The 288,358-nt window shown below is 38.6% G+C and overlaps 3 protein-coding genes across 7 annotated transcripts in view; 1 reads left to right on the top strand and 2 right to left on the bottom strand.

Annotated features, from left to right (window-relative positions):
• WARS1 (tryptophanyl-tRNA synthetase 1) overlaps nucleotides 1-22,315 on the bottom strand; it is a 22,784-nt gene extending 469 nt beyond the window's left edge. The window contains exons 1-11 of one of the 3 annotated variants that reach the window (XM_082059494.1): nucleotides 22,206-22,315; nucleotides 17,322-17,538; nucleotides 16,037-16,244; nucleotides 11,943-12,051; nucleotides 10,963-11,082; nucleotides 9,696-9,878; nucleotides 8,335-8,435; nucleotides 6,996-7,108; nucleotides 5,732-5,905; nucleotides 2,603-2,743; nucleotides 1-1,397 (exon numbers count right to left, since the gene is read on the bottom strand). The exon at nucleotides 1-1,397 is cut by the window's left edge and continues 469 nt beyond it. In XM_082059494.1, the coding sequence (XP_081915620.1) occupies nucleotides 1,239-1,397; nucleotides 2,603-2,743; nucleotides 5,732-5,905; nucleotides 6,996-7,108; nucleotides 8,335-8,435; nucleotides 9,696-9,878; nucleotides 10,963-11,082; nucleotides 11,943-12,051; nucleotides 16,037-16,244; nucleotides 17,322-17,435 (1,422 nt within the window). In that variant the 5' untranslated portion in view covers nucleotides 17,436-17,538; nucleotides 22,206-22,315 and the 3' untranslated portion in view covers nucleotides 1-1,238. Of the gene's footprint in view, nucleotides 1,398-2,602; nucleotides 2,744-5,731; nucleotides 5,906-6,995; nucleotides 7,109-8,334; nucleotides 8,436-9,695; nucleotides 9,879-10,962; nucleotides 11,083-11,942; nucleotides 12,052-16,036; nucleotides 16,245-17,321; nucleotides 17,539-19,593; nucleotides 19,711-21,658; nucleotides 21,754-22,205 lie in introns of those variants that run through there. The other 2 variants (XM_082059495.1, XM_082059496.1) reach the window with 2 other exon arrangements.
• Nucleotides 22,316-22,502: 187 nt separating this feature from the next.
• Nucleotides 22,503-89,540, top strand: WDR25 (WD repeat domain 25). 3 transcript variants are annotated; one of them, XM_082058769.1, is made up of 8 exons: nucleotides 22,503-22,556; nucleotides 25,117-25,888; nucleotides 59,317-59,464; nucleotides 69,795-69,925; nucleotides 85,642-85,812; nucleotides 86,730-86,804; nucleotides 88,115-88,255; nucleotides 88,629-89,540. In XM_082058769.1, the coding sequence occupies exons 2-8, from the start codon at nucleotides 25,172-25,174 to the stop codon at nucleotides 88,848-88,850; spliced, it is 1,605 nt and encodes a 534-aa protein (XP_081914895.1). In that variant the 5' UTR covers nucleotides 22,503-22,556; nucleotides 25,117-25,171; the 3' UTR covers nucleotides 88,851-89,540. The 3 variants fall into 3 exon arrangements, with proteins under 3 accessions (XP_081914895.1, XP_081914897.1, XP_081914896.1); XM_082058770.1 differs by lacking the exon at nucleotides 22,503-22,556 and adding an exon at nucleotides 23,440-23,892; XM_082058771.1 differs by lacking the exon at nucleotides 86,730-86,804.
• A 20,835-nt stretch (nucleotides 89,541-110,375) lies between these two features.
• BEGAIN (brain enriched guanylate kinase associated) lies at nucleotides 110,376-263,969 on the bottom strand. Its single transcript, XM_082058296.1, has 8 exons — nucleotides 263,205-263,969; nucleotides 225,715-225,743; nucleotides 185,040-185,129; nucleotides 171,727-171,888; nucleotides 165,395-165,461; nucleotides 118,592-118,699; nucleotides 115,025-115,108; nucleotides 110,376-111,825 (listed from the first exon to the last, which is right to left on the bottom strand). Exons 1-8 carry the CDS (start codon nucleotides 263,946-263,948, stop codon nucleotides 110,458-110,460), a joined length of 2,652 nt encoding a protein of 883 aa, XP_081914422.1. The 5' UTR covers nucleotides 263,949-263,969; the 3' UTR covers nucleotides 110,376-110,457.
• Between the last annotated feature and the right edge of the window lie 24,389 nt (nucleotides 263,970-288,358).

The raw sequence follows: 288,358 nt of genomic DNA, 5'->3' as shown, positions 1-288,358 counted from the left end.
TACATGTCCACTAGGCCCCACAGTACAGAATCTGTTAAAGTTTAAATCTTTCACACATCATTCAAGTGCCTTCTTTATATTTTTTAATGATTTGCAAAATACCACATATCAAGACCCACCTCTGCTATCAAGGGTGTTTTTATTTGATGTAGATAAGACTATGTTTGGGCTAGCAACTTTCTATTCCCCATAAATACACGTCAGATCTAACAGTTTTCATTCAGCGCTGCACATATTGAAACACATTAGCCGATAATTTGAGGTTTTTTTCCATAAATCATAGCATAGACACTGAAGTTCTTTTTAAGAAAGGAGATAATTAAATATCACGAGGTATTTTACAAAGTATAGTTTCTCACTGGAATACATCTTAAAATAAGTACCCTTAGTTTCAATGACCTGGTGCAGCAAACAGAACAGACAGTACCAGAAGTATCCCTGTGTGCAGCAGCAACTTTATTTTCACAGCATGATTTAACACTTGGCATTTTTTTTTTCTAACTAGAAACTAAAATACGCATTCCTGCAACATCTTGCACCTGAGAATATAAAGGAAGTTTACAACCTTGTGATAACCTCCTCCCTCCAGAGGAGTCAGACCAATTGAATAGCCACAGAAACAAAAGTACAGTGAGATTTCTGAGACTTGGCCTTAGGTCAAAGAGGAAGACAATAGCAAAACCAGCTTGATATTCCTTCTCCTGTGTTACAGATTTCCATTCTTTCAGTATTGATCCCAGGGCTAAGTCACTATGCAATCTGCTTTGTAACACGGATTATCTTTTTGTGTGCAGCATGTTCCCAGTAGCCCAAAGGGACATACAGTCTAGTAAACCAAGGTACACAGGACAAAAGAAAATAGAACAACTAGTTATTACTTTGAGATATGACCTCTCACCGACGTATCTAAAACAATTTACAAGTTAGGCTTTATCATTAAAATGGAAGTTTTATTTATATTTTCAACATGAAATACAATAAAATACAGTGTTATGCTGACAGACATGCTTTTCTGCAAGATTGGGCAATGCTGTTTTGTATATTCTGATTTTAAATAGATACGAGTCCTATTTTGAACTTTTCCTGTACTCTGACATTCATTGTAATTGACTCATTGAAAGCAATATTTATAAAGAACTGATTGCAGGCTGTACATAACTAGGGAGTGATGACATACAAGAGGAGACAACAATTCCTTGGTTTTGGTTTATCAAGTGGTAAGTTCCATACGTATTTCTTCAAAATTCAAAAGCTAGCTTCCGTGGAGTCATAAATTGCTTCACTACTTCATCTGTAACCTGCTTTCGTCGCTCTTGATGAGCTGCTATCAAGGGCTGCAACGTTTCAATAAGAACCTTCTTCAGCTCCCCTGTGAGCAACTCCCCACTTGTGTATGCCTGTCAAGAAAGTGTTGATTGCTAAATATGGTGCTATATGGAAAAGGACTCAGAGACAAGCATTTCCTTAAAAGCCTGGCCCTAGGAAATACAGATTTGGATGTCTTAAAAATAAGCACACGCCTTAGAAGCTCATGTGGTATCACACCGAAAATGTAACTTGCAAAATCGCTCGTTGCCTCTTAAAAGATTGAGGCAGTTGGGCAATTTCATTTGTGACAAGCTTGATGGACTGAAAAAGCCACATTCACAAGAACGTAACTGGGAAATCCTGTAATCATTTGCAGGAAACTGCAAATTTTTCTCCCCAGAATCCTGGTTCAAATAAATAGTCTCTTTAAGCTGTTTTTTGCAATGAAACGTACAATTTATTGTATTTTTCTCTCCTTGCATTTGGGTAAGAGATTAGATGTGATTAAAATATCCTTTTCACAGCAAAGACACTCAGCATCTCTGCTCACACTAGCAGTCATATCCACAATTGGTAACTCACAGTTAGCAGCTGCCCAGCCCTGCTCTTGGGTGGGAAAGAGTAGAAGACTGGAGGAGAGGCTGCAGCTGTTCCCAGGAGGGAAAAGCTGATAAACCAGCGTGACGTGGGTACAACCAAATACAGACACGACTTTCCCAAGAACACGTTTGCACGTTTGGGATTGATGACGGTCACGTAGCTGACGGAGTGAAATGTCTTGCTACTGCCCCCAGAGACAGAAGTCTGCCAGATAGTTTTAAGGAAAATGCAACTTATATGAAGCAGTTTTCACTTGGGATCAGTGAATCAGTTTCTCATAGCTATTGCATTTCTTGTGATGGTAAGAAAAAAAAACACAAGAACAAGCTTTTGGCATGAGCTTTTTGAGTTTTGCAGAGTATTTAGGTACCATAAGGAACTGTCAGAGTGTATTATACAATTAAAACCAACACCAATGGTACAGTGGTCTCATTTGAAAAGTAGGGAAGATACTGTCCTACACAGTGTTGGAGATCCTTATCAAAATAAGAGATTTTTTTTTTCTTTTTAAAAAAAGAAGAGATGATCTGTGAGAAAGAAAAACATTGAAACAAATACAGAGGTCTTAATATTGAAACTTGTAAGGGATGGAGAGTGCAAGAGTAACAACACAATTACCTTCCTGGAGGACTTAGTGCCAGCTTTTTCCTCATAGCAGGGAATTAATAATATTATCTTCAACTTGGCTACTCACCTGCTTCAGTTGTTCAAGCCTGTCATCATCTTCTAGGAAGAAAGTCAGGTACATAAAAGACACATCCACATCGCAGTTACCTCCGTACTTCCTGTGCTCTTCAATGGTGTCTCTGCCTCCCGAGAAGGCATGCTTGTTAATCTGAAACAGCATCATGATTTTATTGTATAATTTCTACTAAATTCTGTTTCACTATATTGTAAACAGAGGTATATCACAATCCTTTGAATTCTATATTAAAGGCAAGCTGAAGGGTGAGTGGGGCAAATTAATACAAAGCCTCAGGACTGAAGCAGGGAGGCAAAAGGTGGTCATTAAAACCCAGCAGGGAAAAATGGCTCTATACATACTGCCCAGACTGCATAACCAGAACAAAAATGGAGCAAAAATTAAAAATAATCCACCCAAGATTCAGTCAAAAAAGTTTTAAGTCCCTTTTGTTGAAGCTGTTGTCTGTTGGACAGAATTTGTGCTTAAAGGAAATGTATTCCATGTAAGAAAAAAGATAATCATCCCAAAAGAGAATGGCATGGAAATTTTGAGGAAATCCTAGAAAGAACCCAGGCTCCTCTTGTTTTCAGAGAAAAGAAAAAGAAGAGAAAGCAAAGTTAAAGATTAAAAAATTCTGGCTAGAATGGCTAAAATTAGACAAATGCCCAATTGTTCACTCTAAAAATTGAATACTCACTGACTCACCACCTCTTTTTAAGCACAGCTTCCTATGGGGAGATGAACTGCACTGGTGAACACATCTACCTGCTCATCCCATTCCCAGTAAATTCAGCAGCCACCAGCCTATTTTAAAAATGTATACATGTGTAGAATTCTCAGAGGATACTAACCTTCCTACAAAGCTAAAGAAAATAAAATGCTAGGAAAAAAAATTTCTCAATCATTAAATGAGCTTTCATTTGGCTCTTGTGTCTTTTCAGATATCACCACCAACCAGTCAAGAGACACACATGCATATGATGTAGACTTTTTTTTTAGTTCTGGTATCTAGGAACTGTTAAATGTTTACAATTTCTGAACATTCTTATCTGTATAACTGTCTAGTGCTTTTTTGAATCTTTCTAACCACCATGTTACAGACGAATTGTGGCAATGAATTACATACAAAAATGATGCACTGATGAATATCTTCAGAAAATAAACTGCCATCTGTCACATTACATCTATTCTGATATTGTAGGACAAGCTGAATAGCTGTCTCACTATCTGTAAAACTAAGTTTTTACACAGTGTGCTGCACTTCCCCTCACCTGTCTCCTTACTAAATTTTGAAAGCCTTTGTATGAATTTTTTTCCATGTTCCTCACCTCTACAGTTTGTCTTCTTACTAAGGTGAGAGGGACTAAACACGGTATGTCAGGTGAAGGCGCATTACTGTTTATACGAAACGTTTTCTATATGAATCTAATTTTTATATATTCTGGCACCTATTTGTTGACTGAGGGTTTCCGTGATTTACCTATAATGATGCACTGGTCTGTTCCTTGAATTAGTACAGACTTAGAATCTAAATAACAGTTTCTATGAAAACAAGTAAATAACCAAGCTGTAATATGGTGCTGATAGTTGAAATACGAACAGTTTATTATAATGTTGCCATTCATCTCCTCAGATTTCCCAAAAGTTTCGCAGCCTTTCCCAATATCTAGCAATTTTTCATCTTCTATTACCTGTAAGTTTTGCAACTCATTACGTAGCAATGTACTGGTGATCCGAATAATGCTGTAAGCAGTAATTATTTTGTGTGGCAGCGGCTGTCTCTTTTTAACCTTCATCCATCACCAGAAATCACCTCTCCTACTCTATTTTGTTATTTATTGGCCATAACAATATTTGTTCTTTCACTCAAGCTCTTCTAGCCTAAAGTTTATTTTTCTGATGGGCTTCAGAAGCTGAAATAAGTCTCAGTTTGTCTTCCATTTCTCAATACTTCACATGACGCTCAGAATTTTCTCTTATAGCTTTTAGAATTAGAATTATTTTGTTATTTTTCCAACTAGTTTAAGGATAGCAGAAATAAGACTTACTAACTGGACACAGGACTTCTTGGATCTCTTTGTAGATTACTAGCTACTTGCCAGGAAAAAAATGGAAGAATATTACCAATATTACCACTAAGCATGCAACTTCTAGCCTGAAATTTTAAGATTTTTTTTTTTTAGAAAAAGCAACTGTGCAACTGTCTGAAACTGGAATGAGTATAATCCAAACACATGAAGAATTCCGATTCGCCAGACCAGTACTGTTTAATCAGCTTCTACATAAGATAATGAATCACTATGAGATGACTGCAGAAGAATCTGACCTATACATGGGTTTGTCAATCATAACAGAACTAATTCAAGGCCACCCAGCAGAAACAACATATGCATTTTTTTTTCTTGCTTTGACAGATAGTTGTTTCATGTCTGGTTATCATGCCTATAAATCCTTTTCCAAAGACTGATTTTCTTTATTTTTTTAATACCAAAACACAGGTGAACTTTTGTTGAATTAAATCATCTGACACTGGGGAAGAGGGATTTTCCTTTGTGCTGGAAGGGGTGCTAGGAATATACCCAGATAGGAGAAAATACCCCTTCTAAAAAACTTTCATGAAATTCAACATAACATTTGTGAATTGGAGGGAGGAGCACATGGCAGCAGTAGATCTCCAAGCAGCAGCAAAAGTCTGACCTGTGTTGTAACCGACACTGCAATGCTTGGTGCTCCCGGCATGGAGAGGCAGTCAAGAGAAAGAGCTGTTTATTTGATTTACATCATGGACTGTCAGATTTCAAAACTATGGTAACATAATATGTATTTTTAGAGCATCAGCCTCCAGAGGTTTTGTTCTTTCACCAATGCTCTGCAGATATCAGATAAACAAACACAGTGTTTTGTACACTATTCTAGCTAATATTTGTACTGTTAGACTAGCTGGCAAGGCAAAACATATTTGATAGTCTCGCTATATATGCATGACTCAGTCAACTCCTGAAGCTGCTTTTCAATGAAAAATATGAAAAAACATGCAAATATGTTCAAAGAAAACATTTAAAAATTGCCATTGTAACTATGAGGACCACCACTCTCTGTTAAAAAAGCTTTGCACTCTCAGGTTTTGCAGGTTCGTACCTTTGTCTTGATTTGTTTGGGTGTATCGGTGAGGAAGATGGAGGAGTTCGGGTCACTAGCGCTCATTTTTGTCTGTGCTCCTTGCAGGGCTGGGAAGAAGACTGAGTGCATTAAGGCTGGTTTAGGCAGCCCAATTCTAGGTGCTACATCTCGGGTCATTCTAAAATAAGGATCCTAGAACAAATATCAACAAAAGCACAGAATAAAGTTGAAAAATGTGAATTAAAAGCTGATTAATGCTGACTTGTTCATGCCTTAACAAGTGGTCTCAAAAAACAAACAAAACTTAAAACCAAACAAATCCAAACCACAAAATGTTCCAGAAGCTACTTCCAATCCAGTTAATCAAGAGAAACAAACAAACAAAATCCCTTTTTTCATTTCCATAGTTTTGCTGTACACTCTGATTCCCTCAATTAATAGGCATATTTGCAAAGATTTCAAATAGTTGTGAAAAATATGCTTAGTAGGCCTGGAGACAGATGCAGATTTAAGATGCAAACTTCTTCCCAAACCATTTAACGACCAGCATAGAATCTGAATTAAATAAGTGATCAAGCTGGCAGTGCTGTGCTGCTGATTGGACTTAGACCAACTGCAATAATATTACTACGTAATTTTGTGGCTGATGAATGTACTTACATCATCTTTCAGTGACTGTCCCTGTGGCTAAAAGAGCTAAAGATTCAGACAGTACAGAATCTGATTACTAGAAACAATGCTCACTCAAAGTAACGACACTACCACTGTAATTTGTAGCCGATGTTGTTCTTCCTTCCTCTCTATATAAATGTGAATTGTTAAGGTTCTGCAATCTTTCTGACAAATGCTTCTTTATTCTTACTGATAGAGCATTTTTCCTATGGTTCAACATAAATCTCTTGTGCTTCAAGTTAAGCTCATTACATCTTGTCCTAGTTACCATGGAGATGGTCAAAAGCTCCCTCCTACCTCCATGTCAATAAACCTTTGCACAGATTTTACTGTCTTTGCTTTCATACACACCAGCTCACTGTGAACTGGGTTGAGACCAAGACAGATCCAAGAATGGCAAGAATGAGTAATGCATGAATACATGATTGTTGGGTTAAGCCTTCATCATTTTTAGGACTCTGCACAACGCTCTTTTATCTCTTCCAGCTTCTGCCCAAAAGAGGTGCTTGCAAGAATGTTTTACAGATGTTCTGATACCACCATGAAGCTCGAATGGTACATTACAAAAACAAATCCATGAAAACCAAGTTAAGTAAGATGATTTTCTTACCTGATCGATAGCACATGGGATAAGACACTGAATGTTCTCCTTGCCATTGAAGATCTGTGGAAATGATGAACTGAAGGATGGAGCAGCCTGAATAGCAGGAAAGCTGATCTTTCCTAGAAAACATGTTTGGAAATGCTGAGAAGCCAATATGAGCAATGATAAATAAAGGAAACTTTTGAAACATGTAAAATGCACAAGTGAATCATTCGGATACTCACTCGAAGACTAATACCTATCTTTATCAAGCACTGATGTCTTATCTGAGAGAGCTTTTTTATCTTTACCTTCTATGATGTCAACAAAACTTCAGATAACACAGAAACTAAGGAAAAGTGGCAGGCTGTGATCGCAAAGGTTCCAGAAAAGGTTCATCAGTCCATACTCTTTCATCACTGAATTATCTACCCATCCCAGAAATACAACTGACTGTATCATCAATCTGAGCTGCTCATTTTTTCCCTCTTTGTGAGAGAATGACGACAGAGCTACTTATCAAGCATATCAGGCAAGTTCCCCTCTACAATCTTAGAATAATTGCTAAGATGCTTGCTGTACTCCTGAAGCATCTCAGATGTGTCTAGTTTTCTGTTTTAATCATGGGGTCACCAATCCTTCCCTGATCAAAACCCTCCCAGAACAGAAAGCAAATAGCAGCTTTTTCCAAACATGTAATGAAGCCATTATCACAACACCAATTTGTATTAGAGCGCTGTTAAGTCAGAAGTAGGAATCTGTTCATTGGTCACAGTGAAGGCTGAAAAGCTGTCACTGGCCCAATAAGTAGTCAAAGAATTATGTTAGTGCTCAGGAACCCTAAGGTTTTAATGCCATCTTTGACACAATTTTTTTTTTTTTTGCTAATGCAACAGAAATTTGCAATTGCAGTAAAGTAAATGGAAGACAGAGTTACCCAGCACCTCGATAGTCAGGCTTTTGAATGCTCCTTAACTTTTTCACATATGTATATGCATATGTGTATTAATATAACTTTCTGAAGAGAAAAGCTTCTATATAATTGTCTTGGAAATTTCTAGGAGGCATAGTTGACTATAGCTGCAATCACTACTGAAAAAAAAGGCAAAAAACAAACCAAACAATCCAAAAGACTACTTCTCTCCTGGGTACTTCAATGTTGGTGTTTTGTACTTTGCTGTTACTATGGCAAAAAAGGTAGATATCATGCAAGAAATTCCACTGTGAAGTGTTTACTATCCTGAAGCAGCCACAATAACATCCTTTTACAATCAGCCTAGAAACAAGGATCTTCTTATAATTACTTAAATAGTGCCATAGAGAATAAAAGCAAGCATCACTTCTAGTAACTCTTATTGTTTCCTACCAATGCAATCACTGTCTGTAAAGCCAAAGATTCCTTTCACTTGGTTAAATGTCACATGCTTCTGAACTTTGACGATGTTTTTGTAGAATCCACTACTTGTCCTGTCACAAAGAAAGTGGAAAAATAAAAAAAGAAGTCAAGAGCAGAAAAGTAGTTAGAAACATTCACTCCAAAAGCTGAGAATGACAAAAAACTGCAGGATTAAATCTCAACGTTTTTGTCTTTTTGTGGCCCATTGAGACGACAATTAGCGAATTATTTACAAACAAGAACTTTATGTCTTGAAAGTTTAATTTATTCTTCCCTCCTCCCAAAATTTACTGCGAACATTTTTTGTCACAATTAACTGTCTAAACCCAGAAATATTTTAATTTAGAAATGGTGCCGAAATGCCGCACGGAGCCTGAAGTTCACTTATCCTTATGCTTATCCATGAACTCAGACAACCTGAACGGATCCTGTCTTCCGCATTGCTTAGTATTCCAATCCTCCAAATTCTCATTTTCTACAGACTAAATTCACTGGCTGGACTTTTTCTGTCACCAAATAGAGCAGCAGCATTCCCAAAGCTAAAATAGCTCAGCAACTTCTTCCTTTTTTCATTTCTGCTGAAGAGACGAAGCAAAAGAAACAGCAGTTCTGATGTGCCCTTGTTCAGCCACAGGGCAGATGTGTGTTAATGCAACTTTTCAAAGGCAGGAATGTCAGAGGAGTGAAGGGAGGAAAAACTGTAGGCTCCACATCCTGAGGGCTGTATATTATACAGTGCATCTCTAAAACATACTGCCCCATCCAAGTCTTTAAGGAAGCTCATCACCACACATGGAGGAACAAAGCTCATAACTTCAGTTCTGAACTGTGTCATCAAACTACTTCTTTCTGAGAAAGCACTTCCAACAGAAGTTTATTTTTCTTAAATATTTGAACTCGAAGTTCAAGTAATAATCTTTCATGCTGTATTGCTAAACTAATCAACCACAATAAGTTGCTGAAATGCCTTTTGCTAACACAGATAAAGTGTAAACACATCTCAAAGATTTTGATACCATCTTAAATCAATCTGGAGATTTCTTGGTCATGTAGGTATTTTTACAATTTTGCTCCTTTAACATATTTTTTCGTAACTTAAAATTTAAGCATCACACAAACAAGTATTTGTTCCTATGTTATACAGAAGAATGACAATAGGATAGGCATAAAATGTTAGCTGAAAAATTAATAACTTTATATTTTAAGAGTTGCAAAACTTGTCTTGAAGCTTTCAGATCTAGATAGATTTATTAAAACACTGCTGGCTGTCAAAGTTGGAGAGAAAATATAGACATTTTTCATTGCAATATCCTAAAAAGCTTTATACTTACCCCAAATAGTCTAAATCAGAAAATATAAAGGTTTTATTGACGTCAAAACCACATGCAATTATGTCTTTTGCGTTTTCTCTAGCATATTCATATGCCTTCTCAGTTGTCAGGTCCTTCCAAAGGTACTTCTCATCATCAGTTAACTGTATAACTAAAGGAACATCAAATACTTCTTGCAGCCACCTAATAAAAGCAGAAAGATTTTATCTCTAAGTAAGTTAAAATGAAGACATAAGTCACACAGCTAAAATACGTTTATACATTTAAAGAAAAGGATACAAAGAGATCTGTTTGTCTTTTCTTTGTATGCATATGTGGTTATGTTTACGTGAACAAAATAAACATTTCATACAGATTAAAATGGCAGCTGACCTGGAAACAAGACTCACACTTATTATTTCCTGTACATATGACAGTGGTCACCATTTGCAATGGAAAGAGAATTCAAAGAGACTTTCAGAAAGACACTGAGGTGCTGGAGAGAGTTCAGAGGAGGGCGACAAGGCTGGTGAGGGGCCTGGAGCACAAGTCTGATGAGGAGCAGCTGAGGGAACCCCGGGGCTGTTCAGTCTGGAGAACAGGAGGCTGAGGGGAGACCATCGCTGTCTGCAACTACCTGAAAGGAGGTTGTAACATGGAGGGCATTGGTCTCTTCTCCCAAGTAGCAAGTGATAGGACAAGAGGAAATGGCCTGAAGTTGCACAAGGGGAGGTTTGGATTGGATATTAGAAAAAAATTATTCCCAGAAAGCGTTGTCAGACATTGGAACAGGCCGCCCAGGGGAGTGGGGGAGTCACCATCCCCGCAGGTGTTCAAAAGGTGTTTAGACGAGGTTCTTAGGGACATGGTTTAGTGCCAGAGTTAGGTTAGGTTATGGTTGGACTCGATGATCCTGTGGGTCTCTTCCAACCGAAACCATTCTATGATTCTATGATTCAGGTCTGAGTCCAATGTCTCCGTTTCCTGCTGCGGCAGGCACTGCAACATAGAGTCGTGTTACTGAGTCTCATCACAAACTTGTTTTTAAGAACAAAAATTCTAAGGAGTGCCACACGGCTAAGGGTGCAAGGAACAGGGCTTTATGGTGGTGATGCAGGGATTATAACTTTAGTGAAAAGGTAAGATTCCATTGTTTAAATTCATTAATATTCACCTCAAATAAACAGAACTTCTTGCAATGTATCATTTTGGCAGTTACATAAACCACACTCAATATTTCCTTAGGAAAAAAATGTTTTGATTCATAAAAATGGTAGAAATAACTTACTTTGTGAATATAAATGGGATAAGATGACCAACATGCATTGCCTGAGAGGATGGCCCTCTGCCTGTATAAAGGTAAAAGGACTTCTTCTTTTCATAAGCATCAAGGATTTGGTCCATATCTCTAAAGATAAAACAGAGAAAACATGACGAAACTCTTTAGGAAGAAACATGTACAGCTAAAAGATTCTATTCAAAATTTGAGTGCTTTTAAAGCCAAACATATATATAAATAAAATATAGTACGTTAAGTATCCTAGAAATAAAAAGGTTTTGTTTGTTCATTTTTTTAATTTAAGTGTCTCCTTCAGTCTCTCAGAAAACAACTCAAAGAAAAAAATAAATTAAAAAGCAAACCAAAACAAAATGTACAACTTTTAAAATTACTTAATTGGATCATCATTTCTAAGGCCCAGTAGCACAGAGCTTGGAATTATTTCCCAGACAGGTTCAGACAACCAGATTGGAATGGTCTCTGGTGGAGGTTGTGTCCTGAATCATGCTCAGGCACTTACTTGAAATGCGCTAGCTGCCTTAGTCCAAAATCCCACGTATGTTAACAATTCAACAGTGTAGATGACTGGCAAGCTGGTGCTTAAGATTATTCTCTGAGCCTTTTTTATGTAGCAATACAGAGGAATAGGTCCACAGGCCACATGGACCCTTGTTGAAATCACCACATGAGCCCTGGACCCCCCTCTCAGGCCAGTTCCTCTGTTCAGCTGCTACCACAGCATTGAAACAGAACCTGTACAAAGCAGACTCCCCACATTTCTTCAGTTTGGGATTAGTGAGGACATATCAGAAACTGATACAAACCCAGTGTTTCAAATGTTGCCGTGGAAATCTGCAGTAGTTGCTAATTTCAGATGACACACTTGCTTTGCCTTGGTGGTCCTGCTGCTCATAGGTTTCTCCCGGTAATGCTCACAGAAAGCCTACCTAATCAGACACTTTTGAATTTCAAAACAAGAAAAAACTCACCTGTGAGAAAAAAAGATTCCTCTACGTAGAAAGCGGTGAGGTTTTTGCCCAATAGCTCTTTCTATTCGATTGATCAGATCTGTGTCAATTTTACTGCTGCCAAACCGAACTATAATAATAAAACATAATAAAAAAAAAGCATAGCACAGATACAACCAGGTCTCAGATTTACCAAGAACATAGCAATTCAGCCTAGACTAAAAAGGACATCTCCTGGAAGCCTCAGGTAACATGTAAAATGACCAGATTTTCCAGATTCTTGCCAGGAGTTCCAGCAGTCACCTCTGACACCAACTCCATGACAGGAGGCCCAGTCTGCTCACAGCCTGTAGTATTGCTCCACCCATGACTGATTACTCCTGGATAATTTTTCCCTACCTTTTTTCCTCTTATTTCTCTTATGAGGTCATTCAAAACATTTCAGGCTCTCTGTCCACAAAGAATCTGCCTTCCTAAACAGCTTCTGACAAGGACAGCCTCCACTCCTTAACAAGTTTTAAAAATATTCCTATTGTGCTTTTGGTCTTCAGTGTTCTAGTCTGTACCAAAAGAGCTTTCAACTCACTGTACATAAAAAAGTCCTGGGAGCTGACATTTTCAAAAACATCTTTGCATTTGCTGAAAAATTACTATGCACTTTTCCTCTTTGCCATTGCCATGTTGTATTTGCATACAGAAAACAAACATCCTACTATTTGTTACACAGTAACTTTACTGACCAGGCCAGTCTCAAAAACTCTTCAAACAGTCATGGCAACTGGGAGAGATTCCTGGGCCCTGGAAGAAAGTGAATGCCACTCCTACCTTGAAGAGGGGCAAGAAGAAGGAACTGTGGAACTCCAGGCTGGCCAGCCTCACCCCAATCTCTGGGCATGTGATGGAGGAAATAATCCTGGAAACCATTCCCAAACACTATTAAAACATGAAGGTAACTGGGAGCAGCGAGTACGAACTTACGAATGGGAAATCATGCCAGACCAAATTAATAGCCTTCTACTACCAGCCTAGTAGAGTGAGCCTAGAAGAGTAGTAGTGAGGTGAGAACAGTGGATACTGTTTATCTCAACTTTGGTACGGCTTTTGACGCCATCTCCCATCTCATAGATAACTGATGAAGTCTGGAATAGATAAGTGGACAGTAAGATGAGCTGAAAACTGGCTGAACTGCCAAGCTCAAAGAGTTGTGACCTGCAGCACAAAGTCCAGCTGAAGCCCAACATTATTTGTGTACACCAGGGGGCTGATACTGGGGCCAACACTGTTCAACATCTTCATGAATGATGTGGATGATGGGACAGAGCACCCACGCCAGGTTTGCATACCCCAGATGGTTGTGTTGCCATTCAGAGGGACCTCAGCAGGCTGGAAAAATGGGCTGACAATAATCTCATGAAGTTCAACAAAAAGGAATGTAAAGTCCTGAAGTGGGGGAAGAGTAACTTGTATAGGCAGGAGGGTAACTCGCTGGAGAGCAGCTTGACAGAGAAAGACCTTGGGGTCCTGGTAGACATGGAATTGAACGTAAGCAAGCAACGCACTTCTGTGGCATGGGAAGGTCAGCAGGAGTATGGGCTGCATTAGGAATAGTGCAGTCGGAATGTCGAGGAGGGTGACCTTCCACTCTGCCCAGCACTGATGAAACACACCTGGAGCATTAGGTCCCGTTCTGGGTTCCAGTTTGAGAAGGACATGGACACACTGAAGTGAATCCACCAAAGGGCCATGAAGATGAAGGGCTTAGAGCATCTGTCATTCGAGGAGAGGTTGAGAGAGCTGGAATTGCTGAGCTTGGCAAAGAGAAGGCTCAGGAGGGATCTTATCAATGTGTATAAATATCCAAATAGGGGAGGTGAGGGAGAAGCAAAGATGACAGTACCAGACTTTTCTCAGCGATGCCCAGTGAAAGGACAAGAGGAACAGGCACAATTTGAAATAACGGAAATTACATTTGAACATAAGAAAAGCCATCATATTGTGCAGATGGGCAAATATTGGAACAGGTTGTCCAGGGAGGTCATGGGATCTCCATCCTTGGAGATACTAAAAATCCCACTGGACAAGGTCCTGAGCAACCTGCACTATTGACTCTGCTTTAAGTAGGTGGTTTGCCCAGATGATCTCCAAAGATCCTTGCCAACTTAAACCATTTTGTATTAATTGTAATATTCAGTTACCTGAAGGATCAGCATGGTTAGCATACAAAACTCTCACTTGTAGCCCTGCTCCTTGCTCATGCTCAAACAAACAAACAAAAAATCCTCCAGGGGTGTTCACATATAGTACTTAGCTAACAGAACCTTTCTTCCCAGAATATCTTCAGGCTGTTTTGTTGTGTAACCATACACTTAAGTGCAGGTCTAGGACAACCATTTGAGAAGTATATCCCTTTCAATTACATAGTGCTTTTTGGTACTTTCATTTGGTCCGTGTTTGAGTAAACAAACACACTGGCGACCTACCCTGGTACAACTAGTAAATAAACAGATTATAGGTGGCAAAAAAATTTCCTTTACTGTAAGACCTATCAGTTGTCAAGTTCTTGAACAATACTACTTCTTATTTTTAAAAGGGGGAGGATGAGGAGGAAGTTTATCAACAACAAATAGTAATATTTTCACTTCCGGCAGTGGCTAGGCTAGTATTCTCCTCTGAAAAATTTCCAATGCATCACTTAGAACAAGCAAAATGACTCATCCACCAGTTTCCCCATTCTGCTAGCAGTGTAAATAAGTAAAAACCCTTCAGGCTAACCCACCCCTGTAGGGTAGATCAAAAGGCCATACATATACACACATACACAAACCATTACTGGAAAAAAGAACATAGCTGTTAGGCTTTAGCATGGCTTTAGAAAATCTATTTACATTGAAGTCATGCTAGTCATTATCAGAAGATCTTGAGATCATGCCAACATAAGTACTGTACTCTTTCCACTTTTCTACGAGACTTAGAACTCCCCTCCCCCAGAAAATAAAAAACCTCCTCCATACCTCCTACACAAGTAACAAGATGAGAGATTTTGTCCATTGCTAGATTTTAACAATTCTCATTCTTCCTTTTCCCCCACCAACATATATCTTCCTTTGTTCACTTCTCCCTTTCCAACATTTTTTTTCTTCTATTAACCTCTGCAGACTAAGCCAATATGCACACACATTTGACACGATCTTATAAAAACATCCCACTGAATTGAAAGAACACTGACACTAGCAACTGACCTCTCAAAAGCAAATATATGGTTATTGACACAGAAGGGTACATGCTCTGCTGTGAGAAACAAGCTGCTAAGCAGACACCAACAATGTACAACAGTTGAAGAATCTTCACTGAGGTACTAAACGTGGATTGAAGATTTACAAGAATTTAGAAAAAGCAAAATAGTAAAAATTAATAAATAGTTCTCTCACCTATTTCTATGTTAGACCCAAGCAAGCTATAAAAAGTGGACTGCAAAACAAATAAGGAAATTAACTAACCCCTGTTTCTTAAATTACAAAACTTTGCAAGTTTTGTAACATTCTTGTAAAAAATATTTTCCATTACACACACATTTTTCAAATAAGCTGCACCTTTTTCATCCCAACTAGAACATGGCTGTTTGATAGTGTCTTGTGAAGGAGTTATTACACATAAAGATTTCTGCATTAGTTTTGGATCAACCCTGCTCTCCCTAATTTGGAACTCAAGGCAGCCGTGGGGAGATGGTATGAAGAGTCCTACAGCCTGGTCAGAATGCCCTGGGTTCCGGCTGTTCTGCATCACAGTCACAGAAGATGCAGATATTCACTCCCGGTGTCTTCATTAATATAACTTCTAGTAACAGTTCTTATGCCAAAAACTAAACTGTGAGTAAAACTTTTATTTTAAATTGAAAAGTTCTTTGCAAAGTATTTAAGTCTTCCATAGGAGATGCCTGCCTTGGACATTTTCAATTTCTACAGCAAATTCTTTAACATGCAAATGCTAAAATTAGACATAAATTGAATTATACCTATGATGTTTTTATCAGGATTTGTTATGATTACTTGCTGGTGTTGTGGTTATTAGGATCATTTGACATAAATTTCTTAGTAGCAGTCAAGAAAGAGGTGTACCTATGAGTTTGTCATAATCCACGCCCTTAGCATTTGATGTCTGCACAGTCCAGGGGTCCACAAAATCCTCATCGCCTTCTTTAGTTGTACCATTGTTTATTAGTACAAGATCTCTTGGAGGCAAGCCTGCCTGATAATCTTGCCCTGTTGTTGCTTTATATGACAGTTTTAATGACAATAGCATCCTCACTGCTGCATCAACTTCATCCTGAACAAAGGAAAAAAAAAAAAAAAAAGAGCTGTTTGGTTTAACATACTTAAGATAAACAATTACATTAATGTCCCAACACTTCAAAATCCTGCACCCATGCTTTGACTTGAATTGCATTATTCATAAATTCTAAGTCTTTAGTTACATGTTTGCAGCATCACTGCCAACGTTAAAAGAAAAGCAAATAACAGCTGACCATTTCTAACTGGCAGAATTTAGAGCATCACCACAGTTAACATATTTAAAGCTCCTCTGTCTCACTTTTCAGTTTCTGTCTGAGGAAAAATATGCCTGCCTGCTTTTCACAGGTGTAACAAGCTTAAAGTACACATTTCTCAGATATATAAATATAATATAAATTAGTATCTAATTTACAATGCTATTAGTGGCTCACGTTAAAGTAATTTATTCATTACAATTCATTGACAGACTTGAAGACAAACTAGAAGAAAAAGTTCTTTACAACTTTCATCGATATGACCTTTTCAGTACAAAACTATTGTAATATCTCATGCAAGCAATAAATAGATCAACACTTTGACTCGCAGTTTTCAAGGCTTAGTCTCACAGGCAACACACTAAGCCCAAATGAAAACATAGTGATGAGAGAATAGGGGACTTGAAATTATGGCAAATTACTAAATTAATTAAGGGAGATTAAGCAGGGACTGTCAGTACACTTACAGGAAGACATATTCACTAATGTGTACAATAACACATGGAGAAAAAGATTTTAATGAAACATCTAAAACCAGGGAAGAATGCAAGCGATATAAATTTTACTTAAAAACCAAATCCCCTGGATCCTGTCACATAGCATGGCAACTAGCTGGACCAGATTTCTAAGCCTATGACTCTCTGTTCTTACTTCCTGAGTAAAAATTTTGCTCTTCCTAGTGACTACCTGGCTCCAGGTATGTTCCCAGTTCACAAAACTAGACATAAATATTTTTTAAAAAGATTTTTTTTCTTACTGCAATACAAAATAAACCTCAGAACAATCATATTCTTCAGTACTCTTAAAGACAGACCTAACTTGAAAAGGGATGGGTTCAAAATGTGACATGGAAATACCTTTGGTGCTTTTCCTGCTTTCAGTGCTCTGACTTTCTCTCCTTGTTCAGTTACTCTTTCAAACAGCTGAAGCGGACTCAGAGATTTCAAATCACAGTTCAGACTGTCAGCCATTTTGCCAGACTTCAAAGGATCTGTTTATTTACAATTCAACTAAATTTAACGTCTTCCAATTCTCCAGCTTGCAGATTCAAAACAGAAGCAACATCAAGGAGAACTGCAGGGCAAAAAATAGTGGTTTATTCTTTCGTGTATATCTTGAAGATTAGATGAACAAAATAAGAATATAAAAACGATACTTGCCCCATACCTAATTCTACTCATATCAAATTGATAAACGTGGACAATGACCTTCCGTTTCATACAGAAATGGACTGAGACTGACGAGTACCAAATACATTTAGAGATCACTCTTAATGTTGTTTGTCTATGTATTTAACACTAGAACACCTCCCAAAATCACACTTCTGACAAAATTAAAAGTAATTAAATATCTGCATGATTCAGAATATCTCGGAACAGTTGGCAGAGATTATCTGATTCCTGATTAATGATTTTGCTCTACTTGATACCCTGTCAAATTCGGAATCATTAGATTTTATAACTATCACAGGGAATTATATCTTAATATATGTACTTCAGCTCAAAAACATACAAGAAAAAAGCTTAGTCATGTTCTTTACTGCTTTCCTACAGAGGTTACAAAACACACTGACAATTAGTGAGAAATGTTGCTTTCTAAAGAACAATCAATCCTTGGGTAAGCAATAGGCTGTAAATTTAAGAAACTATTTGTTTCTCAGCAGTACTTAGGAAAAATAGTCCTAGGAGATGGCTTAAGATGACAAGAAAGATGATAATAATAACACAGCCATCTTCCGATGTGCAACATGTACCTCTATCACTAGAGCTTCCTAGCACAGAGGGCACCCGTGCTTCCACAAATGGGCTTCTCTCCCAGGCTAACATCTAGAATGTTGTATACATTAAGAATAATATCATCTGAAAGTTTCTTAGAAATCTATTAATTAACAGCAACTGAGGCTTTGGAAAACCACAACTGCATAGTTTACAGGACGCTAACACAGAAAGTACAGAAACATAAATAATGCTATTAAAATGCTAAGTGGGCATATACCGTCCGTTTTCAAATGCATTAAAATAGTTCTCACCCTACATAAGAAATATCTTGATCTCTGTCCCATCAGTTATAATCTAAAATGCTATAAATAAGCTCTGCTGTACTTAATTTTAATGAATGCATTGAACACCTCTTGGTAATTTCCAAGACAGGAAATGCCTGTAAAAGGGACTGCATTAAATTAATTCATACTTTACAACATATGCCTCCCATAAAGATGGCACAGCAATTAATGGTATCCCAGCAATTCCCTCCTCCAGTTTTTCTAAAATAACCTGATAAATTGTCTTCAGTTAATCTCTGATCTAAAAACAGAATTTTATTTATTTCTAGGAAATCCAGTGAATCTGTTTTCAACCTGCCATGAGTGAAAAATCATTTCAACTACAAAGGCAGAATTTCTTATTTTAAGAAATCCTTATTTAAAAAAAAAATATTCATGCTCAGCAGCTCTTCGTACAAAATGATGAGGTCTTTAGAAGCACTTATGCTCTGAATATTTTTTTTGTAAAAATTCAAGCATCATGCTGTTTAAATATTCAGAACTGAGGATAAAAAGACATCAACTTGATTTGAGAAGAGAGTTTTAAAACCATTATGGCTCTGATTATAGTAAGCTTGCCATATTTACACAGAAGAAAATAAGTGGTAAAAATGGGTAAGGAGGACACCATCTGTCAGAAAAACACAATTGTAAGTGAAACTGAATCTATATCAAATGAATCAATTTGGGATGAACACACCACAACAACAAGGTACACAGAGAAGCAGACAGAGAATTAGAAAATAATTTCATAAAACCTGAGGCTGTTAAAATGAGATAACAGTGCAGATCCTAATGACAAAAGTGAACTAAGGTGAAGTAAATTTTCCATGAAAACTATCCTTGCAACTTGGCCAGGGTTGTGAAGTGCTGCCTCACAATCTGATGTGGTCGATTTATGCAACAACCCAAGCTATTGTGTAGCTTTTCTGCCATAGGAAAGTGATGTCATCTTCATGCATAAGCTGATGCTTATTTTACATGCACTGTGTTCAGATGTGACAGTGACAAATGCAATGCAAGCTGAAAGAGTAAATGAGCTTCACACTGAGTTGCAAACAATGCTGTGTTGGAAACGCAATATTCACCCCAAGCATCCTCTGTCACCCTGTGCCCATGTCCATGAAGAAGAACTCTGTGCCCACGTAAAGTCCTATTGATCCGCAAAGGATTATGTTTCTCTGGAGAGACTCCTCAGCATATTATTGATCCACTGCTACACATGGAGCGTGAATAGATTGAGATTACAAGATACACAACTGATGTGAATCATAAAAGCTGTTACTAAGAACCATGTTCATTTGGCTCCCTTTTCTCAGCATTAAAAAAAGAAGAAACAAAAGCATATAATAATTGCATTAGCTGTTCAGCAATATTTCAAAGCCTTCCTTCTACAAAATAATCAGCCTAATCACAACCTTGGTTATATTTACATAGTATATATTTAAACTGCCACAGTAAAAAACCTTCACCTGCTTAGAAAAATTCAGAAGGTTGCTTTGGTAACTTGCTGGTTACCAAAACATATCTATCATTGAGGCTTTATTTGTCAGACAGCTGCAATATTCCCAGATTTCAGCTTCAGTTGAATACCCTGAGCAAGCTGAGAAGTGTACACATCTACTTGCTAATTTAATTCACTTAGTCTATTAACACTGATACCATACTTAGATTACATATAATTGACTAAAAATAAGGCTGACTAATGTATTATCAGTAATACAAAAGTTTTTAGCCTAATCTTGATCCCTTCAAGCTTGATTATTTGCAGGTTGACAGTATTACTTTAAAGAGGTAATTTGAAACATATCAAACAATTCTTTGATATATTCCTACAACTTACTTTTATTCTTTTATTTAGATACTACTGTTTTCCTCTTTTTCATGGGCACAAGATATTTAACTGAAAAAAGTATATAGAGTAAATTCATATGTTCTAAATGTTTACGAAGATTAACGCAAATCCTTTCTGTAGGAACATGCTAGTTACATTTACTGCCTTCAAATTTTACAAAATAGAAAAAGGTAAACAAGAATTACTCTGGTGTAGAACGAATTGTGACTTGGTGTTTTAACTTAATTCCTGAATGTACATTCTTACTGATAGACTGCTGAAATGTCACCGCCAAGACTGAGCGGTGAAACAGAAAGACTTTTTAAAAAATTTGGAATATTATGGACTTAAACTGAGCAAAGAAGCCCAGATGAAGGTGCATTTTGTTAAGAAGCAGCAAAAGTAATCTAGTCACTGAAACATGAGATGAGGATACTTACAATCATAGAATGCAAAAGGTATTGACTGCTACATAAAACTTATCGCTGTTTACCTCAATACTGTCCTTTGTGGAATTTAAGCCAGGAATTCAGTAATAAGGCACATAGGTCTTCATCTTTTGAAACGCACAAATGCAACTGTGAACTGTTTAAAACAAATAACTGGATAATCTGCATTTTATCAGGGCATTTTTTCTTGCCTTCTTATTGGTGTTATGAAAACTAACAGCCCAAGGCACATTGGGTGCCATATGCAAACAGATGTGGAAGACAAAAATGATACATGGGAACTTGAGAACAGAGTATTAAGACATTTAGGACCAGAGTCTAAGATGAAGTTAAAAGCCAATAACTGTGTGCCTCTTCTATCTACAAAATACATGGTAACTTGTAATGGGTACTGCTCCAGTGACTGTTTCAAAATATTAAATCATCATGAGACAAAGCTCAAAAATAACCCTTGACATAGGTATCAGAAAAAATTGTATTCTCCTTTCTTTCCAGCTGGATGACATACAGAGATCAATGATTGTTTTCACTGTTCCCTATCTGCTTGGGTAAGTTAGAGATCTGAGAATCAAAGAACAGGGTTTCACAGTATGTTAAGAAGAGCTCTTTCATTACAAACATGGTGTGAATGTACATCAAGACTTCTAAAGCTAACATTAATACAAAAGCCACCCCAAATTTTCACGAACAAATGAAAGACGGTGAATTTACGTCTAAAACCACACACATTCCTGAAATATTCTTTGTTTCCTGGAAATAAAACAAAAAAAATGAGAAGTGAAATTAAAGTAGGCAGTATGCACACAGATGTGGGGTTAAACATGCCTTGAGGGGTACTCCAACATACGCTGCATTTTATAGCAGACCCACCTTCCTAGTCACGGTAATCATCAATTTTTCTACAAAAATGCAATCGAAGTGTGCAAGATGGTTCCCTGAGACGACAACATGACCCTTCAACCACTCTAACGTGAAGAAAGTCCAACATGAATATTTCCTGCACTACTATTACACATAAAATTAACGAGGACACTAATGTTTCCAACCCCGGGGCCCCGCCGCACGCCTCGGGCAAGGCCGGGCAGAGCCACCCTCAAGCTCCCCCTGCGCGGGCTGGGCCGCACTGACCAGGGGCCGGGCCTGTCCCCGCACCACGTCCCGGGGAAAGCGCCTTGCTCTCCCGACGCACTGGCCCGGGAGCCACAGGGGCTGCGGCCCCGCAGGGAGCGGAGGAAAAGCCCCCAAACGCCTGGCAAAGGGAGAGAAAAACGCGCTCAGCAGGGACCCCCAGCTCCCCGCACCCACCACGGGGCGGCAATGGCCACCCAGTCAAACCCTCTCTCCCGCCCGCCGCGGTCTCTCCCCATTCCCGGCGCCCTCTCGCCGCAGCCCTGCCCAGCTGCCCCGCTCTCCTCACCACTCCGCTGTCACTGCCATTGCATCACTCTGCAACCGGCACGGCGCTCACAACTCCCGGCTAGGAAACGCTTACCCCCGGAACCATTGATTCCCACTGTCCTCCCTTCCTCCCCCCACAGACACCAGCCCATCGAAGCGCCCCCAGGCCGCCTGCAGCGCGGGAGAAAGAGCTCCTGCGCGCCCAGCGAGCCTTGACCTGACCCTGCCCGTCCCTGCGGGAGGACGGTGGCACACGGAACTGCTTGAGCGGGAGGCCTTGTTTCCACCCGGCGCGCTTGTGAAGGCAGAGCCGCCGGGGGCCGGCGAGTGAGTTCCGGGCTGCGCTGCCGGCGGCGGCTGAGCCGCGCAGGTACCTGCGGAACGGGCGGGGTCGGGCGGCCCCGGTGCCGGGAGAGCGGTGGCGGCAGCAGCAGCGCCGGGGTGGAGGTGGCCCCGCGAATGGCGTGGGTTGCCCGGGCGGGGAGTGCGATGTCCCCGCTGCCGGGGGAGGGGGGAGGAAGCGGCCTCGGTGCCCGGGTCCTGCGGCGGGTCGGGTTTGGGGTCCCCTCGCTGTGGCGCCGGGAGCGGCCCGGAGGAGCGTGTGGAATCCCGGCGGGGCGGCCGGCAGCGCTGTCCTGGGCCGTGTCACAGCCCGGGTGACATTTACCGTCCCCGGGCGGGCGGGGGCGCTGTGCGGGCCGAGCTCGCGCTCTCTGCTTTAATGTGCTCGCGCAGAGCAGGCGTGTGAAAAGGAAAGAAAAACTCTATAAACTTCCTTGTTAGCTTAGTACGTTGTAAACCCTACCGTTAATAAGTTCACAATTTAGTTACGGTGTGTTTCCAGTGAAGTACATTGTGTTCCCCCCCCCCCGCCCCCCCATTTTTCTTCAGTTAGGGCAGCATAAGAAGGTTCAGGGTGGTGTTTCTTTAAAAACTGTCTTAAGATGGCAGAGATACTTTGCTTTTGCAAACCCACTAATGCTTATAGGCGATGCATGTGATAGGGTGGGCAAATTTAATGGGACAGTTTCTTTCCAGTATCCCATGGGAAACTTTTTCAACCTGGTATGTGCAAGGCACCATCTCTCACCTACCCCTGATTTTTTTTTTTTTTTTTTTTGGTGTTAAAATGAAGTAAAGTAACTTTGAAAGTCCAACCCAGTCTACTTGTGTGTCTCCATTTATAGCTCTCAGTCAGAGATTGACTTCGTACAGTGATTGCTCTTTGAACATCAGGCATTTTGGCTGGGGCCTGTTTTCAGCACTGCAATAACAAATAGGAACCACTTGCTGCAATTGTTGTCCATCAAACTTACCATTTATTTATTAAGAGGTTTCAATTTACTGCTAAAAACCTCGATTTCCTGTTTTGAAATTGAATTGTACATTAAGTTTTCCTGAAATGCTACTTATTTTTTTCCTTGACGCTGTTTAAGTGAAATGCTGTGTTATTAAAAAAAGAAATGTCTTTGCCCTCAGTTTCTGTCACAGCTGCCATAAACTTCAGATGAAGGCAAAATGTCCTCTAGGGGGAGATATTGATGCTTTTATCTGCTAAAATGTTAGTCACCTTGTTCCAGTTAAATGTCTTGATCACTGATTTTGGAAAGGATCTGTGATGATGAATGTTTGTCTTGAAAGGAACCTGCCTTCTAGATCTGTGCTTGGAAACTTCATTACAGAATATAGTGTGATGTAACACTTCTGTAGGTTAAATGAAAGGTGCTTGTTTTAATTCAAGAAGATCTAATTCTGAAGTTAAGTGAGTAGTATTTACGAGTTCCAGTGTGCTGCTCCCGCAGTAGTATTTGATAGGACCTACATTTGTGGCATTTATTCTGCAAATGCTTACGTAGATACTGACTTTCACACAGCATTCTCATTTTAATCAATATGCTTTTGAGAGCAGTTTCTTCACTGACCTAAAGCAAGAATTTCAGCCACTGATCTGAAAGTGTTGTGTGTTAAGTCACTGTAGCATGAGAAGTGCTAACAGCTGGGCAAGCAAACAGTGCAGAAATAAAATGTCCCATTTAATCAGTCTTGGCAATTGAAGGGTAGCAGTACTTTTTGACTATAAAGAGCAGAGGCTGACAGATTATTTTTGCCAACACATCAATTGTTTGAACGTAGTTAACCTTATACTCCACATGCTCTGTCCAAATTGGTGGGATTGTTACTGTAGTAAGTTATTCAGCTTGTTATATATGCAGTCTCAGCATGACATTTCTTTCTCACAAACACTTTGAAAAAGTTTATTATGCAGTAAACAATGCATCTGTGCTCTTATTTTTCTGTAAGTAAATGCAAACAGTGCATTCAGGGTAGCTTCTGGCACAAGCCTGTTCTGTAAAACTAAAGGCTATGTGGAACTTGTTCTGTGGAAAGAGTTGGAAAATTTCCTCATGCTGCAAGACTGCTGAATGGGTCAAAATATATTTATTTTTTTAGTTGCCAGTTGAACCCTTTCATAATTCTTTCAAGTCATCTGTACTGTTAAGAAATAGATATTGTTAGACTGACTCCAAAATAGTTGTGGGATTTCTATTCTTGTTAATATACCTACCCAAACCCTGCGTAATTAATTACCCTCTCTTGTGTTTGTGGAGAATTGCTACTGCAAGTAAGGTTAAAGTGATTTGCAGTACTTATGTTGCAAGTTTGTTTTCCTTTTCATACTAATTTTCATTGTTTTGTGGTATGCAAATGCTTCTCTGCAGTACATTAAAAATGTATGCAAAGTGCTTGGAGACAAATGGTGTTGCATAATTGAATGTACAGATGTGTTATAATAGAAGAATAAATTCCATTAATAAACAGGAATTAAAGTTACGGATTTTGTTTAAGAAAAGCATATTTGAATCCTTAAGTTACTCAAACTGTAGACTCTGAAATAAATTGTGCTTTGAATAATCAATTCTTTATTTTAGGTCATAATTTGGAGGATTCCAGCACTGAGATTTCTGGAGTTTGTTGTGTCTAGCCATGAGTTCATCACTGGTTGCTTATGATGATTCAGACTCTGAGGCAGAAACTGAAAAGACTGAAGTCCCCAATACTTCCAGCAGACAATCAAGCCTTCTAAGTTCTTCTGTGGATCGTGTTCAGTACTTTGCACCTGGTAGTTCGGGTACAAAATCTACATATGAAATGCATCCTACTGAGAACACTGGCAGTTCTGGCACAAGCGCTGTTGGTGAAAATCCACCTGAGCATCATGCACAGAATAATAACACTGATTTGACATCTCCTTATTGTAGGAGAGTGTACTCTGGCCATACTGCGTTATGTGTGTCCTACAAAAACTATGAACAGACATCAAGCTTTTCAACAAACTCTGGAAACGGTGTTTCCCAGAAGAGAATACATAAAGACAGTACTGGTGCCATAAAAGGAATTAGACCATATATCCCTAAAAGGTTGCGTCAAGAAAACTCCAGCATGCCTGAAAAAAAAGAACCTGATCAGAGAGATAGCTCAGACTATGATGTTAATCTAGACACATCAGGAGAGCAGACTTCGAGAAAGATCTCTGAATTAATTAAGCCATATTTGGGATCCAAATATAAATTAACTGAAGTTCCCAAAAGCTTAATATTTTACATGTCAAAACACAGCGGCCCTGTTAATGAAATCCAGTGGTGTCCTGTGCGAGAACAAAGCCACATGCTTCTCTCTGCTTCTATGGATAAAACAATCAAGGTAATGTAAAACGAGATGCTTTGTGGAGCAATCATTGATGTATAGCATCAATAAAATTTACTGCTCTGAATTACTTATCTTTCATTCTCTTAAGTTATAATAACTTCACTGGTTCTGTAGTCAGCATAACCTATCACACCATCAAAGTCTGAATCATTTGAACTGTGGATAATTCTCCCTTCATCTTTCCAAAGCTTTTTTTACATCTTCGTCTTAAAGATTAAATGGAGGAAAAAAATACCTTTGTTTTTCTTTGCAAGTGTTCTTTAATATATTGAATATGTTAATTTTTGGCTGCTACTTGAAGAACAGACTTAGAAGGAAAAGGCTAAGCTATGCAAAACGTGCTGATGGATGTTTTTGGTGAGCAGCAATTTAAATTTGGATTGTACAAAATTTGTCTGAATTTGACTTTTTGTCTTAAACTGTCACACCATATGCTTAATGTTTGATAACTGTCCCAGAGCCTCTTTTTACTAATGAGTGAAACTATGGATGTGTTAAATTTGGTAAAACAATCTAAAATGAAAGTTGTCATTGCAATGTAAAATTATTTAAAAATGGAAATAATAGCCTGTCTGTTTTGTCTTCTAAGCAGAAAGAAAGATTAATTTGTTTTCTAAAGCAGCATTAATAGTCCCTGATTGGAAGCAGTCTTTAACAGTAAAGCTGTTTTTTGAAGGAATCCAATTGTTTTAAGTGCCACAAACCATGGAAATTCAATATAAATATTATGCGTCAATGTTGGCGAAGCTTCAGAGTGTGCTAATCTAAAACATTAATTATCATGGAACTGTTCCAGAGTATATTTAAACACACTCCCTTATTTTGGAAGGTGGCCCGTAGTGCAACACCTGTGAAGGGTTCTGGGGGTGGTTTGTCCCCGGTGCAGTCGCAGTCTGTCGCGATAGGAGCAGCAGCGTCTCTGTCGTGGGCCTTTCCCTCGCGTCCGCCTCGGGCCGGCAGGGGGCGCGCTGCGATCGGGGATTGACTCCGTGTCACCCAAGTGATGTCACTAATTTCACTGAGTTTCCAGAGTCACGAGTCCAGGCACCCCTAATGACTGTGACAGCAGTAGTTTGTCTTCTGGGGATTTTTGGGCTGTCTGCCGTTGCCTGAAGTTCTCCATGAAGCAAGTGATTGCAAATGCAGAGGCAGATGTACCTTTTTCTTTTCCCAACCAATCCTGCACCTTCCCACAGCTTCCCTTTTCTGTTGTTTCTTCCAAAAACACCTGCTTGGAATTGCTAGTGCAAATCCAGACAGTGGAAACCTGTCCTCTTTCCCTTTAATGGGAATATGCAGGCACTCGGGATGTTTGAACTATTTACTTTGAACATTTGATTCAGATAAAACACCAAGCACAGTTAGGAGCCTAAAATCCCTGTATGATCAGAAAGAGCAAGCAATCCAAAGCCTTTCAGTGAATAACTGTGACTGTATATTTTAATGTATAAATATCTTGGATTCAGTCCTTACATGCAGCTTATACGTTAAGACATCTTTTGAAGAGCCCAATATTAGTGGAGATTTCTCAGAACTGAGGTTTCTGTCTAAGCAGATCTGACTGTGATAGTTTAAGTTGTGCTTAAATCAAAAGATCTATAGTTGTATGTAATTTTTGCAGTATTTAGCCAAACCATTTTGCAGCTGTTATCTGTTCTTATGTGCTTAAATATTTTCCTTCCAAATTTTTCATCACAAATAATTACCTTTCTGGGGAAGGATTTTTTTTTTTTTTTTTAATTTAATGGCATGGAGAAGGAATAAATATTTGGCTTAGTTATCCTCATTTAGTGGGTTTTATTTCTTTAGTCGCATCTAAATTACTCTGACTAAATTGTCTGTGTTGCACAGGAATATATCTAAAATGTATGCGTAGAACTGATTATGTGGTTCCTTACTTTTTAACTGTGTGTATGTATCCTGTTTAAATCAGGGCAAAAGAACAGTCTTCCTTTTATGTTCTCCAAGGTTAACCAATGTGCACTTTACCATCTTCTGTATGAATCAGTGTAAGTCATACTAAAATCTGCAAAAAATGAGTTGATGTTTTCAGTTTGTGTTGACTGAAGAACAGCTTAGTGTCAGGAAAGGTCATTTGAAGCAGTTTTTATAGATACCTTGTGTATTTAGGAAGAAATGCATAATTTCAGAGGTTTTTATATTTTTTACTAGAAGTATTTGCTCTTAATTTTTTTCTGTGTGGCTGCATTTTAAATAACCCAGACAGTTATCTAGTGGTACTGTTGAAAAAAACCCATCAGTTATCAGCTCAGTGGTGTAATTCTTTAGAGAATCCCTTCTACCAGCAGATGGGGCTCCCCAGCATCTTGGAAAGGGACAGTGACTAAACTCTGCCCCTAAGACTGAAAGACTTCATTGTGTGCCTCCATGAGCATTAAGAGAAGACTGTTTCACACTATATTTTAAATCTGTTAGGAATGGGGAAAAAAGTGCTTAGATGTAGGCTTTGGTATGTCTTTCACCCTCTATTTTCTTAGGATTTTGAGCTTCCCCTTTGGAAGGGGAGCTGATAATACTTCCAGCCTTGGTAGCTGGAGAAAGGGGCAGGAACCCTGATTCAAGTTAGGGAAGCTCATACCATGGCACTGCTTTTCTTCACTATTACTGTATTACCAGTGGCTTATATTTCTAGTTTAACTGTATTTTAAGGATTGTGAAACATGTTTGTCTGAACTGATTAAATTTGTTTTCTTTGGGTAACACTTTTTCTCTGCCTTCTGTTTGAATAGCTGCTGTAAATGAAATTTAGGCTACTACTGCCATTTTTAGTTTTGCCTACTTAAACACTGAAATAGTGTTTATGATTTTAGTATCTTGTCTACTATTTTTTTGCATAAATTTTGAGATTCAGCACTGTTATTAAAGTTGTCTGGTTTCTGTAGTGTGGATATACAACACATTCAGAACATCAGACCTTGTTTAGGTATTTTTGGTTTAGAACTCTGCATATAGAATCTGAAATCCCAGGTTACCATTGAATACAGCTGTTTACCTTAGGTAGCAGGATAGATAAAAAGTTGTCTCTTGAAAGCCATGGTTATCAACTGCAGAAATAGCTATACAGCATTCACATTGTCAGTCTCTTTTATTTGGAAGACCTTGTAATTGCATAGAGCCACAGAGTTGTAAACATTTTCACTAGTTACTTATGCTTGACTTAGCTTTTTAACAATTCTTCATAACTTCAAGCCTCTCATACCATTATTCTGTATTTCCTATTTTGTCTTAAAATTAACTCAAGGTAACATCTTAATATAATAATCTCTAAACTTTTAATTTTGTGTTCCTGGTTTTCTATTTAGAGCATCACAGCAGGTATTCTATTTGTTCCAAAGTATTTCTTCATTTTCAGCACTTTCACCCTCCACCGATGAACGAGATCAAGGCAAGAAAGTACTGTGGTTCTTCGGTATGCAAAATGTATATGAATAGCACTTTGGGATGACTTGTATTGTGACACATTGTTGGAAGTTTTTCTTACACATTTTTTTCCCTACTTGCCGAGTAGAACTGTATCTCCATTTAGTCATGGCTGAATCTATACAAGGAAAGTAGAAGTTTTAAAAATCAATTTAATAATGTCAGCCTGCTGAACAGAGGTGTTGCCTACTTCTCATGATTAAGAACACAAGGATAGCTGTACGGGTTCAGACCAAGGCTCTGTTGAGCCCAGTGGTCAGTCTCTAGTAGTGTCTGTAGGCAGATGACCAGAGAAAGAACAAGTCAAAGGTGCCTTTAAGTCATCTTCTGGTCTCTGCTTGTTTTCAAGTCCAGGGATTTCTGAACTCCAAAGCAGTTCATCTTTGTAACTTGCTGCCTCAAGAGGTCTCTTCCAGATACTTGTCCAGTGTTGTGAGACTCTCTTGTGATCATTTAATCTAGAGTGGTGTATGACTCCTACTGGTCAAATTTAATGTACACATTTTGCTTCCTGGAGTATATCAAGTACTTCAAGAAACACCATTTTTATTCATATTTTCAGAATATTTTCTTGTTTTGTGGTTATGTGTTTGTCAGGAGAAAGATAACATGGTATATTCCAGTAATTTCTTATGGTTGATCATTTTGTATTTGACTGAAGGTGATGGAAAATGGTATAATGTGCATAGCAGCGATGGTAGCAATACAGATTCCATAGATACTACCCTTACCATGCCTCTTCCTAGCAAACTAATGTTTCTGTTTTCAACCATTCTTGAAATAGGCAGTGTTTCTTGTTGTTTGGTCACATACATGTCTGTTTATGAAGGAATGAATTGAAGCTGCCAGCATATCTCCTATAAACTCGTGCATAGCTGTCAGGTGGTGATAGCACTATCACTGCTAGGTTAGATTCAGACTGTTCCCTATGTGATATTGGGTAATGTGCTGCTGCTCCCAAGTATTGCAATTCTTAGATTCATTTTTACAATCTAATTGTGGCAATGCTCCTTTAACTGTAGCTGATGCATAAGATGAGAATTTGGGGAGTCATCCTATTTAATATGTATATTCCACTTTAATTGAAATGTTTTAAAAAAAGACCTCTCTGATATTACTACACTTTTAATACCGTATTTTAAAACTAACAAAAAGTTCTCATTACCTTGGAAGTGGCAAGGAGATGCTCGTATTCTGGAGATTGTGTGCTGCCTACCTAGAAGTGTGAGAAAAGAACTATCATTTTCTTGTTGAAGAGGCTATTGTTGAAGAGGCTACTAAATAGGCTACTCTGAAATACTGAAGCTGATTTTTCTTTACATGCCTTATTCTGACCTTCCTGTGTCTATTTAGAGCTATGTGTATTTTTTTGCAAGGACTTTAAGCTTGCTGATTATTAAGACGGCAGTACACTTATTATTTAATAGATATATGCATAGTAATACCAGTTTCCTGAGTGCTGAAAGGGCTTCTTTATATACCTTGATCTTTTTCTAACAAAATAGTTTCATAGGCTTCAATGAGAAGCATCCTCCATAATGCTTGTTTTGTAAGAAAAGGAACATCATGCAGGAAGGAATGTGCTTGACCATCAATGAAAGCTTCTGACTGTGCTTATGCGTAGATGATAATAGGGGTCAGGATGTAATCGCCAGCTCTCACACCATTGTTCTGCAAAAGCCATTAGCACAAGTCGGCAAAGAACAGTTCACGAAGGTGGTGAATTTTAGTCTTTTCATCTGAAAAGTATGTGCGGGTAAGGGTTGTTCCACATTCAGTATGATAATACCTAGATATGTTTAGAGATGACTGCTACATAGAGAGGTATTTTTTAAATTATTTTCTTGTTTCCAACAATGTTGTTGTCAAGGAAACAGAAATCCTTGTATTGCCTTTGTTAACTTTCTCACAATCCACAGCTGGAGATGACTTGTATAATTTTTATTATGTTCTTCGTAGTTGACACACTCTTGTGCCTGAAATGATTTTTTCAAAGAAATATGTTTCTTTGAGTATAAATGGCACCATCCTGATCTCTATACGGTTTGATAGGCCGTTGGTTTTGTTCCTTCTTCACTAACAAGAACTAAATTCAGTGCTGCTTTGGACTGGAATTTATCTTAATGCTTGTGTGAAAACTGACATAAAATAAAAAAAAGTGGCAAAAATGCAGTGAACCTCTCAGCTTCTGGGGTAGGTTTTCAGTTCTGTAACGGCATTAGTTTTTCTTTACACTTGGAAATGTCTGCTGAATTAGGATCTGCTTAAAGAATACTAGAGTAGTATTGCAAAGCATTTTTATGGCCGCGTTACAGAATGTGGCTATGGGGAGAAGAGTGGAAGGAGATGGATATTTTGTGACACAGCTAACATACCTATGTTTCCCAACAAAATTTGGAATAGTTTAAAGAAAAATTCAGAAATTAAAGTTCTCCCAATAGTGGTAAAGTTAATGGAGCCTGGCTGTATCCTGAAGCTGGCTGTAGATCCTCTTCAGTAGTCTCCTACTCTGGAGACATTCAAAACCCGCCTGGACACCTTCCTGTGTAGCCTCATCTGGGTGTTCCTGCTCCGGTGGGGGGACTGGACTAGGTGATCTTTTGAGGTCCCTTTCAATCACTAACATTCTGTGATTCTGTGATTCTATGATTCTGTGATTCAATTTCTGCTTCGGGACTTCTGCAGTGTCTTTCGCTTTTATTCAGCTGCTTAGCTTGATTAGATCTTGAGAGAAAAATACTGAGACCTCTGTGAAAGGTGGTTGACATTGACCAATAAGTGCAAAGTGGCCACATGTGAGATGCACAGAGAACATGGCTGTTTTGGCAGTCTTATTTCACAAACCTCTCTGCAGAAATCCAGAAAGATGGAGAGTGACTTTTCTATATACTTACCAATGATGTGGAAGAAAGGATTCTATTTCCTCTTGTTACCTGAAAAGAGTTTTGGTTACTTGTGTCATTACCTACAGAAATATCAAGAATATTGTTTATCTGACCTTTTTCTTAGAAACCCATCAGTCCCGAATGACTGAGTTCTGCCCTTCCTTTCTACTGAGAACTCTTCCATCTCTTTACTCAGTGTCTCTGAAGTAACCAGAGAAATCACAGAATCACAGAATGTCAGGGATTGGAAGGGATCTCAATAGATCATCCAGTCCAATCTCCCTGCTGGAGCAGGAACACCTAGATGAGGTTACACAGGAAGGTGTCCAGGTGGGTTTTGAATGTCTCCAAAGTAGGAGACTCCAGAACCCCCTGGGCAGCCTGTTCCAGTGTTCTGTCACCCTCACCGAGAAGACATTTCTTCTCATATTTAAGTGGAACCTCTTGTGTTCCAGTTTGAACCCATTACCCGTTGTCTTACCATTGGTTGTCACCGAGAAGAGCCTGACTCCATCTTCGTGACGCTCACCCTTTATGTATTTATAAACATTAATGAGGTTGCCCCTCAGTCTCCTCCAAGCTCAAGAGACCCAGCTCCCTCAGCCTTTCCTCATAAGGGAGATGCTCCACTCCCTTCATCATCTTTGTTGCCCTGCGCTGGACTCTCTCCAGCAGTTCCCTGTCCTTCTTGAACTGGGGGGCCCAGAACTGGACACAGAATTCCAGATGTGGTCTCACCAGGGCAGAGTAGAGGGGAAGGAGAACCTCTCTCGACCGACTAACCACCCTCCTTCTAATACACCTCAGGATGCCATTGGCCTTCTTGGCCACAAGGGCACAGTGCTGGCTCATGGTCATACTGCTGTCCAACAGGACCCCGTCCTCCCCCCAGCACAGCCAGCCTACTAGGGAAGAAAAAATCAGGGCTAGAGCTGTCAATGAAATAGTGTATCTAATGAAGCTTAACTGAGAATGTCATGAATGAAGCCCTCCAGTTATGCATAGAACCTGTGTGGGCAGCTGGTGAGCAGTGTCACATTAGAATGAGATGGGAGAAATGTGTGGTGCTGTTACTCCATTCTGGATGCTTCAGTAAGATTGCTGGTAAAAAAGTCAAGATTTTGATGCTTGGAAAACAATGAGCTAGAGTAGTTTTACCTTCTTAAGTGACTGTAATATATTATGGGAATATCTCTCCTTTTTTTTTTTTTTTTTTTTTTTTTACAGTTGAGAAATGCTGAATATTTTTACTGTTTAAAAATGTAAATAACACCAGTCTAACTTTGCTTCTTTTCTAGAAGTCTAGCTTTCTAGATGCATCTCATATACAGATAAATATACACGTATATTTTAAATCTGCTAACAAAGCTACAAGACATCTTACGACTTCAATTCCTTACCTCTTTTGGTCTGCCGATGTTGTCAAGGAAACAAATTTTTGAGAAGCTTTGCTCTACTATTTCAGGTTCTATAGAGAGATGACTTGTGTAAGATTCAGCCAGCATCAGGAGTAGAAACAATTTGCCTGAAGTTTCTATTCTTTTCAGTATGTTCATGTCCTTGCTTTTTTAAAGCAAATTTTATTTTTAGCATGTGTGAAATAGCTGCATCTTTAAGGTCATAATATCAGTGAATCTATCAAAGATTTTTGACACTTGATCTTTAGATGAAGCCCAGTAGAAAGAATTTTAATGACATTTGCTCTATATTTATGCTATAAGGACAACTGTTAGTTATAGATTCCCTTTACATTAAAGGAGAAAGAAACATTAAAAATACCCTTGTTCTTTAGAGGACTTGCTTCACTACTGTGAAACTAATGGCTTACCATCCTTTATCAAACGTCTCATGTTTCATTGCAGTAATTGTCCCTTTTCGAAGAAAAAGCATTTTGTGGTCAGTCTGGAGCTGTGTTTGATGTCTTCCAGTATGCACATAGTTGACCTGCTGGTTGGGATATTAGGACTGAGCTTTATCTTCAATGTGCTTGTGGAGGCTTTTTATTTATTTATTAATGTAAACAAAACTGCTGATTTTCTTCTAGAACACATCTTAAAATTTAGTTGTAGAAAGTTCTACCTTTCTCAAATGTTTCAGTTGGGTAATTGATTAAAGATATTGGGCATGACAGATAGTAAAGATTACATGTGCTCGTACATTATGCATGTGCCAACTGTGTAACACCTCTCTTCCTGAAGTCAGATTTTGGAATTGGTCCTGTTCTCTAGTCATCTCGTCTTTTTCCATATTATAATTTCCTCATTAAAATAATTTTTCTTATTCTGAACATTGTGACTAGTGGCTGGGATTGTGTATTGTTGTATGCTGAGGAAGGAGCACAGCTGGTTCTCCATGGAAAGGGTGGCAGTTAGAGATGCAGGTGGTTAGGGATGATATAGTCATTATAAACATGTTAAAGCTTGGCAGATATGTTGAAGCTACTGCTATGTTAACAATGCAAAAGAAATTAAAATTAATTAGATAGTTCAGTCTTACTCTGCTTGCTAGTATTGAAATAGTACTGGTTATGAATGTCCTCGTTGCCAGCAAAACACATAGCTGCTTGACATAAATTAATAGTTTATTTTCTTAAATACCTAGTTCTGCTCATGTTTCAGACTGGGTTATGTCACTGGCATCAGTGGGTTTAAGATTGCATGTATATGTTCCATAGCCTAGGATTTTTCTTTGGTCAATTATTTATATTCCAAATGGCCTTGGGAATAATGAAAAAAACTAAGAATTGTGAAGAAAATGTTACTTACCCAGGCTCACTGATAAATGAATGCAAGATCTATTAAAGGTTTTCAGATAGCTGTTCTAAATCACTAAGTGTATTCTGTTCTTCATACTTACATATTACTTCAAATCAGTGTGGGCAATAAGGCTGCAATAACTACTTCTTAAAATAAGAAAGCTACCTGGTTACTGTTGGGGATGGGACAGAATTTGTCTTGTAACTACAACTGTTTGCTATTATTTCTAGAACTGTGGTAGCAACATGTCACTCTGTGCTATTGCACAAGTACTGCCAGTTGTGCATCCCATGGATAATGTGCATGAACGAGGCAGCTTAAATTGCTCCTTTTTGTTTGTTGTGTTTGTGCTTATTTGTTTTATTGACTGTATGAATAGAAGAGGTGGTTAGGTGATTTTATATATGTACATATATCAATATAACACTGTAAAGCACATGAATGGCCTTAACTGATTTACAATTTTGTATTAAAAATATGATAATATTGAGGTACAGTACAAATAGATATGTTTTGAACAGCCACTGTTTAACTGAAGCTTAAGGAAAAAGAAAACCCAACATCTTAGGAGTTGATCAGTGTTGTTTTTCTCCCTCCTTTTTTCAAAAATAAATTCTAGGTCAACAGCAAAGAGATATACAGTGTTTCAGATGCTGGGAAGTGCAGTTACTAAGACTGTACTTATGTTCTGAATAGAACAGTGTTTCTTACTCTAGTAGTGGATTTTCAAAATCTGTGGGATGCAAGTATCTGTGGGATACATTTTTGTCCTTATATCTATCCAGTCGTTAGTTACCTGTAGTAATTAAGGACCCTTAAAACAGATTGCCTCCAAAGTGCTATAAGTCTGAAATTGAGGTGTTTAACATGAGAAATCTCCCCTTTAACAGAATATAAATGTATGCAACTTGGGGAAGTGATTGATGCTAATGAATGTGATACATAGAGGTGAAGGGAAAATCAGATTGTGTAATAAATGGCTATAGTAATTTAGCTAATCATCTTCTGCGAAGTTGCAGTACATTTGAAGTTCTTCTCCTTTGCCTGCTGGTTAGGTATTGATTAAGTGTTTTTTGGGCACAAATACTAACTACTAGTAACCCTACTGTGATTGTGCTTTTAGGTGTTCTGAACATTTTTATGTCATGAGTAACACACTGCTATTACACTATGAAGTTGATGAGAAACTGCCAAATTTATGCCTTATTATTCTTCTCCCACATAGGTTCAGCCGTAGAAAATTTAGTGTTTTTAAAGTAGTTCTTAATAGCCACCTGTCATTATATATTGGTTTCTCTTGAATTACTTGAATATGTGCATCAAACTGCTCTGCTTTAACCATGGCATCCCAAATATACCTAATACTGTCTATGAAGTAAGTAATTTAGCTGAAGTAAATGATGGTGTATTCTTTTTCTCAAGCCAAATTTTAGTAAGCGTAGTATATAACTGGAGCAAGGATTTAAGTGTCCTTGCCATACTCTGCTTCACCTTCTGCTAAATAATTATGATTTTTCATATTGTACAACAAACCATAGCTTAAAAATCACTAACTGATTTATAAGTACACTGTAACTTTCTTAATATTTCAGGAACTTACCATTTGAGGTATATCCACAGGGTTAGCCATATTACAATGATTAGTCACAGAACACTTAAAGGTTAACTGCAAAGTAGGTGTGAATTCTTCCCTTTATTTTGGTGTGTGTGGGACGTTACTTCTCTTGCACTGTCTGCCCAGCATGTGTGTACAATTTCTATTTTGTAGGCACAGAAAAACTAGTCACACTCATGCCTTTTAGCTGGCTGAAAACGTGATCTGTATGAGGAGCTTCCTTAGAGTCAATGGTTTATGGGGAATTTGTGATTTGCATCAGGTGTGATTATCCCAGAATCTTTCTGCACAATAAAAAACACACTATGTTAAAAGGTGGCAATTGGTGGCAGAGACACTTCACTGTTGAGAAGGACAGACTCACTGGTAACCAATGATTTTAAGTATCCTCTACCAGATATATATACTTTTTGTGAGCTTTGCTTGTAATGTAAAGGTTGCCTGTCTTCTGAGTGTAAATAATAATAAAATATATGTATAGTTCTCTTTTTTCTCTTCCTTTTGTTTTTTCTTCCCTTGGCATCTTGCCTTATTTTCCAGCATTTGGTAAGCAAGTAGTGGGAATTAGCTAAAAAAGATTGATTGGTACAGGGGACTAAAATATCAGATAAAGTCTCTGTATGAATCTTATTGTTTGGCCTGATTTGCCTCAATTGTTCCTGCAACTGTTATTTGATATTTTGGCTGAGAATTTCTGATGTTTCATTGGGACTGCCTAGTACAGAGGGTGTTAAATTCTAGGCTGCGTTAGTACAAAACTCTGCAATAATTCAGAGAATACTGATTTTGGATTTTAAAATGGTTTGAGAAGATAACATGGTTAATCTACATGTTCAGTAATGAAGTATATTATCTAATTCCTTCATACTATCTCTGCAGGGCAGATGGATTCATTTGAAAAACATGTTTTAAAATGTCATTTTCTTCTTAATTTTTCTGTAAGTTCAGTGATGAGCACCAGAAACATATATGTTTATTCCCCTGAACTGTCAAAAGGCATTATCTTGTCATACTTACACAGAAATAAAATAGAACAATACTAACAACATAGTTTTGCCTCTTATTTATTCCTTCTATTCCCTGGTTGTGTTATTCTAAAAAGCAGTACCCCTCGGAGAGTGCCCAGCTGCTCTGGGGGGGGATTAAAATCTGCAGTAGCTTTGAGGACATGTGCCGTAGCAGTTGGCTTTTAACTAATGGACTCTTTGGCAGCCTGGCTTGCTTTAGCGCTAACCTTTCACGTCTGGTAATGTTTGTGTAACGTAACCTCCCCATGGCCCGTTTTATTCTGCTGACCACTTTATATGGGGAACAGAAGTAGTTCTCATTAAACTTTTCAAAAGTGACTCCTACTGAATTTTGGCTGTAAGAAAGTGTTTCAGCAGTATTTTTGGTGTTCTTACACAGAACAAAGAGAGGGACAAGAAAGATCTATACTGTTTTACTCCTCCACTGAATTTCTTTTTTTGGATAAGTGTATTTTTTTTTTCTGAAAGACGCCTTGAGCACTTGTTCCAACATCTGTGATTTTATTGAATAGTTTGGTTGAACATCACTTTTATCTGAACTTGTGTCTTTAGTAGGAGTTGAGCAACATGGTTGTAATTCTCACTGTTGTTCATCTCCAGAGACTTTCTAAACATTTTTTTTTTTTTTCTTTCTCAGTTGATTTACAATTTAAGAAAACAGATATTGGGGAAGGTGTTGTTAAGTAGGTTTCTTTTCCCTAAGTTTCCTGAAGCAGACTCAGTAATGGATTCCAGAAATTCTGAAATAAATAATTTATTTATAAGGTACAGCATAGAAAGGAGCATGAGCTGGGTGCCTTCGGAAGGGGGACCTAGAATAAAGACAAGTTTGGGCAATTATACCCTTAAAATATAAGATTCCCACCCCTTGCATGTCAATTAGGGACAATTATAAAAACAGAGTCTGGGGTCTTCCCATTCTTCACGGGATCCCTTCATTTTTTTCAGGTGGGCCATTTCTTATCTCTGTGGGTAGTTGTTTGCCTTTTACTGACTAGTGTAGACGTGAATCAAAGTCCTGACCTTCAGTTGCTATTTTCCATCTGCAGCTGGGGAAAAAGAATAAGTCATTGGCAATAAACAAAACATTCTTCTGTTTCTTGTCTTCTTTTAGGTGTTCTGTTCCATTCCTTTACTTACATCTAGGGATGTAGCTCCTGTTGATGATCAAAAGCTCCTTTATCTTTTGCTTAAGCAAATTCTGGGGCCCTTTTTAGCTTAACAAGGCAATAAGTTCAGAAGTTCACAGCTTGCGGCTTAAGTTACTTATGCTAAGCCAGTTCTTTATAAGCAATTTCTAAACAAGTTCTATAAGAAGCAGTAAAGCAAATAATTCCATAAGCTGAGGTAGTCTATTCACTAATAGTGAGTAAGGTCTCTCGAGGAAGTTCTTCCCAAACCTGGAACTGGGAGTCTGAGATGTTTGCGCTGTTTGGGGTCAGGTATTGTCCTTTTACTGATGACAAAGGGACCACCGCTTTTTTGGAAGATGATGTCCTCCTGAGTGAGGTCCAGTGAGCTGCTGTTATAAGCCAGCTACAGACTGGGGAGTTTGTGACCCCCAGCATGAAGCATCTCACCCCCTTCCCTGTTCTCCGGGCGGTTGGTGTTGCCAGCGCCTGCGATGCGCCTTTGATGCCGAGCACTAAGGGTGCACTGATGCTGCCAAACAGCAGCTGGCTCTGTCTTTTAGACAAGGTCAGGAGTTTCTTGCCACTATGCACTTTCAGAACATTTGATTTTTTTTTCTTTTTTTTTTTAGAAAGATTTCACCTCATTTTTCTCTCCAACAAAACTCTTATCAGCACAGGTTATTCAGGGATAGCATAAAACAGCTAGTCAAACTGGGTTGAGAGATACAGACCAGTAGGACATCCTTAAAGCATGTAATTATTCACACTGTTATTTTGACTGATTAAAACTCCTCTATGTCAAATAATCGGAGAGCAATAGAGTAAACTTCATCTACTGTACTTTAGAATGCTGCCTGTTTTTTTCTCCATCTTGGAGCACATTAATCTCTTTTCTAGTGGAAAGAAGCTCTCTTTACACTTAAAAGAATAATGGATAAAATACCAAGGCATGACAGTTTTGACACCCTGTTCTTGGGGTCAGTTTTTTCCTATTTTCAGGGTTTATTTCTCCAAGAAGTCTTGATCAGGACTAAGAACAATGTTGATGATCAAAGTCTCCTTCCTTCTCTGGAGACGGTAATGGTTATAACTTTTTTCCCTCAACAGAATCGTGTCAATACTTTTTTTTTTTTTCACATTTTTACATTATACATTGTATCTCATCCCTGTAATTAGGTTGAAATTTTCTTATTGTAATGAATTTGACTTCACTGTAAACAAGATGGAAGGAATAGGTATACAACCTACTGTGGGTAGTATCCATAGCATGCACAGCAGCGGTACCCTTGCCTTGCTGATGAACACCTTTGAACGATATCCCTCATGTCAGTCTTGTCACCTTGTGTTCAATTAAGGAAGCTCAGTCATTTTTTTGTTTCCATCTGATGGTAGGAGGCATTTATTTTTAACTGTCTCTTCTGAGAAAACAAACAGAATTAGTGGTGTTTTTGTTTTTTTTTTTTCCTCAGCTTTTGCCTGAAGGAGAGTTTCTTAACAAAAGCCATGTACTTGCGTTTGAACACATATCCCTATATTAGCAGGTAAGCAAAGGTATCCAATTTTCCTGAGCAACAAAATACTTGATTACAGGTCTAATGATAGTTTAAGAGGTGTTTTCAGATGTGCTGAAATCAAGGACTTGAAGCAGATGAACTTAATTATCTTTGTGAATATTCACAATCACATTATGTGCTTTAAATGTCACATTTGGAAATAGTGCCTCATTGCTAGTTAATTAACAATAATTACTCAAGGTAGTACTTATGTTTCTGGAATTTCTTACCTACTGTGAAAAATATACTTTGCTTCTAAAGGTTTAGCAGTATAAAAATCAGATTTTACTGAACGCATTCTTAAAGTGCTACTGTTGCTTAGGCCCTCTGTACTTTTTACTTGTAGCACTGGAGAATCAGTTATTCCATTCCATTTGCTCTGCTACATCTGGGCAGTGTCTTTAACACCTGAACCATGCTCTATATAATATATATATATATATATATATATATATATATTTTTTTTTTTAAAAAAAAGCAAGGAGTTGAATTTTTTCTTCAGCAGAATAAGAAGGGAGAAGCAGTAGCAAATTAGACTGGCAGTCTAGATCCATCATGAGGTGTTACAAAGGTGTCTTGACATCTTCAGCTAAAGAAATACGGCTTATGATAATACCAGAAGGGTTTTTCAGTTATAGCACCTATGCTCAGTGTGTTTTTCTCTCTGTAAGGATGATTTTTCTTCGCAAAGAGTATTACACAACCCAAGACAGCTTACACTGCAACCAAAAAAACCCCCTCATGTAACAGATCCTAGAAAATCCTCCCTGTGTTCTAGTTTCCAGCTTCCCTCTTCTTTCTTCTCTGCCTTTATTGTAGAAACTTAATTGATATATCAAAGGATTTTCTTGTTTTTTTTTTTCCCCTTAAAAAATAAATCTTTCTTCATCAATGATAGACTCCTTGTTTGCAGCAGCACACTTTACATGTACTTGTGTATGCATATGTTTGTATATATAAATATATATATATGAAGAGCTTAAAATTATCAGAAAACCTATATTGTCAATTACTTGTGCTTAAAAACTGAGTATGTTCTTTACCATCACACTTCATTCACCTATGTGAATGGGGTGTCCATTGAAATCCTATAATAATATATAACTTATATTTCATAATCACGTTTTCCTGTAAAGTACATTAAATGCTTTGCAATAAAGTTTAAAATTTTTGACAGCACTTACAACATACTAAACAGATGTTTGAGTTCTCAGACATCAATTTAAAGCTAATTCAGAGAACAGCAAGAAAAGCTACTAAATTTTGGAACCAGTCATGAAGATTAATTAAACTAATTATCTGTGCTTTGTGCAGTGGGAGTGGAGATAACTGCAGGTACATGAAGGCATATCCAAGGAAGTGAAGAATACTGTTTGGAGTTATGTAATGACAATATTTTAGTGGCAACACAGATGGAGAAGCAGCTGAGTGATAGGAAGCTGAGATAATAATGTGAATCGGATTGTGGAAGGGTCTTCAATGTGTTCTGTGAAAATAGTGTTGGAAATGGTAAACACTTCACTGTGGAAACTTCCCAATAATAATTTTTCAGTTGTAGAATGACTTGGAGAAAAAAAGCTTTTCACAACTAGAAGTTTCATTTATTTCAACATTTGGAGAACATCATAGACTCATTCTAACTTAATGGTAACGTTCTGAATGTCAGAAAGCTTTCCCCTGTATGCCTGCTATGTCAAATGGGTTGAAACAAGATAACACGTGTTGCTTACTTTTGTTTTCCACCATTATACATGAAGGACTCTTCTTTTTCCTTTGGAAGGGCTGATGAGAAAAATCTGCTTTTGGGTATCTCAATACAGAGCCTGGCTTATCAAAAAAACTTGATATGCAGCTGCTGACATGATGTTTATTTTAGAAATTGTTAGGTTTTATGTGCTTACATAGAAATTAAATGCTCCTGAAAAATATATTAAAAAATGGGTGCTAATCTCCTTAAATTTTTGTTAATATGCAGAAGCCTGTAATACTACTAGGATTTTCAAGTAATCCAAACCCAAAATATTTGCATTAGCTTTTAATTTTTAAATTATTCATTCTGTAGTTCTACAGCGATAGTGAAGTAAATGCAAAGAGATACTTGTAGCAGTGAAATAACACTTTCTCTAGGCATGTCGTACCGCAGTGAGAAATCCTGAACCAAATTCTGCCTGATTTGTGGTCGTATCGCTTTAACGTTTATGTTGCGGTAGTGCTGAGGAGTGGAGCGCTCTGGGAGCTGTGCTGGAAGTTTGGGTTTCTGAGCACGTTTTGGTGCCACGCTGCACAGAGCAATCGTGCCCCAGCTTGGAGCTGGTGTTGGTGGGATGCTCCTTGGGCATCAGCTTAACAGTGGGGTGTCTCGTGGTACCACCGTGCTGGCGTGATGGCTGAGTAGGTTTGCACTATCCGAATGTAATCAGCATCAGCCCCTACTGATAGAATAGAATAGTTATGCATTGTTTCTTGCTAAAATGAAACGTGTTCATCAGGCTTTGGAAAAAAAGTATGTAGGAGGGGCAGTGGTGTGTAATTTTATGAGTATCTAAATATTATATTTACCTAAATGGTTAAAAATAACTTAATTAGGTCTGGTGTAAATGCCAGGCAATGTTTGGGTCAGTATGTTCATATGTGCTCCTTGGTAACTCTGCCATTAATTCACAGTTTCAGTTCAACATCCAAAGCTAGCTTTTAACCTGGTGCTAGACTTTTAGCATGGAGTATCATTATTTTCATGTCTAGCTTCAAAGGTATGCTCTTATACCAGCTGCAGAATGAAAGTTAGTAATACTGTCTGCCTAATATGACAAACCACAACAATTCCGCAATTTTGTTACTTAATTTCTAAACTATTTCCATAGAGTAATATAGTAGATACTTTTTAACTTTTACAATTCTGAGTATTTATAGTACTTTCCCTGGCACTTCTGAAACAGGATGTCTCACTTCAGCTGTACTCCTAGTTTAAATTAAAAAAACCAGTTACATCTGGAAAGTAGCTTTGAAACACTTGGACTACAGTAATAATAATCCCTCTTTAAGGTACACCTTTTTGTATCTTTAATTGCTGTCATTTTTCTCACCATGTGATAGCTAGGTAAAGCAAATATGTAATTTTTAGATGCTTGTCAGCTTAAAGAAAAAAGTAATTTAAAAAAAATGAATATTAAGGCTTTGTTTAATGTTGTTAAATCTATTATTGAACAGGCCCTTGATGCATTAATAAAGAAAATGCTATTTATGAAAGTCATTTGGAGGATGTGAAAGAAATAGCTAGCTGTTATTTCAAGGTTATTTTTTGAATCTTAAAACTGTTCTGATTTGTATTGACGAAAAACATAATCAAAGATCCATCGTTCAACTTCAGGTTGACTGTATCGCTGTACTACATTATAGGAATGTAAGCGAATATAGAAAACCCTCTGCTGACTAGATGTACATTAGATTTGCAAATTACATCCCAATGCCCTTTGGGATAAAGGCCTTCGTGAAATCATTGTCAATAACTTACTGTTCCATTGACTTATGTAATAAGTTGTTCTTTATGATTTCGCAGGGGAGAGATTAAATGTTATAAAGTACAAAGTACAGAAACTCCGTAGGGCAATCTAAATGATGTTATAGGAATCAAACTATATTGCAAAGAAGAATATTAAATATATCTGCAATCTTCTGTTATTCGTCATATGAGTGCCGGGCCCCTTTCTGTCTAAGAGATTGCATAGACATGCAAAGGAGAAATAACAAAAGCTAATCAGTTTTGTTTTATGTAAAGCTGTTAATATGTAGATACTTGAGTTCCCTTGAAAAAAAAAAAAAAATCTGAATTTTCTAATGGTGCATGTTGACATTGTATAAATTGCATGGAGAAGAGGAGCTGCTGTAATCACTTCACTTGAAAAGTGAATATACTTAAAAAGAAAAGAGGATGACACAGCCAGTGTTGTACATCTGTGCTAAAATTACTGTGAATTAGTCAAGTCTCAGTTAACCTGAGACAGTTGGTGTAAAGCTGGTGGGGGCTTTACCAACTGGGGAAACAAACCAAAACTGTACCCCTCTCTTTAGTGTGGAGACACATGGATGTGAAGAGGTGGAATCAGTGCAATGGTCTCAGTATGCTGGAGACAGATGTGGAAGTGAAATGTTTTTGCCTGTAACATAGGGGAAGCTGGAAGGGAAGCTGGATGGACTTCTGTAGGTCATAGGAAGCTTCCCAGTGGGCTCACCAGCCCCACAACTGTGCAGTGCCCTCCAGTGGGCCAAGGAGTGGTTATGGTGATGACTGCCCTGGATGAAGAAAACTTATTTGTGGTGTGTGTTTAGAGGGAAATTGCAAATAAAATAAAAAATAATAAAAAAAACCAAGTTGTAATACAACTGGCTTGTTTCCTAGATAGCTACTGCAGAGCAGCATTGTCTCTGCTACGTTTAAATGTCAGAAGTATGCAGAGGGAATACCTTTTGTGTGCACTGCTGCACAAATTAAAGAAAACCTGGGCTCTGTGGAAGATGGCAGGTCTTATAGGAGGCACTGAATATCTTGGGAGGCAAATGCGAACCTTTGAGAAGTCCTGAGGTCTTTGAGGCATCTGCCTCCTACACTTCCAGCTACTAGAGACACTCCTTCTGAGTGGCCAGGAAATGCAAACATCCATAATGTAATAATCACTTGTCTCTCACCATGTTATTAATTCTGTGATACTCTTCAGCTTCCAGGACTTAGCAGTATTTTTCTCAGACTTCAGCCATCCGGTGGAGACCCACCTGAGCAGGAATTCCTGTGACAGAGAGATTTGGACCTTGTGCTGATCTTCCTAAGAGGTTGTCAATGAGCATTACGGAAGGCATATTTTTGCTCAGACTTGTCTGGAGGCTCTATAAGTTTTCATAGGAAGTAGACACTTCCAATTCACGTGAAGTGATTCAATGTGTATGTTAGAAGGCACATACATACATAGCAGTTTGTTCCAGGGGAAGCAGAGACCAAACCATGTACCCAGAGACCTTTGTCACTTGGATCATAAACTTCCTGTACGTTTTCCCCATTGCTTTCCTTAGTCCTTAGAGAAACACAAAAGTCATCATAGGTCACTAATGGTACAAACAATTGCTATAAGCAGGATGTTTTCCACAAGAAAAATGGGAAAGATTCTCAGTCTGTGTGACCTTGGTATAACTTGAACAAGTGGAGGCTCCTATATTGTATATCTATCTTACTAAATAACATCTTACAGAGAAAAATCTTGAAAAGACCTCAACCAAAGTTTATCCCTGTAGTTTTCACAGGCTAAGAGTATTTTTCAGAGGAGTTAAAAAATATCCAGCATAATTTTAAATAAGCTATCAAAATAAATTATCATTTTCAGTCCTCTCTAGTTGACCTGGCTGAACTGACTCTAGTACAAAGTTATCTCTGCTACAACTAAAGTTTAGCCTTATCCTCAGTGTCACTTAAATAATCAATCTGCTGCTTGTATTTCTCAGACAGTATTTCATGCTGGGAAATGAAAAAAATCTGCTTTTACTTCAAGACTTTTACTGCAAGAACTTAATCAAACGGTGGGCTTGCAAACATCTTTTTTCTCTACCACTGTTTCTGAACTCCTGCAGAATAAGGCTATTTCTGTGGAAATGAATCAAGCTGTTAAAGCTGATCTGCTGCCAGATGGCTCTGATAGTTCTTCCTCTGAAGGTAAAGATTACTCCAACCTGTCTGTATTTGTGTAATACAGCTTCAGTAAAACGGTACTACAAGCTGTGGTGGGCAGTCTTAATTTAATTATTCATCCGACTATTAAAATGTGTAGCCAAAATCTGGTATCTTCAAATGCATGTTCCCGTGGATCCTACATCCCACATTGCCGTTCCCAGTGTCTCTAGATTAGTACAGTTTTCAGAGACTGCAGCTTCCCTGCCTTGTAGAGAGAGGGGCAAGTGCTGTGTGATGTGACCCATTCGTTTGCATTTACTTGAGGTCCTGGTGCTGCAGAGTTTATGTGAAACCCAGTGGAGTGACCTGGTGCTGAGGATGCTGAGCTGGACTGAGGAGCTGGTGTCTTTGCCCCGGAGGTGTTTGCTGCCAGCGACACTGCTGTGCAACAAGTGTCTTCCTGGCCTGCAAAGGGCTTGTAGCCAGCAGGGCTGTTTTTAGAGTGGTCTAATGTCAATGAAAAGTATTTTCCCACATCTTGTAACAGGGGGAAGGGGAAAGAATGCTTGCTCTTACCCCTATAGCAACTCTGTTCTTTTGGAATCTCTCCTTTTTAAGAACAAAAGAACTGGGAAAACTTCAGCTGTCTGCCAAAATAAAAAGAAGGATCAGTGTATTTGGAGATCTTGATCTCACTACGTGAAGAATTTATGCTACAGACAGCTACATGTTCTAGTGCCTTTTAAAATGATACCTCCCTCGAGGTGTCTAAAAGGTGTATAGATGAGGTTCTTAGTGACATGGTTTAGTGCTAGATTTAGGTTATTGTTTGATTCAGTGATCTTGAGGCTTTCTTCCAACCAAAATGATTCTATGATTCTATATAAGACATTCTAACAAATATGTGGTTTTGCAGAAGGAATCAATGTGTTTTGAAAGTCTATCAGTGTAATTTCCCTGAAGTTTTTAAATGAGCAGGCAAGATAAAATGGTTTCAGGAGAATTTTGTTAATAATGATGTTTTGGTTTCAAGGAAGGAAACTAGAACTGTGAAGAGCTCACTTGGCAATGTAGAAAAAAATCTATGAAAGTAATGAAAATAAAAATGTTAGTTTTCGCTCAACTTCAATGATGAAAAGAAATGTAGCCAATAAAAAAAAATTCTAGAAACTGCACAATGATTGTGTTTTGAACAGATTTATACCATGGGTTCTTACCAACATATGAATTGAAGCGCCGATGTGAATTACCAGAAAGTAAACTGCTTTTTCACACCACTCTGTGTACCTGCCCACCTTGATTATAGTTTAAACAAATAGTAAAATTTGATAGTTCTCTGGTTGTTCAACAAGTCTGCTCAATTTTCAGTTTATATCCCTCCCTGGTGTGTCAGTTATTCCTGTGGAGAAATTTAGATTCAGTCTAAGGAACACTGAATTGTGTTGGTGCTTCTCTTTGGTTGCCTAATTGGTTGCCTAATTCCCTGGAAGTATTTTTAAAGAGTGCGATCATCTTACTGAACTTGTTTTAATATTTATTTTATTTTTTTTAGTAGGGGTGGAACCAGTGCTGCTAATACTGTTCAGTAAACAAGTGAGATATATAGCTCCTACTGTATTCAATTGGTTGAAATGGATATTGTCACTTTTAAAGCGTGACATATTCAAAACTTATAGCCCTCAGCCCTGTTTAAAAAGCAAACTTCTCTGCCACACACACTGTACATGAGTAAACTTTGTTTCCCTAGAACTCAAAGCTTGGTGCCTTGTCTTGACTAGATGTTCCCTGGAAGTGCTAGAAAACAATGAACTGGAGTCAGATGGTCCATGGTTGTGTTATGAAACCCGCTTTAAAAACCAGAAACATCCCCAAACCCCTCAAACTAGAAACTGTAGATTGTTTTTATTTGCAAGTGAATATGTGAGTACTCCAGCATTTAAAAGTGCTCTGAAGTTTTATTTTACAAAGATGTATTTTAGAAAGATGTATTTTAAAAGACTACCTGAAATTTAAAAGCCTTTTGTTTAAATAGTGATCAAAGATGTTAGGAATTAAAGCAGATATTGATCCTTAAAGGATTATGACACAAAAAATAGAATGCTGTTTTAACTTATCCTTTATTGTGGTATTTAACATCAAACACATGCAACATATTATGGGATACTCTTTCATTTGTAGAAGCTAGATCTCTCTCTATGCTATTTTATAATACTGTTCTCACTATTCAAATTCATAATTGATTTTAAGCGCATAAGTGGTTCTAGTCACTCCAAGTATTGTTTAAACAGTGTATATATAGATGTTTAGTTCTTTGACCCTGAAATGTTTATTTTGAGTTGGCTGGGGAAAAATTTTTCACTTCTAAATAGCATGGAATAATTTATTCTTCAAACAAGATATACTGGTTCCAATTCTTATCCCCCTCCCCACTTCAGCCTGTAATTATCAGAGTTGAAAAATCAACTACTGTTGAAGTAGTTTTCATTTATTTTGGGTGAGCAGTTCGAAGCTGAAGTACCTTTCCAACAAATGATAGGCCAAAGCATGCACAGAAGCAATCATACTTCAATAATGTAATGATAGTAGTAATGTCTTAAGCCTGTGATTACTGGATCCGTGGGAACACATATTACTTCTAAGGGATCCGTAAAAAGGGATTAAGGAATGGCATTATTTGACAGGCATTTCAAGGTAGCTGCATAGCCTGTGTGTCCTCTGGGGGTTTCTTTCAGTTCTGGAAACTGAAACAGCTTGAAACTCACGTTTTTGGAGCTGCTGTTGATTCTCGCCATTCCCTACCCAGTACCCTTTTAAAAGGGTATTTGGTACCACAATGTCTGGTTGTTTTTCCCCTGAACACCTCTCCCGAGCACTGCCCATGTCAGGTTCTGCCCTGCTCGTCTGTTGGGAGCCGTGGCTGATCCCTGGGGCTGTGCTGTGGTGTGCGGGTGGAGAGAGGAGACGATCCGTCAGCATTGCCTGTGCTGTGGGGTCACCACGCGCTGTGGCCCAGACAGCTCTGAAATATCTCCTGCCTTGGAAGTTATTCATCGTCACTTCACTGTGGCAGAGCCACATCAGAATAACGGCTAGATCAGCCTTGTAAGTGCAACTTAACCCAAAATTTTGCAGGGGTGACTTATTCTGGTTTTGAGGGAAATGGTCTTTCTGGTGGTAAGCGAAGCAAAGGTTAGAGAATCTCTAGATTGAAAAGGTAAGCTATTTTCAGTGTCTAAAGATGAAGAATCACTACGTATCTGATGAATGTAAAAATCATTCTGCAATATTTTTCCAGGTTCAGATGCTTATTAGATGGTCACAAATGTATTTTCTAATTGTTCTTAACTGCATACTTATGCAGTATAGGCATGAAACTGCCGATGGTTAATCAGAAATCAATAGTGGTGTTAATATTCCCTCAGACAGGAGGGTCAGTTATAGTAGATGCTATACTATTGAGAGATTAAAATCCAAATTTTCAAAATCCATCTAAAGCTTGAAGTTTATTAACCCCTTATCCTCAACTTCCATTGGCATTAATGACTCTTGTAAGTGCCAACACGTCTGGAAATTGGACCACTTGGATCTTCATTCTTACATAAGCAAGCAAAAGGTTAATAAACCTTAAAATTGCAAATAAAAGAGCCAAAATCAGAATGATGTAGTTATTTTGAATTAGAATACATATTTTTGGTGAAAATTGTGTTCCTCTCTTTAAAATGGTAGTATGACTTGTAATGAGGTAGCTTTACTGTTGAAGTTAAACATTATAATGGTCTTTTAATGGCACCTTAATGGCCTCTCTGAGGACTTGCATTGAAATAATTTTGCCTTCTCATAATTGCACTTCATAATGGACTATAGCAGCACAATTTAACGTCTCCTTAATTTTTTCATTAGTTTGTTAAATATAACAAACCCTCTAAGTTACCATTCTGTCAAATATAGGAAGTATCACATATTTTTGATTGTCTTCCACACTTAAATATTTGTCTGTCTCAGCAATAATAACGTAGCAACTGATTTTCATAAAATTCTAACTATATAGAGGAATAGCAGTAGTGTGTATATTGAATTGATTTACTGTCCAAGAGGAGAATTTCTCATGATACACTCTTTATTTCATGTGTATGTGTGACTTAGAAGTTTGGCGTCATGAAGGATTATTACATATTATTACATATTCCGTCCTTATGTTATTCTGCCCGTTCAGCTTTGTTATTTTTGTGAAGCCCAGGTGTTGAATGGAAATAGCTCACTATAAATCTGGCACAGCTTCAGCTCAACCGGCACAGCTACAGATATGCCATGATAAAAAGAAGATTTTACAATTTGTTGCTGTGTCATGAAAGCACTCAAATATAACTGCTATTGAATAAGTTTGAAAATTCTAACTGTGTTTTCATGTAAATGACCTGGCAGGCCAAGATTTCATGCTGAGCTCGTTCGTACTTTGACAGTTTTATTTCAGTTCTCATCACAGAGATGTTAATTTTAGGTAAACATCCTCTATAAACTAATTCTAATCTGTAGCTTCAGTTTATAAAGGCAGCAGGGCCTATTTCTGAATAATTATGTAATACTCTAGCGCTTATTAACTTTAATCGAGCATTTAAATATGTTATTAGTATTCTGATATTTCATGTTGCAACATCCGTGCATGTGTTATTTGTCAATGTTTAGCAGCATTTCCTCGGACACCAAATGTGTGTGTATGAGCTTCCAAACAACTGAAAGTGAACCATCTGAGGGTGACGTGAAACGCTGGAGGATTGAGCTTCTTTGGCCAGAAACTGCATAGAATTAGCAGGGGCAGGATATTGAAAACCAGCAAATGAAAATAATGTCTTGTCCCACCTATCCATTTTGTTTGTCTTTCTGTAATTCCAGGCATGAGTAACATCCAAGAAATAGGAATTCACTAGTGTCAGTGCTTTCTTTACTTTTTCCGCTTCCGAATCAAGGGTATGAAAAAATGTTATTTGCAAGTGAGATTAGAGTGTCCTGAGAAACATATAGCATGTGGGTTAAAACTTTAGCTTTTGGTACAATTGCATAGTGTAATTAGAAATTCTCTAATAGAGATGTCTATGAAATGTTTGTATCAGACTTTCTTAAGAGTTCTGTTTGCAATTTTTAACTTGAGAGGCTCCCATGGAGACTACATTAATTATTTATATTGGCAAAAACACAACCAGTTTGTATACTTTAAAATTATTTATGTTTTCAATTTTGATTGGCTGATTATATTTTCCTAGTGCCACAAGTTACCTTTTGAAGTGTGGAGTCATTAAGGTGTATTTCCAGGAGTAGAGGGCCAACAAACAGGCTTAGGTTAAGTGTAGTAGCTCTTGTTATTAAAGCTTTACTAAGAACATTCCCTTATTGTACATAATCAGATGGATAGCTCTTGCCATAGTGGTTTGTGGGTTTTGTTTTCTTTTTAGAGAATTCTATTTTACTTCTCTTGTCTCTACCCTTGCCAACTGAAAATGTCAATGTTTTATCTTATCCTATTAGTGTTTTCTTAAAACCTTTTTATAGGATGCTGCCAGCTCAAAGTATCCGTTTGGTTAGGTTTTTATTTTCCTTAATGGCAAAAACCACCCAAATGAAGCTTCACAATTAACAATTATGGAGACTTCTTTGGGGAAAGGACTACTGAGTTTCTGTGAGAGGGAAGATTAAAATAAAAGACATGCATGGGCATGCTTAGTATGTTAGTGCTGCCTCCTGAAGCTAAATGGAGTGCTTGAACATAACTCAGCCTTTGCTGGATTCACCAGAATTAAAGCTCGTTTACATATTTGCAAATCAGTTTTCGTATCACCAACTGGTCACTAGTAGTACCACTAACTTGGTTAGTAGTATGCCACCGGTGTTATAACTTAAAATGCTTCTGCCTCAATAAAGCCTCCTACAAAACAAGTGCTGTCTTAAGGTCTAATGTATTGGGGGTTTTTTTGCTTGTTTGTTTTTGTTTTTTTTTGTAAAAGAGAAGATTTTTCACCTCATTGGTTTGATGAATGTACTTGAAATATTTTAATATTAAAATTTTTGATGAAAAAAAATGACTCAAGACCTTATGCTGGCTGTCTGAGCTAATTGAATTTATTATATTTTGTTACTTTCCATTCTCTTTGTTTCTACAGTGGTGAGGGTAGTCTAGTAATAAACTATCCAAATATAAACTCTTATTCAGATATTAGAGCAATAATGGAGATGACTGTTTTTTATTTGTCACTAGTTCTGTGCTTTGGATTGGTGAGATAATAGTGTTTTGAGTTACATCTGCTGCAAGAAGAAAGCTAGTGGAAATCTGTAAGTGCTTGCTCAAATGACAGCGCTGATATATACTTCTTACACCATGTCTAGATTAGGAAGATGGATGTCATTTAAAATATGTTCCCTAGCACACTTTTAAATGTTCCTGGAGCAAGTGTTCAACACATCTGAAAATGTGTAAGCTTTATCTAACTTTGCAAAATCCTGCTGAAAACCTCTTTTTTGGGACGCTTGGTTTACCAATAAAGATAGTATGCCCCAAATGTCATCAGTCATAGTCTATATAACAATCTGAGCATGTACTTACATCCTTCATAATTGTATGAAAATAAGTTTATTAACACTTACAAGTTATACGCTAAGCTAGACCTCAGCTCGTAGTTAGTTTTTACAGTTTAACTACATGTTTAGACAGAAGAGTGCAAAGACAGTGATCTACTTTGAAATTCTCCTTTCAACATATTTTACATTCTACTAAAACCTTCCTGAATCTTCCTGTAGTTACTCTAGGAATTTATACATATTACATTACCTGCCCATTCAAGATCAGAGTTTTTTCAGTCATGAGTGGCTTGGAGAGGCTTAGACACAGGTGCTGACTCTCATGCTTGCCTGTTTATTGTTTTTCAGCTATTTGTTGCTTTTTTCCTGGCTTTGTCTTGCCTCAGTTGTGTGAACAAAAGAATGTACCTGTGTGACTTATCCTACTGCTGTTTGTTAGAGACACCCAAGGGGCACTTTTAACTCTTGCAATCCTACCCAAAGCTGCACCTTATCAAGTGGGGAATCTGAAGCAGCAGCAGTAAATATCTTTTTGCGATTTTTCTGCGTGACTACTTCTGCCTTCTGGCCCACTGACTTTCAAATAACCTTTTAAACAACAGTTATGAGCCTGCTTTTCAAACTAGAAAAGACATGATGTTCTGTAGATAGTGTGGGCCTTCCTTCTTTACTGTATTTATTAGAACTTACAGTATTTAGGTATTGATGAGATGAGAAAAGCAATGTGATTCAGGGAGTACCATTCTCTTTAATCTGTGTGTGGTAGCAGACATGACGTGTTCAAATTTCAGAGACAAATTCTGTTCTGCAGTTAAAAAAAATAGAAGAAAACAATTAAATTTTTTTTTTTTTCTCCTTGAGACACACCAGGGAACAATGTTATTCCAAAAAGGGAAAGGAGAAGGGTCATGTCTTTTCAGGTTCACAAGTCTGTGGAGCAACCTGAACATGCTTTGAAAGGGAGCAGTATCTGTTCTAGTCAAAGCACAGTAATTCTTCATGCTTCCTGTAACTTAGTACTATCCCACGTCATCCTTGAACAGGGCTGTTTCTTAAATGCCATCTTTGTATTTAGATAAACTGAGAAGTTGGGAAGGATTTCTTGCTGTCGTTCATGTAGTAGCAGCCATTGATGGACGAAGCTGGTAATTACAGAAGAACAGCACAACGTGGTTAATTTGAGGGGGAAGAGTTCTGTTATTTTAGTATGGATGTTATATTCAAATTAACTTGGATCGATCCGTTGAAGTTTTTAATTTTGTTATGAACGCTTGAGAAATTAGTTTCTTGTTTAGTATTCTTGTTTGGTTCCGCTGTTGTTCCTTTATGCATGCAAATTGAAAATGAGTACAACTTAATTCCTGATACTTGCTTCCAACCTCTAGTTTATCACAATTGAATCATTGTTCTTGGGTTCACTGTGAAATTGGTGACTGACTGAATAGATGCACCTCTTTCTAAAAGTAAGGCTGCTATATTTATTTTCCGCAGTCTAATTTGCTGGGAGGCAAGTGCGTTGTAGATAATCATAGAATGACAATGGAGATGTGCTCAATTCCTAATTTATCAGTCTTCATATGCTAGATGAGTTCTCACATTACTTTGGTTACTCTGCTTATGTTGCTGTGACTTGTTTTTAGGAACGAGTGCCAGTTTGGATGGTCAGTAAGATAAAAGCCTTAATTTTGTGTCCTGTGAGCTGGTTGATAGCATAGCAGACCCTGAAACATCCTTCTGTGGCTGCTATTTAATTATGGAATGCTTGCCCTCTCCTGCTTTCCTTTGTGACTTACCGAGAGAGATTTTATTATCTTCAACCCAAAGTACTTTATTTTCAAGTGCTGTTTTCCTGAAAGCTTTCAGTCAGAAAATAGGATCTGGAAACATATAATCTATAATAAATCTCATCTGTTAGATTGTTTAGTTGCTTATGTACTTTGTGAACTTTTGATCTTGAGGGTGAGAAGGTCTGGTTATATTACCTAAAATGCTAGTTACAGTATTTTCACAATGTTCCTAAGCTATAAAGGAGAGCAAACAACTTCTAAAACCTTTATTTACAGATATTATAAAGAATGTAAAAGAGCAATTGAATTACAACATGCCTCAGAGAAAGCAATCTATATAATTTTGTCACCTGGCTGTTTGCACCTGCCATTTTGGCCCCATATATTAATCCTAGCAGATAACTATGTAATGAAAGCAGTTGATGGAAACGAAACAGAAAGGCAATGTCATAAATAGTGAAGTACAGAAGAACTAGTAGTGAAGTATGAACCAGCCTGACACATTAAAGCCAATTTTAATAAAACCGGAAAAAATTAAAGAGTTCATGATACCTTAGTGCCAAAAAGGCATTGAAGAAAATCTTTGAAAATCACTAGCTAATTTCAAAGCTTTGAGTCTTGACTGTATATGTCTTTCAAATACTGGAGAATTCATTAGTTTATAATTGTAGATTTAAGGGAGGTAATACAGTAATGTGTACCTTTGTCCTAATAACAGTTGCATATTTCATTGTTTTGGGGATTCTTTATATGAGGAAACGATGGGCTGGTTACTGTTTATAATGTAAAACATTGCTTGACTGTGTGGCAATAAGCAGTATTTTCAGAGTAGAGGGTTGAAATGTGTGCTTTTAATTTTTTAGCTCAGCAATTAAAATCACATCTGACATCGCAAGATAAAAGAACAACCTCAGGTTTAATGAGAATTTAGTATTTCTTCTAGAAGTAACACTGAATGTCTGTAAAAGCTGAGTTTTGAAGTCAAGCAACAACACTTAAAACAGTTGATCTCTTGGTAAAAATAATTGAATATAAATCTGTCTTCCTTTGCTGGATGCATGGTAGCATCCTGTCCTGTAATATTTAGTACACATTTAAATGCGTTTGAAAGAGATATCTCAGCCTGTGTATTTTTTAATGAACTGTTCCCTCACCTGAGCAATTTATTATGTACTAAACATGTAAGCCTTTATTCCATGTAAATCTATGAGTTAATTTTATAAACCTTTATTTTAAAGATATTTAGTACTAGGTATGCTTAAAGTTCAACAGCCTTTGGTGTTTAAAATACAACTTTCTCAGACGCTCAATTTCTTAAAAACACTTATTCTGAAAGTAAAGCTGTAGTTGTTACAACCATGACTTTTTAAATTATAGTGTTGTGGACCTGCAGCCTTAGACTGTTCTTGGATATGAACCCTTTTCCTGAGCTCGCACATAGATGCCATTCAGAAGAAAGAGCTTGGGATCTTCTTCTGGTAAAGAGTCTGCAATTCACCTTCTTTTGGCAGAGAAGGCATGATCAACAACTTCACTTGCTTGAAATAGGAAGTTTTAATGACCATAATTCTAGGGGACTCTCTTGATCCCTGTTTTGTACCAGGCTCTGAAAAATATTTTCTTTTGGGAATGAAGTCCAGCGGCTATATTGTATAGTTCTGTCTTCCTTGCAAAATTACCGTGCTCTAAGCCAGTTGATTAGTGTCTGCTTGTTTATTATTTATCTTGTTAATTTAAAATAAGTGCTTTTTGGTTCAGGCATCGTGTTGGATGCTCTTTGGGGATGCAGATTATTTCATTGACTCTGCTTGTTACACCCGTATAGTCTTCCAGTCTTATTGTTCCACCTGGTTTGAGCCAGCATATGGAAAAAGTGAAGAAAGAAACTGCAACTCTTAAGTCACTACCGAATACCACTTCTTTTAAATAGCAAGTAGATCTTCCCTTTTCCTGTGGAAGATGAATATTGAAACTTAAAACTCTGAAATTGTTCTGAGGATGCACTGCCCAGAATCCTCCTTGCAGCAGGGCACTTTCTAATATGTCAAAGTTACACTGAGCTAAATTCACCAGATGTGAAACTTGAAGGAAAATCCCAGGCAGGTCATATGGAAACACACCTAGGAATGAATGTGCTTGGGTGAAGCTCGCAGAGCATTGTCAGTGCACAGCAGGACAGGGTCTGCCATCCTGTTCCTTATTTGATGTCTCTTTCCATTAAGCTGTGAAGTCACAGCAGAAGTGGTGCCTCTAAGCATTATTTAAAAGCACATTTGTGGGCTCCAGTGAATTTGCATTGGGCTGTATCTTGATGGAGATCTGAACGGATGCCTTGTTTTGGGCATTAACTGTGGGGTTTGGTAGCAGGGCCTGCAAGGGGTGGCCTGTGTGGGAGAAGGTCATGAGCTGCTCTGTGCTACTGCAGCTGCTTCTGGGGCCAGAGGACACATGTGAGGAAACTTGAGGATGCATGTGAGGGTGCACAGAGGGCTTTGGGTGGAGATAAAGAGATGTGCCTTTGGAGAGAAGGAGCAGAGAAGCAGTAAGAAGCAAAGGGCAGGGGATGAAGGTAGTAGGAAGCAAGAAAAGGCAACAAGACACCTCTAGGCCCTGACTCCAGGCCCAGCGATGGCCATTGTCTCACAGAAGGGGTGTGAAAAGGACCAGGTGTAATGCCTGGTGAAAACAGGGGAAGCTGGGCTAGGAGTAGGGGAGAAGTTCTGGACTGAAGTGGAGCCTAGGGAGGGAAGGTACCCCCATAAGTGCTTGGTTTTGGTCTTTTTTTTTCAATACCTGAATCAGTTATTAAAAATTTAATGAGCAATAAACTAAGTGAACTTCCTCAGTCAAGACTGCTTTGCTCATGCAGCTTGAATTCCAGAAGCATTGCAGCACTGCTGTTACCTGAGCAAAAAGAGCTGGTGGGAAATGTGGTGTTTGGGAACTTGTCTCTTGTGCGTGGTCATCCACAAGAGTCAATCACTTGCTCCATTTCACATAATGGAGGGAAATGTGCAGCTTTAGGGTTGTGCTTTTTCCATTTGTACAGCTTTTTTTTCTTAATTAAAAATCAAGCAGGAGCTCAGAAGTGGTGTTGAACTTGCTTTACTTCATCCTTCTTGTGAAAATTGAGTTTTCATACTTAATCACTAAAACATTACAGAAAAATATCTGAAGCATGTACCACCTGTTTTTCCTTTCATCGGGATTCATTCATTAGCTTCCTCCTATTAAAAGCCCTCCAAGACACAATTAACCCTTTTTTAATACTGTGAAACTTGAAATGATCATTAAAACTCATTAAAGCAGTGAAACTTGCTTTCAAAAGCAGTTTAATATTAAAATTTTCCTGATTTCTTTTCTTGTGGATAGGGTAGAATACTTGGGCCATGGCCGTCACAGTTCCGGTCTTAACTGACTACTCAAGTAATTAATGATAATTGGTTGCTTTGAATTGCAGAACTGTGCTTCATGCTAGAAGATGCTTTGATGAAAAAATTTTCTGTGATGGAATGTTGTCTTCTGAGTATGGACTATATAATAATGATATTGTCAGTGAGTCCTTTTTGTCCAGTAAGAACAAAATATAACTGAAGATAACAATACATTACCAAAAGTCTTGCTTTTTTCTCCCCCTTTACATTCTGCTCTATATTGAATTGTGCTGTTGCCATGAGAAAGCAAACTTCTACTTATGTTTTCTGATTTACTGGATTGTTTTTTCATTTTAACATCCTTTAAAATTCACAAACATGTAATCAATTTTATTTTGGTACTAACTTTAATGCTCTTGTGTCAACAGGATGAAAATGACTAATCACAAAGAGAAGTACTGTGAAGTAAAATGGTGACTTTAAAGCAATAAACTGCTTTGGGTTTAGTGAAACTGCAATAAAACTATCATCAAGCACTGTCAGAGTGTTGATTTATTTATACTGCTAATATTAGAAATAATAAAATGTAGGATATACTGGTATGGTTATAGCATTTGGTTTCCATTTTATTAGACAACTCAGCAGGTATTACATTGTATCATACAATCATAAGATACTTTAAAATCTTGCTTCTCCTGAAGCAGAATATTCATAGGGAAAATAATTTTGATATTTAGCCTTCTCTCACAAAAGTGAGCATAGTGGATATTTAGTTTTGTCATTTTTTGCTGGACTTCTAATATTATCTTAAAACTATGATAAAAAGAGCACCAAAGGATGTGCTTTTGATTATTTTGAACTATATTTGGTAACTGAAATTATAATTCAGACTAGTTCTGTTTTTTAAAACATTATTTGGAAACAACTGCCCTTCTCTTTTAAACGGATTTAAAAATATGAGGACTATTTATGTTCTTAGAATATTAGCTGTTGTATACTTAAGAAAAATTGGATTACTAGTAGAACAGTATTTTCAAAAGTGCTCAGCAACAACCTAATTCTGTCCAGAAGAAATTGAAAAATGAGAGGACTTAGACCAGTCTTTAGAAATCTCCATATATCTGTTTGATTATATTCTTATCTGCCTCCTCAGTGAATTAAGGTAAAATTCTACTTAAAACTGCAAACTGAGTGAGAAATATAATAGCCTACCTATGGGCAGACGTGAAAACTGCAATCTGCTGTCACTTGACGGAAAGCAAGATATGATCGAGACAAACATTTGGAAGAGAAATGATTTAATGGGAAAATGTATTTAGATACATCCCTGCACAGAGGTAGGACAGCATTATGAATGGGAGACTGTAACTTGAATTGCCATTGAGAGCAATGTAGACATTTCAAGAAATAATACAACTCATTAAAATGTATTACTGATTTGTGCCTTGTTAATTAAATGCTCTAATGCTAATCAACTGTGCAATTATTTCAAACAGACATTTACAGCTTAGCAGATACTTCAGAATGCAAAGCTTTTTCAGCCATGATGATTTGGTGTAGCTCCTTACCAGTACGTGGGAAAAAAAAAAAAGTGATTCTTTATAAAGTTGTTCTTATCCTTCTTTTTAAGGTATGGGATGCTGTAGATACAGGCTGCTGTTTGAAAACATACTCCTGTCACTCCGGTGCTGTTCGAGCTGCCCAGTGGTCATCTTGTGGAAGAAGGATCCTCAGTGGGGGCTTTGATTCCATGTTGCATTTAACAGATGTGGAAACAGGTAAAGTTCGTGAAAGGGTGCATTATAGCCCTATCTTTATTGAGTACAGATAACTTTGGATCTCATTAACCTTATTCTTTCTCCCAAAAATATGGATGAAATCTAGAGATAGAAGTGAGAATTCTTGAAACATGTCCTCACACAAAATAAAATCTCAGCAATTAAGAGTATTTGGAGATATATATCTTTAACTTCATGATCACATGTAAGTTCTTTTGTCAGATTCTGCACAAATGAACAGAATGAAACATGTATTTTTTAATGCTCTGTCATGATCATTCATTAAAGTGTTTGAAGAACCTCTTAAGGCTGACTTCAGTAACATTTATAAATATGATTAATTTAAACACAGGCTTGTACCTCATTCTCAGTTGGGTTGATTTGTTGATTTTAAGTTTGTGCTTAGTTAATTAGGTCTTTTTTTTTTCTTTTTCCCCTGAATAGGACCTCACTTAGGAGTATGACAACATAAATCCTGATATGAAACCTTGAGACTGAACCTGTGTTGTTTTGATGCAGTTGTGAATTTGATTTGGGATTTAATTGTTGTGACCTTAACAACTAATCTCCTGGATGCTGTATCTTCTCATGTCTCCTTCACAAACTAAAGTACTTCTATCAGCTCTGTTTCCTCTCCTCTTGATGTATGTTATCAGCATTCATACGGCAGCATTCAAGGAGGCTGTGTGTGTGTAAATGAAGGATTAGACCTGAAAGAAGTACCTTGTAAAGTGAAGAGATGCAATTTTATTTTTTCCACTTAATTTATTTTTAAATGTTTAACTCCTGCAAAAGCATTGTTTTTCTTTTGTATAAAAAAAAAAAAAAAAAAGGAAAAAAAAATAATTCCATACAAAAATTACAAGAACTTCTTGTCTAGAACGGTTTTCTGTTATGTAAAAGAAACAAGTATGTTGCATGTGAGTATCTGGAGAGTACAAGTCTTATTCAGATGGACTGGGAAAGTGGCCAAGGAAATTTGTGGGTATTGTTCACATGAAAAGAAGATTCTTTTCCATGCTCAAAGAATTTATTTTTCTCAACATTTGTCATACCAGGAGTATTTGAATTCAATGATGGCCGGAAGGGAGCAGTTGTAGTTTGGGAATGTAAAACATGTGACACAGTTATGGAATATTGATGTTTCAAGAATATTCAGGTTTTGTAATGGGAAAAAATGCTTTATATATCTGATGTAGTAGTACATGAGGATAATACACCGAATTCTTAATTTTGTTGGATTTGTCTTTTTTTTTTTTTAATTTTCAGTCTCATTGCAGCAACCTTCTCATTTCTAGTCTTCTGTATAACTAAATCTTACTAATCCAACTGGATTTAATTTTGACTGTAAACAGAATGGCTACTGCCGTTAAAGGAATTTATAGCAGTAGAATAGATTTATGTGCCTGAGTCATTTGAAGAGACTGCTGTGGGGAAAATTTCATTTTATAAAATCATAGATCAAAGTCCAAAGATTTGTACATTTAATTATATGCTTTAATTTCTAACATCCCTTTAACTTAACTATCTGGTAATGGGATAGTAGTCTGGATTAAGTTGATTGTAGTGGTTTATTTGCAAAAAGGTATTTCTAGTGTTTTAGGCAATAACAGTAACGAATCATATTTAGCAAGTTTCAAAACAAATAAGCTTATAAATGGTTCTTTCCTTACTGTCTTGTGAGTTATGTAGTGTTTCTAGCTAATTAAATTAACTGTATGTGTAAAGGCAAAATGAATGTTTATAATCCTTGAAAATACCAGATATTCATTATTGCCTTATTTTGGGGATGTAGGATTCTTTGTAGCTCCTGTGAACTGCAGTTGTAATGTTGATGTTTAGACCCAACTTCTGGTTTAGACCCAACTTCTGGTTCTGACACACGTCATTTGGAAAAGTGTGATATGAATGACTGGAATTTTATTCTGATTTCCTATGCAGGCCAGTTTCTGATTTCCTTCCCTGTTGTAAAGTTACTCTTTTTTTTCCATACATCTCAGTCAATTCTTTTCAGAGAAACAGGACAAGCAGTTTGCCTCTAGAATCCAAATCAATTTTATATAAAAAGCCTCATTTCCATTTGAAAAACACTAAGGCAGCTATAAGATTTTGATTTACATTAGTTCACTGAATCATTCATTCCTCCTCACTTCTTCATCAGTGCTGGGATGATTTCTTCTTTGATTAACTTCAGATAGATGTTAGAACTGTTCCTTCACAGAGGACTTTTAGATACTTTTTTAGACTTTGGTCTTAATTACTTGCCATTGCTAGACTGAACTAACTACCAGTGTGTTTAAATGCAGTAAATGCATGCTGGTGGGATTTTATAAATAAAAATGCTGTCTTTAAGGCTCTGTGCTACTGTCTTATGTATATGTTGTTCTGGTTTGTTGTTTTTTCTAGTCATGTTTGCTAAATTCTAATCTCTCTTGTATTTCTTTTTAGAATAGATTTTATCTATTACACCTGTGTTATAAAAAATTGCTGCATGTCCTTCACCAAAAGAAATCTAAAAGGCTTATGAAAAGTTGAAGAAAGGTTGGAAATGCAGCTGAGTACATGTGTGGTATTGAGATGCTCTTTTTTTGTTTTTTCATTTTGTGTTATTTTTCTGTTTGGAAAATAGGTTCTGCCGTATTAAATCAAAATTGTAGTCTAGCTAATTGTTTGTTCTGGGTCTGATGACAGGTAGTGATGAGATTCTTCAAAGGAATGTGCCAGCATTTTTGCAACAAACAGTACTAAAATAAATTCTCCATGGATTTTTTTCTAAGCTTAGACTTAAGGTTGGGTAGGACATTGCATTTTTCATTTTCTGGAGTGATTTCCTTTTTTTTAATCTTTGGGATTGGAACAATATCAGAATAAAAGCAAACACTGAAGTCTCATCATAATGCAGAATTTTTGTTGTTGGCATAAAAATCCTGATGCAAAGGTAGAAGACACAACCATCCATCCTGTGGTTTTACTCCATCAAACCTCTTTCCCTTGTCAAGTGTATTTAATAGAAGTTCTTATACATAAGATCATCTTAGATGCTGCAAGTGGGAAAGATAAGCTGATAGGAACCTCATGAAGTTCAATAAGTACGAATGCAAAGTCCTGCATCTGAAATAGAGTAATCCTGTGCAACAGAAAAGGCTGGTCCTAAACTGGCTAGAAAGCAGCTTTTCAGAAAACTACCTGGGAGTCCTGGTGCAGAATATGACGGTCAACTTCATCGCAGGCCAGATTAGCAAGTGTTGACCTAGTATGACCATGAGCCAGCACTGTGCCCTTGTGGCCAAGAAGGCCAATGGCTTCCTGGGGTGGTCAGTATGTCAAGAGAGGTTCTCCTTCCCCTCTACTCTGCCCTGGTGAGACCACACCTGGAATTTTGTGTCCAGTTCTGGGCCTCCCAGTTCAAGAAGGACAGGGAACTGCTGGAGAGAGTCCAGCGCAGGGCAACAAAGATGATGAAGGGAGTGGAGCATCTCCCTTATGAGGAAAGGCTGAGGGAGCTGGGTCTCTTGAGCTTGGAGGAGGCTGAGGGGTGACCTCATTAATGTTTACGAATATATAAAGGGTGAGTGTCACGAGGATGGAGCCAGGCTCTTCTCAGTGACAACCAATGGTAAGACAACGGGTAATGGATTAAAACTGGAACACGGGAGGTTCCACTTAAATATGAGAAGAAACGTCTTCTCAGTGAGGGTGACGGAACACTGGAACAGGCTGCCCAGGGGGGTTGTGGAGTCTCCTTTTCTGGAGACATTCAAAACCTGCCTGGACACATTCCTGTGTAACCTCATCTAGGTGTTCCTGCTCCATCAGGGAGATGGGACTAGATGATCTTTTGAGGTCCCTTCCAATCCGTAACACAGAAGATGATGCCAGGCTCTTCACAGAGATGTGCAGTGAAAGAATGAGAGGCAAAGGGCAGGTGTAGGACCACAGGCAACTTTAAAGCTCAACTCAAGGGCCATCAGACACTAAAACAGGCTGCCCAGAGAGGCTGTGGAGTCTCTACTGGAGGTACTTGGAACTCCAGTGGGCAGACCCCTAAGTAACCTGCTGCAGCCAGACCTGCTTTGAGTAGGGATTTGAACTGGATGATGCCTGGAGGGCCAACCTACATGATTTGTTGATGCTGTGATGAAGAAAAGGAAAAGAGAACAATTCAAATGACCGAGGTACAAGGAGTTCACTTGTCCTGGTTTGGTGAGAATAGATGCTATTGTACAAGTCTTCTTTGTCTAAATTCATTTTTATAGGTCACCATTTATTATCTTAAATGATCATCCATTGTCCTAACACCAGGAGGTCAAGCTAAGACTCTCCACAAACATGATTTTAGTGAAAACTGTTGTGCCTATTCTGCAGAGTGTGGGTCTGATCCAAAATATGCATAAAATGTTTAAGGAACTCAAAGTTATTCACACATTATTCCCATGAGTGGTTCTATGGCTGCAGTTTGCAGGAGGCAAGTTCAGTACTGCAGTATGGGCTTTCATAAGTATCAGTAGACCCAAAAACTGCAGCTGAGCTGCCTGTAAAGATTTCTGGTTAATATTTTATTTCTATTGTTCTATTTTATATACTTTATTGTTTTATGAAAATAAAGCTTTTTGAAAGGTCTCACAAATGTGATAATAACGCACCAGTCTGAACCAGTGAGACTCCTGTTTTTGTTCACCTTTACTAACACCACACTCGCAGTCATCTTCTACTGGTGTAAGTTCAGACACTTTGTTATTTACAGAGTAGTAAGAAGTGTTATATGTAGAAAGCACTGAAAAAAATCCTTCTTTTTAAAAAATTCTACGTCAAGTACATTTGACATTTAACTTCTATTATGTCCAGATGTAAAGGAGATGCTCTACCAACTTTAGAAGGGTAACTGTATTTTTAGAATGTATTCATAAATATTTTATTTTTGGAATTTATGTTTAATTCATCAGTGGATTTTTCATTAGTCACAAATGAATTGGTACAATAGCACAGGCAGAACAGTGGCTGGGTTTATACTATTTGCATATTGTAGATACTTTTCATTTCTTTAATATTATGACAGAGGGAAAGTTCCAAGAAATTTTGGCACATTTCCTATGTTGCCAAATGCTGCAATTGTATTGTAGTTCATGGACTGAATTTGATTTCAGATAAAACATCCTCAGGGTTATAACAGAGAATTTAAATTCCTCATTGCTTTGAAAGTTTTCACATTACCATGACCAGGATACTGAAATTAAGCAAAGTTCAGATTATATCTAATGTGGTCACTTAAGTATAGTTTAGGGTTTTTTTTTAACCTGTTTTATTTTACATTATTTTGAGAATTTCTTGATGGAAAGTTTGTACCTCCAAGAGGATGGTGCAAATTTGCTTTTCTATATTCTTTTATATTCTAATTTGGTAGTCCTATAGATATAACATTATTGTGAATGTATTTGTTCACATAGGAGTTTTAGTGCTCATACGTAAACACCGCTTTGGGATGGCTGTGACTTTCTTCTCCTATTCCTCCCCTTCTCTCCCAATACTATGTAGATAGTGTGTTATTTTAATATGCATGAAGGTTTTATATGACAAGACAAAAAAAAGCCCAGTTGATTGTGGGTTTTTTAATGCTATTTTTTTTCTTTTGAATCTATACGGGCATCTTTGATGTAAGGTCACAAGATTCCCTCCAAAATTCAGCAGTTTTAAGTAATATGTTGAACATGGTCTAGTGGTCGCTTTCCAGCTAGGAGGTAACAGCATTTTACTTTTTATATTCACTAATATAAAGTCCTTGCAATAAGAAGAGAGGAAAATGCTTATTTTGGGGACATTTTCAAGGGTAAAATATACAATTATTTAATATTTTGAGCACCTTTGCATGCCAGAAACTTGTGACTGCGCAGGGGAAAAAATAGGAAATACATCTAATCAGAACAACTTTAGTTCTTGGAGAAATAATGAAGCAATTTGTAAGCATGGCAAGATAAAATGGATAAGTAACACCCAACATTGATTTGTTAAGAACCAATTATATCTGATCAATCTAATTTCCTTCTCACTGTTGTGCATGAGAGAGATTGTAACTGTAATGAGATTTTCTTTAAATATATTATCTCATGTCTTTTTGTAAACACAGTAGGGAAATCTGTTCTGCTTAGCAAGATTACTCTCATGTCCTTGTAAGTCTTAGGCTTCACTTTTCTTTGCAGATTAGCATGAGGAAGTTAATGTTTTTGGATCGTGCAGGTAGGGGTGTGAACCTGAGGACCACTAAACACAGTTACAGAAGCATCCTGTGCTCAATAACTGTGCTGATGTTCTGTGAAAAATTCACCATGTTAAATAGCCTTTAAAATATCTGATTTCATAGTTGAGCAGTTTCACAGCAGGCTGCAGCATAAAGGAGAAGAAACATATGTTCAATATCTTTTAAAATATATTTTTTTTCATACTGTGTATGTTACTGGTGAGCCTTTAATGAATGAAGAATTGAATTAAAACACTTGAGAATATCAAACACACTGCATAGATGTAGTAGATATTGTTAATGAAATTGCGAAGATTAAAGATGGAGAGAAACATTTGCTCTCCTCTTTGGAATAACAACCTCTTATACAGAAAAATGATAAGTGGTATGGATTTTGCCTCAATTAGCCGAATAGATTTCCAGAAGATGTAATTTTCTACATCCTATGAGTTAGTCGAGTCTTTGTTATGCTGCCTTTAGGAGCTAAAATACAATAAATACATACACAATAAAGTTATATACAAGCTTACTAATTTACAGCCATTGTACTCTATTATGAATGAGGGAGTCTTCTGCTCAAAGGACATCTTTTGCAACATATAAATTAAGGCCTGAAAAGTTGAATGTGTTTGATGTTAATAAACTGAGTAATTGCAGACAAAAATATGCAGAACTGTAAATATCAACTGCCAGGAGCGGGATCTCCCCAAATCCTGCAGCTGGATTTCCTGAGCACGGGGCTGGGTTCTGTCACAGCATGGGAAGCAGCAAGAGTAAATCACACTAAATAAAGTTTATACAGAAAGGGGCTAAGATTTGAATTCATTGTTTTAACGTGCTGAACTGCATGAACTATTTTGGCCCACATTGTCTTCCACAGTCATCTGTTCCATCCCTTAGGTGGATATTTTTCCTAAGTTTCCAAGGTTCAGAAAGATTTCTGGTGACAGAGGTCTCATAACTGTGCAGAGAGTGTGCCCCAGCACTTCACCCCTGCCGTCCTAACAGCTAAAAGGGAAGGATTTAAGGGATATATCTATAGAAATGTTAGGAAAGTTCATTTTGCTGGGTTCAGGCATGTTTGTATGGCAAGCAGTTCAATTTAGAGTCTATGTATTGTGCATAAATTTAAATTTAGAAATAGAAGGGTTTCCTTGCTGCACTGGTGTGATCCTGCCCTTTTGAATATGTTATCTACTGCTTTGCTTCCATGCTCTTCTTTTCTACATCCCATTTCTAATTTTCTGTGACATGGCAGTAGAATCAAATTCATGTATGCATCTAATAATGCCAAACTCTTCAGAACACTGTTTACTGAACTTCCGAAAAGAGACATTTGCTTGAATTTCACTTGAGGGAGTGAGAAAATGAGAGAGTTGTATTTCAAAATGTTGATTGGAGAGCCTGAGCTTTTAAGATTGATGTATCCTGGTTACTCCTCAGAGCAGTCAAAAAGCTGGCATAGTTAATATATGCATCAAGCAGGTTAAAGTGGGAAAAGGAAGGGGTTTAAAGAGTATCGTGGTGAATAAGTTCTTTGTGTTGATTTTGTCATTACACTGTAATGTAGAATTCATAGAATTACACTGTAATGATCTCAGTGCTATGAGAGCTTTTTGATAAGTAACAGACGCTAGAAAACAAGAAAATGGCAAATGCAGTGCCCACTTCTATCTTAAACCAGGGGGAGATGGAGTAGGGAATTAGAGAATTTCAGATTCTGGAGAAAATATCGAGCAAATGATTGAATTACTCGGAAGTAGCTGGGGATGAGATTGAAAGATGGACTAATTAAGAACAAATTATGTTAAATCAATCTTCTTTCTGTGGAAAAGGTAACAGACCTTGTCGTTAGTAGACGGAATACATCTTGAATTTAGTGCAAATCTTTTTTGGTTGTGTCTTACGTGGCTTTCTTATGTCTTAGGCCAGAGCACTTGTAGAAAATGTAATGACAAGCAAAATGTATGGATTATAGAAGAAGCAGTTTTCAGAAGTCTTCAGGAGGTAACACCAGGTCTCACTAAAGTCAGTTAACCAGTTAATGTGTGTTGGAAGGTTAGATGGTTAATTCCACTGTATCACTTATTTGTGTGTCTAATGCCGTTTGGACAATACACTTTGTGGAGAACTATGACTGCCTTCATGTGTCCTTTGTCAGGCTGTTTGACAGGAATAGTACAGGTATGCTGCAGTTTTGCTGCTTTCTGGCTGCAGTATGATTAAAAACTTGATGATTGTACTCGCAAAGTGTTTATTAAACTAAGTACTAGTAGAAACCAAATTCCTTGGGAGCAAAGTGCTATTAAACTGACTGATGAGCCTCTGTGGGCAAATTCAGTATTTTTCTCAAGTGCTGTGGATGAGAGCAAGGTACATGTGTTTGTGGCTTTTCTAACCCCTGAAAATGAAGCCTGGTAGTGGCATACGTGAGAGCAGTGTCTTGTTGCTCATGTAACTGATGATTTTAATACTTTCTTCCTTCCTTGTGGAGTCGTTTTTCTTTCCGTACCTGTTGGGGTACTGAAAGCTTCCATGGTGAGAGATGGTCACTGTTGCACAAGACTTGTAGAGAGAATCTCTGCTGCCCTTGTGACTTTTTTCTCTTTTTGGGGAAGAATGTTGTGGACTAAACTGAGTCTTTCAAGCAGTAGTGACAGAGAGGGCCTTTAGGTCTTGCATGGGTAATCAGTGGAAAAACCATTAAAAAGAACATAAACCCTCTACAAAAACCTGTTTTCACACAGAACAACACTCATCCCTCCCTGATGCTCCCTGCAATCTATTTTTCCTGACCCCGCTAGCTGGAAGAGCACATGTCAGCAAGTGAAATCTCTCCTTTAAAGTGAAGAAATAAATACTTTGACAAGTATTAGGTTCTTAACTGTGTAAGTTGAGTTCAGCAGATGGGGAAAATGGAACTGATGACAGAATCAAATAAATTGGCTCCAAATAATAAAATAAGCTTTAAAAATCTATATGAATGTTTTTCAGTGTTGTTCACCTAAGTATTTATACCCATGACTGATGTTTTTAGCTCAAGTATTTTCTGTTTTTTAAGAAAGCCTATCTTAAGACAATTCTTACTTGCTGGGAATGTAAATTAATGAATATTTTAAGAAGCTTTTGTCAGGAGTATTTTAAGGGCATTTTTTTTTGTTGGTTTATTTATTTATTTTGACTTCTGCAGTGCCTTCTTCACTATGGCTTAAAGCAGTAACTTTATTTAATGTAGATCTTTATATGTGATATGTAGAATATAAAGCACAGTTGAAATCGTGAAACCAAGTAAATGTATTTATCTTTGTCCATGCTGCTCTTCCAAAACTGATATTTCAGTGAATATACCTTTATATCATGAATTTGTAAGGATGAAAGGAAGCAGCGAACTGTGCAGAAGTCCTATAAATTAACCTAGCTGAATTCTATTGCCTTTGAAAATGTCGACAATCCAACTGATACTAACCACAGGATCCTGCAGAGATTAGTGTACACAATTAAATGCTGGGAACAGTGTATCCATGGGAACAGCTATTGCCTTCACATGGTGGTATGCAAATTATTTCCTACTTTCACGATAAAGTTTCACTCCTACCTTCACAGAAAGAGAAGTAAACAACTCAAGAGTTGTATAGTTTGTAGTATAGTTTGTAGTATAGTTTGTAGTATAGTTTTGGCCATGGTATTTCTGTACAGAGAATATTTTGTTTGAGTTATTTTTATCCCACTGGAAGAAAGACTATGACTTCTCAGTAGGGAAACATTCAACCATTAGATCTGTAGATTTAGTTCTGCATGCTGGCTGAACTGGGTCTTTGGTGGAGCTCCTCTCCTTAGTGTGGGAAACCAGTTGTTCTCCCCTCTCAGTAGGAAGCAGTCAGTGGTGCAGAGGCCCATGACCATGAGCAATTTCGCACGGATAGAATTAGTGAGTTCAGTCTTGTATTTTCAGTAAATCAGATTAGCCCCAGATGCTTTAAATGTGTTAATATAAACATATTCACCTTTGACAACCTTGATGTTTTGGAAACTAGATTGAAATGAATAATGTTTTATTTTCTGCTCAAATTTAAGTTACCACTTTTCACTTTATTTTAGGAAAGCAGATATTTAGCAGCAAAAATGAATTTAGAATCAGTGCACTGAAGTTCCACCCTACAGAGTCAAATATTTTCATTTGTGGAGGCTTCAGCCCAGAAGTTAAAGCTTGGGATATAAGAACTTCTAAGGTAATGGAACTATTTTTTTCCTCTTTCTCTTTTAGGATGTTTGCTAGGTTGGATGTGCTGTGCATTACTAAGCTGCTGGATTAACTGGTCATTGAATGCAATGTTATTCTGAAGTATTTTGCATTTGTCATTGATTGTGTTGCCATTTGTTAATATGAACCTCTGTAATGTATTTGGAGCATGAAGGGGAACATTGTACACACACACACACAAAGATTTTTTGGTTTATGTAAATATGAGTAACATATGGTTGAAATAAATATAGCCAATAGCTCTAGGATTGTGAAAATATATATATTAGGAAGCAAGACAACTAACATGCTCTGCAAGCTGTTACATGTGAGTCAGGATGTGCGTGCGATACCTTTTGTGTAGAAGCCTGGAGTAATTTTCACATTCATGAAGGGCCACAGAGGATCATGTGTAGCCTCTGCCTTCACTTTATCCTGAACCGTGAAGAACAGTGTGCTCCCAGCTGCCATTCAGAGCTCGGGTAAGACCAGTGCTGGCGTAATGCAAGCTCTTCCTCATGCACAGAACAGCTCAAAGAGCAGCGCTGCCTGTGAAGTGAGTAGTTCTCTGTTTTCCTTTGAATTTCTATGTGGGTAGTTCCTACTCATTGTAGTTAGCCATCTGTTTGCTCTTGAGGGTGACAGAATGGGTCTGAAAAAGATAAGACTGCTTATCCAAACTCTGACTTAGGTGTGCTAAGAATAATACGTGAGAGATGTAGACAGATGCTTTTCAGGTATGAGGGGTCTAACAGGAAATCTCTGAAATAGTTATGGAAGTTGCTTTATTAAGGAAATGCAGTATTATTGTGCAGTTAACAGTCAAATTCCTGTGCTGCAATTGTTCCTTTGGATTTGTCACTGATTTTTGAGAAAATAATTTAATCGTGTAGGTTCTATACTACAGACCTCCCTCACACAAGTAAGTTCTTGAAAGAAAAACATTAGTAAGTACAAACCTAGACTGCTAAGTCAGAAGCTACTCTGAAAATAAATTTATGGTGAGTTTACTGTGAATTACAGTGTCAGCTTGAAAACCTTTGTAAAAAGTCTGATGGGATTTATTCCATCCATCAAGCTTGTATGATGGCCAGTTTTCCTTGGTAAGGATATGAAGAGATACTCAAAGCACCATTCTATGAAGGAAGATGATTCTAGTTTTAGATTGCCAAAATTGTAAATACTTACGATAAAAAATACCTATGTAATTTTTTTTAAAGTTATGAGATTTTTCCATAGTAACTCTTCCCTCCCTCTCCCAGTCCTGCACTGGTATACAGTATTCTGGTGTTGTCAATAAGTGATTTTGGTATACTGTCTTTAGGTGAATTATAGAACATGAAAATATGTATCACACTAATAGGAAGTAGAACCAGATCAAAGGGTGTTCATCCCAGGTGATCAGATTGTAATTTTACGAAGCACTCCTGTTTTTCTGGCAGGGGACTGGAGAGGAAAGACTAATAGAAGTCTTCCCTCCTGAACAGTAGGATCAGTGGTTTCATAGCATGCAAATGAGGTAGGGAATACAAGTGTTCTTTCTCAAGATTCTCATAAAAGTAGACCTGAATTATGGGGAAGAGGTGCAGTCTGTAATCAAACACTTAGCTGTCCTTTTTAACACAGAGAAGCCATTGTGTGTCATGGTAGGTTGAACTTCCTTTAAAAAGTACTTCAGGAATTAAATGGGTGTAATCTTTGTAAGGCTTAAAGATTGTTGACTGTAGTGTCAAAATTTGAGTTATTTGGTCCTTGCCAAAGAGAAGATGGTAGACACAGGTGACAAAACATTCTTTCTGAGATTTTCTGTATTGGTGCAAGGGGCAACGTGCAATTTGTGAGGTATTGGCCTTTGTAAAACTCATTGTAAGAATGTGAAGGAGTAAAACCATACTGACAAACTGTAGACTTCAACAGCCCACCCATTCATATCTTATGTCATTCTGATAAAACTACCAACACCCTGGCTTGAGATGATGTCCTGGTATATTTTAGTTCTAGTAACTTATGTGTAAGCTACACATCTGGCAAAACTGAGACCACATCTGGAATATTGTATCCAGTTCTGGGCCCCTCAGTTCAAGAAGGACAGGGAACTGCTGGAGAGGGTCCAGCGTAGGGCAACAAAGATGATCAAGGGAGTGGAGTACCTCCCTTATGAAGAAAGGCTGAGGGAGCTGGGTCTCTTGAGCTTGGAGAAGAGGAGACTAAGGGGGGACCTTATTAATGTTTATAAATATATAAAGGGTGAGTGCCACGAGGATGGAGCCAGGCTCTTGTCGGTGGCAAACAATGATAGGACAAGGGGTAATGGGATCAAGCTGGAACACAAGAGGTTCCACTTAAATTTGAGAAGAAACTTCTTCTCAGTGAGGGTGACAGAGCACTGGAACAGGCTGCCCAGGGAGGTTGTGGAGTCTCCTTCTCTGGAGACATTCAAAACCCACCTGGACATGTTCCTGTGTGACCTCACCTAGGCATTCCTGCTCCAGCAGGGGGATTGGACTAGATGATCTTTTGAGGTCCCTTCCAATCCCAAACATACTGTGATACTGTGATACTGTGTAACTGCAGAAGAAAACGGCAGTTTTCAGTACTTTACCATTGCGCAGTTATAAGAAACAATAGTTGTGCTTGAAATCACCTTTGTGTAGGTTGCAGGTATAAGCTGCATTGATATGTATATCATTGATATACATTGATATGTATATCATGTATATGATGTATAAGCTGCATGTGTGTCTGCATGCTGAGCCAGTAGTGAACACTTATGGTGACAACATCAATGATTCATTTCCAGAAACCTTAAAAGCCATTTATGTCTATGTAGAAGTGAAACATGAATGCTTAACATTTTATTAATTTGACTAGACATTCACTCTAAAACAGCCCTTGTTTTCTGCTAACTAGGGAGTATATTATCATATGAGATTCAAACAGTATTTTATTGTATCTTTGTGCTTTAATGCCTATTTGTGGGTTTTTTTGCCTCTGAGGTTACTAATCTGGTTACGATGCCTTTTTCAAATGGGTGGAATGAGGTATTTGTCTTTCCATGGGCCATACTCTGTCCACTTTTAATCCTGTTGCCAAAGTAGATGGTACTCAAGATTGTGACCAGGATGCTATGTAATAGCAGAATAATGCATTTTTATCTCAATGACTAATTGTACACTCTTTTTTGTAATGCTGAGGCTTCAGCCTTAGAACCTGCCTGAAGAGCTATAGATCGCTGAGGGATGCACATGTGGTTGTCTCTGTACTTGCAGGACACTCCTGTGCTTAGAAAGATTATGTGTAAACTATAATTCAATATCCTGATGCTAATGAAGAGATAAGGAAAATTTCTACCACATTACAAGGAAATAATTCACTTTCTGAGACAGTAAGTGAATGAATGTGTATTCTGACAGGTAAAACAGGAAAGGGCAAGTATAGAGTATTGCATCTTGGCAGGTACAATCCTAGGTACCAGTATAAGTTGGGGAATGACCTCTTAGAGAAGGGGAAAGGGACCTGGGGGTCCTAGTGGACAGCAGCATGGCCATGAGCCAGCACTGTGCCCTTGTGGCCAAGAAGGCCAATGGCATTCTGAGGTGTATTAGAAGGGGGGTGGTTAGTAGGTCGAGAGAGGTTCTCCTGCCCCTCTCCTCTGCCCTGGTGAGACCACATCTGGAATTTTGTGTCCAGTTCTGGGCCTCCCAGTTCAGGAAGCACAGGGAACTGCTGGAGAGAGTCCAGCGCAGGGCAACCAAGATGATTAAGGGAGTGGAGCACCTCCCTTATGAGGAAAGGCTGAGGGAGCTGGGGCTCTTGAGCTTGGAGGAGGCTGAGGGGTGACCTCATTAATGTTTACGAATATATAAAGGGTGAGTGTCACAAGGATGGAGCCAGGCTCTTCTCAGTGACAACCGATGTTAAGACAGGGGGCAGTGAGTATAAACTGGAACACAAGAGGTTCCACTTAAATTTGAGAAGAAACTTCTTCTCAGTGAGGGTGACAGAACACTGGAACAGGCTGCCCAGGGGGGTTGTGGAGTCTCCTTTTCTGGAGACATTCAAAACCTGCCTGGACATATTCCTGTGTAACCTCATCTAGGTGTTCCTGCTCCAGCAGGGGGATTGGACTAGATGATCTTTTGAGGTCCCTTCCAATCCCTGACATTCTGTGATTTTGTGAAATTTTTATTCTCAGTAAAATAAACACCCCAGCCTGTTTCTTTTGTACACATCCTGTACTGGGTTCTCTCCGGAATTTTTTAGATGCCATTATATGCTTTGTTCATTAGGAAACAATTACATTCATATAGAAATTCATCAGTTGGAAAACTAGCCAATTAAGTAGCTCTTGAGGAATATTAATTTTAATAGCAAGTAGTGCCTAATTACCTTAGAAAGTGGAAGGCGTGGGTTTACCCTTGTAACAGATACTGATCTTTTTTTGTTTGTTTGTTTGACATGTTTGTTCATTTGAAAACCATAATTTTGTATGTAATGTGATTGTCTAAAGCAGCAGTGTGGTGTACTCTCTTACTCTAAAAGATTTCCAAAAGGGGGAGAGAGTTTCTATTATCCTTTGATTTTGTTTTTTTTCCTCCGTCTGAGGTAGCTGTAACACAATGATGAGTGTAGACTGTTAGACAACTGCATTTATATTAGTTTTAGAATTTGAAGAACGGTGTTTGTGTACTGAGTGAATATGGAAGGTCATGGCTGAGTGGAGAAAAGGGGAAAAATATAAAACTCTTATTTAATTGCTTGTGGTTTCTTCTTGCAGAATGGCAAGTATCACCTATGCATCATTGCTGCAAAATAACATAGTTACATTTCAAACTCTCGGCCATACCACAGCATGTTGGTTAGGCATGAATCATCAATATCATCAGTATCTCACATCTGCTTCTCCCTGGTCTGGGGGATGGTTGTGGTTTAACCCTGGCCAGCAGCTAAGCACCACGGATCTGCTCACTCCAACCCCCAGTGGGAGGGGGAAGAGAATCAGAAGAGTAAAAGTGAGAAAACTCATGGGTTTAGATAAAGACAGTTTAATAGATAAAGAAAAAGCTGTGCATGCAAGCAAAACAAAACAAGGGATTCATTCACCAATCCCCATCGTCAGGCAGGTGTTCAGCCATCTCCAGGGCAGCAGGGCTTCATCACATGTAACTGTTACTTGGGAAGACAAACACCATTACTCTGAACATCCCTCACTTCCTTCTTCTTCCCCCCAAATATATACTGATAATGATATGGAATATCCTTTTGGCCAGTTCAGGTCAGCTGTCCTGGCTGTGCCCCCTGCCAGCTTCTTGCGCACCTGTGGCCTTCTCACTGGAAAGTCCTTGACTTACTATAAATATCACTTAGCAACAACCAAAACGTCAGTGTATTATCAACATTCTTCTCATGTCTCATGTTAAATCCAAAACACAACACTATACCAGCTACTAGGAAGAAAATTAATACTATCCCAGCCAAAAGCAGGTTAGGAATTTCAATGGATTCTCCAGACATTGCTGCTTTCAGCTTATATTTTTATCTCTATTCACAAGAAAAAAAACCCAGCCAGCTCTCTACCTTTTCCATCTTACACCGTTATGAACACGTTCAAGATTGGATAAAGTGTCCTGGCCAATATTTTGAAATTTATCCTGTTCTAACAAGTGCCACTTGCTCTTAACAGAAATAGATGTCTGATGCCTTTTACCACCTTGTTTCAATTTTGATGCAAGCAACCCTAATATCTTTCAAGTGCTTTCATCCTAATTCATTACAAGATTTTCCTGTTTGCCTGTCATTCAGCTTGGAATGATGTGTGGGTGAACTAATGATTCTTTTTGTTCCCATCATCATACTCCTGATAGCCTTTTCAGGCTTTGCATCATATTTCATCAATAGAGTGAGCACCATAAATGAAGAGCTTAGATCTTGTTACTCATTGCACATTGAAAACTCAATTTCATCATTCACTCGTAATCCAATTTCAGAGGTCATTCTTTAGGATGTACTCCTGTGTTTTAACAGGCTATCCACTTGCACATCTTAAATTTAACTATGTGAGGCAAAATGATAATTGTATATTAGGAAATGAGGGAATTTTTGTTGGAAATTCAGAAGAAAGCATTAAGCATCACAGAGATAGGGAGAATGACTAATAACAAAAATAATGTCCAATTACACACACATGTGTGGTGGTTGAAGTGCGTTGCTTTGTGCCAGTGTGCCACATTGGTGGTTTCTGCTGATGGAGAATGACACAGACTAGCTGATAGTGGTATTTTTCCAAATTAGTACTTCTGAAATCTCACTTTGATTATGATGGGCAACTAATTTTCCACAGGAGCATGAATTTATGAGCATAAATTACTCATATTTATTCATGTCTTGAATGTGGTATAAAAATTAGATTTCTGAATCCCAGAGACAATGTATGAAGATGATTTTGAGGCAGCCTTTCAGCTACTAAAACACAGAGAAGTGTACAATAGGCTGTTAATCAGAAAGGCAGATATCAAAAAAAAAGGAGAAATGTTGAAAGACATTTATTGCTAACCCTGTTCTGTTGTGCAAATAGGCAAAATTATTTCAAGTGTTGCATTTTTTGCATTTGCTATTGAGCAGGATAAAGAATGAACGAACAATATGGGAGTTAAAATCTTCAAGATAAAGCTAAGCAATATACTTCAGAGGAATGAATGGATGGAACAGCTTGTTAACTGCTCAGTGAAATATAAAGTACATAGGCTTCTCAAAATTACAGAGAAAAGTAATCAAAGCCTGAAAGGAAAAGAAAAGAATAAAAGACGCAGTTGAATAGCATGTAGAGATTTATTATAGTGGTATTGCTTTCTGCCCAGTTTTGTCTCTAAGAGATTATTCTGAAAATCTTATATTGCTGTATAACAGATTGATTAAATTTACAAAACATTTGGAGAATGTTTATAGAGACTTTATGAAAAGACCAGAAAACTTGGAAGTGAACCGCTGTGTTTAAAAAAAAAAATAAAAAATCTCTGCAATGTTGACCGAGGAGAGAGCATCATATTGAACAGCCCCCATGGGATCTTTGGACCTCAGAGCTGAACCTAGAAAAAACACGTAAAATGCCCTGTAAAAATGATTGTGCAATAACACTGAGACCTTAAAGTAGTAATGTATTTTAGAAGTATTTTCTTTCTCTGAGCTGTGGACGAATTTCTTGAGAAGTTCAGCACAAGCCGGTTGAGTTACAAAGTCACTCTCTGCTTTGGCTGATCTACATTCACTTTTCAGACAGGAGACAATATGTGTTCCAACTACTTATTCTACCCGAAATTTTAATATTCCTTGAAATACCAAAGAGAACAAAGGATTGAGACTTGTATCCTCTAGCTAGTGTTCACAAAAGAAAATGTGACTACAGCTGATTTTTTTTCTTTTTAAATTGGGTTTCTAAGCTCCCACAGTTGTAATATCGAACAAGACTACAACTGTGACTGTCTTGTACTGATAACACTTTTAAAGGAGCTCAGATTCCTTATATCATGAGTGAATTGTCAGACTGAATTGGAAAGATTTATTTACATTTGTCAGCAAGGTTTGCACAGTGTAAAGGAGGGATGCTATTAGCTCTGCTGAAAGGACATACAGTACTCAAGAACTTGCATCTGAATATATTCATTTAAATTTTCTAAATGTATCCATATAATTATTTCTGAGTTTTGCATCTTTTACCTTTTTTTTCATTCTGCTTTGATTGATGAAACTCTTAATATTTTGTAAGTATTCAGGATCTCATTCTTTATCACACGCACACAGAAATGCAAGGAACTCTAAAGGCAGGGAGATCACTAACATTTTTTTGAACTCTGTTAAAAACAGAGGAATAATTTATGCAGCTGTTGGATGTACTCTGTTTTTGATCTCTTCTCTGTTGATGTTCGTGTGTTCTGTCTCATAAACCACCCAAGCCTGCTGGAGCTTTGGCAAGAGGTGTCTGCTGGGGCTGTCGGAGCAGCAAGTCCTGATGAAGCACCATCCAGTAATCTGGAGAGGGAATAAGTGGAAGGCCACAGGGCTGTGGCTCTGATCTTTAAGCAATACTTGGAAGTTCTTAGACCTTCATAGACGCAAATCCACTGCTTATGTTAAACAGAGGAAGGACATGGAGCAGTAGAGACTTGGTAGTATGACCTGACACAGCCACAGAACAGACTTTGAAGGAAAGATTAAAGATCTAGGGGTAAGTGAAATACTAACTTATAAAAAATCATAGAATCATGGAATCATTTCAGTTGGAAGAGACCCTCAGCCTCATCAAGTCCAACCATAACCTAACTCTAGCATTAAACCATATCCCTAAGAACCTCATCTAAATGCCTTTTAAACACCTCCAGGGATGGTGACTCCACCACTTCCCTGGGCAGCCTGTTCCAATGCCTGAAAACCCTTTCCGGGAAGAATTTTTTCCTAATATCCAATCTGAACCTCTCCTGGCACAACTTGAGGACATTTCCTCTTGTCCTATCACCTGTTCCTTGGGAGAAGAGACCAACCCCCACCATGCTACAACCTCCTTTCAGGTAGTTGTAGGCAGTGATGAGGTCTCCCCTCAGCCTCCTTTTCTACAGGCTGAACAGCCCCAACTCCTTAAAATAGTCATAACAGTTAAGCAAAGGTAGACTGTGTGAAGCTTACTTGATGTTACTGTATGATTTCTTCATTGGGCTTTAACAGAGCAATTAGAGAAGTTGGGGAAAGCAGGGACTAACCTAAGTATCTGAAAATGGGAAAACTAACTAAAGGGGAGATTGTAAAAAAGGAAACTGACTGGGAGGAACTTAGTGAAATGCTTCAGGAATGGCTTCAATTGGACACCACATTCAATATTTTCTTTTAGAAAAATGTTTGTTACAGAAAGTAGTGTGCTAGCACAATCAACAGTAACAATAAAAAAGAATATAATACCATGGGAAAAGTAGGAGTGACCTATTAAAGATGGGATGGGTACCAATGAATGCAAAGGTCCAGCCTTTTGGGCTTAATAACAAAATTTTGTCAGTACATAAGATGATTTAAAAAAAAGACAAATACAAAGTCAGTCTATTGGAGTGATAGAAAAATTTAAGGAAAACTTAGATTTGAGGATTTACACAAAATTCCCATTTTTGAAACTGAGGTATTCTAAGTTGTAGAAAAAAAAGAACTAGAAAAATGGTAGAATCAGTTATTCTGAGCTTTTAAAATTAGTCTAGAAATGCACTGCAGAATTTTTATTATTAACGGGAGCCAAGGCAGGGATATTTTTTTCCCGTCTCGGTTTATTATTCTCGATTGAACGTTTAGCTACAAATTTGCAACTATCATCTATACCTTTATGCTTAAAAAGAAAAAAATGAAAGAGATGCTCTTTATGTTGTTAAGCTCTTTCTCCATCCTTGAGTTTATAAAGAAATAAGCCTAAGCCATTAAAGCAGACTTAAAAATTTAATAAATTTGGAGTGCAAGTGCAGTGCATTTGTTTCCTTGGAAACATTCTATTGCAATTTCTTTCAGATGAGATGCAGTCTTTTTAAGTAGCATGTATTTAGAAGACCTAATGAATTTGACTCTGGATAGCATAAAAATATGAAAAAGGCTGTAGAAATTGGTGGAGCTACTTGCACTTCTGGTTACTATAGAAACAGCCAATACATTGTCATGTACTGGTGGTATTAGAAAGAACAATGTAATTAAAATAAGATGATTTATTCAGCGCTTTGGAAAATAAAAATTATTCTTCTCACACTGTGTCAGAGGAATCCTTACTGAATCTATGGACAGAAAGTTCAAAGGGAAGTGGTGAGGGTGCATTTGTACTTGTGTAATGACGTTTGGTTTTAAATGTTAACATTCAGGGATCCTTTCTGAGTGCAAAGGCACATTTTATGTGTTTGTAACACATACGTGAGCAGTCCTGCTGTGTTTATTTGGAAACATCACGCGGTAGCATCGCAAATGAGAATCATAGACCTGTCTGTGCGTACGAGCTCTCTGGGAGCAGCTGCTCCTGGGGAGGCTGAAATGGACCAGGAACACAAAGTGCCTCCTGGAGCGTGAGCATTCGAGTGAGAAGCTGTCGGTGAATAGCAGTTCCAGTTTCAGCCCATTTCTAGACAAATTTTACACTCCCAGCAGTGACCAGTATGCACTGAAAAAAAAACCAAGAGTGTGAAAGCACAGCAAACTTCTTTATCACAATTCCCAGCAATGGTTACCCAGGCCTTTCTGACTTACAGTTTGGGGACCTGCTGCACCGCACATACTGTCTGTATCTTTCATGGCTCTCTTTGAGGTTTCGTGCTGTGGAACGGGTTATTCTTGATTTTCTTTTTTACATCTGCAACATGTAAGGAATTCATCAGCTTAAAAATGCCTTGTGCGAAGAAGGATCTCTCTGTGTTTCGAAGCTGCTTTCTGCTAGTTTGGAGCCTAAATTCTTATAATGTGAGAAACCATTCACATTCTCCATGCTGCTCATACTGTATTTCCAGTTCTTTCATATTCCCTTGGTAGTCTCATTTCTAGACTGAAAAGTCCTTGATTATTGCTCCTCATAGAAAAGCCATTCTGTAGCACAATGATCCTTGTTTTTTTCCTTTATACAGATTTCACTTATCCTGTTTGAGATGAGATAATTTTAAACAAAAGTATCTAATGGGAAAATATTTATTTTCCAATAAATGGCTGATACTTTTCATCACAAGATTCTTGTACCTTCTCAAGCAATCTGAAAGTGACTTAAAAAACCACAATGTACATTTTTCATACCTAACAGCTTATAGGTAAACACTAGATTAAGCTCAATCACTTGTTCATTGTAATCAGTCTCCCTTTCATTTTAATTACTCTCAGGACCTCTCAATAATCATGAGCTGTATCTGAAAACAGAGAAGTTACAAACAGGAAAAAACTGAAATTGAAAAGCAAAATATTTTTTTTTTCAATAACCTAAAGAGAAATACACCAGTCTTACGTTCAAATACTTTGAAAGAACAGAAAACTGTAGCATGCTTGATCTTCCTGTCTATGATATTGTCATGTGTTTTGATTAGAACTGCCATTATAGCTTTCAGATGGAGATCAGAGACATAAATTGAATTTGTCATGGGGTTGTGGTTTTATTGTGAGCGTGTAGCTAAAAATCAAGTAATAGTTATCTGCCTCAATACCTTACCCTAGAGAATAGATCAACACAAATGCCTTGCACTACAGTAGATAAAAATGCTTCTGTTTTGTGCAAAATAAGCTTTCAGTTGAAATGCACTTTTTATGACTAGTATAGGTGTAGTACTGTTTCACAGAAGAAACTTAGATCAGGCCCCTATAGCATTAATTACTCAATCTGCCGGTAGGAAGAAGCAGTTTCATGCCAAAGAACTCAATCTGAAAAGACAGGACAAGAAGTAGAAATAAAAAAAATGGCCATTCTACAGGTTGGAAACCACAGCACTGGTTGACCAAGACTTTTTTTTTTATGACCAACTGGATTGCCTGTAGTCCTGTTAGATTTCTTGTGAGACCTTATCTCCTAATGCTCAGGATAATGACTATAAAAGCACATTTCTTTCTCATCACTTACATAAAGCTTGAGGAGGTTTTAGGAGAGTGCAGTGCATGTGGGTTATGATTGACCAACACAGAGCTGGTGTGAGCAGCAGCTTCTGAATTGCTTCTGTGGAGGCTTTGAGCTTTCTTGACAGACAAAATACCAGGAACTGCATGTGCTTTATGCAGAGAAGTAGTATAGAAAACCCATCTGAAATGTATACCTTGAATTCAGCATCACAGCGTGCTTTTCAAATCATCAGAACCTTAAAAGTCTGTTTGAAAGTGATTTAATTTGCTTAAATTACCTTTCTAGTCAAATGCCTGCAGCCATGAACTCTTGCCTTAGTGAAGAAGCTTTATTATTATGTTGGATTTTGTTGACACTAGAAACTATTACGCCTTCCTTTGAAATGATTTCTTTTATGTCCAGAAAATGCTTAGATTGAAGAAGTGGACTGTGGTTTTTCCAATGCTTATGGGTGATAAATCTGCAAATAGAAAAAGAGCAAAAGCTGTTATTAACAAACTAAAGCCGCCAGGGTAGGGAAACTGGTGCCCAAGCAAGTTCCTCAGGCATGTCATGAATTAATTGTCCAAGGTAGAACAAAGCAGGTTTAATTATGAGTACTTTTCTGAGCAGGGGTGTTGCAATTAGTTATTTTTGAAAGCTATCTTTATGGGAGAATTTAAATACTATGTATATCAAGTTCCCAGCTGCTATTCAAAGTGTTAATTTATTGTCCTCTGAGTCAGTTCTTACTATGTGGTTTGAAGATTAAATGACATAGTTTTTCTGAGGTATGTATCAAACATATAGAAAAATATGGTCTTTTGTACTAGTTTTTATAAAGGCAGTTTCCTGTTGCAGAGCTAAGGTACACAGGTAATTTGGTTAGACAGTCTATTAAGTAACAGACAATGAAATACATTTAATGATCAGCAGTGAAAATGTTTAAATTGACAGTGGCAGTTTATGTAAGAGCCCAACAGGATTTCAGCAAAAATTAAAAGCATGTTCACATTACCAACTTTACAATCTCGTCTTTCCTTACTGAGAGGTGTATGTTGCTCCAAAGCCATGTTAAAAACAAGTCTCAAACCTAAACCTAACCAATTAACAGTGCTGGGCACAATGTATGTATGGATATGTACACACATACATTTCACAAGGGTTTTTTGGAATCTATGTCTGAGTGTGTTTCATCTTTAAAATTAGAAAACATCAAAGAATCAGTACTTTGAATCACCATTTGGGATTATATTGATCTTCTTTATTTCCTGGCAGCAATTGGGCTTTGTTTCTGCCTCTCTGTCCCTTTTTCTACACGTTTGTGCTCCTCCACTCTCTGATCTTCCCGACTCTCTGGGTGGGACTTGTCACTTCTGTGAAGGTGCCTGCTGCTAAGTAGCTGCCGCCTTCAGTCTGTCAGGCTGGTAGAGCCTTTTGTGTCCCCTCCTCTCAATTTAACTTTATTTCAGTTCTGTATTTCCTGCAGTTGTCAGGTTTCTGTATGTTTTTCCATTTCTCATTCCAAACAGCTATTATGTTTTGTGGGCTTTTTTTAGTTTGGATTTAAAAAAAAAATATTTATTTTTAATTTTTGCTCCTATAAAATAGCTTCATTTTCTACTTTACTAATGAACTACGGGCTTCCTTTTATAACTATGTGAAGAAATAGCTATGCATAGTGATTTCTCCATAGGCAAAGTGGAAGCTATAAATATGCAAATGTCACTTTTGGCTTTACAAAGTTTAATTGCTTTGTATGTTATGCAGATTCCTAGGCTGGAAAATCTGACGAGAGCAAGTAACACATTTGTATATTCACTATCTTAAAAATGCAGGCAGATTTCTGAAAAGTGTGCCAGTTTTTTTGAGTCTGCAAGTTTACATCTTGCTGATGTTATTACAGGGTGTGTAGGGTGCTTGAATGACCGAGATTCTTCCCTGAATGCAAACGTCGCGTTTCTGAACTGTACATTTCACAGAGTCTGTGAAAAGCAATTGGAGCAGCTGCTGCTGCCGTCCTTCCACATGTCGAGATCACAGACAGCAGAGCTGAAAGGGACCTCAGGAGATCACCCAGTATAACTTTACTGTGAAGCAGGATCAACTAGTTCTCAACAGTTCCAAACAGATGTAGATTTTTGAGCTTGAGGCAAGAAATCAAGATGTTCTCATGTTATGTGTGGTATTTGAAATTCTTTTTCTTTTATTGGTTAAAGTAGAAATCAGAGTCATAATCCAGGTTGTTTCACTGTGACACATTAAAGTTATTCCTTTAAAAATGTATGTGCTTATAGTGTCTGTAAAAGGTCTAGGCCCTGAGGTCAGTAGTCACATCTCATGTTAGGGCTATGAGGAAGGCACTAAAAGGCCTCACAAAGTTTAGAACCATTTCAGGATAGTACTTCAAGCACTCTCTATGCTCTCTTGGTTTTTCTAGTGAGGTTAGAGGAATGACTAACCTCTGAACACCCTATTAGAAGTGCAGGCTGCTGTGTTTTAGCTATCTTGGAGAGAGAGATTTAGATCTTAATAACTAGAAGTCTTCCAGTGTCCTAGTTTTAAGGATCACCATATTCAGAGAGAAGGAGTGCTTTGATCTGGCCACTTGCCTTGAAGTTTCTTTTCACTGGAGTCAAATCAGAGAAGAGGAAAGCAAAGGTATTGATTTGCAAAATTCAAAGCAGACAACATAGATGCAGAATTTCCCGAAGAAAGGTGGAAAGAAAGGAAATTCAAATTATTCATATATTCCTTAGAATAGTTCAAAATCTCTTACTTTTTAAGATCCAGCTCACAGGCTGTTAAAATATTCAGAATCCTGTGGCTGAGGACCTGCTCTGCATGGATTCAACCTACTTTGGTATAAGGCCTGAAAGAGGATCTAGATTTGGGAACTGCAGTGGTTTTAATTTGGGAGAAATTTAGGAACTTTGATATTTCCTTTTACATCACAAACTACTTTAGAGATTGTTCATATGCATTAATTACATGATGGGAACTAGTTTATGTGGCACAATATTTACTCTACATACTTCAAAGTACTGATGACTCTTTGTTTCCCTGCTGCCCTTCATTTTCACCAGAGTGATAGAAAAAGCCTCTGCTTCAGCAGAAGCAGCAGAGACTGGCTCCTGCCAGGACCGCCCGTAGGCAGGTGAGCCAGCAGGTGTGGGACTGAATCCCCATAGACAGAGGCAGCATCCTGGCTGAGTCCTTCAAGCATGGAACTGTTTGATAGCAGTGCTCCTGTCACCTCCACCCCCCATCTCTGGCAGCACCTTAAAAGAGCAAACTCTGCTGGGGTTTCTTTTTTCGGGAGAGCATGTGAGACCGAGCCCTTAATGTGATTGAGGTGTCTTCTGCAGGGTGAGTGGGGCATTCTTCTGCTGGGGCAGTCCACGTTGACCTCGTAGGCAGTTTCTGATGGACCGTGCCAGCTTTGCTTCCTTGCCAAGCGATCCTGACGCCGGGCTCTCACTGCTTGCAAGTTAAGCAATGACACACGGCACTGTGGGACAGGGAGAGCCTTGAATCATCAAGTTTACTCATCCCCAGCCATAAACAATTATATATAATGAAGTTTGGAATGATCAACAAGAATATTCACTTCCTGCCGTGTCCTCTTCATACCCGTGAGTCCCAAATCACCACTAACCTCATTCCTTTTACTGCCTCTATAACTAATGGAAGAGTTTGAGAACAAAAAGACCGCAAACTCACACATCTGAAGTTTCCTGGAAGGAGGAAGAAGAGATCCTCAGAGTGTTCTGAGTTCATAAAATACAAGGTAGTTTGTGTAGACCCAGCTCCACAACACTGTGTTGTCTAAAGCTCTTATTGGGTCTAACTTTAGTTCTTTGGGAATTTATAACAGAATCTTATGTATATATAATTGTACAAACTGATGCTTTCTTTTATCTCATTTAATTTTCCTGTGTGTGGACTCTTTACATAAATTAACAAGCTATTTATTACAGTAGTACTTCAACATTTAAAAATCAATTACTTTTTCACATTTTAAAATAATATATGATTTGTTGGAGATAGTTATTAATACAAAGAGAGAAAATATATCTTATAATGTTATTCTAATCTGTCAGAAAATCACAAACTTTTTTATCCACTAGGTGTTAAGAGTGTACAAAGCTGCAGTACAACAGACATTGGATATACTCTTTCTCCCTGAAGGAAGAGAATTTCTTACAAGCACAGATGCAGTAAGCCGGGACTCAGCTGATCGTACCATTATTGCATGGGACTTCCAGAGTGCTGCGAAAATCTCCAATCAGATTTTTCATGTAAGATTAACAACTAGTATTGTTTGGGTCATGAATTAGTACTTCATGCTTGTTAGTGTTGTAAAAAAAAAAAGGCTTTTGATTTTCTATAAGATCATCGTGTGATGTATAAAATGCTCTTAAGTTGAGGGCTTTCTTTACTTTTATATTTTAAAACCACTCATTCTTAAAAATAACCTTGAAGACTGGTAGTTGTGTTAAAAGTATTTACATTTCAGTGCTCATTCACTGACATCTAAGATATAGTCAGGCAAGGCCACTGCAGTGTCATTCTAGCGTGCCAATGGTACATGGCAGTAGTTGCTATAATGCCATGTTTCTTTTCCCACACTTTTCCTCGAACAGCAAAATGATACATTTTTTGTCAGCTGCAATGAAGGCTATTGACAAATGGAGTTTAATATTCGCATAATAATAGCAACCTGGTACAGGCATATAGATATCTAGTAGAGCATAATCACAGAGGAAAAATTTACTTTTATCAGTGCAGGTGCAGTATTTCTCTCAGTAATCTATCCAGGCAAGATGTTTAATGGACTAAATTGTCTAGAAAAGCTGACAGCTTCAAAGGAGATTACCAAGGAAGTTAATAGATAATTCCAGCTCCCTGGGTCTTTTGTGAAAACCCAAGTCTAATATTCTATGTAATATAGTATGGCTGGATTGTATACAGATGCTTTCTGGCTGAAATGAATAGTTCTCTACTGACAAGAACATGTAGTTGATGATCTAATGGGATTGTTAGATGTTTAATTTTCACAGTTCTGTCTTTGTCCAGTATTGGATATATTAACATCTTGGATAGGCAATAGGGAAAAAAAGAAACCCAACCTATGAATATATGAAGTACAGACCAGTCAGGTTCAGTATAAAGGAGTAAAAACCAAACAACTTTTTTCTCCTTATCCCCCACCAAGCAAACAATCCATACGATCTACCTTCTCTGGACTACAGCATCTCTGAAATGTACAGTTTTCCCCCTCTTCTGTGCCGTGAGTAAACAAAACTCGATCGTGATTTTGGAAACTCTGCTTCACTTTTCTGAGTTTCACCTTTGAACCCTTCAAGATGGGAGAGAACCCTGAACTCTCCAAACAGATTAGATCCCAGCAAGATTTGATCTATTGCTTGCCTGCATTAACAAATGAATAATTAAGAGCTCTAAAAGAACCCATTGCTATGATATACCCAGCACTACACAGTGCTCCTGCAGGTTGCGTTGTGCTTTCTGATCCCTTCCTCTTACACCGTTTCTGCCCAGAAGCCAGCAGCGCTCTGCCATGGAGCACGCCCCTGACCAGGCACACAGCCTAATCCCGTTTTGGTTTCTGCGTCAAATACATTACAATACTAAGAACTTTTTTGCCAGTTAATCACTTCCAAACACATAACAAAACCAGTCTGATGCTCTTCCCCATCTACCACATGGCCCATGATCTCCAGTGGTCACTGTCAGCCTGGTGTCCTTCACATGCAGATACATCCTACAGCCGAAACTCTCTTAGTTTGTATTCCTGGCATCAAAATTTGATACTGTGTCTTTGGGTTAGGCTGAAGCTAGAAGAGATTTGGGCCTGGTGGAAACTTTGTGAGAGCAGTTGATTTCTGATGCAATCAATCACAGTGCAGAGTTTTGAAAGTAATCTTAATTCAGTTTTAAATAGGAACACTAAAGCTAAGTGTTAGTAATTTTTGAAGATATTTAGCAATAGTCTACAAATCACTGTCATAAGGAACTTCTGACTTAGTAGGCTAGTAGTGATCCTTTTTTTTTTCTTCTTTCTTTTTATAAGGGTGAGGTGGGGGAAAGCCTCTGTATAAATGGGATGATTTCTATTCCTGTCGGTGTAGCCAGAGCTGAGAGGTTGGAGGATTTGAGAACTGTACCAAGTAGCATGGAAGGCACAGTTATTGCTGTAGAGGAAGGGATGTGGGAGAAGAGGATTCACTTTCTCATTGAAACTCTAGTTTTCTTTGGGCAGGAAGAGGATGACTGTGTACCATCAGGTTGGAATTACCTTTCTGCAGCTGTTCTGCAGTATAATTATGATTCAGAGGGAGCTGGTGTTTTGGTCAGTATCTAGGAAATCAAAGTAGAAATTTGATTTGATATCTGCCTTGGTGTAAGATTTGCAGTGCATTGTAATGAGTTAAGTATCTTTCTTTATATAAGGTATTCAATGGAGATGACTTATGTATACCTTTCCTTTTATGGTCTTTCAAATATGTCAGAAGATAACCTGATTCCTTTGAACAAGCCTTTTGTTTCATACAATCAAACTTTCTTTAAAATTATTTTCAGGAGCGTTACACGTGCCCAAGTCTGACTTTGCACCCCAAAGAGTCTGTGTTTGTTGCTCAGACGAATGGGAACTATATGGCTTTGTTTTCTGCCCAACGACCTTACCGAATCAACAAAAAGAAAAGATATGAAGGCCACAAGGTATCCTTTTTCATCAGGACCCTAGTGTCTAAGTCTGGAAGGAAGACAGATAGGAAAGTACCTGTGCTTTTTAATGTCTGCTAGTAGTCTTTGATTATAAATCAGTGATAGATATTAATTAGCTTCATTTGCTTTCCCATGTGCCAGTCTATTTTAACTCATATGCGCTCTAAAGAAAATAGTTATTGGAAGACTTTATGAATACTTAATAGCTTGATTAAATAAGTTTGTGTTGTAGCTGTGTCTTACTAAACACCTGGAGAAGTCCTTAGTGTATATTTATTTAAACATACGATTTTTTTTTTGGTACTATATGCATTTTCAGTAGATCACAATGAACTTTACTAATCAGCACTGTTATTGATTTTCACAGGTGGAAGGATTTGCAGTGGGCTGTGAATTTTCTCCAGATGGAACACTTTTGGTGACAGGAAGTTCAGATGGCAAAGTGTTTTTCTATAACTATCATACTGCTAGGATTATTCGCACTTTGTCTGCACATAAAGAAGCCTGTGTGAGTGCAATATTTCACCCAGTCTTACCATCTCTCCTTGCAACGTGTAGCTGGGCTGGAGAAATCAAGATCTGGCAATAACAAGCAGGGTTACTTTTCAGGATGTCTCCTGTTCGTATGCACGGTATGCAATGTGAAATTTGGTTGTGATGTGTTGTAAGGAGGAGAGACTGTTGCCTTTTCTTCTGTGACCTCAAAGTGTATGCCTTTGCAAGGCAGTTCAGATGGTCTTGTGGTTTGCTGAACAAAGAAGTGGTCTTACTGTCTCCCTTGGCCCTGGTGACATATTTCTCCCCCTTTTGTGTCAATCTGTTGGTGCTCATCTAGCCCCACTCTACTCTGAGTAGCTAAACTTGAAGAAAATTAGGGGGTTTTATGTAGCTTTTCAATGCAGCTTTCTTAAACCAGATTTTCAGTAGTTTAACTCCCTGACCTGATCTCTGAAGGGTTAGACAACCAATAGTGTAATTCAAGGCAAAACAGGTTCTAGACACAAAAAGAAGGAAGACCACTAGGCAGGTGGGACTGATTCTTCTGGAAATGGGTCACTGTTACCAGCTCAGCTTATTGTAAAATGCCTTCTGAAAGTTCCAGGGAAAGGTGTGCCAGATAACTTGAAGGTAATTTTAAAGTCAATACATTTGTGTTCTGGAAATCCCAGTGTTTAAACTTGAGTTTTAAACTTACATTTATGACTGTACATAAACAAAGCGAAACTATGTGTAAATATTTTTAATGAAAAAATAAACATTTTGTTATACCTGGTGTGTATTTCACTGTTTTACTCCTGTTATTCTTGACAAGTTAGTACTCAAGTCTATAGTGGAATTGATACTTGAGGGGGAAACAATTAATATGCCATCCTAATTGACTGTGAACACACATGCGTTTCTCTGTACTTGTTGATGTCTCTTTGGTACAGAAAATTGTCGTTATGCTTTTCAGTGCAGGGGATGCTCTTTGACATTCAGACAGGAGCTGGGATATTCTACAGTGAACAGAAAATTCATTAGGCCATAAATGTATATTTGCATATATATAGATGGCTTGTAAATGTATTTTAAATTTGCATTCCCTGCACATGTGTTGTGCGGTTCTAGGAATTATTATAAGATCCATTTTATATGTGTGTGTATACATATATGTATCACTGAAAAAATACATCTATGCATTACATAAACCCAACCTTAACTCCATATGGATATGTAGTGCCTTGCAGTGAGTGCTATAAGCTTGGCTTATGTTTGGTGTGATTAATCTATAAAGATATTTTAACATACATGGGATAATTGTATGGAGTAAATGTCTAATCCAGAAGTCATGTATAATAGCAACTTGTTCTGTGTAGCATCTTTTCGTTCTTCTGTTGTTTTTTTTTTTTTTAATTGGAACAAACACAAGGGTTTTTTTAACCATTTTTCACGTCCATTCTTCGGGAATCATTGCACATATCGTGTTGAAAAGTAACTGCATTCTGTAATATTACGCATGTTGTTGCTTAAGTTTAATTTCTGTCCTGAGGCATGATTCTGGTGTCTGGTGTTTATCCCTCCTGAAATGATCTTGCAAGTAGAAATTTTAGACTATTTATAGAGGAGGAGGGAAAAGCTTCGATTTGATTAAAGGTAGTAGAGAAAAATAAAAGCAACTTGATACTGTGTAATCTTAAAGAATATTAAAATTGGAATTGCATTTGTGTTAGATTTCCAAGATGGCTGAAATTTTAATTACTTATGAGAACCAGCCAAAGGTTTTATAATGCAATGAAATTATGCTCACAGCATTATCTTGTTAAAATATCTTCTAATATAAAACTGATTAAGACACAGACTGAAATTTAATAGTTGGAAATATTTTAGCATAGTGGTGTCAATTAAGTTTTCATTATGATTCAAAGACATATTCTTCCTTGTAATCTTATGCAATGAACTGTAATCAAAAAATATCCACATTGCTCCATCATTCTGCAATTACCAAATACTGTTTGGGCTGCAAACAAGCATTATTATGGTCAGATGAAGCTTTTCGAGTGTAATGAATTGTTGGTTAATTAATTTTATTCATAAAATTGTAATCTAGAACTGTTTAAATCTTGCTTGAGGAGCAGTTCTTCTAGCTTTATATAGAACTCTCTAGGGCATCATATACTAGAGGCAAAGCAGAGATCTTCAGCATTTTGAAATGGTTTAGGCTATGTAGATAAACAAACCAGATTAATTTTAGTCTATTTTGTACTGTACCAAAAAGTAATAATGCCAATCTCTACCACTTTATTATTTGCTACTGGACCGTTATTAATTTGGGGTGTCAGAGGATGCAAGCTATTCAACTGTCTTTATCTCACAAACCTGCTAATTAACAGACGGTTATTAGAATTATTGTGTTCACTCAGCTGAAATACTGTTGGTGAGTCACTCTATATTTCAGCTCTAGGACTAATCACAAAAATAAGGTGTGGAATTACAATGGGACGACTCCGTAGAGACAGGCAAATGTAAAGCTACAAGATCATGGCAGAATAGAACAAAACAGGAGGATCAAAATTCAGGAGATCTCAAATTTCCTGTTATCCTGATATATGGGTTTGGAACTGCATTCGACAGAAAATATTTGCTCAGCTTTCTTTGGGTACCTTCATCTTGTTCTCTTAATCCCAGCTCCTCCTAACCACTGCTCGCATCTGCACCATTTAATTTTCAGTTTTTCTATCCTTGTTTCAGCACCTTGTCTTCTACATTTTAATGTATAGTAGCCTGTATGCTTGCACTACCTTCATCTTCTTTTCAATAAATTTATTTTTCCTGTGCTCTGACTTGTGTCTTTCAGGCTTTTGTTCCAGCTGTCATTAGAAAGGTAGCCAGAAATCCCAGAGCACTTTGCACTCCGTTCTTGCCTTTCTCTGTTTTCCAGTTTTAATGAGGCTTATTGCTTTTGGAGAGTCTCACCTCTTTCTTAGCCTCTCTTCTGTCTGCTTCACTTTCTGCGTTTGATTGTTTTACTGTCTTGCAGATCCTTTTTATTATAGCTGCTCTTACAAGGTGTACCTACATCCGTGTTTTAGTTTGTCAGGAGTGCACTTCTTGGGAAAAAATAATAATAACAAAAAGAAATCTCACAGTTAATGCCACTTACAATGCTTTGTTTTGCAGAACACACAAGTTGCACTTCTTTCAAATGAAACTAAATGAGAAGATGTGCTCCAAGAGCATACTTAATATGTCGCAACTGGTGGGACTGGACTGGAGATAGTTCAGAGTATCCCCTAAGCCCGAATGAATGCAGGTTAGATGCTGCATTTTCAGGAGTGAGACAAGCTCTACAAATTTACTCTAGTTGGGCATTCATACTTGCTAACATAAACGTAGCTTCAGGAGTTTCAAAGAGTCTTTGGCACCTTCCCCTTTCTTTGAAAAATCTCTCACCTATCTCTTCGTGACTCACCACTCTGTGCAGAGTGCTCATACGTCTGATGTTTTCACACTTCAAAGAGTGGAAATGCAGGAAATTAAATTAGTCTATGAAGGAAAAAGAAAGCAATTTTAGAAGCACTTGATCTCCCGTGGTAGTAGGACAAGCTGGCGCCTGCCCTGAGCTTGATGAATTCTGCCACATGTGCAGAACATCTCTGAGCTGGGACACGGCTGCCTAGTCTATAGTGGGAATGGTGAGTCCAAATGGTGAGTACAAATGTAATTCTTGCTACGTTTTCACCATTTTGAATAAGTGCCTCTTAAAATCAGTCTAAAAACTCTTGCAGGAATTCTTTGGAGAAGGTCGAAGTTCACCAAGGTTGAAAATGCCTGAAGTTACAGTCCAGACAGCTTCAGCGAGATCCATTTGTCTTCAGTTTCCATCAGCAGGGCCACTAAACTCATGTAGTGTTTCTAGTTCTGAGTAAGATTTGTACTAACAAATTGTTTGAAGTATGTCCTTAGAAGAACAATTTATGTAATAACTTGTAAGTGTATTATCCATGGTACAGACTTGATTACCTTGAGAAAACCATTTGCTTGTGTTCAGATTCTTACCACTCTTATAAGCAAGCAGCAAAGAATTGCCTCAGAATATCATTTAGAGATATATCCTCACCTGTGAACAATATTATTTTTTCATGTTTTAATGCATAACCACCTCCTTTGTTACCTTCTCATTAAGTAAAACTAGTAAATTCCAGAACCCTTGCACCTCTCTGTGCATAGGAAACTATTTAATTTGAATATGAGGTAAAGATTATAATATCTTATAAAGCAAATTAATTATTTTGATTTCTTCCCTTTCCTTGATTTGTTTATCCTTGCTAAGGAAAGCTCATCTTGTTTCCAAAGAGAATGTCTTATAAGTAAAGATAGAAGATCCATTAGCCCCAGCCAGTCTAGGGGGTTAATTTGCACATCTTTGTGATTTATTTCAATACACACAGTTCCTTGAAATGTAGTAACCATTTCAAATCATGTACTGCTTTTAGTACAAAAGTGAAAATGCTCATTATGCCATTAATATGAAAGATGCGATCTGTGAACTGTAGACATGACATGGACTGATTTCTTTTTTTTTTTTTTTCCAGCCTCAGAAAGATAATAATTTCACCAGATCTATGGCCTCTGAATCTGGGAAAAAGCAATTAAGTGAAATCTTAATCATATCCAAAAGCTCATACAGATCTTTGCTTTGGTCAAACATCAAACATGAGAATTTGTTGTGGTTTGTTTTGTTTTGTTTTGGTTTTTTTTTTTTTTTTTTTTTTTTTTTTTAATTTTCTAGGAGATTCTAATACTGGTGAGGGAAAAATACATGGGGTTCATTCTACAAGTACAGAGGAAGTAACATTTCTGTTCAGTTCACTGGTACTAATCTCAAGCTCTCTTCAGTGTGTGTTCTTCCCTAATTTTTAACGCCTCAGAAACTAAATGGCTGTTGATGAGCACTCAGGTGAATCACACCCTAATGTAAAAAGATATCTGAGTCATTTCACACTTTCCATAGGATACGTGGTATGCAAGAATTGAATATATACAGAAATTCCTCTTTTTTTTGTTTTGTTTTTGTTTTGTTTTAATCAGACACCGTTTGTATATCACAAATCGTAGAACAAAGACTAATACCAAGGCCCTAAAATCCTATAGTCCAATGCTCAGTTCTGCAATACTTTCTGTAGTGCTTACATTGAGTATGTGCATGACTGTTCAGAGATGCGCACAGGAGGGAAGGGGGGCAGCACGCAGTCAGCAGCACAGTCTGTAAAGCTTTGTAGAATAGGAGGAGATTAAAAGGGAAGGGGAGAATGTGCTTGGAGGATGAGCAGCAGTGTCAGGTGAAAAATTGTGTAAGAGAAGATAAGAAGAGAAAGGCAAGATGAGAGTAGAGAAGAAAGGAGGCAACTAATCACAGAACATGAGGAGATTAGAAGAGCTCAGCACTATTCACAGAGGTGTGCACAGCATGGCTGTACCAAGGAAAGGAACTGGCCTGGCCATGAAAGTGAGGGCAAATATGAGATGTGAATAAAAGAAGCTGGGGGATCTAGCTCTGGGAAGACCTTTAGATTTCACAGAATCATACAATGTCCCGAGTTGGAAGGGACCCACAAGGATCATTGAGTCCAACTCCTGTCCCCATATGTGACAACCCTGCAGTTCACGCCATGTGTCTGAGGGTGTTGTCCAGTCTCTTCTTGAGTGCTGTCAGGCTTGAGGCTGTGACACCTCCCTGGGGAGGCTGTTCCAGTGCTCCAGCACCCTCTGAGTGAAGAACCTTTTCCGAATGTCCAACCTAAACCTCCTCTGGCACATCTTCCTGCTGTTCCCTCAGGTTCTGTCATTGATCACCAGAGAGTAGAGATCAGCACTTGCCTCCTGCCCTTGTGAGTTGTCTGCCAGTGAAGGACCTATTGTGCCCTTGGACAAGAGGTTGGCTGCTTGGGAAGCTTGAGCAGGCTGGGGCAGTGCAAGCTGAAGTGGGTGAAGCTGGGAAGGCAGGTGCCAGCTCATCACTCTCTCCAGGCAGTGACCTGAGTGGAGCCTCCATTCCTGTCAACATCTCAAGCTACTACAGCTAGGGAGAACTCAACGGTCCCTTTCCCATGTTTTTGCTAATTTGCTGTGTGCATACTGTGAGCCTGCTAGAGCAGCGGAACCGCAGTAGATTGGTGACTGCCTCTAGCTAATGATAATAAATCTGCCTCTCAGCTGGTGTTGCTTGCTCAGGCTGTATTGCCATGCTAGCCAGAGCAGAGAGCTTTTCTTTGGCTCACACTGCACCTATCATAACAGATAACATAAATTTGCCCCAGGTTTGTGTCTGTGCTTGCACGACAACCCTGCAGCACTTTAGTTTTCAATTAGTAAACCCTGGCAGTGCTACAGCAGTCTGGTCACGGCTGCTGCAATGTCAGGTGAATTTTGCAACCTGTGTTCTTCCTTGGGTAATTGGCATTTTGAGAGCATTACAGAGAAGGCAGTGGAGACATTGTATCATTATTAAAATGAAACCAACATTTTTGGGGATTCCAGCTTCTGATATAATTTACACTTGAACACCTGGTCTCTACTTCAGAAGTGCAATTTTTAATAATATTTTTATTAATGATGTATAGAATGTTTACCTCGTTTGCCAACATACAAGCTGAATATCAACATTAATTATGCACCTATAGGGATTTTTGCTATTTCATGCATTTTGAATGCCTTTCAGAGAGAGGGAGGTTTGCAACTCAGAAATCTGACAAGGTTTCTCTGAGGGAAATGGCAATTTCTCCTTTTACTTTTCCAGCTGCTTATATAAAGTTGCATGCTTTCTTTGGTGCAAATTAACTAAATGCCACTGGAATAACTAAAAATGTGTTCTCTTTTTCAAAATAAAATGTAACCAGGACCAACGGAAAAACAATCCTTGGCTTAAATGTTTGAATTTTGGCCAATAGTTATGGGTCTGTACTGCAAAAATCCCGTGTTCAAATTTGGATGTGCTCACACAAATACTTGACATGCAAAGCGACCTTTTGAAAAGGTGTTCCACCAAATGAAAACTCTTACATTCCTTCTTCAGTATGGCTCTTTGGTGAGTTTGGGCCTTGGCACTGGAAATATTGCTTTTTGGTTCATGTTACGTTGCCGCAGGAATGAGTGACAGGTATCCCTGAGATGACTTCCTTCGCTCTCCCTTTTCTCTACACTCCCATTTTCCATACATTTAAAGGATACTGAAACATTTCTTCAGGGACTGCAGTCATAAAAAAATGTGTGTGTATATATATTTATTTATAAAATATGTATATATTATCCCTTTCAGTGTGTTCTAAATTGCCTTTTACATTTTAAAATGCCTTTTACTTAGATGTCTGTCAAGAGAGACCTTTGAAAGAAATCAAATTGTTCACAATCTGGACTGACAGCTGACAGTAGCATTTTTATTCAAGTTAGGAACCCTATCTGTACTTAACTTTCCACCAAACTCCTCTAGTTTGATAAATTCCCATTAATTTTGCATTAATTATTTCTGAACCTGAGATCTTGTAAGGTGGCAACTATATGAGGGAACACAGAATAGTTTAATGAGAGAACTTGTTAGAGAAAAATTTTGGCAGTAATTTGAGTAAATTATGACAAAAAATATCAATGGGCTCTTCAAATATTTTCTAGAGGAATGCTATTTTTCTTCATAACATAAGGGCTCATCATTGCTCCTGAAATTAATAGTTCTGTTTTTATTTTTAGCATTCATAATTAGACATTAATTTGCTCTCTGAACGCTTACATTTCAAATTCTGCAATCATTCCTTTTTGAGCAAGTACTACTCTAAATCTCTGTGAGAAAAATTCATGACGATTAAGTACATTTGAAGTGTTACTACGTTATCTGGGTGATTTATTTTTACGTTCATGTGGGACACGGTTCAATCAATACTGAAGTCACTGCCAGTCCTTAATGACTCAACAGGAATTCCAACAAAGGCTTCCACAAACGTCACTGTGCAGGTCTAACCCTCACAAGCTCCTACACAAACCTCTTCTTTCTGCTCTTAAATATAACTTCTACCACATTTCTCAAGAATTCTTTTAAATTGCCTCATGATTTCTTGTTATTTTTTCCCTCTGCTTCTATTATTTTCTCTGCTTCTCGGTCCTTAATGGCCCCTCAGGACAAGGACTACCCCATTGCTACCTGGTGCTGGAAGATATTCAGCCATCACTTTATCTGTCTTGTAGAGAACATGCTAAAGCATCGTGGAAGTGGCTGTGGCTGAGAAGTTATTAAGTACATATCAACACAACAGCAGCATCGTTGATCTCTCTATTTTGAATGCCGTCTTTGATCAACTAAATAATATGATGACTTGTGAAAAAGGCATACATGAAACAAATTATTTTCTGTTCATCTAAGTGTGGTACCCAGTTTTCCAGAAACAAGTTTTCAGAACAGCCTGACATCCAGGCACCTGTTTAGGAACATTTTCTGGTGTTATGATGTATGCATCAGTGAGATGGTAAAGCTTGTGTTTTCTCTAATACTTCTCTGACCTATTGATGCATCTATGACATAGATGACTGGCTTGAGCCTATTCTGCTTACTCCCCGTAGCCCACTGATAAGGTAAAAAGCATATGTTCTTTTTATCGTATTGGTTATAGAACAGGAGGTCCTGAAGTCGTGCTTGCAGAGGACCACTTCACAGGAGAAGACATCAGGGTGAGAAATGCACTTACCAGTTCTCTCTGGAACTTCCTAGGAGAGCCTCACCTCCTGCAGAGCCCTGTGGAGGGACAGGGAAAGCAAAGGACCCTGTAAGGTGCAGCCAACACAATTTTTGCTCCAGGAAGGATGACACCTTTGAGTGCTTAGCACTCACCTGCATCCTCATGCAGCTGAAACACCCCTGTGGCTGCCACAGGGGAGACAGCATCATCTGGGCCACCTGAAGGTCTCTGTAACTGAAAGTGTCTCTGCTGTATCGGTATAGGACTTAGGCTGTCCTTTGGAAATTGCTCTTACAGGATTTTGGAGGATTTGGGAGCAGATGTTTCCAAAGGATGTGCAGGCCTTGCACTGAACATTTGACACATAATAATGTGCATTTGCAGAGAGAAGTCTCGCTGGCATGGGTAACACCCACTAGTACACATGTGGTCTACAGGGTCCCAAAAAATGTGCAGGCAGTGAGGTATTTACTTACACCACCTCTAACTGAGACGTTGGTCTTTGGCTCATCCAAGCCTGTGAGAAAACTGTCCCTTTGCAGAAATGCTGAGAAAGAGGAAAATAGTATTTGTTCCTGAGGGTGTCTTCCAACTGGAATGATACTATGACTCTATTTGGGGAAGGAAAACAAACTGCTATGCACTTTTGTATTGTAGTAGCATTTTTAGGAATTGTTTTGAACACTTTAGTGCAATAAGTAAAAGAAGTAGAGCTGATAGGTTGCCTTGCACCTTTATTGCGAAGAGGAAAATGATCAGTAGATCCCATATGCCAGGAGTCTGAACACATCAGATGTCAACCTGGCATAATGAAATCTGTGCCGTAGGCTGCACAAGAACCACCCTGCAACTGGCAGCCGTCTTGGGTAAGAGTGCCTTCTGCAAGGAGAGCTTTTCAGGAGGATGACTTCCTCATCTTTCAAGGAATTACACTGTTTAACCAACATATTTGTTCCTCACTGTAATGTTATTGTACAGTTTTGTATGCTGGTTAAATTCTGTCTTTAAATGAGGCTTTTACTTTTGTGCTAGTAGCCTGCATTTAATGTCTCTTCTGTGGCTTGAGGAGAAAAGTACATCTAGCTTTTATAATGCAGACAATTTGTTTCTCAGGTTTCAGATCAGCTCTTGCTGTAGGGCTGAAACTCATCTAAACTAGAAAGTTTTTAATAGTAAGGAAATTGTCACAATTTAGGTATCAGGAATAATGCATGTAAGTTTACAAGATCAATGTTAGAAAATATCTTTGTCATAATCAGGATGTGGGTATACATGCAAAGAAAAATCTCTTCTATTTTTCTATGCAAACAATATAATACAGCAGTCAAATTGTAATTCATTTGTTAAATAGAATTCAGAGCAGGTTGCTGTAGCTGCTGGGGGGGTTATGCTGACAAGGATCAAGATGAGTAGTTTATCTGCAGTTTGTGTTCTAATTTGTTTAAATTCCTGAATAATTTTAACGTGATTCAGATGTGTAAGGCAATTAAATGTGACGTTCCACTGCCAGATAGTACACTCTGTGTATCATCAGTAGGTTTAAAATAAGCCCTAAAGCCTTTATAAGATTTGGTGTGTGGGATGTCCCTAGAATGGCTAGAGGCATGAATTGAATTTACTGTAAATAAACTATGGCATGAAAAATTTCACTATTGCCCAGAGAGGAGAGAAAATGCTGATGGATGTCAAAATGATAACATTTGAATGCAGTGGGTAACTCCTGCCTGACACATGCATAGGGCTGGAGCAGAGAAAAATTAATTGATTCAGCCAGCACAGTGAGGTAGAAGCCTGATTCTGACATCACCATTAATTAGGAAAAATTCTGAGAGGTAAGTCCAGTTATACTATATATTTTTTTACCTCTGTTCTGTATTTCCAAGGAGCTGCTGCCCCAGTGCCTGCTCTGCAGATGTGGGGCTACAACACAAGGAGACACGATGATTTTCTCTGGTCTGCCCTGTCAGCCTGTGGGAAAATTCAGAACTGATCCTCTCCTGCTTTCCAGGCTCTGTTGCCTGGACAATGGGCAGCAGGCTTAGCAATAATGATGGTAAATCTCACCATAGATCCTGAGGCTCTGGGAGGTCCCCAGGTTTGACTGCTGTTTTCTCCCTTGTTCTCTGATGTGCCCCACTTAATTCTGTTTTTTGTCACTGCACAAACCTGGGCTAGGATTGTATATCCCAAGACTTGAAATGTAAATGTACCTTTTTCTCTCTTGTGCTCTTATTTTTTACATTTTTTAATGTACATATATATATATATATGTATCCCCCGCCCCAGTATTCACAGCTGTGCACTCCCCTCACATTGTACATTCCCCAAATGTCAAAATCTGCCCAGATAGCCCATGTTACCTTTGTCACTGATGTAATGAGGAAATGTTGCTGTGTGGAATACAACTAATGCAACAGCATCTGTGTAGCCTTAAAGGAATCATCCTAGGTTTGTACTGGTGTAAATGTGACCAAAATCTGACTAACTGTCACTGGTCTCTGAAAGAGCTACTGAAAAAGAGACTTTGCTTGTTGCCATCTGTCAGCAGGATTACATTTATGAGGCCTCTTGTAGACTCTTGCTAGTTAACCACCTGCTGAAGAGAGTGAACGTGCTCTGCAATGAAGTGGGTTCCTCTGGAAAGTCTTTCTCAGATGACTGGTACTTCTTTGTTGCCTCGTTCATAGCTGTATCAGTCCAATGAACTCCCTGTACAGTCCTGCCTCTTTGAAGCCTTTCTTTTTTTTTATTTTTTTTTAATTTATTTTTTTATTTTCCAGGAAAAGCTATTTCTTTCAACAGTTGTGTGAAGCAGTATCCACTCAGCAGCAGAATATGAAAAGATTCAATGCAATCCATAAGTATTGATGTCTAGCTAGCATGAATGGAAGAAGGTCCAGATGTGTCAAGGTAGTTTGTGGCAAGGGTGCTGCCTTTTTTATTAGATCCTTCGTGTAGATTGATAAATAGCTTTGGCTTGCAAGAAAGTATAATTATAAACTGATGAGTGTTAAGAAATGTGATACATGCAATGTCAGTGCCTGTAGAAACATGAGGTGAAGCCCATCTGCTCTGTAGTAATTTTGGAATACTGTACGTTGAGACATTAGCTTTGTTTGAGTTTGAAGGCTTTGTAAGGAGAAAGGACTAGCAGAGGAAGGGGTGGTTCACAGTAATGTACTTTCTGCAAATACTGGAGGGCAGTCAAAAGTCAATGCTAGATCCTCTGGTTCTGAAGACCTCTGGCTTTCATCACGTACTAAGCCAAGCCTAGAGAGCTGGAAGGACTATGGTTGGGATCACAGAGGCTGCAGTGGTTCCCACAAAGGCCCTGTAGAGGCAAGAGGAGTTTCTTAGGGGCACTGGAGGGATGTGTAGGCAGGCATGTTCATGTTGACAGAAATTATTCTACCTGAGGTGGGTCCATGAGAAAAATGAATATGTTATGTAGCTGATTAATTGCTGTTTTCGGACATAAACTAGATACTTGGCCCCAGAAAGCTGGAAGTCCATATTTTTTCTGAATCTTAGAGAAATGAAGGGTACTATTTGTACTTCATCCAACATGCAAGGTATGTGTAGCTCTGCAGTGAGGTACTGTCGCGCAGGGACTGGGCTATAAAGAGGAAATTTTAGATTTCACAACCAAAGGGAAAAAAAGCTAAAGATAAGAAAACATGATATTTAGTAAATCTAGGCAGGTAATGCAATATGCATGGCCTATGCAATTACAATCAAGAGACTATTATGTCAAGTACTGTATAATCAAGTAATAAGAGACAATCTGTCCTTCATAAGCTTACAGGATAAAAAAGATAGAAAAAATATCCTAAATTTTTATAAGGATAAAATACTAATGTTGGACAAATTAACTGTTTGACAGAGTTTGGGAATTGTGTGTGTGTTTTCATGAGTTGCAAGCTGGGTTATTTGAGCAGGAGCAACACTTTCTCTTTAAACAAAGCAGAAACTTAAAGCTCAAAACAATATAATCTTAGAAGTGAGAGACAAGTGGAGTTATGTGAAGCTCAAGAAAGAAATCAAGTTTAATTGGTGCCGTCTAGAGTGCCAAAAAGTGCATTTCATCTTCAACATCAATAGAGAATGAAAGAAAAGTAAAAGGCAGGCTAAACCTATTTTAAATAAAATACTTGTTCAGGGTCTCTGCTAAGCGTGACTTCAGTGAATTTGTTGTGTTTCCATACCTTGGCTCTCTGGGGTCTGAGATCTCAGTAATGAGCTACTTACTGACATTCTTTTCAATTAGACCATTTCTTCTTGAGTAACAAATATTCTTTTGTTTAACTGATTTAGTTTGGGGATTTTTTTTTTCCCTACTGACACAAGTCAGGTCATTATAGACACGGCTGCCAGCTCCAGACATGGCTGCCAGCTCCAGCAAAAAACCCCATGTCACTGTAGCTTGCAAAACATGATTTTTTTTTTCTTTCTGAAAAATAGAGGGGAAAAAAGGTTAAAATGAGACTGAAAGAAAATAGTTTGTGTTGCTAAAAGCCTTTTCCTGGGACTTTTTCATAGTGTACCCTAAAGATCAGGGAAACACAGTAAATGTTGTGACTGGAATGTTTTGCTGCATTTTGTGCTGACACAGCCATCATCCTTGCTCTGCCTCCTTTCTCTTATCTATCCAGCAGCTTGTCATGAAAATTCAAGCTGGTCCAAAAAAGCAAGCTGCAAGTTCTCCACTCAGTTATGTATTTTTTTCTGGGAAGCTCCATTGTGTGTGTTCTCTGGTAAAAATATGAAAAAATACCCTGTTTTATCACACATGAGCACTAATGTCTTAGAAATTATTTTGCATTTTAATAGTTTTGATGTACAGATTCATTTTTGAATTTTCTTTCTTCCAGTTTCATGTCTTGCCTTCTTCACATTCAGGCTGTTGTGGACTCTGAAAGCAGAGGTAAGTGGGGATGAATAAGAAAACGATGATTCAGTTCCTGTGCTAAGACCAGGCTTGAGAAATCAAGCTTTCATTCTTTATCTCTTTCTCAAGTTATATCATAAGCAGAAGGCCCAGATTCTTAAAATCTGCTAGAACTAAAGTAGCTAACTCCTCACTATCTAGCTGGATTAGGCATCTCATCTTAGTGGAACTCTACGGGCTTTGGGGATAAAAGCATTTCCCTCGCTTGTGGAGGATAAGGACTGTGAGGTTCTGAATGTTCATTGAAATAAATTGTCAAATTATGGTCAAGTGAATCATAAACCCTGACTTATCTCCCTGCCAAAAATAAGCCCACCAGAATCAATGTTCAGAATTTCTCAGTTAGAAGTGCTGCTGCTGTTGTCTCTACCTCCTCAGTTTGGTGACACAGAAACTTCCTTGTAAGAGGCTGTGTGCTCTCTGCTATTTGGTAGAGGGCTTCCTCCTCATACCACCTCACACACAACTGGTGTCCAGACTAAGAGGCTTTCTACTGCAGGAAAAAAGCTAAATGAGGGCTTGACTGGGAGCCCACTGAAATTCATAGCCCTTACGTGCTGAGAATACTCTTTATTCACAGAGTCACACAGAGTCGCAGAATGGTTGGGATTGGAAGGGACCTCCAGAGAAGGAGTTTCCATGTGATCTGTTTTACAATGTCACTTGTGAAGAACCGGAAAGGGAAAGGATGCTGACACTATGAATTTAATTAATCTGGGACTTGCTGCTGTTCCTCTTCTTCTAAATCATAGAGCTGTCATGTGTAGTAAATATTGTGGCTCTGCAGCTCTTATGTGTGTCTGCTCTGATTCATAAATTACGAAGAAAAACTCTAGATGGGCGTATAAATTTAAATATGAATTCATTAGAGCTGTCTTCAAAAATAAGAATTAGTCTGAATAATCATAGTTAGAGTATTAATGTATGTAAGTTGGTGATGGGCATGCTGCTGAGAAGGTATTTAACTCTCATCAGGGGTCTTTTCCAATGATTGCATCTATTATCAATCACATTTTTGACCCTCGCAGATAAAGATGTTCTCCCTGCTCAGGGATGTAATAACTGTCTGCAGGGATGATCTTTGCCTCAGCAAAAGAGGAGTGGGGTGGAAGGGACCTTTTCACCTCACACAGATGTAGGATGTGGGGCTGTCAGCAGCTTTGAGGAGCTCCCACCTGGCAGAAAGCAGAGTGCACTTCTCTGCAGCATGGGTGCCCCAGAAAGATAGAGGAGAGGAAGATCAGGGGCACCAAACAGAAACCTTCCAAAACCTGCGAGGAGGTTATCAGGAAGACAATGCCAGGCTCTTCACAGTAGTGCCTTTGACACTAAGCTGGTGTCTAAGCCAATATTGTGAGGTAAAAAGCTGCCTGGGGACCACTAATGGATATTCACCACCTGAGCCTCCTGCCCACCTCTTTTGCAGGTGGACACTTTACTCCAGGATCTCTCTGGAATTCTGACCTGTATGGCCAGCTGCAGTTTAAGTCACATTTTAAAAGGCTTTAGGAAACTTGATTTAGTGTTACATGGCCCTAAAAATGACATTAGGATCGTGTTTCTCTTGTGATTCCTCGAAAGAGTGGCATTCTTATCTGCTCTGTCTTACTAATCAGAGGTCTGGGTTTGTGGGTATTTGGGGATAGTTTATAAGACAAGTTACTTGTCTTTTAAAAGAGAAAGACCTAATAAATATAAGATAATTATGGATTAAATTTTAATAAATCTATTTGCACTTTGAAACCTAAATTGAAGACCTGTTTGTTAAAATTGTTTTATTGTGGGGAAATGTCATTTTAACTATTCCGAAGCAATTAAGAGGTTATGAGCAGGAAACTTATATTTATCTGATTTTCTAGTTAACACTCAACATGAGTATAGTTTGGCATGAAAATGGTTAGTAGCTATTCATTAGAGACAGAACATATATATATATGCACTTAACTATCGTTGTTAAGGATAAGAATATATTGCTAATACTTAGGCAAATTTTCATGGCACATAGTGGATCTACATATAATGGTGCATCCTCTCCAGCCACATCATATAGGACTTTGTTCAGCAGAGCACTTAAGTACACACTTCTGAGGTCAAGTTTCTCCTCAGGCACTTATTGTTTCATTTAGAAAACAAATATGGAGGAATTAAGATAGACTGAGGAGTGATAATTGCGGCTTTGTAAGCAAGATAGCCTTTGGATCTGAGTGTTATAGAAGATCCCACACTGGGGAGGTGGAGAAGAGTCACAAGAGAAGCTTTCTCAAGTGAGCAGAGAAAAAAAGTCATTTTTTCCTCAGAAAAAAAATGTAAAACCAGCAAGTGAAAAGGGAAAGACGAAACATCAGTGGAGGCACATCCAGTGCACAAGCAGCAAAGCCTTTCATTGCATGAGAATTCTAGCTATTCTTTTTAGCTCCAGCTAAACAAAAGCTCTCAATTCCCAAAACAGCTTTACTAATACAGTCAAAAGAAAGTATCAAAATACCACAACTTGAGAGGGGAACTGGAATTAGTGACAGGCTATTAAAGAATGACCGAATTAGTAAAGTTGATTTATAACAATGTGGTTTTTAAAAATATACATGGAGGAAAGATTGGGAAAACAATGAAAATCTTCTGGTAATGTTGATATAATACCACATGGACAGGAACATGAAATATTTAACACGTACAGATCAGGATGTCTGGCTGAAGGTCATTAGAAGCTGCTGCTTATGCTGAGGACTGTTGTTAGAACCAAGGTACTTCTGAAAAGTTGCCTTAGCGCTTTTCTAAAAAGTGACATAGAGTTCTAAGGCTGGAAATAGAACTGCTGTATGAGGGTTACAGACTTAGAAAACCTGGTACTAAGATGACTCAGATCTATTCATTTTGGGAAGGACATTAGAGTCTAACAAACTTGCAACTAAAACTGTGCAGGACTTGAAAACAATGTACCTGAAAATGTATCTTCAAACTTAGCAGAGATGGAGGAACAAGAAGAATACAAATCAACTCTATAGGGCTCAAGTCCATCATGAGCAAACCCAGAGTTTTCTCATGAACATCCAATATGCTACTGCATAATAGCTGAGGAAATTACAGACAACACAAAAGGGAAGCATATGAAAAATGCTTGCTTTTCAAATGCATCCATTTCCAGGAGACAAGCTGCCATACTAGAAACATGGCCTGGCATTCTTTGCATGAAAATTCAAACCTTTAAATTTAGCTATATGAAAATACATTTCTCTGAGTGAGACTTTGCTTGTGGATCACTCTGACCAACTACCTATAGTTACTGAGAATTTCAGTGCTGGGAACATCCCACATGCAGTTGCTCTGGTCTGTGTAGTCCCCCCTTTCCTAGTACTGCTTTTCCATACAGTGCATTTGAACAACTCAGTGTTCATATTAAAATATTCTGGTGTTCAGTAGTAGAAAGGTGAGGAGGGTGTTCCTTGAAAAAATTAGAAACAGTCCTGAAGGGAGTATCTTCCAAGGAAAAGCTGAGACGACCACATCTGCTCAATTTAAACAATATTTAAGGAAAGACATTGTAATAGTCAGTAAGGATTACAATATTGTAAACCTGAATGGGGGACAAGAATTTTATAGGAAAGTTCAAAAGATGTTAATTAGTATTTTAAAATTAAACAAGGCGAAATTAATCTAAGTAGCTGTATAATCATGCTCTGTTATAGATGTTGGAGTGAAAATTATTTTAAAATAGAAGTGCTGGAAGGGGAAAAGATTAGTTTGATAAATTTTCTAGTTTAGGAGAAGTAAGAAACTGTTGAATTGAAACTACCTATTTTGTGGCTTGCCATGATTGAAACTCAGAAATTACAACTATAGAAATAGCTTCTAAAAAGTTTAAAATAAATTTGTATATGTTATTCAAAATTTAGATTTTGCCTCTTTTTTTTTTTAGCCTCAATTTTGAGTGAGAAAACGATTTTCACATCTCAAAAATGCATTTGCTTTGCATGGTTTCATAATACTTATGCACTGTTGTTCCTAATGGATCGTATCTTATTTCCCTGGTATCTTTTTTGTATCTGTTTTGTATCTCTTTTAATATGTGATTTGATATGTCTCACTCTGATCTCTTTAAGACTCCTTTGTTTTCCCCTGATCATTGTTCTGTGTCATGCACATTTTGCTTTCAGTTTTCATTCATTAAAATGACATTTCTCATCTTCTGCTTCACTGCACTGCTGAGGACTTGCCACTTATTTTCCTCACCCCCTCTGCTCTTACTCATGGCAGATGAAATAATAAATCAAACAAAAAATTCTGCTGTAGGTACCTACAAACCCCTTCAGATGTCACTTGGAAAAGTGAGGTTTTGTGCCAGCGTGGAGACACCTTGGCATTTTTATAATGTTTAAGAGGAAACTGGACATTTATGTCCTTGGGAAAAGGTATTTCAAGGCAAATTCCTAGCCAGTGGAGTGGAGGAGTCTGTGGCATATTTCTTCGTCTGAAGATCTGTTGTTTTGCATTTTTGGAGTCACTTGTCACTAAATGAACCCAAGAGTAGTGTCAAGTTCATCAAACCACACCTGTTTGAATGAAATATGAATAAGCTGTTCTGAGGACAATGTTTCAGGTGCTGCCTTCCATCAGAAATGTCCTACAGAAGGTAAGAGCTCTGAGGAACATCGCAGCAGACAGGCCTACACTCCTTTCACCTGGGTCAAACTAGATCTTCTCCTTCTGAACGAGATATTGTTGAATTGCTTTCTCTCTACTACTTTTCTATTTTTAACCAGGTTCAACCTCCTAAAACCTCCATGACTATTAAATCTCTACTTGGGCCAAACATGTCGTCTGGAGGCCCAGCAGAGCCCTTCTAAATTCACAGCACACAATGGTGAGTCTGGAGACAACAAGGGAAGAAAGGTAGTCACTTTTAAATATCACCAATGACATACTCCAAAAATCTTCTCCATGACAGGATTCTTTGGATGATTTTCTCTCACTGTGAAAACTGAAGGTATACAAAAGATTAAAACACTACCACATGGAAAATGTAAATCTATTGTGAAAACACTTAATGTATTTCTAGTCTTATGTCGAAACAATCAAAACAGAACATGCCAAAATAGAAGGAATATCTTCTTATAATCTTTCAAAGGTCTTTTTGTTTTGAAAAATTAAACCAAACTATAGCTAAACTTGTAAACCTGAGAAGATTTTGGTGATTTTTTTTTTCTCATGTTCATAGAAGTTTTGCAAATTTACTGTCAGTTTTTCTGATCAAGGAGAAATTAAAATTGAAGTTGAATAGCTTTTCTAGCCATTTTGATTAATTCAGTTGAAATTCATTATAGGGTCGCATATTGTTCCATAACAGGATTCATTACAGAAAAATATTGCAAAGCCATAGGTTATATTTCAAGGAAAACTCCATACTAATTCAGTGTAAAGGCTGGTTTTGATCTACATATCAGTGCACATAAACTAGGAAAAAGAGTCAAGTGTAGCATAGAAGCTGAATTTGAAACCGCAGTAGTATGAAAGAACATAATAGAACAGGATATTAAATAATCAGATATATAATATCTAGTAGAAACTTAACTTTGTGTAATTGCCAAAATAGCAGTTTAGTGTCAAATAATGAATGATATTATAAAAGAGTTAGGCTGATACTGTGTTCTAGTTCATAAAAGTAATGATTTATTTTTCTATAGCTTACATGTTTTCTTAGGTTAGATAACAGTTAATTTTAACTTCTTACATACAAATCCTTGTATTCATTGATCAAATAAGTGGATGTCCTGCCTTAGAGATAGTCTAAGTGTTACATACCTGAATGAGTCAACAGTGAGATTTTTTTTGCTTCTGTTTTCTATCTTAGTGTTTCGAATGTGAAATAGCAACTTTTTTTGATTTCCAAGTCTATTTACTGCAGATCAGATTCTGCCATAAGAAGCAGTTGGCCTTGGGGAACTTTATTCTGTGTGGTTTTTATGGACTTAATGGAATTATTCGTGGCATGACCTGCCACTCACACTCTCTGTGAGCAAGTATGGGAGCATAAAAGCACAAGGTGTGTTACAGCTTTTGTACTGAAATAAGCCTCGCTTTAGAGTTATGTTGTGCCTTATCTATGTGATATTATTACCTACCATTATTCTCCACAGTGCCAGTAGAGATCTTGGAGGTGCTGTAGAGATTGGATGCCAGATCTTCAAAACAGCACAGCAAGTGCTTACACACATCAATAATGGTCAAATTTTTATATTATCCATGAAGAATACAGAAAGCAGTAGGAACTGTTGATACGAAATGCACTGAATCTTGATTTAAGATACTTATGTGGCAAATGAGCAGTTCTGTATTCCTGCTTCATAGTTACTTACCAGGTACTTATCAGTTACTTACCAATTCTCTTTCATAGAATCAGCAGAAAATATATGTTTTTTTAAAATAGATATTGAATGGTAGGTTATTATTTTAGCTCTATAAGGAACTATTTTAGACAGCCACATTGATCTCACTGATTACTACCACATATTGAGCTAAATAAGGCCTTGCCCCATGCATGAGCTGGTAAGAGTCAGTATTTCAAGTATAGGATACACATTCAATGAACATGACTTAAAATAGTTGTTAAATATTTATGACTGTATTCTGCTTGTCACCAAGTAGCAATACTGAGGCTAGGAAGAAAATCCACAGGATTCACCTTCCTCTCTTCTTTGTTTTTCTCATTTTGCTCGTTCCTTTCTGCTGCTGACCCAGTTGTGTACTCCTTGGAGGTGAAATGATGAGAAACAAAAAATTCTGCGGAGGAAATGCAAAAGCTACAGGTAAAACTACAGCTCCTCAGAGCCAGAGGAGAAATTTCCTTAGGCTACAGAAGGCCCAATTTACCTTAAGCTTTAGAAATATCTCTCTGTTAGAAATACCAAGCTACATATGAAAAAAAAAAGGCAACTGTAGAAGGTAGCAGCCCTAAAGACCAAAAAGATTGTGTCGAGTATGTGTGACATAGAGGAAGTTAAGTGACAAGTTTTCAGTTTTCTGTGTGCAGAGCCCTGCTTAGTGAATTCAGGCTTCTTGATAAAAATTTTGTTTTCTTGTTTGCTTTCCCCAGGTTGATGAGAAGCAGTCCTTCCACGACCAGGGTTGTGGACTGAGAGCCAGTGCTCTGGAGCTTACAGAGAAAGAGACGCTCCTTTAGAAAAAATCTAAACCAGGAGCTTTACTTATTAACTTCTGCTGGACTGATGCCACCCAGAGCAATGCCATGTTCTATTGACCAGAGTGTATTTTAATGAGGGAAAAAACCCTCAAACCAATGCAACAAACCCCAAACCAAATATATCCACTGGTGTCTTTTATTAAGTAATGCAAAATACAGTATTAATTATGACACTGCATGCATTTTAGACAATATAAATGCAAGCCTACAGAAAATGTGACAAAGAAACCCTCAATTACTTTTGAGGTAGTATACAAGGAAAAATAGGAAAGCAGAAACACAGTGGATTAAAAGAACAAAATATTAGTATCACTTTGTGCATACATTAGTCACTCATAAATACATTTGTATGAAATAATTTAAGATACAATTCCATTCTTGTTAAAAAATATACTTATTCAAATTCACCATTCTTTTTTGTTTTGTTTTCACATGACATTTTATGGTATTTTATCGGGTGGATTTATTTTTTATCACCGCCGTCATGATTTTACCCTTTTCCTCCAAGAGTATAGGCACAGATGGCCTCATGCACAAAAATAAATAAGAAAGCTGCTTGAAGGGAAAAGAATTCTGCTCAAATAGCTTAGGATAGTCTAATAAATACCATTTTGTTTATAAAAATATTTCAGGTTTATAAAAGAGGGGAGGGGACAGTCTCCCATGTGGAAAGGATGTTAAGTGAAAAGTGCTGTGTAACATTTTTGAAGAGATTTTTTTTTTAAACATATAGTACCATTATGAATATATACTTTATAATAATCCTGTTTCTTAGAACCTTATTGTTCACCAGAAGTATCAAATGCTGTTTGCTTCCTTTTGTTTGTTGTCTTATTGCCATTTTGGAAGATGCCTAGTTCAGAAGGGTTCCGTATAATTGTGCTTTTGTAAGGCTGTCCTTCCGACTCAAACCAGTACTCCCAGTCCGTTGAAACTGCTGCTGTTTGCTGTGAATACTCGAATGGCTTCCTTGCTCCATGGAAGACTGGTGGATTTCTGAAGCCTCCACTGAACTCTGGTTGAGGGACTCTGCTGAGCTGTTGGGGCTCACGTCCACGTATTCTCTTTTCAATACTGGGCTATTTTCGATGTTTTTGCTACTGCATAACTGGACGGTGATCCTTTCATTTTTTTGGTCTCTTGATTCTTTTGTTTTGTAAGTGGGCAATTTTTCCTGTTTACAGCTAGTGCTGATGTCAATATTCAGACCACTGTCTGTTCTCAGGAAGCAAGAATCCACAAGTCTGCTTTGGCAGATATCGTCTCCTTCTGAGCAGCTATCTGCTTTGTAACTAGCATAGATGGGGCTTGTGCAGCTGTCTCCCTTCTTAATTGGGCTGCTGTAGTACTGCTCCGAAAAGCTACAGGGTGACAGCCTGCCAGTGTTTCTGTAAGAGTATGCACCAATGTCCTCCACGCTCAATTGCCTCCATCGCCCAGGCAAGTCTTCTTCTGAAAGGTGGGTACCCCTGCATTCATTCCTCATTTTCTGGTTTGCTAAAGCCTGCTGTGGTGTTATGGCTGAGAAATGAAAAGGTTCATTCGCATAAGGAGACAGAGTCCTAGTAAAACTGGGTGAGTTCTCATTGTCATCGGCAAGCTCCATGTGCTGCACAGGTTTGGACTTGGCAAACCTAGGACTTCCCTGATGCTCGTAACCTGCAGGTGACTTTCTTTCAAACAGTTCATCTCGGCTACTCATGTAGATCGCTTGCTGAGAGGCCGTCAGAGTGTTGGCTTGGGCATTCTCCTTCTCCTCGGAGGTGACGCTGAAGCTGGAATAGGAGCTGGAGGTTGGCAGGGAGGTAATGTACTCTGGGAAGGCTTCATGAGAGAAGCTGGAATGGAAACCGTCTTCTTCAACGGTGCTGTCTGTGGAGTTCTGGGACCTCAGGAACCCCACATCTTTCACCTGTGTGTCCACGCTCTGTCTCCTCTCCCTTCTCCTCTCCTCTGGGCAGTAAAGGGCGGTGTCACTGCAGTAGATGTCTGACTTATACTGGGGCCTTTGTCCAAGTTTTCCAGTAGAGTCCTGAAAATCCCTTGTAGATGGGCTTGACAAGTGTGAAGACAAGCTGTTTGGATCTGGTTTTTCCAGTACTTTGGCAATGACACAAGTGGGTATGGTATCAGCGTATGATGTGTGGCACAAGGGGACAGAAAGGCTGCAGCCGTGTTTTTCCAGATGGATGCTGACTCTTTCCTGAAATTCGGATGGCAACTGTAGCATAAAGAAATGGCAAAGGGGACAGGAAAAAAGAGTAAACAACAGTGCTGGTGTCTGCTTGGGCCTATACAACATCGATAGAAGAGTGCTCTTTACAGTATATGGCTCACTATACATGGTTCTTTGACTAATGTAATGGCCACGATCTTTGTGCATTTCTGAAAACAAATGTAATCAAATTACTTTCACTTATTAACATTTGGAAATCTTCATCTTCTTCCCCTCATGGAAAACATCGTGAAATTGAAATGTTTCCTGCCAAGTTAATTCAGGTTGTAAAGAATGTATTAAACAACAATTTTAAAAAGGCAGGTAGGGAATTACAGCCTACAGCAACCCTTTCCAGACTGTGTGCATATGTCTGATTTGCAGTTGGAGTGGAGGAATGCGGAGGTCTCTAAGGTGAGGAAAGAGGAGGAAGAGATCACATCTATTCTATTCTTCTTTTGCCTTTTTTTGAGCTCATCTTGCCTCCAACCTGGTGCCAAACTGGCTCCTGCCATCAAGCATTGCATTTGATAAACAATGCTCTTTGAAGAGGCAGGAAAGTTGGTTTCACTGACACTTAAAGCCACGCTACTGACTGCTGTGACAGGAGCTTTCCTGTGCAGGGTAAGAAGCAAATCAAACTGACTGCTTTGCCCCAGCACTCGGACACTGCTTGTCAGATCACCCATCTATATAAGCCTCAACATCTTCCTTTCCAGCAGCTGCTAGCTGACTGCTTTTCTGGTTTCTTACTACACTGACAAAAACAAGAGCTGAAACCTGAATATACATTATGATTCCTGGGGCAAACTATTCAGAATTAATCAATAAGTCTGTTATGCATCATAACTCGTATTGTTTTTGGAGAAAGTCAGGATCAGGACTGTGGACAGTGGTTCCACCTGCCATTCTGTCATGTGGACCAGAAGAGATTGAGACCCTGCGTTCCTCGGTGTAGCTCAAAATCCTGGTAGGTGATGCCTAGGCAGGTTTCGCCAGGCATGCTTGCCTGTCCAGTATTATCTTCCTTGCTCATTTTGGATCTCAATCAATGATCAGACAGGGATATGACAGAGTGCTGCATGGTGGCTGTCTCTCAGTATTTCTTGCTGGAAATCAAAAGAACTCATGTTTGCACTAGGTTTCAAGTTTGTAACTGTGATAAGTCTGTTGATACCCATGTTGATCTACACTACTTAGGAGTTCAGCCCTTAAATACTTGGCTGAACTCTGATTTGCTCAGCACTTGTGTTTTATAACTAGAAATCATGTTCCTCTTTACCAAATATTCAGTGGTTTCCCTTCTCATCCTAACGAACCACTCCCTCCTTTGTTTCTCTATAGAGAGAGAACCCAACAAATACTGAAGTGGTGTCCTCCTGTCGCTATTTTAAGAAAGAGAAATTTAAGATGCCTGCTCGTTGTAATGATCTTATGTTGTTTAAGGTATGGAGCTCCTCTTTTAGATTCTTTGCGAAGTTTTAAAAATTGTTTTAGTCCCCCCAACTCAATGTATTCAAAATATGGCATGTTTTGAAATGGCATTCTTAATGTGAAGTAGAATGAATGTTTTTTTAACCAACAGACCTTCCAGGATATTTTGGATTAATCATTGTGTTGTTAATGAGCTCATATGTCTTCCATTGGAAATAAAGAGTGTGATATTGCCAATCTGCTGGCAGACAGCAATATTAGTCATAGTAAGTACAGATGCAGCAAAGATTGAATAAACAGGTTGTAAAATAGGGCTGCTGTAAATTGCCACAGAAATGAGGAAAAAATACAGTTCATTTAATATGAAACTGCTGTATGGGGCAGCTATTATTTTAGTATACTGTAACACTACTGTTTGATCTATTTTTTTATACATTATTTAGATTATGAAATGTGTTAAGAAAAAGAACATTATTTTTAAGGTATTGCACTGGAAACTGGAATTACTATAATGATATTGCTGTCACATTACTGTATTGTGCTATAGTTTAGGCTTTTGGATAATCTACAATACTTTGTCAGGCAACATTTCCATTGCAAGGAATTGATTGGCTGTGACAGCACATTCATACTTCCTAAATTAATAAATACTTGAACTTAAGAGTGGAGGCCTTGACTATTCAATTGAGTGTATGACAGGCTGGGAAATGGTGGGGAGATCCCACAATTGTGATAGTTTTCTACAAGTGAACCACTACATTTGAGGTCCTAATTCTTGCTAACAGGTAGGGTGCTTTCAAGTGTCAGTAAAGTCCTGTTAACTCCTGGATATGAATTGCTAAGCAAAGTCAGTTACCAGCAAAAAAATAGCATGACCAGGATAATGGTTAATTTGGAAGTTCTGTCTCAGTTCCAGAAAATCATTGCCCTTTTGACAGAACTCTTGCTCTATCCTTATTTACCAAAGTTGTTTAGTGCTCTGGAGCACTTTACTGGCTCAGAAATGGTTTATACATTCCACATTCAATTTGCATTATTCTGCCACAGAATTGCATGAGTGAGACCATTTTGGGGGGACATTAACCTGATGGGACTGATAAAGAGAAGACTTTTATCCATGACCTTCAACAAAGCAATACAGATGAGGAAGGTGCTATTGCTTTGTGTAGGTCTTGCATCCCTAAAGACGGTCTTGTTCACTAAGATAATATTTGCCTCCACTTCAAGGAGTCTGTTCTCAAGCCAGGTTTCCTTGGAAGCGAGGATTACTAATTAAAGTCTACACCTTGGAAATCAATCATTCAGTGCTCTGGTTGCTTTAGAGAAAGAGATTTGTTCTGTCAGTCCATTTTAAAATTCAGGTTTAGAATTTAGCTGGACTGGAAAATAGCTTCAGGAGGAAAATTGATTATATCAGAATCTCTGATGCCTGTAGCTTGTCATTTCCCTACTCTCACCCCCCCCGCTTGCCGCCCTGCATTTTTCAGTCTAGTGTTCTCAACACTTTGGTTTTACTAAAATGTTTGTTTTTCATGTGATCAGTGCAGGCCCATTCTACCGGACAGCCGAGGTTCTGAGGAAGAATTCACCTTCCAGTTCCATCACTGGCTGTGGTTTTGTCAGCACAGAGCACCAGCAGGTGCACAAGCCCAAGGGTGTGTGGAATCAAAGCCTTAAGGCCACACAAGTTCTGGAATTGATGCATGTAAAAGAATCTGTTTTCCATAAAATATTTATTTATTTGAATATTCACCAAGTTCAGTCACATTACCTCCGAAAGCTTATGTGCCCTGTCGTAATTCTTGCTGCACTGGAGCAACTGAGCAGCTAAATTGCAGTCCTTCCTATAGAGTTCCTAGAAAAACAAAAAATAGCCTGTTTTTTAAAGTCTGCAAGTAGCTTGTGGCTTTCAGCCTTTCTTTCATGCCTGAGCAATCTTTTAAAAATTGACTTTGGGGAGGTGTGGAACATACTTCAATTTAAGATTAAGATTCTGTGTTTCTTGCACAGTCCTGAGATGTTTGCCCCTTTTACTCCTTGAGGGCAGATAAAATTACTAAAAAGAGAATTTTGAGAACTCTTACTACAGAACAGTAATCTGCATTTCAAAAGATGGATACTTACCAGTAGGAACTGGACTTTGTATTGTTAACATGCATGGCTCTATGAAGGCTAAAATAAATCTGATCTTTTAAACAAAAAGAAAATGCAAGAACAGACAACTTTTACTGAGTCTTATCCAGATCAACACTAAGATACTACTTCAGAAAATGCTTAAATAGTTTTATGAGACTGTGGGAGAAATTCATTGCAGAAATACACATTGTATTGTTTTATAAAAGGACGGCCTTTGTCTTATGAAACTTTCTTGCTGGTTCCTGGCTCCTTTCATATCTTGCAGAATGCAGCTACACAAACATATTAAATCTCACTGCAAATATTTGATACTGCAGAACAGGGTATTTTTACTTTGTAAGAAATTACCGTGAGAATTCCACACAGGGAAAAAGAGAATTTCAACACGCCTCTTATACTTTTTTTGTATTGAATGGCTCCCACAGCCTATTTAATGGGAAAACTCAGTACATAGATTTGCCCTTCAGCTAAATTTAATTTAGCACACATGACTATAACTGTATCCTTCAACCAGTATCTTTGGGTCCCTCGAGGTAAGAGTTGTATGTTGCTTCTAATCAAGGTGCCATTAAAAACCAAGTTGGCTTCAGAAGTTGACTTTATAGGTGGGCATCGATAAGACAGACAAAGCATAAAGGTACTATGGACACAAGGCTGGGCTAACCTGTAAAAATTAGAAAATGCTTATAGAGAAAAGGTGTTGAATACAGAAATGATTTTAATTTTCTTCTGTGCTAGTGTTTTAATTTTATCATATGCAGATTTTTACTGTTCCACTTGTTCTTTGCAGAACTGATAAAGAAAATTTCTATGAAAAGGAAAGGTGGAAATTCTCTTTGCTTTGAAATACAATTTTAGAACTATTCTGTAATAACAGATACAATGAGATATTCCTGGGAGTCTGTGAGGCATGAAGGTAGTAAAGGTGTTTTTTCTATGATCATTAGTTCATTATATCTTCATATTCAAGGGTCTTTAGATACTCTTTTGTGTGTGTGTGTCTATATGAGCTTTTATACATGCCACTTCTGCCTTAAATATACTGGGGAGATACATTCATTTATGCAAGTCTTAAAATTTATATTAGTACACACTATTTTTATTCCTGAAAACAGATGCAAACAGTAGGACTTCAATAATTTAGAAGCAAAATCTGTTGCATGTGCAAGTGATTTTGACATGTTACATGCACATTAAACACATAATATATTGCTGCACAATATACAGCATATATACAAGCAATATACAAGTACTCCAAGTTCCATATGGAATTACTAGGCACACAAAAAATTAAATCACTCCAAAATCTAATCCTTTCTTCAAAAGCTGTGAGGCTCTGTTTCTGTGAAGCAGTTGTCATGGAGAGCACAAAAAGTATTTCTGACACACTTTATTTTTAGTAGCTTTAAAAATTGCTATAGAAAAATTATATATGGGTTGAATGTACCACGTGTACTTTGCTCTCAACATGCAGGACATGCCATGGGACTGGGGTGACTTTCTATCTTTTAATGTTTATCTGAATGGAAACTAGCCACATTTGTGGCAACTAGAACAATAATTGGCAATTAATGCCAAAATTTTCTTCATAGTCTAAAACATGTTTTTGCATCAAAATCATCCTTTTACATATCTGTCAGAAGAATAAGGGGAAATATAATCAAAAGAAGAAATATTGGCAAGAAAAAAAACTGTTCTCCCCATGCAGGATTCTTCAGTTTAACACTCTCTACTTATTAGGCATAATATTATTTTTTTTCATAGTTCTTTATTTTAGAGTTCAGAATTTAACCTTTAGCTAGTCACGCTGCACAACTAAGGGTAGAATTTTGTTTCTGAATCAACCTCGATTGTGAAGAAGTGGTGCTGTTATTTGAGGCTACTGGACTGTACTCTAATGTTCACTGTAGTCCAGAATAATTCTTGGAAAAAGAATACTCTGTAGTTCAGTCCAGTCTAAGCTGCCTTTTAAAAGCTATGATTATTGAAAACACTCCTTCAAATCTAGGCTCAGTCCTGACTCAGAGAAGTAGTGTAAATGCATGAATACTTGTTGGGAGATTGTTACAATATTTTCCCTTCCATTTTAGGCCTGAAATAATGCCACTGATATCAGCCAAATTATTCTGGATTTATACCCGTGTTTCTAAAACCTAAATTTAGTCCACTTCATTTGCCAGGTTCCTTTAGTTACAGCTATTAGAGTTATGAACTAACCATTGTTTTGGCACAATTTCTGTAAAAAATAAAGGGCCAGATTGAGAACTCTTTGTTTCCGCTGGAAAGCTATTAATCACATAGGCACAATTCACATCAACAGTCACATTAATGGGATCAAATGCTCCCTGCCATGATTAAGAGTTCATATGAAATATGGGAAGGTTGAATGTAAGATGCTGAAAAATAAATGCTAAGAGAAACATGTCTTCTGTAGATGAATTTTTATTAGGTGTCTAAGGAATGGCACAATAATGAACTAAATGCCTGCAATGTTCCTTTCTTTGCCCTCTGTTTTTGGTTTGTCCCTGGAAGGTTTTCATGAGCTGGGTTGCCAGCTGTAGTGTATATACCAGTTTTCAGCAGTGTTTAATGAGATGCAGGGTGACAATTGCCAAAGATGTTCCCTGTTTTGTTCTACACAGAAATCGTTAAATTATTACACATGCACCACAGCTGGGAAAAACCTGGCTCCTGATCCCCGAATAATCTGAGTGACCAGGTAGGGTTAATTCTGTCTTCTGTTAGTAGAGCTCACTTGTGCTGAGTATCCCATTTGCAGAGGAACTGCAGTAAATGTCAGGCTCTACCCTGTACCTAAAATCTTTATGATGAATCCTCACCCCATACATGCATCCACACAATAGCTCTGAGCATGTACGTCCACCAGTTTGCTCTACTAGACTGGAACCAATGGCAAAATCAATGTGGAAATATTGCCATTTCTTGGAATATTTTTTTTCATCTGTTTTAGGTTAGATGTAAGGAAAAAAACATTAGTGGAAAACGTCACCACAACACCATATCATAAGAAGAACTGGATTTACAAAATTATGGGAACAATCAAACATGACTTTTAGCTGTCAAGGCGACAAGTTACTTTTTATTTAAACAATAAGAAATTATTCTATAGTTTCCTGGAAAGCGCATGGCCTAATTTATTTCTAAATATAATCTCAAGATGTATCTGTAATTAAATACTTACATTGTCTTCTGACAACTTATCTATTGTCACCTTGGCCTCTATTAAGTGATTATTGAGTGCAATAATTTCATGGCTCAAAGCCCGTTTTTCCTCTTCGTAATGTTGACCCTGTGTAAAAAATGGAGTAGTCAGTATTTTTGCAGCTGTCAGAATATTTCAGAAAAAGGCCCAAAAGCGGATGTTATTCTCAAATCCAGGGAAAATCACAACAGAGCGATATATTTTTTACTATTTTTTTCTTATCTTTAATCAGTAGATGAGGCAACGTATTTTGAAAACGTGGAGGTCAAATCGAACTCACATTAGAAACCTTCACAAAAGTCTCTAGCTAGTCCATGCAAAAATGTTAGATTGAGCATCAGCTATTCCTTATTCACTACAAGGCAGGTTTCTAGCCTGGAAGTGACTTGGGCTGCTCTTGGCTTTTGCTACAAGAATGTTTCACTTATGCCATTAGCTCCCATTCTCATAGGCGAGAAAGAACAATACTTAAAAAGGAAAGTAGCTGTGTTTGAGCCAATTTCATTTTAGTTGTTGACTGTTCTGACTGCTTTAAAAACCATGAATGAGGTTGTTCGTTTCTCAAGATGAATGTTTGCCTGATTGCAGGGTTAACACTCATTAGCAGAGTGTGACCCACTGTGGGATAACAGGAAAATAGTCTTCAAACTTCTTGCTGCCTGCTAATTTAATCTTGTTACCAGTAGGCTGTAACTCTGTATTATTAACACAAATAAATCAGTGTAAAAAGTAAAGTGCCACTGGCCCTTCCCATACTGTGTTTCATTTTCATGTTGCAGTGTATATTGCACCGCCTCATATATCAAAAATTGGTTTGTAGCATTTATAACCCTCTCTCCAGCCTTGTGTTAGTATTAAAAAGTGTGATAACTTCTGAATGCTCTAGCTGAGATCAAGGCATCTTCCTTGTGCTCAGAGCTGTACATGACCAGGTAACAAAGAAGGTCTGAGAATTATGTGGAGGGATCTTTTAGAAAACAGCGTTGCAGTAGGAACAAGAAGTAGAGCAAACTTTAATGAACATCTGTTTTGTTTGCAAACTCATTCCAGTGACAAATTCACAATCTCACTTCCCATTCTAAAATTGTTAGAGTCATTTGTGAAGGACTTTCTCCAGCAGGATGATTGTATTAGCTACTGAAATTTCCCAAATGCCATATTGCCAGGGTCACACAAAAATGTTCCATCAACACACAGTCGGCACTGTCAGCTAATTGACAGCAATGGGAGTTGTGTGTTTTGAAGTCCAAATGAATATCAAGGTTAATTATACAGCTGCAAAGCACCAGGCTATATTAAGGAAGGGTGATTAAATTGAAAGTGGCAACTCTCATCCCACGTTGCTATTTAAAGAAAAACACCTTCTCAAATGGTCTAAGCAAACCCACGGCTTGCCCTAAGCAGTGCAGATATGATTAAGGTGTCTTTGTGAAGGTCTGGACTGGCCTGTTTTAATGTCAGCTTTTCTAAGGGCCATCTGTTCCCCGCCGTTGCAAGACCTCTGTCCTGACAGCCCAGCTCTGGTTCAGGCTTGACACCTCACCCATCCTTGTTCCCATTGATCAGGTCCTACTCCCAGCTGCCTGGGGACTATATCATGGAAAGCCAAAGCGTAGTTTTGAGAGCTTCCAAGAGCTCCAACCTCACTGATTTTAGGGGCTGTGTTTTTTAATTAGGTGGATCGATGTGGTTTTATATGAGGCCCTTAACTTGCATTGATTTTATTGTGAACTAAAAAACTAGGCAATTTGTAAACCTCCTGTACATCTGCGCACCTCTAGAAATCTGTCTCCTTTGAGAGTATGACTGAAGATTACATTTTCAAAGGTATTTAGCTGTGTAATGAGGTAGACAAGTACTATATTGGAATCTCCAGCTACCTAAGTACCTGGGAAAGATGTGTCCCCTCAATTTGCCAAATCATTTCATGCTTCTGTAGGGTCTAGGCCCACTGAGTACAGACTTATTCTTCCAAATAACCATTTATGTTGAAGATTTTATTAATCCTTGTATGACAATCTGTTGTCAATGCCAGGGCAGCTGATTCGTAGGAACCCCTTTTACTCTCTCTCTGATTTCAATAAGTGCTGCTCTTGCCTAACTAAATTGAACTTGACTCAATATATTCTACAGTTCAGGAAGATAATCTGATAAAGGATTTATAGTCTTCAGCATAGAAAGTAGCTCATAAAAGGACAGCAGATTCAGGCTTTGGAAGCAATATTTTCATTGCAGAGTCACACTGAATCTCACTGAATTATGTTTTCATTTTATTTCAGTTACTGATAACTTTTGGGCTGATGTTTCCCAGGCTTTGTACCTGGCCAACTCTGACTTCAACAAATATTGTCCACTGGTAGATATTGGCATCTTTCTCTTGAAATCGCTGTTGTTGACATGAGCAAAATGTCTGTCACACTGTGACAAAATGAGGGAGCCTAAGGCTGGACAGGATCCTGAAAGATTTTGACATATTGACCACATATTGTGTGTCTATCTTATGAAGTTCAGGACTTCAGCCAGATGTTATTGTGGTCCAGTGGTGGCAGCAACAGGGCAGAGGCTTAATCCTGACACCACTCTGGGGAAAATGGTGCAGCTGGAAGACATAGCATTGTAGTGCTGGATCACTGAATTAGAAATCTTGTCGGTTACTAGGGACTGCAACTTTGAGCCCTCTAGTTGCACTTGGACAATCATATTTTCAGCATTGGGTACAAAAGACAGAAAGGGATGAATCGAGGACAGAAATCATGATATCAATGCTATGACTGCAAGTTACAAATAGAAATGCTTATTTTATTTAAACTACTTTTGAACAGACCTCTCCATGTTTAGTGGATTTTAGATGTTTGATCCTCCTGCTCTTCCATAAGGCTGGTGACCTCACACATCTCCTTTTAACATCGATTTCTGCTCTGCAGGTGCTAACAAATTGTCTCTCAAATGGTGTTATTGATATGCCAATAGCTTGCAGCTGGGCTGAAGGCTCCTAAAGTCCACTCCAAAATGCCATAGCTATAGGCTGCAATGGATTGAGGTTCTGGTGGATCTTCATTCAGAAGTCTTTGTTGAGTCAGCTCAGTGCATTTTGCCCCTGCCTCCTCACCCAGCACAGAGCCAGCATAAAAGAAAGCAGCTCCATAGCATCTGACTAACTTGACAGAACTGCAGTCATGTGCCCATGTCTGAGTCAGATCAAATTCATACTGCTGGATGACTTCAGCAGTGCACAGCACTGATATTAATGTTGGAAGAACCACGCATTCGAAGCCCTTGCTCCTACCCAGGATTTGACATGAACCTCATTGCTGCCTTCTTGGATCTGATGAAGGAACTGAGTATTTGCTCCTCACAGTGGGATCAGATTATATATGTATATATATACTAGATATTGCCTTTGCCTTGTTTTTCTTATACTTGGTATCTATCACAGTGACAATATCCATCATACCTTCACAGATCCATAAAAATATCATGCGTGACTTTCAAAACTTTTCGTTATCATCTAGTCCCTGCACCTGTTATTTGTGGTTTAAGTGGGCTGAAAAGGCTTTTGGTAGGTTGGTATAGCATGAAGTAATTAACAGATCAGTGTGATTTGGAAAGTTACAAAAGCGGGATGAAAAGGTCTGCTTTTCTTGTGTATTAGTGGATCCACAAAGGTTCCTGCTCTAGTACTTCAGCAGAAATTGAGCAGCCTAAAAGTTGGCTCTCTCTCTGGTAATGTTTCAGTCTCCCTTCAATGCTTTCCAGCAACTGGAGAGTGTCCTACTGTAAAGCAGTGTCAGACTATTAGTCATGGCTAGGTTGATTACTGTCATTTCTGCTGTCCTGTGGGAGCTTTGACTAAAGGTCTTTTGAAATCAGTCTCAATTTTGCAAATGAGCAGTGCTGGTCTATGTAAATGTCAGCCTTTTCAAAGATGGCAAAGTAGATCTGTTCTTTATGTTCCTGTAAGAAACATTTCAATGAATAGCATGTAAATGCTAATGTGAGAATCATACAGTGGTAGTAGAGACCATCAAGGCAGGCCAGCAGCGTTCCATTGGAAATAACCCTGAATGACAAACAGAAAGAGAGACTTGTTCTGTTACAAGTGTCACCAACGTGGCAGTGGTATCCCACCTTGAATGCCCGGACAGAGGTTTACTGCAAGGTCTTTTGATGTGGTATACAGGCAGAACTTTGTTCGCTTTTTTCTTTAATACTGTGCTTGTTCAGGAGGAATACAGCACTTCCACAGGAGAAATTCCCTACCTGTTTGGACCAGTGTAACACTGTTAACTCAGTACTTTACTCACAGAGCACCAGTCATGATCTTTTCATTGCAGATATTAATAGGTGCTGTAAGGTATCTGCCAAGCAACTGCAATGTGTTTACTGTTGTTCTGTGGATGGTAGTTGGCAAAGAAGTGCTTGTGGGAGCATACTTTCAAAACAAAGTCTATATATTTTTAGGTGGTATTTTATAATCTCATTGAAATCATCATATGAAGGATAAAGTAATAGTTGCAGATGACACAAAACTGGGAGGAGTAGCTAGTACACTGAAGAGTTGTTCTGCCACCCAGAGGGACCTCTGCAGGATAGAGAAATGGGATGAAGGGAACCTCACGAAGTACAACAAAGAGAAGTACGAGGTCCTGCACCTGGGGAGGAAGAACCCCATACACCAATATAGGCTGGAGGCCACACAACTGGAAAGCAGCTTTGCAGAAGATGACCTGGAGGTCCTGATGGACTCCAAGTTGAACATGAGCCAGCAACGTGCCCTTATGGCAAAGAATGTAACAAGAGCTGTGCTGGGAGAAGTGTTGCCAGCAAGTTGAGAGAGGTGGTCTTTCCCCTCTATTCAACATTGGGAAGGTCACATCTGGAAAATTGTGTCCAGTTATGAGATAGATATGGACATACTAGAGAGAGAGTTCAAAAAATGTCCAGGAAGATTATTAAGGAATTGGAGAATCTCTCATGAGAAAAAGCTGAGAGAGCTGGGACTGTTTAGCCTGGAGAAGACAAGGCTCTGGTGGGATATCATCAATGTATATAAATATCTGAAGGGAGCGTGAAAAGAAGAGAGAACCAGACTCTCTTCAGTGCTGCCCAGTGACAGGACAAGAGTTAATGGGCACAAACTGAAACATAAATCAGGAAACACTTTTACTGTGAGGGTGACTGAGCACTTGAAAAGGTTGCCCAGAAATGTTGTGTAGTTTCCATCCTTGGAGATACTCGAAATCTGTCTGGACATGGCCCTGGGCAACCTGCTCCAGGCGCCTGAGCAGGGGTGTTGGACCAGATGACCTCCAGAGGTCCCTTCAGACCTCAACCATTCTGCAGTTCTGTGAGATCTGTAACTGATTATGACTATCACACTTCACTCAACTGCTGTGATAACTGGTAAGTGGCATTTGGGGTTGATATGATATAGGGTATTTTAAAATCCTTCTATTAGCAAACACATCTGCCATAGACATTCTGCAAAAATTACTTAATATATAATTAATACATGTTTAGGTCCTAATAAAATAGGAAAAAGGTATGCATTGAATATGGTGTAAGTTCACTTATGTTTCTCCCTTGTATGCCATCAAGACTTCAGACAGACCTCAAGTTATATTTGATGCATGTGAATGCCTGTCTTTTGGAGTCAGTGAAGCATTGTCTAATTATTACTGAAAATTACATTAAGAATGGAGGATGAGGGTGTGTTATCTATCACAAAGAAAAGGCACCCAGATGCTCCATGCATTCTCAGTAATTGTTCAATGACAGTACTTCAACAATGAGTGAGGATGAATTTGTTTTATAACATCTGTCAGTGCATATCTCATATCCTGGTGAGAAATACATAAAATAGTCATCCCTTGTGGAACTGAATGTTGGGAAAGTATGCAATAGTCTCTCCCACAAGGTGTGGAGACTTTTAACTGTTGCAGAGAGTAATAATGTAGCTTAGTTCAAGCTTATGTACACTCTTCTTCCCATCTAGGTGCGTCATGGTCCCTGCTGAGCAAGACACAGGTTTGAAATACAGTGTTTGAACCAAGGGACCTCTTAGCTTGCTGGTGGAGTCTTAAATAGATACCAGGGTGGTAGAGGGGATGACTAGGCCAGGGGCATATCTAAAAATGTAAAGAAAACAAGAATGAGAAAACTTGTGGTGGAAACAAGACCTTTTTTCTATCGTAACTCTTAAAGTTAACAATTTTTCTATCTACAGTACTACCCTATAGACCATATGCACAACATATGTTTTATCAATTGGCTCATAAAAAACCAAAATATGGTTTAGATTTGCAGATGTCACTGGGTATTCTCTGCAGCAATTCATGATTTCAAGCTTTACTGCATGTTAGTTTCTGCTCTGCAGATCTCCATGTTGTTATGACAAATGATGCGTTTGTGTCTGTACACGTTTATGGATGCTTTGGAGCTATGTGGGTTTTTCTGACAGTTTAGAGCCTCGTTATGGATATCTCCTACTCACACTTGCTTGCACCCATGGGTAGAAACTGTAATAAAGCCAGTGAACTGACAGGATGAGAACAAGTAAGAATAATGAAAGACATTTCAATGAATAATGAACCTGTATCAACTGATACCAGTTCATGACATGATCCATGGGGTGCAGGATTTTATTCTGATCATTGTCTAAGAGCATTATTTAGTACATATTTAATTTTTTGATTTACTTCTTTGTATAACAGTCTTATTTTGGTTTAGCAGCAAAATGAGTATCCAAGGGAGCTCTTCACTTACAGACTCACTGACCCCACAAGTCTGTTAAGAATACGCGTCTTTACTAGCAACTAGAGAAAAAGAGTCAAATGTTTAGCTAATCTGTTAGGTAATTCTTTGTCAAGCTGCCAACAAATCTGCAGGAACCTATAGTGATGTATGCAGAATCTGTGGTAGCATCCTGATTGCACTCGGTGATGCACTATTTTCTCATCTTTGCTTCCCACTGTGGTAATCCTCAGGACACCCATCCTTGTCGCAACACCTCTTTATAATGCTATAGAGCCTGGCTTTCAGGAATGGTATTACATTACCATAAAGAGTAACAGTTAATTAATTTTATTTACTCTATGGTACACTAGATAATTATTTAAAGGAATTTTCTGTTTCCCAGCTGCCAAGGGCACAGGTAAGGCTGCATTCTTCTGAGACAAATGTATGGCATTAAGGTTTTAAAATGCTCACTTTTCTGAGGCCTTACCTACTGCAAAAACCTGTATCATGTTGGAGTTCTTCCACATAAAGATGATAGTGGCAAGACGATTATTCCAGTGCGACAGGCCTTTCTTATGACGAACACATGGGATAAAAGGAAGTGACAGTTGTATAAGCCGTGGGTTGGCTCAGGAAGAGGCTCGATTATCTGCTCTCGCGATAGCATAGTTTTTTGCATTTTGTAACTTTATCTAGGAGCTCATCAAAATAATTTAAAAGAGTTATGTGGTAACAATGAAATGAAAGCAATAGAGGCTTCAACTGAACTACTGGTAAGAAGTGAAATGTTTTGCAAAGAGGAAAAGAAGTTATGTCAATAAGTAGCAAAGGAGAAATACCATTACTTCAGGCCACACTAGGTGGGTTTGTCAGGCTTGCAGCTTGAAACTGTCACTCTAATGACTGACTGTTTGATCCTCAAATTTTCTAGCCATGTTGGTTCATCTCTAGAAATGAAGAAATTAGTGGAGAGAGGGTATTGCTTAGATTCTACTTAAATGAACTGGGAAGAGAATGTTTCGTTAATTTCTCTGATTAAAGCAGTAAAATGGCCTAGGAAGGAAAATGTGGAATTCTGAAATTTGGAATCTTATATTAGTGCATAATAATTTCAGATCTTTGTAATATGTAAGTGAATTCTAATTAGAGTTGACTGGGCGGGGAATAACCTAATGAAATTTAACAAGGGCAAGTATAGAGTCCTGCATCTGGGCAGGAACAACCCCAGGTTCCAGTATAGGTTGGGAGATTGCATATTAGAGAGCAGTGTAGGGGAAAGGGACCTGGGGGTCCTGGTGGACAACAGGATGACCATGAGCCAGCACTGTGCCCTTGTGGCCAGGAAGGCCAATGGCATCCTGGGGTGTATTAGAAGGGGGGTGGTTAGTAGATCGAGAGAGGTCCTCCTTCCCCTCTACTCCGCCCTGGTGAGACCACATCTGGAATATTGTGTCCAGTTTTGGGCCCCTCAGTTCAAGAAGGACAGGGAACTGCTGGAGAGGGTCCAGCGTAGGGCAACGAAGATGATTAAGGGAGTGGAGCATCTCCCTTATGAAGAAAGGCTGAGGGAGCTGGGTCTCTTTAGTTTGGAGAAGAGGAGACTAAGGGGGGACCTTATTAATGTCTATAAATATATAAAGGGTGAGTGCCATGAGGATGGAGCCCGGCTCTTCTCGGTGGCAAACAATGATAGGACAAGGGGTAATGGGATCAAGCTGGAACACAAGAGGTTCCACTTAAATTTGAGAAGAAACTTCTTCTCAGTAAGGGTGACAGAGCACTGGAACAGGCTGCCCAGGGAGGTTGTGGAGTCTTCTTCTCTGGAGACATTCAAAACCCGCCAGGACATGTTCCTGTGCAACCTCACCTAGGTGTTCCTGCTCCAGCAGGGGGATTGGACTAGATGATCTTTTGAGGTCCCTTCCAATCCCAAACATACTGTGATACGGTGATACTGTGATTTAAGCAAGGGCAATTTCCCAACCAAACAACAAAGCTAAGGTTAGACTATTTACAGTACTTTGCTCTTTAATACTTTGTTCTGCTCTAGGAATTTTAAAATACACATTTCCTGTCACCTCTTGACTTTTTTTTTTTCCTAATAATTAGTTGTGTAGAATAAAAATGAAACTCCCCTTCCCCCTGTAATTAGTGTCTTAAAATAACTATTTAGCTAGATGCTTTCTCTTGGGAATTAAGATATTTGTCTCTCAGAAAAGTTTGCTCTGATCTATCACGCTCCTGCGGCAAGGCTGACTTTTCCTCTCTAGGTACATAGTAGAACTTGAGTGCACAAGCCCTATTCTTGCAGCAAAGACTTATGCTGAGCCAGATTTGTGCCCAAGCCCTGCCTGGTGGAGCCTGGCCAGCCACAGCAGCTCTGCTCTCCCTGCAGGCCTGTCACGGTAGGAGCCCTGGTATTACTCTTATTGCTGTACTATTGTCATTCTGTCTCCTGACCACCCCAGCTCACATCTAGGGCTCTTCTTCTTCTTGAAATGAATCATTAAAAACATGTCCACATCCAATGTGTATACCTTTATATGCTGCTATTTCATCGATTAAATCTAATATACATTGAAACATCAACACGGATATTGATTGGAAAGATTTTGTAAGCTGGCTGCAAAATTGAGGGTGTAGTACAGGGAATAAGCACAATGCACTTGTGTCTTTCTTTTCTGTGTGAACCAGTCCATCCTTTTTTTTTTTTTTTTAGTAAAAATATGTATATATATCTGCGATTTTTTTTTTTTTTTTAGTAAAAATATGTATATATATCTGCGATTTACTTGGTAAAATCTCATGCTGGATAAAGCTATTTAAGGTGTGGTGGTTTCCCCATGCCTCAAAGCAACCCCAGCTCCTTGAGAACATTATGAGAAAATCCCTATAAGCTCTTTTCAAGTCAGATCAGGGGAAGTTCATTAAAGTAAAATGTTCTGTTCAAGTATGCAGCCCTTCAGACTCTGCTAAACTGTGTATTTTTGTATTTTTGGCAGCATCCCAATTCAAACTGCTATAACCAAATACAATGACTATATTAATTAACCAGTGTGAAAAAGTAAAAAAAAAAAAAAAAAAAAAAAAAAGTCATTACATAAATTGCTTAAACAAAGAGAGAATTTTACTTCCAGTTTTCCCAATATGTTACTCAAGTCTCCTCTGCCTCCTAATGCAGCTCTCTGCAGAGCTGTTTTGGTGGTTGCTGTTGTAGTGCTTTTTTATAAGGGCTTAATTGTAGCTCTTTGGAATTGCTGAGAAAGCCTGGGTGAAGGGACAGGCAGGAGTGTGCTGGAGAGCTGGAGTGAAGTTTGCTGTGTGGTTGTGGTCACATGAGGCTTTGCAATAATAGATATAGTCACACTTGACCCTTATATGACGGCCACTGTTTCTGCTGAATAGTGTTCAAGTAGTAAACTCTCCTGGTATAAGGAAAGGCTGCAGAATGGATGTCTCAGAGTACTGGTTAAGCTTTACTATAAAAGAAGTGCAACATTTCCTCCCCATCGGACTGCTGAGATCAAATCCAAAGAAAACAAAACACAGATATATTTTTATGAAAGTATTTGCTCTTACAAGCAGATAGGAACCTCAATGCTGTATACTCCTTACGTTGCTAGTCAGAGTGGTCACTTAAACTGTTGTCTCTGGAGTTTGTGCAGATAGAATCATAGAATAATTTTGGTTAGAATCTGCCTTTTGGTCAAGAGAAATGTCATAACCTTTCTTCCATGTCACAAGATGATTGCTATATGGATCAACTGTCCTACTTGAATCAGCTCTACTCTTCTCTATGCCATTTCAGAGCTATTCTGGAATTTTATTTGCCTTCTTAACTGCTCTGAATTATGCTGTAACTTCATAGTCCTTTTTTTCAGCGGTGAATGTGGTTTAAGAGGCCTTTGCTGCCACACAGCAGTCCACAGCTCCATCAGTTGTGCTGGCACAACTTCATTGCCATCATGGAAGTCTGGTAGGTGAAAAATAACCCTTTAAAATGGAAAAAACCCTTTGTTTGGGAAAGAGGTCTTTTAAGCTCTCTTTGCCATTAAGGGAAGTGTACATGGATTCAATGCCCTCAGTATTTCTTTGAGATATTCAGAAATCTGGCTCACAGTCTAAATATTTTCTGGTATCTCAAGATTTAGTTTTCTTTGACCCTAGAGCTTTACAAAAATTTGAACACTGTGATTTCTTGATGCCCTTTATCATAGCTATTAATATATCTCCTAATAATATTAAGTCTCTACGGTATTATTTTCAGAGCAGCTTATAAATGCTAATATCCTCCTCAGCAGAGGTTAAGGCAGAACTTCCCTTATTTATATGTCTAGAGTGTTGTTGTCCAAGTCTAAGCCAGTCACTTTCCTGCCTTCCTTCAATCAGCATGGAAATTTCTTCGAAGCATGAAATTCCTGATTGTATAGTGCTTTTTTGAGCATTATCGGAGGAACAGCTCTCCAACAGTGCCTGCTTCTTTCCACTAGCTAATCGAGATGCTGAGGATAGAAATGCTTCAGACATTTACATGCTACATAGATATCTAGCTTTTAGATGCCTAAAACTAGGTAAAATGAAGCTTATTTTAAGCAACTAGCTCAATGTCATACAAATCATGTTTGGCAGAGGCAAAGACTGAATCCATGTCTCTCAAGATGTAAATCCTGTAATTCCTGAGAAGTTCACTTGACCGGGTCTGTAACTGTCCCTCGGGAAGGGGAGCATGAAGGGATTTTGGAACTAGCTGAGGTGGGCTTTCAGTAAGTTGGTTGCAAATGACCTGTTGCCAGTTTTGATGGGAAAACCTCAAGAAATGGACAATATGCTACTTCTCTGGGTAACAAGACCTCTGTGCCTCTGCATTTGCAAATATTTTTCCCCATTTGAATAGCTCTGGTTCCTGACTGTAGTCATCATTCTTGTTTTGTCTGATGAAAAAGCTCTCTGATATTTAGCATTTTCTCCCTGTGAAGAAATTTATACAAGTCAGTTGCTTTTCTTTGCTACACTAAACAAGTGATCTCCCTGAGTCTCTTGCTGAGGCCATTTCTTTACCTCTCAGTTTTATTTTTTCAATTGTCAGTCAGATTGAGTGATTTTCCACACCCTTTTAAAAAATGTGAATATCAGAACTTCATCCACTGTACTCAAACGGGATTTTCCCTCGTCTGAAACTCTGGCAAAATCATCGTTTTAGTCTATTCACTTTTTCCATGGTTATACAAGTACTATGTTTGTCATCTTTGTCATGACACGCTGCTGGGACCTCCTGTTGAATTGTTCAGCCAGTGTGACTTTCAGAGTCACTGACCTTTCCTGAGTTACTGTTTTCCAGATTACGGCCCCCACCCTCCGCTTCCCACTCCCTGTTTTATGGATACGGTCTGTAAAGTATCTCTGTAGATTTTATGCTTCTAGTTGTCTGTGGGAAAAGATATTTTGATTGAATGGGCACTCATCACCAGTTAACAATGTTGCTAAGCCTTTTTATCTCATTTTATCAACAATAATTTTATGTTCATTTTTAGGACACTGTAGAAAACAGTGATTAATGCTGAGAACTGTACCAGTCACTGAGCTGTCCTGTTCCAGCCCTCTGAAAAAACTCTTTTATAATGTAAATACCCCAGTGCCTACTACTTTTTTTCAGATGGCTTTCAGTCACTTTGCACCTCATCTACTAACTGCTTTTGATACTGTATCACTGTGGCTTTTTAATCAGAATCCTATGAAGAGATGCATGCCATGTCTTACTATTCAAGCATCTGTAGTTGATTCCCTTTGCTACAGAAACCATGGTTTATCTAAAAAATTTTCATAAAAATGTGTTGACTTCCATTATTTATACTCCTGTGATTTAGTTTTGCAGTAACTGAACTTCATGAACAATCATTTTGTGTTATTACAGCTTCTATTTACCTCATTCTATGCTTGATCTCTTGGATATTGGTGCAGATGAGCATTTTTTTTTCAACCTCTCAGTATTATCCCAACATTCAGAGACTTATTTAAAATAAACATCATCTAAACACATTAGTATGTGCTTTTAATTCAGCTTGGAGCTGGAAGCTAGGAATCCACTCAACCAGTTCTTTTAGGACTCTTACGTGGAAGTTTATGTAGGCTGCTGGTTTTTTTGTTTAATAAGACATATTGGTCAACATCATCTGTAGTTTCCATTGAATTTGTAAGTTGGATTACCAACAATAGCAAAAAATTTTCTGGCTTAAAACAAAGTGTGGCACAAGAGCTCTGCCTCCTGCTAATAACTATTCAGTGAAGAGGGAAAGATGCTCATGTGTTTTCTGGCCCATGTGGTAAGGCAAGGACTTGAAGTGGCATGAAATGCCCCAGTTACGTGAGATGGAGATGTTTTCCAGCACAGGCAGTCTGAGATATTGGCTTTGCAAAGCTGGTGTAAGAAACACATGACAGCTACACTATAGTGAGGACGGAGCTGCTTCACATTTGGACAACTCAGGGACATAGAGACAAGGTGGGGGGACTTTACTCAGCATTATTGTCCCTGAGCTTTGAGGTACCCCAGCAGCAGTATATCTCTGGGTGCTACACCAACTGATTTTGAAAAACTCTTCTGCAAAACATGAGAAACTCTGTCTGTAATGAACTTTTCAGTCCAACCTTAACACAATTTGTTTTTTTAGCTGTGCTATTTGTTGAGTGACATTGCTTTGAAAGTTAATTACTGCTTATAACTATTTCATTTACTTTCAGACACAGCTCTCTGGGAAAAACTAAAACCAAAACCCAACACTCAAAACCAAACCAAAATACAAAACTTTCTGGTAAACAGACAATGTTAAAATGAATTGGTTTTAATCTGCTCTTCTAGTATTTTTTTCACCTTCTCTAAGGGGTGGTCCTTCAATCATGGATGCTGAAATCATCTAACAGCTACTTCCTTCCTGCAAAGGGAAAATGGAAGACCTTGGGAGCCTGGCATGTAAAATATCCTCTGGCATTTAGAAGATTAGAACTTAGGAAGAAACTTTATGGGGACACCCTTTTTAAACATAAAATTTGGGAAAGAATGGAAAATATTTGTCAGAGAACATTGCCATGAAACTAAAGGTTGTAGGTAGATCCAAAGGCATCACTTTGGAAAAGTCCATATCCTTCTCCTCCTGTTGCTTGCCTTCTGATTCCTTCCATTCTGTGTCTCACTGTTGTTAAAAAGTATTCCTAGGAACATAGTTTTAAATTCATGAAACTTTAAATCTAATTAGTAAGACTTTGTCCCCAACTTTTGGTTTGCTACTTTTGTTTATGACTTGGTTTACTGGCTTTTGTTTTCCTTTTATTTCCACATAATTCTGTTTGCAAGTGCCCTCCACACAATGTGGTACATTGCATTTACTAGTTGTCTTCGGAACTGAAATCTAATTTACTGGTCTTTTTCTAAGACTTCCTGTCATAACATTTTGTGTTTTAGGAGTAGATACTTAATCTGGTTTTCAGCTTTTGAGGTCTGTTTATTGAGAGAAACATGCTAATGTGGAAGGACACTGAAGAGCTGTGCTGATTCTCAACGGTGATAAATTTATATCAAGGCTTTAGACAAATTCTCTGATGGTCAAAAGGGCTCTTTTATCCTAATTTCTAGCTGTAGCTTTGAACCTTAACAAATGATCTTTCCATTTTGACACTCCAAAATAAGAGAATGAATACTCTTCCCATGCATTAATATATTTGAGGCAATTAAGACACTAACCTTCAGACAACCTGACTGCTAGAAACTAGTGCTGGATGTCCCTGCACTAGTCTCAAAGTTTAGCAGAAGACATAGGTGTCATTCTTAGAGGGGAGAAGGTCAAGCACATTCTGGATCAAAACTTGTTTAAATTCCCTTCTCTAACCTGCTGTGCTAGAGAAAGGTATTGGTGTGTTCCAGGATCTAGCTCTAGTAAATGGCTTAAAGTCATCAGAAAAACCAAAGCTTGGCTTCCTCTCAATTTACTTGCTATAGCTTTAGGAAAAAAAAATCTAAAATAGATATTTTAAAATATTTTAAAGTAGAATTTAATACAGGCAAGCAGGAGGAAAAAAATTACTTTCATTGCAGGAAAAGGGAGATCTATACTATTTAAACTTCATCAGAGCCTGTGCTAACTGCTTATGGTGATAAAACTAGGCACTATTGGAAGGTAAAGAAACACTTCCTACCAGTCTTGCATGATTTCAAAGTCCATATTTTCCAGCAGATTAGATACAGAAGGTTGATTCTAAGCAATGCCTTAATTGCTATTTGATTGCTAACAAAAATGCAACTTAAGAGCTGGCATGAGGTGCCATGTCAGATTTTAGATTCTCTAGATCTGTCTTGTGTGAAAATGTGGGCATTCATAAATAATTTAGTGAAGCCAGTCAAAGCAACATATTTTTTTAATAGGCTTTCTATGTCAGAAAGAAGACCACTGTGATCAGCTCATCTGATCCATCTAGTTCATGCCATAAACATTTCAATCAGCAAATCCTGTGTTTGAAAAATAGTTTTTTTTTTTTTTTCTCTGTTGTTAACTCCCTGAAGACCCTGCAGAAAGGTCGCCAACATTTCATGAGATGCTTCTTGCGTAGTTGAAGAAGGCTGAGTCCATACATGTCCCCAGTGTGTCCCATTGCAGTAAGAACCACCCTCCAAGTGGTTCACTGCTCCACATAGTTGAAGGTCAGTACCAGATCAGCACTTTGGGTTAGGCATTTTCTGAAAGCTTTGAGCTGTGGTGGGCTGCTCTGAATGGCCATATGAATCTGTCCAGTTTTCCCTGGGAAAGCCGCAGGAGGGCTCACCCCAGATCAGCTTCAGTGAGAAGAAAAACTGCATTGAATAGGGCCTAGAATCAGGTCATTGACATGAGGGTGATTGGGAGTGTGAGGACTGTAGGAGACATCAAAAGGAAAAATGAATGTCAAACAGTGAGATCTTTAAACTGTACAATATGTTAATTGTCACTATTTATCACTGTCAAGTGACCACGGACCTGTTAGAAGTTTAGAACTGAAAACCTTAATGTATTCTTTATAAGAACAAAAGCTCCTGAATTATGCAGCAGCCTAAAGTGTTCCTACTACATGTGACTCAGCTTCTCTATGCATTATTTAGACAGTCCTATGATATCAGTCTGCTGCTATGTAGCTGCAATCTCTACCACCCATTTTCACTGGCATTTTTTTTTTACAAATTCCTAATTCTGATTGCAATAATTGGAAACAGTCCTGCTAACGGATTTCTGCAGTATGCACTCATCTTCACCTAGCTTTGTGGCTGTCTCCAACACTACTTTAAATATATAGTAGAACTGATGGTGACTCCTTTCTAATTTTGGAGAATGAAAGCTGGAATCATATTTGCATTTCTAGTCTAAGAAAAGACTTCAAGAACTTCTAAGCTCTGTGCTAGGGAGTCTTCTGGAAGATGTGGAGCTGCATAAGAACAGTAGGTTAAGATACTCAAGTCCTCTGTGAATAGGAAGGAAGAGGTGGAAACAGCACCTTGCAAGTGTTTACACTACCTGTGAAGATAGAGTAGTATACCTTGACTCAGGTTGGTATTTCAATGTTAATGTAATGCAGATGCAGGAAAAAAGCTCGAGTTATGACTTCTTTCCAAGTTTCAATCAGAAAATCCCTGACCAGAAACCACACATCTTGTACAACTTCAACAACTTCTACATGTCTTGAAGATGTATATTTCTTTTGTTGTTGTTGTAGTTGTAGTGTTGCTTAAATATAGTGGCCTGAACATTTAAAAATATTAAGGGATTTCCTCTAAGGTTCATTTTCAATTATTCATATGTTGCTAAAAATTTTTCTTCAAATTATTACTAAAAAAGCTCTCTTCTGCATTTCAAAACACAATGGACAAAACAGAGCTTTAAATTAGAATTTGCTTCCCAGGCTTAAAATTGTAAAACATTACTGTGCTCATAATACAAAAGATGCACAACATTTCTTTTAAAAGAGGATTAAATATACAATAATCTCATTGGGAAATACTGTGGCGTCAAAACAGAGTTGATGGGAGAACCATCATACTCGTGAGGATGAATAGGAATTTCCAAATTGAAGAACCAAGTGTGTGTGTGTGTGTGTGTATAATCCCTTCAGCCTGAGCCTTTTCTTTACACTGATGTTAATTTCTCTCCTCTCCCAAATCTCATTTTTAAAGGCACTTTTCAATTCTCCTGAAAGTGGGGGAAAAAATGTGATTGACTCTTTCTGTAGTGATTACAGAGGCAGCCACCTCTTGACTAGTGGGAAGGACTGCTGGATAAGAGTCAGAACTGACAATAAGAGTCCGAATAGAAAATGTGTTCATTTTTCAGCTCCTCAACTACATGCAATAGTACTTCTTGATGACAATTACTATTAGGACCCATTCTCAAAATTACTCTAAGTTACTTTGTATATTAACCTGTGCAGGACTCTGAAAGTCCTGCTGTTCTGGCATTCCTAACTATGGAAAATCAAGGGTTAACAACTACTGAATATGCTCCTGCTCCCTGAGGTTGAACACAAAGGAACTTTAGTGATTAAATCTGGAAAATTAATGGCCTGAGAGTGCTGAGGAGCTACTTAATGCTCCTACCTTCAAACGCCTCCTGAGATCAGGACAAGTGAAATGTATTTTGCCCTTTAGGAAAAATTAAAAATAATGTCAATTATGACAGTAGTACTGGAAGAAAAAAATGCAGGTGCCATATGGTGTTATGGCATATGCAAACGCTGCAAGGATGATTGCTCACTGAAATAAACAGAAATTTTCTACTAGGATGTTACTGCATTCCCTAGTATTGCAATAGAGCCTGGGAGACTTATTCATGGATCAGGATCCCAGTCAACAGCAAAATGCCATGCAGAGAAGAAAAATGAAGAGATCCCAACATCAGTAGGATCATTGTAGGTCTCAACTGCCTAAACATACCTGAGCTAAATCCTATATTCTTGAATAAGGGAGCCTAGTTTTGTTTGTTAAAAGAACCCTTTAAGACTCATGCTATTCCATCTGCATCATCAGTTTGTATTCATGCTTAAAAGATTACTGTTGTCCAAGACACACAATTCTTGATACTCTTCAGCTGGTGGAAAATCTGGCGGGTTTCAAATATGTCACCTAATATACACACATTTTCTATAAGCAATGCTCAAAGAGTGATGGATGAGGGCTGCTGCCTTGCACAGGAGATGCTGTCACAGAGATGCTGATGGTCATCTAAAAATGTGATTACATGGTGGTATTCAGAAGAACAGAAATTACCTTTCATATTCTATTTTAGGTACTGTTTCTATGTTTTCATCTGGATATAATAGTTCTATATATAAACAGAGTATGCTGGTAAGTCCTTCACTTTCTCTGTCCCCATTACCTCCCCTTTGCAAACAACCACCGCTGTCACTTTTGCATTAGCCAGACTGCAGACAGATGGCTTGTAGCTGACTCCCTGCTTCTGTGAAATATCAAGGAAACAAGGACCTTTTTCTTCTGGCCTAGATTATTTTGGTTGTAAACCCCTGGTAGCCTTTATTTTCATTTCTGGCACAGAACATGGCCCCTGAAAGAGTATATGATATGAAAGAAAATTTGTCATCTGCTGAAGAGTAAACACACTCAAGTAGGTGTAACCAAGGAGAGTAGCCCTGTGACTGCAGACCTCTTCTAAAGATTTGGCCTTCGTTTCTGTGAGGCATGAAGGGCTTTGAAAATCTGGCACTATACATATAATTGGATTGAATACAGAGCAATGCTGAGAAAATGCTCTGTTCAAAACCAGAAATGCTTGAGGCCAAAGGTGCATTTGAGTTAATGAGTCTCACTCCTTGCTATTGCAGGCAGCTGTGCTGTAAATCCTAACTGTAAACTGACCACACTCCAGCATCAATGTAACTAAACAGTGGAGATGCCCCTAATAAAAGTTGTTCTAGTCCTCTGGTGATGTTCAACCTTTGTCTAATATCCAGCCTAAATTTTTTAATGGCTAGTGTCTATCCATTTGTTATTGTAGCAGCAGTGTCTTTTAGTTTAAATACTTTTTAGCCTCTGCTAAGTTTATTGAAACTTAGACTGATGAGTTTATAGAAAGCAGACAGAATCCCCACAACTTAATTCTCTTAGGCTAAACAAGCCAGCACCTTTTACTCTAATTTCAGAAGATAAATTCTTCATTTCCTTGATTATTATAGTCCTGTTACAGACTGAATTAATCTTCCTGGCATCTGGGTGCCCAGGACTGCATATTGGATTCCAGATGGCCTCATCATGGCCTGGTTCTCTAAAAATGCCTCACAAGGGACAACTCAAACCAAATTATTTTTACAGCTATGATTGACTAATCAAGCCAGAATTTTCTTCCTTTCTGGCAGCTTCAGTGGGCAATTCCTAATTTATAACAGATTTTCTTTGTTAGTTTGAGGGCATAACTTTGTTCTGCCTATGGGTGGGCATCTACCTGAGCAGACTGTTGAAGCTCATGTACTCAGTGGAGTAACACAACCAATTCCTCCAAGAGACTGGTTCATGTTCTAACTGATGCTGGAAGAGCTTGTCTTTCCCTGCTGACTATAAAATGAACACAGGAACTCCATGTTCCTAAATTGGGTTACTTGGCAGGGTGGGCTGAATCTGTCCAAAGATGTGCAGCACACACCTTTTAGTGTGTGCTACAAAATTCCGTCTTGTTCCTATGACTCAGGGGCATCCATTCTCTTGTATGCTTCCCAGTTGCCACCATGGCAGCACAATTGCTGGGACTAATGAATAACAAGTGATCACTGTAGAAAGGCCTTATACTGGCTTTCTCTGACCATAAAATGGCATCCTTGGTTCCCTAGAATGTCAGTGGTTCAGCTGCCTTTTCCCTTAGCAAGATCATGTCCTGCTGCTGTGTGGTAATTTTCTATTTAATATCTTAATTTGTATGAGTTACTCGTTTTGCTTTGCTCTGTGTGTCTGCTTCACTTCTTTTTGGGCTGTCCTAAGCACCAAATTCTCTGCTCTCCTTTTAGATAGCTTCTTTTTTCTTGTCCCACTACTATTTACACAAAGTTCCTTTTACTATATATTTTACTTTCCCTTGTGAAGTCTAACTCACCTTGAGTTTTGGCATTTGTAACTTTATTTCTACGCTTCATGGCATACAAGTTTCTCCTTCCACACCTTTCAGATGCTTTCTTTATTAAAAAATATTACCTGGGAGGCAAGTCCTCATTCAGCTAATCCCAGAACTGCTGTATACAATTTACCCCTCTAATTTTCAGTGCATAATCCTGTATCTTTGATTTCAAGAGCTTTCTGGTCTTTTCCACATTCTAAGTTCCTGAATTATTTACTCCATTTAAACAGTTCTTTTACTTCCTCTGAATTCTATTAGCCCAGAGGAATATTCCTCTTACTTTTTCTGAATTATTCTGTAAAATCTAAAGTCAGAGCTGCACATGCAAATCTGACATTACTCTGTCTTGAATGTCTTTCTCAACAAAGTGTTTTTCTAAACATTAATTCTTTAATGGCAACCATTTGAGTGGTCCTGCAAGCTAGTAGTAGTTGAACTTCTCAAACTACCTTTGCTTAGTGTGGATTATATCCCATTTACAGCTGTGTGGACCTTTTCTGTGCACTGCTCTTGTGGTGCCATTGTAGTGACTAAGCAATCTCTTTTAATTGCACTCTGTGCTCTGTGTAGAAAGCACCGTCAATAGATATTCTGATAAAAATTAATATCAAATAAGGAAGAAAAGAAATGAACTTGTGTTCTGTTACACTTCTAACTTAACTGTGGCTGTAGCTGTTCCCATGACAAGCAGTGAATTAGTTTCAACCTAACCAGTACCCCACATTTCTATTGACTGGATTTTAGTTACTTTTTCTATTTTTGGAGGAGAATTGTAGAAGAAAACAATAATAAGAGCTGTTCTTCCAGGCCATTCACATCACTACGGAATGAACAACTTCTCAACTTTTCCTCTAAGTTTACAAATACGGCTCAAAGTTATATCTCTTAGCTTTGCAGGGAGGGTATGGAATAAAAAATTGGTATTCTTTACTCAGATCTCAGCCATCTAACTGGCTCACTTTCAACTAGATTAAACTTATTGCATTGTAATTATAAGGTGCGTAACAGCAGAAGACCTTAGAAAAATTAGTGATTCATGTGTTAAATTACAGTGCTATCCACAGCAAATGACTATTACAGTTCCATTTTTTCTTATAATTTCTTACCCAATTAAGCCCATTCCTTAGGCATATCTGTTTGTCCTAATACACCAGAGACTCAAGCTAAAAATCCTCCTGGACCAGTAAGGCCTGGAGCAGACTGATGACATACAGCACATGCTGACCACTATGCTCATCTAAAATAAAGCATGGGTTAAGGACTCTGGTCAACAGCTTCTTTGGTTGACAGTTTGATTGCTCTATTGTGCTCACCTGTGTGCCTCCTCTCCTCTCCTCTCCTCTCCTCTCCTCTCCTCTCCTCTCCTCTCCTCTCCTCTCCTCTCCTCTCCTCTCCTCTCCTCTCCTCTCCTCTCCTCTCCTCTCCTCTCCTCTCCTCTCCTCTCCTCTCCTCTCCTCTCCTCTCCTCTCCTCTCCTCTCCTCTCCTCTCCTCTCCTCTCCTCTCCTCTCCTCTCGAATTAAAGCTGGCACCTTGGAGATCCATTTCTAATCACCCAGAGAAACTTCAGTGAGATGTGTTTGTTTTCTTTCACAGTCTCTATCTTGGGATGTTTGGCTTAAGATAATTTTAGCTCCTTGAACTATGTTAAAGCAGGGCTGGGATTTCAACTATCCTTGTAGGAACTAATTAATAGGTCATAAACATGTCACTGGAAGAAAATATTTACCCTAAATTTTGAAAAGAAAGTAAATTTGGAGATTTTTTTCATCTTCATAGGAGGGGAAAACTGTGCTACAACACCAGTTCTGTGTACCTTTTAATTAGGTTATTTAATCAAGATGCTTTTGATCTGAACATTATTGTTCTGTGTTGCAGTCTGGAGGGACTGATCAGTCTGAGATTCAGCTTCCTATGGATAACCAGCAGCACTTTGTTCCAACTACCTGGAAAAAGGCTGCCTTAGAAAATGGGAATTAATCTTGACTGTGTATTTCAGTTCCATTTCAATTCTTTAACTGTTTGCTCAATGGAAAAGAAAATAAAACTTAACTGATGTTCTGAAAGGCTTTTATGCAGGCACCTGTGCATTTCGAGCACATGGTAACTTATGTAGAATACAGGCTGGTGATTTAAATGGGAATAGCACTGGAAAAAACTGAACAAATAAAATGGAACTAGTACATTAATCATTTTAATAGCATTTAGCTTGCCTCATAAAGAAAGTGGCGGCTTTTATTGCTCATACAAGGACTTCTGTCACTATTAAAGAACAATGCTTCAGCTACTTCTGCTCTAAACTGCAGAGTGTGAAAAACCCCAGTGGACTGAATTCTATTTATTACCTAGCACCTAAACAGCAATTGCAATATTTAAAACCTGGTGGTAGGGAGAAGAATATTACCTTAAACAAAAACATTTGGCTCAGCATGTTGAGATGCTAAATGTTTCCAGATTCAAATCTGTTGATTTTTATGACTTCATGTTGCATTAACACAGCAAAGTGTAATAGGATTAAAGCTTCATTGAAACATCACTTTGCTCTAAAAAGCTTAGGTGGTACTATTCTCAGTCACTGTCGAGAAATCTTGATAGATACACTACCTCTTCCTATGCCTGCCACTGATTTTTACCCAATTTTTGCATTCAAATTTTAAAGAAAAGTCTGTCACCACTGACAAAACATTTTGGATCTCATGGTTTCAGGACTTGTGCTGCAAAAATGAAGGATGAGGGAGAGAGCTGAACTTTGGTTTTGGCCAAAAATGTCATTTCAGAAGTGTTCCCTCCAGAGAACTGAAGTGTAGATAGCTCCTGCACGCTTCTGTTTTATGAAATGGGATCCCTGGGCTTCTGATGTATTCTGTAGTCTATTTTTTCTCTGAATCACTGCTGTACCTCATGGGAACTGTTGTTCATTCAAAACAGATGGTGCATAGAAGTCAGTGAGACAAGGACCCAAATGACAAATCCCTGAGACACTTTGGTGCCATTTCTGACACAGAGTGTTCAGTCGAGTTTGCAGTCACAAACCGAACACCTTTTGATTACTTTCTAAATGAAAAGCTGAAATTTGACCTTAAAAATTTGCCACTGTCTGAGAAAAAAATCCAGCATCATCATTTTGGAGATGAAACATCAGACTGGGTAAATTTTCACAGAAAAAGAGTTAAAACAAAACTCTACTACCAGCCTTATAGAAGACCTTCTAGGCTTTTACTCTCTGTTTCTACTAAGCTAAAATCATCCACTTCTGCAGAGAGCATTGTGGCTGTCTGTTTGCCCTGGATGTTTCTAAATCAAATGCAAGCTCTGATAATTCTTTAACTTTACACATTTACTTCTTTACACCTTTACTGCTTTACGCCTTCACATCTTTGCTCATGTATTCCCCCCTTGCAAACAGTTGGGGATAGATTCTGACAGAATGCTGAGCCTCTCAGTATGAATGGGGTAGCAATTTGCTACTGGGCTAGGTAGAAAAAGATGGAGCAGGAAAAGTTGTGAAAAGTGGATATAAAAATATCCTGGTAAGGTATCTAACTAAGAAGGAACGAAACAAAAGCTGTTTAATTTTCATGATTTACCCTTCTGGCCTATGTGTTGCGTCAGCTTTCATTTTTCAAGTTAAATATTATATTGAGACCGATAAAAGTTCTAAACAACAGAAGAAATGTACTAGTGAGGCCAGAGGTGTATCTACCCTATTACCTGTTTGAGAGCAGTGATGCCCAGAGAAGTGTGTAGGGACAGAGCAAGCACTGAGTCATAATTTCCCAGAATATCCTCCCAGCCTCTGTTAATTTGCAATTTAAAGGCTTCTTTACTTACAGGTTATACTCTAGGAAGATAGTATTGTCTTATAACTTCCTTAATCCAGATGTGATTTCAGCATCCATAATATCCTGTGGCAGGAAGACTGCTTATCTAGATGATGTGTGGATAAGTGTCTCCCCTTTTTGTTTTGAATCAGTCACTTGCCCCTGTCATTTGATGTCCTCTGGTTCTTTTATTGACTGTCATGAGAAATCATGCCTATTTACTTTTTCCTTGCTCTTCCATTGCTTTTCAGGTGTTTTTTCTGGGATCTTCCTCTCTCTGCTGTTTCTTCTACAAGTTGCGGAGTTCTGTCTGTGTATTTGTACTTTGCATGAAATATGCTCCATAATTTTCTCATCTTGTTGCTATTTGCTATATTTTTTCCATTTCTGCTATATAATTTTTGAGATGGAGAAACCGAAGCTGCATACAATAGTCAGCTTATGGATGCACCATTGACTTTTACTATGGCATAATAATGTTTCTATTCTTTAATCCTTCATAATAGAATCACAGAATCATAGAATCATTTCAGTTGGAAGAGACCCTCAGCCTCATCAAGTCCAACCATAACCTAACTCTAGCACTAAACCATGTCCTGAAGAACCTCATCTAAACCCTTTTAAAAACCTCCAGGGATGGTGACTCCACCACTTCCCTGGGCAGCCTGTTCCAATGCCCGACAACCCTTTTGGTGAAGAATTTTTTCCTAATAAGCAATCTAAACCTCACCTGGTGCAACTTGAGGCTGTTTGCTCTTGTGCTGTCACTTGTTACTTGGGAGAAGAGAGCAACACCCTCTGTGCTACACCCTCCTTTCAGGTAGTTGTAGAGAGTGATAAGGTTTCCCCTCATCCTCCTTTTCTCCAAGTTAAACAGCCCCAGTTCCCTCAACTGCTGCATAAGACCCTCCTCCTTCATCACCCTCCTCTGCACGCTCTCTAGTACCTCAATGTCTTTCATGATGAGGGGCCTAAAACCGAACACAGTATTCGAGGTGGGACCTCACCAGTGCCGAGTACAGTGGCATGATCACTTCCCTAGTCCTGCTGGCCACGCTATTCCTGATACAAGCCAGGATGCTGTTAGCCTTTTTGGCCCACTGGGCACACTGCTGGCTCATATTCAGGCGGCTAACAAACAACACCCCCAGATCCTTTTCTGCTGGGCAGCTTTCCAGCCACTCTTCTGAAAGCCTGTAGTGCTGCCTGGGATTGTTATGACCCAAGTGCAGGACCTGGCACTTGGCCTTGTTGAACCTCGTACAATTGGCTTCAGCCCAGCAATCCAGCTGGTCCAGATCCGTCTGTGTGGCCTTCCTACTCTTGAACAGATCAACACTCCCACCCAATTTGTTGTTGTCTGTAAACTTACTAAAGGTTCACTCAATCCCCTCATCCAGATCATTGATAAAGAGATTAAACAGAACTAGCCCCAAATACTGAGCCCTGGGGAACACCACTAGTGACCAGCTGCCAACTGGATTTGGCTCCATTCACCATAACTCTTTGGGCCTGGCCATCTATCCAGTTCTTTACCCATCACAGAGTACACCCATCCAGGCCATGAGCTGCCAGCTTCTCCAGGAGAATGCTGTGGGATATGGTGTCAAAGGCTTTACTGAAGTCTAAGTACACAACATCCATATCCTTTCCCTCATCTACTAGGTGGGTCATCTTGTCATAGAAGGAGACCAGGTTGGTCAAACAGGACCTGCCTTTCATAAACCCATGTTGACTGGGCCTGATCGCATGGTTTTCTTGTATGTGCCATGTGCTGTCACTCAGAATGATCTGCTCCAGGACCTTCCCTGGCACCAAGGTTAGATTGACAGGTCTGTAGTTCCCCAGATCCTTCTTCTGGCCCTTCTTGTAGATGGGCATCATGTTAGCCAACTTCCAGTCAACTGGGAGCTCCCCTGTTAGCCGAGGTTGCTGATAGATAATGGAAAGTGGCTTAGTGATCACCTCTGCCAGTTTACTCAGCATCCTTGGATGTATCACATCTGGCCCCAGATGGGATAATATACAGAAAATATACAGAATAGATTTAAACTGGTGTTTTATTAGAAATATCTATTATTACTAAAAACCCTGAGTGGTAGTAGCTAGTTCTGAATCTCTTGGGGCATGTGTGAGGTTGGAGCTGGGTTTCCAACACACTGTCAGTCACTCTGCTCAGAAATCCTTCTGCAGATTGTCACAATCTCCTTTTGCCCTCACTGCCTTCAGGGAATGCTCTCATTGCACTGTCCATCTTCCTTTTACAGGACATCCCTAAACATGCACTGCCCCTTATTTTGATTCATTGACAAAATGAACCACTTAAATTTACTTTTCCAACTTTTATTATCTTTTAACAGTAGGAAAATACTAAACGATATCCAGCATTATCAGTTATACCATAATTTAAACATAACCACTTGTCTTCTGTATGTTTTCTACACGTAACATGTTTAAGGTACAGCAAGTTTATAACAATAACAACTTCGATGCCTTTTTTTTCTGGTTGCCAGAATACAAGCACTACAAGGAATACACCTTGACTTCCATATCATGTATTTCTAGTGCAGGCAATTAGAAATAATGCGTGTGAAGTTATGAATCTGGAGTTGGCCGGTTTGCTTAGACATGTAATCATTGTCCTCCTTCCCCTATTCTCATTCTTTTTATTTTGGAGAAGTTTTATCTTTAGCAGCTGAAGACAAGTTGGAGAGAAAAAGCTATGATATTGCTCCTGGATCCACCAGTCATCTGCTTGGTAGCCCATTCTGATTAAGTACGTGTACTGCCAACTCAAAGGCTTTAATTTTCATGTTTTGCTTAGTGTTTGGTTGGAGAAGAAGTGGGAATAATTGGCTGTAATAATGGACTGTTCATGCCTGGAAAGTAAAATGAACACATTCATGGGCTCACTTCCTTCTGCTGCTGTTGCAGACTGTTTTATTCAAACTGATTTGCACTGGAAGCTTATCTCTAGGTTCTGGCTGTGAGAGGAAAAGTAAATAAGCTCAAGTAATTAGAGTAATGCTCATGCAGGTGCAAAGAGCCTGCACAAAGCTCTATTTACTCTTGCCTTCAAGCCCCTTTAATCATCATTGTGGAGCTTAAGTTGTACATGAGAGTTTTGTGTGGTCTATTTCTCACATGGAATATTTGAGTGCTTCTATTTCACTATGGAAATCCTCAGCCCTAGAGACATATCTCGTACCAAAATAACTCTGAGCATCTTCTCAGTCCTTGATGGAATGAGCCACTTCAGTAATGAGTGGACGAGCTGTACAGACTCTATGGTCATTCTAAGGTTTATAGTTCTGCTTAGTAGCACTGTAAAATATAATAATAATTCTGATCTATAAAATTCTACAAACAGTAGGTAAAAGTGACAAATGTAAAATGATGGGAATCAAAGACTGCTGAAAAACTTCAGCACTACATTGGTAATTATCTACATATCTAATGAAGTATAAACCCCTATGGAAATCAATATACTACTGGGATTGTCTTTTCTGTAATTTAATATTTTGTATAATTTTTTTTCTTTGGTAATGAACTCTCCGTTTGTTCTCTTGCCCTGCCACTACTTTAAAATTGAGCATTTAAAGCTGTATTGCAAGGATTTTCAAAAAAAGCTTTATTCATGTTACTGAAATTCACAAGAATTGCTTATTTCTTTCTCTTGTTGTGCATCCTAAAATATTAAAGCACAAAATGAGTGATTTATCTATTTAGGCTTACATTAGTGTTGGCCTTAAGGGGATAATTTCAGGCAGAAAGTCTATAATATTTTCTGCAGGAAAGCTCCTGCTTTAAGGGCAGAAAAATTACAAGGCTGTTGAACTGACACTTCTGTTCTCTGATAAACTACAACAAAAGAGCAATTTTACCCCTTTTATTAAGAAAAGCTTTAAGTATAAGCAAATATTTGAGCATGTGTGTTTTATTTTTGGATTAAGGATATGTAAAAGTGAGTGAGTCATAGATTTTAGGGTTTAAAGATAATATTAAATCAGATAATATAATCTCATGTATGAATTAGTTCATTGAATTCCGATCTTGCACTAAGGCAAATAGTATGTGTTGGCTGAGGAACATCTATAATGTATGCAAATCTCATTGTACCTCCTGTCAAAATAATCCTTGGGTTCTTGTGTGTATTTTTTTTTTCTCCCATCAATGTATGATTGGTCTCAGACACAGAACTTGAAGGTAGCTGAAAATTTTAGGCATTTATTTTTATCCTTGGTCAGTTATCAGACTTTGCACCCATCTGCTACCACATCTCTCATCAGTTCTATTCTGTGGAAGACTCTGCATATCTGTTTTTCTGTTGGTGTTTTCTACTCCCAGGCTGACAGGATAACACATTTTCTCCCTGCCAGGATATTAGAGGGAGGATAGGGAAAAATACTGTTAGAAAGGGATCTGCAACCACCATCAAGACAGTCTTTTTATTCACCCTTTGTCTTTGAGAACCGGAGACCAGTCTCAAATCTGAGTGACAAAACTGGCCCACGCATCTCACTGACGTAGGTAAAATTTGGACTTTGGAAGAACTGTAGATAATGGGGTAGAAACAGGCAAAGAGTTCAGTGTGGATCCACACAGGAATCTTACGTTTCTACCTTCTTTCCCCCGTTCCTCTGTAGTACAGGACTTTTCTCACCACCACATAGTTGACAATCCTCACCATTTCCCACAAGAACAGCCCTGGTCTCCATCCCTCCTCTACAAACTACTGGGAGGGGAAAAGATACTGGTACGGATACTGGTACTACAAGGAGCAGCAGGGACATTATGGCTACTATTCACTACTGTCCCATGTTCTACCCAGGCTGTACCATAAATGCATGACCTCCATGTGCCCTTCTGCTTCCTGTGCTTGTGCTCTCCTCCTAAGCCAGAAAACTTTAAAATTTTTTTAGACAGCAGGACTTCAGGTTTCCTAATTTTGCAGTCAGTGGTACTAATTTCCAGTCATTTTGATGATTCATTTTTACTGTGTCCATTTTCCTTTTCCTTCTTATTTCAGTATTACTTAAATGTAACTTTCTTTTGTTCCCTATCCTGGCACCTTTATGTCAGTTTTATCTTCTTGTTTGTTTGCCACACAATCATTTTTTTCACTGACATTTGTGTTTACTCTTCAGTCTATCCAGTCCCAAACCTGCCCAAATCTATCCTGTTCCAAATCTGTCACCTCACAAGCCCATTCTATCCTTTTTCTTGGGGAAAAGATACACCGTATGCCTGAAAGCCATGTATCTCTCATACACATTTCTGTTATAACTCTAGCTGTTCTTCTCTGAATTAACTGTCATTCTGTTCTGCAAATTCACTAGTTCTGCTTCTATGGGTAGAGACATTCAGCATTGTCTGGATTGCTGTAGGTACATGGAATAAAATGTATACTTTTGTGTATTGATGAATGTAATGGGATACAGGTATAAAGAATATCAATAACAGCATCTCACTGGTAGTTGGTTCTACATTCAGGCCATAAGTAATATCTGAATCATTAAATACTTGCTTGAAGAGATAGAGAAGGCATCTGCTACAATGACTGAAGGATGGTAACTACTGGCCTAAGGTATAAGCCTTTTTGGTAGAGCCTTAGTAGGTCTGTACTCAATGGGTTAATGTATTTTCCCACTTAAATGTTCAATTAACCTGACAACTGAAATATAAGATTTACTTTTCCTTTATTTTGTCTTTTGTACAAATATGTTTAAATTATCTTCTTTTTCATAGTGCAAATGTAAGGTGTTTTTTCAATTATAATGAAGAAATTAATCTTGTAGACACCTGGCTACTTAGTGTTTTGAATTATTTTACTTCTACACTTGTTTGTTAAAAAAGTAAAAAAATTATATGTTAAACCCATCAGCTATTGTTGCAAAACAAATTTGAGAGTTGTGGGGTTTGCAAATGCAAGAAACTGTCCTTTTCCATCTTCATCATTTTCCATCATTATGGCAAAGTAGGTGTCTCAGTTTCAGCCCCAAACCTAGATTTTTGCAACCACACAGCCAGTCACTTATGAGTAGTGACTATTATGCTTAAGAAAAGGGTGAAGGTTTTGTACATAACACATTTAACAGAGGCTTAAGTATGGCATCGTCTAGTTGAAAAGTACTGAGTAAGTTGTAATTTTTCTTTGTGAGCATACAGCAGCTGATGAGGACTTCTTTGGGAAGGAGATCTGATGGACACTGGGAAAGGTAGAAGACACCTGGGAGAAATAAGCCTGGAGTCTGTGGAGGTGACAGGACAACCATGCATGGAAACTGATGAGTGAGGCTATGGTTCTTCATATCCAGTTAAGGACTTTGCCATTCAACACCCACACTTTGATATCAGGAAGTACATTGAAAACTAGCACCTCTTCGTATTAAATTATTAAGACATATCCTTTCTCTGGAATGCATTCTATAGCCCCTATTTATGGGAAAAATGCTGCTGAACTCACATGCAGTATAGCCGAAGTCTCAGACTGGATTTAAGTGAAATAACATTAAAAGCCCCATGAAGTGCAAATTAATTGGAAAGAGTTTAAGTGGGATCACCAGTTTATTGGGATATCTCCCAAGGAACTTATTTAGTCTAACGAGAATGGATGGCAGTATCTGCTGATTAACTGGAAGAGTGTTAACATATGTTGAGCTTAATGGGGAGGGCTCCAGCAAGTTTTGAAGTGTGTTCAAGGTTTTTCCTAGCTCAGAAGGGTAAGGTCTGCTTTCCTGTTACTATTGTCAGAAGATAATTTATTTAGGAATTAATCTCATCCAGACTGTTTTGCATACAAATTCTTCCTTCCACCAGCAGATTGCCCAACTGCGGTATAATAAGGGAAATATATATTTTTGAAAAGTCAGACCATCTGTCTTCCTACAATAAATATAATTAGAGATAGCTATAAGGTACCTTAGCAGAGGAGGAAAAGCAATTCTGCTGTCGATGGACAGAGCAGGCAAGACAGGATTGACAGATGCTTGTGATATTTTAGCAGCTATGTTCCTAGACTTTCTACTCTGTCTGCCTCAATTGGACGCTAAAAAATATTCCTGCACTTATCACTTCAAGAACTCATTGTTATATTTAGCTAATATGCTTAGCTTTACAGAATTGTTGAAACCCCAGCTTGATCATGCATAAAATTTTGCCTTCAAAGTTCCTTTAAATGCCATGTCCAAGATGCATCTCCAATAATTTTTGCTTGCACTAACTTTACATATCCTCTCCCTGTGAAACAGTCTGTGTTCCTCTAAAATTCTTGGCATCCCAATTTAATATAATTCAGAATTCTTTATGCAGTTTATGCTATAATAATCTGTGTCTTAACATCTGTTGATGTTGCCATTTGGTTATTTGCTGTATAAAGTCTCTTGCTTAATTGCTGTATAAAGTCTCTTAAGTAGAGAGATTTCAGTTCAAGTTTAAAAACTCTCTCCGGTTACAAGTGTGTCCTGCTGACAAGATTTTGATTTAAGACCTAACTCTGTTTAACCTGACTCATGCTTAAATAGTTGTACTGCTGAATTTTAATTCTTTATCTTATATGCAGGGATTCAGGACAGAAAAGTTTGAGTGCAACAATAATCCAAATGATTGATATCAAAGTTGCCCAACTTCTTAATGCAATGTTAATGTTTTCTATAAAATTGTCAGTTAATTTGTCTATTGTGGTATTAAATAAACCCGGCTGCCAGAGCCAAGCTGTGCAGGAGTTAGCTATGCAATTATTAAACACATTAAATTAGAAGATATGAACAAAGAGCATTTTCCTTTCTCCTGGCATCTTTCACTTGGTGCAGGTATTTGACTGTATTTCAGGAGTTCTAGGAGAAAACTTATGAAAACAGGTTATTCTTCAGGGCCCCATTTTACTATAAAGACAGTAGTACCACCATTCTGCTCCTTCTTAATTTCTGCTGTCAATTCCTGTTAAGTCTTTCTGCTTCACAATCTATTACATTCTTCCTGTGTGAGACCAGACCTCCCACTGACAAAGTGTGGTCATGGAGAAACAATTCCTCTTTTCTCTCTTGCCATCATTTCCCAACCATCAGCCTGTTCCCATCAAGCTTTCAAACATCTGAAGAGTTCTTAGATTCAGTTCCCTGCTCTCCTCCCTCAAAAGTTTTTCCCCATCAGAGATATTCAACTCTCTCCTCAGCCCACTGTAAGCATGATTTCTTTACTTTTGTATCCACACTGTCCTGCCTAGGACAATAGCTGGTCCTATTCTGTAGCTGGGCACTTAGGGAGGGCACTTGTGCACCTCATGGTCTATTTTCATCTTTCTTTTACACAGGTGACTCTTCTTTATGCATTACTAGAACAAATATACAGCATAGATTTCTAATCTAGGGGGAATATGAAAACAGAGTGTTGCCTACTCCATAGGAAGTGGCCAAACTTTAAAAAGATTTATGGACTTTTTGAGCCTATACAAATGAACTGTATTATCACACACCCCCAAAAAACCCAACCCAACCCAAACCAAACCAAGACAAAACCAAACAGCAAAAACCAACAACCTCCTGCCAAGAGCCTCCCAGCCCACTGTTTCCTGCAGCAGCTGTATGCCAATAAAAAGATTTTATACTCCAGAAGGAGTGGTGTGGGGTGGAGCTGTATGTTTTGAATAGGAAATCATGGATGTCATCACAAGGAAGTGTTCATCCAATTACTGAGTCATAAAATGTTGCAGCTGAGAGTTGACTTTGGTACCTATATCTGTTCCCCAGAGTTTTGCAATTGAATTCTATGGATGAAAGGTTATGCTTAGAAATAACTACTGTATTTATACTAAGAAACCTACATTGACATAATTAAATCTGATCTTGTCACTCTTCCTCTTCAGGTGAATACTTGTCTGAAACTCACTCTATAGTGTAATGGCACAAATGGAAATTCCCAAGAAAGTCAATCATTTAGAAAACAGAGTCAGGAATTGTGGTCTCTCCTTATTGCATTACTAAATTTTGACATAATGAGCAAGAACTTCACATCCTGCAGAATCAAAAATCTCTGCAGAATTACTTAGGCCACCTGTTGTTGATGCAGGAGGAGGGAACAGAGTCTGAGTAGGATGGAGAAACGTGAGTGGACCCACTGCAAAATCATCACGCAGTGTAAGACTACAGGAACTGTCTTCAAAACCCAATATGCTGCTGCAAATCTGAGCAGACGTCAGTGTGTTAGGCAGAAGAAGATGAGAGCAGGTGGAGAGGCTCAGAAAATTTGTAAGAGGATCTTTGTATAAATGACCTTCTTCTGAGGCTTTCTCCAACAGTTGAAACCTTAGGAGAGGATGATCTAAGCCCTTAGAGCTTATCAGATTTTGATTTAAAAACCCACAGGCTTTAAGCTACAGGGACACCCTTCAGGTTGTGCAAAGCCTTTGTTCACTTCACGTTAAATCTGATCTCCTGTTTATAATGAATAAAGATTTTCTAACTCCCAGGCCTCAGTAAAGGAACTGTTTTGTTTTAGAAAGCACTGTTGGAACAACAGGAACAGCAAAGCCAGGAAAGAGCAAAAGATGAGATTTTGTACCCTGCTAAACATAGCGTGATATTTAGGGATGCTACTTGTACAGTCATCTCTACAAGACCACATCCCCTCACTCAAACATACTAACAAACACCTATTGCTGTTGAACTTAGAGAATCATACCTGGAATGCGAGCGTAATTTTTAGATAATGGATGTGAAAAGAAAACCATCTGAAAACCACCTAATCATAAATGTCCTAGCACTGGGTAGCTATCTGATAATTCTATGGTGTTCTTAGCTTAATAGAGACTATTAAATATGAAAAACATGTTTAGAAAAGGGACTATGCTTTAGACCAGGGATGTCAAACTCATTTTCACAGGGGGCCACATCAGCCTCACAGTTGCCTTCAAAGGGCATAATTTTAGGACTGTATAAATGTAACTTTTATATATATCTATATATATATATATATGTGTGTAACATTTATATATAATATATATAACATAAAATATAGATAACATATAATATATATAACCCTTATATATAATATATAGCATAGTACATTTTGGCCCTTTGAAGGCAACCACGAGGCTGATGTGGCCTCCAGTGAAAATGAGTTTGGCACCCCTGCTTTAGACCCTTGAGGACAGCTCTGCATACTTAAATAATGATTCCTGAATTGTTTTTAATAGCTGTGTCCAAAGGGTGTTTATGCCTGTGTGTTTCAACACCTGTATTAAGATGTCACAGTCATGTTGCTGAGGTGTTTCTGTCTCTTATTCAACTATGTAGGAGCCCGAGGACCAGCTGAGCCCTTATACCTAATTAATAAGCTAAAAGCAGGTGACATGAAGCACACATTTTGTCTTAAGTTCCAACTACCGCTTCCTTGTATTAACTTTGTTGAAAATCTAGTAGGTGAACAGCAGTGAAGCTCTTAGGAAAAAAAGTAATAAGACCTTTAGTTCACTGCTCATTGCATTTCCATTTTTTATATAATGACATGTTAGTTTTCTTTCAGTCTTCTGAAAATTCTCCATGGTTATTAGTAATACATATTTAAACCTCAAATGCATGTTTTATATGGTCATTAAAAAATGTGAAACCGTGATTATAAAGAGTTGCTAAGTTAAAACCAACCATTTTTAGTTATCTGTATTTTCTATCATACTTGCTTACTGTTAAAATATAAAATATTTTGTCACCTCATGATATAAAAATATCTTGTTTTCCTGAACACAAAAAGCTCATTGACTTCTCCATTACAGTACTAAAGCCAATGTACTCTCTGCCATTCCTAGTAGGTAAAATACGAAAGTAATTTAAATTTCTTCTAGATATATGAACTTCAGATGCATAATTATACCTAATACTGTAGATTTTTTTTTCCTGTATCTTTGTGCTTCCTTTATCTATTCTCTATATTTCAGGGCTTGTAACTACTATTGACTGCTATTAGTTCTTCTTTCTACTTCCTTCGTGTTTAATGCAATATTTTCATAATCAGGCAACTGTCATTGTAACTTTTTTAATTGCTTCTGACGAGCTCTGTACTGGCTGTAAATGACCATCAGCACAGGTCATTAAAGGTAAAGATGACAGCATTTTTTTCCTCTGTGTGGTACAAATAGCTGATTATAAAGGTATTGCACAACTCATTGCAGTGTGATGGTCTGTAGCAGACACAGACCAGCATGTGATCTGCCTTTGCCTTCTATTAATAATTCAGGAATATTCAAGACTCCTATTTTAGAGCTGCCAGGCACAATGCAGAATGCCATTCCCAAGCTCTGCAATCCACTTGATCTATCCCAAACAAACTGACTTGCATTAACCATTTCAGTCGCACAAGTCTTTTCCATGAGCTCTAGCTAAAGTCTGGCACCAATGCATATGCATTGTTTCCAGTTCTTCTGGTTTACTGCTAGATTCTTAGTGCTGACACATAGGCATCTAGAGAGTCTCCTTACATAATCCTTGGTGACTGGATTGGTTTTATCCTTGACTCCTTGATTTATGGCAAATGAGAATACTTAATTTTTTCCTTTCCATCCCTCCTTCCCCCCTTTTTTTTAATGTTATTTAGGTTGATGCCTGGGTGGTACAGCTCACCAGTTCCACAGACAGTACTTTCCTATTAGCTTTAGCAAAATACAGCTAAGACCAAACAGCTTAATTTCCTTGTAGCAGGTGGATCAGTACTTCAAAGGGCCCAAATCCTCCACCTCAAGCCCCATGTTGAGTTAGCAACTCTCTTCCTGGGCATTCTGCTTTTTATCTTGTTTTATTTGTAGGAGAGGAAGGTTCTCTGAGCAGGAGTTATATGGATGGCTCCTGTCTTTCAGCATTCTACTGGGAACTCTTCTTTTGGGGACAACAAAGCTAGATGGCACTAGTTCCTGTGGCAAAAATACCAATAACATTCCTCATTCTAATCTCTGAGTCTTTAGAATTGTGCTAAATCACCTTAAGGAAGAGTATATGCAGTCAAAATGTTGGAAGAAGCAGGCTCTCTCTTTCAAAAGGGCTTCTGTCCTGTATGTCTTTCTCATGGAATATATGATACTCTTTCATCTCTGGCTATTTACCCAGAAGACAAATTCCTGTGAGTTATCGAATGGAAAGTTGGGCAAGACCATGTATTGAGGGTTTATCAAAATCTTATTGCAGCAGATCAAACTAATTACCTGTGTCACCATGGAGTAAAATAAGCCTTGTTCAAATGAATTTTCTCCTTGTGATGCTATATTTACTGAGCTCCTGTGTCACTGTAATGAGGAACTCTGAGATGTAGATACATTAATATAACAGTATGAAAATTCACAGAGGAACAGAGCAGGTACTAGAGAGGCATCTAACAGAGAGATTACTCTCCAGTCACACTGGGAAGGGGAGACAGCTGCTTTCCTTGGCACAGAGCATTGCACCGGGCTGTTGGCATCACCCCTGCCTAGAGACTATTTCCATCACCAGTGCACTCTAGGAAGAAACAGGTAGCTGAGTTCAAAAGTTCTGTTTTCTGTGACCTGCTGGCAGTATCCAATGCAGGGATCTCTCCTGCTCATGGGGTGGTCTTGTCCCAGGACTCCAGCCAAGGACCAAGGTGTTACTACTCCTGGGATGGCTCCAAGGGTTTTGCTTGCTCAGCTTGCTCAGATCAATGCCATAAAGACAGATGTTTTGAGCTTTACATATGGAAATCTCAGCACAGCAGGTTGACACAGCTGTAGTTTGCACTCCCTACATTTTCTTACTGGGCTTATTTTGAGATCTAGCAAAACTGAATTCTTCCTTGAGACACCTCTCATTAGCATTTTGAGCTGTGTATTTGATTGCTGTATCCCATTAGAAGAAATTAAATCTATCTTAATAAGATAGATTTAGTAATTGATAACCTAGACATCTCTGATAGCCTTTAATCTCCTTTCCTGACATCCTGTGTAGAAATTAGAGGCTTACTTTAAGTGATGTCCTTTGTCTATGCATGCACTGAATTCTTTGATATCTCTCTGTATCCATACTGGAAATTTGAAAGAAAAATTGCTAAAATATTTAAAGAGGAAAGTATAGAAGTTTTGGAAGAAACCTTAAAGTATCAGGTAAATTGAGACAAAAGCAAATTGTATTGTATTGTGCTCTCTGCAATTAGTCTTGCCACACAGAAAAGTGCACTTTGTGACAAAATAGAATATGTTACTAGTTCAGTATTATCCACACTGGAACAAACTTCATTGAGCTTACTACAGCTGGTGCCTAAAGATCCATTCAGTAAACTATGCTTTCAAAACTGCATTGAGAGACTTTGGCTAATTTTATTAGAGGTTGTAATTCTGATTCTCTGTCTAGTAGTTGAGTAACTGTAAAAGAACTATTTATTAATTTAAAACTCATACAGCTGATTGATGCATGCTAATGTATTTTAGATTTAATAATCACATCTTACTTAATTGAATTGTATTTGCTCAGACAGAGCGTATAATTAAATCAAGCCTTTTCTAATCCTCCTCATGCCAGATTATTCTACGGCACTTTGGGGAAGAGAATAGTCAAAAGTATGCGTTTAGTTAATTTAAGCTCATTGAAAAAAATCCATAGTCACATCATGAATGTTTGGGATATTAATCACTTTCTAAAATAAATACATGTATATTTCTGTACTTAATCTGCAATAATTAATAAGTGTATAGAGGCAGCAAGACTGAAAATATGGCTAGGAATGAAATGGTTTTAAGGAAATCCAGCAAAATTATACAACAGATAGTGAAACCCACGTACCAGCAAGCAATTTCAGACAGTTGCTTTCAGGTGCCTTAATGGAAAAGGAGAGGGTACCATTGTTCATGAACATTCACTTTCTTTTACCTACTTCTTACTATTTTGTCTGATGATGCAGAACTAAACAAGGCAATCAGAGAGAAGACACAGAAAACAAAGCCAAGACATAGCTGAGAAATCACAGAAGAATGAGAAAATGCTCTACTGAGACACACTGATGTGCCTGTATATGCCTGGTCAGTTGTTTTCAAGAAGCAAGTCTGGGACCAAGGGGATTCCAAGGCGTGAAGAATTAAAAAAAAAAAAAAGGCTTGAATGAGAGGGAAAAGTTATTAAGGATTGGGGATGGAATTCAGGAAGAAAAACTAAGGGAAAGACAAACCAAGGGAAGGACAAGCCAAGAAAGAAATTTGTCAGGACAGAGATTTATCTGTCAGCTGAAATTTTAATAATCCACTGTTCTCCTCTACTAGAAGAGTTGCAAGAGGAGGAAGGTAGAGTTTACACATATAGAGGTTTAGCTTTTTAACACTTTTCTCTGATTGGTGTGGACTTTTTGATTGAAGAAAAATACAAGAACAATATTCTTAGTGGAATGTTCAAGCGTGGCATTCTCTTCTTTTAATGACAGATCAGAGGAACTGAATATATGAATGTGCTGCCAATATATCTTCTGTGTCCGTAACACTTAAAAATATATTCTGCAAAATAGACCTATGGAAATAAGCACCATCTTTTTCTCTGATAAATGATGTATTGCCTCAAGTCTAAATTACTGACCTGATCTAATTTGTCCATCAGAGTTAAATTACAGAATTTATCCTCTTTAATAAACAACACTGGTTGCGGGTTAAAAAATGACCTGCAGCAGAATCTGATTTCTCTTCTTGATTTCCAAAGAGTATAATGTTATTAAAGACAACATTGTGGGGTTATAGTGTGTTGTCTGAGGATTTTGATCTCGTGCTCTATGGCATTTCACTTGAAGAATGATTTGCTCTTAATATCATATTCAACTTTATCCTAGCAAAGGTCTTATAAAGACTTGTTTCCTTGACTACCCCATGTCAAAGGCTTGAAATGTAATTCCATAGCAGTAACAGCAAAAAAAAGAAAAAAAAAAAGAAAAAAAAATCAACACTGTTGTATAATTAACAACTTATCACAGAAGGAAATCTGATTAGTGAAATACTGTCAAGGTGCTGCTTGTGAAATAAAGGCATGCTTCGCTTTGCAAGTGATTTGTAAAGCATATGCAGGATGATTATTTGTCTTCCTAGTATAAAACAATGTTAGTGTTGGTCTTCAGTGCTTCTTCCTGGGGGCAAGCATGAATTGACTGAGGTCAATAGGGATATTGCCTTTCTGAGTAGGGTACATCAGTTCATGCAGCTTATCCCTGGCAGCCGTAGGTGTTTGCCCCTTATGTGAAATAAGGCCAACTTTCACAGCATACAGTGTGTAAAAGTACATTATAATAAAAACAGCTGACATCTGCACCTCCTACTAAAGGTCTTCGTATCACAGTGTCATCTGGAAATATTCCTGAGGTTTCCCATTCAATGAACACCCTGCACCTCACATGAGGTCAGGGTAAAGGCACCTGTCACCTCTTACCTAGCTCTTTTGGAACAGAAACCTGAGCAGCAAAATTCAGTTGTGAACAGGAATACTGCACCTAAATTCAATGAGTGCAAACAAGCACGGACCTAGGCTGGGGAAAGGTCCTGTCATTCTTGATGGAGGTTCTACTTAGATATACTCTTTGATATAAAATATGGATGAACAGGGTATCAATGCACATGCTGATTTCTCCTTTAAGCATGAATTAACTAACTGCTCATCTTTTTCAAGTGTTCAGGACTTTACTTCAGGCACTGGATATCTTCTGTGGCAAGACGTTTCTTGCTGGTTTATAACTGTTTTATCCTGCTGACTCAGGACCAGTTCTTCAGGAAACCAGAAGATCTGCTGTTTATAATTGAACATAATCAGTTTGTTGCCTAACTACACTGACAGCAGGACCAACTTGCTGGGAGGCAGAGGGGTGATTTTATTTTTCATCACCTTCCTTGGTCTGCCAGCATTGCAACTATGCTTGAAAAAAATCTCTTACCTATCAGCTTATTATAAGCCTTTTTAAGCTGGCTAGTCAGCTTCACAGCCTGTGCTCTTTCTGCTAGAAATACAGATGAAGCTGACAAAATGTGCTTATAGTCTTTCTGTGTACCTGTTGTCTCCCACATTTCACATCAGTGACATGCCTTGCCAGGGTAGAGCCCTGCTGGATAATACAATGCTAAATAAATTATAGCTGGAGGGAAAAGAGATGGTTTTGATTGATGCTAATTCCCTGAAGTCAATGTAATAGTATCTTCTGAGGCTGTGTTAGTGACAGTATGCTAAAAGAGTAAATGTTTGTTTCTGGGGGAAAAAGGAAAAGAAAAAAAAGTAAAATATTACATATTACATCTCTAGAGAGTAAAGAGGACGCTGCTGGAGGTACATGCCACTTGTGACAACAAAATTAACCAAAGAGCTTATGATTTTGATGATCCTACACACCTTTAGTACTGTTTTGTGAGCATAAAGTATCCAATTAGAACAAGAAAATATACAAATAAATCTTTCTCCATCCCTCTTTTCATTTTATCTAAAAATAATTCATTGTTTCTTGTGTTAATTAATTAATTACACATTCCCTCTGATACTGACAAAATTACATGGTTTTGGGTTCTGTAGTGGCTATACTATTTCCAAAAGGCAATTTCCTTTATTTAGAAATAAAATAGATTACAGAGAGAAAAGACAGAACCCCCCTACAGGGACCTGGACTAAATTGACCAATACTCTGCTTATTTATGCTTTATTTATGCTTTTAAAAAACAAAACAAAACAAAACCCAAAACAGTGATAAAATCTGCCTTTGTAATTTTCCATTTATTTTGTAAACAAGAGATAAGTAACTAACATAATAAATTAGAGCCAAGAGAACCTAGGAAGTCCTTTGATCCTTTCTGTTGGCAGGGAATATGGATAAAGAAGACCTAGGAGTCATTTGGAAATTTGATTCTTCCTTCTTGATTACCTTGGTCAATACACTTTGCTCTTCTGTGTCATGTTTTCCATGTTCATAGGTGACACCAGCTTTTGTAAAGGACTTTGAAATGTGGAGTGCCTGTTATACAACACCTTTTCAGGCTTATTGCTACTTGTTCTTGCTTTCCCTTTCTTTGTGGTGAATTGTCAGATAATCACAAAGGGCCAAGGTGCTTACAAGGAAGGCAGAGGTCAAAGATACCCACATTCTTTCCAGCTACTTTGTAAACAGCAGCTTTTTCTATTCATAGCTGGTCGAGATGGTAGCCCTGGAGGGTGTCCTGAGAGGCAGAGACCAAATCATGGAGATCACAATGAAAAAAATGATCAAAAACCTCAGGTATCAGAAATGCATTCCAGTGGCCGAGAGATAAGACACATTCTGAGAAGGAAAGAGGTCTGGAACTCTGTAATCATGCAACAGAGAGGATGCTGGAAGTGTCTATTGTCACTTTACAGCTTCCTTAGGCTGCTGGTACTTGTGGAAAATGTCCTAAGAGGGAGAAACAAAGCAGAAGCTTTCCCATGGCTTTTCAAATAAAGAAAGTAGATTCCAGAACAGTCTCTTCTGATGTCATATTCATTAACAACAATTAGGAAGAAGCTGAATTGCCTTACAAGGCTTCTGGGAAGAAGGATTGCCCTGCCAGCCACATAACATTGGAATAACAATGGGAAATTAATCTCTGTGCAGAGAGGTAGAAAGGACTGAGGATGTCTTAAAGCCTGTGTGTACTTCTGTGCTTGTGCGATGTGGAGTTGTGTTCCCAGCTAACCCAGGGGGATGCCTTTATTTGACTGCAAAACTGATGGATCTACTCAGTCTGAACCTGTGTGTGGGTTTAAAAGATTGGCCTTATTGCCTATTTGGCAATATATTTTACCTGGAAAATGAGCGTGAAAAGAGTTAGTGAGAGATGGAAGTCTTTAGTTCAAAATGCCTGTAAGCATAAAAAGATGAAACCTAAAGGCCTCTTAGAAATGCATTTTTTCAACTGCTATTTTTATAAATGGTTTCTGTAGCATTTATGGCCATTTCCTTCCTTGGAAATGTAGTTTTGCAGTTGTTGTAGTCCACAAAACACAGACCTTCTCTGGCTTCTGTCTTAACTAACTAACCAGTATAAATTTCTCTTGAAATTCACAGCTGTCTTCACTGAATGTGAGCAAATGAGCCTGTCAGGTTGAGCTGACTCTCAACTTTTCTTGTCTTTGGGATGCAAATCCTTTTAAGTATATTTAGGTCATCTCTATTTGATTTTCATGGGGCATACAGTAGGATGTGGAAGCAAGTTTTTCTTCATAAAGGAGAGAAAATGAAAAAGATGTGCTTGAAATCACTCTGTTCAAAGTCACCGTCAAAGTCATCATCCTCCATGCAGGAATCTAAATGTGCTGGGCTTCTGCTTTCCGTAGGTTTGTGTCCAAAATAGGCTTTTTCTCTTTTGCCTTCATCTTTCACTTATGATTTAAACCATATTGGGGGGTGACTGGGAGGTGTCATGGGAGACTCTGGTGCAATCTAATGACTAGCTTAAACTCCAAAGCCAAAGCACTGGGCTGACCTTGTTAGATGCTTCTAATGCCTCAATTAAATTCTTCATCAGTTTCCTCACCACTTTCCATATTCTTTACCTTCCTGGCCTGGACAGCAAGCTGCTTCCTTTAAAATTACATTCCCCTGACACAAAGTCTCTGACCACCACTTAAAATTGCTCAGTTCATACTTAATCCATTTTTGGATTTCCCCAGCTGGAGATGCTTGGGTATATATTATGGCTAGCAGACTGGAAAGCCCCGGTTATTCAAGAACTGGATAAATAAGTCTTTAATAATATAGAGCATAAAGTATTTGCTGTACCTCTTAGTCCTCCTCTGGCTCACAGGCAGAGGAAGACACAGGATAAAAATCTGTGCAGTGCTCATATAGTGCAGCATTTCAGACCTGATCGTCCCTAACACAAATCCCTCTTTAGTGCCTGTTTATATAATAATTCCTTCCAACCTTATGGCTGAGTCACGCCCCCCAGCCTGCCTTAAAGTAAATTGAAAATCAAGCATTAATGTGATGTAACAGTATTAATCTTGGCAGGTGATAAAACATATAGTGCACTGTGTGCAGAGAGACAACGTTGGCTTTGCAGAGGAGGAACTGAAGCCCCAGGGTCTGGGCTGTGCTGGGGAGCCTGGCAGGGCTGGGGGACCTGCTGCCCAGCACCTCCTGCACCACAGAGCATAGAAGTCCAGTCACATCCCTGATGTCTGACAGCATTCAGTATTGCCTATACTGCTGAAAAGTCCTGAACTGGCCCTGATAGAGAAGAAAGCAATTTCCTTCCTTGAAAACAGTAACCAAACCCAACAGGACCAGGGATGACGCTTGGAAGAACCAGAGGTTTTGGTTTGGCAGCAGGCTTGAGGGAGATGTCTTGGTAGGCTGAGGGATGTGTATGAGTAAGGGTTTACAAGTGTGCGCACCGATTTATCTGGTGGTTCACCTGGTCATCAGGGGGCTCTGTTCCTTATCACAGGGCTGTCACCTTCCCTGTCCACTTCCACTGTTGCCTGTGTAGGCTTTTATTAGGTGCCAATAGCATGCATTTTAGACTGAGCAGAGGTTTCTATTCTGGCCTCTTGAAGAACCTTGCATAAGGGAGCTTATATCATCAAGTAATCTGTCTGTCAAACTGTTACTTTCTAGTTACAAAAGACACATTTTTAGGGTGTTTCTGGGGAATATAGTCCCATGAGCTCTTTGCAGCTGGATTTCTGAGATCAGGTTTTCAAGAACATTCAAAATGCAGATGGGGGAGGAGAAATGGGTGCGATTTTCACTAGCAGTTAGGTTTATTAAGCAGCTATTATTAGGTATCTAACAGTTCTTCCCAAATGTAGATACCATTAAAAATCTGGCTTACGGCTTTAAAGCTAAAGTTACAGAACTAACTGAAAAAAAAGCCTTAAAACTTTAAAAAGCATTTTAAAAAATATGGCTTAATTCCAGTGAGGATTGAAAGTGTGATACAGCTGGTCTGAGATCATATAAAGGATTTCCTATAATAATCTGTACTTGGGATGGCTTGCGTCATCTGCTTATAACTACTGTTCGTGAACTAAAAGACCATGGCAGAGCATCCTCAGGAAATTCAGACCAGTGCCAGAGAAAACAAACACTACTGGTGATAACTGGAACTAGATATTATAAAAAGTTCTTTAACTGAAGAGCCCTGTCATGGAATTGCAGTGCAAAATTAAAGGTCTCTGCTTAATCTTTTCCCATATCTTAATGGAAAGAAAATATAAAGCTTAATTATTTAAGAAGAGAGCCTGTATACTCCCCTGCTTCACCAGTGCTTACAAGACAAAACAAATCTCTGGTTAAAGACCCCAACTATGGTGAGAAATTGAGTTTATGAGTAGTGACAGCAGAATTTTAGTTCTGTGTTATGTATGTTTCTACAGTGTCATATATTTAGTCTTGCCCAGTTGAACACAGCAAACCCTCCACTGATTTCAGGATTGCATTCGTTAGCTCTTAGCCAACACAGACACTGTAGTGTATATTTTATATTTTTATTTTAAGTTCTGATGTGATAGAAGTTTCAATTGGATACCATTTGCTGTGATCAGAAGTATGCTTTCAAATATTTTTAAATATTTTATAGATTAGCACTCAAAAGGAAGCAGAGCATAGAAGAAAAAGAACTGCTACTTCAGTTTCTTTTCTGTGACTGCTAATGAATTAATTATTATCTTTTACATCCCTTATACCAATAGCAGGCATGGAAGGCTTTAATATTCAGGATACCCAAAAACATTGAAGAGGGAAGCCAAGGTAGAGTCCTAGATTAGTGGTGTTGAACTGGGGCCAGTCACTGTGAGAGGGGGAGTTATGGGTCACCTGTAAAGGAAGGGAGAAAGTTGTCTCCTGGGAGCATCCCCTTCAGGCAGGGAGAGCAAGGGACCAGTGCCCTGAGGGTCTACTTTTCTCTACTTGTTGCATTTGAACACATCAAATGGTCAAAACTTCTTTAAGAATCTGTGTGTATATATGTGTGTGTGTATACATTCAAATGTGTGTGTATAGATGGATGGGGTAGGGGAGAGAGGGAGAAAGTAAATACATAGTTTATATATTTGGATTTGTATAAAGGTAAAGAAATAAAAAGGCTTTTGATTTTGGAATGACAAACTGACTAAATTAGACAAAAAACAAAACAAAACAAACCCACAGTTGTTCTTCCTAAGCAGGAAAGGGAGAGAAAGGTATCCAACAACCCAGTCCACTATAAGCTGTTAATTAACCAGACAATCTGTTGTTTAATCCAGCTTTCTCTGAAGTGTTGAGGGTTTTTTGAGTGCCCCAAAAGTCAAGTGTTTTGACTTATCTAAATCAAATATGGTACTATTTTCCCCATGTTTTTGTTTTAATAGAGTTTCCATTAGACATCTTTTGGTTTTGTTTTGTGTCTTCAGTTTGATTGCTTCAGTAGGCAAAGCAGCCTGGAGTTAAGTGGTGTACAGAGCCTGGCTGATCTTCTTCAAGCCTCTAAAGCTACCTGCAATGACTGTCGTGCTAATGGAAAAAAGAAAGGTACAGAGCTCCATGGAACCAGAATTCCTGTGCTATGCTCTGAAATCTTTCCTCGTTGTTTTAAGTGGATGATGAAACATCAGTTTAAAAATTCTTTGCTTTGATCTGAAATACCCGATAAAAAAGCATGGATTTTTTGGAGTCCTTCTTTCTGTGTTTCTAAATTTTTTTTATTAATTTACCTGCCAGAATGCTTCTACTTTGTTTATCTTTTGTAGCACATATGTAATAAATACTAGGCAACAGGTGGAGATAAAATCCCGAAGTGATTTTGGTAAAAGGAAAAAGAATGAAACAAAGTAAGAATGGAGAAAAAAACCCCAACAACATGAGATCAAATGCTATTTATGCTTGTACGGTGTTTATATTTATGAACAAATATCAGCTATAACCTGGTTGTAACTTTGCCCTGTTGTTAGCCAGGTACAAAAACATCAGCATTTTATTCTTTGTCAGCTATTTAAAAAGACTCCAGAGATAAAAACGATGACATTTTCAAAGATTTGTTTTCTGCTTCTTAGTAAAGGTTGGTGTCCCTCCAGTAGGTTGCCATAGTCCTTATTTACTCTCAAAGCACCGTAATCTGTTCCCTTCATTCCAAGCTGCCTACCCGTGAAAATGCTACATATGAGACTTGTGTAAATTGTAGGCTTATCCTAGCATCCTTATAGCTGTATGTGAGGACTCTGCCCAGACCCGTAAACCGTGTATTGATCTGTGTGCACTGTGCTTGCTAGGGCTGTGCCAGAGATGGGGCTGGGCAGGACGAAGACCAGGGAACAACTGACCTTATTAAGCCAGGAGAGGAGGAATCAGCTCAGGCTGTGCTCAGGACCTGGAGATCTTCTGAAGTTCAATATTGCTGGTCTTTCCTTTTTAAACATTACCCTCACCTTTCTCTGTAAATTTTAATTTCCTCCTAACAGTGAATGTGATGTCCCAGAAGCGTTAGCAATGAACCAGGGCACTAAAGGCACTGTCATTTCTTTTAAATATAAAAATATTTTGAATGAATGGTGCTGTGTCTTGTAATTTTAGTCCTGGATGTGGAGCTCATGAATGGTGCAGTGATTTCCTCAGTCACTAATTGGGTTGTGACAGTGACATTGACATTGTGATTGCAGACACATTAGATTGGAAATTAATACACTGAGACTAATAGTTATGACAGTATATAAAAGTCAGACCATCCATGCTCTATTAAATCACTTAATAAAGGCTGAATGAAAAGTGTCTAAGAAACATGAGAAAACCTTGGATTACCTTATTTACATTTGTTACTTAATGAAAACATAAATATTTAAAACCCATGAAGTTATTAACTAAATTAACGAGAATTATTTTAAAGGTAGAATTTACTCAGCCAGATCATCAGCCAATGCAATCTCCATTTAAACTGATGGAGCTGTGTTGTCGTACACAGCTTGAGCTTTAGATCATGATATTGATAAAGTCATATATTTTTTTTAAGCATACTGCATTTGGAACATGAGTTGGTTTTTGTTTGTTTGTTTGTTTGTTTTTTGTTTGTTTTGTTTGTTTCGGATACATATATGTTTGTCCCATGAATTAAGAACCATTAAAACACACTTAATATTTTTTAAAAAGTTCACTTATGATAACTTACCATTCTGTAAAGTTTATCCTCCAGATCCTGATTAATTCTTTGTAAGGCTAGGTAATTGTTTTGTATCCTAAAACAAAGATGATATCATGTAATTGAATGTATTGTTTTTTGTGTTTTTTTTTTTTTTTATTTTACCTGCAATTTTCACATTAGTACAAAACCTTGTTTTGAACTACTTGAAATCTATTTTACCTCCTGTTGCCATTCAGTGAAATGTAATTACCACCTACCTCCTAAGCAAAACTTTGTTGTCATGCCTTTTTGCTATATTTAGCAGCCAATGCCATTAGGAAGTGAAAATATGTTTGCCGTTTGACATTTGTGTGCAGACATGCATAGCAGCACAAGAGCTTACACAAAGAGATTGTATCTTTACATCAGGCTCAGGAATAATATGTCAGAGGGGAAGCCTGAGCTGTATGCTGAGAGAGTACATAAAAAGGTTTACAGACCTGTCTTAATATGGAGAATTGCAGCAGAAACATAGTGACTGCAGCAAAAGCAACATGTAGGCATTGCTACATGACTTAGAAGAGAATATTCCTTCCTTCGACAGAAGTTGAAGGAATTGCTTGTTTTCAACAGCTAAACACATCCTCTTTCTTTAGGAAATACTTTTAGATATCTTAGCCTGAAAAATGTGGGTATTTACTTTTATCAGCACTGAGGGATTGAATGGATTATCAAAATGAGACTTCCCTGCTTATTCCAGAGCAATACACCAAAGAAAAGTTTCAATCTGTACATCTTTAGGTTGTTTTGTATTGTAATGAGCAAGCTGCGCAGCCTGTGGGAAAAATATTGTTATTTTGATGGTAGTTGTGCCTTTATCTTCACAGAAGGTAAGGAGGGCACACATCACCTCAACAGGATGTATAACAAGTTTAAAGCAAATTTCAGAAGTTCAGCTGTGAAAAGTTTGTCTAAACACATCTATGATAGTACTGGGAATCTCAGGTCAATAGGTCGAAATATTTTCAGTGGTGAGTTGATTTGAGGTAGTGTGCAAGTGCGTTCACTGTAACAGTGAACTCAGATGTAATACACATTCATTCAGCAGACAACCGCTTCCTCCGAGAAGCTTGGATCTGGGAGTAGTTTCCATGGTGATCAGGAAGGGACTGGGATTAAAGAAGTCTTTTCGATTTATCACATGGTTAGTAGCGGCTGTTGAAATCAGAACTAAGACCTGCATTTGAACTATGTCATGGCTGCGAATTGAGAGGTCCAGCCCACCCCTTCGCCACAGTGAAGTGTCTCTCCCTGCTTCTGTTGCCATGGAGATTTTCTTTCCAGTTAAATGATCAAAACTCTCTGTCCGGGGGCAGGCCAGTGGCTCATGGAGCCCCTCACAAGGTTTTCAGAGCTCCTGCTGGGGCTCCCAGTAATACCATAACATCTGCCACATGGACCTGTTAGGAGAGGTCTGTGCCAAGCATAGCTGCTCGGTGGGCATAAATAACAACATCCCGATGGGTGAAACTCCCCACGGTACTGAGGCTCAGCCCAGACTCAGGGCAGCCATTTCAAATGGACATTACAAACCTGTGGGAAGTTTCAGCGTCATGTACATTTTACAGAGCTGCTGAACAGAGGAAATTTCCTCCCTGTAAGGAGGACCTACAGGTGGTGAACCAAATGGGTTGAAAATCTTTGGGATCTGTACTAACCTGCAGGTTGGTCATTCCTCACTAGTTGTCACAGTGATGTTGTGTAAATGTCCAGGTGACTTAAAGGGTTGACTGAAGTTTATGGATCTCTGCTTTGTCCACGCTCCTGTTAGATGCAGCCTTTACCACTAAGCCTCTGTATAGACATATATTTGTGCAGCTCTAAGTATACTTGGGATTTTCACAGCTATTTAGCCAGAGTCAGCACAACAGAGAGGAATCTTAGGCTACCCTGTACCCAGCTTTTCAGGGCAAAGGAGAAGGAAGACATGGTCTTGATAAATCAGTGGGACCAAGGAGATTTAAACTGGTTTTGCATGTAAATAGCTACTCAGCACTAACATAGTTATGTTTTCCAGGTAAGGCTGCATGCCATGGTGCAGGGAACATGGATTTAGAAAATTAAGATAAGGCCTGCTGTCTGAGAGCAGAATTGCCCCACTATCTTCTCTGTCATGGTCTACAGTTTTTCTCTAGTAAACCAAAGTAGAACAGCTCAAACATGCTTTGCACCCAGGCAGCTCATGGCTCAACTAGAGGTGGTATGAAACTGATGTAAACTTTTAGCACCTGCAGCCTCCTAAAAGTTTGCATGGGTCCAAAAGAATCTGCATAAATTCTTGAAAAAAAAGGGAAAGAAATTATTGGGTTGGGGCTTTTCTAGCTCAGGGGTCTCTGTACTCCAGTCTGTTCTGCAGTGTAGACCTATGTGGAGAGCTCAAGGGAGACCCTGAAGGTTCCCTTTCCATAGGTTTAAGACCGTTAATAAAAACAGCAGCAATTTCTACTTGGATATCTGGCTCACGATGGTTGCAATGCATCACTGGGTTTGATCCTCAACTTCTGTTGGCATTTTTTCTCTTGATACAGATGACTGGAAGGTTGGTTACCATTAATATATTTTCTTTTGGATGGCAACACTTCAATGCCATAGGTGGTAGATGGTTTTTGCAAGAGCTTATCACAATCTGCTTCTTTGCTTTTAACTTCTTTTGTCTTTGCCCATCAAATTTTCCTCTGTTGTATGTTTAGGAGTAAGTAGCCCACAAACCCTAGCTCTCTAACACATTCATTTTGCACTCAAAAATATGGACCACCTCCCAGTAAAATCAAATCCAATCTAAACAAGAAATCCACAGTAAGTAGGAAGCTGAGCTTCAAAAAATGTTTCTATTGAGAGTATTATGCAAAGGTAGTCAAAATAAGCACAAACACGTGCACACGTACACAAACACATACACATGCACATATATGCATAAAACCCAAATTGGAAATCCACTGTGCCAAAAGAAGTGTCAGCAAATGTAGGTGTTAAGGAGAGAAATGGACCCAGCTATATATGAAAGAAAGTGTTAACGGGATAAAAGAGGAACAGAGTAATCAAATCAATCTTTGGGCAACACTGTAAAATAAAGGAGGAGTAGGGAAAATTATTCCAATTTGAAAATGACCAGATGAGCAAATAGTAACCCTGTTTGCAGGAAAAATACACTCAGATAGCCTGAAGGTTATGAAGTATGAAACATTTTAATGTTGAAAATCTGGCGTCTTTGTAAACAAAGTGACGAGCAGGTCAACTTCACTACCCTGTGAAACTGCTATAAGAATAAACTCATGTGAATCGATAGCTTCTTATAAAAATTGATGGCTTTTTGTGTTGTTCATATTATTAGGTGACACTCATATGCCTCCAGGTACATATGTGTGCATGTATTAAATGCAGGTTTAGATTCTTGACCAAATTAGGGCTTAATTAAAACTACTCTGGTCATACTGTGGAGACAACACACTCCTCTCAGAGACTGCGCATCACCACTGCAGAGGAAGCCTGCAAAAGCCTCTGCTTCCACTCAGTCTCAAGCCCTCTTAAGACCATGAGATATATCTAAAGTGAAACACAGGCTTGGGCTGACTTTCTCTAAAGAAGATAATTTTACCCAGAGTGCAGTTTAGCTCTCAGGCTGTTAAAATAGAAACTTCTTGTTCAAAAAACCTTTTCCCTCTCTCTTATAAAAAATTACACCGATTCCTTTAAGAAAACAAGAGTGTTTTCCCACCATTTATTCCAAAGCTAACAGAACTACAGGATTACTGTTCAGAACACCGCTTCAGTCTGTGAAATGTTTCCTTTTTAGTGAAACAATTATGTGTGGAGGCTAATCTCAGTGCTAAATATATGCTTGTATGGGTTTATTTCTTGTGTCTTAAAATAACTCTGCTCTCTGGTAAAAGCTAGAATGGGGATCTTGCCAGGTTGTTACCGAGGGCAGAGTCTCAAGGAGTAAACACAGCATGAACTTTGGTTCCAAGACTGATATTTGATTTTTTTTTTTTTTTTAATGTTATCTTTATAAAGCCATGCTGATCACATCAGACAGGGAATAAATGTGAGGTATATGAAATCCCCAATCTCTTTTCAGTCACTTTTCAAAGCCTGCTATGCTTTATAGTTAATATTTTCAAACATACTCAGGACTGCCCTGCTTTTGCTCCCATTGGGAAAAAGAAAAAGGCCACCTCTAGATGTTTGTAGAGAGGTCTAAAACTTGGCCATTAAACCACATAACTGACCTCTTTGCTTGGGTAAGAGAAGGGAGGCCTAGCAGCAACACAGGTAATTCTGGATGAATTAAGACCATAAAGGCTTTCAGAAAGGATTAGAAAAGGATGGTCATTCAGCCTCTTAGAAAAAAAATCTGCATTTTACAGTAATGGAAATTTAATTACAGAAATGTTCTCTAGTATGCAAGTGGGATCTTGTTACACAAGGGTTATTTATCGCAGTGGGGAGGAGGGTGAATTTATCTCCCTGTACAGGGAATGAAGCAAGACACACGTTATTGACACTAATTTTAGTTCCTTGTTTTTCTCACAATGATTTTCCTCTGTGACATGTTGCTGACACACTTTTGGATGACAGTATTTTTTCAGACATTATCCTTCTCCTGGTTGAGAAATCTAGTTGTTCAACTTGCAGTATGCCTTGCTATTCTCAATAGAAACATTTTTAAAGCTCACCTTGTAAAATATTTTGGGCTTCCAGTATCATGTGTCTTCATGGGAGTAATCACCTGCCTGAAACATAATTTTTAATATAAGTTTTCTTCATAATATGGTACAATGTTCCATTAGAATATTGGAAAGTCAGTTCTACAAATCTGATGCTTGTGTATGAGTGTTAGACTTTGCCATGAGCAAAAAAAGACTGAGTGGCCTGAGTTTTGAAGGGTGCTTAACTCATCAGTGCCCAATGAAGGTGATAAAAGGCTTTCTTCTGACTAGGAAGCCCTGTTGTTTTAACACAAGTGGATGTTCAACCCCTCTGCTAAATATGACACAGGATTTATGTCATCCATGCCTGAAATAACGTTTCAGGAGAAAAGAGTACCAGTGTTCCCTGTCCTTAAAGCTGAATTATGTTGGAACACAACTACATCAAGAGGGAAGTTACTTTCAATAGCTCCACTCTAAGTGAAGTGATAGGAAAAATTTTGTTGTCAAGAAAACAACATGGAGAATCTTCAGGCTGCTATTGATACATGTGTATAGATTTCAAGATTATCATGACACTGTCTGATTTTAACCTTGTTTCCCTAAATAAGGAAGCATGTAATTTATGAAAGCACATTAGGATGTATTCTAATTTGAGGTTTTACAGCCTCTTTCTGTTTAAAATCTTCATAAACCAATTTGGTTGACTCAGTTTGTCAGCAGTTTTTGGCTTTTTTCTTTTTTTTTGTTGTCTGTAAAGAATGAAAAATATTTCTTTGGGTATAGCTCGGAATGATTTATTCTGAATTTCATTTTAACTCATCCAATAAACTAAATCAAACAGTTCAATTATCTACATCAGTTTAAGAAAGTCCGCACAAGACATGCAAATACATTCCTCCATAAATGGATAATTGCAGGTTCAGAAGTTTTGCAAACAAGTGAAAAAAAAAGATATTAAGAATCACTGATAAATTTAAAGCTACATTACAGACCATTTTAATCAGGGCCAGGAATGTCAGGAGTGCATACTTATTATAATTTGTCATTAATATTAACTGGGCCCCTGATTTGCAATAGCACTGTACCACAGCTTCAACAATTTTAAGTCACAGGTTTTCAGTATAATTCTATTCTACTTGGGACTGAAAATCAAATTATTTGCTCTAGAATAATGTGAAATGTCATAACACTATGTGAATTAAACACAGTCTCAGCTTTGAGAGATGGAAGACCAAATTCCATTCTCTTATATCAGTGCAATGGTGAGTAAAAACAGAAAATATGCAGCAAAATGCACTAAAACAATATATCTGTATATATATGGTATAAGCATATATATGTAGCATATTTATAGCCTTTGTATGAATAACACAACATGGCACTGACTGACATGTATGTTTGCACACAAAAGATATTACATATTCAGCTATGTACGTATTTGCATGTTTACTTTCAATACACGTATATCACATGTAAATAACTTCAGGTAATTTATATTCAGGTGAGTGAAATATATATGCTCAATGTGAAAACACAATGTGTAATCCATAAATAATAAATGATGTATGTTTGAGACTATAAGCTTATATTTTTACTTACATATGTCTTTAACACAGCCCCTTGTAAATTCCTAATAACTCTGTATATTTCAAAAAGTTAGTCACTAACCTTCTCAGTTTTTCAGTTACTTTTTCAAGTTCTTCCTGAGCACGTCTCAGTTCTATTTCAAGATACTGACGTGTAGAATCAAACTCCGTTTCAAGCATTTCCAGCTTATGGGTAGTGTATGACAGACGCTTTCGTAATTCCCCCTTCTGTTCTTGCAAAGTGCTGGAAAAACAAAGACCACAGCTGTAGAATTTAGCTGCTCCCGAAAAGCTTTTCATGATCCACTCTTTGACCAATTCCCTACAGTATAGGTTGGCATTAAGCCAGAGAAGTGTGCTTAATAACTTGTTTACTGCACTTTGAAAATCTTCTGATTTAGACAGTTGACTATCTTCCCATCTGTCCTTTCTGGCACATTCATTGCTAATATCTTATTATCCATACTGGAATATTTTGTGAAAGAATCCTCATTAAAATACAAAATACAGGCTAGGGTTTGGTTTCACACAGGACTTTCCATTTAGAGTTATCTTAAAATACTATGACTGAAGTAGCATATATCAGTATAGCAGTAACTCTAAATAAACTGTGCAAAAATATTCCCTTGCCAATAATCCAAGTTATAATATGTTTTGTGGAGAAAGAAAACATCTTATTTGATTCAGCTTCCACCCCTACCCCTTGCCATAGAGCTGCTAGAAATGTTATTGTTCAGCATTTAATCCTGAGAATGGTAATCAATATTATAGTAATTTTAAAGTTATAACTCTTTTCCCATTTTCCCACTTATTTGGGAGCAAAGACTTCCCAGTCTCAGGTTTCACCCATAATTTTTCGCAGTATTTTTACTAATAAAGAAGTTATGCCCTGTTGGTAAGATACCTTCAGTTACACTCCTTGACAAAACAAAGCACTAGACATGGAATTTGGAGAGTTTTTCACTTTGTTGTTTTCTCTTCATTTTAGAGATTAAATAAACATAAAGCCAGGAGATCCAAGCAAAAATTTTATCATGAGGGTTGAAGTGCCACCTGCACCCAAATAGTCCCGCTGGGTTTGCAGCAATGAACCTGGGCATCCTTCCCCTGCTTTACTGGAGCTTGACTGCGTGATTTTGGGTGAGCTAGCCTGCTCTCACCTCAGTTCTCGTCTGCACAATGGAGAGAATTTATGCTTGTCTATTTAGTATGTAAGCTCCTCTTTCTTCTAGCATGTTTGCCACTCGCACAGTAGGACAGGTTTCCAGTGAGAGCTGGTATCACTGGAGGTGACTGTAGCTGGGTTCAGATACTGCATTGATTCACATACAGTACTGAGCTGTTTTCTTGGTTTCAGGTTGGAGCTCTGAGGCTCTACAGAACTGGAGTCTACTATCACCTAGAGATAAAAGTGCTACCATGTGATGCATTGTGAATAGCCTTGTTTGGTTTTAATAATATGATAAAAATAATTCTTCCTAAAAGAATGACAGATCTTTATTCCCTTTGATGTTAAATGAGCATGGCCTTCAGCTTCAGTAGAATGATGTTTTGAGTCTTCAATTAGACAAGGGACATGGGAACAACATGCTGTTCTTCAAGAAACACTTATCTGAGCTGGCTCTAGTGTGACTGTGGCGATAGGAACTTCAGTAAATTAATGTAAAAGTTTTACAATTGCTGCTTACTTGATCCATGCAGCTTAGATCCAGGAAACAGTCTAATGTTTTGCCAACACTGTGCTCTATTTCAATTACACATATTGCGTGGTTACAGTTATACTTAGATTACCACTTTTAGTTACGTTATCTTAAAATAATATATTCTAATTCAGACATTGAATGCAGCTCCAGTTAATGCAATCATTTAGATTTTATATTTCAAATGGTGAATAAAAGCCCAGAATTATCTAGGGAAATGAGAACCTGGACCCATGCTGCTCATTTCTGCATGTCCTCATTCATGATGTTACGACATCACACCACCTTTCACCTGATCTGCTTGCTCTACTTCTGGCCTGTTCTTGCTACTCATCTGCTCATCTTGGGAAAGAAGAATGGTCAAAACTGTTTAAATGGAAAGAGATTTGATCTCAAGTCTTCTGCTGCTCTAAAAATCTAACCACTAGGGTTTGTACAAATAATAGACAGTAGGTCTTCCAGCTATGTTTTTGGATAAAATTACCCAGGCTGCTGCTCTGTGCTGGGTAAGGTGCAATTAATGAAAGTTAAGCCAGATCAAAGGAGGTTACAACAACCTGCTGCACTGGGGAGTTCTGGCCACAGGCAGAGTTTGACCTCTGGGAGAAAGAGAGGTTCTAGGGGTACAAATAGAAAGTGAATGACAAGGAGAAAGGGAAGGGAAGGGAAGCAGAAGGAAAGGGAAAGGGAAAGGGAAAGGGAAAGGGAAAGGGAAAGGGAAAGGGAAAGGGAAAGGGAAAAGGAAGGGAAGGGAAGGGAAGGGAAGGGAAGGGAAGGGAAGGGAAGGGAAGGGAAGGGAAGGGAAGGGAAGGGAAGGGAAGGGAAGGGAAGGGAAGGGAAGGGAAGGGAAGGGAAGGGAAGGGAGGAAGGGAGGAAGGGAGGAAGGGAGGAAGGGAGGAAGGGAGGAAGGGAGGAAGGAAGGAAGGGAGGAAGGGAGGAAGGGAGGAAGGGAGGAAGGGAGGAAGGGAGGAAGGGAGGAAGGGAGGAAGGAAGGAAGGAAGGAAGGAAGGAAGGAAGGAAGGAAGGAAGGAAGGGAGGGAATGGATGATCTTTTTCTGAAAACCTTCCCCTTAATGTTAGCTTCCAGTGGCATCTCAAAATGCCATGCCTGGATTCTCTTTACTTATACTGTGTTCTATTTTTTGTTCTACAAGTCTGTGTTTCTCACAAGGAGTGCTTAATTTTATTGTGTACCCTTGCATATTTGGTAGTGGTAATTCAGACGGCATTGAAACGAGGGATAAAATAAAAAGTCAAAAAAGTCATGGAAGTAATTAGCATTTTCCCTTTTCTCCAAAGCAACAAACTTCACAGACTAGCTCCTTTTTGTTTCTGATTGTCACATACCAGTTAATTAGAAATGTTCGCTGCACCATTGTTTTAATGTTGGTAAATCAATATACTTTAATTCATAATTTCTCTTCCTTGGCTAGTCATCCCTCATGATTCTTTATTATAATGCATATATAATAAAGAATTTATATGTATTCAGCAAAAATATTTATTTTTATATATATATTTATATATATTAATTTAGTTTAAAAACTAAGAAAATAATTAAATGGAAAAAGTACAGCTGAGAGCAAGGAGAGGATGTATTTGCAGCTAAAAAACAGTATTAGGAAAGCTGGTAGTGCTATGTCTCAGAAAACAGCAATCCTACATTCTATGGACTTTCTGAAACTCTGACAGCTGGGAGGATTGAGGAATTATCAGATGGGATTAAAAATCCTGGACATTTTGTATGAGTGGTTCTCTGTTTCTTCTAATGATTTCCAAAGTCCTGCTCTCATGACAACCAGTGGCTTGAAAGTCATTTCCCATTTTGCTTCATTAAAGTATTTCTCTAGAAACAAGGACAGTAAGTACAATCTTAAATATTTAGACTGGTGTAAAAAAAAACAAACCTCGAGGGAATCTACTTTAAAGTTTATTAAAAACAGGTCTTCAGACCTTCCAAAGAATTACTTACACCAATTAGCTCTGTTTCTACTTACAAAAATATAGAATAGATATGAAAACATATATTGGCACAGAAATTTGTGCCCACAAACATTGTAATGCTACTAGTAGTTGCCAGGTTTGAATTCTGAGTTGCTCCCTACCAGAGACCTTGAAGCCCTCTTCCCTCAGGCTGTGTTGCTACAGAGAGACACCAAACTTCACTTGAATCCTGTTGCTGGAGTTTCAGAGGCCATTCAGGGGAGATATTATCAGGTGGGTGTTAGCACTACCCAGGCTCTACATTTCATGAAGAAAAGAGGTCTATTTTACAGCAGATGGCTGTGCAGGAAAATTCAAGTAGCATCAAATACTCTTCCTACTTTCCTGGTGTAAAAGTATTACCACCCTAGCTTGCACAAAAGTTGAAACAAAGAGATGTTTGCATTCCTGGTGTCACCTCTCCCTCTTCAATAGACCTCTGTCCACAAAGGCTTGTGAGTTGCCAAAATGGATGTTTTTTTTCTAGATGTTCCCACCAGTCCATACTTTAAGCTGGGCATCAGTCCACTCTGCACAGCTTCAGCCCCAAGGAAAGGTGTGCAGGGTACAATGGAGACCAATAACGTGTTCCTATCTCAGCCTGCAATCATCGGTCAGGATTCATCTGTAGTGCTGTCTGGAGAAGCTCCAGATGAACATATTTCCACCAGAATATTTCAGGCAAAGCTAAGATGCTGTGTGGCAACAACTCTATTCTGAGGAAGGTGTGCTGGGAAACAAGCAGGTTTTCATTGTACCTGTCTGATCTTCTGCCAGCTCATCTGCCTGGCAGATGGCCTGATGACGGAGGAGTGCTGGCATGCAGAATTGGGGCTGTTCATCTGCCTGCAGGTCAGAGGATTCTAGAGCTTTTTACCCTCAGACAGCCCACAAACATGGTGCCCCCTGAGCTTTTACTCCCTAAGAGTTGATGTCTATGGGGCTGCCCCATCTGTGGAGCATCCTGGAAACCCCAGGTCTCCAGCTCTGACTGCTTTGGCAGCACTTTCACATCTGCTTGACACCTGTAGGTGGTTATGCAATGTTGTTTAAAACTGGAGCAGACCCATTTTTTTAACTATTGAAATAAATTCTCCCTGAATGGACTGATTACACTCCTTCCCACAGCTCTAGGAGTGAGTGAAACAAAGTATGACTAATGGTGTTAGGAGGTTAGGAGGGAAATTAGCAGTGAAAAGAGTGCAAAACAAGGTCAAGATAAATGCCCATGTCAAATACACTGAAAAAACGTATTGAAGGTTCTCAGTTCCAGGTAGTGAAACGGAAGTTTTAATACAGCTGTGAAATCCTGAGTCAAACCAATTGTATTTTGTGGGTAAACATCTCGTCTTGGGAGAAGGAAATCCCTGAACTGGGGCTTGGGGCTTTAAGTCTTGTACCTGGATTTGCCAAATGTGTCTGGTGTTATACAGGACAGGTGAGTTAAGGCAAGACTGACCTGACCAGAAGCAAATGTCAAAACTGTTGGTCAACTCTGGCTCCCATTCTTAGTGAGTTGTGACGAGCAGGCACTATCAGGATGAGACTAATCTGACCTATTTTAGAAGCCTACTTTTAGATGAGGTGATGCATTTCTGTTAATTACAAAGGGAATCTAGTCAAGTAGCTCAGACATAGACAACCACATCTCATCAGATAACTCCCCCTCTTCCTGACTCAGTACTGTGTGTATGAGATGAGGTAATGGTAATCTGTTTCTTGCTTGCTTAGATTGCGTGGAGGCCCTCAAAAAAGAACTACTTAATGTTTTTAAAGTGTTTATCAGATCTGTTTCATGTCTCTGTTGTGTCACATTCTTAAAAAAGGCTTCATGCAATCTGGAATTTGGGATCACTGAGGGAAATTTTTAAAACATTCTGGAACAGAATTTCAAAAGGCACCTTTTCGTCTTCCACCCTGTGGGTTTTTATGTAGGACAAAGTCATAAACAGTCAGCTGTGAAGGAGTCTAAAGAACAGGAGAGGGTCTGTGGGAAGGGCCAAGGCACCGCCTGTGAGCCCAGCCATGCTGTGCCGTCTTAGACTGTTGATGACAGCCAGGAGCAGAGACCTGGTGGGCAGGCAGAGAGCACGGGGCCACGTTTGTGCACTTGATTTTCTGGAAACACTTTTGTAACAGCATCAGGCTGCTGTGGACCTCTGTGAAGGGATGGCCTATTTGGCTCAAGGGGAGCAAACAGACGAGTCCCTATTTTTGTTTCTGATCTTTGAATGGAGTCTATCATCACAGAGATGAGGGCAGTAAGGCAGGTGGGAGGCAAGGCCCTGGGAGACCTCTGCCCAACATGTGGCTCACACCCCAGGGAGCAGCAAGCTGGGACAGAGAACTCTGAGGATGTTCACAGCTAGCAGAGATGCCATCAGGTCCTCAGTGCCACTGCATTGCTATTCAATGGAGCTGGGCTGCATTGCCAAGTTGACCTTGGGGCTACCATAGAATTTTGGCTTCAGCAGTTCCCGCTGATCCATGGCTGGTGGTCTGGATTACTCAGGACCTTTTATTCCAGCATGGCTCTGCTGCTGGTCACAGGGTCATGGTAAATCTGTGTGCTGCCCAGGACAGAAAGGCAAGAAAGGCACCCAGACCTTGGCCTAGGAGGAATAGCTTGGAGACGATAGTTGTGTCATTGAATCTGACCCCTCGACAATTCTTTTTAGATTTGTAGTTGTTGGGAAATGGAGCCCAAGCATTTTACAAGTGTTTTTTAGATTAATGAAAGATCTTTAATGAAGCAGTAATTGGATTTCTGTGTTAATCAGGTTTTGATTATGTGTTACATGCTCAGGGTCACTGTTTCAAAAGGCTAATGTCAAAACTATCTTCCTTGTCTGCAGTTTTTGTGCCTAACCTTGTGCTTGCTCCATCTGATTAGGAGGAGGAGGTGATCAAATCAAAAAGTCTAGATCCAGATTCTGAGAATCTAACTGCAGACTTGAAATTAGTTTTATTGGCAAAAAAATTATGTTGCTGTAGCACAGACCTAGAGCCCAGCCTATGAATCCTAAAGTTCTTGTGCTCTTTATTCAACAGCTTCGTTTGGACCCGAACAAATGTGTATTCAACTTCTACAACAGGCATTTTCCCATAATTCAGGCTCACACACACTTCGTTCTGCTCACCTAATTTTCTGCAAATTTTCACAAAGGTGTGTCAGGTTTTCTGTCACTAAAACAGATCCACCAAGTATCTCCATTCCTTTCAAAGAAGTTTGTTAAATGTTTGAACCTTGGAGTATTAACAGTTTGCCTGAGAAATTGCATGCAGATCTTTTCTTCCTGTAGATATATATGTACACACACACACATATATAGATAGATAACTTTTTGAGATTTTTTTTTTCCCACAAGTATTAAACCATTTTAATTTGCTTTCTACTATTCATTTTCAAAATAAAGAACATGAAGCTGGGTTGGGAATGTTAGAGGGAAGGCCTGTACATATGTTTCAGAATAAATGTGTGGGTGATCCAATTCTGGAGCTCAGATACTTTCCAGATGACTGATGGACACGTAAAACAAGTAACTGAGTTCTTTTCCTAGGTTCCAGGCATTCTGGCAGAATTTAAACCAGAGAAGAAGGATGCTTTATCAGAAACATTAAAGACAATCATGTGGAAGGGAGGTGGGGAAAAATAAAGGAAAATGTGTTTAGCAGTTGAAGTCCTAAGTGCTGTGGGACAGATCCTTAGCATTAGAGCCTATTTACAGCACCTGAGAGCTGATACAACTATGTTAAAACAGAAGTATCACTGAATTTTGGAAAGCAGCTCTTTTGTCACCTAGGATGTGGGTATATGACTGTTGCATAATTTACACAACTGAAAATTCAGACCAGGCAAGAGATATTATGTGGTGCATGTAAACTGTGTTGAGCTTATTTGTAAGAGGTAGAAAAGAGAGATCTCTCTTAAAAATAGAACTGAATCGTTTTTGGTTATATTGACCTGGCAGTCTTTCATTGCGTAACGGATGACTTCTATAACAAGTACTCAAAGCTCACAGACACATCTATCCAACAACAGCATTCAATAGTAAACATAATATGAGGTGATTAATATATGAAAATTCAGTTACACGTTAACATGTAACACATTAACATGCTCCCTTAGAGGAGCAGCTGTCAGCATTGAGTTGTCTTAGATGAATGCCGTTATCGTCAGTGGAATGTGGCAAGATTTTTGAAATATGCTCATAATAAAGACATCCAAGTTTTTATTTATTTAAAGGCACTATCCATAACCTAAGATTCTGAATAGATTGAATGGAAATACCATTAATAAAATTCTGGCTTTCAGAAATAGACACTAAAGGTGTTTTTGATTATTTTAAATGAAGTTTCTCCAGCAGGCAACATCCAGTGTGCTGAAAACTGCAAAGGGCAAATGAAAATGAACAGCGAGGATCCAGACCTGTGTAGAGCACCAAGTAATCCAGGGTGCAGAGCACCCCATGAGGAGGAAAGAATGTGGCTTTACAAACTGGGATGTGCACCATCCACCACGCACAGCTTGCACCGAGACTGGAGATCTGAGGCAGCCCTCTCAAGATTGATGTAATACTTCTGCTAACTTGGTTTGGATCTGAAGTCTTAAAAAGATGTTTCTGTTTCCTCTCAAGCAGGTGGCTGCTTTTGCTTACGAGACACTTTTGAGGTTAAATACCTGAGTACAGTCAGGCTGGCTGTATGTGAGAAATGAATACAGTGCATGGCAAAAAACCAAGAGCCTTGTGCCCAAATTCGAATGTGACCAGGGCAGAGTGAAACAGTGGAAGCAGCAGAAGCCATTACAATCTCTGCCTACTTCCAGGCTGTCTCCTAGTGGCACTATTAGGTTCTCCCCAAAGTCTGAGGGGACTGACTGATTTTGGCACTTGTAGGTAGACTCTTAGAGTCAGTAGCTTAAAGGCAAACTGTTAAGTTCAAGTTTTTTTCTCTGTGTTGCCAGAAAATGAGGGGATGAACAGGTGGAAAACAAGGTTGCAAGAGAAGAAGAAAAGCATGCAATTCAAGGGGGAATATGTGGTTTATGACTCATTCTCTAGAGGCAGGAAGAGTATGTTTGTTTTCTCATGACCAGTGAGGACTCTGCTTGTGTTCATGCTGTACTCCAGATTTCCCACATGTCCAAAATTGTCTAGTGCTCTGGACCAGATCTGAAATGAGGCAGCTGGTGATGCTAAGAGAGAAGGGAGTTAAATTCTAACGTGGTAACCTTCAGCCATCATTTTCCAAGAGACCAGAGACATAACCACCCTGACAATTACCAGGAATGAAGGGATCTTCACAATGCTTGCTGCCCAGAATCTACTCTTAAGACTCTGGAAGAAGGTTCATCTCTGTAAGAGCTGCCATTTTTTGGCTTTCCAGAGACTGATATTGTTTGCATAAAACATTTTACCAGAAGAAATGGTGAGTTGCAGGGTATGAAAAGATAAGAAAAGCAGGAGAAAGGGCTGACTGCAACAAATTCTTTTTACTATGACAAAGGCTGTTGGGGGGGGCTGCTTCCCACAGAAAGTGATTTGAAGCTGTTGAACATACGTTGCCTGCTTTTTAATGTCTGGCAGAGTCCTAGCAGTCTGCACTGCATCTCACTAGGGAATCCAAACTACTAAGCAGTGATGAGAAAAGAGAGAAAAAAACAGGAGTGAGGTATTGAGAAACTGAGGTAGCAAAATTAGAGGCAGACTTCAATTTATGATTTGGAAACCAAAGAGAGCTGTTCAGGCAATTGAGCAAGCAGCCTTCGATTGCAGCAGCTCCCCTTACAGCTTCGGGTGGCCAGCTTCTAGATTGCTTTGGTTTGTAGTCACCGGTAAGCACTCCCTCTGGAAATTACTGAAAGCAGCTTGACATATCAGCTCACAAGCTTATGAAGTTATATTTTAATTGTGCTATTAAACTTTTCTCACTTTTGCTTTTGTCTGTTTACCTTCCTGATTCATCTGGATCAAACTGTGCTGGAACAGGAATATGTTTCCTCCTGAATTGTGCTTTTTATTTGTCATAGGACGTGTAATGAGAATGGGTGAAACCCACTGTTCAGAAGCAAGCTGAAATTAATATTTCTGTTAAAGGACTGAGGCTGGAGGCAGGGTAGGGGAGTACTATAGAAATGTGCTCTACTAGTAGGGAAGTAATTTTGTTCCTGTTTCATTTGCTATAAAGCACCTACTCATAAGTTGGTGCACAGAGGTTATCACCTCTATTCTCACCTTAGCTATTTCCTTCCTTTCCCAATCCCTTTCTCTTTCTTCTGATTTGAAATTCATCTATGTCTGGCTCAAGGGACTCATTTTGCTTGGCTGGCTTAGCACTTCCCATCAAAAAGGTTATGCTTAGTACTTGAAAAAATTAAATATACTCTTTTGGCTCTGGGACCAGTTAGAATTACTACTGAGACTGGGGGGAAGGAGGAACTGCTTTTTTCCTTTATAACCAATTAATATTACGTGCTTTGAGCAAATTACTGAATTTGCTTTTTAATTACATGTGGTCACAGTTGTTTTTCTGATCCTCTTTTGTGACAGAAGACATACAAGGCAGAAGCTCATGTTGTATCTCTAACTTGAATCCATAGATGCTTGCCTTTAAAAAATTGTCAATGTTTGCCAGATATTATTACTGAAGACCATAGGAGAGAATGCTGCTATGGCTTAGAGTGAGACCTCACAGACAACACATTGACCTCACAGACACCGCTATTGGTGCAGTTCTACTGCAGTCTCTGCTTTTTATCATTTAGTTGCCTGCTCACACAGCTGTGTGACACTAATAAAGCAACATGCCACAGAAGCTGCAAAGTTTACTGGTAGTAGAATAGATAATCAGTTTGTTAATACAAGCAAACAAATTAAATAAATTAATAAATTGATTTAGATACACTGATTAAATAATATGCATTAGCCCGGACACACCCAAATTCTCAGCTGTGCACATGTAATTCAGATTTGGAGGGAAATTATTAATACACACAGACTCATGCATAAGGAATTGAACAAGAACAATGGGAGCTACTGGCTGTTATCTGAATGAAGTTATTTTGCCTGAATATTTCAAGATATTTTTAGTTTTCCTACAATAACAAATTATCCCAAGTTCTTTGATCAACTTGATGTTACAGCAAGAGATGAGAAGGAAAAAAAAGAGAAAGGAATTGCCTTCTGTCACCTTTGGTTAATTATTTCTGGCCCTACCTTGTTTTATACACTGCAGTACATTATTTTAGGACTTGTTAACTGAGAAGTCTTCTACTCTGCAAGAGTATAAGTGAGTTCACCACCAGCAAGTTCCCCACTGCTCAGCATGTTGTGCCATCATTTCATACAACCTTCCTCCCAATTTAATGTCATGATTTATTAGTTCAGTCAAGTCTATTTTGTCCTGTTCCCTCGGCTGAACTGGCTTTTCAGTGTAAGATTGTTTTCTTGCCTTTTTTTTGTGGGTGTATGGGGAAGGAGAGGGAACAGGACTGCATTCCTCCTAACTCCTGTTAGCAGTCCAGCACCTTGGCATTAGCTCTTCTGTCATTTTTGGAGTTAGAAAGTAAATGAAGGAGCTCTCTGCAAGTGTGGAGAGACCAAACCAGGCAGCAGGCATCCTTCTGAAAAGACGTTTGTGCTATTCATGTGAAAAGCAATCTGCAGGATGTTGCTTCAGAGGGGACCCAGGAGCCCTTCGCTTCCACCTACCTTGTGGATGTCATACCCTAAAGAATCATGAAGAGTGAGAAAGCAGCTTTGTATTCTACAAACTTACTCCAAATTTTCTCTTGTGGCCTGAGATGTGTATTAGATGTGTATTACCTAAACACATAACACAGTTTTTTTGCCTTATAACCGAACTACTTTAGCATTCTGGGTGAATTCAGACTTGATTTTTTTTTTTTTTTTACTCGCTTGCTGAAATTTTTGTTGCTTTGTTATTATTTTTTGAAAGGTTAAGCTGCATCAGGTTGGATAAAATAGAATCTATCCTCATTTTATAAGTGCTGACAGTTGTCAAACTCACTATCTTTCATTTTCATAAACAAATGTATTTTTGTTTAGTACCATCAGCAAGCTGATGCTTTTCAATACTATTGGAAGGCAAGTTTCTAGATAAACTTTAAAGTCTAAATATGCTGAAACAGTTTGATTCAGATTTGAGTTAATAAACAGGAAAGAAACAAGCAAGATTTCAGGAAATACTAAAATTTCTCTGTAAAAATTTAGATCCTTTTGAGCTTTTTAAAATGATAAGCGGGAACTGAACTCTTTGAATGGCTCTTTATTTATTTTATGAAATGGCTAAATAGTCTGAGCCAACATTTTAAGCTTTGGTATGCTTGTATACTTGGAGATAAACTGTGGTATTGTCATCCATAAGAGTAAGCTTTTTTTCTTTTGAAAGTAAGAACTACAAGTGGACGGTGATGGTAGAAAAGAGATTTTTTGAGAGACCCCTACAGAAAGGCTACTAAATATCATCCCAAAACTCTGAACTTTCCCACAGGCATCCATTTAAAAACACCACGTAAAATCAAACTCAGTGATTACACTGTGGCTCTGTGAATTCGTTCCGATTAAGAAAGACTTCAAAATATTCAATCAAATTGGAATCAGGGTCAAACAATTTGAAAAACCATTTTACATGCTCTGATTATATTTCACTTCACTGGTAATCTCCTGGTTTTAACAGAGACAAGCAATAGAACAAAGTAATTTTTTGCATCAAGCTCGTCTAAACACAGGTAAGAGTATAGTGCATGTGCAGAGCCCCAGGGGTTTGAAAAACAGGAATTCGAATCAATTTTCCAAGATTCTTTTTCCTTTTTTTTTTCATTCCACAGAGTATAAACCATGCAAAAAAATACCAAAAGAATCTTACTTATGTCTTTACTACACTAGCAGCAATCTTAAGATGAAAATTCGCACACATTATTAAAAGAAAATCAATAGACTGCAAGAAGAAAATCTAAAGCTTACCCGGTCTTTATTTTTTTAATCTAATTAATTTCTTACGTTAAAATATATTTCAATATTTCATTTGTCATTGAAAACTATAGGATCAGTGAATGACATTTCTTCTACATAGCTGTCCCTTGAAATTAAACCAAGTAACAAAGAATAAAGAGTAAATTCAGAAGAAAAGTAAAAGAGAATCTAAGCAAAATATGGAGAAATAGTCATTAGTTAAACATATACTATGTGCTGCATAGAAACACACAGTAGAATCAGTCACATCTCTTCCATCCTTTCAGTGTCTTTGTATCTGTAGAACTGAAAAAAATCCTTCCTTCGGGAGACTGAAGATTAATGCAAACCTGATAAAGGAGAGAGACTATACACATACCAGCAATTAGGAAAAGTGGGCTAACTGCCCAGATAACTGTGGTATCAACAATTAAATTCAATGTATCTGCATTATAACAACTACTCCATCAGAAAAAAAATATTAACTGATAGCAAGCAGCTGTGGATTTTGCATCTTCTTAAACAGCTTTCTGTTTTTATGCACATTAATAATAACTATTAAAGGCTTGGCTAGCGTACTATAACAAACAGATCTGCTGTCAATCCTCCAGTTCAGAAAACATAACACAACTGAATGACGAGAGACTACAGACTGATGTGAAGAAATGAAACATTTTTACAGACATCAGAAAGTTAGAAAGAAAGCATAACTTCACAAAACATCACTTATTATTTACCTGTCCCAGAGAGTAGGTGAAGATTTTGCGAGCCTGCCCTGGAGAATTCTAGGTTGCCATAGGCAGGTTGGCACCCAGGAATTTCGTACCCTGCAGCATGAATAGAGGATAAACCATGGCTAGGTGTGGCTCATAAGACATACGAGTGAAAACCTAGCTAGATTTGCTGCATATCAGTAGGCTACGGCATAATTTGGTACTAATTATTATTCAGGATATCTTACTTTACAGCAGTATTAGAACTACAAAACAAGGTGATGTTATAGCACACACGTTTAGTGGTTTTCTTGTATGACTATTGTAGGTCAGAATAAGCATTTATAATTGACCTTATAATAGTTGTATATGGGTGCTACTCCATCTATCCTAAAAAGCATTTGCTCTTAAGATTTATGAACCAAGCCCTTATATTTTTGCGTTGTAAAAACATCAGATTAAACAAATTTATGCTTCATTGAAAGAAGGTCAGCAAAATTCCTTCTGAGCACCATAGTGAGAATGTGTTTAACAGTTTTAATTAAATCTGGGCTGAGGTTCAAGTTCCACATACCAGGTTCCACACACATTTACCAGCAGCAGAACAATTGCTGCAAGTATTTGCTGGAAATGAAAAACACAAACAACCTGAACTAGCAATATAAGCTATGAATAATGCACAGCAAAAGCAGATCGAGAGCCCAGGAGAAGGCCAACAAGGCAGGTAAATTAGCAATAAGAACTGTTGCCCAAAATTAGCATCAAGCAATGCGGGTAAGTTTCAAAACACCCTGTTCAGTCCTTAGTCAAGCAAATTGTCACTCAAGTCAAAGGTGTTTTTTCCTGAGTAAAATCTGAGTAAGGACTACAGCGTTTCATCACACAGAATTCCTGATACAGTATTGCTGTGTTCCCTTGCAATATCAGAAATGCAACATAATGTGCCTTGAAGGATAAACTTAATAAAAGATCAGTTTTTCCTCACTCAAGCGCATTCATATTTATGAACCAGAATTTTTGCCTAAGCTTTCCCTGTGGTCAGTGTTTGCTATACATGCAGAAAATCCTACATTCTAGTATTTGTCATCAATTGCAGGTGGGTACTGCATAGTAGGGACCTTTTGTACTGCAAAATAGGGACCTTTTGTACTGTGAACACATGTTTACATACAGGGAAACATTTCAGGTGGAATTGTTGTGCTACAGAGAGCAGCAGAGAATCTCAGTGTTTATGGGAAACGAGAACTCTGCTGAGTCTCTTGCAACTCTGGGATCAACCTCACATCAATAATTACTGGCAGGAAGATGATGCTCTTTGAGACACTCTAAGGAAAAGCACTAAGTGAATTCCAGCATGGTACTCTAGTTGTACCACTGAGTTGTTCACTGAATACAGGGGGAACATTTAAGTACATTTAAGTACTTTTAACTGCCATACCAGACTTGGCTTAAGTAAGTGAAGACATCCAGGGTTGACAGAAAAAATGAGATGGCCCTAGGTCTAGGTGTTGTCATCACTTGAATGTATAGCAATATTGGCTTTAAAATCAAAGTGGAGGTGAGAATAAATCTCTGTAATCTATAATGACTCAGTATTGTTGGTTCTTCAGTGAACTGTAAGTGCTATTTTGTATTACGTATCTCTCATAGTTTTTCTGATATTGTCAAACTGCAAAGCTCATGATCAATACATATGTACTTATTTAATGCATACCAGTTCTGTGGTACTTCACTATATATTTGCTTTCTCAACTATGTCTGACAGAAAAACAGTGCATTGTAGGACTATGAGTTTGAAAACGGTCTCTACCTGGCTCTCCCTTTTGTATCTGTATATTTTAGGTACAAAATTATAAACTGCTCCTAAAATTCAGGTCTTTGAAATCTTAATTTTGAGCAAAATTGGAAAATTCAGCCATACGTTTTTCCAGAACCAGTGGGAATTTTTCAAACCAGTGCATATTGCATATTTCTCTGCACTTCACTGAGAAACCCTCCATAGTAGTTTTCTAATGAAATAACAAAACTTGCAAATTTTGAAATGGATGAAATGAAAACACTGTCTGGCTTTTCAGACCCAAAATCTAGTTAAACTTGGAGTCTTGGAGTAAAGAGGCCATTTCAGCAGGGACAAATCTCTGCTGTTTTCAGATCCATCACCAGCTCTCTTCCATCTTAATCTAACCTCATACCTCTTACTGATATATAATGAATAGCTTTGCCATAGATAATCTTGAAAAAATGTTTTACAGCTAAGAGGTTTTGAGATGTTTTGACAGAGAGGAGAGGGGTGTGAATTCCACTTCAATGGTTTGCTCAGTGTTTTTCCTGACATCTTTTCAGTAGTAAGTCCCATGTAATTGCTCCACAAATGAGCTAATGCAGAGGAAAGCTCTCTGCTCTAAATGTGGTGGGTCTTTCAAAAACTCCCCAAAGGGATTTAATAACATCCTGTCTCAGTTAATCAGTGTCAGTTGTAGTCAGTCTAATCACATTCTCATGTGCAAGGTTGAAAATTAATTAGTAACTGTAAGATTTATTTATTTGCCTGATATACAAACACAAAAATTAATTTGTCAGTTTCTATAATTTACATGGGATATTGTTTTAGCATTGGCAAATCAGAAATCAGTAAGACACACACGTATATTTTTCTCTAAAGCAATTGTAAATTTTAAAGGAAATAAATGGGAGATGCTTCCAGGTCTGATACTGTGTTGTTTCCTTTTTGAAACAGCAGTTATAAGAAACTTGTAAGTACTGAAAATAATAAAAAAGTATTTTTAAAAAAAATATTGTATAGTCACAGTGTGCAAATTGTAGTTTACTAATGATAAAATATTTCAGATTATCAGTTTTTAGAGACTTTTTGTTACACTGCAGCATAATAAATCAACTCATTTTCCTCTTCTTTCTACAGAGCTTCCCTTATCCCTCATTGATGTGATTGAGGCAGACTCCAGTGTCAAGTGAGGTTTGAATTTGGTCATACTGCTGTAATAGCCTGTGTTTCCTTGTCTTGTCCTAGAAGATGCGGTATGTTACTTCAAATACTGTCTGTGGCTCATCTGACAGTGATCGTGGAACATGCTTACAGACCTACAGCCCATTTGAAAAACAAAAAAAGGTGGATTTCTCAGTGAAACATGATCAACTCTTTATTTCACTGTCTAGAGAAGAACAACTAAGAGTTCGTCAGTTTTGGTGACAGATGGTGATTGATCCACTGTGCCTGGAATAGACTCATACACACTGCTTTGTCTTTTTCAGAAATAATGTTATGAGAAAGTAAATACAATGTCCATTATGTTCCCTTCTCCATATTTCATAGGTGGTAAGATTTTTAGCATCTGATGTGTATAAAACCCCCTGGTTTGTATCTGTTCTTCAAAAACACTGCTCTTTTATGCTAGAATATGCATGGTTATTTTATAAGGGCTAATACAAATCTTAATGATTTTTCTGAAATAATGTGTTTTTCAGAAATTACAGAATTTCATGGTTTCTCCACCTGCAAGTGGAGGACTTAGTGTAGACACCCCAAAATCTTGCATCTGTTAAAGGGAGAAGGTGTTTCTGTAGAGCAGGAAAGAATGAGTTCTGGTCTGATTTTAGCTTAAACTCAGTTGTCTTTAGGACCTGAAGGGAATTTGAAAGTCGCCCTTAAACTGGGTTGTGCTATTATGATCGCTGTACTTGTCCAATTTAGCCCTATTTTACCCCAGTATGAAGAAGTTAAGCACAAGAACTTCTATATTTGCTTCTATGAACACCATGCAGCTATTTTAAGGGCTTTTATAAACACTAATAACTCCAGATGAAACGTTGACAGAGCAAGCTGGAAGAAGTGCAGGGACACCTTGGAACATACTGTCACGACTCTACCTCCACATCCCGGCCTCATTGAAGAAGCACGTGGCAGTAATGCTGATTTAGCATCACAGACTTGCAAGACACTACCAGCTGCACTTGCTACCTACTTTCCTACCAGTCATGCCAATGTAGGTAACTGGCTGACATCTCCACAGAACAAAGGCTGGAGCTGATAAAAATGTCAAACAATCCATCTTCTGTGAGGGGGTGGCAGTTCTATTCGTGCAGTTACCCAGAACTGTCTATGACCATACCTTTAAATAACGTAAAACTGCTCCAGGGACTGCAACAATATACCTTAATGACTATTTTAAATATAATTCCTAATTGAAAAACAGGGTCCTAAGGGACCCTGCATCCCTGCAGTACTGGGACTTGACCAGTAACCCCACAGTGCGGACACAGATGCTAACAGGGTATCACAGAATCACAAAATCACAGAATGTTAGGGATTAGAAGGGACCTCAAAAGATCATTTAGTCCAATCCCCCCGCCGGAGCAGGAACGCCTAGATGAGGTTACACAGGAATGTGTCCAGGCGGGTTTTGAATGTGTCCAGAGAAGGAGACTCCACAACCCCCCTGGGCAGCCTGTTCCAGTGCTCTGTTACCCTCACTGTGAAGAAGTTTCTTCTCAAATTTAAGTGGAACCTCTTGTGTTCCAGTTTGAACCCACTGCCCCTTGTCCTGCCACTGGTTGTCACTGAGAAGAGCCTGAGAATATAACAAGGCTGGGAATGTCCATTGAGCAGAAAAGGAAGGAAGATGAGAACACATTATCAACAAAGCTAATACCTATTTTCTGACAGTATATGGATAGAGAGATGTTCCTCTGCCAGCTCAGTTTAACACATTTTTAGAAGAGAGTGTTTCATTGGCAAAAGGCCTGCTGGCTTGGGAACCTCAGTATCTTTCTAACCAGGCACAAAAATCCACCCTTTTTCTGCATCCCATTTCTTTTTTTCCCGCCGTTTTTCTAACAAACTCCTGCCTTTCCCATCTTTGCAATCCCTATCTAATACATTTCTGGTATGGCCACTGGCTCCTCCATCAGCTGCTGCAATGCTGAAGGTAAAAGATGACTTCTATGTCCCCTCTTGGAAACCAGACACTACAGCAAGCTTCATCTGCCAGGAAGACTTAGGGAGGAAATCTTCAGTCTTGAAACTCTGGGACCAAGAACACTTAACTGATAGAACCTGTGTGAGATTTGGTTGCCAAACTGATATGTCTCTGTTAACCAGGCATGATTTTTTTTCAGATACTTTTGAAGTGTGCAACTTTGAATGTTTATAAAAATGTCGTAGCACAAATTCTTGACTATTTCAAAAATGTCACTATTTTCAGAAAACACACGTGGTAAATATTATACAAAACCTTTAGAGTTAAACTTCTGTGCTCAAATTATCAATATATGTATGAATAATTATCATTGTATTGGACATGTTGACAGAGAAGTTGTACTGGGATAGGAACTATCTGCAATGTCTGATTTTGTTTGTTGCTGCCTTCAAATATGTGTGTAGACAAAAGAATTTAAGTTTTGTTCAGACACAAGGCAGATGGCTCAGTCCAGGTCTATAGACAAAATGTAAAGATTTATGACTATATGAATTAATGAACTTTCTGTTCTCAAAATGTTAAGTTGCCTTCCCCTCTGTGAATAATGCCACAGGAGATGACATGAGCTAACCAGTTTTACATAAATTTCTAATAATTAACAACTGCTTTAAGCTCTTTCCACATTTTCCCAAAATTTTTCTTTATTGTATTAACTGAGTACTCTAGTTTGCATGACCGTGTGAAGCTTTGCAAGCTTGACAATCACTTCTCTTGGTATTGCTGTGGTGTTTTATTATGGCTATATGACCTCATATTTTGTCAGTTTTTAAATGCATGAAATATACTAACTGGTTTGAAATTTAACAGCTGACTGAGTACTTTTTTACTGATGATTAGATTTGGGGGAAGAGAAACAGGTGCAGAAACACTCCCTCCTGCAACTACAGAAAAATCTGATAGGAATTAGTCATTCAGTATCTGCATGGAAATAATCACAAATTGTTAATAATATTTCATTCTGAGTCTCCTACTTGGGAAGCTGATCATCTGCATATTGTGAAAAGCATTAGCTAGGATTATTGTCTTGCAGCTTATAAACTATTGCTATAGAATAAACACAGTCACACTTTTCAGGATTATAGATCATCTTTGTAATATAATTCAGTGACAGCTGATGGTTTGCATACTGCTTAAATATATTTTGTTATTTTCTGTGGGAAGCAATAGCCATAAACACATTATATAGGTGCCAAAATGTACCTGTTGTCTGCAGACATTTCCCACTGGAACTATACTTGCTTAAGTGTTTTATATGTCTCAGGATGTTTCAGTATTAGTAATGGCCCTCCAGTGCTGTCAATGATAACATCCAACTGCTTCTTTGAGGCATAATTTGATGCTGAGTTTTGGTATAGTGGCAGAACTCAGTTTTCATGAGGAATGGCTGTCCACATGCAGGAAAATAAATATCAAACTGACCTAAGGGCTGTCCTTCCCTCAGTTTCCCCCAGGCTCTCTTCTTCAACTAGCTGAAGAAGTGTTGTTTCTAATGTAATTAGGCCATCATGAATCATTTCAATCCTCTCCTGCACCCCATCAGTATTTTTTCTCTATCATAAATGCTTTGCTCCAGTGTCCCAGTAGCAGATGCGTTTTTCATCCTTTGTCATGTTTTGACTCCAGGCAGTCTTCACACAGGTCCAGCTGCCCTGAGTGCACTTCACAAAGCTTTGTTTCAACATGGAGAACGTTATGGGGTAGCTGGCAGTACATGTCTGGACAAGAAGACTTCTGTGTCCAGAAGTGAATTTTTATCAGTCTTAATGAGACAAATTTGGAAAGATATTTTGGTTTCTTATTATGGAAATAAGGACTATAGATGTTTAAGATATCACCTGCATAAATTAGCAGTACATTAAAAGCTGTCTTCTAAGTTGTTTATTACCAGTGTAATTATCTCATTTTCTCATTTTTCCATTGTCTTGCTTGGAGCCTCTAAGTTTGGGAACTTTGGATAATCACTGATTTTATCATCTAGGAATGGACCATGTAAGGTGCCTTTTCTAAATATATGGATGCATTTACTGCAAACATCAGCTGTGTTCATATTTATATTTCATACCTTTTCCAAAATCTGGTATGATGTTTTAAAGTAGGTATGTGAATGTGTGACTAAAAGCATACTGAATATAGAGTAGAATTAAGTTGACTGAGAATAGCAGCTCTTTTGTGCAAAGACTGGTCTGTCCTTGCATGGTTCCAGCAATCCATGCCTGGTGCCTCCAGAAAATCTGAAAGAACTAGTCATTGCAAAACTTTCCTTTTTAAATGGTGCCTGGTTACATGGCAAGTAGAATAAAGCTAACATTTAAGACTGATATATACTCCTTTCACCCTGAACAGATACCCTAAATCATATCTGATAGCTTAATAACTTTTATTTACTCACAGATTACACAGGCTAAAGGTCTGTTTACTAAGCAGCTCCAGTAAACTATAGGGTGAGGTGTTTCAGCAAGAGAGGGAAGCGCCTGCATGCCAGGGAAAGGGCAGTGATGTCTCTCTGGGAATGCTGTACAGAATCCCAGTCACCCGTTTTCAAGAGAGGGATTCAATCTCCACGAGATGGCTTTTTCTGATACTTAAGTGGCATCTTAGAAAGCAAACTCAAAAGCAAAGCTGGTTCAGATCAGTCCAAGAAAAGAATGGCTGAGTGGGGATGTGGCTGCTATTTTAAATGTAACAGAGAGAGGGAAAAAATAATTTCCTCTGAAGAAAAACATTGGCTTAAGAACTGGTTATGACTACACTTCTGGAAATCACCAGAAGACTTCTAATGATGGAACAACTTTATTCTGGAACAGCCTTCCTATAAGAATAGCAGATAGAAAACCACTTAGAAGATGGAGCATGTGGTTGCCTATGAATGCAGATAACTGTTTCAAAATGTCTGTGTCTTTTGCTAAATTTCTTTTTCGCAACAAGGCTATTGTGATTAGGTTTATTCTAACAGTGGATCTCAGTCCCTTCAAATCTTACTCACTTCAGTGCTCAGTGACATTGAAGTAAAGTGGTACTTGTGAGAGAGCTGAACCAGACAACAGCTCAGTTCTGCCAATGACAGGACTGGAAGAAATCTCATAGAGAAAGCCAGTGCCAGGTTCTACTTTCCAGAACCTGATGTGGCTAATGAATTTGTCTTTTGATCTCTGCTGGCAATCCATTTATCAGTCCAACACTTTCACATGTTTACAATACCAATGCACTGCAACAGAGCAGTTGTATTTTCAATTGAGAATACTATGATTACAGAGGTAATATCTGGAGAAACATTCCCAGGAGATGCTTCCAGGCAGCTTAAAATCAATAGAAACGATGAGTATTTTACATCTCTTCAGACTGTGCTTCTGGTTTGTCTGTATACCGTTATCTTTTACCCTGAAGAGAATAGGTGCTTTCTCTGTGGATAGATATTTACATTCCTTTTGCTGAGAATATTAAGCACTGAGTGATCTGCTTCAGATATCTGTTCACTGGAGAGTTGGTAAATATGCATGTAAACAACTGCCCTAGAGTATAATCTGAGCTATTTTTGTGTTATAGTTTGGTACGTTAGAAGAAGGAATTAATTAAAAAGAAAGAGACTAGATTTCAGTTCACAAATTGTTTTTCTTCTGTCTGCTCAGAAACGCAGTCGAGTCCCCCTCCTGTCTTCCACCACAGATTTATATTATTTTTGTTACATTCTGCTCTTAGTGAAGAAGGTATTCATCACTGACTGTACCTCTGATGAAATAATTCAGTGGAATTGCCTGGGCTGACTGGCATAGAATTTATCTCTTGTATATCCACACTGATTTACTCAGTCCATCTTGCACTCTGTGGGGCTATTTGAAATTGATTCCTTCTAGTTTTATGTGTTTTCCATCATAGAGAACCGATTGTCTGTTGTCTTAGGGTATCCTACATTCATTTTGAAACACTCATCCATGTCAGGCACTGTTACATTGGACTCTCGGGCTTGTCAAATAAACAATATGGCTCCCAATGTAGAGAAAATCAGTTCATTTCTCTGCCACTCAGCTTGCTTTCCTACCATTTTCCCTTCTCATCCATTTAAAGTACAAGTTCATTGAGGGAGGACAATTCTCTTAGGATTTTGGGAGAACAGCATGCAGTATAACGAATCCTTATCTCATGATGGGACTTCAAGGGATGCAGTAAAAAGAAAATGAAAGAAAGATCCTGGTGGTGTTAGTTGAGTGGAGGGTCTTTTGAGAAATCTAGAAAAAGCCTAGGAAGAGCAATACCCAGGTGATGGAAGTCCTTGACATATATTGAAAACACCTCAATATTCTCAGATTTGTTTGAGATTAAATTTCAAATTAGCTAATAGGAAGACTTGGAAATTACTTTATTATCCTGAATACCATTTTAAACCAGACAAATTTAACTAAAAGGTTGAATCCAGGACAACACAGGAACCAGAACAGGCTCAGAGGTAAAGAAAATGCAGAATTTCACCACCTCACAGATGGGTGCTGCCAGGGGAGGGGGCAGCATTGGGATGAAGAAGCAGGCACTGTGCTCCTGCTTGTGTCAGAGCAAGGGGCCATGACAGCTGCTTCTACAAGAGGGATGAGCAAGAGTTTTTAGCCTACTCACATAATCCTTTCTCTTGGCAGTAGCAGTGGCAGGTCTCTGATAGACACAAAACAGGCAGCTGCCCCAGCAACTGCATACTTTGTCGATGTCTAGAGCTGGCTCTGCAAATCCCATTCTATTTATTTCAGGGCTTGAGCCATATACTACACCTGGCATAAGGCCCATTCTATGCTTTGAAAGTGCTTTGGAGGGAAAAAAAAAAAGTGCTGCAAAAAAAAATTGCCAGGTGTGAGTAATAAGAGCACAATTAAATCTATTATGAATTGAATGATTTATCTCCTTAAAAAATATTAGCTGTTGTGAAACTTGTCTTGTGTAGCAATTTAAAAATGTATATGTTCAGGTGAGTCTTATTACTGCTCGGCTAACTCCTGTCATATGCTTCTTTTGCCAGAACTGGCTGTGTTGCAGAAAACAGACTCAGTCTTCATCCAGATGTACATCAGTGAGTCATGGGCACAAGACTGCTTTATTCAGTAAAGATAATGTCTAACTATGATAACAGCAAACTAATGGATACTTTGAAAGAACTAGAGAGACATAAATCATAGAATCATAGAGTAGTCTGGATTGGAAAAGACCTTCCAAGGTTACCTAGTCCAACCCCCCTGCAATGAGCAGGGACATCTTTAACCAGATCAGGTTGCTCAGAGCCCCGTCCAGCCTGGCCTTGAATGTTTCCAGGGATGGGGCATCTACCACCCCTCTGGGCAACCTGTTCCAATATTTTACCACCCTCGTTGTAAAAAACTTCCTCATGTCCAGCCTGAACCCCCCCTCTTTTAGTTTCAAACCATTACCCCTTGCCCTGTCTTAATATGCTCTTCTAAAAAGTCTGTCCCCATCTTTCTTAAAGGCTCTTTTAAGTACTGAAAGGCTGCAATAAGGTCTCCCTGGAGCCTTCTCTTCCTCAGGAAGAGCAGCCCCTATTCTCTCAGCCTTTCAAATGCAGGATGCAGAATGGTGAGAAGTCAATGACATGGAATACAGCTCTCAAAGTGAGAACATTGAGGATTAAAGGTGAGACAGGCTCTGAAGTAGTACTTGGCTGAAGTGCAGGTACTGCTATCAAGAGGTGAATACAGAAAGGTTATTTTCTCCAGACACTCTCATAGACACCTACATTTGGGATTCTGGAGTGCCCTAGGAGGTTGGATAGATGCCCAGCTACATGGAGCCAAGCAGCTGAGCTCCCCAGCACTGCTGTGGCTCCTCTGCAGGACAAGTGGTACAGGTCCATGGAGAAGCTTGACCCATTCATGATGCTTCAAACCCACCTAACCCATAGGGATTGGCAGTACAAAGTTAGTACAGAGCCCAGCAGCTGTGAACTCTTTTTTTAAGGACACAGTGGTGACAGTATATATCACACACTTTTGGTAATTTGAGCAGGGAGCACTGATTTGTTTCAATTTGAGAGACTTCAGTCCTGGTTCTACTTTTTCTCAGGGTATACCCTTGCTAGGTGGCTGTCGGTGGAGATCTCTATGTCTTCCATTGAAACCTGGCACTGGGTAGCCAGGAATACAAAGTCATGAATTTAGCAAGAAAGAAAAAAAGAAGAAATTGGTTCTGTAGCTCTTATTTCCTTGACTGCATGGTATTTCTCTCTTTCTTCAACTGCTTAAGTACTCAGGGCTCCTTATTCAGGTGATTTGAAAGTCCCCTATGGACCCAGGGATCTCTTCTTGAAGGAATGCAAAGCCTGTATTTTGTGCCCAGAATATGATCAGGCTCAGATACCAGAAGAGCAAGTATGCATGACTTTAGGTGCAGTATGCTAATGCTAACTTGGCTGTGCAAATAATTGAAATTTAATACATTCTCTTGGATTTGGCTGCAAAGTGCAACTGATAGCTAATTGTAACAGTGTTAATTTGTTATGGTACAAACATGGAAACCAGAAGGTCTGATATAGTAGCTGATCCCCTCAAACAAAACAAAAACCTGTACAAGAAGCCGGGGAGGCAGAATTTCCAGCATGATAATGGGGCCAAGACTTGTGGAAACCTGTTTCCTACTTGTGCAATCTTTATTGGCCATAAGCAATTAGAATCAAATTCCCACCTCAGCCAAAGAATAGCATTCCAATACACCCTAATGTATACTGAGGCTCTGTGCTGGTCCTTCAGGAGTTGGAATAGTATCAGGTGGCCCATATAATTGAATCTTTTAGGCATGCAAAGGTCAAGTGAACCTGTCAATACCAGATTGTCCTCCCTTCACTTTCATGTAATTCTGCATCCTCTGACTTTCCCACTGGCCCCGATAAAAGGTTCCTCCTTTGCCAGAAATGTGCTACTGCTTAATAGCTGAGTAATGGGTTTTGTCTCTGCAAAATACAAGCTTCAGGCTTCTGCCATTTCCAGACCAGAGCTGCAGCTCCTGCAAGTGCAGAAGGTATTGGGTTAAACCAGGATAGATCAAACGTTTGTCTTTAGGTGAAAGAACTACTTTTCTTGACTTCTGAACTGGGGAAATCATCATGCCTGATAAATAGACAGGACAACTTAGCTAATGAAAATGACAGGGAATGGGTAGCTCTTAATTAACAGGTAAACAGTCCTCCCCCACCCTAATCAAATGACCTAAATGGTATTTGCAGAAGATCATGACTACTTAATAATGATTTATTCTCCAAGGAACCCCTAGGAATGTGAAAGGGAGTGTTTGGGAGAGAAAAAAGCACTAAATAAGTTGAATGATACTATGGCCATATTTAAAGCAGCTCAGTGTGAAAACAGTAAGTCCTCAATTATCAGGTAGTTAATTCAGAATGGTTTGGGTTTTCTTTTTGTTATGACATGTTCTCCTTCTTTATAGAAAGAGAATTTGGGGAGCTGAAGGGCTATCTCCACTCAGCTCCATTGGTCTTGCTTGTAGGTAGCTTATCCCTAACACCCCTGTGATTTCCTCTGCATAATTAGAACTGAAGAGTATAAAATTAAGAGAGCTTTAACTCTCCCATGTCCTCGGATTGCATAGGTACAGCACAAGATCACAGAAAGGACAGAAATTTTGGTTCTGCCTGAGGAGCAGCTATTATGCAGGAAGGGTGACAACCTCAACTATAACCAGAGGCTGCTCTGACTCACTGCTAACCACTGCACCGTTGCAACTGGTGAACATCCGAGCTTTTGGTATTAGGTTCAGAATCTTTTACAACATATTTTTCTCTATTTCTCTGCCTCTGAGCATAGCTAAACAGTGCAACTCTTTGGTTATTTCAGCAGCACTTTCTCTCAATCTATCCATCCTCTTTTGGAAAGAAGCTACTGAAAGGCTTAGGCTTGATGTTGACAGCTGTTGAGCAATTTTCTTGAAGGAGAATCCAGTTAGGGTCTTTATGTTTTTTTCTGACAGAACTTTTTCTGCCTGACTCTATTCCTCCTTTGCAAAGTGTACTTCAGCATCATGTCTGAACTTCCTACTGGCAACTACCTCTTTGCTGAGAAATGACATCCTTTCACGGTCTAACGCCCAAAGTCTTGTTCCTGTCTTGTTTTCATGTAATCTACTCTGAACAGCTCCAGACATCTTGGCATACTCCCTATCTGTGTTTCTTGGCCTCTTTCTGATAAGACTTAGAGTCCCCCTGCTCCCTATGGACCTTGGAATGAATGAAGTGGTATGGGAATGAAAAAATCCTATTATTTCTCCCTTGCTGTGTTCAAGTGCAAGAGGAATGTCAGCTCCTGCACTTCTGGGACTATAGACATGTTGACCTGTTTGGACAGCAAGAGGGTGGAAGTGTATGGCCCCAGCCCTGTCCTCTGCATGTATCACTGGCCAATATCTGGGAGAGCATCATGGGAGTCAAGCAATGAATCTCCGCGATTCTTTTTTCATAAGACTTGTCTTAAAGGCACATTTTGACATTTTGGGAATAATTCCTGTCATGGTGAAGTTAATGTTGAAGGGCCGGTGAGAATTTTGATATGAGCTTCTTTGATTTCTTGTGAGTTTTTTGAGCTATGGTCCAAACCTGTGGCCAAAGTTAACTCTTAACACTTCTATCACATTATATGACAAGAGCTTTACATTCCATGGTGGATTGTCTACTTACAGATTATGTATTTATAACCTGGCAGAGCCATGAGCAGCTACTTTCTGACTCCTGAAGACTAATCTAGGCAGATGATCAGCTCTATCACCTCATTTTAATCAGACCCAAGTTAGCAAAAAACCCTACATGTTTTCTAACATGCTTTGATATTTGATCCCTTTTCAATGCTTTTCTTCTCAAAATATTCCAGAAACATTTCAAACAAATTATTTTTCTTGGGCAGTTAGGCTACAGAAATGTGAAACTAAAGGAGCAAAAGGAAAACTTTAGCATTAGCTAGTGATGCATTCCGTTAGCTATGCAAATTTCTGTTTTATGGCATGAATTAAAATTAGTTACTGCATTAAATACCAGTAGTAAGTACGGGAATAGCTCACTAAAATAAAATTGTATTTTACACACATTGAAGAAAGTTGTGTGATCATTTCAACCTTTGCTAAATATTTCATTAAGCATTATGGCAAATAAAATTTTATTTCCATTTGTAAGGGGTCTACATACTGGTGTGAAATGACTGTTAATTTCAGACAAGGCTTGCTCTCTGATTAACTCCTATGAGTAGGGTAAAAGTATGGATACATTTTTCTGTCTTTGCCTCACTGATGTTCAGTCTCAGGTTCTTTCCAACTTTGCACCTTTTTAGAGGACAGTAATTTGCTGAAGGAATTCTTAGCAAGCTGGTGTCAATCTGATTACAATTAACAATATGTTCCATTTCCATTTCCCTCCTTCAAATGAGGTACAAGTCAGAAAAATGGCTTTAAATAAGCTGAGGTCTCTCCAGATTTCTGGATTTCTTCAGATTTCTTTTATGGTAAGCAGTAATTTTTTGTATATATCCCTGCACTTTCCTCTTCATTTGGACCTGACAAGGTAAATGAGTAATAAAAATGAAACAGGAAAGGTAGATGCAAAGAAAATGCAGTTGTCTGGATTTATTGAGCCCACTGGATGGTGTTGAAATTATTTTTTTCTTATTTTATAGCTATTCATTCTGTTCAGACCAGCTAGTGTATGTCAAACACCACATAAATGAATATAGAAAAGAACCTTTCTTATGTGTTAATGGAAATGATGTACTTCAAAATGACAGTGTCTACTGCAGCATGGAATAATAGATACTGAACAACTTGTTCTCTTTTCTGTAAAGTGAATTTAAATATAAATATGACATATAACAGCTTTTAGTTAAAATGGATAGTCCTACTAATTCAGGAGGTGGAAACACGTGATTAGCCCCACTGAAGATGAATAAGGAGCGGGCAGGTGAACCACCACAAGTGCTGTAGAGGTGGCACACACACCAGGTGTTTTAGGTTATACTCCCAGCAGCACATATGGCCACCTAATCATCAGATTCTGATGGTAGCGATGGGCCACAGGAGTGCTTTCCTGAAAGCACTTTGACCTGCAGATTGCCTGGTGCAGGTGGGCTGTGGGGACAGATCTCAAGGGAAGAATGCTCACTCCCAGCATCGCCTCCCTCTAACATTTGCTGAGGACCATTTGAAAAGCTCGTGAGAGAAACCACTAGGATTTGGGAAGACTGCAGAAAGAGGTGCCTGATGCACAACTCTTGAGAAGGCTACCAGCAGCCTACAGGGTATGTTGCTCCAGGTGAACTGCGATGTGGAAAGGTCTGAGGAATCCTCATGTGAGAGCACAGACTGTGAAGCAGAAAGGTTAAAGGGTTGGAGACAAGATACAGGAACAGAAAAAGAGCGCACACTCCTTTCTCCAACAATTTGCAAGATATTTGTGCCTCCTTATACACCACAGCTGAGGTTTCTGTTGCCTGGGGCAGCTGTAGCCTCACCTGCCCTTTGCAATGTGGGAAAGGAGCAGTGAGTAAGCTCCATCAGTCACTCCACCCTCCTGAAGCAGAGACCTCTACCCTTGGGGAGCCTGACACAACCAGTAAAATCCAAACCTGAGGTTCCCTGCAGAGAAACCTTAGGATGAACCCTCAGGTCACAGGACTGATGTCATTGAACCTACAGTAACATGTACCAGGTAAACTTCTGGCTGATGGTATTTCATACTGTCTTAAAAACAAGGATTATGTTTTGGCTTTAGGTTTTGTTCCTCATCCTTTTTAGTTAGTGTGACTGAAAAAACTTAGAAAAATCTAAGGTAGAGATATTTTAAGTATCAGTAGTCTTGGAACAATAACTCTACAGTGAGGCATTGTTGCTATGAAGTACTTCAGTATGCTAATTTAGATGAAAAGTGCTGAATTTGAGTGCTTAAGGTTAGTGCCATGTGCAGAACTTTGGGTAAAAGTCTGTGCTTTAGATATTGAATTGCTGATGGCAGACAGGAAAGACTTCTCTTGTAAACATCAGACACAAAGGTTTTAATCAAGTAATACCCTTTGCTGGAATTCCAGTCTCCGCCCCAGCCCTGCCCTGCCCCATTTTTCACTCTTCAAGGAAGCTATATTTGTGTCACACAGTCAGTGAGGAAACCTCTGTATTGAAGGAGATAGATGCAGTATTGGTGCCATCCAGCGAGGCCTGGACAGGCTGGAGAGTTAGGCAGGGAAAATTTAATGAAATATAAAAAGGACAAGTGTAAAGTATTGTGTCTGGGTAGGAACAACCCCAGGTTCCAGTATAAATTGGGGAATAACCTATTAGAGATCAGTGTAGGGGAAAGGGACCTGCGGGTCCTGGTGGACAGCAGGATGACCATGAGCCAGCACTGTGCCATTGTGGCCAAGAAGGCCAATGGCATCATGGGGTGTATTAGAAGGGGGGTGGTTAGTAGATCGAGAGAGGTTTTCCTTCCTCTCTATTCTGCCCTGGTGAGACCACACCTGGAATATCGTGTCCAGTTCTGGGCCCCTCAGTTCAAGAAGGACAGGGAACTGCTGGAGAGAGTCCAGCGTAGGGCAACAAAGATGATCAAGGGAGTGGAGCATCTCCCGTGTGAGGAAAGGCTGAGGGAGCTGGAGCTCTTGAGCTTGGAGAAGAGGAGACTGAGGGGTGACCTTATTAATGTTTACAAATATATAAAGGGTGAGTGTCATGAGGATGGAGCCAGGCTCTTCTCGATGACAACCAATGGTAGGACAAGGGGTAATGGGTTCAAACTGGAACACAAGAGGTTCCACTTAAATTTGAGAAGAAACTTCTTCTCAGTGAGGGTGACCAAACACTGGAACAGGCTGCCCAGGGAGGTTGTGGAGTCTCCTACTCTGGAGACATTCAAGACCTGGCTGGACACATTCCTGTGTAGCCTCATCTAGGTGTTCCTGCTCCGGCCGGGGGATTGGACTAGATGATCTTTTGAGGTCCCTTTCAATCCCTAACATTCTGTGATTCTCTGCTGTGGCCCTGAAACACTTTAGGTGTATGCAAATTCTAAGTGAGCTAAACAAAACACTTTCAGATATGCACTGTAGTGCAAACACAATCTTTGGGCCGATTTACCAGTTGTGTCTTGGCCAGTGAATAAGTATATTGCTGCTATTAAAAATGATTACAGCATGAGGTGTTTACCTATCCTTCAAAAAATAGGCATAGTTTATAGTCAGTACAGTTTCTCTCTGACAGTATAGCAGAGGATGCTTCATTTTTTTTTATTTCACAAACCATATAAAATATCACAGGCAGTATTTGCAGAATGCAAGTGATAGTGCTTAGTTTTTCCAGTCTCCGCCATCTTGGTAAACATAAGGCTTTGAAACTCTAGAACTAATCCAAGGAAGGGAAATATTAGGACCCCAGATTATGAGTACCTTCTGGCCTGTTTTACGTGGATGAGGCACAGCAATAGATGTCTAATGGACACTCAGTAGTGAATTACATGGGTACAGCTGCCAATGCTAAAGGTAAACGGATTATTGCTGTAATCTCCATCTCCCTTATTGTTTGGGGGTAAAGAAAGATCATGCCTCAAAGTCTATCAGATCTGCCTTTTAGTGTATAGTATGGGTAGACGTTTGTGATACAGTTTATCTCCCTCTGTGCTAGATTAGCTGCCGTTCAATGCTGTTTGGCTGCTGCACCTGATCCATTTTTTTCTTCCTTCAGCTTCTTACCTAATCAAATCTTGGACAATGTCAGCAGAAAACAAGGCACAAAGAAACAGCTGAAGAAAGTTTTCACAAATTTTACAGTAATACAAGACTGAAATAAGGCCACAGGGATGTGCTCCCTGCTACAGTGTTCTATAATCCGCTTCATCAACTGACCTGAATTTTTCTTAAAATTCATTCAGTTTTAGCCTTTATCCCCATCTTTATGGTTACAAATAGTCTTTCAACAGCAAGAATAAATGCATGCCTGCTCAGTTCATGCTCATTTGTTTTTATACCTGTGCTGCCCCATAACTTAAAGCATTTATCTCCCTCTCTGCTTGTTCATACTTTTTGTCAGCTTATAAAGAACAAGATGGGATGGGGGGAGGAGGCAGCAGCCAGAAAAATTACTCAGGAATAAGTGAGGTTTAACAAGGAATCTCCAGGTAGTTGAGGTGTTGAATTTGGAGACTGATCTTTTATTTTCCTTTGTCTTCCTGTTAGTGTTGGCTTAAGCCAGTTATATCCACAGATTTGTGAGATTTGGCTCCATGAAAAAGGAATCACAGAAACCCAACTGAGGCAAATGTAAGGACAACCTGCAAGAGCACCCTAACACCTCATGGGGTGAGGTTAGAGGGCACTGAGAGAGTCAGGACAGGGCACTGAGGGGAAGGGGCTGACCAAGAGTTGTATGAGGTGAAGAGCACTTTTGCTGTTTCTCTCTTGAAGAATGTTCTCTTCTATTTGATCTCTGGATGTTTGCTGTTGTCACTGAAGCAGTTTAATAATTTCAAGAAAGATGGGATAGTTATTTTGGTAGTTTTTTAAGGAGGGTTTGCTGCTTGCTGCTCTTGGCAGCCTGCTCCTTGTGTTCTCCCAAAGAAAGGTGTAAATGTAACGGTGTAAATCTCCCAGACACAGATAGCCTTTATCACCACAGTAACAATGCAATGAGGTAAGTCAAAGAGACCAAGGCTCAAAGCCCAGTGTCAGAGGCAGGGTGGGAGCAAAGACCTTCCTACCCCTGAATTCTCTGTGCAGTGCTGATGTGCCTCTTCACCCAGGTGTCTGTGGTTTTGCTATGCTCTGCAGGTAGGCCTGGGGAGGTGGCTGTGAAATGAGAAGCATTTCATCAGAAATCATTCCTTTGAAACAGTAACCTGTGCCCTGCATAACAAGGCTGCATGCTCCCCCAGAAAAGCAGAATCCACACCTTGGACTAAGCTAAGATGCTTCCAAGGAAGAAGCCTGCTCTGTGGCAGAAATGCAGGTGTCATAAATGTCAAATCACTGGGAGATTTGTATTTTGCTGTGTTATTTGCAGCACAGGCTACAACTATTTGTTTGTTGTTGTTGTTCAAGTAATACATCTTGGCTGGGGAGCTGATAAGGAGAGTCTGAGATTTATTTTTATCTTTCTACCTTGCAGATACTTTCTGTGTGATTTCATCCCTTCCAGTCCTAAGCAAAAGCTTTGATCTTCTCATGAATTCTCATGAGCTGTACAGAATAATCTCAAATAAATTTTGATGTTGTGACCTTCCTTAATATTAAGTTCTCTGCTTTTGCTGGTCAATCAAAGTCCTCTGGGGCAGGTTCAAAATTCTGTCAGTGGATGGCTATACTTGTTTGCTTGGTGTGGTCCCATTGACTGCTGGACTCAGTGACACAACTTTCCTTCCTAGTGATGCCTGTGATTTTTTTGCAGGCCACCCTCTGATCTTTATTATGGCTTGTTTTTAATAGCATATTCAGTTCTCTGGCAGGTGTTTTTATAGTGCTATAGCTAAGGAACCTCCTCTCCTCTTGTAGGCTGAATCCAGTATTGGGGTGTTCACAGAATGAAGATGTTGTTCAACATCATGTGTTGGGAAAACAGCATTTTTGTGAGTTCACAGCGTGAACAGGTATCTTAATTGAACAACAAATCAAACTAATGACTTATTTCAGGTTGCTTTGGAGTAGGTATGCTGGCTGGGGTTACGGGATCTTGAGAAGTGATATTTAAGATTTCCTCACAATACGAAATTAATATAGGTTACTGTAAGATCTTTTTTTAGGAAGAGATTGAAGCCTCTGGCTTTCCAGGTAGGTGCTTGTAAACTGATATTCATATGAAAAACTTATAGTGGGAAGAGGGTGAGAAGGCACAGTGATGGACAGGCTGATTACACTACACTGGAAGATCTATTGATTGCACAGTGCATCCAGTTCAGCATGTTTAATCACTTTCCACTTTACACAGGATGCTTTATAGCCCTAAGTTGGCATGGTTCTTGCCTGCACATGTGGGTAATGGAATAAAAGTAAAGGGCTCTTAGGGATTCTTGAACTTGAGGAAACATCATGTACTGCAAGTAATAATCTGTTCTGGATAGGTATGCACAGTTTGGTATTGTATTTTTTTAATTGTTATTTTATTTTGCATTAGCAAGCACTTAAAAACTGTCCCTGGAACCACACCGTTCACATCCCTGTTGTAAAACATGACTGTCATCTATCTATTAGTAGTAATGGGAGTGCCTTAGCAGCGCTAGCAAAGGTAATTGGAAAAGATGTCTGTGTTAACATGAAGAATGCCACTATTTGGTTCAAAGCAAAAACTATTTTATATAACTGCATGCCACACATTAATTTTCTAACTAGGTCTGAGCTGTAGCTAATCTATGTATTTGCAACATACCTATTACTGAAATATTTAGACATTTTCAGATATGGTGTTTAGAAGCATTTGATGTTTACTTAACTAATTGGAGAAAATACAGACTATCCACTTTCGTAAATGAAAGAGCAAAAATTAATTGAAGAGCAACCACATTATTCTGCAATACTGGATCAACTAGCTTAAAATGGAGTTCCACACTAAGATTAATTATGTTCTGTGCTTCCTGTTGAGTAATTACGTTCAATAAAAATCAGTTCACAAGATTCAGTACAAGCTGCCATTTCAGCGAATATTTAGTGGTGTGTAATGGGCTGAGATTCGCACCCTGATGTGTTTTATACAAGAGACTTCCACAAGTCTGTTCCATTTAGTCTTCGAGAAAGGAATTCTGCATGTTCATGGAAACTGTGGGGCCTGGCTTCTTGGAAGCAGTGATATAACAAACGTGCCCAGCAGTGGTGCTTTTTGGGCAGATGGAAAAGCACTTCCCCTGGGCAGTGGCTCCCACATGGAGGTTTTTTCCTCTCCCATGTAAGTGCATCCTGAGGACGTAAGTGTGATTAGGAACTGGGAAGCACACTGGAAACAGTCTGGGAGACATGGTGGTGTCAGGGATGGGATAGGAGGGTTCTTGATAGGCACTTGGCGAGCAGGAGCCAGGGGAATTTCTGACTTTGAGAAGCTTCTTGGGTATTTACTGTTGTGACCATTTCCCATACTTGGTTGGCATAGAGGGACAGGGAGTAGGGTACTCTCCAAACTGTCTGGTTGGAGCAGCCTCTACTCTGAGGCTCCAAGTTTGTTCTTGTCACCTATTCTCTAGCTCATTCCTTGCTATTTTCTCTAAGGTCCCTCAGACCTAGTCCCCAGATGAGAAATCGGTCCTCAGACTGGGTCAGATAATTAATCCCATTATCTTGGACACTCATGCTCCATCAAGTTATCTTAACTACCTACTTCCCCACAGCTGCATTTGTGGGGGCAGTCTCATGACATTTTTCCTCAATGGACAGGTATTGAATCAAGAAAAGTTTCGTGAAGGTTCTTCTAAATATTTCTAAACGTATCACCCTTTAATTAGCATAAGATGAATGAAAAAGTCATCAAGCCCTGGAACAGGCTGCCCAGGGAGGTGGTTGAGTCATCTTCCCTGGAGGTATTTGAAAGACGTGTAGACATGGCACTTAGGGACATGGTGTACTGGTGGACTTGGCAGTGCTAAGTTTACAGTTGGACTCAATCTTATGGGTCTTTTGCTTTTTGCTTTGAGTAGTCTGAAAACAACTAGGCAGTGGTTTTAGCCAGCAAACCACTGGCCAAGAAGTGATCTGCTCTCCCTGCAGATCTCTTCAGTTACTATGATGCTCAGTGAGGAGTGCAATAGAAGTATTAGGAGTCCTGCCAGAATACATCCAAACAGACTGCATTCAATTGTGTAATAACTTTGTATCATTGCTTTTGTTAAGCAGCCCATATTCAAATGTCTCGAGTGACTAAAACTTCTTTATAGATGTTTTGGTATTTACTTACCAGGTTTATACTCTTGCTCTTGGCTATATTCTTGCATTGTATTGACTTCAATAGGGCTCTAGTTACTTTGCCAATGTCAGACTTTGGCCTCTTCATCTTTACAATGATGAGGAGGAACTTCATCAGGTAAAAGAGCATGCCATATTTCATGCATGAGCACAAGGATACACAAAAATCTAACACTGGCATGGGCAGACATGGAATCAGTCTCCTAACCAACCCCAGCTACAAGCACAAATATGATGTATACATCTACACATGAGAAGTGAGTGTGTGTGTGTTCATGTCTGCCTACCTCTGCTCACAGCTTAAAATTCTAAAGGAAAACAGGGTACTTGCCACAGTCATTTCTGGATAGAAATACTTTGTCTCTTTCTGGCAAATGCTTTTCTTTAAGTGAAATAGAGTTGCAAAACCATGTAATTATAACTGACTGAGCTTGATGTTTAACAGAAATTACTCTGCTGGATGGTGTCTTTCACAAGGTGTGGGGAAGTAAATGCTAATGTCCTTAAATCAAACCATGTAAAAGAAAAACTTCTGAAAAGCAATACATCTGTAGTCAATACAGATGTTGCCCTTCAAACTCCAATTTCCTCCAATGGGAATTCTGAAGTAGAAAGGAGCTGGGACTTGGGGTATGTAGAATCATAGAAGGAATCAGACTGGAAGTGTTTCTGGAGATCATCTGGTCCAACATCTTGTTCAAGGCAGATTCAGTCAGATCAGGATGCCTAGGGTCTTTTCCAGTCAAATTTTGAACATCTTGAAGGGTGGAGATTTCAAAATCTCTCTAAGCAGTCTACATGACCTTTCCTCTCCCCTATGGTCTAGTCTCAGGGTATTGCCAAAGGCAGAATTAAATGTGACCAAAATTCACACCAAGAAAAAATATTCTATTTAAAGAAAAACAGAAGCAAACCGAAGCCAGAGGTCCCACAAAATTTTCCAGTAACTGCTATAAACATCACTAGTGAAACCTGGTGAAGAGAGGGGATGATTTGATAGCAAATCACTGAATGTGTTAGTGAATTTCAGACTTTCAGGGCTGCTTTGTAATTTCTAGCGAAAATTTTATGGGACTAATTCTTGCTTAGCCTTGAGTGTAGAATTAGAATCATAGCATAGTCTGGGTTGGAAGGGACATTTAAAGGTCATCTAGTCCAAGCCCCCTGCAATGAGCAGGGACATCTTCAACTAGATCAGGTTGCTCAGAGCCCCGTCCAGCCTGGCCTTGAATGTTTCCAAGGATAGAGCATCCACCACCTCTCTGGGCAACCTGTGCCAGTGTTTCACCACCCACATTGTAAAGAAATTATTCCTTATATCTAGCCTTTTAGTTTAAAACCATTACACCTTGCCCTGTTGTAACAGGCCCTGCTAAAATGTCTGTCCCCATCTTATAAGCCCTCTTCAACTATTGAAAGACCACAATAAGGTCTCCCTGGAGCCTTCTCTTCTCCAGGCTGAACAAACCCAACTCTTTCAGCCTTTCTTAACAGGAGATGTGTTCCATCTCTCTGATCATCTTTGTGGCCTCCTTTGGACCTGCTCCAACAGGACATGCTCAAACGATGACTAAATGAGCAAACTCAGCCTTCCAGAATAACTTATCTGGTCTTTAGCTTGCTTCTTGCTTTCTCCTCTGACAGTCTGAATAGTTTCTGCAAGGCTTAGGACTCTGTCCCTACTGAGGGCAGGGTGTCAACTTTCCTGTCATGGGACCCCAGTGCAGGTGGTCCTCCCATTGCGTGAAAGAGATGGTTGCTGGGATCCGACTATGCAGACATTGAGAGGAGCACTGCTGGAAAGGGAGTCAGAAAAAAATCCCTGTATGCTTGTCTTTTCAGTACCTTTAAGAGCTGCTGCACAGTGAAAGGCTGGACTTCCCTAGTTTTTCAGTTAATGAAATAAATGCACTGGATTAAGGAGGAGGCATGTCTGTAATATGCAGCAGATGATCCAATTTTGTTCTTGTGCTTTAGTATTATCATTGATACTGGAGGAATGGTTGAGAAGACAATATTTCTGCCAGTTGTGTGCTTTGTAGCTAACTCTGCCCACTACAGCTGTAGCATTTATTCATTCTCATTCCAACCTTGTCTCTTTGGATATCTGTTTAATTGGATGCATGACACCTTCTCTGCTAGAGCAAAATGCCACAAGCAGACAAGGTACTCACTTGTGAGGAAAAGCAGCCTGATTTATGATGTACCAAAGCCTGATGCTTGAATAGATGCAGAGCTAAGACTGTTTCTCTCTTGGAAATCACAAGAAGTGAGGAGTGTCTGTCTGGGAGTCACAGACAAGGAAGGCAGGTGAATGCCTTAGAAAGCAGAGCCAAAACCTGCAACTACAGGAAGGGGACCTGGAGTTAGAGGTCCCCATTGCTGAACAAAGGGGCTGGGTGCTTTCATGGGCTGGCTGGTGGCTGTGAACTTGGAACTGTCACCCGTAGGCTCTTAGCTGCTGGGCTAGGGGAGCTGCAGTTGCTAAGCTTATTCATGTAAATGCTGAATCTTTTGTTTTAAATTACATGCTTAAACTGTCCATTTGTTCCCATTTGAATATATTCCATTCAAACTTGCCAAAATTTATGTTCTAAAATGGGAACTGATATCCCATTCTTTACAATCACTGTATTAGCACTCAGATAGTCTTGCTACCCAGCTGGAGAGTCCTTTGAACAATCAGAGCACCTAAATATGGGAGATCCATATCAAGAATGCAGTTTATAATGCAGAACTTAAAGTCCAAACAGTACTTCTGAGAATGGAAGCAGAAGATACAAATAAAAAAAAAATCAAATGCACTGTTTCTTTCCAAGTCCAAGCAATTGTATAACATCAAATGTAAAGTACGACACAGAAAGTACTGCAATACATATTTATCTAATGAAGACCGAAATAACTTGTGAGCTTTCAATGTCATAGCATCAAATAGCAAGTGTTAACTGTTCTGCAGATGTGAATCTTCCTCTGGTGTATTACTAATGAATAAACTCCTATGTTCTACTTGTACCTGCTTTTTTGAATTAGATAACCACTTTATGGGGGTGCCTCATAGATTTCTATATGGTTAATTCATGTCGTCCTTTTAGTCTGGGAAAGAGCTTTCCACCATCCCCATTTTACAGATGAAAACTGAGGCCTGAAAAAGTTAAAGGTCAGATCCATACAGTCATTTGAATCTTGAATCTCCTCTGAGATGTTTGCAGTATCTATTTGCATTTTGGTGGTTTTTGAGAGGTAAGTAAATGTCTTAAATTTGTTTGTTTCAAGAATTTTCTTGCAAAGATGTTTCTCTTACTAAACAGCCCTCTTGGTTTCTTTAACCTTTGCCTTTTGCACCTGTAAGGAGCAGGCAGTGTGGCATGGTGTATCCTGTGGCATCAGCAGCTTTCTGCCATCAGATGCTGTTGCACTCCTGCTCCTCCTGGCTGGGTGCAGCGTGCATCACCCTCAGTGACCAGGCAGCAAAAATGTCTCAGGTTTTCCTGCTTGGCAGAAAACTCTCTTTCCTTTGTTACATCCCTCTAAATGCCTCCTCTAGTGGTCTGTGCAAGACGAGAAGGATCTGAAAGTCTTTTTGATTGATATCTCAATCTGTCTTTTGATTTCTCCTGCTGCCTGTTTCGCCCAGCTTCTGTCACTGATAATTTGCTTTTAAATGTAATGGATAAGCTTTCGAACCATCCATCTCCTCCTTTAACCACAGCTTCTCTCAGTGCATTAATGACTGAAAAGTTACATTTTCATTTAATGTGAATTTGCAAAGAAACCTTTAGATAATAGGCAGTTCTAATATTCTGACATTGCTGAAGCTATTAGAAGAATAAATCAAAAGAAAGTTCTCCCACTGCTGCCTGCACAAAATGCAGAGAAGGATAAGGCAGGGGCCCCAATGCTGTGATGCTACACAACAGTAATTGCCATAAACTGAAAAGGGCATAGAAATAGCAGCTAGAGTTGGTCTTCTCTCTCTGAAGCTGTGAAATGTCAGGAAGAGGAGGGGGGAAACCCACTACTGAAAGTGAAGCCATGTTAATTGCCTTAATCTCACACTATTTTTTTATTCCTTATTGGCTAACCTTTTTTAATGCACAAGAAAACATCAGAATAAATCAAAGACATTACATATAGAAACTGCAATAACTATTTTGATCTGAACACAACTGAGTCCACTCATCACTGGTGGTGGATTTAGCTCTTAAAGCTACTTCTAGTAATACCTTGCTTGCAAGAACGTATGCAGTGGTGTTTATCCAGTATCCCTAAGAGATGTTAAGAGCCTGTACCTGTGCAATGAGTAGCACTGATTTTGTAGGGATTATTTGTATTTAAGGACAACTCTTTGTATCTGGGTCCTTGCTCATAAGTGGTCTATGCTGTGGAGAGGAAATAGTATTGGGGAAAAAAAAGCAGTCACAAAGAAGTTTTGAAATAATTTGTGAAACAGTGAAGAAGCAAGCAGTGCCATGAACATTTTGGTTTGTCTGAGGGATGTTGTGTTTTGGAACTTGTCCCTGCTTCTTGGCTGAATGAAACTATTGATTTCAGAAATCGTTATTCTGCTCCTGGAGCAACAACTTTGTTCTCTTGCTCTGTGTTCTCTGCCCTCTTCATCTTAAGGCAAATAACTTGCATCTGCTCTTTTGACTTTGACAGAAGCCCCTCAAAGAACTTGAAGAAGTCACTCAACCATTCTCAATATCACCTTTAAGAAGGCAATAGATCCTGCAGGAGCCATAGAGGGTTTCTGAGACTTGGTTGACATCTAGAAGTGCAAATGTTCCTTTGTTGGCCAAACAAACCTATACAGTGCAGAGGCAGAAAGTAATTTCAGATTTCTCTCTCTCTCTGCTGTGCTTCTGCTCTTTGTTCAATGACAGGCAGGCAAAATTGTCATGTTTTATATTTCCCTTACATTACAACTCTAGCACAACATTCACAATTTTAATGCTTTGCATGCTGATCTAGTGTGTGTTTTGTTTTTTTTTTTTTTTTTTTCCTGTGACTGATATTCAAGTACTTTAATAATTACTCACATCACTTTCATTATGCAGGTAAACAATGTATCTACCTATACAGTGCAGATAATGTCGTACAGCTGAAAAGGCTCCAGAATCATTAGTAACTTGACCTTCCTGTCTGATTTGTACTTATGAATCTAATAATAAATAATCACATGTGGAAGAGTCAATAGATAAATAATGTAACACACTTCTTTCAGTACCCTAATTCAGCAGAATAAACCGTGAGAAGCATTGCAGTAATTTACTATAGTAAGTGCTCTCAGCAGCTTCTCTATTTCAGCTGTTTGGTGCTCCAGCATGAAGATAATTATCTTGGTCATTAGTTATATTGTTATTTAATAGTCCCCAGACAATATTCTATTTTTTGCAGGAACAGGCCTTTCCTTCTGTATCTTCCTCCCCATTACAAAAATGTTTATCTATGAATCTTTCCCCTTGCCAAATATTTTTTTTCTTTCTGTTTACTACTTTCTCCAAAAAGATCCTAGTTATGGAAAGACATCTTCTGCTTAGCAGCTGCCTCAATAGAGCCACAGGAGACTCCCTCTTCTTGCATCCCTCTGAGGAAGCCACAGGAGCTGCTCCTGAACCAGCAGGGCTGGGAAGGGAGCGCAGGTGGCGGGGGAGTAGCAGTCAACAGCAATGTGGACTTAGACCACAGAACTGTCCCCTAAAACCTGTGTTTCTCCTCATTTGGGCTTCTAGGGAAATAGATAAAGCAAAAATACTGATGAAATGGACTGTCATTGATGAGAATAGTGAACTTCGGTCTCTGAAGTTTGATGAAAATTAGTCTTTGTTAGAGTTGCATAACACTAAGCAGGGGCTTTTCAACTGTTCCTGGAGTACCAGTGGCAAAAACCAACAGTCCAAGGGTAGAAACCAGGATGACAAAGAATAACTACCTCCTGAGAGGACTTGAGCTTTGATAGCTTAAATAAGAGATTCAACTCCCAAAAACTGCTGGAGTGGAAAATGTCTGAAGCTGACATTGTGCTGTCATGGTTTAGGGATGAGAAGGGGTGAAGCTGTTGATGGAGCATCTCTCCAGAAGGTGAAGAGGTGGAAAACACATCAGGAAAAGACACAAGGCTAGGGAGAGGTGGGGAAAAAACATTGGAGACTTTTGAATTTGAGTGTAGGTGGTTATGACCTCAATAAAAAGAAACTTCCCCCTGTGTCACCCTCTCTCTCAAAGTGATTTTTTATTCCTCTGGTTTAAGAGGAATAGACTGTCACCCCTCTTTTATTTTGTCCTGCGTCAGTCCTTTTGTGGTACTATTTCTTACAACCTTAGCAGGAAACAGCTTGTTTGCATATACTTCTTTTAATAAACAACATAGCTTCTAGTTTATTTAATGTTTTGAGATTCTGTGCTTTCTGCATAGCAGCCTTGTTGCAGTTGTCCTTTCAGAGAACTCTGATTCTAAGATGCCAAGAGTTTCTCTCTATCTTTTTGGCTGCATAGAAGATGGTCTTTTTTTATTTTTATTTTTTTTAATTCACTTAGTGACTCAAACTCCACAAAGTACCATTCCTACTTCTCACCAGCTGGTGGTCCATATGCCACTGCATCTCTGCTCTTGTAAATACAAGTTAGAAGTCATGTTCACAGATCAGACTTTTGGTGGTTAATATGGCAATATGTTAAAATGTCAAATGATGCAGAATGGGTGAGTTGGGGGTGGGGGAAGACAGCAGTATTCGGCACATTTATAAAACTTCCTTTCTGAGGGGTTCCCAGTGGTTTGCAGACATCAGGGGATTTCTGCAAGTCTGACAGGGTCAGCACAGGACTGGGATTTGGGATCCACAGCGTTGTGAGAGAAGCATCTGTGAGAAGCAGTGGCTACCAGGTTCTCAGTGCTGTCTACCAACATGTTTAGGCTCTAAATTAGGAACAAAAAATACAGTCTGGCACATTGCCCATAAAAGATTGCCAGCTTCTAGCTGAAACTCTTCAATACTCTAGAAAGGGTGGTAAGTGTTCCCCTGAGGAGATGGAAGCTTGTGACTTATATAGTGCTCAGAAAAGAAAAAAAAAAAAAAAAAAAAGGGAAATCCTTTGAACTTTGTCAGTGCTTCAGAGAGAATCCTAATGGCTGTGGCTGAAACCTGTGTCTGTAGAGCAGATTCTTCAAAGCTTTAAACCTCGGTCTATGTTTTCACCTTAGTAATGGCAGCACCTTCACCACCTGCATTTCAAGTAGATGTACAATCTCTGACCCATTATAGTTCCTCTTTCCATTGCCTAAGTGCCCTTAATTTCAGCAATCAGGGCATGACTCTGCAAGCCAGTGCCCTAATTTCTAGTGCTGAAGAAAATATTCAGGGTAAGAATAGAAAATGTAACTAATAGCTTTCTGCAAAAGAGCTGTCACTAGTAAAGGGATAAGAGTTTTTTGTTGATTTTACTGATTCTGCTGTTAATAAGAATGTGTTCTGCCATTGTGAAAGTTGTAGTTAACTAGTCTTCAGTTCACTGGCTCATAGAATAGGTATAAAGAAACAATTTCTAAGTGGGTTTGCAAGATCTTGAATAGTTTAATAGCTTTGTGCCATGAATCCATGCTGTAGGTGTACACCAGCTATAGTTCTGATTAATGCAGACTTGTAGCAGGCAACATTCTAGATATGAGTGACAGGAGTATCATGTGAGTACTTTGTTATTCAAATGAGTGTAAAATATTATAAATAACATTGCCTTTTTGATAAAAGAATATGTTGCTTTTTCGAGTTGTTTTATGATTCTATTAATCGCTCTGCAAGTCTGTAGCTGTTTCCAGCTTCTGTGTGGTCTGTGCAAACCAACACATAATGTAACTAATCTATGCATAATGAGGTAGATAACACTCAAAAAGGAGTTGTAGTTCTGGGAAAAATTGGAGTCCTCCAAGGATGCAGTAATGGATTCATTCAGTTACTTAGAATTCAGCATGCAACCATATCTATGCCTATTTATATCTTAAGATGCTTTCCCAATGTTGTGTATATAGAGATGATGAATAAGGAGATGGGATGGTCTACAAATCCAGGCTGGCAATTTAATCAGAACTGTCTGGTCTGCATGCCATGATAATTAGTAGTTCAGTGCTAAAGGAAACTTAAGATGAAAATCTTAGTTAACTTTGTTCTTACTGTGCAATAGGATCTGGAGAGCTCTTCAGGGGATGGCGATAAGTATACAAAACAACTGGAAAGCCACAGTAGAGAGGTCCAGTCCTTATTGTGTTACCAGCAAAGTATTTTACAATCAAAACTTTAACTGAAACCTTCCATGTTCCTTGAATCCAAGCAATATGTAGCTGTTGTTGCTTCTCTGCTACGTGTTCCTAGGTTATAATGAAAGGTGTTGTCCACGGTGGATGATTGAAGGGTTATCACTACATTAAAAACAAATGTTTTTAGAGAACAATTCTTCTTCAAAGCAAAGTATATTTAAGCAAAACTGGCTAGATTAACATTGTTTCTCTCAAATCATTCCAAGAGCACTGTGTGCTGGAATTAATGGGACATCTCTCTCTCAGATTTTTTTTCTTTTATATTTAGGTGACATTCAGTCCTGGTTTGTAAAGAAAACCCTTCAGAAGCTCACAGCATGTGAAATCCACCAGTTCTAGTAGCTGAATCTGCTAAGGCTTTGTCTGATTACAAAGCATAACAAAGTTAAAGGAAAGCAAGTTGAAGTCTACAGTCACTGTAAAAATCTGCGTCAGCAGCTTTTTCAATGTGGAGGAAAAAAATGTTCCTGTTGTCTGAAGTCACCTGTTATATAGAACTTTTTCCATATATTAAGTAGACAAGACAGCTTTACTTCTTTAAACTGACATTTGTTAGCAGACTACCTGTTTAGTGCTACAATTTCCTGTACTTTTAATTTCTCAGAAAAAAACAACCAACCAAACAAAACAACAAAACAACTTCATGACTTTTGGGTTGTGGTCCCCCTTGTAGATTGAGGAGGGAAGGGGCTGAGGGGGAGGGGATGTTGTTTTGTTATGAAACAGTGTAGGTCAGCTAAATTTGGCTCAAAGAAACCACTGTCAGTCTTCTCTATCTGACTCATTTCTTCCCTCTCCTGCCCATATGCTCTGTTACCCCTGGAGTTATACAAAGGACTAATTAACTTTCCCCATGGAAAAGCCAAGACTCTGGAACTTGGTCCTTCCTTCACATGGGACTGGAGAGGACTGTCTATCTGTGTTATCTCCTAGACCTTTCCTGCCCTTGGTTCCTGCAGTAGTAAAAGAGTAAAAGAACATTTGATATAAAGACAAGACACAAACTGATGGCCTCTTGTGAAGAAATAAAACAGGACCTAAGAAACATGAAAACATACTGCAGGGGACTCCACAACTGGGAATGTTATTTTAGCAAGGGGTCTCCCAAACCTACCACAGCTGTTCCAGCTGCCAGGCAAGGGTACTGCTTTGCCTTCCACAAGTGGTCAAATGGAACCAAAGTAAATGACAGGACTTTCTGTCAGCCTTCTTTACTCCTCACTCCATCTTCACTCTAAGCTCCAGAGCAAAGATTGGCATCAACGGGCTAGCCTAGACTACTTTTCAAAGCATGGGCTGACATTCTACTTGGAAGCCTGCTTCCCATGCTCATTGCACTTGGTGGCATTCATACAGTAAGGAAAGGGATAATCCAGGAAGATTTTTCTCTTCCTAACGGCTTGTGAGTGGTCAGAAATGAAGTGGAACTGCTGAGGCTCAGATTTGTCAGGGTTGCACTGCTGATATGGGTTGAGAAACCAGAAGCTTCTCTGCATGGCTCTGTCTGGCACTGTGTTTGCAGGACTGCAAGAAGATAGCAGAGTGGATCTGCTGATGTGCAGATTTGGACACAAGCCAGGGCACTCATGCACCCCATTTAGCATGAATGTCTATGAATTCAGCACTGGAAAGGAGTAGGACGGGGGACAGTTTGGACTTGTGTAAAAACTTCTTGTTCCTTTGACTAGAACAATCAAATTTTTCCATGTGTTGAGCTATGCTGTTGTTTTCCAAGTAATTTACTTAAATATCATTGCTGCTCTTTCACCAGTCTACTTGCATTGCTTCAGGCTAGTTTGCTGGGTTTCTCATTTTTACCCAGCCTTCAGAGTATTTGACTCACTTGATCTTTCACTCTTTAATTGTTGGTCTTTCATCAATCTATATCAGAATGCAAATACAAATTAAAACGTCACAAGCTATTCACAAGCTGAGAGTCAAAACCAAGCATACAATTTATCTTGAATTCAAATAGAACTGTTCCAGTGCTATAGATTGTTTGTATGCAGTCTAAAAATATTTATTTCCCTCCAGAAAACAGCACTTTCCCCATCATGAAGGATGTGCCTCTGTTTGTGAATGTACTTTGTTACTAACTCCCCACTGAGTTCTTGAGAATATTGGGTAGAGCTGCAAAACATTTCTTTTTCAGACACTCATGGATTTGCATTAAGTCCTGGAATATATTTGGTACATGTTGGTCTGGGCTGTTTCTGATCAGCTGCCTAGAAATACTACTTCCTTGTTACAGAATAGAGATGGGATTAATACCAAGAGAGAATAATATCTCAAAGGTCAAGTGACCCAGCAGTTATAAACTTAGTTGAATACGCAGGTGCAAAGTCATTTGCCATGCATTTAGTGCTACTTAAATGTCATTTCAAGCACCTACATCTGTAGGAATTGTTGGCAGTAAAACCAATTATACAGATATATGGACAATTTCTATCTGTAGATACAGGTGAAGCAGTGAAACCTATATTAATTTGTGCAGTACCTTGGTTAAGCCAGCATCCCTGAGTGAAATGGCAGCACAAAGTTTTAACAGTTTTAAAACAGAAAAGCACTGAAAAGAGGAGTGCTGATTGCTTATCTCTTCAAATTGCTACTGCAAGAATGAGCTCTTGGGGGATGTCGAGGGAAAAGATTAAGTTGACATTCATTGCTGGGAATTCCAGTATCATTCTTGGAAGACCTTAAAAATAGAGCAGCTCCTTAGGCTTATCTTCTTGTCAAAACGACAGTTAGAGGTAACAGAAACATAGAATGAGCTCATTTGTTTGACCTGATCTGTATAGAAGCTTCAAAGTTAAGGAAGGCCCTTTGCTCTGACATGGATATGAAACTTGGTCTTGTTGAACAGAGGGCAGCCATTTTGGAGCTGTATAGTCATTGGAGCTCCTTGTGAACATGAGGGTCTTTGTACCAAGCAGGGACTACCCAAAGAGCTCAGTGGCTTCCAGGACAAGTTTAAAGCTGGTTTTTTTTCCTTCTAGGACACCCTTCTCTTCCTCCTTCTCTTTTAGAGATGGGTAAAATCAAGAATAAGTGGTCAAAATTTGCATTTTGCTCTGAGCAGCTGAAAGTGCATTTGTGTAGTCATGAGTCATGATGTCCCAGTACTCCATGTAAGTCGGTCAACTGCTACTTTGTTGCCTCTATGCCACAATATTGCTCTCAAACACCATTTGCCCTCCTAGATGCAAGTCTGCTGCATGAGGTGTGTGTATGTTCTCTCGCACACAGTTTCTCAGTTATGGTTTTGCTAACACTGTGACAGTTGGGCAAGTTCAGGATAAAAGCTAGATTTCTCAATTATTTTCAAAGCTTTGCAAATGCATGTATGAAGAAAGTCATGCTCTAAGAGGCAATATAACTGACTGTAATGTGGAGCCCTTTTTTATCCCAGTATAAACGCTATTAGAAACCAAGCAATGAGCAGTGACTCTGTGCGCTATTCAATGAGGTGGATCCTATTGCACCTGGATGAGTTGAATAACAAGAGTTGTGCAGTTCACATGAGCAGTAGGATGGTCACACACATGAGAGAAATCTACCAAGGAGCTACAGGCACTTATGATACTGCTATCCCATTTGAGGGCTCTGTAAATTATACAACCCTTGTATTCACGAATTCCAAAAAGCGTGATTATAGCTCACTATCTACTGTCTATTTTTCAGCACATCATACTTCATGCTAAGCTGGCTGTAAGTCATCACTAAAATATTAAGGCAATTCATCCCTTTTGATTTTTTTTAATGTGAAAACCTTCACAGTTTTGGTATATTTCAGGTGCTTTTCACTTTTAAAGAACTTTGAATCAAATGTGGTGATATGGAGTTTTTATTTGAATGCATTCTAAAGTCACTTGTGTGTAAATCAAGGATTGATTGGTAAATTAAATTGCCTAAGCCATGCCAGCAGTAGTGGAGCTGGCAATTGCAAAAGCCTGTAATAGAGTGTTGCAGACAAGTTATCTCCTTCCTTTCATCAGTCTGTGCACTGTAGCAGCAGCAGGCATTCAAATTGTACTTGATTTCACCACAGAGCACACTCAAGTGTGGTTCACCAACCGTACTGCCCTTGAACCATCTGGGATTTGCAGCTTGGAACCTCTTATACTCTCCAGCTTATGTTTTGTTGCTGCTGTTTGCTTTGTAAGTCACTGTTTTCACTGTTCAGCACGCATCTCCTGATAGCTTTGCTCAGAGCACTTACATAAACTGAAGTCTAGTTGCTGTTAGCAATATAAAGGATGCAGAGACCATCCAATTTTCCCTCCTTTGAATTTTCTGACCATCGAGCATCATTGCCTCTTTTTGAGGTGGGGGGAGGGAGCGGAAACAAAACCCACCAAAATAGGAAAACAAACAAACAAACAAACAAAGCTCTACTCCCTGTGCTACAAAGTTTTTGAAGTAATCAGATGCATTATAAGCAATGACTTTTTTTTTTCCTCCCTCTTTTCTTAAATATTTGTCCAAAACGTCCCCTCCTTTCAAAACGTCCCCTCATTTTTTTTTTTTTTTTTTGCCCCTGAGCAGGTTATACTACTGCTCAGTGATGCACTTTGCCTTGCAAGAAAGGGTTAGGCAGAGCATTATTTGTACGCTCGGTATCACCTTGGTCCAGTCTCTTCCCCATGACTCACTGCAGCTCCAGTTGATGGCATGGCTCATCTCCTCCTACCTACTTCCTTGGTCTCTTCAGATGTTTGCTCAGCTTCCACTTATCCCTGCAGGCCACTTTACACAGCTATACCCAGTTTCATTCAACTTGAATCTATTCTGCTCTCTGTTCATGTCATATTTCTTGTTTGCTGAATGCTTTTACTCTACTCAATATTTACCTAGAGCTAAAAGATATTATAACACAACACTTGTTACAGCAGGTGACTGGAGATGATTCTTTCCATATCAGCATCACTGCCTTTTGGATCATTCTTCCAAGCAGCATAGAGCAGTTCAGGGTACAGGGCTGTAGTGAAACAGAACAGTAACCCCCCCTGGCTCAGCTAGGTAGTGCTAATTTGACTACTAGCCTGGGTAAAAGTAATAGTGGAAATTAAGTGTGATGGACTTCAGTATAACCTACACAAGCATATTGTGCCCTTGATAGCAATAATAAAATTCTCAGAGGTGCTAATATAGGTAGATCAGTGTTGCTCTGTGCCCCAGCCCATCCCAGGTCCAGGGCTATAGTTCCCCTGGGGGCTGTGAATATATCCTTGTGTATACATTGCTCCCATTGCTATGATTGACCACCACTGAACTTAAAACTGAGTGGAGTGTCTGGGAGGAGGAAAGTGGGGTTTAGCTGTGCTGCACTCACACCTTGGATACCAGAGTGAACAAAGCAAATGTAATGAAAAATAGCACTGCAGTACTGTTGCTGCTGCTGGGGCTGTTTGGTAAATGAAAACAGGAGATAAAAGTTAAAACCTTTTTTACCTGTTTGAATATAAGTAGACAGCTCTCTATTCCTTTTTTTCTTCCTTCTTTCAAAATGGACCCAACATTCACCCCAAACTCTTAGCCCTTTCACACTATCATTTCCGTCTTCTCTGTTTCTTCTGAACTTGTCCCATGCCATCTCTTTGCCTGTGTCCTGAGCGGGGGGTTGAAGTCCCAGCATAAGCGAGACACTGCAGACATTGCTGAGCAGATGCTGGAGCTGCTGCTTGCGCATCACTACTGCTGTCCTGTGGCTTTATGCCTCTATACAAGGCAGCAGCTCCCAATGTTTTAGCTGTGGATGTGAGGATAAGATCTAGGGTAAACCATGTTTGTTGGTTAACTTTCTGGGAAAAAAAAAATATCCTCTCTTTTTGTTCAAATAACTGTGGTACAATTAATGTAGATACCGGATGAGAAAAGGAGCAAGGACAAGGTGGGGATGGCAGGAAATTGCAGTGTGTTCATTTGCATGTGAAGAGGGCTAAATTTATATCAAGTGCAAGGAAGGCAGCATGATCTAGTGGGCATTTAGGAAGGTATTCACATTTTCAGTAAACTGTCACAAAAGCTTTTCTCTAGGACTGCATGTGCCTCTGACGTTCCTTTTGAAGAGACTGCTATTCCTTCCTTACCGCAGATGAACTCAAACATACTTGAGAAAAGTCCAAGTCTGAAAATTCAAGAGATTTGGATTGAGCAGCTGACTTACTACCAGCTGTGTATGCAAAACAAATCACTTCATTTTCATATGCTCTGAAGCAAGGACTACCATGAATGGTGTTGTCTCACAAGTTCCTTGATACACAGATCACTTTTACCAGAGATCCCTGGATGGTTAGTAAAGTACTACTAATGATGCTACCAAAATAATGTAATCCTCAGTTGGGGGATACCATGGATACATTGCAAAGTAGAAAGTCAACCTCCTTACAGGCACTAATTATGTGAGCCTGGCAGGTGACGTCGGTGGTGATGTGTCCCATTTTGTGTACTTTTAGGTAAACAGTTCTGCCTATTGTGGATCTTGAAAGCTTAGAACTAAAGATATTGATTTATAGAGTTTCTGAATTGTCACTGAAATTTTAGGAATGTATTTTGAAAAAGAAAAAGCTGTTATTGAATGATATCTATCACTTTAACTGGTATTTCCTGCCAAGTGAGATATTTCTCACTGTAAGGAACACTGACAATCTGGTCAATATTTGTGTACAAAAATATATCTGGAGGTCTGTTATGCCACACATTACAACATTTTCACCTGAAAGGTTGAATGTTGTAACCTTTATTTCAAGCAGGATTAAAAGGAAACAAAGAAAAAGCTACCAGGAATTTGTACAGGAGTTGTGGTGGAATTGGTCTTTCATTTGCACATCTAGCCGTTCCATGGATTCAATTTGACTTAAAAGAGCAGTTTCCAGAGTAATCGCAATTTTGTGTGCCAGCCACCACAGATTTGCAAGGCCTTAGACTTGGAAGGCATGTGCATCTCTTGAATATATGCACCAAAGATAGCACATTGCTAAGAGTCAAAATAAGATAGTATAGGTATATTTGAAATTTACTTAACTAAGATTTTCAGTCCTCATTTAAACGTGAAAAGAACCAGATCCAAAAAACTGTATTTAAAAGGTTGTAGCCAGATGTAATTAATGTTTAAAGTGACTGTATAACCCTACACAGCCAACCTACATAACTGCAGATCCTCAAGAGGTTTGTGATTAGCAGTTAGCCTTACTTCCTGCCTAATATATTGGTATCTTGAGATGTTATAAACACTATGTACTGCTAAGAATTGTTCAGTGTGAACACTTCATTGCAGTAACCAATTCTTCTAGTTGAAGTTTTAGCACAAAATAGCATGTTTCCACATCTAGAGGAAGTCATCCCTGTGTCAGACTAAATATTGATAACCTCCCACCTCTGATTCCTATTGCTCCTTCCACCTCTAATGCTGTCATGGCAAGCCCCTGCTGAAAAGGGCAGGATGTGACACTGCAGGTCACAACGGCTTCTTGGTCTGTGAGGGGAATTATTACTGCATTACGTGAGATGAATTGCATCTTTCCAGCTAGATTCTGAGTGAAGGAATGTAGCAGCAAGACGTGTATTCGTTTGCTACACCATTTGTTGTGCTGCCCTTCCTCAGTGAATTTGGGGCTGAATAAAGCATGAGTCATCAGTGGTTCAGTTTTGCAGGCTCCTGTATTTGCCCCTCTGTCTGAATGAGCCCTGCCCACCCCAGTCCTTGGGGATGCCCCAGATGCATTGGGTTGGACAATGTGCAAAGCTCACTCTAAGGCTTCTAGAGCTGCTTTTAAAAATGTTTGACCCTGTGGGCTCCCAAGGACTGCCGGTGTGGAGCAACTCCTCTGAAAAGTGTGATTCTCTGTGCCTGTTCTTCATATTTAAAAGACTTATCTTGAAGTGCACTGTGGAATGAAAACCTGGATTTCTCTAACACTGAGGGTTTTAACCTACACCTGGCTGTGTAGGTTGTTCTGTGGGTATCCACCTTGCTTCTCCTGTTTCTCCAACAGGGATTTGGTTTGTTTCCTTTTTGATAATACCAGACCCCTTTCTCCCTCTGTTGCTCTAGCCTTGTAGTCTCTGTGCACCCCAGCTCCACAACTGACATGGGCTCATGCTCTAATCCTCAGGCCAGCACTATCCCAGCTCATGTGGGATGGAACATCTTCAGCTGGTTGCAAAGAGAGAGTGGGGAAGGAGCTGGGCTCAGGGGATAGGGCAGAACATATTCAAGTATCATGTGGGAATGGCTTTTCCTGTGACATTACATTGGTTTCTACACGTAACAAAAAATACCTCTTTCTTCCTGGCCCACCCTTTTCCCTCTTGTTTTTTCTTCCTTCCCCTTGCTTCAGGCTATCTGTCTTCATGGTCTCTCTGAAGACACTGTGCTTAAAAGGCAAGGTAACCTGCTTTTTACATTGGTGCTAGACTTGGATAGGGTTAGGAAAAATCTAATTCTCTGAGGTCTGTGGGTTCACAGATCATTTAAAATAATGACTCCAGACTTGATTACTGTTTTCTTAAACTGCTGAGGGTTCTGTCAGTTTGCAACCAAGAAGATGACTACAGACAGGGAGCCTGGAAGAGTTTGGGACAGAGCAGTACAGCTCCTGCCAGAGGTCCCCTAGCACCACTCGCTGCTCCCTTCAGGAGCGCAGGGGGCCCTTGCACTGGCCCTGCAGTGGCTTGGGTGATCGGGACAAACGGCTATCAGAAGCAGCTTTCACAGATGAGAATTGTAAACAGAAAACTTCATTAACAAACTCCTGACACAGCCTGACCCTTCTCTTGTTGGAGTTAATGGCAAGGCAGTGTGGGCTTTTCCATCTGTACAGTGCTCAAGAAGCACTGAGGTAAGGACTGCTGCATGCCTGACAAGCTACAAAACCAGGGTGCCAGGAAAATGGAGCTTTATGGTTATTTACTCTTGTCATAGCATATTCTTTCCTTTTCAATACATTCCTGAGCTCATTCTCCTTGGCTCTGCAGCCCATGACTGCAAATGTGGCAAGAGCCTGTCTGCTAAAAGCAGCGGTTAAGGCACCCTCAGGAACATATTACAAGTATTGTATTGCATTTGTGCACACATGCTTATCAAGCAAACATGTACATATGTATTTGATTGCACCTTCTAAGAGAGTAATTCATGACATGAGCATGCATACATCATAGGTGATCTTGTTTGGAATTTTTACTAAACTCAGGACCATATACTGTGGTGCTTTCTCAGTCATTGCTCAGGAAAAACTCACAGCTTTAACATTATAGGGTTTATATCCACGTAAAACCATAATGTCTTTTGTAGGGTTTCTTATTCAGTTCAAAATTTATAAGACTTCCATCATAATGAGACAGTACAAAAAATGTGCAACTGAAGCACTTTATAAATATATTTGATCAGAAACTTTTGGACATGCATCTTCAAGTCCACTGTAAGAGACTTAACCTCCTTCTCCTTCTGAAATGAAAAGGAGGATTTGCTTTACAGCCCAGAATTCATTAAACACTCAGTCAAATCTCTGTTCTTTCATATTGTCACTACTTCCCCAGTTGTTTCCAGAATTTTAGAACTTTCCTGCATTTCTAATAACTCAGGGTAGCCATTCCAAACTCAAGGAATCTAAGAAGTTGTGCTTGGACAATAGTTGTCACTAACCAAAGTCACCAGGTTCAGAGAAGGAATTTGGGCTTATCCAATAAAACCAGGTAAGAGCATAGCTAGAGTTTTGGGTTATTAAAATAAGTTCCATAAAATATTGAAAGGGTAGTAAAAAGTTCAGCGTTTCTTTATCACTTTGATAATACCTGGGGATTTTATTAATAGACAGATTTTTTTTTTTTTTAAATGGGCTACAATGCTTTCTTCTTTCTTTTTCTTTCTTAACAACATACACAAAAGCAATATCCCCCAAAGCAGACTTGCACTCGGACATGAGATGGAAAAGTTATGTTTATAAAAGCCACCTCCTTTTGCTTAAAGCAGAGAGATGTGCTGAGAAACCAGTACAGTATGACAACATTTTAAACACAGAGGAGACAAGATTTATCTGGCTGGTATACAATATAAAACAAAAATCGAACACCAATGTTACAGCATTATATTGAAACAAACCACAGTAATTAGATGCTTTGAAGTCAACCCTATATTTTCTTCAGCTTTTTCATGAATTATTGATCCACTTTCCTCATTAAATGGAATGGCAGGCTCTTGCAGTAAATGGACAAGTGACTACAACATTTATATAATCAAATATCCTTTGCATCCGGCAATAAAACATGTTTATGTGTAAAACATCCTTTCTGAATTGACATCCCTGCAAAATAGATTTACTAGACTAACCACATTCCTTTTCTTTTGTCTCTAAAACACAGCTTCCCTTGCATCATCATGCAATCCGGTATTTTACACTGATCATATTAAGCAAAATATTTTCCGAGAGCCTGTATCGTCCATTGTGCAACAGAACATTTCTTCTCGATAATGAGATGTAAATAAACGTCTCACTTACCTTATTTTCTCCATCTCTGCCGCAGAGGCCTACAAGAAATCAAATAATAGGAGCAAGTGAATGAAAGAAAACATTCACTCTGCGGATTTATGCATAGTTAAGGCTTTCCAAATGGTTTTCGACAAGTGTCTACAAAGCGACGGTAAGTGAACCCCACATCTGCATTAGCCGAAAATAACATTGACAGATGAACTGGGGAATAATGCAGCACACTGCAGGAGCACTGTATACCCACGAGCCATGGGCAACAGAATGACTCAGTTGTAGCACTGAGGCAGAAAATGGGGAGGGAAAGAAAAGGAAAAAAAAAAAAAAGAATGAGCGAGCGGCAGCGAGTAACAGGTTATTGTGCCTCCTGGGTTTCAAAGGAAAAGTTGAAATGCGGAGCTCCCCTCCGCAGGGTGGGCACGGCAGCGGGGCGCTGCTGGCTGGGGAACGGTGGTGACTTCATCACACGTGCGTTTTGAGTTCAATTCATCATCTTTCTCAGAGCCCGGCAGATGGAAAGGACACAAGCTCGCCTCCTTAGTGGGAGTTTCGAGTAATCAAATTACTTTCCTCAAGTAATACACTATCTTGACAATTAGCATCTCAATACATGGAGGCTTTTTGTTAACCCTTTCACTGCTCTGTACACGGGCTGCAGCTGACAACTCTGATAACACCTTAGGTCCCTCTGCCTGCCGCTGTGTCTGGGCTCCCATTGATCCTCTGACAGCACCTCCATGCCCCTGCAGCCCTGAATCTTTACATCCCAGCAGAATCGTAGGTGGTCATTTCATTAATCTGCCTCATTTCTTTTTACTGTACAGATGCTGTAAATCCCTACTCTATAACATAGAGACTCATTAATCTCTCTGACATATATCAAAAGCATAGTCTTGTTAACCCTTTGGTTTCTTGTTCATCATTATCTTCTGTAGATCCTTACTAGCTGCTTCCATTTCATTTTATCACACCCCTGGCTCAGAATCTCATCAGTCCTCCTGGTTCTGCTTTTGGTAACTAAGGAATGGGCACTTACAGCCATCCTACAATCTCCAGAGCCAGATAAATTCTAACATCACAGAATCTCTTATTTATACTGAAGGCATTGTCCATTAATCATGAACACTTTAAACCTTATTGATTAATGGCTAACAATCATATTTGAGTATGAAATGAATTAAAGATTAAATATAGGGAAATGTAAATTTAATCAGTTAACCAGTAAAAAAACTCTGTCAAACTCCTTAATAAAACATCCTAAATGACAAATTGTTGGTTCTTCATTGGGTCACTCATCTTCCTTTCTTCCTATTTACTTTTGATTTGTCTATTAGATAAATTGTCAGTCAGACTGGTGTTTGCATGATAATTTCTGATCACATGCATTAAGGATTTTAGGCATTCACCATAACTTTGTATGCGAGAAGCCAGCTGCAGGAAAAGCCCTCCTTAGCTTTCCAGTAACGGATGTAATATATGTCTTACATAGTCCCTGCACGTCTGTTGGAAGCACAAACTTGCCTGTGGTAAATCCCAGATTTTGAGATTAAAAATCTAACCTAGAGACCCATAGTTTCTTTCTCTAATTTGTATCCATCTATTGAATCCATGTGTATTCTGTAGCATTCAGGAAATAATTTAAAGATTGCTGACCGGAAAATGAATCACAGGGGCTTTGTCCCTGGGCATGGGAAGCTACTGGCAGCCTCATGGGTTTGCCAGTCCGGTTTTCTGGAGATGAACTGTCAAAACCTGTCCTAATCGCCATGCTCCTGTAATTTTGGTGAGGCTGCACAGAGTTTTCTCCAGGGCCACTCACTATTGCTTTGCCTTGAACTGTGACAGTCACTCATGAAAACAAAATACTTAGAATATCTGATTTCAGTGCTTCTATGATGGCAATATCTACAGAGATAAGGGAAAGCTCCCTGGCTTTGCTTTTTCCTGGTGCTTTGAATATTATTTTACGCATGGGGTCGGAGTGGGGTTTGTTTCATGTGATTAAAGCACAGAATGGAGAAGAGGAGCTGTAGGCTGGGTTTCTGGCTACACTTATCAGTAAACGCAGGTGAATCATTGGCTGCCAATCCTGACAGGAAATTAGTGGGGGAAAAAAAGCGCAGTAAATGCCTGATACCAAAACAAAAGATAAAGTGAACTTCAGTTACTTCTGTATGAACTCTTCACCTTTTCTGTTTTGTTTTTACCTGCTTGTTTTGTGTAACATGGCCCATTTTCCTTTGGACCATCAGGGATGTTGTGCTCTGCCTTTCCCTGACAAGCTGTGCAGCAAGGAGAGGGCTCCTCTCTGAAGTGGGAGCAATTGATTCAGCTGAGTCCTCCTCAAGGAGCTTTCTAGGCTGCAGAATTGCAATGCTCAGTTGTTTCTTTTGATGGGGATCAACTTTCAGCAAATAAATAGGAACAGATGAAAGGACTAGAGCCTAGGTGTTTTTCAGGGAAATGTCCTAGCTTTAAGGTTAGAGAGTAAGAACTTGAGATGTTGAAAACAAAGATAAGAGAACCTGTAGAAACATGGATTTCATCCCAAGTATTTTTTTTTTTCCTTCCAGATAATTGTGCTCCTTAGGAGGGTCATTTTTTATTCATCCTTTACTTTTTCCTCTTTTTCTTCTTTTTCCCTTTTATTTTTTTTTTCCTCATTTCTTCCCTGACCCCTCTCCCCCCCTCCCCTCTTTTGGAAAGGCCTCAGCAACTTAAAATAATGTTAAAAGTCTGTGGTTTTCTGAAACAGCTCTCTTTTTACCAGGTGAAGTTTTTACTAAGGCAGAATTGCTGTTTCCTAGCCAGATCCCTGCCATTGATATAGCCTGTGGAAATTTAGAGTCTACATCATCCTCCCACTACTCTCTATGAATGCTCTTACCTAAATATCCTACTGAATTGATTTTAAAGCATGTTCTAAACAGCTCTGAATTGGCCACTTTTAGAACTAATCTTGTCCTGAAAGTCTTGTGGGACTTACTTAAGCAAAAAGACTGAAGTAAAGGTTGGTATGAGAATATCCTTTATAGTACGTCATTTATAAGTTGCTGCTTGCTAGTGAGTTGATTTATTTCAAGTGTTTCTTGATCCCTGAACTGAGCTGTGTGATTGAAGCTGCGTGATTTTTTTTTAAATAAAATATTTTTAATTAAGATTAGTAATTAACTTTAATTACAGAAATAACAGATATGATTTAAATATTTTTTTTTCAACAAAATAATATAATCATCATAGAATACCAGGTTGGAAGGGACCACAAGGATCATCTGGTCCAAACTTTCTTGGCAAAACAGTCTTGATAAGATGGCCCAGCAACCTGTTCAGCTGAATCCTAAAAAAGTCCAGTGTTGGGGAATCCACCACTTCCCTGGGGAGATTATTCCAATGGCTAATTGTTCGCATCATGAAAACTTAGTGTGACTAAAGAATTTATTTAATCAGCCTAAAAATAACAATGTTTGCTTTTAACAAAAATGTCAGGTCCATTAATTCAATATGCTGTATTTCCATACACAGTTTCCTACTAGAACATTGCAACTTGTTTGAAGATTTTCCTTTTAACAGAAGTACCTGGTGTGGAAACTTTGCCTGGAAGCACTTCCAGGCAATGCCTAAGAGTACTGGTAGAAACTTGATTTGTTTCCAAGTAGTTGAAGAAAGCAAGTGTAAAACAGAACAACTGACAAGATCCTACTTTTCTGGAAGTGCTGAGTGTTTGAAAGTCCATTTTGGAGCAGGTATTGAAAAGGCAAATCAGTTGTCTTTTTTTTGAATCATCCCCTCCCCTACTGTCTGCTTATTGTAGATTGCAAGTTGATATTCTTTGATATCCTTTGAGCACAAAGTAATTTGCTGGCTTGAATGAAAGAAGCAATGCTGTTAATGGAAACTCCAGGAAATTTTACTGTGGCTTTTTTTCTCTTTAGAATATAGTTACTGTTTCAGTCAGCATGACAACTTCTCAGTTGTTTTCAAATCAGCAGAATGAGGAAAAGTACTGTGATCCCCTAATTTTTTATCTCCCCATGTTTGATTAATGAGTCAACCTCAAGACAATGGCAGAACATTCTTAGTCACTGCCATACATAAGACTTCATAGAGTAATGTAATTATTTGATTTTTTTTTTTGTTATATGATCAGTATTTATAGTGTTGATTATTGAACCAAAACCTTTTTAAAGAAAATAAAAATTTATACTGATAGTCTGTCTATCACAGAATCACAGAATCACAGAATGTTAGGGATTGGAAGGGACCTCAAAAGATCATCCAGTCCAATCCCCCTGCTGGAGCAGGAACACCCAGATGAGGTTACACAGGAAGGCGTCCAGGCAGGTCTTGAATGTCTCCAGAGTAGGAGACTCCACAACCCCCCTGGGCAGCCTGTTCCAGTGTTCTGTCACCCTCACTAAGAAGAAGTTTCTTCTCAAATTTAAGTGGAACCTCCTGTGTTGCATTTTGTACCCATTACCCCTGTCCTTTCATTGGTTGTCACTGAGAAGAGCCTGGCTCCATCCTCGTGACACTGCTCAATTCACATGGTGACAGCATTGGTAAAATACCGTGTTTAGAATTTATTTCCTTTGTTGTATTTTCACTTTCTGAAGGACAAGCAATGAGATTTCAGATCTTCCAGATGTCTAGTGAAATTTTCCTAATACATGTATGAAAAAGGTCGAATACTCTGGAGGTCACATATTTATTTATTTATTTGTTTGTTTGCTTGTTTATCTATCTATCTATCTATCTATCTATCTATCTATCTATCTATCTATCTACCTATTTTTGTTGTTGTTGTTTTCTTGGAAAAGGATGTTTCATTTTAGAGGGAGGGATAGGACCCAAAGCCTGGCTCACCAGTCTTCCCATTGCATTCAGTGGACTTTGGATTGAAATGTGGGTAGTTGTTACCAAATGTATAAGAAGAATAACAAGAAGTTACTGCTGCTCATTTAGTCTGACTGTTATTACTCTGACTTCTTCTTTGATGAGAGCTATAAATGAGAGTTCACTAAAGATATCTGGACTGCTGGCACATTTGTAAACTGCCACATTTTTAACCACAAATATTTTGTTCAGCATTTCTTTTGTGCTCACAGTTATAGTAAAGTTTTATTGATAGGAACCACTGTGGCCATTTTATTTATTTATTTTTTTATCTATGGGGTACAAGAGTAAATATTTGATTTAATAAAATTGACAGACCACATAATTTGATAGGATTAATCTGTAATTAGATTCTTAATCAATTTTTAGAGATTTCTTTGTATAGTCTTTAAAGTACCACTCTGATGCCTGAAAAAAGACTAAAATTTAATCTATAGAAACTTTAACAGAGCTGGAGGAAGGATGTGGCTGCATTTGATTTGGCTTAATGTATGCAATATATGCAATTGCTGTTTATGAAAGAAGAAAAATCTTTCTGTAAAACTCTTGCCTGAAACTGTCACAGAGATACAAAGAAAATTTAGTCCAGTTCTCTGCAATTGCCATTGTAATAGATGTTTTGTTCAGAAAGCACCTCCTCCATGTATACCTCCACACCATGAACACCTCTGCTATTCTCAGCCTACCTGAAGACAGTTAATACATAAAAGGTGGAGAGGATTAAGACTGAGAGAAGAAGGCAGAAGAGGTCAAGACTAACACCCTATATACCTGCAACACAGAGGAGTTTGTTGGGACCATTGGACATTTTCCCCTGGAAAGAGGAACATCACACAAAGTAGAAAGAATCACAGAATCATAGAATGTTAGGAATTGTAAGGCACCTTGGAAGTTCATCTACTTCAATCCCCCTACCAGAGCAGGAACACCTAGATGAGGATACACAGGAAGGCATCCAGCCAGGTCTTGAATGTCTCCAGAGTAGGAGATTCCATAACCTCTCTGGGCAGCCTGTTCCAGTGTTTGGTCACCCTCACTGTGAAGAAGTTTCTTCTCATACTTAAGTGGAACCTCTTGTGTTCCAGTTTGCACTCATTGTCCCTTGTCTTATCGTTGGTTGCCACCGAGAAGAGCCTGGCTCCATCCTCCTGACACTCACCCTTTACATATTTATAAACATTAATGAGTTCATCCCTCAGTCTCCTCTTCTCCAAGCTAAAGAGACACAACTCCCTCAGCCTTTCCTCATAAGGGACATGATCCACTCCCTTAATCATCTTTGTTGCCCTGCACTGGACTCTCTCCAGCAGTTCCCTGTCCTTCTTGAACTGGGGGGCCCAGAACTGGACACAATATTCCAGGTGTGGTCTCACCAGGGCAGAGTAGAGGAGGAGGAGGAGAACCTCTCTCGACCTACTAACCACCCTCCTTCTAACACATTCCAGGATGCCATTGGCCTTCCTGGCCACAAGGGCACAGTGCTGGCTCATGGTCATCCTGCTGTCCACCAGGACCCCCAGGTCCCTTTCCCCTACACTGCTCTCTAACAGGTCATTCCCCAACTTATACTGGAACCTGGAGCTGTTCCTGCCCAGATGCAAGACTCTATACTTGCCCTTTTTATATTTCATTAAATTTTTCCCTGCCCAACTCTCCAGCCTGTCCAGGTCTCGCTGGATGGCAGTACAGCCTTCTGGCATGTTGGCCACTCCTCCCAGTTTGGTGTCATCAACAAACTTGGTGATAGTATACTCTATTGCCTCATCTAAGTCATTGATGAATACATTGAATAGTACTGGTCCCAGTACCAGCCCTTGAGGCACTCCACTAGATACAGGCCTCCAACTAGACTCCACTCCATTCACCACAACTCTCTGGCTTCTTTCCTTCAGCCAGTTCACAGTCCACCTCACTAGCCGATCATCCAGACCACAGTTCCTCAGTTTAGCTGTGAGTATGCTGTGGGAGACTCTGTCAAATGCTTTACTGAAATCAAGATAGACCACATCCACTGTTTTATCATCACCTGTTCACCTGGTTATGTCCTCATAAAAGGCTGTGAAGTTGGTTAAGCAAAGAATTTTAGGGTTTCATTAAGCTGGGGGGTTTTTGCATGTGTGGCCTGAGGAAAAGCATCTGTCAAACAGTTTAGACAAAAGCAACCATGAGTAAGATATACCAGATCTCTCCACACCACCAAGAGTAGCATTGCATCTTTCAGGCATTCCCTCCCCATCTGGGAAAAACTTCTGACCGTTCTTAGGGTGAAAGAAGAAATCCTCCACAGCAAGATTAGGTGATAAATCGAACTCAGATGTTTGGGGATAACTGCATCCAACAAAAAAGTGGCATAAATGGACCCAAAACAGTTAAGAAATAGATAAATTGTCTTTTAAATTCTTAGAGCAAATGACTAAGTTCAATGCAACTGAATGTGCATCTCCAGAACACCACTACTCTGTCATGCAATATCCATAACCCTGCTGGGCTCTATCTTGAAAGATTTACTTCCCCTCCCCCCCCCCCCCCCCCCGTGTGTTCCCAAACACTATGAAACTGAAATCAGGGTCATTCTAACCATGTTAAATTTTGTATGACCAGTTTATCTCTGTCTGATGTTTAAAGCTTGTTACTCCCACCCTGTTTTTGAATTCTCATATGCATTTATAAAGAGATGTCTTATTTGAGAGGCAAAACAAGACATAATTCTTTGACTGCTCTCAGAAGATGGTACTCCTTTCCCTCAGTCATTTCAGTACCCCTTCTCTGGATCTATTCCAAGTTAGCTTAAAACTGATTTGAAAGTGGGTGATCAGAGCTGTACATCATGTGTAAAACACGTTGGCAGTAACTTGTATAATAATATAAATGCTTCGGTGACTCTAAAGAGAATATATCTGCAGAGCATCTTTGGCTTGTCTCAGATTTCCTATGGTTCTGTCACATTAGAGGCTCATAGCTATTTTACAGTCTAACAGTGCACTTAGGTCCACATTTCTCTGCTGCTTCCAAATGACAAGCTCCACAACCTGATGTGGATGGCTTTGTGTTAAATTTCATTCCATTTCCATTATTCTGCTTATAAATAAAGCAATTCTTATACGAGCTTCCTCATTGTTGTCAATACCTCCAAATGCCTTTATCATTTAGCCAAATCTGTTTATTGACTTAGATTCACATATATTTGTAAAAAGATGTGTCCAAAACCTTCTTCCAAAGTTCTGATAACCTCTTCTCAATCAGACAGACTTCCTTTTTAATATGTTACACTTTTTTTTTAGAAATACAATTTTCACTCAGGTTAATACTCTTGAATTACTCTCCATTATATCAGTTTTAGACAGTAATTCTCAGCTGATAACTTTATGAACTGCTTCATGCAAATCTAGATGAATCAAGACATACTCCTTGAGTATGAAATCAGTTCTCTTAACAAACTTACTCTTGCTAAAACCTTTGTGTCTTATCTCAATTCTCTGCATCCTTGATTGCTCAGCTTGCTTGACCATGAAGCCTTCGCTCCATTTCATGCTACTTTTTCTCTTTATGAGTTACATTCTAACTCTTGAACCAATACACACGGTGAAATGCTTTGCTTCTGAGCTTTCCACTTCATGTGTTAGCTGACCAGGATTTAGAGCTGTGAATTACAGCAGGATTCCTGATATCTCCAGGGTGAATAGGCTCAGTTTGATCCTGCCTTAATTATGGTAGTTTCTGGTAAACCTTCCTCATTTTTTATCAGATATCCTACAATCATTCCCATTTTCACTATTCTTACTGAAAGATGAGGCAAAGTATCCCTTTAATAACTGGACCCCATCTAAGTTATTTTGAGCTTCTGTCTGACCTTCAGCACACACAAGGTCTTCCTTCTTTTTTTGTTTTTCTGTCTGCATGGTTGAAGATCTCCTCATCACTGGTCTTGTAAAAATCCTTGGCAGGGTTAAACTTCCCTGAAATTTTGGCTGAAAGAGACTGGGGAATAACCACAACAGAAATAAGAGAAAAAGTCGTCTCAGGCCTTTAATTTCTCTATGGCACATACTGCATATGTGAACATGTATCGAATAACCACAAATTAAATTGAAACTGTAACCTACAGGCTTCTCTTTTGCATACTTGGGAAAATAAGGCATTCTCAAGCTCTTTATTTCCTGATATTTCAGGATCTTTGTTTTGCTTTTTTAGTTTCATTTTCACTCTGTAAAGTCTCAGAGCCAGGTTCCCAACAGGGGCAAATCAATAGAGCTCCAGTGAAGTGAAGCCTTGCTGATTTGTACCGCTAGAGGGTCTGCTCTTAAATGGCTGTTTCAGTGAGTCAAGCTGATTTCTGTCATACCCAGTATTCTCACCTAGCATGAAATGTCATAGTCCTTCTCAAAAAAGCAATCTCAAAAGAACCCACACCTATTCTCCATGTTGCTTGGCAAACTATCCAATGAAACCTGAACAAAGACTACTGAAAACAGGCATCTCCCTGACTTAAAATGGCAGCTAGGACTCCACTCGAATTGTTCAGTATACTTTTCCTCAATCAGATTATTTCAACCTGTGCATGTAATTAATGTGATTAAAGTGCTTATTTGTATTAAAACAGCATTGTAGCCACCAGCAGAGATGAGGATCTGTGGTGCTAGGAGCTGTACAAACTCCTCATATGAAGACAAAAGCCTTTCCTGAACAATCCAGCCAGCTAAAATAGAGACAGATACGTGCAGTATTCTTGTTTCCTTTATGATGCAGAGACACAGCAGCACTTTTCTGTTGTGAGAATGGATCGATGAACTATGTTTTCTTTACAGTTATTCAGCACCATATGCTGCCATAGAATTACAAAAGCTTAAAATAGTGAGGTGAAGCCACACTGTTCAACTGACACCCTGTACACTTTACTTCTAGCTAGCTTAACTCCAGTATGACTCCACCAGCTATAGTATAACTGTAAATATTGTAAACGAGTAGAGACTGAGGAGCCAGAGGAAAATTCAGTCTAATTGACTAACTAGAGTCTTTGTCTCTTAAACTAATACATAGCACTACCGACTGCACATTGCTAGTATACTTACGTGGATGTCTGTATTACAGATATTGGTAACTGTAATTACAGACATTAAATTAAAGTATTTAGCCCAGTAGTTGTCATTTGAAAAGCTCCTGTTTGTCAATAGATAATATAAATTGATATCTGAGACAATCAGGAGTAACTGCAATCTCCTGGAGTACTGACTCCTAGTGTGTTAAGGGTGGCCATGTACTGAGTGGGACCAAAGCCTGGGTTATTGTGAGCCAGGGTGGCATATGAATTCTAACATAGCTGATCCTATGCATTTCTGTGTTTACATATTTATATCTCTACATATGTCTCTACATACTGGAGATGCTTTGTTCATGAATGTTGATGGTGGTAAGTGGGAGAGAAAGACGAGAGGGGGAGCAGAACTGCAAAATTCCTACGTCCTACTCTTGTAGAATTCTGTTGGTTACAAAAAATGCATTTTCTCCTCTATGTCTACATCTACCTAGGTGATAGGAGTAATCACCTGTGCTCCTGTTAAACAAAACTCCTGTTAAACAAAACTTTTATTTTTCTTGTGTGGTCACTAGCTTTGTGTTTTTTCAGCACTATCACTAAAGGAAGGATTCATAGGAAGGCAACCAGAATGCTAAGAGAGAAAACCCTTCCTAGCAAAAACAAGGCTGAAATGAGTAAAGATAATTGTCTTCAAGCAGGGAAGAAATAACTGTAAAGACAAAGGAATTCAACCATTTTCCATGTTCATTGTGGACTGAATAGCAAATATGGGGTTCAAAGTGAAGCTAAAAGATTTAGTGAAAATGTTAACAGGAATGTTTTAATCACAGGGATAGTTATGTACTGAGAGGATCACCACAATTGCTGTGGGATGTTCCATCGATTTTGGAAGGATTTACATACAATTTTCCTGTCTTGGGGTGGGAGGAGAGATTAGACACTGTTCATGGCCCTTTCTGACTCTTCTGACTATGACTGCTCCCCCAAAAAGAAAAAACAACATAAACCAGTGCAAACATTTCTTCCAACAAATGGCATTTGCTCTGTTCTTTACTGCCTTCAACAGAAGTCAGTTCCTAAGGCACCATTGCTTCCCTGGGACCCATGCACTGGGGAGCTGAGTCTCCTAAAAATAGGACATTTGTGTTCATGGCTTTTGCCACTTATGAACTTATCTGTGGACAGGGAAGAGTAAAATAAACAAGGTGCAGCGATATACCCAGACACTGTCATGGATATTTCCTTGAAAAGAAAGGCAAACTTCAAAGCTTTCACTTCTCCTGTCATACAACACTAGTGGAAAACAATATCTATTTATTGATTTGCCTCATTTTTTATCCCATTTCCAACCAATGTGTGTGATGCTTCAATGTCATATCGGTGGGGCTATATCTATTTCTGGAACAATGGGTATTCCAGTGAATAAAAAGCCATGGCCCATGATAGATCATTTGGATATGTGCCTGTAATTGTTTAAGTAAAGAATTTTATTGAAGCAGTAAAAGAATGAGGCCAGAGAACAATATTAAATAGATCTTTGATCTTCCTCCTTTAAACTAGTCTTTCTCTTCACCAAAGGAGTAGGATCTTCCTAATAATATTACGGATGAGATAAAAAAATATCTCCCTAAAACCACAGCAGACTAGAAGGGAATTAAGATGCTACTTGAATCAAAGGAACTGGTTCTAGTCACCGCTTTGGCTTACATGCCAGGAAAATCTAAGTGTAGGGAAGAAAAGAGGAGACCATATTCCTAGAAGTGCTGTTGTTTGATGCTGGTTTTCTTTTTACCTCAGAATACCAGTGGAAAACCTACTCTGCACATTTGCAGCCTTGGAGGTGTTCGGGTACATGCAAAATACACATCTGTAAAACAGGCTTAAAAAGTTGCATGTCTCATTCTTTCACTGTTAAAGTTATAAACTGTCTTCTGACATCTATCTGGAGGTCAAGAGGAGATGATGGACCATTATATATTCATAACATATATCTATATAACATATACCTATATTTACATGGATAACTCACTGAGAGCCTCAAGATGGCGACTATTAATTACCATCCAATTAATCTGTAAGATAAAATAGGGCTTAGAGAGGTACCTATTTTACTGAGGGCTTGAGTTCCTTAAGGGAGTCCCCAGGTCAGATGAAGTTGAAAGATAGAAGAGACTTGAACCTTACTGTCCCAATATTTCAGCTAATTTGCTGACTACTTAATCTACCTCTTCTTCACCTCTTTTTAGTCAGGATTTGAAAATAAAAAAGCTCATTTTGTCTGCTCCTCTCTGTACTTCTGCACAAGAGCCCACCAGATTCCCACTCTAACAGTGCCTAGCAAATAAGGTAAAATATTTCCTAAGCTGCAGTGATTTTGGTTTCTGCCAAGCCACAGTGTTACTCATCTCTGTCAACATTGCTGAGTCCAGTTGTGTCACTGTAATAATTTTAAGTATGAAGTGACTTCTACACTGGACTTGGATGTTGTCTTAATTGCTACAGGGTCATAAGAAATCTCTTTTTATTCACCGCTTGCACATTAGTATTCTTCTCAGGGTTCTTTTCTGTGAGTTGAAAGAAGTCTGTTCTTACTCCTACACAAAACGTGGAATTGTTAGACTTTACTGTGGAGACATTAAATCAGACTCTGGAGATTCCTTTGTCGAAAAGGAAGCTGTATTGTTAAAATTTCATCTCGTTTTTGCACGTGTCACATTTCACAGGAGCATTGAACCCGTATTATCTAGTGGCTTTGCTTGCAGTCTTTCTTCACACAGTGCTATTTTTAGATTTTTCATCCTGTTGGAATTCAATAGTTGTCAAGGCAAGCAAGAGAAGATAGCTAAGGTTGAATTTGTCAATGATTCAGCCATGTTCGTTGTTACTATTACTATATAATCTTACTGTACTGGGGGACAAATACTGCATGCAGGACATATAATTGCATGGAACTGTCAGGTTTTAGACTGAAATTATGAGGTGCAAAAATATAATTAGAAACTGAGTTTGAATCATTACAGAATAAGTAGAAGGTTATCAAAAGACTCTGGGGGAAGTTGTAGTTTTCCTGAAAGGAATGGCAGTCCCCCAATCTTTGACTTCAGCTATGATTTTGCCCTTTTCCCCTCTTTCCTGCCCCATATGTCACCATGGACACTTTATTTCATATACCTTTACTGTCACATGAAGAAGAAAAGAGTTTGGCTGTGGTGTTACATGCAGACAGTTAAGGATCAGATCAGAACATTATCCTATCCTGGTGCATGATAAGAAATGAGGGCATTTGCAGTTAAACAGAATCAGGCTCAAAATCTGTGAAAAGGTTGACTTTGGTGGGCTACAGATTGGGGTGTAATATTGCGATGTTACACTGAGCAACTGAAAAGACATGAATGAGAAAATAGACATATTTTCTTAATAAGTGAATATTTTTGTGATGTATACATATTTAAACAGTACTAAAGGAAATTATACAGCAAAACACAAAACCCATATGCAGTTCTGCTAACAAGGGTTATTTCACTGAAACTAGTGTGCTCTTGCGATTAACATAGCTCCTGGGTCATAAAGAATGCAGAATTTTAAAGATCACTAAACTATAGCCATCAGTGATTTCCAAGTTTCTAACTGTGCCCTCTCAGACACTGTAACAAAAACACTGATTAAAATGATATTGGATATTTCCTTTAACAAAGTTAAAATCAGGAAATGAAGTCAGCCTGGGAAAACCTCCACAATGGCACCACTGGCAATGGGTGTATGTATCCTGAGATGTTTTGGTGCCAGGAAGACAAATGCACTTGCTGTATATCCAAGCTGGGAGGCCCCAAAGGTACAGGGAGCTTCAGATGGTAAAGGCCTGGTCTGAGGCTTCTCAGGGTACAGACTGTGTGCATGTATGGGAATGGAGGTGACAGGGCTGGGGATGACCAAATTCTCTGAACTGTCTTAAATGAGCTCAGCACTTTCTGTGTTGGCTGAAACCTTGCCAGAGCACTGAAACTAAGTTTATAGATATCAGACACACAAAATAATATTGATTGACAAAGGATTTAAGGGTAGCATATTACAGATACACGATAAAATACCTGCTTGCAGAAATCCAACAACTTTTAAACTTTCCTGTTCTACAAATTTGAAGTTAAATCACAATTTTTAACCAGTAAGATGTAAACTGCAATTGTTTGAGTACTGTCTGGAAGGAAAACCTGATTATTGCCAGTTTGCTCTTTGCAGTGTGGAATATTTGCAGGACTGAAGTACCAGTCTCCTAGCAACCACAGATCCTCTAAGAATCTTCTCTTTGATAGTCCCTAAAATATGTTAATGCCACTAGATATTGCAAAATAAAACACTGGGATGCACACCTAATGAGATAAGGAATTTTGATTTATATCTTCAGTCCAGAATAACAATGCACTAGTCTGCAAGTGTAGCACAGTTCTGACAGTTGACTCAACCCAGTTGAAGCTGCTAACTATTTTCATTTTGTTTAATTAGATTCTTATTACTAAATCCCAATAGTGCAAAGACTTATACACATAACTGTGTACATGAGAAGTCCCAGTGAACTTCATGTGACTATTTATGTGTTTAATTACTTGCTGGACTAAAGATTTACTGTCTGAATTTTAGCAGACAATATTTTAAAGGTACTGCTTCTCTCTCTTCCCCTGGTTATCTACATGCATCTTATTAGGAGATTATTCTCTGACAATCTGTTATACATATGCTGAGAAATAGAGAATTTAAATATTGAAAGCAAAGTTTAAAGCTCATATTCTCATGGGAGATTTTGATTCAGCAATTATGTTGTCCTCAGAGCATTCACACAGTGCTTCATCCCTCCAAAGTGCAGTTAATCTTTCAGGGTGCAACCCTGAGAGCAAGAAGGAAAGGGAAAAGGAGCAAGCCTGTTAATCAATTCAAATGCCTACTACGATGAACAGCTGCAGCGGTGTGCCAAGAGACATCAAAAGGGCTACACAGATGTAAGCCAGCCCAGGATGCAAGACTCTGCATTTAATGTAGAATCCCAAAGGATATATTCATGCTGCTGCATTGCTATTTTTAATGAATGAAGCCGGAAGCACCATAGTGCCAGGCAGAACTTGTTGGAAGGGACTGAAATACCAGATTTCTGAAAGATAAAGAGGAGACTTCACTAATGTTTTTTAAGAAAGATTCCACACCCCCCCCACCCGCCCCCGAGCTGTGGCTTTCTGAAGAAACAAAGAGAGTTCAAAGAGAATAAACTGTACTAAATCAGTTCTCAGGAAACTTGGAATTAGCAAAAATAGATTTTTGCTTATTGAGCTGTGCTATAGAGAATACATGTATGGTAAGTCTCTGTAGGGCAACTGTGATAATTACACAGAGGACAACATTTCTCATCCATTGCTACTGATTATTGTTTAAATGCCATAGAACCTCACCAGTTTGGTCTTTATTACATTCATTATAGAGGCTTCACCAAGAGAATAAAGGCTTCCCCTTATTGCTTTTAATAGGCAAAGGACAATAGACCATTTGTAGTAAGAATATCTATTTCGTTTCTTTTAGAGTGAAAAAAAGAGATGATAGAAGAGTATGAGAGGCAGTGTCATGTCTCTGTCCTCTAGAGCAGCCCTGCCTGAGCTCTTGAGTACAAGATGGAGGGGAACTTTCCTTCTATTTAAAGCACTTCTATTTGTAGCATATCAAAAAGAGCTGCCACTAATTGCTGTGCATGTAATCAGTAAGCAAAGCTACAGTAAAGAGAAGTGGGATCCTCCAGGTGATGGAGTCCTCTGTACTTAAGGACTGTGGCCTTTCGGAGTAATTATGAGGTAATTATGTATAGTAATTATATAGGTACTTCTAGAACTTCTAGATTTCTGTAACTGCTAAGAAATATTGCAGACATATGATTATGTGCTCCATAGTTCTGACATTCAGTATCTTTTTAGAAGTTACTGCAAAGGCAGGGAAATCTCCTTCTGTGAGTTCTCTGGTGTTTGCTGTCAGTAGACACCGCCAGTCAGATGATTATTGCAATGGTCCAAAAGGAAAGTTTCTTACAAATTGGACTTCTACAGGAAAAACCAAGATCATAAGCAGGCCTAAAATGTTTCTCTATTTTTATCCTACTACTTCACTAGCAAAATATGATGATGGAATTTCTTGACTGAAAATACATTTTTTTCTCTGTTCAACAAGATTATTTATTTCCTAATGCCTGCATCATTATTTAGCACAACAGCAAAACTCATCCCCACACCAGCAAAGTTGTTTAATTTCTTTTTATATGGCAGACACATTACACAGACTGTTCTCCTTTGTGACCCCAAATTATTTCTGAGCCACAGACTATATGTGAAGCAGTGCTATTGACCAAGGTCAGTCAGTCTTCTGTTCACATCCCAGGTGGCTGTCATTGAGATGAAAAAGGAACTGAAACATAAGGAGAGCCTACTAAAAGGCTATAGAGAGGAGAAGAATGGGGAAGTATCAAATGATGACAGCCTACACCTGAAAACGTCATGTTGTACTGATGAAATTTGTAAGAGAAGTATAATTGCCTTAATAGTGTGCCCTCCAGTACATTGCTCGCATAATGGTTTTCTGATGAATACCTGGTAAAGATGATAGCTCAGGAACAGAGAGGTTCTGGCCTTTCCCTAGCTGTGGAGACATTACAGGACTGCTCTCTTTCACCAGATGTCAACAAAAAGTCACTGGACTCTGAGTGCTTGTCAAAGAAAAGCTTTTAATATGGGCCAGGGAAGATTCTCCCTTGCCAGGTGGCAATAAAAGAGACTGAACAGGCCGCATCAAAGTGACTTCAGTCAGAGCATCCTTATTAATTACTCCAAAAGAATTTCTGGGCAGGTACAAATACAAAGAGAGTAGGAGTAAAGGAGAATTTCCTTCACTGTTATCAGACCTACTGTTTTGAAAGTGTTTATTTTTTTTTTAGTTGTAATTGTTTCAAAAGGCCTGAGCATCTTTAGAACTGTGTTATGTCCATCACTACTAAGAGAATGACAAGTCTTGGCATCAGGAAGAGAAATGCGCAGAGATGAAAAAGGACTGTCACTTGCAGAGATTCAAGGATATTGCACAAGTTTGGAGAAAAAACAAACGTCTGAGTAGGATCTTAATAAATTAATGAGCAATGCTCTATAAATAGTGTCAAAACCTGCTGGCTTTCCAGTCAAGGTTAAATGAAGACATAGTGACTTTCTTTTGAGAATTCAGCTAAAAAGGAAGCTAGTGTTTCAGACAGCAAAGGGGATGTTAGCAACCTGGGTTCAATTTTTTCATCTACTTGACATTTCCTTTGCAACTCTCAGTAAGCCTTTTGAACCTTAGTATTGCAAAAGTAATTAACTGTACTCAGATATGGAGGTTTGAGGTTTAAACTTCCTTCTATCCTATAGCTTACAGTGTACCTGCACTGCAAACATCACAACTCATGTAATGACAATTGCAGTTCTAATCCTATTTCAGCTCATAGAATTATAGAATAGTTTGAGTTGAAGGGGACCTTCAAAGGTCACCTAGTCCAACCCCTCCTGCAATGCACAGAGACATCTTCAACTAGATCAGGTTGCCCAGAGCCCTGTCCAGCCTGGTCTTGAATGTTTCCAGGCATGGGGCATCTACCGCTTCTCTGGGCAACCTCTTCACGTGTTTCACCACCCCCATTGTAAAAAATTTCTTCCTCATGTCTAGTGTGAATCTCCCCTCATTCAGTTTAAAACCATTACCCCTTGTCATGCTGTAACAGGCCCTGCTAAAAAAGTCTGTCCTCATTTTTCTCCTTTTAAATACTGAAAGGCCACAATAAGTTCTACCTGAACCTTTCTCCTCCCCAGGCTGAACAACCCCAACTCTCTCAGCCTGTCCTCACAGGAGAAGTGTTCCATCCCTCTGATCATCTTGGTGGCTCTCTACCAGGTCTGTGTCTTTCCTGTACTGAGGGCTCCAGAGCTGGATGCAGTACTCCAGGTGGGTTCTCACCAGAGCAGAATACAGGGACAGAATCACCTCCCTTGACCTGCTGGCCATGCTTTATTTAGTGCAGCCCAAGATTGGCCTTCAGGGCTTGCAAGCGCACATTGCTGGCTCATGTCCAATTTCTCATCTACCAGTATCCCCAAGTCTTTCTCAGCACGGCTGCTCTCAATCCCTTCATCCCTCAGCCTGTATTGATACTGGGGGTTGCCCTGACCCAGGTGCAGGACCTTGCACTTGACCTTGTTTAACCTCATGAAGTTCACATGGGCCCACTTCGTGAGCTTGGCCAGGTCCCTCAGGCGTGTCAACTGCATCACTCATCCTGGTGTCATCCATAAACTTGCTGAGGGTGTACTCAATTACACTATGTAATTGATGAAGATATTAAACAGTCCTGGTCCCCAAGGGAAACCACTTGTCACAGGTGTCCATTCAGACATTGTGCCATTGACCACTTTCTGGGTGTGGCCATCCAGCCAGTTTCTCATCTGCCAAACAGTCCACCCTTCAAATCCATGTCTCTCTAATTTAGAGAGAAGGATGTTTTGGGAGACAATGTCAAAAGCTTTACAGAAGTCCAGATAGACAACATCCATAGCCCTGCCTTTCTTGACTGATGTAGTTACTCTGTTGTAGAAGGTCACTAAATTGGACAGGCAGGACTTACCCTTAGTGAAGCCATGCTGGCTGTCTCAAATCACCTCCCTTTGCTCCATGTACCTTACCATAGCTTCTAGGAAGATCTGTTCCATGATCTTCCCAGGCACAGATGTGAAGTTGACAGGTTTTGTAGTTCCCAGGGTCTTCCTTTCTACCTTTTTTAAAAATGAGTGCAATGTTTCCCTTTTTCTAGTCACCAGGGACTTCACCTGACTTCCGTGACTTCTCAAATATCATGGAAAGTGGCTTGGCAACTGCATCAGCCAATTCTCTCAGGACTCTGGAATGCATTTCATCGGGTCTCATAGACTTGTGTATGTTCAGATACCTTAAGTGGTCATAAACCTGATCTTCACTTACAGAGGGAGGGACTTTGCTCCCTTAGTCCCTGTCTTGCAGTTCATTTTCCACTCAAGAAATGTGGGAAGAGAGTTTGCCTGTGAAGACTGAGGCAAAGAAGTTGTTGAGTACCTCAGTCTCCTCCTCAGCTGTTGTTAACAGTTCACCAGTCTTGCTCATCAGGGAGGGCATGCTTCCTTTGACCTTTCTTTTCTGGTTGACATACCAGCTCTTCTTGTTATTTGTTGTGTCCCTTGCCAAGTTCAGCTCCAGCTACACCTTGGCCTTCCTGACCCTATCAGTTAGGAGCACTGTATTATTACCACACTGATTTTATGAAAAAGACAAGGAAAATACCACTGATAAAGATTCAGCTCTATAAACTGAAATGTATTTAGTAGCTGTTAAAGGTTCTGTTTTCCGTTTAAACTGGATTTTTGTATCAAAAAGAGAAGATGTTGCTGTGGTTCAAGACTCCATTTCATCTGGCTTCCTGAATCTTGTTTTTCAACAAATTCTTTGTCTAAAAATAGGACTAGTCAGGAGACAAATTTGTGTTTTGTGTCTTGATATTGATACCTGTAAAACAATGGCTGTAAACAGCTCTTCCCAATGTCACAAACATTCAGAAAGAAAAAAGAACTAAGGACTTCAGAGACAAAAGGAGCTGGACTCAGTACAAAAATCACAGGCAGCATCATATCTTTAAAACACTTATGTCTGACTATGGCAAGGAAGTGGGTCATTACATTAGGTATAAATTAAACCCAAGGCACTTTTCTATTGGTAGTGATCTTTGGTGTGACAATACAGTTGTGCATATCAAGTGGTGAAATAATTGTTCTTGTGTAGAAATAAACAAAGAGAAGCTATGAATTTGCCAAATGCTTCATAGAAAAGTAGATGGAATTTTAGTGCTGAAAACCTGGTTGAGAAATTAATCAGCCCAATAAATTGGGGACAGGTGGACCACTAAACAGTAAAGCATGTAAGCAACTGTGAAGTAGCTGAGAGTATTTTCTTTAAATAGCTTTCTGGATGTCCAGAAATGAAAGAGTCACAATGAGAATCTGAACCTCAAGGTAGAATATTATCATCTCATACAGTTGTACATTTCATCTTTGAAGAGCATGAACATGAAGCGCCAAGGGAAGAGAATCAGGAAAAGAGGCATTGTCACCAGTGTGGCAGAATAAATAATCCACTGAAACAAAAAAATCATATGAAGCGTAAAATGAAAAGGATTGAGACAACTAAAATCAGGAGAGGATTAAAAAGCACATTCAACTGGACAGAATGCTGTGCTGTCCTGTCTAGACCATGCTTTTGCCAAGAGAGGTTGGGCCAGATGACTCTTGAGGTCCCTTCCAAGCCGGTATTCTATGATTCTATGGCATATCTAGAAAACCCAGGAGTTAATTGAACATAAAAGGATCAGCAGTAAAAATAGAAATTTTAGTATATGTTATTAATATATCTACATAATTATAGTCAACATAACAAGAGCCCTTTTTTTCACAAACACTGTAGGAAAATGCCTGAGCCAGTTGGAGAAAGCCCATCCTCTGATGTTCTTTTTTTAACTGGGAAAGGATCTAAAGTTATAGACTGAAATTCTGGCTTTATTAATCTCTGTATGATTTTCATAATTTGATTTCACTTCTCCAGAATTTCATCCAACAGGCATATTCCTTTAGGGTAAAGAATTCACTTTAACTTCCAGTTAGATATTAGTATTTATCAGGGAGAGGATGACTTCACTCTTCTCCCTCTTAAACCAAAGGGAACAGCAAGGATTTGCCTGTAAGCCTGTGCTTCAGACGTCACGAGAAAGGGCTGTCAGGGTCATCTCCTCTTTAGGCTTCAGTGAGGTCAGTCTAGCAGCATGGCCATGACTACAGAGCCAAATGAACCCTCAAAAATATTTAATGCTGTCAGGTAATTCTTTTTGTCTCTTTAGAGCAATAACTGGCACATATGAAATGAGCTAGTCAAGTTTTACAGGGAGAATTAATACATTTTATTACACCAGTTAGTACATTCTGAGAAGCAAACAGAAAACCACGAAGTTCCTGCAATTTTATTTGGAAGAAACAAATGTTTAAACACATAAAGAGATTTGTTGTTGTTTTTTTTTTCCCCATCTGTATCACTTGGCCCAATTCTCTTGCCCTGCAAACATTGCCTGTTTATATCCTTATGTTTTTGAAGCTAAAATAGGCCTGTGAAAATGTATGTTATGGATGTTGTATATCCTTGCATGTGACCCACTTGTCTTCAGTTTGGTGATGACCTAAGCACTCCTCTGTCTCCTGATCTTCCACATCAATGATCTTCAGAGGTGTGTTTTGGAATTCATGGTTCCTGGTATCATAGCATCTAAACTAAAGGTCTTATCCCTAATGTTTCACAAGAAAATGTATAAAGTGACATAGTGAGTAATTATGGAACAATCTGTAAGCAGGAACTAACTTTCTAACTCCTGTCAGGTAGAATTTGGATTATACCTTGCTGCCTGAGGATATATATACCTTCAGATAAATGTCTAACTTTACTCTGATTTCTACTCATCTTTAGACCTTCAGATTGTTTTATGACAATGAGTTCCATGTGCAACTTAATCTGTTTAAAAATCACTTCTTTTGATCAGTTTTGAATGTATTGCCTTTCTGTGTCATTTGAGTCTTTCATTCTTGCATTATGAAGGTAGAAACTGGAGCACCTGACACTCATTTTTCTACCCAAGTTTTTGTATATGTTTCTCCTAAACTCAATTCATTCTTTTTGCCATCTCTTCCTAAAAAAGTCTTTTAACTACTTTTAGTTCCTCTCTCTTAAAAACTTTCTGTTTCTGCCTGGTTTCAGCAAGATGAAGATCAGATATTTTTCCAGTACTCTAGAATGGAGTTATATTGTGACAAAAATTACCTTTTTTCCTACTTATTTTTTTTTTACTACAGCAGTGTTTATCAAGTCTTCCTACTGAGATTTCCATGAAGGTTTTTTGTTCTGTTCCTGTCTTTTCTCCCACAAGAAATCTAGATTTTTTTGACTCGAAACACACTTGGATTTGTCAGTATTGAATTTTGCCTTCCCTTGTGCTATACCTTCATCCAGCTCTGTAGGTTCTCCTTGAAATCTACCATCTCTTGATTTCCCCAAATAAGTTTGTGCTATCTTTAAGGTTTTTTTCCTTCACTCTTCATCTGTTATTCTGAGATTATTGCTAAAGCATGACTCACCAGTTACTGTGTTAACCTATTACTAACCTTTAACTTTTATTAACCTTTGGAGAACTTAGTCTTACATTTTCTTTTTCGTGGCTTGTTTTGAATGACAACAAAACTCTCTCACTCCTTTCTGACTTGATTCGTCTAATAGGACCTCACATTTTATACAGAGCTCTCCAGGACCTAGAAAAAACAGCATATGCAATCTTCTGGAATGACCTGGAGAACACTAACTTTAAGAAACTTTTGAGAAGGAAGTGTTGGAGAGTTACACACCAGACAACTTTGCCTCTGTTCCTCAAATGAGCATGGAGTATACCCTCTTTGAATCTATTGCCACGCATATGAATTTCTTCTGGTGTGGTATAATTCTTGGGTCTCTCTTAAATGCAGTCTTCGAACTTTTTGTCAATCTTTCTAACACTAATCTTGTCTGTTCTGTGCACAGAAGTGAACATGCCTCATTAACTTCCTATCCCTCTAGTTTTAAATCCAAGGTTATGGTAGCTTCTTTTCAGCCACATAGTCAGAACTCTTTCACCCTCAACAGAGTCTGTTTTACAGTCTCCTAGCCTACAAGTATAACACTTCCTTCTTACACCTAGATGTATAATTTTATCATTGACTATATTAATGTTCTTTTAAAAAATTAAAAGTGAGATCAATTTGTTCTAATCTCATAATTGTTTACCTCACTGTGAATGTTTGCTTTATCCATGAATTAATAATAATTTTAAAAGTTTTCCTTGCAATCACAAATGGAAAGGCTTAATACTGTTAGGCTTGATTTGTGAGATCCTTGTAAGGTGATTTCCACTGAAACGACCCTTCAGAGAGCTGTTAGTCAGTTCTGTATTCACTGAAACAGTGTTTTATCATTACTGTATAGCTCCATACATTTTTTTAAAGGAAAGCACCATGTCATATTATATCAAATATCCTTAGAAGACTGATACATCTGCTCTTTTAAACTCATCAGTTCTTGAGGGAATGTTGGCCAGAGTGTGAAGCTGAGATTGTCTGTAGGGATAGAAGAAGCACAGTACTTCTTATTAGAGTGATGAAGCTTCATAGCACTTTAAAAAAACCCAGTTTAATCCTTTCCTTTGAACCTGCTGTGATTATGCAAGTCTCAGGCTGAGAAATCGGTTGTTACAATTATTTAGCAGCATAAATTGAGACTCAGGCTCTGTGAGGGCTGTGCAACCACTGCTTTTGAGGGTGTCCTTTGGTCCTGGCCCTCTCCATTCCGACTGGGGACCTGGCTGAAACACATGCACTGTTGCTCCCTTCTGGACAGGGCAGCTGGATTTTCCTTCCCTGAAAAGTGTGACAGGACAGTGGTAGGGGAGACAATGCAATCCAGAATATGACATTACATATAATCAGGATTACTGGGGACTTATATGTGAGTGTAGAATCATGCAAAGTTGACTGCAGTTAACATCAGGCAAAAGAAGACATGAATTCTTCTACTTAAATATGTGGTTAGTTCTGAAGGAAAAGCAGGTTGGGGAAGGAAATGCAAAAATAAATAATGTAAATGTGTTGTCAGATAAACAGCCTGAAGGCAAAGCACCATTAAAGAAGCACTACTGAAATTCCTATTTAGAAATATTGAGAAAGTTATGCCAACTTATAATAAAAAGACATCTGAAAAGTATAAACAGGGTAAAGAAAGGCCTGTTCACAAAAAAAAAAAGGAGACCTTTTTCCAAAGGAGCCAAAAGCAAGGGAAGCATGACTTGTTTGGGAAAAGAACAAGAATTTTTTTGAACATTTTTAAAACCAGCTATACTTCTAATTAATAACTTATGTAGATAGAGTTTTAGACATGCACTTGCTTAGAAGACATTCTTACCTCTATACTAAGTAGTTTAGTTAAATAAATGATCAAATATAAGGCTGTGAAGTTCTGAACATTTATCAAAATATTTCAAATTGATTCTGGATAAACTATTAATAACTGAAGTCACAGGAGTAAACTATTTTTAACCAAAGGAAATTCTTAACATTCTTTATCATCAGAAATTAAATTCTTGGTGAAATTATGCAAATCAAGTTGTCTGCAAAGGTTGTTAGCAGTGCCAGCTTTTCTCCCATGGCTCCAGAATGGAAAAGCTACATCATCCTTTTCCATGAAGAAATAAAAGGCTCAGATAAATGTTGCCTTCACAGCATTTGCCCTGCTCCCTGATTGCTGTATAAACTTTCTCCATGTCTATGACAAGAGCTGTAACTGCATAGTTTTCAAGGCATTTCAGGACTGAGCAATGCCTGTGCTGAGATGAGCAGGAAGGTAGCTGTCAGCAGGAGTTTGGGGTGATCTGAATCTGACTCCATGGGAGGGACAAGCTTGTGAGGGGTTCTGCAAGCTTACCAGACTACCAGGCTGACCAGTTCATATGTGATGAGGTCCAAGGGAAACCGTCACTACATTTACCTCCTGGGAATCAGCCCCAAAGCTGCCCCTCTGTTACCTCAAAGCAGTACTTGTTGCATGCATCTCATCCAGTTTTGACGTACAACCCGAAGAGTAAGGAAGAGCAGTGACTCCAAGCACATGAAAGTACTTGTCTGCCTTTATTTGTTTCTTTGTCTAACAGATCAGAAAGCAAAATGCCGCACAGTGAGTGTTTGCAAGATTAGGCTCCCAAATCCTTTTCTTCACCTTCTTCAGTAATGAGCAGTTCCACAGTGGCCATCATGTTTTATACATTGATAATAACAGCACTCGTATCATTAGACTTCCCTACTTACAGTATTTGGCATAATCCTCAAACCATATTTTTCTGCAAATAAATAAAATCCAGTGATAGTTTCAGGCTTTTAGGGCAGAAGTGCATAAAAAGCTATAACTCCTTTAGTGCTTGCTTCTTTTTTCCCGAGTTCTCTTTTGTGTTTTCTGCTTTTGATATTTAGAGAGGTAAAGTGTTAATATAAAACACTAACATGGCTGTCAGTTAAGTTTTAATGTGTTCTGTTAAGTAGAGACAGGTGGAAATGTATTGCTGGATAAAGAGAATTTATCTGAAGTATTGTAGGCCCAGAGTGAACACACAATACCCCATTAAACCAGTTGTAAACAGAAACACAGAAGTTATAAAGAGAAGCAAAGCTGTGCAAACGTCTGCTAGATCGAGTATTTTTGGAAATACAGAAAACAACTGGAAAAGATTTTAATGGTATACCCATCATCTGTGAAAGTAATGGATGACTACAGAAAGCAAGATAATAAAAAGGTACATTTATTTCTGACAGTAGCAAGTTCTGCTGCACTTTTACTGAAGTTAATAGTTTCCAGCTGATCCAGACACAGTAATTTAACTGCAAAACTGCATTACAGGGGTTTGAGTGCTGTACTTGACACAGAAATGTGAGGTATTTTTAACTTCGAGCTATAAAAGGAAAGTGCAAATATAGAAAGTCTGTGACTGAACTAAGTCTGAACTGCATCAACTTTGCAGTTCAGAGATGCTGCGAGTCCCAGGCTGTGGCTGACAAAACCAGCATGACTGCTGGAAGTCTCAGGACAAAGCTGAGACAAGACAGTTAAATTTGCCACATCATGTAGTCATTCCATGCAAACAGAATTTTCAGGGGTTGACAGTGTACTGACATTATAGATGGAATTGATTTATTTTTTTTGGTTACATACAGCCCAACTGGAATTACATATGTACAAAGGAATAATGTTTTCAGGAACAGAAATTTAGATGGCACACATGGGGTTTATGAAGTTCATAGATTTAGATGTCCTTACAAGACCAATGAGGACAGCTTTGCAGATATATTTGTGCACATCCAGCACCTTTGTTATATTTGTTACCCAAGAACTCTCCCTAGAAAATATAACACTCATGCCATTACTAAGGTTTACAGAGGTGACTCCCCGATTTGGAAGAAAAAAAAAAAAAGAGTTAATGTGATAATAGGGTCTAAGTAACCTTAGAAATAACCAGATTAACTGGTCTGGAGCTAAGGACTGTTCACTGCCATATAGAATTTTTCCTCTCAACAAACTAAAGCAATCTAGAAGCTAGTCATTCTCTATTTTTTTCTTCGCATCATCCAGGAGGGACATGCCCACGTTTTCATAAAATTCTGTTATGACTAGGGGGTTCATAAGCTTTATTAAGTGTTAAAGAGCTAAGAAAAGCTATTTGTGTCACAATTCAGCGTCAACCTGTCTGCTCTGGTAAACAAAGAATGGTGTGCAGAGGTCTGTGGGAACAGACAATTCTCTGGGAGAATGTGTGTCTAATTTAATTGCTGAAAGAAGGCTCTGGGAGTGACACTCATGCAAAACTGCCCACTGAGAAAGGGCTGCTCACTTCACATAGTTTTAGGAAACTGAGGAGGGAAATAAACAGTTGTCCATGTCTTGAGGTATTATGGCACAAACCTCAGTTTTCCCTTGGTACCTCAAGAAAGTTTATCCCATGCTCTCACCAAACTAAAATAATACCTTCATTTATAAGTATCTTCCAGCGCTATGCCTTTACCTTGCCGAATAGACTGCACACAGTGTTCTTGAAGTTATTTCCTGTCAGATATAAAGATTATTTGATATTCTAGCACTCATCATAATTTAATTTTCTATTCTGTAGCTCAGGAAAAGATATCATGTTTTCAGTAACAGGCTACATCTTAAAAGTTCTTAACAAAAAGCAAAGCAAGGCATAAACATTTAAGAACAGCAAGAACAGAAACACTCCTAAGCAGGATAGATCAAGTACTGTGGTTTTATATTGGGTAAGCACTACAGAGGTATACGAAAAAATTCTGCTGTACATTAGCATGGACTCCTCAGACTATGTATATAAGGTCTGTTTTTGCAACACATCCATGAGATGATCTCAAAACACTACACAAAACTGATTAAGAACTATTCTTATTTTACAGCTGGGGAAACTGAAACAGTGACAAGATGGGCAATAAACCAGTGAAGGCAACTGTAAGAAAAGCCAGTATTATGCCCTCCCTTGCTTTGACTGTCTCAGGAAAGCTTTCATCTGCCTCAGGAGCTTCCATTATACTCCAAATTTAATAGAAGGGTCTCATGTGTAGTGGTAAACCCCCATAAATCTATGTCCAGTTTCACCTATATTTTGCAGCAATGCTTATCTGGAAAATAGTTGTTGGTACATAAAACAACAATCAGCATGGAGCAGCTGTTGTGTTAACAATTGTTGTTCAACAGAAAGTAAGGATTTGAAAGACATTTGTTAGCTAGTTCTTCCTGACATATTATTGCAATGCACATACACCTTCATAAAATCCCACTATAGCTTAGAGGACACATGCTAATATTTATTATAGCTATTAAGCTTCATAGTTTTGAGCAATGCAAGAATCAAGCTATTGATCTATAGTACCAAAATAACTAAGTTATTAGAGGAGCTACCTGTTGTTTTTCTTCTGATGATAGAAATCCAATAAGAGTGGAAAATACTTAATCCCTAGTTGTCATGATGTTTAGCTAATTATTCTGTTATTAAATAGTGACTCAGACAGAAGGGTTCATTTGTTTCTTCCTTCTCAAAGAACTGGAGAGGTTATGCAACAAGAAATTCAAAGCTGAATATTTCTTCTCAGCACCCTGCTCTTTGTCAGTAACATTTCCCAACTCGAGGGAGAGATTTATTTCCTTCAAGGAAGGAACACGTAAGAGGTGAATGAATACAAGAAAAGCAGGAAACCAACCACAGCTGTCAATACACAATTTCTAGAGCTGTAACACTGCTGTGGTAATATCAGACAGAGACACAATAACCTGTAAAAGTGATTCCTGTAGATCTGAGCTCAAAAATGAAGCAGTTAGCCATGTTAGTACCCAGAATTTGTTTTGAAAGCTTGATGTTTAAAGAACAAAGCCCCTTTCCTTCCCAGATTGCTTCCTGCAATGTTAGCTCTTATAACCCAAACTGGTTATGAGCAAGGTACAAAAAAAAGCTGGCAGTAGCTTGTGAGGGGAACAGTCCTACTTCTTTCTGCCTTTGCCTATTTTCAACATAAACAGATAAATAATAATTTGCCAACAGCTTCCCTCCTGCTGTAGGGGAATGTTTCATGTTTTGTTGGAATAATGAACAGGCTTTTTGTTATTTTCTACCACCATATGCTTCTTTCCTGTTCTGCATTTGCAACTCCTCAGTCCAGCTCCCAGTTTTGCAGCACTGGGAGTTGAAAGGCAGACTGGTTACAGAAGGTGGGTAGAGCAAGGAGAAGGTGGGAAAAGAGGGAATTGTGCACTTACCCCCTAACACTGTAAGGAGAACTTAGAGCTGCATAAGGTCTGCTGTTGTAGCTGTCAATGAAGCAAAAAGCCATTTACTTTTAACTGGGGACTGAGTGGCTCAACAAAAGAGCCAAACTAATTTTGTTTTAATTATTTATTGTGTTCCAATTCTCATTACTGTTTCTGTTTTAATTGTATTTTTAATTAACTGCATTAATTGTAATGGACTGTACACTTCCCTCATGTAACTTTGTTGACTGGTTTAGCATCCATTTTGGTTTACTACAAAGTCAAAAAAAGAAGCAAGAAGAAACCTCAAAATACTGAAAGATGAAGAAGATGGGTACATCCAAAGCAAATGGAGAGTCTTTTCTACATTTTAACGTTTAATATTGGCACCCATGAAGACAATTTTAGCAGTTATTTTTACCAATTTGTTATTCCATTTTAATTCTTACGATGAGTAACTCTGGCTTTGCATAGTTTGCAATATGGTGATTCTGTTCCTCCTTGTGACAATCTCTCGTGTACTGGGAAATATTTTATCTTCTACTGCTGTTCGCAGACGGGCTTTGCTGAAGTGGTAGGTGAGTGTCTGGCACAGCATTGCCTCCATCTTTCCTCTGTTTGTGTGCTCCATTGTGGGGAATGGGGTGCCTCCCTGGAAGTAGGGCTGGGCTGGGCTGTGGGCCTGGCTTGGTGAGGCCCATGGCCAGGCAGGGCAGGGCCATTGGAAGTTGAGACTGGCCTTGTACAGCATTGCTGACACGGGGGCTGACAGCCCTGGGAGGCTGAAATGGGGTCTGAGGCTGTGGGCAGGATGGGGAACAGTAGACAGTAGACAGTAGACAGGACCATTGAGGCCCAATGGTGCCCTCCAGCCCCTGTTTACCAGCAGCCATTGGTGTGTTTTTGCATCCTGCTGGCTCACAGACAGTCCTAGTTTTCTTGTTGCAAGACTGTGATTCAGCTCTGAGTCTACAGAAATAGGACGTGTCTGGTACTTTCTGTGAGCTCGCAGCACAACGCAGCATAGCGAGTGGTGCAAAGGTCTGGCTGGCTGCTGTAGAAATAAGGGATTGTGAACCAGTTTTTGAATCCTCAATAGCTGCTCATTTTAACCGTGCTCACAAAGCAGGTTTTTGTTACTACAGTTATCTAGGGAACAGCTGTTTTTAGGGTGAAATGTCTCTTTATTTTCAAGATAACAAGTCTTGCAGTATGAACAGGCCTAGTATTTATTCCTCATTCTCTGTTTTTTTTTTAAATGCTCTCACTATCCAAGCACGGAGCAGGAGGCAGAGACTGCCATATCACTGATGGTTCTTGCCCAACTATCATCAATTATTAATACAAACAGCTCATAAGCTTGACAGATACAGATGTGCATTTGAATAATTTTAGTTTATCTTTGCAGATATTGAATTTAGTGTTGGAAATTGAGAGCTGTTGGCAAACAGTGTCATAGCAGAAGGCTTTGCAGGCTACAGTCCACGAGCTATGTGTTCAGGAATAGGTACTCCAGTGCTGTTGTATCCAGCTCACTAGAGTTATTTGCAACACTAATCTCCCAACATTTAGTTGTAGATACAGTGGTGATTTGAGGGATGGGAGGAACAGTGGGATGTTTAAACAACTTCTGTCCATTCTAGGTACTGAATAAGTTTTCTGTAGCACCAGAAAAACAAACAAACAGACAGACAGACAGACAGACAACAATTTGAAGGCTTTTCCACCAAGGCTGATTTTCACAGATGGGAAAGCTTCCTTTAAACTTGATAAAGGCCTGCTTATTCTTGGGAAGTCAGTATTTTGGAAATTTCACAAGCATCCTTTCAAAAGTATTACTCAGGGGTATAAGTGTGCTTCTGTAGTTTCCAAATCAGACAAATGAGCAGAATTGAATGTTTTATTTACTCTCCATAGATGGATAGCAATGTTATCTCAAAGCAAATGCATCTACTTGCCAATACCAAATAGCATTGATCCCCCTGACACCCCACTCACAATATTATGAACTACCCTCTCAATAAGATTTTCCAATCAGTTTTGTGTCTATCTATTAATATTTTTTCCCAATGTTTTCCTAGCTGGCTTATGAGAATAGAATGGGAGACTGTTTTAAAGCCAAGATTTATGGCATCTGTTGCTTCTTTCTTATCCACAAGATGTGTTTTCCTGTCATCTAAAACTCCTGGCACTGAAGAGTTTCATCTGAGAAGGTCAAATTTAAGCCCCTTTGCAAAGAGGAAGTCATTGAAACAAATGTCTGAGCCAGTCTGTGAAAATGCCATATTTTAGAGCTTTATGAAAAAATATGTATTTTATAAACATAAAACAGCTTCCCAAATGGGGTCCTGCTTCTCCTTATCATACCTGAGGCCAAAACCGGCAGTTGCTGATGTTCTGAGACATGAGTCACGGTGTTGGGGCATGTAGGTTTCATTTATGAGGCCCACATTTAGTATGAAACTCTTCAATCCATCTTATAACTCATAAAAGTTTCTGCTCTTGAAATTTTTTGGTCTCAAAATTTTAATGCTACAGTTTCTTATGTGAGACTAAAACTCATGGAGCATGAAGACCTACAGAGAACACAGGCTATTTCAAGTGAAGCTTTGGAAGAGTAATGTAATACTGATTCCCTTTTTTCTGCCCCCAAATTGCATGCTGTGCTAGGTTCATATTAAGAAGTGAACTTTTATTTTACTCAGGTTAGACATTTGAGCATGGGGGAATAGGGTAGGGTGTGGGGGGGAGAACAAGGCATACAGTACATCAGTGGGCAGAATTTTAATAGACCCGAAAACCTTAGAATGTGTGGGGCAAAAATATTAAGTCACTTACAAGTAAAATATAAATCAGAGTGACCTCTGACTCTGGGCAGTGCTCTGCACTTGAACCTTTCTTGGTAAAATTTAGAGATTTTCACTATGTTGACGAGATGAAATGCTTGTGTTAATTATCGCATATGTCTGTGGAAGAGAGTCACTGTATGCTGAAATCTTCTGCATATATATATATGCAGAACCAAAACCATGCTATGGCAGAGCAGAAAAACCAATAGTTTGTAAACATGACAAACACAGGCTACTGGATGAAAGAAAAAACAAAAAATGGGTTGAAATGCCTTTAAAATCTGTTGTCATACATTACACAGAAAGGCTTTTAGATCAAACCTGGGCCAGAGAAGAAAGATCTATTGGTCTTTTCCACCTCTTGCTCTTTTGCCTTCCCTTGTCTGGCTCTGCAGTTTTCAGGCATCTGTGCTGATGATAATTGGTATAAGCCTGTTGTGGCTTCCATTACTCTGAAAGTACCATTTCTTTCTAAAGTCACCCAAAGATAGAGAGTGCAACTGAGAAGTGATTTTCAAACTCAAAGGAAGGGGAAATGTCCCTTTAGCAAAAATCACTGGAAAAGGAACATGAAACATTTTTGATTGCCAGTGTTGCCTTTCTGTTGTTGGTGCCAAGAGATATCGAAAGCAATGTGAACGGCATGCACTCAGCATTTTTCTCTGGCTGAGTAGCTGCCCCTCTGAAGGCAAATAGTAGATTTGGCTGGAAAATGGTTTTGTATTCTGCCTAGAGCCCTGAATCCTCTGAAGAGATTTGCCATTACAATAACTTCTGTTTCCTTGGGGGTTGGGGGACGGGGAGAGGAAGAGTTGGGCAGGGAGGAGAGAGGATAACAAACCCTAACTTCAAAACTTGCAGGCTTTATTATGATATACTTAATTTCATTGAAAACACATTCTTTTTATTGCCAAGGAGCTCAGACTGTATTATTTTATCCTGTCTTGAATAAATAGCTTACTCGTTCGAATTCTGGCTTATAGATGTCTACGCTCTGTAAAGAAGATTTTGATCTAATTTGTATTTGATGAGCTGAGAAGCTGTAAATGACCATATGCGTCATCTTGGGAACATTGTAGCTTTATGCTCTGTATTTGACTAGACGAAGGATCCATTAGTGACCCAACGGAGGTGTTTTAGAGCAGGCAAGGAGAACTCTCTAAACACCATCTGCTCATACTGTTTCTTGTAAAACGATGTCACAGCTGCTGCTCTAAAAACATTATGCTGATCTCTCCTACAGTACATGGCTGCTGCACTCCTCTCAGCAGTAGGAAAAGGAGTCAGTGCCACATTATTGGGACAAGAGGTGTTGAGTTAACTATAGATGAAATTGTTCATGGCCTTCTTGGCTTCCCATATCTTGTGACTGTACCGTAAATGTTACAAAAAAAAATGGAGAGGAGTCAGCACTATATTTAACTGATGAATCTGGGTAAGTACTTAGACTGTCAGTCTTTGATGAGGTCCATCTTGCCCCAGCTTGGCTGCTACTGGTACAACCAATACTTTTACTTGCTTCAAACCTAACATGGCCAAGTCTGCTCAGAGATTGAGGAGATATTTAAGATAGCTTTATCAGAGGAAAATCGAGTGTGTCTTTGATTTCAGATGGAGTGAGGATCAGAAAACACTACAATTTCTTTTGGCTGTCAGATTTTATACCTTAGAGTATTTGGCTGCCTAACACCTATGAAGTGTTATAAAGCTAATTTACCTACTAGGGAGCTCCAAGTGTACACATCTGCAAACACTTGTAATACTTCTCATTACTACTGCACCCGGAGTGACAATTTTATAATAGTGGTGTATAGAAAAACAGCCAATGTTGGTATCAGGAGAGAGGTTATAATGATGCAATAGAAATACTTGGAAGTACTGAGAAACTGCAGCACTAATTGACTAAAGATGTGGTACTCAACTTTCCACACCCAAATGCAATTGTTTTGACCTGTTATTCTTATACAGTATTACCAGACACAGGGACTGTTTTCAGGGATCTGCAGAGGATGAAAAAACAACAGAGTGAAGTTTTCATTATTTTTATTGCTGGCAGCTCAGTGGCTATGCTCACTTCGTATGATAATGAGTTTAAAACTAGTAAATCTGAAAACTGCTGTATTTGTCTGATGTCTCTGAATGTTGAAAAGAAGTGACTGATATCTTTTCTCAGTCAAGTTTTTGGTAAAGGTACTAAGCCATGTATTTTAGTATCTATTTTGATGGAACATTTTTAGACTACCGACAGCCTCATTGTCACCTCCAGTTTGCAAGGCAGAGGGGTGCAAACATCTAAGCCATGTAGTGTGAGGTAGCAGTGCAAGACAGAGGCCAGAATGCCAGGAAAGGTGGTCATGTGTCATTTTCCATTGTAATACAAGACTCATATGAGGCCTTAATTATATGATTTGTCATATGCATGTCACATGCTGAAGAACTGATGCATCTGATATAGTTCTCCTTCTTACTTTCCTCTGGTAACTTTGACTTATCAGAGCTGTGGATCAGAGTTTCAGTTTTGCTGCTGCTGAGGGCAATTCTACATTGCTTTGCCTGCCTGAAAGAGCAGCAGGAACACACCAGAAAACAGGTCACCGGAAGATTTTCAGGCCTGTGTTCTCCTGCTGACTTTATCACTGATCTGGGCAAATCACTTCACCATTCTGCACTTCTGGTGCCACTTCTTACTATTTGTCTTTTAGTGTGTTACATGCATGAGTCAGTTAAATAATAGATATGTTCCACTATAAAGTATTAGAACCCAAATCTTACTTGTAAGCATCACTGTACTGTAAATGGAAATGAAAGATTAGGCATTCATCCAAGAACAAAACAATTGCCTTTTTTACAGCATGGTAGCAGACTGGGAAGGCCGGAAGAGGACTGGAAGCCTTCTTTTATAAAAGACCTTTGGCCTGGAGCAACAAAAATCACCATTTGTCTGCTCTTTCAGTGAGATTCTGCTAGAACTTGGGTGCCCTAGAAACTGAGTTTCTTTAGAAATGGAAGATTAGTTGAATTTTCTACTGTTATGACATTCTACCACAGCCTTTGCAGGACAGTCTTGCTCTCCCTCAGGTTTCTGCATGCCTGGAAGTTCAGGTGTGCAAGGCTATAATTTCCAAAGATTCCTCTGCACTTTCAGAGAGCCATCCCCATGCTAAGCATTCTTTTTTGCAAGAGAACCAGTAATGAACAGCAGGAATCTTCTTGCATGATAGAAAGCAGAAAGAGTAGAAAATAGTGTCACTTTCCTTGTTTGTGTTAATTTCTATGACACTTTACTTCAGTAGGCTACCTATAAGGTTCCTTAAGAATTAAACAGCCTGTCTGGATTAGGTGTTTCAGGGTTTTAATCTTCTTCACATACTATATAAATGTTTAGATTGGTCACATTTCTTCTTTACAGTAATTCTGGTAATATTAATTTCTTGTGAGTGGAATGAAAAGGAGTGTTATTCTAGCTTGTGCTTCACCCTTCTGCATTTTATAAAAATGCAAGCCTTTGTAACAGGCATTTGTCCCCTTGCGTCTTGAGGGCTATAGAAATTAAATACTTTAGGTCATACCTGTCTCCTTTCATGCCTGGATTTGTTGGAAAAATACCCTGGATTTGAGGAAAATGTGTATTGTTTGGACCCATCCACATTTCTTACTCTCTGTGTTCATCAGTTCTTTGACAGACTCTGACAAGCATGCCTACTCAGTTCTAAGAAACTTTTCATTGTGTACAACCCTTCTCAGACTTTTATTGCATTTTTCAGTCTAATGAACTGGTCATTTAATTTCAACCTGGAAATACAACATAGTCTTGAGTTGTATACCCTCCTCTGCACTGGTGTGGATTCAGAGGCTTTCTTTCCTCTAGTTAAATCAATTTGCTTTCCTACTTATTTATCCAGTGACTCCAAATTTAGATTAATGCATAGACATGAGAAATAATTTCATCCTGCTGTCCAGGTTACTAAAATATTTAGACCATAGCAATGTCATGTCTATCGAATTTTGTAATTGCCTTCTACGTATCAGAATTCCCTTTAACTTCAGTCACTAAATAGAGCATCCTTTTTGATGCTACTAGCTGTCTGGAAATTCCTCTGCACAGATCTACAGTGAAGCTGTTTTCTTTGTGAGGTTTCGTTTCAATGGCAGCTGTTTGCAAACCGATAAATATTTGCTCCAGAAATGTCCCTGAACTTTTTGACCATTTTTCAGAAGTCTGAAAGCTCAAAATCACTTTAGTGGGTCTGGATCCAATATAGACATCAAATGTAGTGCAGACACAGTTGTGGACACCTCAGAGTCTTCAAAAAATGTGACAGGAGGCAATGTTACAGCATTCCTCTTCTATGTCAGATTTTTTTTTTTTATTAGGTGCACCTTGTTTAACCTCAGACTTTCAAGCGTGTTCTTTTATGCTCTTCAGAACGTGTGTTGTTATACTTCTGCTATCCTGTTTTAATGTCTAAGTCAATGTAACCGGATCCATTTTTTCTCTCAAAGATTATCTTCCGCATATGAATAATAACTTGACAGCTGAAACTTGAGACAGTTTTAGGCAATATTCTAGATGTGTATTCGAATGAACATTACATAACTAAGTACTTTTAAAATATCTTTACAATAATGGCACCCAAGATTGTTTGTACAGTTATACTTTTGCTTCATACTAGGCATACTTTAGATGAGGACTTGTGCTAAATAAATTGCATTGAAGTCAAAGTTTTATTGCATATAGGAGGCATGAATCTGTAAGTGTGGCTGAATGTATTTTGGTTTTGTTTTTCATCCTGACACTCCTTTCTTGTGTGGAGCTTTGCATTGTGAGGCATTGTTAGTTGGGGTAAAATGCTTGGTAACTACTGTGTTTAATTTAAATGACTAGATTTAGAGCAGGCTGATACTTAAATTGGAGTAGACTGATGCCTACATTAACTGAGTGGAATCATAGAGCACTCAGGAGTGTTTAGTCAGTTAGTACTCGATCGGTTGGATGTTCCAATCTGTGCAGTGCGAGCAAGTCCACTGGAAAAGATGCTCTGACAGATGGCTAATTGAAATGTGAAAAAAGTGCATCCTGCCATGGGCTCAGGCTGGAGCCTCCTGGCTCCTTTGCAGGACAGCTCCCTTTGTGGAGCTGTGGCATGGCGCAGCATGCAAATTCTCTCCATGCTTCATTATCTTTCACCTCTTCTCCCTCTGGCCATCTTTGATAGGTAATAAGCAAAACATTCAAGGACATCCTAAGCTTGGATTGCGGAAGATTGCATGAAATGATTGCATGAAAGACTGGGATGTTCTCCCACTTGCTACAGTCCTCTCTGAAAACAGACAATCTTTGTTTTTAAATTTGAATACACCTTTTAGAGAATTATGCAGCTGAAGCAGCTCCCATTTTAGCAATATCTGTGTATAGCCTTAAGCAACAGTTCCTGGACCTTTATTGTTTTAGCAGGATTGCAACTACTGCTCTGGAGACATAATACCATAATCTATCAGTTCAAGATTGGATGGCTCAGGATTTCCGACAATATCGTGCAAGCAAAGAACAACAATTTCCCTTTGCCCCCCTCCATAGATGTAAATACTTCTTCCTTAACCAACCAAAGAATCTCATAAGAAAAAATTAAAAACTTAAATATTTTTGGCCAGACCATAGAAGAAAACTTCATCCTTTTTTTTCCCTGTCTTTTTCAGTTCTTAAAGATTTTTTTTTCAGAAAAATCAAGAAAGAAATTATCAATCTAGCTGTTTTAACTCCAGACACACAAACCTTAGCAGTGTTTCCAGGATGTCAGAGCTCTTTCTAGTACTTAAACCCACTACCTGAGCATGCTTGTTGAATGCAGAGAGACTTGAGCAAGTTCTTAAGCTAGTGAGCTTGACTGCCTTAATAGTTTCCCACAGTACCCTCTTCAGCCTTTTCTGAGCGTGCCTTGACTGCTCGTATAGAGCTGACCTGGTTATATAAATGCCTTTCTTGTTTGATCCCGTAAAGTCTTCCTTGAAGACACCAAACTAAAATTAGTAGAGAGTTGTATTGTCTATTTCCTTCCCCTCATACCTCCTAGAGCTGGTTTCTTCAGCTACTAAACATAAACCTTCCATGTTTGGTCCACCCTGGAGAAAAGTATGTGTCCACAGTAAGAACTTACCCAGGAAGACAGAAACACTTCTCAAATAGTCACATTAATGCACAAGTACTTGTCACATACCCCCCAAAGAAGTGATTTGAGAAAGCTCACCATGCTTGTACTTCTAGGCAGAGATGCAGATTTTGTGGCTGGCATTCCTTTCCTTTGGGAAATCATAACTTCTACAGGTAAGCCAGAACTTGTTCTATATGAGGTGCCATTTTCAAGTGACCTGAGAGACTGACTTGTATCCAGGGACAAAGATTTCTCTAATTTGCGTGTTCGTGGTCCAGCCACCATGTCATCATTTCTCAGACTCTCTAAGTCTACTTCTTCATGGGTTTTTCCATCTGGAATGTTGTCTTTCCAGCTTTCAGGAGACTTTCTCTTAATATGCAAATCATCTAGGCTTCTCGCACTGGTTGGAAAGGTGCTTTTCAGTTTAGCAGCTCTGTATGCCCTCAGGCTCATGGGATCAAGCACTCTGAAAGTAACTTCATTAATAAATTGAGAGAATTTGAGTTTAGCTTCTATTTTTTCTTCCACAACAGACAGTGAACTTGATGATCCTTGACTCAACAAGCTCAAATCAGATGCAGAGGAACTGCTTTTCTTGTGAGTCTTCTTCTGTCTCTGGAGCTTTTGGCTTGCATTTCCCACTTCTGCTGGGTATAGAGAAGAGTGTTCCAGTCCGTGGGATTTTTCACCCCCTTTCTGACAGTGCTTTGATCGATGGGGTCGATAGCCTTCATCCTTATTTTTGCTTTTAACAAAGCTTTTAGCTTCTGACCTTGTGCTACCCTGTAACTCAAAGCTGTCCTCACTGGAGCTGCAGGGTTTTGAGTAACTGTTCATTGTCAAATCTCCAGAGAGTTTCCTCTCTGCATCGGTCTGCACTCCTGGCACACATGCAGTGGTGGATGCACTGCATGCTCTTTCTTCAGTCACCCTGACAACCCCCTCTTGCTTGGATGGTCTTCCAGGCACAGCACCCTCTGGCTTAACAGGGGAAATGGAGCTCTTTGACAGTGACTCCATTTATTTTTGTGTCTGCATGTCAGCTGGCATCAGTGAAAGTGGCATTCCCATAAATCCTTTATCTTGTGAGACAACAGGCATCACTTTGAAAAGCATAACAGTGCAGCCACCACATTTTATCCCATATGCATATGTTTCATAATTAGATCAATAGCCCATTCTCATCATTCTAATTAGCCATACTAATGAACAGAATCTATAGAACATGCACATTTTCCAGTGTATTGAGTGCTTAGTGGATGAACATAGGCTTTCATTGATCCAAACCAACGTATTATATATTCCTGTCTCTTGAACTGGAAAACAAACTACCATGCTGTAGATCAATTCTCACTAAGTAAAGTCTGGGGTGGTTCTATTTCAGGGCTTTTTAAAATCTGATAGTAGAGAAGGTCATGCTATATTGTCCTAATGCTAGTAGTGTTTGCTATTCTATTAGAAAGCTTAGTGACGGATCTGCTGGACCCAGAAAGACAAAAAGAGAATGTGATTTTCACTTTCTACCTGCTTGTTCTTGCCATTATTTTAATTCTAAAATATCTCTAAAGGTTTGAACCCAAAGTGAGGTGCAATATTTCAGCGTTGTAAATGAATCTGAAGTAGTAATGTGTTATTCAAGTATCTTGCATGTGAAGCTCTTCTGTTCTGTACTGTCTTTACAGACTGACAAGCCTGAACTCTGAAGTGCAGAATTTCTGTTCTTCCTTTATACATACAGGAACCTAAAGGCTAGTTTAAGTGAGCTCAAGGGCTATAGTTTGACTTTATAATCCATGTGAAGGTTTGGAATGTCCCAATGATGTGCTGCCCCAGGAACTGACTGGAGAATGAACTAACTGATAAACTCAAAATGTTTTTTTTTGCATTTTCTTACTTTAGGATAAGGGTGAAAGCAAGTCATTTAACTCTTTTTGTCTGGTGGGAATCAGGCTCCGATTAAATCACTGTCATTGCCAACACCATGACTTTCTGACTGATGAAATGCAGCATGTGGAGAAAGAAAAGAAAAGCAGAAACAACCTCCCTTAAACACTGGGGCAAAATGACATGAGAAGGATCCCAGGAAAAACTGAGGAGTAGGAGAAGGTGGCAAGGAAGGGGAAAAAAAGTCAGTGAAGACCATATTTAAAAGTATCACACATAGCTGACAGGTCAGTGGCATCTTGAGTAGAAATGAGCTTAGGAAGCAGACATTATATTTAGGTCCTTCATTATAAGTCACTTTGCCCACTGCACAGAATTTATCATCTCCACATTGGTAATTCCAGGACTCATTTAAATCATAGCTCATAAAAGCTGCTGAAGTGATGCAAATCTCTCAAATTAACATAGTAAATGCATTAATTTTTCAAATAACAGAGGGACAAGAAGATCCCTTTAACACATAAGAAATCAATTGCTTTTACTGGAATTACTTTCAGAAATGCTTTCATATTTTCTATGGAACTATGTCATTCCATTGCATGTGGCAACCTTTATCCTGATCACAGAGACAATATGGCTTAAAATGCATAAATTGTATCCAAACTGTCTTGTTTTAGATGAATTTATTGAAGTTGCTGGGGACACCTTATGGCAACCTTCCAGTATCCAAAGAAGACTTACAAGAAAGCTGGAGAGGGACTTCTTATGAGGGCATGCAGTGATGGGACAAGGGGTAAAGACTTTAAACTGAAAGAGGGTAGACTGAGATTAAATATAAGGAAGAAATTCTCCACCATGAGGGTGGTGAGGCACTGGAACAGGTTGCCCAGAGAAACTGTAGATGCCCCATTCCTGAGAATGTTCAAGGCCAGGTTGGACAGGGCTTTGAGCAACCTGGTCTAGTTGAAGGTTTCCCTGCCCATAGCAAAGGAGTTGGAACTAGGTGATCTTTAATGTCCCTTTCAATCTGAACTATTCTATGATTTTATGATTCCTCTCTCACTTGAATGTGAATGGTAACAGTTAAAAGGGTTGGCAAATCTTTCTGTTGTCAACACAAGGATTTTCATTATGACCTTTTCAATGCAGTCAGCGAACAATATGCTCTACTTTTTTCTTGTAAAGCCAGAATTTAGGTCCTAATACAGACCTCTGCAAACTTACAGTTACTCATTGAAACAAACAGAATTCCCCGAAGAGGTAGAGTCTATGCTAATGTGTCTCAGGTCCTTTGCCTTCCAGGGTCCATTAGAGCTTGGCAAAGTGTGAGTTCTGTAATTTTAATGGCCTTTATTAATATGTCTGTTTCAGAATCAGAGCAATTCTCTTTGTTGAGCCAGAATCTGTAATGGCTTGTACATATTTGGAGAAGAGCTTTTTTTTATTCATGAGGGAAGGGGCTCATTTGTGCATGAACAAAGCTATGTTAACTACAAGCAAAAATTCAGTTATCCATTGCATATATGCAAATTTCAAGGTGTGAATGTGACAGAACTCTGTGGTACAACCAACAAAAATGGCTTACATAATTCTCTTCTATTGTCAGGAATGTTCTGAAATATGTCATCTGTATAGCAGTCAAATATATATTTAAAAAAAAAAAAAAGAAAAATGTCAGATTGTAGGTTATACGTAACCTAGGTAAGGTATATAACAATTGTAGGGTTTTTATACTGCTGATGCTGCTGCTTCTCTTTCTTCTGATGGTTTCTGCTTAGTGAACTTAGACATATGACACAGACCTATCGAATTATTAAGGTAAGCCACAGCTGCAAAATGACAAATAAGTCTTCTTAATTCAATGATACAGGTCTTTTCACATCAATTCGTCTAAATCTTGATTGGAATAGATGTTATCAAAATTTGTAGTAACAATACCTATTCAGTGGTCTGTCTTAAATAAATTCACCTAAATAGATAATAAAACATAGAGAGAATATTATTTCTACTAATCACATATACAAATAGAGAAGCTGAATATTAAACCAAAATATTCTTTACAATCTAGATGTTTGAGACTTTGAACTCTTTTTCTAATGATTTGATATGCATGATTTATTTTCCAGATGTTAAGTGACTTAATTTTTAAAGTGTTAAAATTATTTCATGTTATACATCTAAATCTCTTTGAGGACATTGCTGATAAAGAGAATTTCTCATTCCAGTGCAAGCAGGTATGTCTATGAATAGCAATGCATTGCTGCAGTATTCTGGGCTGTACTCTTGGAACAAATACCTTCAGAGAGCTCAAAATCTGTTATTTCTTGTTACAACATGCCTCTGGTAAGTGGATCTTTGCCTGATTTCCAAGTTCTTCTAAAACTGTCACATTAATATTAAAATAATCTTAAGAGAAAAACTTACACATTAATTTTTCTCTATTTGAGAAATGGTGGGCACAATTCTTGGAATAACACAGCATGGTTGGACAAATCAATTGCAAAACATCTGACCTAAGCGTTGGACTTCACTGTAAATAAGGTGTCCTTTGTTAGCAGCTCTGCCATTGGCCTGTTTTTTGACCTTTTGTGAATATCTGCACTTTCTTCTGTAGCCACAGTTGACTGTCCTTAAAAATTAGGAAAGGACTGTCTTTTTCTATGTATTGGTACACTATCTTGCATATTGACCCTGATCAAGGGTCTTTAGGTTCTATCAAGACTCACATAGTAATAATTCATAAGTGAACCATTTCTAGGGACTCAAGTAGATCCAGTTTATAATTTTGTGTAGTTCAATGGCTAAAATGTTCTAGTCTGTTTTAATATTGATATAAGAACATAAAATGAGCAATACTGATCCTTTCCTGCTAGACTGACTGCTGAATCTGATACACTTAGAATGATAGCTAAGATCACAGCTTAAATGAGACTTTCACAATGATTCGATATTTCATTTGACAAGACTGAAGCATTCAGGGTATTGTCTAGTAAACTTATTACTTAGGAAAACACATGAAGATTTTTCTAAAGGTTACTTTAGGCCTATTTATATTCTGAGTGTCATTTTACATGGACATTATCGGAAAAGTGCATATTTTGGATAAAAAATGGAGCACAACAGAGCTATCTGCAAACATGACTTGATGCAATGTAATGTCTCTATAGACCAATGTCTGAAGACTTAAAATTGAAAGTTGAGTTTTGTGGGGAAAAAAAAAATATAGTAATTCTTCCCTGCCTTTTAAATAATATCCCTGATTTTTAAACTTAATGAGATTTTAAGTTTTACTAATAATATCAAAAGCAATACAAGCTATCTTGTATGTGCTGCAGTAGGTTGTTATGACAACTGAAAGTTTCTTTGTGTAGAGCTCTGGAAGATTTGATCATTTTGGGGTCAAAGCAGACAATATTCAACAGTTCTAGTACTAAAGAAGTGGGCAAAGTTTTTGTATATCTAAAATTATTATTTTTGGAAAATTAATGACAATATACTCCACAAGTTATCTACATTAAAAATAAACAAAGCTTTTCCAAAATTTTCAAAGGAAAATTTTAGGTTGTTAATGAAAAAAAAATCAGATTTTAAACAATATTGGGGTTTATTTTAATTCCAGTTAATTTTGGTTGCAGAGCCTTTTTTTTAGTTAGTGAGTAGCCTGCAAGATTTTGCATCAATAATTAGACTGTTCTCTGTGCTGTTCTTGTTGCAGCAAAGAGTGAGTTTTTCCATTATAATGGAGTGTATTTCCTGTAAGTAATTTTGTTTCTAGTTGTCAGTCAGCCTGTCAGCTGTTCAGAAGCACCAGAGCCAAACCCACCAGAGTTGGAAGGCATTGCAATTCATTTCAAAGTTCTCAGTTTTCCCCACAGATATGTAAGTCCTTCAGCATATAGTCCACTCTCAAAATAGATGTAGACCAACTCTTTCAGTCCCCATTCTTGTTCAGATATACTCTTCGCTTCTGCCTTTAAGGAAAAAATTATTGCATCCTACCCACTGCTCTTTGCACTTAATGCAGTTCATTTTGGACTGTTTTACACTGGTTTAAAATTAAGTTTGTCTCTTGAAATAATACAGATGTTCCACTCTGGATTTATTTTAGCAGACCTTTTTTTTTTTTTTTCTTTTCTGTAATAGTTGCCGAATAGTAAGTTGCTTTTAAGACAAGGTTATACAGCCCAAATTAATGGCAATAATGTCTATTTCTAGGATGTTACCTGTTACACAACAAAAATTCAGTTTCACTAAGTATTACCTTCACCTTTTTTTTTTTTTTTTTTTTTTTTTTTTTTCCCAACAAATTATTTCTAATGGCTGGAAGACACAGACAACACTGCCTGTGGTCATTTTCCTTCACCAGGTTCCACTTGAAATTCTTGAAGTAATAAGGAAAATTCCAGCAGACGTTTGCTCTAACTCTAAGATCCAGCTGTCTTCAGGACCAGTAGAATGGAAGCTCAGTTCCTTTATTTTAATGAATGATTCTTAACGGGAACAAGTTAAAAATCTTAAAATGAGTTTTTCCTCTCTCTGTCAACTGTTGGTGGCTCTGTATAATGTACTGACAAACAAAAAATTGGACCAGTGCCGCCACCATTTAATCAGTCTGTATTCTTAACAAATGTTACATTTTATTGGCATGAAAAGGACATGAGGACATGAATAAGTACTGTAGTGCCTTACAGACCAGAGACATTTAAGAAACTCATGTTCCTATGCAGGAATCCAAATCTGAAGATCTAAAGAATCTAGATTCTTCTAAATTCTTATTAGTCTGCCTGTCCACCATGATGAGGAAAACATTTATCTGTTTTACAACTACAGAGTGGACAAACTCAATGCACCAAATTGCTGTGCCATCTTTTTTACCAATAGTCACAAGTCTGAATCATTTAATTTATAGCTATGTACTAGACAGAGCTGTACTGAGCTTGTAAGAAGTGTCAAGCATTAGAGGAAAGATGTTTTTTAGCATAAATTCTGCACCACCCTGAAAAGAGTCACTGTTCTCTGAAAAAACGCTACAGCTGCAATAAAACTAGAGCCAGCCACTCATTTAACATGCAAGCAATATTTATAGCTTTAAAAATGAATTAAAAATTAAGGAAGAGAAAAACGTAAGCTCAAAATCTTTTAATATACCAATTTTAAAATTATTTTTATGGCAGTACAACAGAAGAGTCTTTTGAAACGGTTCCTTAGTGCATTCAGTGCCCTACTGTCTAAGCGTCTTCCATTACTTTGCAAGCAGCCAAATTAGTATTAGTTGTAAGCTGTTGGCTGTTGTGTTGTCTGCTCCCTAGCAGTAGAAAGTTGTGCTGTGGACAAATGTTGCTGTGTATATTTTTAAAGCTGCTCAAAGAAACCTACCAGGCACTTGCGGCATTAGATAATGACGTTTGGTTACCCTTAATTCCCAAGGGACTTTTTCCCTTTCATTCTTTCATGAAGAGAAACTTTACTCTTGCTGAGAAAAGCCAAAGAAATGAAGCTTCAGACTGTGATCTTTTTTCAAGGGTTTTAAGTGATCTTTTGTTTATCCACAGTTCAGACAGTGGACTGCTTTGAAGAAAGAAATGCAAAATTATATGAAGGCTGATCTACAATATAGGGAACAGATTTGTGGACTAGTTAGGCCAGGCTTCAGAGCATATACGCTATAGCATTTTCTTTGTGTTGGAACTTCTTAGCACTAAAAGCTTGTTATGTCACTTGCCTGTCCTCATCCAACAGAGATGGAGTTTCCTACCTAATGGAAGATAATAGCATCTGCGAATAACAGTTTCTTTATCAGATTAATGTTTAGTGACCAATTGTGGCTGCGTACCTTGACTGTGAATGAGTCCTCAACATGCCTTCTGTCCTCTGCCAACATCTTCTTTTTCTTGCTTAGCTTCTGCTTTAGCCAGCTGCTCCATGAGCTCTTCTTCACGTGCTGAACCTTCTTTGTAGCCGTGCTGTAGGATGAGTAGAGCTGTAGGTCATCTGCATTACACTAGCATTTGATTCTGTCTCCAGTTCACATTCTAGTTGCTTGATGAAAAGACAGCAAAATAATTGATCCTTCTGAGAATACACAGATGAGAATTCTTAGTTTCTTCCACTGCTCCTTGAACACGTGTGTTTTCAGGAAAGAGTAAAATGCTTTGAGTCTATTCTTAAACTTGTGCTTCTCTGAGGTAGGATGGCAGTGTAATGTGACTTTCCAATTTAAGCATATAGTTTTCCTCATTCTACTCTCTCTCTTCCTATTTCCCAGCCCCTATATCTCCTTATTATTATTATGCAAAAGAGGAGGAAAAGACATAAGAAAATTTAAGACAGTAGAGAGGAAATGTGAGTGGAAGAATTAGTTTCTCATGCAAAATCAGACTTGGAATAAAAATACACTTACTTTTTGTTCAAGTGGAATGAAAATATTTCCCAGCCATTGAATTCTGCTTTATTTTAAAATTAATTATTTTTTTTATACCAATTTAACTTCTTTTACTTAAATCCTTTCCTAGTTTGATACTGCATGGCACACTCAGCAAGGCCTTGTTGTCTCTGAATCTATGTAACATCCCTTTTTGATGTGATACCACATCACTGGTGAATTAAGGTTGCTCAAAGTCCATCTCAGTGATGCTTCCAGGAATATAGGAAAGATCTTTCAGTAAAGCAGCATTTCTCTTGTAATATTTTTTACATCTGCAGGAATATGTAATTCTACTAATTAAATGTTAAACATAGAGGAAAGTTCAAGACTGGGAGGCAAGTCTTTGTCAAATGCATAAACCACAAAGGAATAAGACGTTGCTATGATATTCTCTTTTTTTTTCCTCCCTGTCCAGTGAGCTGATTCAAATTAGTAAATTTTTTGTTAGACTGAGTTGTTTAAGAGCATATTACTAAAATATACAGCTCTTTGTAGTGGGTCAAACCCCTGGGGGTTTTGACTTTCATAAGAATGATTGACCTGTACTAGGTTTGTGGGATTTCATTAGAATTGTTCTTATGGTGGCTTAGGAAATCACAAAGGACAAGGAAGGAATGAGCTTTTTGATCTAGGCAATGCTGTCTCCTTGATCATGAAGTCACTATTTCCCCTTGGAGGCCTCACAAATGCAGCCCTCTTCCTCCTTCTCCTCACCCTCCTAGTCCGTCTCAGAAACAGTTCCCAATGATTGCTTCCTCTTGTTGCTGAATAGTAATAGCTGTGGAAATTATCAAAGCTTGTTAGTGGTGTTACTACTCACTGATGTTTCCTTTACTCTTGCGGGGATGGCACCATAGGTTTTACTACTTACTGGCCTTGTTATAAAAACCCTGTGTTTTCCTGAGATTTTGGGAAGGGCTGTGGGATATCAGGCTAAATCTCTCCTTTATTGGTGTCTCATTTGTTAAGTTGTTCAGAGCTGGCCTTAGGAAACTTAGTGTTACTTGCAAAAGGAAGTATATATTATTGTTCATCCTAACTGTAACACAGTAATTTTCTTATCTCTGCTTTCATTCTGTATCTGTCCATATGCATAATCTGCCAAAGACTTACTATTTCTATTACACAGAAAATAAGGAAATGGTTGTTCCAGTTCCATGCTTCAATATGCCCTGGAAAAGTTTGCTTAAAAAAGCTTGCCTGCATATAAATGAGGTGGCTTAGCAGTATGCTTTTAAATTTGTTGTTCTGAGTAATCTGAAAATCACTGGGAGAAATAAATGGTAATTTCTTGATTCCTGTTGTTAGGGGGTGTTTGGGGTGGATAACATGAGTGGGAAGACAGTATTTAGGTAGTTTTTATGCATAATTTTATGGAAGTTAACTAAACAATTTGATTTTTTGGCTGCATATTTTTTTCCCTAGATTAAAAAATATGATAAAGAATATTATTTGGATGCATAGGATGTGTTCGTGTTAAAAGTTTCCAGGATATTAGTACCAGAGCAGCAATGTCTCAGATGCAGCTACAATATAGTTTTGCTGAGTGCTGCAAACCTGCGTGTTTGCAATCAGAGTTGCATGTCATGGGAATTGGTGCTAAGCAGCTAGGACTAAATGAGAAAAAAAATGATTGTTTGCATATGATTATGTGTGTGTTTGCACACCAAATATAAAGGTAGCCCTGTGAGTTGCCTGTTCCTAACTCCTTTCTGCTACAACAGCTGCAATTTAAACATGAAGAAAAATATTGCTATATTTTTCTTCAACTCCCATAGTCCCACCCCATTTCGTTATATTAAACAGACATTCATCAGAGCTGTTTAAACAGTCTTGCAGAAAGCATGCTACAGTATGAGCTGTTTGTTTTGGGAAATGACATGCATTTTTGTTATTTTTCATACAAACAATTATTTACCTATACTCTGTTCGGTTTAACAATAACGAATACTTTGTGTAATTATACAAAGTCTTCCATTGCAAATATTTTCTTTCAGCATTTAATATAAACCTGAGGTGGGTTTAATGTGTACATACTAGCTTTATTAATAATATTAATGCCACTATCTGCTTTTTTCCTATCTTGAAGATAGAAATGATTTTGCTAATTTCATACTTAATGGCCAGTAGCATATTCAGAATAAATATTGCAGTTCTGATGAGATCAAATAGACATGTTTCATGCTGTGTATTATGCAAATAAAAGATACATAGCTCATTAAAAAAAAAAAACAAACACACACACACACAAAAAAACCCAAACTATCATGACTGTCAATTATAAATAATTTCATTAACTTTCTAGCACTGCAGCTTTGGGAAGCTTCATCCATATAATTTGCTGTCTTGTACCTTAATGTATTAAATATTTTCTTTTTAAGACAGTAATGTCTGCCAAATGAAACAACAAAGCACATTAATTCATCTTTAAAGCAGGCTTTCAGTTGTCATATTGCAGCACTCCTAATTCAATGCTGAAGACTTCTTTACTCCCTGTTATACATTTTAAATGAAAAAAACCCAAACGTGCTGTTAAAAGAAAGAGATACTTACTTGAGAAGGATTCAGCACGCTCTGTTCTGCTAGTCCACAGACTGAAATGATGGAGCCAGATTTAGAAGTAGCTTATTAGGTGCATGCTGCTTCAACAGTTACAGCTTTTCTTTTTTTTTTTTTTTAACTGAAAGACAGGATCGTTTTCTTTTAATGAAGCCAGCATAGAATGAGATGCTGCCTATGTTGCTATGAGAGCATAAACTTGCAGAGCAAAGTCAAGCAATTGCAGAACAACTTACTAAGGGTCATTCGCTATCAACTTGGCAGAGCTTTTCTGTATAGTCACAAACTTTGACAGCATCAAGGAGGGTCATGGTATGTCACAAATGCAGGAAATTACTAGTTAGTCATGTACTCTTGAGTTTGAAAGTGATTGAGTCAGTATTGTTTGTGAATGTAAGTAGAAAACTGGGTAGAGATAAAATCTTTCAATTGAAACACCCACTGAATTCCCTGAAGAGGGGACAAGGTTCTGAGCATAATCAAAGTGCAGTGCCTGCTACTCTCCTTCACTCTGGTGGTTGTAGTCTAGTTCTAGAAGTACAGTCCTGAGAAAAGAGTGTAGGAACTGCCCCAAAAGCATCACACAAATGTGAAAAACTAAGTATTTTGGTTTGCCTTTGATATTTTGGGAGAAAAATTTCTAAGTGTCACATTTTTGAGCGTACACAAGCCATTGCAATTATGAAGGTATATCATTATGCTTATAAAATCATCCATATGTCTCTATATGTTTAATATATAAAACCCTACACACTTTTGGAGTTTTAGTGATGTCACCATTTGAAGTATTCAGATGTTTTTGTTAGAATTCTGACTGTGTTAGGGCCAACACAAATATGTACATCATGGTCCGGTAGTCAATTATATCTGCAGTATTGCACTGCAGTGAATAAATCATTCTTTAAATTTAGCCCTGCATTTTGAAACATTCCACTTTAAATTGTCTTTTGCCCAAGAATGTTTTTGGATAGGGAGAGTTCTTGGAGGTATTTATCAATTGGAAATTACTCTTGAGTAGTCAGGTTTTGACTTATCCTGATTAGTTTGGTCCAAAAGACTAGAGCCTTTTTCTCTAATGTGAAGACAGAGGTGAACTGTGTTATCACCCACACTCTGTGTCTTTAGCTTGCCAGCCTGACCTGAGGAGACAGCCAATGGTTAGCCATACCTCCATACCTTAAGTTCAAAACAAAAGGTGTCAGGGCAAAGGGAAGGATAACTGGTTACATTCAGTTATTGCACAGTTCCTTTTGAGTTCCTACATGCAACCAAGACAGTGTGGGCATGCTCAGGAGCTTCCCCTTACAGTTGTTCCTCATCTGAGTTTTGAACCTTGAACAATGTGCAAGACCTGGGTATTCAAGGAGGCAGATCTTCTCAGCATCCTAGAGGCAAACTCCTAACAACAGCACCTTCCTTTCACCAGAAAAACAAACAAACAAACAAACAAAATAACCCAAAGACATCTTGCCTCTTCAAAGGCAACGATTAATGCCTCTGAACTAACACTCAAATCAAAACTCATCAGAAACTGCTGAAATCCAGCACTCACTGCTCCTGACATATGCAAGATAAAGACGTCAGGCAGAGGTTACTGTTATGGATTCCACAACTCCTGGTGGCTTCAGTAGTAGAATGGCTCCTTTAGCCATAGGACCTTGCAACCCCATCCCTACTTGTGTTCCCATTTGCTTTAACCACTGGTGGCACTGAAAATATTTGGCTGTTCTTTATTCTGTTGTTGTTGTTTTCAGCCCAGCAAGGCCACTGCATAGCTCTGTAACTACGTTTTCCATGATAAGATCTTCTGACTAGCAAATTCTTCCCCTCATGCTCCACTGTATCTTAGACACAGACTGGTAAATTCAAGACAAATGCAAAAGGGCAGCCATTATGCACCGGGACCTCTAAGACACGTATGGGGAAGGGAGGAAGAACTTCGCATTCTTATGAGAAATGACACTTTTTTTTTTCCAGTAAACTGACAAGAGACTTTACTTCATTTGCAGATTTTGTTTTAGGCACTGCCATACTTACATTTGGGAGGTTAGAGAGACAAAATATTGCCCACCATGTATGTGTATCCCTTTTTCCTTTGCGTCTTCCAGGTGCAGAAATGTTTTTCCAGGTGGTAGTTGTCAATTCCAAATTGGCTTAATGAAATTCCAGTTCCAGTTTCCAAATGAAAGTAAGGCAGAGAAACTCCTCATTGAACAAGTCGCTTATCGTGAACTACAAATAAATTACCTTTTTTTTTTTCTACCTCCTTTTCCATTTCTCCATCTTCTTGGCTTGCTTTTCCTCTTGCACACTACGCAGTGCTGTACCAAACAAGTCTCTTTTCACTCCCTGCTCCTCCTTGAGCAGAGCTTTCTGCTGAATCCATAATCCTGTTATGAATTCCTGTACAGAACACATGAAGAATTTCAGAATGAATGGCTGGCACAGCCACTGAGCTTAGGGAAAGATACAGAATTTATGATCACTAGACTGGCTGAGAAAACAGTAACATGATTGATTCTAAGTATATCTTGCAGAACACTGCTATCTAACCACTCATTCTTTCTCATTTTTTTTTCTCCACCTCCCTCTTCTCTCGGTGAAATAATTGCTAACAATAACCTCAGCAGCAGTAGGAAAAGAAAGTACAGTCAAGCCTCAACTTTGAATTTCAGCAGTAATGCAACTGGAATCTTTGGTGTAGCCAAATGGGATTTGAAATGGGTATTTTAAAACTCATTCAGTGTGAGGGGAGCAGGTCTTGGAACGGTAAGGGAATGAATGCAATTAAGCAGTTATTTCTAAAAGTTAATCCTCCAAAAGATAAAAGCAAAAGTCTAGGCAAGGCTGATACTGTTGTTCAGTTGGTAATTGGCTGTGTAACTTAATTTGTTGGTAACTTTATGAGGACAGGATGCAGTTTTTATTGCACCAAACAGAATAAGGATTAACTCCTCCAGTACCTTTGAGCCCAACTTGAATGAATAACAAGGATTGCCACAGAAAGACTGTTGAGTAACTTCAAGCACTGTTTAAGTGTCTGTGAAGAAAATACATCTCCAAGTGATCCTGGGTAATATGTGTGAAAGCAGTCTCAATACTTGAAAGACAATAGAAGCTTTGGAAAGTTTAGTGCCTATTAGTGCCACCTTATTCAGTGTCACCTTTTTTCAGCATCAAGTTTTAAATCCCTGTGGTTATAAATACTCTCATCACCTCAAATCCTTTGGAGAAGAAAGGTGTATGAAGATTTTTTTTCTGTTGCTAAGCCACAACATAATGGAAGGGGCTTGATGACAAAGGCTTTCAAAATCCTTCCTTGACAGGCCAATGACAGTTGTGTAAAACTTTACAACCCCCAGTGCTTAACAGGGAGAAAGAAAGGTGGCATTGACGTTCCTTTATAAACTCAAACCTACAGAGGAACACTGTCATGGTGCAGCCAGGGCTGGGGCCTCCCAGGCACAAGGAGCCACAGGGGCTCCCCTGGGGCTGTCAGAGAGGTGGCCTCACCAGCCAGGGACTTGTGTTTGCCCTGTAGTACCTGTGTGCATCCCTTGGACAGCCTTGGGGAAAGTCATATGCTCTTGGTGACTGGAGTGGCTAGTTAGGAGCAGAAGTCTTAGGAAAGATTAGCCCTGCAAATGGTTTACATTGATGCAGCAGGACTTTGAACAAACATAAAGTCAACCATCAAAAACTGAAGATCTTGCTAAAGCTATTTTCTGAATTTGACCCAGCCACTCTGAACCTGCATTTCTAAACAAAAAATAAAAATGCCCAGCTTGTATCCTGAAGACATAAGCTGTATCTTGGCTGGGGGATTATTCTGTAATTTTAAGTCCTCCAGGAATTTTCAGCAGAATAAATGTGTCTTATCTGGCTTCAGTACTCATCACTCTGTCAAGTGTAATCAAATATGGGTAGAGGAGAGGGGACATAACCTTGAGAGAGGGGGTGTGCTGCAAATTCAAGCAATATATAGCAAGTTCCCTTTCACGTGTGCACTAATCTTTTCTCCCACTATGTTTATCACTCTCCAAACATAGCCTGCTATGTGCACATCAGTCATTCTCAGCTTTCAGCAGCCTAGCTATTGCACACCTATGCACAGATTCCTACAGTCTTCATTCATTTCACATTTGTATCAACATCTAAACACCTCTACAGAAACTGTAGCATACACAGAAAATGAAAGAAAATGCATGTTGTTAATTAATGTATTTGTGAGGAGAGTTCTGCTGGAAGATGGTCATTCTGGACACTTGTAGGTTAGATTTCATGTTCCAGTACACCTTACCTCTTCTTACAAAAAAAAAAAAAAAAAAAAAAGCCCGTGTAAATAACATATGCAATGGATTTTGAGGATCATAAACTTTACTTTTGTGAAAAGAAACACATAGGAATTTGATGGTGTCAAGCTGAGAACATTATTAAAAGTAGGCGATATAATACTACCCTGTTGAAGCTATTGACTCCAATAGAGCTTGGAGCAAAAAACACTTAACCTTGAGTCAGCCCTGCTAAGAACATGACCTGCTAGCAATCTCTAAACTTCAAGTGTATTTGATTAACTCTGGAAATAAAACTACTAAGCTAGAATGCATTTAGAATTTATGAACTATTTTGGTATTCCCCCCCCCCCCTTTTTTTTTTCCTGTTGCTTTGAGTCTAAGGATTTTCAACAAGATAGTGTTCTTTATAGCATCTGTAACCAGCATTTTTCCAATATGTTGCCAATGCCACTTCTCCAGTTATTTCACCTAAAATTGCTTGAAGAAGATGCAAGGGAAGCAGAATAAAAAAATCACACTCCAGATGCCAAACTGATTTGCAGAAATGCATATGGCTGTTAAGCAAAAGCTGTTTAGCCAGCTTTTTGCTAAGTATATTTGTTGTGCATTGTTAATTTTGACTCATTTGAAAATGAGTCTCTCTTTTAGTCTCTTCAAGGTAGTAAAGGGGCATTTACAGCCCTACATAGTGCTAACTAATGCGAGAAAATAGGCTTTCTAAACCATAAACATCTGTCTTGTTTCTAAAGTCAAATAATGTAAGCTACTTCTTACTAATAGATCTGCCTTTTAACCATTTTTCTAACTAGTCCTTCCTAATCTTTAGCAAAAGTAGGAATAGAAATGAAATAATATAGAGTATTATAATGTCTTACAGGTAGGAAAGATTACTTGTGATATTGTCATATTGTCATAATATTCTCACTTCCTGATAGGCAGAAGCTGATCAGCAACAAGTTTCAAAATGATGTTTACTTGTTTGAATGACAGAGGAAATACTGATGGCTTTAGGATGTATGTTTCAATCCAGGACATAATATGGTTATTGCTTTAGAGCCTTACTTTGAACAACCTGCTTTTCTCTTAGAAGGGAATACATAAAACAAAGAGATATTTGTAGGGGCTGTAATTCAGTAAGATGCCTATGTAATCCTAGCCTTGTCCAGAACTCAAATATACCCATGAGCTCTGAAACTGGAAATTCTGCTTCAGGGCAGGTGTCATTAACATACTGCTAATGGGACATGACATCCCATTCTATCAGGTTGTATGACACCTGCAGGTTGGTAATAATGTGGGCTATTTTCTTTGCAGAAATGTAGTGTCTCTCTTGCAGGGACTGATGGATGGTTTCTGTCAACAGAGAACACCATACTTACTCACTAGCTAAATGGCAACAGCACAGGATCAGCATTCTTAAAGTAATTCTTATGGCGAAAAGAATTTTTCAACTGTTTATACCACCTATCATGCAAAACAGCCCATTTTCTGCATCTCTCTGTCTTACAAAATGTACTGTATTTTATTTGCTGTGTTTTATTTTCCTGTGCATTTTATGAATATACCACATCATGGAATCATGTGATTCTTGAATTTCATTTATAAAAAGAGGAAACTGTGCTTTAGCAGGAACACCTGTTAAATGTTGTATCTGCAAAGATACAGAAGTGAGAAGCCCCAGAATAAAGATCCAACATTTATTTTAAACTGCAATTAATTTGTGTTATGCATGACTCAAAAATAGTTTCCATTAGATGGAAATGATGGTTCATTTGCATTGCAGTTTGCAGTTTAAAGATGTTTCAGGACACCATGTAGACAGCATGACCAGCTGGTAAACACCATGATCCAGCTCCAAATAGGCTTTATTTGTTGTAAAGTGCTGATCTAGACTAAACCAAATTGTTCTTGTACATGTTTGATTCTACTGAGGAAAAATAACAATATCTGCTGCATTAACAATTAAACTCCAAAATGCAGTTCTAGGTGGTCTTCCGTAGGTGCATACATACGAGAGATACTTCTGATAAGATTTTATTAAGTTTGTGACAATGAGGAGGCTCAAAATTTCATCATCCAAGTGGTAATGTTTGGATTAATTTTGAATTTTCGATCTTCCCAAGAACGCGAGGAGCTCCAGAAATTTAACCTGAACTTGTGATTGAACTGACAAATATCCCATTTAGAATTGTTGCATTAGAACACTGTTGAATGGCCCTGATGCCTTATCAGAGGTCTGCCACATAGTATGGTGTTTCAGTTTTACACAAGAATTTTAGCAAAGCTGTGCTTACAAAATAGTCTATACTTCACATCTTAACTCCTGAAGAATTACTCTGTTACTGCTCTTGTCCTCCATGAATTTCCCTGAAGAAATATATTGTTTAAAGAGGCTTTCTTCTGCTAAAGCATCTCTTATTTCTGGCAGCTAATAAGATCATATTTTACTTCTGTACTGTCAAGAGGATTATAATGAGGTAGGCTGCATTAAAAGATAAAGAACAGAAATCCGCAATCAGTCTGGCAAAAGTGTTCAGATCCTTATAGTGGATTGTAGTGATAGATAGTGGACCAACGAAAAAAATTACTATCATTATTGCATTATCTGTATTTTTTGCTGTAAGGGATACCTTTTGTTACCTTCCCTCTTCTGAATTGTAAGACTCATATTTTGAGTATTCATGTTTATTTTGCTTGATAGAATTATAAATGAAAGTGTTTCTGTGAGGATAAATTTGTTAATGGGGGAAGCTGAATTTGCACTTTGATACAGTATGTTGCTCCAGGATTTTAAGGGCTAATAACTTCTACCTGCATTTCTACTAGGAAAAGTAATATGAATCTTCTATCGTTATTGTTACAAAGTTGGATAAAATAATATTTTACATGGAATTTTTGGGCTATGCCCCTCTGGGGCCTTTTATTCCTGCAGAATATTTTGTGATTCTTGAGTTTTAAAAAGACGGAGAAGGAGTAAGCTGAGGAATAAAAGCATGTCTATGAAGCTCAAAGCAACCATTTCAGAGCTCCCAGGAATGGCTAAGCACGTTATTTGAGATATAGCAGTCGTTGTAGCACAGAGTAGTAACAGTAGCACTGGACCAAATCTTAGAATGAACAGAAAAGGTTGTCTGTTGTAAACGAACTATCTTCAAAATTCCAAAACTTGCCTTAAGTAATATAGTAGACCACAGGCTATGAGAGGCATTCTAGCAGGCAGGAAGAATTGCTTAGAGAGATTAACATATATGGAGTATTAGACTGTATTCAAGAAGAGGGAAAGAAGGAAGGGTGGATTCATGAAGCTAATGAATTAAGAGAATTGATAAGTTCTCTTCCAATGTAGCATACCTACCATATAGAGAAGCTCATGTTTCCAGGGCAGTTTGGATGAGGTGGCTTTGCTGACCTGAATGCAAATTTAGGTATTTCAGACTGTTATATGGTATTAAAGGATAATAATTTTCAGAACTGCTCAATGCTACTGCTGTTGAAAATTCAATCAAATCCCTGATATTTAAATGTGGTAGTACCCAAACATGCAGCAATGGATTTTTTTGAGACCCACTAATACAGAGAACTAGCTGATCATTGTCTCCTGGTTGTGTTTGCTACCCTGAGGCATCGACAGCTTTCTCAGGGGATAGCAGATATTGTTTTAGCAATGTTTTGGGGCTTGGCCTTCTCAGCCTTCAAGGAGGTGTTGCTTATAAGAGAACTCCTGGGCCACAGTGAACATCGCAGATCTCTGCACCCGACTCCTTTGCTTACATATCCAATTTGGCTAGCAGTTCTCTGGGAAAATCTATTACTATCTTTTCCAGATGTGAACAATACTACTATTTTGATACGTGTTCAGATAGGAGAAACAAGAGAAAATTTGCTGAATTTTCTGGTAGATATGAGTTATGCTCCATGAGCCTCTGCCTGACAGAGAGACAGCTCTAGTGAGTCCACAAAGAGCTATGCAAGGATGCAACCTACAGGAAACTTTTGGGAAAATTATATATCCCACCTGAATAGAATTCATTAACTCACAAAGTACCTTATTTCCTGTTGCATATTTTCTAGAGTAGAAGATATTCAGATCCTATATCCTAGTAATCAATCGTGCTAATAATCTTACAATGAAGTATAAGGGCTACATATGAGATGTTTTATCAATTGCTGCAAATGAGGAGATGAAATATTTTCCCCCACACTGCCTAATATTTTACTATGATTGAACTGTGGTAATAATGGATTTATAGTTGCATGTCTAATGCAGGGTAAGTAAATGCAGAACCAGCAGAGTCAGAATTTGTCAAGAGTACAGAATATCTAGTTAATGCATTTTTATGTAGGTGAAAAGCCCTCATTAGATTTTGACAGAAATACACTAGTTATAAAAGATAAACTATTATTTATCAGAGTAATGTGCTATATTTAATACATGAAATATAGAAAGTCAGGAAGACAGGTTCCTATTTTACTCTGACGAGGAATTGTTTAGATTAAGTCTACTGTCAAAATACAACTTGGCAAATTTCTTTTTTCCCATCTTAAGGCTTTCCCTTTAATTTCACTTTAAGAAGGAGATTACTTTTGTTTGCTGCTTAACTGGAACTGCTTATGTAGTACCATGCTATGTAGCAGTTCCCAAGGGTTTTCCTGAGGTGCTGACAGTCAGTGATGGATGAAAGGATGAAATTATATCTGTGTAAAAGAGGAGTTGTATTTCAGTTTATAAACTGGCATGGATTCTCATTAATTACTGGAATCCCATCACTGTGCTCAGCATGGCTTGTTTCAAGGAAAGAAGAGCTACAACTTTAACTGTGAAATGCTTACTTGAGTTAGCAACTGGCTGTGCATCATGCCTTTTGCCTTTCACACCTGTTCCACTGCTTTGTGCAAGATGGGTTACCCAGTAGCTTCTCAGAGGAAACCTTCGACTGACATTCACCGTGCAATGCAACCTCCACTTCTGTGCTCACCACGCTTCGTGATAAGGCAAAGTATTCCATTCCTCAGGCAGCACTTCTGAGGCCAAGCTTTTTCTCTTGTGTTAAACATGGTTTAATCACCACATTTTTGCTATTAATACCTCTATATTGAAATACCTAATTCGCTGAACTAATCATAGAGTCTTTTTTTTCCAACACATAGTGAAGGTGCATTACAACTTAATCTTAGCATAGGATAACTTATATCCCTCATACATAACCAAAGAAAATTGTTATTTTGATTTTTTTTTTTTTCTGGACTATTGAAGGTCAATAATTTTGGGGTCAAAGCCCCACTAAAGTGATGAACAAAACTACTCCTGGGATTTGGTCTGTAAACTCTACTTTTGCAAGTTAGACCGGTTGTTTATATGCTAGTAAATTAACATTTCTAGCACTGGGGCTGGCTGGCACAAAATAATATTTTCTGCATGTTTGATCCCTCTTATCTTCTAAAATAGGAAAATTACTTGCAAATTTCCTACTTGGAATGTTTCTTTGTTCCATATTAATTCTTAGACTGTGTCCTGGAATTATTTAGAAAAGGCCTAGTTATCTGGAGTCAAAGCTGTGCCAGGCTATAATGTCATTATAATGGCATAGACAATTTTGTTTCATTGACTAGGATGTTTCTTTGTACTGTTCACTAACAGAGGTCTAGTCTACTAGGAAATAATTTCTTGTAACTGTTTATCAAAAAGCCACAGGAGCTCCATTCTGTAACATTTTGTTTCTTTTCCAATTTTCAGCTGTCTAAACTCAGCTAAGATAACAGCCATGGTATTACTGCTAGTTTATTCTATAGAACTATGCTGTTGCATCATGTCTGGGTCTTGAATAATCCAGTGAGCTCTTTGTCTACCCAATTCTGTCATCAATTCTGTGATGTTGATTTCCCAGAAATAGCAATAATTTCATTTTTCATCATTTCCATTGCTCTTTTCCTCACCTTCTCACCTGTATTTTTACACTCATCTGTTTTGCTTGTTGCCTAGAACAAGTACAGTCTAAAATCAGCACACTCTTCTTTTATTCCTTAGTGCATGGATTAGGAATTCTAACTTTAGATAACTAAGCTTAAATGTTGTGTCACTGCATATAAATGTAATCTGTGCCTAGGAACAGGCTAGCACTAGGATTCATAAGTTTGTCATTGCTGATGATAAGTTAATCCCCCAAAAGTTAGTCTGAATAATTATTTTTTCAAAAAAATGTTTGTCATAATGGTTATCGAATTGTCTTTTATGAAACTTTCAGGAATACTTTCTTGACTTCTTGACTGGGAAAATTTATTATTTTATCCACAATGTAATTTAGTAGTTAAGGAGCTCTATAATATATGCTGTAAGCTACACTGTACTTATGATAGTAACCTTGCAAATCCTTACATAACAAAGTGAATAGCCCATGAATAATACCTTTTATTGCATAGACACGAAGATGAGGAACCAGGTTTGGTGCTCTGTTTGTATTTACAGTCATTGCATTGATCACTCAAAAATTTTAGACATCTCAAAAACATGGCATCAACTATGCTAATTAAAACTGGTTTCAGCTGGAAATCTGCCTTCATTACAACCTTTTGGCGGCAGTGAACATTGTAATTCAAGTTCTTCTCAGTTTTTCATTTTCACTTCAAAAATAGTTTTGGGGATTGAAATGGAAAGAAAGTTTGCTGAAACAGATTCTGTTTTTGACAGGCAGAAAGGGGAAAGTGGTATCATGGAATTGAATAGGCCAGGTTGGAAAGCACCTTTGAAAGTTCACCTGATTGAAGCTTGTGTGAAAAGTAAGCCTAGATGTGGTTATCTAGCACTCTGTCCAATCACATCTTGAAAAACTCCAGTATCACCATGCCAAGAGTAATTTAATATAAGTAACCTGAAAATAGATGGATTTTTTTTTTATTTTTAAGAATGTAGTGTAGTAGGGTTTATTTTTATAGAATTTTGAAACTGAAAAATGAACTTTTATTAATAACTAGAAAAGCAAAATTTTGTGGATCTTGGGATGGTATTGTCAGAAAAGTCAATCTGTTTAAAGCTTGCAAACTAAAAAAAAAAATTTGTTGTACCATGCAGCCACTCACTCCCATGTGGTGGGATGGGGGAGGGAATAGGAAAGGAGAGAAAACTCATGGGTTGAGATGAAGACAGTTTAATAGGTAAAGCAAAAACTGCACAAGCAAAGCAAAACGAGGAATTCATTCACTGCTTCCCATTGGCAGGCAAATGTTCAGCAGGGCTCCGTTGCACATAATGGTTACTTGGGAAGACAAATGCCATCACTCTGAACATCCTCCCCTTCCCCCTTTCCCCAGCTTTGTATGCTGAGCATGACATCATATTGTATGGAATACCCCTTTGGTCAGCTGGGGGCAGCTGCACCCCCAGCCTACACACTGGTGGGGTGATGAGGGAATCAGAAAAGTCCTTGACTCTATATGAAACATCCCTGTATTGTCCATACTGTTTCCAGCACAAATACAAAACATAGCCCCATACGAGCTACTATGAAGAAAATTAACCCTATCCCAGCCAAAACCAGCACAATAAGCTAAAACAATGTCAAGCAAGTAGAAAATACTCTAATTTAGCTGGGTCCATTAAACACAGCAGAATGAAACTCTGTCATCAATGAATTAGATATTCTAATGGGAGATATCACGTTTCTTTAAAAATCCTGAAATACTTAGAATGGTACAAAGCCTTTAGGAAGCTCACACCGTGTCCTGACATCTTGTCCTGGTCAAGTTGTTCTAGTGTTTAGCCACTCTCACAATAAGAAGATTTATCCTTATGTTTAAAAGGAATTTACTTTATTTCAGTTTGTGCCCATTGCCTCTCATCTGGTTACTGTAACACTAAGAAGAGTCTGGCTCCATCTTCTTCACTTCTCTCCATCGGGTTTTTATATACATAGATTATATCCTCGCCCTGAGCCTGTTCTCCAGGCTAAACAACCCCAGCTGGTCCAGACTCTTTGCATTTGACAGATGTGTCACATATTTCATCATCTTCATTGTCCTTCACTGAATTAACTCCAGTAAGTTTCCCTTGTACTGGGGAAACCAGAAGTGGACTCAGTACCCCAGGTGTGTCTCACCAGGCTTGAGTAGAGCAGAAGAATCACTTCTCCCATCTTGCTGGCAATAAACATCCTAGTGCAGTCCAGGATGCTGTTGACCTTCCATGTCATGGAGGCACATTGCTGTCTCCTGTTCAACTTGTCTACCAGACACCTCAGATCCTTCTCTGAAAATCTACTTTACAGCTCATTGACACCCGGCCTGTGCCAGGGCATGGATTATTCCTCCACAGGTACAGGAATTCCTTTGCATTTTCTTTTTTTTTTCAACTTCATTTCTCTCTGCCTCTTTCTCTAGACTGTCAAGTTCCACCTAAATGGCAGCACAACCTTTTGGTGTATCAAACATCCTTCCCATTTTTTAATCATCTACAGACTTGCTGAGGGTGGACTCAGTACAATCATCCAGCTCATTAATGAGGATGTTGAACAATTTTAGCCATGGTTTTCATCCTTGAGGTGTAGCACTAGTGACTTATCTTTCATTAAAGAGAGGACCAATGTACTTGTGCATGATAAAATGAGAAGGGTAAAGGAAGAGGGAGGGAACAATGGAATTTTGCCTATTATGCTTCTAAGGCTGCCCTTGCTTAGCTCAGATATCGTGGTATTTCCTGTTTTGCCTTCCTTCCTTAAAGATCAAAGTCCTGCAAGGCATATATCCAATATGAGTTTCACGAAGTTGGTGGAAAAGAGGAAAATGTAGAATGTACATGCCTCTACTCTATTGACATGTGGAAGAGCAGTTTCACTTACTACGGAAATTCCTAGTTGTTTCAATCTCTTTTACTGGTAGTGACCAGTAAACCAAGGTGCAGAGGAAAGTTTCAGATAAAGAATGAAGTATTTGGAAATGAAATTTTTCAAGTCCAGATCCTGACATAATCAAACTATGGGGTTTGATTTTGGACCACTGTTAGAGAACAGTTCTAAACAGTTAATATAGTTAGTTCATGTGCTATACTGAAATTGAATGGAAGGAACAGAGATGCTGGCAACAAGTCAAAGTTGAAGGTACTTATTTGTCAGTTAATAAAATAAATGAATGGTTTTCCAGCACAGTTTCTGACCTTTTAAGAAAGGTCACTCGCTCACTGCAAAGGAAATCATCTTGCAATCATCTCCTCTCCCCGCTTTGGCTTGATTTATGTCTTATAATTGCAAGTATCATCTGAAAATGAAAAATAACATAATATCATAAAGGTGCTATTGGAAAACAGAAAGTAACATCACTTCCATTATTGCTGACATGAACCAAACTGATCTGTGAATAAAAGCATAGCAGCTGATCAAAAGCTCCCATTTTGTTGTTGCCACCAGAGACACATTTCAAAATAGCATCTCTCTTTGTGGTTTCTCTCTTTATTTTCAGTGTTGTTCTTGCAGAAAATCTTTTCTGATTCTGGGAAAAATTAAGGCTCATTATTGGTCTAATACAAGCTCATAATTGTGGAGATGTTTGTGGCAATGAGGTAAGTACAGAAGGGATTTGGAAGAGGGAAATAGCATTTCCCATGTGGTTAAGCCCTTCCAAGGCTTAGAAGGCAGAATGGAGAAGGACCAGATAAGATAGTGTGAGAAGGGAATAAAGATGCAACTATGTAAATTAAAGGTAGCTTGGTAGATAAATTGGTCTTATAATGACTACACATCTTCCACTACTTACTGTGTGAGCTTGGGAAAGCCAGTCAGTCTTTGGTACCTTAGTTATCCATTTCCAAATATGTAATTACCTCACAAGGGCAAAACCAGATGGTGGAATACCCAGGAACTACATAGGAGATGTAAGACCCCATTAGTTATGAAGTGGAAGAGTTATGAAACACTGAGAGCAGACAACCAGGAAGATGCTGAGAGGTGCTGTTCAGTATGAATCAACCCCAAATGCATGTATATATTCTTCTGCAGTTTATACAACACTGTGTTGCACAGCTTGGTTGGTATGATGCACTAAAAAAAAAATTCACTTTTACAAATTAGAAAACAAGAATATCAGGGACTAAAAATGCTGAA

This window comes from Streptopelia decaocto (genome assembly GCF_964273445.1).
Source record: "Streptopelia decaocto genome assembly, chromosome: 7".
Taxonomy (NCBI): Eukaryota; Metazoa; Chordata; class Aves; order Columbiformes; family Columbidae; genus Streptopelia; species Streptopelia decaocto.
This window is presented reverse-complemented; position numbering and strand designations above follow the sequence as displayed.

Bases quoted from the DNA above. Each gene is read 5' to 3' on its own strand.
- WDR25 (XM_082058769.1), top strand. From the start codon at position 25,172: ATGAGTTCATCACTGGTTGCTTATGATGATTCAGACTCTGAGGCAGAA. The intron at 85,813-86,729 runs GTAAGATTAACA...TCCCCCACCAAG, and splicing joins TCTCCAATCAGATTTTTCAT to CAAACAATCCATACGATCTA. The intron at 86,805-88,114 runs GTGAGTAAACAA...AATTATTTTCAG, and splicing joins TTTTCCCCCTCTTCTGTGCC to GAGCGTTACACGTGCCCAAG.
- BEGAIN (XM_082058296.1), bottom strand. From the start codon at position 263,948: ATGAACAGTTACTCAAAACCCTGCAGCTCCAGTGAGGACAGCTTTGAG. The intron at 225,744-263,204 runs GTGAGCTTTCTC...GATTTCTTGTAG, and splicing joins TGCCTAGAAGTACAAGCATG to GCCTCTGCGGCAGAGATGGA. The intron at 111,826-115,024 runs GTAATGTGACTG...TTTATGCTACAG, and splicing joins GGGCACATAAGCTTTCGGAG to TTGCCATCCGAATTTCAGGA.